This window comes from Cuculus canorus, chromosome 8 (genome assembly GCF_017976375.1).
Source record: "Cuculus canorus isolate bCucCan1 chromosome 8, bCucCan1.pri, whole genome shotgun sequence".
Classification (NCBI taxonomy): domain Eukaryota; kingdom Metazoa; phylum Chordata; class Aves; order Cuculiformes; family Cuculidae; genus Cuculus; species Cuculus canorus.
Window position 1 is genome coordinate 22,338,606 of NC_071408.1, and position 229,273 is coordinate 22,567,878.

A 229,273-nucleotide genomic window follows, 5' to 3' on the forward strand; every position below is an offset into this window, starting at 1 on the left:
CGTTTAGGCTGATGTTGCCTCCAGGGAGCACTTTGCTTAGGAGGACAGAGCACAGATGAGTGCTGGTGCACCTGCAGCTGGTTTTCCCAAGACCCACCCCCACTCATCAAGCTCCCTGTCTCACAATCCTATACAGATGCCAGCATGCATAGGCCGCCCTCCCTCCTGTCCCTTTCTGCCATCGTGTACCATCGAGCTCCTTGGGAGCTGCTCGACAGGCAGAGGTGTCAGAGGTAGCTTTCCCTGCCTGTCTCTTGCCTGCCAGGTGCTCGTGCAGCTGCTCCTGTGGCTGCTCCCAGCAGGAGTGTCCTGGCCCCACCGCAACGGCATTTGGTGCTGAGCTGAGGGAAAAAACAAACCTTAACCTGGGCACACTACATGTGGCGTGGGCATGACCTAACCGATCCTGTGTGCAACTCAGTAGTCATCTCCAGCTCCCTTCTCCCTCATTTAGACTGAAGGAACTTCTTGCATTTTACTTTTCCTTGGGAGAAAACTCCTTCAGAGCTGAAATCTTGGACTATACTCTTCTACAATCAATACAAATGTGCTTATCCATAGCCTTGGGCTTGAGAGGTGCACAGATGGCAGCAGTATCTGTCTATCGACTAATATATTAGCTGACTAAAGTACTTTCAAAGCAGCAGTTTGACCTCTAAATAATGCTGCACTCGGATGTGTCCTGTGAACCAGTCGTCTTCATTCCTGTTGCTCAGAGATGCAGACGCTGGAACATGCAAAAGTAGAGAGATGAGCATTTCACCCTGCTGGTTCAGCCACCAGCGTTTGTCCTTGTCTCTCTGGCCCCATCTCAGCCTTATGTACATCATCTCTGTAACTGATAAAGAGAATTGGAAATTGGTGAAAATAACTGGGTTGCTACAGCAGAAAAGCTTTTCCCTTTACGGAGGAGCAAGAACTGCAGCCTTTGCTTGCCTGAAGAGTTTTTACTGGGGAACACTGTGGTAGCAATAAATTCCAGTCTGAGCTTTGGTCTAAAGGGAGCTAGAATGCCAAATCTCCTGTGAAAGTTGTCCATGGGGCCAAACTGCTCTGATGACCTTAGACTACTCTTGTTGAGTGACAGAAGCCAAAAACCACCAGATTTTTTTTGTTTGTTTGTTATTTGAGGTTCAGATAGTGGTTTCCTGTGGTTCTTGGGTCCTGAATTCTATTTTAAGCTACTTATTGTTTGGGAATCTGTATAGCAAACAGTGATCTGTGTTACTATTTATCACAAAAGCTACCAATGGACAGTGGAGCTGTAACAGGGGTCCTACCACATTTACTGACAGTTGCTGGGTAGGTTAAGTAGAAGTCTTTAGCTTCAAAAGACTTGGATGTCTGTGGGACTGAAGAGGACTTCTAATGAAGATAAAAGGGAGTGGCAGAACCATTTAAACAAACTGGATAATAACATAAAGGTGAATTGAGCAGGGCACGGGTGTCAGGTGGTCGCACTGGATGTAAGAATGGCATTAAAGCCTTTCAGTTCTTATACTGAAAAATGTAATTGACCTGTCTGTTCTGTATGTTAGAAGCTGGGGTCCTGCTACTGCTACTATAACAATTTTCTGGAATGAACATGGGTAGCTTTTTCTAACCATAAAGAATCTTTCTTTTGAAGCTCTTCCTTGCTTGTGGAGGAAGGGCATTTGTTGATGCTTACGGAACCAGATTTCACCATACGCACTACATAAGAAGTATCACTGAAATCAACTGAAGTGTATATGTCATAAGTGACCATTCAGTACAAGTGAGGATGGCAAAAGTCTGGTCTTTAGATAAACCACAGGAGGAGAAAAATCTATCTCCATCTTTATTTTTATAAATTCTGAAGAAAATAGAAGACAGATTGGTTCAAACACGTTGCAGAAATTGAGGTGAGTGGGATTTCTTCTAAATAGCCTGATAGCTGGGTTGAACCCTTCAATATTGATCTGGCAAGAAATACAGAAATAAACTAATTAGCAGTATTTTCTGTAAGAGATTAATATCCTGCTGTGTCAGCCCAAAGTACTGTGAACCAAACAGAAAAGAGACAGATGAAAGGATGGAAAATGAAGGCCTTTAAAGGAAAAGACAAAAGGAAAAGAAACACCGTTTCTGTCTCTGAACAGATTCCAAAAGGATGATTGACATAAAGGATCCTGGTATTGTCTCCTACCTTCTGTTGGTGCTGTTTTATGTCTTGAACTGAGGAAATCTTAATTTTCTAGACTGATGTAAAAGGTAAAGCATCTTGAATTCCCTGGTCTGGTGCCCCACTGAAGCGTTAATTCATATGCCATTTCAGAATGGGTCTGGCTAACAAGTGCTTCTGTTTGAACCCTGAAGAGCTTTCAAGGATACTCCACGGCTGTTGCCTGGCAAACAGCAAGGAGCTGTCTGTTCAAATCCACAGCTGGTGAAGAGCTGGATCAACTGAAAATCATACCTGCTCTAGTTATATGGATGAAGTGATCAGCAGGATGGTGTAGAAGGATGAAATACTAAAACATAGTCAGTGTAGCGTATGTAATTACGATTTGTAACAGTGAAAGACTGATAAAGGGACGTGTTCACTCTTCAGGTTAACAGCTATAGCCAGAAAAATGTATCTAATTCACTTCTGATTTAAATTTCCTAAAAATGACTGCTGTGATTATTGTACATTGGGATCACTTTTAAACAAAAGTACATAGTTAATTACATTTTTAATTACATTTAAAAGAGCAGTTTTTTTAAGAGTATGCAAATAAAACAAGAGAATGCACGTGCCACACTAGGAAGAGAAACAAAGGAGAAAAAAAGAGGAAGAAAAAAGAGAGGAATTTAGTCATGGTGCTGAAGACAAACATGGAGGAAATTGTATGATATCCAGGGTATGTGCAGCCCTCATCCAGCTCGTGGTGGTAATGATCAATTGCAGCCGTGGTAGATGAGCATGGGTGCTGACCAGTGCTAATGTGGGACAAACACCTGAAGCCACAAGAAATCCCGGCAAACCTCAGCCTTTATGTTTCTTAAAGTGGGACAGCATTTTTAAAATATCTTTCTTCCAAGAACTTTGAAGTATTTTAAATTAATCAAGGGCAATTTTAAATCTATTCCGTTTTCTGTGATGCTATTTAACACTGCGGTGCTTATTACGACAGAGGACCAAAAGAGATTTTAAATCTAAGTAGCCTGGTGAGAAGGATGGATACTTTATTATTCCATTAGGTAATTTGTGTGATAGTCATATTGCTTTATCATTCCACTCCTTTATCACATCTATTAATAATCATAATTCTCATGTTTATTTTCTATTAAGTTGTTCCTGGAACTTACATCCCTGGAGCAATAAATCGTGCTGGAATATGTTGAGATTGTGTACTTGTTTATGCATTTTTGCTAAAGCCAAATTGGATAACAATGGCTGAAAGTGATGCTCAGGGTTTAATTCCACCGCATACTTTATCAAAACATAAAATAATAGATAGTAATTAAATGGTACGAGCAACTGATTAATGCTTTGTGAAGCCGCATATGTAGTCTGCCCTATTGCTGCTGTTTTCCAACAAAGAGCTGTGACAGTCACTCTATGCTTCATTGACTTGTGTGAAAAAAATAAAACTTGTTATACAGCAAGGCCACTTGCATGGTCATTTCACTGCTGACATCTTGATGCAAGCCCTTCAGGGATCCAACAGAGATCAGTTTATCAGTACAGTAATAACCTCATTAAGTGCCAGGGAAATGATAAAGCATTAATGCCATAATGTGTTTGGATTTTCTTCATTATTATTTTAGGAAAACACTATTAATAATAATTTGTTCCTGTTTATAGGAATTCTTACGAGCAATTTGAGATACTAAATGGCAGGTGGGTTGGTCATGCTCTGTTTAGTCAGTGAGCTTTTGGATGAAAAGACAGGGACTCTTAACTTCCCCTCTCCTATTACTGCCGACCTTCTGTGCGGCGTGGGGCTGGTGACCTGAGCCAGTGCAGCGGCACGGACACTGCCTTCCCTCCCAAGTCTCTTCATAAACATATTGGGCATTCCCATTTGTACAAAACACTATTAAGAACTTCAGCTTTAGTCCTTCAAATATAACTGTTAAAGACATCCATAGCTGAACAGTATTGTCTTGTGATTGATGCATAGCTAAATTGCGCCGTAGGAAAGGTGAGTCATCCAAGCTTTCATAAAAAAGGTCCTCCTCCATCTCCACAATTGTTTTCATTCCCTCTAAAGCACTGTGACAGGTGAGCTGAGTCTGATGCCAGGTATCTTAGCTGCGAGTGTGAGGGGCAGCTGTGTGTTTGCATCCCCTCAGGAGCTGTTGTAGCTGGTATTGCTACCTATGGCTTAGTTAACATCTGATGCCAGCTGACATCGAGGGACGTGGTGATCAGTACCAGTTTCCCTTCAGGAAAACAGTACCTTATTTTATGCGCAGTGGCTCTTTTTGCAATGTTCCTGGGTGATGGTAATTGCTCCTTGAAAGGCACTGGAATACACTGCTAATTCTGTGGAAGATACTTGTCAGAAATTCACAGTGTCATGCCATTTTACTAATGAAACTATAATGCACACCAAAGGCACTTCCAACTCTCCTCTGCTCTATAACATTAGGGAATGTCAGAACCAATGGCCACTGACATACTAAACTTTACCTGATCTCCTGATATCCAGCCAGGCTTTGTGTTTTAAAGCACACAAATGCATATGATGCTCAGCAGTTTATAACGACGGATGCCCAGGTACCCAGGAGTTAGTCACATCATCAAAGATGCTTTTTAGACTAGAATGCAAATTCTACTTAATCTGCTTTTGGGTTGGGGACAGAAGTTGGTTTGTTTGTTTCTTGTTTCTTTTCCTTTTTTTTTTCTTTAAATAAAGTGGCTTGGTGTGTAAGGAGGACAGACACAGGCTGTTCTCACTGTTTATTAGTGAGAGGGAAAGAGACAATGAGCACCAACTTAAATGCAGGAAATTCCATATGAACACAAGAGCCTTTTGTATTCTGGGTTGGTTGAACACTGGAACAGGTTACCCAGAGAGGCTATGGTATCTCCATCCTTTGAGATACTCACAATCTGACTGGACATAGCGCAGGGCAATCTGCTGTAGTGACCCTGCTCTGAGCAATGGGTTGGAATGGATGATCTCGGGAGGTTCCTCCCCACCTCAGCCACCCCACGTTTCCTCAGAGAATTTAAATTTGGTGCTAATTATGTAACGCTGTGGAAATAAGGAAATATTAAATATAGCCATGAGAATACAGGACAGAAGACAGACTCTCCAAAAGGTATAACAGAAAGAATTTACACACTTGTTATCACAGCTGATGAATATTAGCTCCTGGAGAGAATGTAGAGCTTTCTATCACCTCTGAGAGGAAGGCCAGGATCTAAGCTAATACTCACGTCAGTGCTTAATTAACCAAGGAAGAAATATCAATAGAGGTGCATCTGAATGTCACAGATAATATGGAAATACAATTTCTAATTTAATGCAGTAAAGTCTCTAGACATGCCCACCCCATATAAATGAGATCTAGGCCATTATTAAACAGAAAGGATGATAAAGCAGGGAAAGAAAGGCTAATCTAAAACAGCTTGCTGCAACTTTATCAGAGATATACTGATAGGGAACATATGCTTTCAGTGCTTTCAGTTTCATAAATAATTGTTTTCAAGGGGTTAATTTGTCATTCAGACTTTTGGTTACAAGTCAGCGCTCCGCTATGCTTCAAACAAATAAAGAAACTTCCCATCATCTTTTAACCTGAAGCCACTGAATTGGTAATATCGTGTGGCTTGCAGAGTAGGAGCATTTTTATCTGAGCAGCGGCAAGGCTTGCTGAATCCCAGAGAGAGAGGGTGCCTACACCCTGCCTGGTATCTGCAGTATCTGAAGCTAAACAACCCCTCGCCTTTTCACTGCAGATCCTGTGCTGCTCCATTCCTGCTGGCATACAGATGCAGTCACAGGCATATACTCTGTGTTACTGGAACATCGGGAAGTAACGTCCCTGGAAACAGAGAAAGGTGATTTCTTTGCAACAGTACTGGGAAACTGTGGGGCAGATGATAGCTGACATTATCATCAGCAAGAGCAGTTGAATCATTCAAACTGAACTAAATATTGATGTGTGCAACACAGAGCTTTGTTGCGCTGAACTGAAACAACTCAAAAAAAGTGTGTACTGCTGATTCTTAGCAGGTCTGTAGCAGCAGGTTATTTCCAAGTGAGGTGTGCTTCATTGGCATGGATTTACACTGAATTTCTGGGATGTCAACATTGCAGTCTGAAAGAAAATGGTTTTAAAGTAATATCCAGGATGTTATGCTTTTATTTTCTCCTGCTGCCTAAGTAATCTGTCCTGCTTGAGTTGTGTCCTTATTTTCCTGCACTTTATCTCTAAGATTTGCATAGCAGCCACAATGCTTTCTGCACAGTGTTGCAAATGGGTTGTGTAGTCCATAGCAACATCCTCAGTTTCAGTTCTTGCTATAAGCCTCCTGCATTAACCCAACTTCAAGTTCCACTGTGGCTCTTGCGGACCTTTATGACAACAAAACATTAAATCTGCTTTGATTTGATAAATGTCTCTGTAAGTGTGTGTTCTGTTCATGAATGGTACTGTGTAGTCCCGGAAACTGTACATCCTTTCCTTATAAAGCAAAGATGATGGATATTCTGCTCAACCTCTTGCACAGTGTTCCAGAGTCTTCAAAAAGTAACATTAATACCAACTGGGGACTAAAGAGTTACTATAGTTTGGATGCTTTTCTAGTATCAGTGCGAACATCCAATCCTGCCATACAAGGCCTTATTATTTAACACTACATAAACTAACAGTTCTCCTTAAAAGTAAATCCACTGGTGGTAGTAATTATGATGGTCTAGGGAACCTGTAGACCTGGAATTCCCTGAAGTATTATTTCTCAGAAGCCTGTGTCAGAAAAGGATTGCACGGGATATAGCCTTTTCACAGCATCTGATGGTGACCACTACTGGAAGGAGTATAGTGTGCCATGTATTGAGGTGCTGAAGGGCAGGGTTTAGGGATTGTTAGGAATGGTTGGACTCGATGATCCAGTGGGTCCTTTCCAACGTAGTGATTCTATGATTCTATGATTCCATGTGGATTCTTGCCTGGCCCTGTGTTGAATGATGCCCTCAAATCTGCTGCCTGCTGAGGATAATTTCTTCTTTCAAGTGATCTAAATTAATTTGAGCCAGCAATTTAATTTTTAAATGCTCCTTGTTCCATGACTGTAACACATAGGACCCTCATTGTGTTAATGATGACTATATTCACTTAGGTCAAAACAGTAAAAAGAGTAGCAAAACGGAATACCCATGGAGAGTGGAGGAAGCACAGAAAAAAATCAATGTTTGTCAGCAAGAAAGCAACAATGCTATAGAAAAAAAAGTTATTTTTTTGAACCAACTAATAAGAAATATAACAACACAGAGAAGCTTTTTCTCTTTTTTCTTTTTTTTTTTTTTTAAAGAGAAATACATAGATGGTTGAATCCATTCAGTTAGGAGAATAAATAACTCTCACTGAATACCTCTGTCTTTCATAGCATGTAATTGATTTTTAACTAATTCTACACCCAGAGAGACTAATCCTTGTGTGAAAAAAAATCGTTGGATCTAAATCCGTTCTTATTTGAACAAGCAGATCAACATCTGTGCAACAATATATTGTCTCAGCCGAGCATATAGTGTTAACACCAGCTGACAGGTACATTATTCTCCACAGAGTTTTGAGTAAGAAGCCTGATTTTCTGCGCCACTTCCACTACAATTTTGCTGTGAGCTCGTTCAGAACAAAATCACGAGCACATTGCACACACCCTAGGAGGAGCACAAGCAGCACTTTAAGGATGCCCAGGACACGGACTTTGCTTATTGCACTGCAGTACTTCACATTCCCTTGTCTGAAGATGTGGCAAAGGTTTCTCTTGGCCATGACGGGCTCCGTGCTGTTCAGTCACTACTCCTGTTTGCCCTCACTCTCCAGGCAGAGCGCAGCAAGCAGGATTTCTGGCTCTCACGTCATTCTCTGAACACCCACTCCTCTGATCTTAAGCAACAACGCCAACCTGCCTAATGAGGTGCCCTGCTGTGTGTTCCCTTTTTGTGCTTCATGCCAGCTCCTGGCCAGGGATATCGCATCACTGCACAGTAATGTTTCCATTAACGTAAGTGAGACTTCCTGGTGTTCCAGACCCTTTTATCTCGAGCTCATGTGCACAGCAGCCTGTATCTGCGCTGCGCAGAAGGATGCATCCAGAATTCATTTTCTTTCTCTTGTTGTATGAAAGGTATTCTGAAAGAGTAACTAGTGAAGTGATGAGAATCCTCCAAGATCTGAAGTCTAAGCCTTGGTGGCATGATAGTTTAAACAACTCATTTGCCACATAGGGAAGTGGTATTGATGGGTTTGGCTTTCTTCGCCCAACCCCTTTTCTGTTCTGAAATTTGATATCTCCCGACAAGTGCTATTTGGAGCAAGATCAAAGCTTGTTGTGTTTCACAACAGAAGCCCTCCAATATATGCATAAAGCGGAAATTATCTGGCATTTCTGAGCTGTTCTTTTGGCTGCCCATGCTCTACTTTACAATGGAGGTGTTTGAGAAGATGGTGGTGGGTGTATGACACAAGCTTAGTTTGAACCTCTACTCTCCAGAAGCCCAGGGTACTTTTCAAGATACATTACTGACTCATACAGACAGACAATTGCAAATACTTACAAAAGCAGATCCAAGTTCTCTATGCACCCAGACAGACCTTTTCTGTAGCAGTTAATCAGCCCCTCAGACAGTCTCCCACAATGAGGATTTATCTTTGTTTTTGTCACTTCAGTCTCATCTCCTCCTCATTAAAATGAGCTTTCAGTCAACATAACCAAGACACATCTGCCATTTATATGGTCCAAACTTCTCTGTGGCTGGATACTAAGATGGACCGTATGATGAGAAAACTTATGCTAAAGACTGACTTAGTTTACCAACACACAAAACAATCAATCCTAAAACTCATCATAAAAAAACAATTTAGTCTCTCGAACGTTCCTGTTAATCAAGTGCTCTGTTTCTGCTTTCAGCCCAGGAGCAGAGAGGACGGTAGGATCCAGAGACAGCTGTAAGCTGTAGAGTCATTGAGTGACCAGCGTATTTCTGTCATCATTTAAAATCTGGCAGAAGCATTACTTCTACGCATTTGAATTTTCCTGTGGATAGTCATCCGCATGTTGGCTGCCCAACGTCAATAGGGTTTGGTACCAGAGTTGCTGGCCAGAGCATCACTGTTGAAATCTTCTGTGACTCTGAGTGCAGTGAGCGTGATGTGCTCTAGCTGAGCAGGGTTTAATTGCAACCACGAGAATGCTTTAAGTGAGGCTGGGCACTCATCCTCCCTCTTTTTCTTACAGCTCAACAACTGCAAAAGCATGTTGTCCGACTAAGAGTCTGAGGAGATAACAGCTGGGTATGTGCTGCTAAAAAAGGGCACAGACTTTACATACACGTGTTTAGAAAACCTATGACAAACAAGTGTTAAAGTGACAAAGAAGTTGGCAAATTTGAGCTCTCCTGTGTTTCCTGTGCAGCCATAATTCAGCTATTTTACACAACTGAATTTTGTTAATCTGTAATTATGGAATTCCACGTTACTTTTTTTTTTTGCTTGGGACCTTTTCTTCATTTAAAACTAGCATAATGAAGTGTACTCTACAGGTAAATCAATAGGCTGTACTGAACGAGCACCAAGTTACAGAAAGTGAAGAGCACATAGCCAGTGGTGCTGGGTTCTGCAGAAGGAAAAACGATGGTTTTGTGTTGGCTTTCTCTTGCAGCAAGTGAATAGCAGAGAAATGAATTTTATCTCCACATGTGCCAGAGAACTCTTGATTCTGAACATCCTACTTGTGTCAAACAAAATATTTCAAGGCTGTTTTCTACTTGTGAATTTGCCTTTTTTTTTTTTTTTTTTTTTTTGGTGGGACACAGCTAAGATTCCAGGGTTGTGAACTTGGTAACTGTTGAACAATCACGGTTCCACTGAAGCCACTTGAATATACAGAGTACTGTATAATACCTGAAAACACAGGTTTTAAACATCTTGTGTCAGGTACCCAAGTTTAGCTGGTATTTCTTCCTCAGTTCATGCTCCATAAAAATGGCAAACACTATCATCTTAACAAACCAGAAAGTTTATACAAATGAAGGCATTGATGTCTGAAGTATTCATACTATTCTGATAGGCACCACAGAACAGCCTATGAAGAAATGAGTAATTCTGTTTTCAAAGCAGAATCTGAATAGCGTGCAGTAAATACTGCCTGGTGAGAGTGAATAATGAAGGGAAAATAAACTATTGAAAGCTACACATTAGTTGAACATTGTTCATTCTGTGCACTGAATGAGGTAAGGGTCTTAGGAAAAAGACCGTATGTGACAGTGTCATTTACAGCGCTGCCGTGGTGCCTGTGCACGAAGCACATGAATTACTGTTTCACAAGAAACCACACCATTTTATGTGCTTGATTAGCAGCCTTTATAATGTAAGCAGAGCATAGTTTTTGTGTGCAATAAATAAGTTACATGGGTTTTAACTCATTTGAATCCCCTACCTTAAGATCTGAAGGCTATGAAGCCTTTTCAGTTAAACGGTACTATGGTTATTCTGTTCTCTCATGTCGGGGAAGAGTGTGTTTTCGCTGCTTTAGTTCTCTGAAATACATGAACTATTTTGTCTGAAATGAAGAAAGAAAATAACAAGTCAGCCTGATGCAGGCATGTCACATAATGAATTTTATTCATACTGTAAGTGAAAACAGAATTCGATCATGGAAAGTACTGGGCAGGGGCTATGACATCCATTGGTGACTTCAGCGTTTCCTGTTGTACCACAGTTATTTAGGAACATGGCAGTGGTTCACGCACCTCACAACAGTAGTGACCAGAGATGCCAGACTAGTCTTTTCCTTGGGGGAGTCACCAGTCTTGCTTATATTTATGTCCTATCCTGCTGCTACTCACAGGAAGAGAAATAGATATATTTATCCACATTCAGGGATAGAGGGGCAGTTTGGTGAGTTTCCAGGTGGGGAGGGTGAGTTGCCTGGTTTCATAAGTGGTTTCTGTATACAAACGCTGGTTAATTCTGATGGGATTTCAAAGAGACTCTACATGGAAGACAGCAATGGCATATACAGAGATCTAAGCTAGATGGAAATTAATCATGTGAGGTGTTCATGTTGCTCACGAGGTTGTAGTGAGGATGGATTTATACCAAGTTCACTGCTGCCTAGATAAACTTTAGTGTTGATGATGCAGGAAGGTGTCAGAAGATGCTGATCAGTCTGACTTCCCTTACGGCAGAAGACAGAGAATTTAGGATTAGCTGAAAGCCATGAGCAGTCTCAGGGTCATTAAGTAGTAAGCTCCTCTGCCCGTAGCAATAATTAAGGAAGAACTACCATTCAACTTTAATTTTACATTTCAGCCTTTTTTAGGGGTACAGTTTTGGTTCACTGACAGATTTCCATTCTGCTGTGCAGGACTCAGATACTGGCTCATTTAAAGAAAAATTCTCTTAAGTACTGGTATCTTTTACACCCGAATCCTTGTGTACTTGGTTAAGAAGAAAAAAACACCAAACCACCATGTTGCACTATGCTCATTGTTTACTCTTGCATTTAATCACAGGATTGCTGTCTTGCCCTTCCAGTTTCCTTTGAAGATGGATGAATTCCCAGAGATGTCTAAAGCAAATGAGGGGCTTTCACTTAACGTGAGAACAATGACAATTTAAAAATTTTATAATGTGCCAACCATGCTGGTTTAATTTTTGATAAGGGAAGATACATTTCCGCATTTTTAATAAAGAGACTGACAAAAGAGTCATTTAAGCTACCTAGAGACAAACTTTTACAACAGGACTATAACGGATTAAAATGTTAATGGTAGAGATACCAGGACAGTCTGTCTTAAAAGACTGTCGGGAAATACTCATTAGTGATGCTGCGCAACAGTCAAAAGATTACTTTTGATTTGCAGGCACATTATGGAATGCCTTCAGATTCTTAAAATTGATTTGAAAATCATGTTGATATTGTGAAAAACTGACATAATAAAATCCTTGAAAATACCACCCCATACTGCAGGAAAACCAGAGAGAACTTTACTGGATTGCTGTTTCTTAAGGGAAGACTTTGATTTTATATTACCAGAATTTTTTACATGTTTCAGAAAGATAAGGAACTTCAGGTTGCTAAACTCATAAGAATACAATGCACAAGAAAAGATTGCTGCCATTGGTACAAATTTCACTTTCAATTTCATGATACATGTTATGATCAATAGATCATAACACAAGCATATAAGGCACAGAAATGTTTAATTCTTGGTTTTTTTTATTTGTACAGTCTAGCCTTGCAGACTATCCTCGCTTAAGAAGTGGAATGTTTGTCCATGAAACATTTATATTGTGAGCACCACTACAATAAATATGACTGCACGCCTTGCTTAAGGTCGGATTTGCGCCCTTTGGCTGCTTTAGGGGGGCGGTTGAGACGTGAACCAAGACCTGTCATCATCCATGCATCAGATATGCTGGGTGGGTCGAATGGTAAGAAGGGCTCTGTTGATGGGGAACAGGGTGTTTGATCGAGTCTCTGCGCATGCAGAGCGCTACTACCTGGCACACCCCCTGCCTGCAAGGCAGTGTTATGGCCCATAAAACCAACTATGTCTTCTCTGCAGTGGATCACAGAGCGATCTGACCATCTGCATCCTGCATATGTGATCACAGATGGGGAGAGGGAGGTCACAGTGCAGAGCTGTGCACGGATTTATGTGAGCCCTCCTGTGGGGAGTGTGCAACAGGAGATAACTACACGGCTCTCAGGTCTCTGGGTAAGCTGTATAAGGGCACTGGTTGCCTTTCGTGGGCCAGTTCAGCTCTGTCTCATTTTTCTCCCTTCTCTAGAATGGGTCTTGCATAAATTTTCCTGGCCTGGCAAATTTTTGAGAGGACAATAATGCTGTTAGACCCTAGATGAACATGAATAATAGCCTGTTTGCACAGCTGATAACTGAGCTGTAAAAACGAATCTGCTCCCAGATGAAACCTGACACACAAAATCTAAGCTTGGGGAGCAATTCTTTGTATGTATTCTGAAAAAAAAACTAAATGACTTGGACTGCTTAAGTTTTATTCATCCTTAAAATAAAAAAACCTACAGGAGGGTCAGTAGACAAAGCTTCTGTGTTTCAACATAGCATTTGGAATTAGCTTTAAACATAAAATACAGCAAATGTTTAATCAGTAATAAAGTTGAATCTGCTCATTTTGGAGAAGAACAATGGCTGAGGGTCGAAGCTTTGGGTTCTGCAGTTGCCAGATGGGATCATTTCCAAAAGGGAATTTGGATGGTAATCAGTGTCCGCTGGGATCCATGCCCACTGCTCCAAGTCCGCGTGCCACAAAGGAGAGATTAGGGGCAGAATGAGAATGTGCAGAGCTGGCACGAATCAAAGGGACTCCCTGTAAAACCTATTACATCTGCACTCTAAAAAATGCACAGAGAAACTGACAGGCAGGAAAATGCAGTTTTGATTGTGCTTTGATGGCTGTGAAGCCAAAATTGTGTGGGTGGGTGGCTAAGTGTAACTTCGTGTCCATGCCAGCTTGATTTGACTGAGACAGTCAGAGTCAAGCCAGTTTTCATTGTCCTTCCAGGACTTTCTGAGCATCAAGATAAATAAAGGAATTAAATAGGGAAATGAATTTATAGACTTTGCTTGTCAAATGATTAACAAAAGGCCCAAAACTTGGTTCTTTGTTCTATTTATTTTGTTTTGGCAAGGCCAAGATAAGATTGTGAACCTCTACAAAGGGAGGTGGCCTTTACTTCCCTCTGTGTCTTTGTGATGGCTGGGTGATTCGCTGAATTAAAGTTTCACTTTCAGACTGAAAGCAGGTGTTACTCTGCACTGAATTACGAGCTACAAACACTATCCCATGTTTTTGGGACCCACAGAGTTGGCTAGTATTAAATCAAACCAGACTCCAAATGTTTGGATGGGAATAGCTGCATTTCTCTGGTGTCTGCTTTGTAATGATAAGAGAAAAAATCCACTTCCCAAAACAAGTTTCAGGTGAACTACAAGGACTTGTCGTGATCTTTGGAAGGGCATGTTAGTCCTTGAGGCCTGTTCCCTCTAGCTGGTGAGTGTTCCTATGGTTTGGGTCCAAGCCCTCTAACCTCACTAAAGAACACGAGGTGCTTTAACCTGATTTGGCCATAGGATGTCTTCTATCATTTTCCAGGGGAAAGGGAACAGGTGTGCAGGGCTCTGAGGTTGGCTGCAGCCCTTCAGTGCTCTTCTCCCATGCTTTGTGTTGGCATGGTGATGTGCTTCTGTTCTTCTAGGGATCATGGGTCTCCTTTGCAAGTACCAAGACCAGCCTTCGGTGACCAGTGGACAACAAAAATCTGCAAATCCTGGCAGATGTTGAAAGAGAAAAATTATTTAAAAAAATATTCACTGAGATTAGCTTGGATGTGTTTAAGCTTGCTGAAGAGTGAAAGAAAGGGAGACAGGGTCTTTCCGAGACAACAGCAGGAGTGTCGTGAGAAAAATTGAAGTGCTTTAATCAAGTACTGAGGGAAGTGCTTGTGGAAGTTCAGACTGTATGAGTCTGACAAGATCCATGTAGATATACAAATGCATAAATACCGTGCTTTATTAGAGCCATAGGAGAACCCAGGGCTGAAGCAAAAGAGGTGCCGGAAGTCAAAGACCAGCTGATTTAGTAACAATTGTTATAGGTTTGTTTAGACTACAAGTATCTACCTGATTGTATTTTTTCAGACTTGATCCACCTTGGTCAAAACTTAACATCTGTGAAACTAAAAGACACTTTTGCACTTGAAGGAAGACTTGGAGATGGGAGAGTATTTTGAAGATTGCACTAGTATGGGTAAGAGGAGAACTGTTTTGTGCTTCCAGAAACTGTGTCTCCAGGACATGTTATTCTGAAGTGCATCTATCACTTGATGCTTTATGTGTTATGACAGAATGCCACAGGGATTTATCCATCAACTGCTGTTGTTACAACATGGTATAACAGGGAGGAACTCTGAAAGGACATGTTTTCTGAAACTTCGTTTAAAAGAACTGTAGCTCTGGGAGTGCGTGTAAATGTTTATCACTCAAACAAGCATGGATTCTACACACAGTGTCAACTCTGTCCTAACATTTGTGAGAAAAGGTTTCTCAACTTCAAAGAAACAAGTTTTTCACAATTCAGTTACATTGGTAACTCTTCTCAAACATATGGACAAACGTAAATGATGCTGCATTTGTGTGACTCTCATGTATCTCTAATGAAGCTGTGCATACAGACACCCAAAAGAATTCTATCACTGACTAAGAAAAACACCAGTGAAGATATATTTGAACATCAGCCGTATATTTGCAAGATGATAATTGGATTCTTTCCTTCTCCGGGAAAGAAGATCTCCCAGTGCTTTCATTTACTTCCCCTCCCCCCATTCCCAATTTGAGGGGATTTTAAAAACTAGTTTGATTTTTATCCACTTAGAAAAACAAATAATCCCACTCTGACTAAGCTCAAATGCTTTGGTTATGCACAAGACATTCATTCTCTTGTTATTTAGGAACTGACAGTGGCAAGATGGCAATATCTAATGGGATAGCTTTGAAAAAAAATATTAAAGACAAGCTATTAAATAAAAAAGAAAGCAAGAAAAAAATTTCAGAATCCAACCTTGAGAAATTTGCTTAGAATGACCTCTCACTTTAGAAAGGACAACAAATATTGCATTCATATTCTTTCATAAAGGAAGACAGCCTTGTCAAGCAGCTATACGAATTTACGAACTAGAGGAATTACTCTGCCCGCTGCTTAGCATGAAGACATAGATTAAGCACTAGCTTGAAAGCAGAATGGGTTTTAAAGTGTTTTGCTGTCATACGAAATCCATAAAAAAATAATGAGAAATATTCCATGCAGGCATCATCCTGAATTCCCATTTGGGTATTATTTTCTCATTGATGTTGCAATTAATGCTAAAATAATTTGTCTCTTAGCCTTCAAGATGCTTAGAGCTTTCTAGAGGGCTGCTAAGAGCTGAGTGAATTTTGCACCTCACAGAACCAGACCTTGTCTCTGCTTCTGCCATCCACGCACAATACACCACTTCTTTGCAATATTGGGGACCAAACAAAGAGGGTGTGGGAGAAAAACGGAGCAAGCATCCAGCTCACAGAATTTTTGAAAAGGAAAACAAATAATCCAGGCTTGGTGCTGCTACAAGGCTTCACTGCTTGTGCCTAAGCCCTTCGGGAGCCACAGAGCAAACAGCAGCCTGTGGTACTAATCTGCTGCTTTACAGCATGGGTACATGGTCACTGTAGAGCTACACGAGACACTGTCAATTTCAGTTTTGCTCCAATTCATGATTCCTTTGTTAGTAGTAATAGGATAAATAGTTTGAAGAGAAACATCTTGAAAGAGTTCCACTGTACTTGTTACTAACTGTGGTCTCAACTCTGCATTTCTGTTAGCTTTCACAGTGATTAGTCACTGTACGGCAGCAAAGAGCAGATCAGTCTATAGCAGTGCTCCTCTAGCATGCAAAAGATCTTGCCAGACACCTAATCCTCACTTTTTTTCCTTCTTGGTCCCTTCATTTTTATGCTCATTAAAATTAATAGGAAAGATCCCTGTCGTGACTGTAGGTTCGGTTGCACTCAAAGATCGATTGTCTAGGGATGCTGCTATGGCAGGTTGTTCAGCCTTGGGATAGGACTGAGTCCGAGTTAACTCCTCTCAGCTGAATAAAAATTTTACCAATGTACTGCAAAGCCTATCTTATCCCTTGACACAATCCTACTCCCCTGAGAGAGCCACTATAGAGGCAGGAGCAAGAGCATGAAATGGAAGAAGATGGATTTGAAGCCATGTTGGAAAAGTATTGTGAGTAACTCTCCAGGAAGCCACATTCCCAGGGAGTGGGAAAAGCTCTTCCTAGCTACTTTTACATGGCTGGAGTACTGCTGAACAGCACTGCATAATATTTCATTTGATTTGCTAAGGAAAACAAGGAAGTGGTAGTCAAAGTGGAGTAAGCTGGGTTTGCAGTTATATATCTATCTATAAAGTTTAAGATGTGGTTGTAAGTCAGAATAGCTCTGAACAGAAGAATCCATGAGTCATACACACAGCTGGGATACAGACTGATACCTACACATGCATATATGCTGTTAGTGAATGTGTGATGCAGTCTATTTTACATTTAAATGCAGCCTCGGTCAGTAAATATTACAGTCTCGGATGCGGACAATAAACTCCACTGATGTCTTGTTTGGCCAGCAGTGTGGCAGTGTTGTATCATAGTGCTTCTTATGCTTGAATAAAGGAGAACTGAGAGACAGTTTTAGGAGAAAGCTGAATTATGGCTATGGAAGTGAGAAATTCTGGCTTGTAGGAGAGGCAATTCTTGGATGATAAACTGATGGAGTTTGATTTAAATCTGATTGTGTGATGTTCTCCTTTCTTTACTAGGCCATCAGCTGGCTAAAAATAAAGGTGTCATTAGAAGACACAAGAAGGGTGTGCTAAGGGGGTTAAACTGACAGATTAGGTATGAAACAAGCCAAAGGAAAGTCCCAGTGGTTGTGAAAGGTCCCTAGAACATGCAAGAAGAAGATTGATCCAAGAGACAAAGTAGTACAGGGCGTGGATTTAAATAAGAAATTTAAACAAGAGTGAAAATATTTAGGGAAGTTGGTAGGGGGAAATTTTAATTGGGAGCTTTTGGAAATCAGTTGAGGGAAAACTATGAAAAGAGGAAGTGGAAGAAACTTTTCTGGGCTGATTTTGAAGAAATTAATCAAAAGTGAAAGACTGAAGTACCTGAACAGATAAGAAGAGTAAGCAGGACATTTTAAAAGAGAGCATTAAACAAAATGCAAACACAAGTGGTCATCCAAAAAGTAGGAAAGAAACTTATGAAAAGTGTTAGTTTTGAACACAGTAGGTAAAAACCAGGAGCTATGTAAGAGTCCTAGGGACAAGTCCTGGTCAGAAGGGAACCTGTATTTGTAGTCCACTGGGTTTATAGCTTGATTTGTGTCTCACATAGTAGAAGCAGCAGATAATGAATTTTAGTTTTAAATGTAATGTACAATTCTATGTATAGCTCAAAACTCACAGTAGTTTTGGCAGGAGAATTTTATTTAAATATGTAAATAATATTGCTGTGACTTATACCACTTGGTTCTTTAAGGGATGTGGCTACTAGTACATTGGTTAAACTAACTTAAATTAAAAGGTTTAATTTAAATATCTGTTTGCAAAACATATTACATAGTGTATCTAAAATCCATGAGGGGATTCAAGGAATTAGATTGCCTAGTTGAAAGACAAGGCTGAAAAAGTCAGCCTAATGGACAGGAGATATTATAAAAGGTTATTATACAAACAGAGGAAGACAGTTTTTTAAATGTTCATTTGAAAGAATAATAAAAAAAAAAGATTGTAGGATATTAAGTTGTTTAGGAGAAAATGAGGTGAGGCTGGTGGGGGGAAGAGAGGATATTAGTACAAATAGCTTAAGAAACTTGGGCACCACAGCTTCAGTTTAATCAGATAGACTGGAGAGTTCTCACTGGAAGTGTGTGTACACTGATCTTGTTTTCTCCTCCCTGACAGTCTGTCTTTTTTTCTTTTACATTTAGCAAAGATTTTTATTGACAAGAAAAAATGAAGCACCTTCCATTCTTGCATAATCGAGAGCACTGTCTTTGGCTGGCAGTTGGTCTCTAGCAGTGGTCATGGGGCAGGGGAGGTCCACAGCTTGTTCACATTCTTGACTGAGAGTGGCAGTAAATAAGCCTCGCTAAGTCTGATACTGCTCTAATTTGGCACGAGGTTATCAGTGTGACACTAGATGGAATCTGTTGCCCATTTCTAAGTCAGTGAGGACACTTTATCTTGCACAGCTAGCCTGTGGCCTCTTCAGCTGTGATGTGGTGAACACTGAAATTCTCCCGGGTATCACACACCATGGGGAAGTGCTTGTAGCATATTGCTCAGGATAGACTTTTCGTCTGAACCTTGGAAGTGTTCTGCAAAAAAAAGGAAAGCGTACATACAGTGGACAAAAGCTAGAAATACCAAATGAACTTGCATTAAAGTAAGTTTAGTGCATTGCTTTTTCCACGCTTCTGAATGAATTTTTCAATTCAAATAAAATCTGTGATTGGGACGATGGGTATATGTACACTGGTGTGAGCAAATAACAGATGAACCTAGTGTACCAATATAAGCCTGTGGAAAATCCATTTTGCAGAATACCAGAGTAACATTATGGCACCGGAGAAACTTCTCTTATGTAGAAGCTGTAGCTATCATGAGATACCCATGGATCTAAGCGACCAATTGTTGCAAAATGTATGGAAAAAAGATCTGGGTTCTGTGTTAGGGAAAAAAAAAGTAATCTAGCTATAAAAATCAGTTTGCAAAATAGATCAAAGGAATTATATGGATGATGAAAGACACAGAGCTGGCTGACAGGAAGCTGTATCTAGATGGAACTCTATAGAAATAGCTTTTCACTGTTTTGATGTACCTCCTTGCTCTGCTAGTGGCAGCTGATTTGTTTGTGTTGTTTAATGTGCAGTGGTACGTGACCAGAAGTAGAAGCAAATTGGCAAATTACACATACAGAAGGTCATTGAAGTGTCCCTTCCTTCATAGGACTTTGATACAGTCTGAGAGTCTCCTGCCCTCACCGTTTGTGCCCCGCGGCTGAGGCTGCCCCGTGGCTCACTGGTCTGTCTGAGCTTTTAGGTTGACTTGGAATGTTTTAGTTAGTAGATGGAGGTAGAACATACTAGTCACTCAGACGGAGAGGAAAAATAGTTGACACACCAGCCTGAGCCTAATTCCTAATAAAAACTATACATACCAGATTTCAAGTAGTCTGCTAGAGCAGGAGCCCTGTACTAGCTTGAGAAGTGTTGAATAAAGCTGGACACCCTTATGCTACAAATCAACCAAAAATAAGGATCACGTAGTTCAACTCTGTGCTGGTCTTCTAAAAACCATTAGGATGTCACTATGATCCTAAGTGTACTTAAGTGACTTTTAAGCTGAAATACTTCTGTGCATGGCAGGAACACACATTCTGTGCTACATACCTGGAGCCAGAAGGGACCAGGCAGGGGCAGAGCAATGTGAAGCAGAGATACTTCACACAATATGTAGAGTTGGGGAACTGCTTGCTTCAAGATGTGACCCCCTGCTAAAGCTCTTACTTACATTCTGTTTGAAAAGGAAATGATATTCAGGAAAACTTATTCAGGACGAGTTGAATACAAAGACACTATCACAGTCTCAGGAAGTCCTCAAGCCACTAATGGCTGGAAGATAGGAAACCATTCTGGGTAAGTATCTGTATGCTGGTTTTGGTTTTACATTTTACTTTCAATCATCTGTGATAAGCTCCACTGTGGGTCAGCATGAGCTAGAAAGATTTTTGGTGTCACTTACCTGACAGGAGACACACTGGTTTATGCGCATCAAATCTATAAGCAAACTCCATTGCCAACTAGGAAATGCAGTATGTTAGAATATATTTTGCATGTGGTGGTTACGAAATGTTGCACATTAGCTTGTTGCACATTGGAGACTTGCCGTTTGGCCAAACATGTCTGTGCTGTTGATTTACAGATTTCCATACAGTCTGGATAAAAGAAGCAAGAGTTCCTGTTCCAGTTTCTGACTCAAGAGGTGAGCTCCTGGAAGAGACGCACCTTGGGAGGTAAATTAACAGTCTTAATTAACTATTGGAACATAATGGATAAAACTAGATTTAATTTCTCTTACATGCCAAATTGTTTCCCTTGCCCAATTTACTTTCTCTTTAACACCTCTAGTTTTCTTCTTTCCTCTGTAAATCCTTGGAGACACATATGCCCACAAGATGGTACTAGGCTACAAGTAGCCCCTACAATGGCTGGTCAGTGAGGGCTGTTGGAATTGCTATTGGCCAGGTGTCATCAGAGCAATTTACTCAAAAAAACTTATTAATGTTGTTTTCTGTGAGAGGCATTCAGGCCAAAATACCTGCTCGGATTTTTAATAAAACAGAATTCGGTAGAATTCGGAGCAAATCATTGCTGTGACTGATGGTCTGTACGCTCACACCTGTTTCATACCCGATAGCTTCATTATTGTCTTTGGAGACACTACAATTTCAAACTAATTTAGGAAAGCGAAGAATGAGGCCAGGAATTACAGTAGCTTTACGAATCTGTGTTTTGGCACATTTTAAAAAGAGAAAATTGACCTAATGTATTATAAATACCTCATTTGCTTTAGGCAATTATTGTCATCTATCACATTGATCCAGCCAACACAAACACGCACTACATTTTGCATGCTAAAAAATTGTTCAAAAAGGCTTGAATAAATTGTTAATACCCCATAAGCTGCAAGTGAAATAGCTCAATGATTAGCTCTTCTCTTCACATGGTTCACAAGCATTAGTGACACCACTGCCTAATGACTTGCAGAATCATTAAAGGCACAGATGCACATTTAGATGGTGGAGCAGTTCTGAAGGCAATAGCATTTCAGATTTAAAATGGAAAAGTTTTATCACGTTGGTTTATGTAAAATTAGTGATTATCTTTTTTTAAATAACACTCCGCAATCATGTTAATCCTATGGTGATGACGGATTCAAGTTACTCCTGAAAAGTATTTTTTCATAATAGGGTTTTTCATAAAAGGGAAATACTTAAGCCTGAGTATATGAACAACACTGCAGTGTTAATTAAGACAGTGAACTGCTTTCCCAGCAGCTCTGTGCACATGGGTGACAAACACGGCCCCCATGGCTTGTGAAAAAATGTGTCCTTTGTAGTCACTGAGCAAACCGTGTGCTTAAGCAGCGGCATGGGCAAAGGGAGCCTGCACCTCTGGCACACTGCATACTTGTTTCACTAATTTGAACACAATTAAGTTGAGATGACCACATTGGTATGGCCATAATGGAATCCCCCAGCGGGAGAACTGAAAGGATGAGGAGAGCACATCACTTGGAACTCAAGGCCATTTAGAAGAATCACAGAATTATCAAGGTTGGAAAATACCTTTAAGATCAAGTCCAACAGCCAACTGAACACATCCGTGGGCTTAACTGACTGATAGAATCACCAGGTTGGAAAAGAACTCTTGGATCATCGAGTTCAACCATTCCTCTCTGCCACTAAACCCTGAGCACCTCGTCTGTCGTCCTTTAAATACCTCCAGGGATGGGGAATCCACCACCTCCCTGGGCAGCCTCTAACAGTGCCCGATGACCCTTTCTGTGAAAAATTGCTTCTTGATGTCCAGTCTGAACCTCCCCTGGCGCAGCTTGAGGCCATTCCCGCTTGTCCTGTCCCCTGTCACTTGGGAGAAGAGCTCAGCTCCCTCCTCTCCACAACCTCCTCTCAGGTAGTTGTAGAGAGCAATAAGGTCTCCCCTCAGCCTCCTCTTCTCCAGGCTAAACAGCCCCAGCTCTCTCAGCCTGCTCTTCCCAAGGCTAAACAACCTCCGGTCCCTCAGCCACTCCTCGTAATGATGGTCATAGAACGCGTGGAGCTGAAAGGGACCCACACGGATCATCCAATCCAACTCCTGTCCCCGATAGGACAACGCCAACATTCACATCGCGCCTTCGAGGGCTTTGTCTAAACGTATCTGGAACAGTGTGAGGCTGTGACCGCTTCCCGCGAAGCTGCCCCGGCGCTCCACACCCTCTGGGTGAAGAACCTCCTCCTCGCCTCCACCCCAGCCCCGATGAAGGGCACACGGGGAGGAACACCCCGCCCGCTCCATCCCCGCAGGCCGCCGGTTCGCGTCCCGCCGCGGGAGGCGCCCCGCAGGTGTCCGCGGCTCCTCCCGGCGGCGCGGGGCCCGCCCAGCGGGGCGCGTCACGGCGGCGGCGGCGGCGGTGGGGGCGGCGCCGGGCAGCGCGGGGCAGGGAGCGCACACCGCCGCGCGCCGAGCGAGCCAGCACCATGTGTCGCCCCGCGCTCGCCCGGCTGCTGCTCCTGCAGCTCCTGCTGGTGAAGGTGCACCTCGGCGAAGGTGGGAACGCGAGCGGCGAGGGCGCGCCTCGGCCCGCCGGGCAGCGGGAGAGCGTCCTGCCCGCACGGCCGACCGAGCGCCGCGGGGACCCGGCGGGGGCTGCGACCTGTGCCGGGAACCGGGCGCGCTCGGGGGTGGGGACCCGCACCGGGGACAGGGCGCGCCCGGGGATGGGGACCCGCGGGAACGGGGTGCGCTCGGGGGCGGTGGGGACCCGCGGGGACCGGGCGCGCTCGGGGATGGGGACCCGTGCCAGAGACCGGGGGCGCTCGGGGATGGGGACCCGCGGGGACAGGGGGAGACTCGGGACCGGGCGCGCTCGGGGATGGGGAGACTCAGGGACCGGGGGCGCTCGGGGGTGGGGACCCGCACCGGGAACCCGGCGAGCTCGGGGATGGGGACCTGCACCGGGGACCGGGCGCGCTCGGTGATGGGGAGACTCGGGGACCGGGCGCGCTGCTGCTCAGCGGCGAACGCAGCCCGGCCTCTGGTGACAGGAGCTGCCCCTTTAATCCCTTTCCGAGGAGATTTGTGCCTCGTGGGAGCAGCGCTGCTGCGGGTCTGCCAAGCAGATTTGCTCCGTTCCCCCCGCCCTCCGCTGCAGCCGGGTCGGTTCCCCGGTGCCCGTCCCCGCGCTGCTGTGCGTTTTCCCCTGGTCAGGGACGCGCAGGAGGTGCCACCATCGGTGTGGTATTTTTTCTTTGTCTTTTGCATCTCGGCTTTAACCATCCTCTGTTCCCAGGCCCTTTTCCCCCCCCGTGCCTTTAAAACAAGGCGGGGGAGCACGAGGCCGGTCCCTCGCATCCCCGCACAAAGCAGCTCGGGGCTCGCCGCGGTCTCCCCCGGCCCCGCTGACCCGGGCGCGGCCCCGTGTCTCGCAGGCGCCGGCAAGGAGTGCGAGGAGGACCAGTTCCAGTGCCGGAACGAGCGCTGCATCCCCGCCATCTGGAGATGCGACGAGGACGACGACTGTTCGGATAACAGCGACGAGGCGGATTGCCGTGAGTACCCGGGGAGCGGGGCCGGCGAGGGAGCGCTTCCCAGCTGCGCTGCGCCTCTTTTTTATGAATGAATGAATGAAGTGGCGCCGCGGCCGGCTCGGGCGGCGATTGGCTGCCCGCAGCAGCAGATCCGTGACGCGGAGTGGCGGCTCCGCGCGGCCGGGGGCACCGGCGGGGGTGCGGCGGCGCTCACCTGCCCGAGCCCTCGCTGGCAGCGGCGTTTGTGCTGCGGCAGCCGCAGGGAGAGGTGCGGTCTGTGTCCTCGGTTGGGAGAGGTGTGGGACCCCGAGGGAGCCCGTGCTCGGGGCTAGTGGCGGATACTCGCGTCAAATACTCATGTGAAGCGCTGCTTGCTTTGAAGCATCGCCACAAAGCGTGAGGTTGGTGTGAGTTTTGTGTTTAAATATGTGTTTGCAGTCATTGTTACTCATTCATCTCCCTTCTTTTGGGCAGCCTGATCTAGTGGGGTGTCCCTGCCCACGGCCGGGGGTTGGAACTAGATTATCTTTAACGTCTCTTCCAACCCTAACTATTCTACGATGCTATGATTCTCCTCGCTATGCTTGGCAGCATCAGCCACGACTCCCTGGTAGTGTAAGGGGAGAGAGAGCAAGGAGCTCTGTAGTTTTCAGTCCTGGGAAGATGGCAGTCTCGCCTTCCACCGTGATGTGTCCCTGGTACACGTGAGTTGCACCCAATAAACTTTGGGTAGTTTGTAGGGTTGTGCTGTTATTACCTCTCTCACTTCACTTACAGCATCTGACAGCCTAGGAGAATTTGTCTTTAACCGTGGAGTGTCTGACAGCCTAGGAGAATTCATCTCAGCCATGGGGTGTAAGAAGCATCTGTAAAAGAAGTTACGGAGCCTAAGTCTTAAAGAGAAGTATCTTTAATTTGGAATCTTAAGTTCCAAATATTGCAGCAGGTACTATGTGTCTCTTAAATTATCTCTGTAGGATAATAAACATTGAATGTGCATCGGGTTACAATTCACTGTATGAACTCTTGAAAGTTCATAGACCAGGGGAATAGATCAGGAAAAGAAGAGTACTGGGTATGTGGTTTGCAATGTGTGACTGTCCTGTTAGCAGCTTCACAGATAAATCTGTGTCAGGTGGCACTTGGAGTGAAGTCTAAGTAGGTTAGTTCAAGGAGAGCAGGGATTCCTAAACTCTTCGTCATTGGAAGTGTCTTGATGTTGTAACATAAAACATTTATTTCTGGTGTTTTTGTATTCAGAGGACTTGATAGGCTTTATATATGCCTAGGTTTATGATACAGGGAGTTAACAACCTTACTTAATTCAGATACAGAAATGGTTTATGTGGAAATTATGTTGGTGCTAGGTAGAGGTTTCAAACCCCAAAAGACTGGGGGAAGGCATGGCTAACTGAGAACTGGCTTGGACTTGTGTGTGGTTATAACTGGACAAGTTTTCTCTGAAGTGTATGAGTTTCCAGAGAGAGACACTAATCCATTGAATTGCTGGCAATGTCTGAGCAGGCTGATAATGGTATTCTTGAAGGATTCTGTTTAAAAGTCTGTGTGCTGTTGTACAAAGGCTTGGTGAGCTGCGGGTGGGCTCTGCTTTGGGAACCTATGGGCTCTGCTTTGGGAACTGCTGTTTCAGAGGTTGGGACTGTGGCTGGAGTAGTGTCTTGAGAAACAGATTCTGCACCCCACACTCCACGTTGAAGAGTAGGTTTGTGGCCTGAGCTCCCTGTGTAGCACGAGTGAGTGGGTGTCTATCTGGGCTGCGTTTTATCTTTCCACATTCCTTGTGATCCATCCTCTAAGCACTGTGTTGGAAAGGAGAGTGTAAAACAACATCCTGTTGAATATCAACTCTGTATGAGTTGTGCTGTGTTGGAAAGGTTAGATGGATAATTGCCTCTGATTCGGTTTTATTTCAGAAGGGTCTTACGGTTGTTGGGCTTGGGGTTGGTAGGAATGTGATGGCTAGATTGTGGTAGAATGGTGACTTTTGAGATGTTAGGAAAGAATTTTTGGATGTGGACACATCAGGAAGAATTCTTTGCTTTAGTCTAAACTCGGCATTTATTACTGATGGGGGAAGTGTACTACAGAAATTACTCATGGACTGTTGATTTAGTTATATTAACTTTGCAGTTGTTTCTCCAAGCAATTTGAAATACATTTAAACTGCACTTTTCACACACATTTTTCTCACTCGCATTGTGGTTTTTTTTTTTTAATACATACTGTTTTTCAGCATATGTAGTGTTTGGAGTTATGCTCACTGGGTGAAAGTATCTGTTCTATGTTTTTGCTCCTCGTTATCACCTCTGTTATTGCTGTTGTAATAAACAGATACTTATTTACAACTATTTTGTGAATACATGCACTGGAAAAAATTGTTATGGAAAACTTCGGATGCTAGAAGAGTGATGGAGAACATGCAGGTAGCTGCTGGTAATGAGTACTAGTACAAACCCTTGTAATTACTTGCTGATGCTTTTTCCAGAGTTGATAACATATCTGTAATAGCTGATTGCTACTTGTATGTGTCCTCACTGTTGAAGAGACAGTGTGGTTTTCATCTGTATTAAGAACTGGTTTATGAAACCAGTTGTCCTCATGGTAGACAGTCTATATACACTGGAAGATTCTGTAATGAAGAGTATCTTAAACAGTTCTGGAAGGAGATAATATTTATTTTGTTTTGCAAAACAAAACTTGACAACCTGGCAGTACTCTTTGTGCTTCCTACTGGAAGCCTTCTTTCGTAAAGAAGTTTTTTTTCTTCTTGTTCCCCCTGCTCAGAGCTTTGCTAGTATAACGTTGGCTTTTCTGTTCTGTGAAACTCCCCAAACCCAACATCAGCCTTTACGCAAAGATAGCTTCTAGTAATTTTAGACTCTTAAGGAGAACGTTTCGGTAACTATCCTGTATTGTCTTCTTGCAATTTGCTTTCTGTTTAGCAATTCTTTTCTCCTGTCGTTGGTAGTTCAAGTTATCTGCCTTAGGGTTGACGTTTAAGTTTATATGGCAAACACACGAACAGAGATGTGAGAAAGTAATGATCTCGGCGCTTACACAAATCAGGTTACTCAGAACTGGTTTGTAAGGTATGTTAAGTTTATCAAAGGTTGCTCAATAATCATCTTGTATATCGTAGGGCCACATTCTTTCTTGTGGCAATTGACTTTAGACGTTTTATTTGTGGAAAATGAACGAAATGAAAGGAATCTGGTTTGGTTTCCTTCTTTAAGAAAAGAAGAAATAAAAGCGCTGTTTTACACATTTTCTTAACATTAACTGGTGTCGCTGATGAAGGTAGAATTTTAGAGCTCTAGCCACGTTTCACTTTTAATAGCAGGCAGTAGAGACTGGGTGCATGTTAGAGAAGTGGGATTTGTTGCTCACACTGTTTGGATTATCCTGCAGTATTTGGTTTTATAAGATGCCCATTGCAATACAGACTAGACTGTGTATATCACCTCAGTTCAATTTAAATTATCTTTACAATTATAGCATACTCCCATGAAGCATCTTTAAAGTTGACACTTCATGCCTCTTTGGTCTTCCTCATTTGAGCAAATATCAGTTCTGCATGTGGTGCATATCTCAATGTTATCAAGTCTTTTTAGTAATGTCGATGATTTCAAACAGTCAAAGGGCCACTATAAAAAAATAGAGGACGGTATGAAGACAAAGTGCTAAGGATTTAGGGAAGAGTAAGAAAACAGAGATTGCAGAAAGTGGCTCACCTGCTGGGAATAGGTAAAAAAACCCCAACCCAAATAGATATAGGTAGCAAGTAAATATGAATATAGTGACTGCCTTACAAGAAATAAAGGGAAACAAATCCTGATAGTGAAGAAGTATAGAAAAGGAGGCTTCCAGAAAGAAAGGAGATGGTGCTCATTTGTCTGTAGGCACAAGGCTTGGAAGCATTAACAAGAGAGAAGTAGGAGATCCTAATTTGTGTGCATGGTAGAGATACGTAAATCTGTGTACAGATTGCTTAATTATGAAGACGTCTTTTTTCCTGTCATGTTTTCAGAATGTTATAGCATTTTTATGGGAAAGAAAAGAAAAAGGGAGTAGAGGAGTTCCTTAAAATGTTCCTGTGCATCCACTGAAAGGAAACTAAACTCTCAAGAGAAAAATAGTGAAAGTTATGATGTTTGGACTGCTGGGAAAATCAAGTCTTAAATTCAGGAATTAGAAATCTTGGGTAGCTGCTACAGAGTTTAAGTCTGTGTAAGACTATTGACTCCACTACAAGCAAAATCATTTGCTTGAGCTCAATCCAGCCTGCGTAGCTCTGACGACAAAATCCCAGTCCAATTTACAGCTTGCACTGTCATGATCTGCACTATGTGATCCACACAATGAGGACAGGGCTCCAGGGCATAGTTTTTTAGATGCATTTCACTTCTTCTGTGTACAGGCAAGTGATGCTTTTTCCTCTCAGAAAACTCTGGAAAGTCAAAACTGAACTTTATAACCTATTTTGGAGAATGTTTGCAGATACACAGTCATTGAGACTTTTCCCTAATGGTATGGCAGCAACATTGTAAAGCACCAAGGCTATTTTTACAGTGGGGAAAATGACAGTTTTCTGAGGCGCGGTGTTTTGGCAAAGGAACACTCCTTGGTGAGATGCTCAGAATGTGGGATGCTGGATTTTGTTCTGTCTCCCTCAGGACAGGTGGATGCTGCGGGGTGCGAGCTGTGTGCCTGGGGTGCCGGCTGCTGTGTAACACAGCACCCAGAAGGGAAAATCTTAGAGAGCTGTGTTGATGGGGGAGTGGCTTTTGAAGACTTTTTGCCCAGTTTTGCAAGTTTCTTCTTGCTTGGCATTGCAGCCAGCAGAAAACAAGGAAGAACTTGTAGATTTCAGCCAGACACTATGTACTTTACACAGAGTAAAAGCTCTTAGTTTGGTGTTTATGTTTGATAGGATTTTTTTTTTCTGGTACAAATAGTGCTCACATTATCTTAACCCTGATCGGAGAGTGGGTAAAAGGGAATGGAAGACCACTGCCTAAATATTCCACTGTTGATTAATCCTTAGATGTGGCAGAGAATATAGCTGCAAAAAGTAAGCAGTAGCTTAAGCAGTTTCCTAAAATGAAACACAAGCTACAAGGCTGCTTCAGCTTTGTAATATCTGCCTGCAGGGGGACACAGCCAAATGCAGAATTACTGTTTCTCTTTTAAAGCTCCGATTTCCATATTTGTATTGGGATCCTTTCTGTGGTGGTGCTTTCTGGAGAATAGTCTTCATAGAGATATTTTATATAACACAGGATTGAGGCTGTCTCAGGTATGAGATGCAGTCTGAAGGGAGTAACTGTTTCAAAGACTGTTTCTGTGTGTCTGGAATTCAGGGTAAATACTGGAATGGGCAATATTCCTCTGGCATCAGCCCTTGCCCTCCCTTGGGACTGCACTGTGTGACTGTATAGCTGAGACAAGCTTCCCGTGCTGTCGGGAGGAAGACTCCTGCTCTCCTGCTGGCTTTGTGCGTAGAGGATCTGCAAAGAGCTGGACTCCTGCTGCCTCTGCGAAAGCCCAGGAGACAGCCAGCTAGTCTGGCTTTTCTGTTTAAATGTCACTGGAGCTGGAATTTGAGAATAAAAATATATCAAAAGCTTATTTGAGAATGAAAATCTGGATCCTGTGAAGAGTCAAATGTGGCCTGAGTGGCTTTGAAACACAAGAGTGCAATAGTGTGCCATGCTGGCAGGTTATGGGATGTGACAAAGTGAGACAGCAAGCTGTCATAATTGCCGTATATATGCTATAGCTTTTTTGTCCTCCATGATCAATTGCTACAGTTGTTCTTCATGTTCAGTGTTGAGACAGTATTCTTGGTGCTGAGTGAGAGCTGTGTGTTCCTCCAGAGATACCTGTGTGTCTTCAGCATGTGCACATCCCCACATAAAGGGTTTTAGGTTTCTTTGACACATGCATGGTCATATGCTCTTGGTTATGTCAGTGATGGTTTTACTGAGTTACGTGGCCAGCTTGCATGCTTATCTCAAAACTGGAAGCTCTGGGAAGAGTGGTGCAGACAAGCAGGGCTTTTTTGCTGCCTGCATGCTCATGCCTGCCTGTCCTGGTCTGTATTGCATTGATGTGAAAGCTAGGCTCAAAACTAGTTTACTGTTCTCTTGTGTTCCACAATGGATGTTGTTATTCACAGAATCACAAGGTTGGAAAGGACCCACTGGATCATCGAGTCCAACCATTCCTAACACTCCCTAAACCATGTCCCTCAGCACTTCATCCACCCGTTCCTTAAACACCTCCAGGGAAGGCGACTCGACCACCTCCCTGGGCAGCCTGTTCCAGTGCCCAATGACTCTTACTGTGAAGAATTTTTTTCTGATACCCAACCTGAACCTCCCCTGACGGAGCTTCAGGCCATTCCCCCTTATCTTCCTTTTTTTTCATTATATTCTTGTTGTCTTTTCTGAGAAAACTAACTTGCATGTATTTTTGCTTTGAGTTATCTTCCCTGTGCTGCAGCCTTTATGTAGAAAACCAAGCATTAAGTACACGTGGAAAACATGCCTTTCTCCGTTTCCCCATTTCCTGGCACACTTGCATGAGGAGTTTTTATCCCCAGATACAAACTACTTTCTAGGAGGTGGTGCTTTTTTATCACCCCTGCTTATGGTTTGGGAAACAAAGAAAGTGAGAACTGGAATAGGACCTCTGAAAAGACAGAAGAGTGAACTCAGGTGCATGGGGTAGCCACCAGGGGCATTCTGGCACGTGGATTGCTCTAGATACAGTTACAGGAACGAGCTGTGATCTGAAAAGCTCTCCTGAGGTCAAGGAGAATATGGAGATTGAAAATAATAGTTAAGTTCCAGAAGAAAATTATGTAAGTGAAGTCAGAATCAACAATGACTTGGTTTGTTTATCGAAGAGCTCAGAGATCGCTTTTCAGTGGATATAAAAATATTGTACACTTTGAGCCAAGGTAGGCAAGCCTCACCCAGAGCATTTCATGTCTATAAAAATAAAATGGATACCTGTTTTCTTTTGTCTGTGGTGTAACAGACACAGGATTAGCACAAGTTTGAGATGTGATTTCTTGTTGATTGATGTTGGTTGGTTGATGTTAGAGTGGAGGATACTTAGGATAATTTAATATTAATTTAATTTAATATTTATCAGAACATGTTTAGAGGTGAATTTAAATGAATAAATTAAAATTATGAGACTGGAAGCGTAATGTGCTGGTGAACACATTAATCTTGACACAATCTGGAGGTTGCTAGTGCTAGAAACAATGAGTTTTCATGTCTCCATTGTCCATCTAAAGGACCATCAAACTTACTTTAAGGCCTGAAAATGTCTGGCAATTATTGATTTTCTTAGCCGTTTCTAATAGATCTGACACCCAGCTTGTGTTTCTGCTACCTTTTTAATGGTACCAGATTTTTTTAATTCACCAGCAAATTTACCATGTCTTTGGTGTGCCTGAAGGACTGTGATGTTGTATTAGAGATGTGTTTGCAGTGGACATGATTTGGCATGAAATTCTTATACTGTTGTTTCTCTGATGACCTTTTCCTCTCTAAAACTTTCCCATTTACCTGCAGCTTTTCCCTGGCAATTCCAAAGATATTCCCAAAGCATGTTACTGCTCAGCTCTGCTGTTCTGTGTCATTCATTACGTGCCTTATAAAATGCCATAAGATGTCAATTTTTCTTTCTTTGCTTTGCCTAGGAAAACAAACCGGTAAGCGAAGTTTGAGTGATGGGAATGAAGATTTGTGTTGCTGCTCGCTTTCTTATGCGGTGGTTTGTCCATGGTAGGAGAGCAGACTGCCTTCTCCAGCGTGCTCTGCTCCCAGTGCAGACAGCTGGTTCTAGCCACAGGGAAGCCTGTGCTGTTTTACCGTGCATGTGCGGGAAGTGTTGAAAATGCCGAGTGTAGTTTTAATAACTCTCTATTTCCTGTTAAAATTATTAATATTTAGGTAGCCACAAGGGAAGGGGGTAAAGAGCCCTGGGATAAAATTAATGCAGGTTTTCTGCTTTGTGAACAATTCTGGCTGAAATACAAGAAGTAGCAAACTGATTAGACTTCAAAAGTTAGAATAATGCTGTAAGCCAGTCGAAAAATAAAACTAACCACATCTGAACTGAAATATTTTGAAAAGCCAGATTTTAACCTAAGAGAAGCCAGAAGATTTTTAAAGTTGGGGTTGTGAACTCTGTCTCTGATGGTATGTGAGGGTGAAATATACTCTGTGTCTTGCCCTAACTGTGATGTCCTGATAGGCTGTGCTGCTATTCCTGGCGAGGACGGTGACTTTTTACTCAGAGCTCAGGCTGATCTGGCCTGCTACTCCAGAAGAGGTGAATAAATGGTGTTACAGCTTTTCTGCAGGTGGGAGCTGGTCCTGAGGGACTTGTGGTTGTACAAGTAGCAGCAGAGCAAAACCAGAAATGAGGTCTCCTACCTACCAGTCCACTGCTCAATACATTCAACCATATTGTTTACTGTAGTAAGTGGTAGTGTTTCAATTTTTATTCCAGGTTTCCTGGCCTTTTTCAGTCTAAGCTAAGGCGTGATGGTCAGTTTAACTGTACAGTGAATGCCAAGAGCGAGTGTTCAAAACTAGAAGAGAACAGGCTTTATAGTTGGCTTAGAATACAGCTGGTAGCCTTTGGTCTGCAGCCACGCAAAGTGAGCTTTATTGCCAATGGTTTTTTTTTTTTTTTTTAGATGATCTCTTACTGATGCTTCAATATTATTTTTGCATTATTAATATTTATTAAATGCATGAGAGCATGTGTGGCGCTGTACCAGGACCAGAGCAGTTGGGGACTCAGTTTCCATGGCAGCAGGAGCACAGTCCTGTACTTGCAGAACCAGAAGGGCTCTTTTTGGCAACTGCTCTCTGTGCTGTGATTACTTTTTCTTTTTAAAGATAGATATATAATATAAAATCTGTGTCATTACTGCTGCAGAATCTTGTCCATCCTGGGTGAGAATTTTGCCTACTGTAAGTTTCTTTATCTTTTCTGGAGTTCTAGCTTGGTGTCTGTAGCTTCTGTGGGTGTGATATCATTTACTTACAGAACACTGAAAGGGGAAAAATTAGTGTGTTTTAGATCCATTTAAATATTTGCACATTTCATCTTGATTTCTGTTAAATTTGAAATGTTGTTTTAGACTTCTTTCTCTTTCCAAGTAGCAGTTTTATCAATTTAAAGAAATGATTGTTGAAGAAGCTAGTGTGTACAACTAACAGTAAGCTCTAGCTGTACTTTTTTCTTCTTTTAGATAACTGCTCTAATTCCAAGTTTTAACTGTTTTGTATTTTAACTGTCTTTGTTTCATACTTTTTTCATGCTTACGTTCTAGAGACATAATATGTAGTATGGTGTACGTTGAGGTGACATTTTACTTCATTTCAAAGGGTGAATTAGAATTTTCTTTTGATCACAAGGCTTTGTTCAGCTGTACATCACCCAATAGGGTTTTCTGTCCATCTTTGCTTTCCATGTATAATGTTAACGACGTTAATTTCTTTAGTAGCTTTTCAGTCTTTCTCTGTTTTTGTTGATCTAGATAAGTAAGGTTGTAGGTATATTTCCAGATGTGTTGCACGAGTTGCCTACGATACCAGAGGCTTGGCTTGCTGATTTAGCAGTGGTTGTATATCAGTAAAGCTTGCTGGATGTTGGACCTATTCCATCCAGATGCAATGCTGCTGGTCTGGGGAGCAGTTAAGTTAAGAGCAGAAGATCAGCAATAGCAGGAGCAGTGGATACACTTGCATTGAGAATAAGAATAGGTGACAGGTGATGGCTATTTCAGATGTAAACTTACAACTGTTCCTGTAGTTTTCTAATCCTGAATCACTATTGCATCTGTGCAGCTACTTGTAAACAGAAATGCCCCAGTTTCTTTGATAACAAATGTCAGTGCTGACTGATGTAGGCCAAGAAATACACCTCCTGTCTCTGAGTGTTTCTATTCTTGCTAGTGTAGTTGTGTTACGCTGATTACACTGATTACACATTTGTCATCCAGTGGCTGGTTAACAATTAAACTTTCTATCCTCACCATACAAGTGGACTAAATATTATCTTGTGGATGTGAAAACTGATGCTTGGAGAAGTTATCCTTTGCCCAAGGCTATAGAGTGATTCAGCAACTCATTGTGAACATCGGTGACTCAAGAAGAGTGTTCCAAATTTCTTATTTTCTGGTCCATTATCACATTGGTTTACACAGATAATCATGTTCCTTGGATTAAACGACTGCTCAAGGGCTTAGCCTTTGCCTTTGTCATAGATAGTTTGTAAAATATTCAGAAAAATTCCAGCATTGAGATAACTCACTGTTTCAAAATTCTAGTGTTGAGTCAAGTGCAAGAAATACATCAAATGGATCACTTCCTGTATTTTAGTTTCAAAGACACAAAATACAGGCATTTGAGCAGGGAAATGTGTTTCTTTTGCTTTTTAAGATGGACTTTGTTCTTTTTGTACATTCTAACATATCCTAAAGAATATAATAGAGTGCAGCGTGTACACGGGCAGTCATCAGTGTAGCCACCTCTTCAGCTGGCCAAACGTCCTGGTTTTGAGACTGCATGTGTCTCTCCAGACCTCCTTTACCTCCATGCCCACACCTTGCTGTTATCTGAGCGCCGGATATTGAAGTGATTTATCACCAGTGCACCCTTGCCTTTGATAAATTATTTGTAACGTATCCTTGACAGGCAAGAGCTAAGATGACTATGGAAGTAAATTTGCTGTTATATATTTTATTGCTGCCTCTTTTCCTTCTTCCTTTCTTGTGGAAAACAATAAAGATACAATTTAGATTGCACAACTCCTAGGGCTTGTGCAACAATGCTTATTTCTGCTAGCTTGGTAAGTAGGGCTGCATCTTCATCTTGGTGGCAATGACAGGTAGTGTTTAAATTAGCTGGGTACTACTGGGCGATCCCTCTGGGCTTATTACACTATTTAGAAAAGGTAACCTATATGCGAACAATTCTTTGGTGGGTGATAAATAGGGTTTCAAAGGAAGCTCAGGAACAATCTCTGCCAGGATCACATTGGTGTATTGAAGCTGCATGCTTTACTTCCAGGAATTGCTCCTTGCTGGATGATTTCTATTCCCATTTACACAAGACCTCTTTAAAACAGAAATTTGTCCTATTTTTTGTAAAATAATGTGTTATGTATGTTTGCCCAAGGTGCCAGTGCATGTTGATCCCTGAAGTTAAATAGGAATTAAGGAGCTGCGTTGACAGGTGTTGAGAAGAATCGCATCCGTCCAGTTCTTGACTGGAGGGACTCTGATCATGGCATGGCACTTCAAAAAGCATGAGTGTGAAGCAGGGGCAAAATCCTGGGGCCTGAGGCATCCTCTTCTAGAGGGAAATGATAAATAACATAGTTAATTTTGCTTTATGGTTGTGGATGAGGAAATGCCTGAGCAATGTGGAGCCTTTCCCAGGCTTGCACGCAGCGTCTAATCGCCTTGCTAGAATCCTTTTCCTTCCCGTCCTTCTGCATGAGGTTAGCTGTTAATTCTTACGGCTCTGTTTCACAGAGAGCCTGTCCTCAACAGCAATGCACAAAGCTTTTGTTACCATCTTCTCTTGCTCAGGCATTGAAGGAGACTGCAAAGCTTGACTGAGAGCAGCAGGCATTTCTTCACATTTGATTACGCACACAATCATGTGAATGCTGCCAGCCTCATTTTGTACAAATTCTTGTAGAAAGGATTAATAGCTCCTGCACAAATGCTGTACTTAGCTGGCTAGAAACTGCTCAGTTCACCCTGCCCGGATCTGTTTTGTTCATTAACAGTATTTTTAAAGTTTGTGACTGACATCCAGGTTAAGGCTATGAGGGTGACAGCGCTGGTGAGACCAGGGCTGACATGGAGCTTCACACCTGGCTACTGTTGACTCCAGTTTGGTTTGGACACTGAATTTTTGAGCAGGCTGTGAAGAGTATTGGCAGATGATAACCCAGAAGATATGAGTTCGCAGAACAAAAGCCATCACCTGTCACTGAGCAGTTCTGATGCTCCAGCTCTTGAGGTCAGGACTCGGATATTCAGCACCATGGGAAATGTTGCATTCCTGCAGCAAGAGTCAGGTTGTACTGGGGTTTACCAGGGTCCTCTGCTTACAGGGATGTTGTCCTGGCAGCTTCATCTCTGCCTGCTCAGCACACTGCAGGAGTGTTTCAAGAAAACCTGAAACCGAAATATGCTTTTATGAGACTGTTTTCTTTCCTTTCTTCCCCAGGCAAGGTGCATAGCTGTCAGTGGGTTGTCCATTATTGAAGGGTTGAGCAGTGATCTTTGTTACTAACGGGTTCCTTTTCTGTACCATGATGTGCAGGCTTCATTACCATATCGCAGGGTTAATTTTAGTCTGCAAAAAGGATGCTTCTCTGGCAGTGAAAACCACAGAGGGGGAGGGAGGCAGACAGGAACAGGACCTAATGTGCCCCCTTCCCACGAGATTTTTTTTTTTTTTCTTTCTTGAGGGGAGTGGGAATTTTCATGTGGCATCAGAAACACGTTCAGTGATTGGTTTAGGGCAGAATCTTGCTGTATCATTTTTGAATAGGGTTTTCTCCCTGCTACTTGTTTTTACTGAAGTCTTGTGGATTAGGTTTCTGGAGGGAAAGAATAAGCCTGTTAAGACCTAGAATAACAAGCCAAAATTCCCTAAGGCTTTTCTTTAAAAATGATGGCCATTTACTGTGACTCTGGTACACCTGAAAGCTGGTGTTACCTCTCTGTGAGCTAGTTGGGAGTGAATTTCCAGTAGATGAAGCCTTTTTGTGCATCAGGTTGACCTTTACATAGATAAAGGGCGTGCATAAATGTCATTTTTCTACACTAATCAGTTGGAATCATCTGTTACTGTGTTGGGTTTTTTTTCCTCTGATTTTAAAATTGAAGAGATCTTTACAGCAGTTTGACATAGAGAAATGATGCAGATTTCACTGTCTTACATCGGATAAATTCTCTTCAGTAGGTAGGAAGGAAAATATTCATACCTGTTAGTGGTCTGTGTGTGTGAGATGGAGAATTATATTTCTCATTGGCTATGAATTGGAAGGTCGAGGATCTTATTTCATTCTGAAGGGTTAGAAATCGAAATATTAAATTATGAATATCTTGGGATTTGGGGAATGCTTTGCATTCCACTCTAATTAATTGCAGCTTTTGGTGGGATTTTGTTATTACTTTAATCTATGGACAGCACTATTCCTTGATGTTTAAATTTGAAGGAAAACATCTTGTCTGTGTGATGGCGCAGACTGATCTTGGTGCTGCAGAAGTCTCTGAGGAAGCGCTGATCTGTTATTTCAGATTGCTGACTAACAACTTGGCCCTGTAGCTTCATAGCATATGAAGCTGACCTTCTCCGTGTTGGCATAGCTCTTGAGATTGACGTCTTTTCACTGCAAAAACTGCTATCATCCCAGAACGGCTGAAAGGAGATGGGTTTGCGTGGTCTGTGAGTTTCTGTTGAGAGAAGAGCCTCGGTTGGACATGCAGGCAGAGTTTCACCTCAGGTATGTTTTAGCTTCTGAGGTGAGCCTTGTGAGGGGAGCGGTGTTGTCTGGGAAATATGATGGTTAAAACATCACATTTTTAAGTGACATTTCTAGGGATCTTGTGGCCTTCACAGTTATAAACAGTCAAGCCTGACGGTGATGAACCTTTCCAAACTCAAAAATCAATGATTTCAGTCCTGGTTTGTTCACAAAAATGTTTTCTGCAGCAATTTTCACTAGGGTATTACCCTATTTTCTTTTAGCCTCCAAAAGTTCATGGAACGTCATTGTGGACCTGCGTCCATTCCTGGTTTGTGATGGATGCTTTGTAGGGGTACAGATTGAAATGGTTTCTGCACTACTGCAGACAGGATTAGTGGTGCGCAGGAAGAAAAGCAGCTTGCTGGGGAGATACCATGTTTGGTGACTAATCCTAGATGACGATCAAGGTGTCAGTTCCCACCTAGCTGTGTGTGTAGTAGACTCGACAAGGGGAGCGACAGTTTATGGTCTTGGACCATTGTTTTGTTCCAAGTGAGGATTAATTCCTCTGTAATTCTACGTTGGAAAATAAAGTACTGTTTCATTCTGATGTTGTGCATCACCCAGCTACATTGTTGTGTGAGGATTTGCCACGGGCAAGCCATGAAAATAGAAACCATCCATATCGTATTGACTTTTCCTTCAGTCATTATCCAGTGCTTCTTTTGCCAGTGTTTCCAGTGCCCTGCTGAAGGGAAGATCAATCACAGGCATATTTTAGTTTGTGATATCCATAGTTGAAGAATGATCTTGTTTTCAATTTGGAGATTATAAAACTGCCCCCTCAGCTGCCGGTAGGCAGCTTAGTCAGCGTTTACAGCTCTGCTCTTTTGTGGAAGGGGCCAAGCTCACTCCCACAGATGGTGTGTTATTCCTACAGCTAAAGCAGGTTCTCCATGTGCTAAACGTTAGGTCTCTCTGCTTTTTGGAGCAGAAAGACCCAGATTTCTTAGTGTGGTGTAGGTGTAGTGTATAGGTCTGAACTGTAATACAGGAAAGCTAAAAAAGCAGGAAATGATAGGGGTTGGCATCACATTTAAATTATACCAAGAGCCCACTTATGGCAGTAAAATTCACGCTTGCTTTGACTTGCCAGTGCCTCACCCAACCCTAGACAATGCACATGGTAGCTTGGACTTCTCCAGGCTTGGCCCACAGTTAGCAGCCTTGTCTGTGACAGCAGGGAGGGACCCGAGGGAAATGAGCAGCGTTCCTCAGTCCTGCAAAGGGGTGTGCAGGCTATGCTTCTGCCGTCCCCTGGGTTGAGTGTCCATGGTCAGAGCACCTTGTCCTTCCTGGCAGTCTTGTATCCTGGCCTGAATATAGCTTGGCAAGCCCCAGTATTATTGCTTTAATCCACTTGCTTATGAAAAAAACCTTTTAAGTTCATGTTCTGTTTTAGATACTGTGCAATATGTTCAACTGACAAAACAAACAAAAAACCTCAACCCCTGAACCATTTGGAGAGGTTCTTTTTCCTGCTAAGCTTCAGGCTATTGGATTGCACAGCAGAACTCTTGGTGAGTTCAAAGTGAGTTTATTGTTGCTGTGTGAGTATTTAGTGAGTCACTGTAAACCTCTTTAATTCTCTTACGTCACTGCTGTAACTTACAGTGTGCTTTTCCAGAACTGTTTCCTCATCTAGTATTAATAGCATTTTCCTGTAATAGATGCTAAACCACTTCCAGAGTATTAGATTTCAAGTTTGAGAGCAGAAAATGGCCAGGCAGAATTGCAAAATATGAGTAAGCACTCTGTTTCTATCCCTGATGTACAGTTGTTTATAAACATAATGTTTATATACAGTATGAATCTGATGGACATGTGTTTTGATGAGCTTTTGCCAGGCTGGACTTTTGTTCAAACAGCTTTGTCTGAATAAGCAAGTCAAATAAATTGACTTTATTTCCCGGGATGCTTTCTCTCCTCCAGGTGAAGAGAAGGTAACCATGGTTCGGTCCTGCCAAATCATAGAAAGGTTTGGGTTGGAAGGGACCTTAAAGATCATGGAGCTCCAACACCCCTGCCGTGGGCAGGGACACAGAGTAGAGTAGTATTACAAAGTTTTTCTGGCAAGGTGGCTATAGAGTAAAATTGTGCTGCTCTTGCAAGGATCCTTATATCGGGATTTTTGCTCTCAAGGGCTTCATGCAGCTGGTGTTCAGCGGCTGTGTTCTGGGTGAACAGGCAAGAGAGCCTGCTGATGGGCGATTTGCTTGCTTTTGACTGTCATGCCTGCAGTCCTTTTCTGGGAAGGTGCCTCCCTGTGCAGACTGTATTGTGAGCTGACCTGATTGGGCGCTGGAACTGCAAGACAAGGAAGCGTACAGAGAAATAAAATGCCAGCAGGGTTAACAATGAGACCCATGGCACTGAAACTTGCAAAGCAGCTGATGTACAACAGAAAAGCGGGAGATCTTTGCACTGATTTATTGTTGCCGTTTACTGTGGAACTAGCTTTCTGTACGGAAAACTATTGCTGTCAATGCGGAGGACCAGAAGGGTACAACTGCATGGCAGTAAAGTGTTTTTCTGCTGCAGGAAGTAGCAACAGGAGAATAAAAATGCCTACCTTACCCATTTGGCTATTAGTGGGGCAGATAGGACCCAAAAGTAATATTTAGGTTATTCAGTAAATGCCCTGGTTTTTAAAATGAAAACTAGGTGTCTCATTACAGCCATCAAGAGATGCTGGATACTCAGCTCTTCTAATATGTGGGCTATTTGTTCAGGCAGGGACAGGGACTTGCTATAAAATGCCTTTTTATTTTATATTAGTGCCTTTCTAAGTTTGCATTGATGAGTCCCTTCACCTCTGATTTTCCCAATTTACCTACTTGTGAGATGGGGAAATAGTTGGTCTTTAATTTTGTAAATTAGTGCGGTTGATAGGTGGTCAAAAGAGTGGAGTAGGAACTTGGTAGTGCTGTTTAGTTAAATGTATGTGCTTGCAAACAAAATCAGCAAATTGGCATTTGGTCAAGAGAAGCAGCTTTCAAGTTTAGGGGGACGGGCTTCTGAATCCAGTAAGAGTATTGAATGCAACCCAGATGGTATCCTGGAGGGAAGTTTTGTGGCATCAATTAGCTTGTAGGTGACCATGCTTACAGCCAACTGCGAGTTATTTGGCAGCTTGCCACTCGACTGTTAGTGAAAATTCAAGAGCAAAGAGATGAAACAGCGTTCCTGAGAGACAAAGAGAAAGATGGCTTCGCTTGAGGAAAGAGATTTGTGGATACTGTTTCTTATTTAAGCTGCCTGCTTTTGTACAGCCATGTTTCTCAGCCTTATTTATATAAATTTCTTTGCCACCTTTGTATAAATAAACCCATTTAAAACTTCTCTTGAATTTCACTTGTAATTTGTTCTCGGGAAGGAACCTGCAAAAAAAAGGGCCACCAATAGCTGGACTAGTGCCCTTGTAGCTATTAGAAGGCAAGCTTAATTTAACATTTCCCCATGGAAATGATGTTCTTATCTAGATTTTAGGACTTGGGTGTTTCTACTGTAAGTTAGGACTAAATGAAGTTGTTACACTTTGGCCTCAAAAGGAGCTGCCAATTGGGTGGAAAACTGGCTATACTGTAGTACATTGTAGTACCACAGTTTCAAATCATCCCACTGAGAACTGAGTCTAAAGAGCAGTAAGAGTAAGTATAAGAGTAAATACCATTTATGGGACAGCTGTGTGTATCTGAGATTAGAATGAACTGGGACCAGTTTTTGTTGGCTTACAGAATGTGCGTCAGCTTAAAGAAATATTTCTGTCTACTTTTTTGTTTTGTTTTGTTTTTTTTGTATGTCTACTTTAAAGGGACTTAACAATCATCTCCATGTCTCAGGTGCTAGCATTTCAGATGGCTTTTGCATCTGTGCATGAGGGATAATTAGGTTTGTAGAGCAGATGTTCTGGAAGCCTGCACTGCAGTATGCGTGACTGTTTCTGGCTACAAAGATTTACTCCTGGGTGCACTTGTTTTCTTTTTATGTAGGAGAACAGCAGATTCCCAGTCTTTCATATCCAGTAAGTACTTCAAGATCTTATACCAGATTTAATCAGTAAAAGCTTCACTAAGAGCTTTAAAAGCAAAAGTTTTGCTCCCAAGAATTTTTCAGCTGCTTAGTACTGAGTTTTTACTTTCCACTGAAATGTGTTGTGGCTTTTTCAAAATGAGCAGAAGTGTTTGCAAAGAAGTAATGATGGTGAGATTTTTCACTCAGTTCTCCTGAGGCATAACAATTTGAAGGAAAAAAAAAAAAAAAAAGCCCCCAGGGAAAGCAGCATTATGCCATTATCCCAGAATGCATTCGATTGTGTACTACCCTGTGCTGCACTGGCTGTTGGAGGAAGAAATGGGATTGTATAAGTAGCCTGATAGAAGCAAGGATATGAATTGTAAATATGGGTATACGCTAAGAGTGACGTAAGACTGGCTTTATAAACTACAAAATGTTCTCCATGGCACTTGTTGGTCTGGAGATGTGGTTTTGCTCAGTTCTGTCACGTCGCCCAAGGCTGCATCCTTCTCCCAGTGTAGCTGTTAAGAAAAAGGCAATGTTCTGCTTTTGCAAAGCATTAAATGCCCAGAGCTATTAAATGGAGGTGTCTTTTTTTTTTTTTTAATCAAAGAGTTACATCTGACTTTTTACTCAACAGATAATACTGTATGCAGATGTGCTTTCCCTCATCTTTTGGTCAGGTATGCCTGATTTTCATAGGCGAGGGCTTAGGCAGCCAATCTTCTGCCTTTCAAAGGCCACAACTCCGGCCATTCCAGAGGGGGCAGGTCTCTTTCAAAAATGATTTTGCTAGGTCATTCCTTCCGGCATTAGCCCAGTGCAGCACACAACTTCAAAAGGTGTGGTATGAGAAACAGCAGAAGATTCAAGGGGGGACCTCGAGTCACAGCACTAAAAAAACCCAAAGCTTCGCAGGAGTACATGTATGGGGGGAAAAAAATACCACACATCCAAAGTGATACCCCTTAAGCTCTCCTCTATGCTTTCAACTGAGAATCAGAAATAGACACTGGTTTCTTGTTTCCATTTTACCGCTACTGAGTTGGGGGTCAGTTACACTGCAATGCACGGCAAACTCGTCTCCAGTTTGAAGTTAATAGGAATTGCAGGATTTCCTTGATCTGGTTCTTGCATTTCATACTGACTACTGGAGAAGGAAACATGGGCATGCACTCTTAGGCATTTTACAAGTAAAGCTAAAGTGTAATGTTATTTTTAGATATGATATTTTAAAATGCGTGCTGAAAAAGCTTTCACTCTCTGCTTTGCATAAGAATGAACCTTTGCAATCAGATCCTTATGTAAATAAAACTTGCACCTCTCAAACAATATTTTGTTCTTTTCTTGGTGTGCATAGAATAAAATTACAGAAGAGCTGGTTAATTTTCACAATTAATGCTGATCTTGCAACAGTAGTCACAATTGAAGAGTCACCTGAAATCTCAGCCTCTGAAAAATCCTGATCCGAGAATTTTTTCTTCCTCCAGAGGTGGCATTGCATGGCACTTCTGTTCTGAGGATTTTAATTTTCATATCACTTTTGGCAGAATCACATTTGAGAGCTACACATTTCTCCTCTTCAAATACGGCAATAATTAGGAACACATCCTGACAATTGAGTCATCTGAGTGACTTTCCTCTCATCCTCAATATAGGATGAATCCTCCTTGTGCCTGATGCACAGGAAGGTTCAATTCCTTCCTCTCAATTATTTCCAGTAGTCTATGCAGGGATCTATCAGCTGCGAGAGAGAGGGGAAGCAGCAAATGTGTCAGAGGGTTGCTATGCATGTACAATTTCTATTGCCGGCAAAGTTCAAAGTCTGTTTCAATTTTCCCTTGGTTCTTTCCAAAGAATCCCTCCAAAATGTTCTAATATCTTGTCAGGGCTGTGCTTCAAGGGTGCTGGATGAACTGTCAAAAACCAAAGTGCTATGGTGCTTCCCGTATGCAGCAGCAGCTGCTGCAAGGTGGAGGGGGAGCAGCATGCTGTTCCCTTCTGCTAGCAACAGCAGGAAGATCTTGTAAGGGGCACTGTAATATTTTAGTACCTGCTGGGACAGTTTATTTTCTTTTTATCTCAGAGGCAGAAAAGTCTCACCAAGCTGTAAGGCACTTAAAGTTTGGAAACTCAACTGCTGATCGTGAGCATTCAGAGCTGAACTTTAATTCTGATGCAGTCAAAGGTGTCTGAGGCTAACACAGGGATTTTGAAGGCATTGGGACATTTCCAGATACAAGATTATTAATCTTCAGAGCAGGCAAGACCTTGATTTAACCTCTGGACCCTCCACGGTGTCTGTTGTGGTGTCAATGTGTTATTGGTCAGTATAAGAAGTCTGATTTAATCCTCCGTCAGAATTTGAACTTCTGTGACTTTCACATTTTGAAGTCAGCACTGCTACTCCTGTGGGATCATCTGGTGTGGGTTTATGCAGGAGCTGTAAGGACATTAGTTTTTCCATTATCATGTGGCAAACGCTCACACTCTTCTCTCTCCCGAAGGCTTTTGGCATGATACTGCATTCCGATCAAGTTATTGCTCTTGGGTTCATGACTTTCCTATACTCATGGGACATTTTAAATTTAGTTTTTCTATTTCATCATGGTGGGTACTGCTTGGTGGTTTTATTAAATGTCTGATCTGAGTTGTTGGGGTTTTTTAAATGCTTTTCATATTTTGTAGAAAGACCAGGAGGAGGACTCACTTCTTACCCTGTGGTCTGGTGGTGACTCAGCAAGGTAATGGCCTTACACACCTGCTGGGGATTCAGGTCCGGTGGCCCAGCGTGATTTGTGCTGGTAGTCACAGCTGTAGACAGATCAGAAGAGATAACATGTGGCCTCAAGGACAGCTGCATTCCATTCCCTGCTTAATTCTTATGTTTAGGATTATCTGGCCTTTGTGCCATCTTTGCCTTTATGCCTGCGAAGAGTGGTGACAAAATCTGCTCTGCAGGCTTGTTTTGGCAACACCAAAACCAGAGTTAAAAATATGGTTTGTTTTCTTTGCCTGTAAACCCCTCCTGCAGAAAGGGTGCAAGCATGATGGCAGAACTTCTGAAATAAACAGCCGTGGGGTGAGTTCAGACTCTGACCACTTCTCTCCCAGGTAGGAATAATATTTTTTGGTCACTCGTTATGTTGACTTATGTGGCAGGGTTTTAAGTCTGAAATATTTCTCAGTCTGTTACTGAAGCGGAGCTATCATAGAATCCTAGAATAGTTTGGGTTGGAAGGGACCTTAAAGATCATCCATTTCCAACCTCCCTGCGATGGGCAGGGACATATCCCACTAGATCAGGCTGCTCAAAGCTCTATCCAGCCTGGCCTTGAACGCTTCCAGGGATGGGGCAGCCACAACTTCCAGCTATCCCCTTTGGGTGTTTTCTTAAGTCTTCAGTAGTATCCCCATCTTGCCAGTCCAAGTCGTATCATTCACAGCAAGGTGGCGTTTAGTATTTCTAATGGCTTTCTCTTACATTTGACTTCTGTATTTTGTAATAAATTCTGTAAACCTTTGGTCTGGTGCCTCATTCGATTGCCTCCTGTTCAGTATTTTTCGGAGAGGAGTACCTGAAAAGCACAACCAGTCCATGGCACTAATGATACCAAGTACAGCTAATGAGTGTTGGTTTTTCTTTATGAGCATTCTCACAAGCAAATCCAAACCCAGCCTAGAAATGTTCAAGTTACTGTTTTTTATTGCTTTTTTATTTTTATTGAGCTCTAAAATTTAATCTTTCAAAGCTTGGCCATAGACAATTGTCAGCATTGTTTAAGGTTTCTGAGCATTCTGTCTCTAGCTGGAAGCATGAAGTCTTTGTCACACATTAACACTGAGTGAATCTTTGTCTGAGTTCCTGCTCTCACTGTAGGTTTGAAATTCAGTCCTGAATCTTCCATTCTCAGTTCCCAAGTCTGTCCCTATTTTCACTTGGTTGATTTGGTTTGGTGATATATTCTGTTAGCTCATAGTTGTCAAGATCGGTGATACTGGAGTTTTTTTTTTTAATCAGGAGGGATTTATTGAAGAAAATTGCAGTTAAGAGATACAGAACAAGACCTTCCATAAGCATTCAATAAAATCTGAGCCACTTACTTCTTACCTATGTTTTCACCCTCCTTACTTCCAGCAGTCAGCTTGATTTCTATGACCTGCTCTCAGGAGAAGAGGAAAAGCCAGGTACTCTTCTTTGTGAAGCTATAGATACATTGATTGGGTTGTCAGAGCATTGCTGACTGGATGTGTGCACACTCTGAGATTTGCTTTCCTTCAGTGAGGATGCTAATTCAGAGCTCTCTCACACAGGCTGTCGTTTTCTGAATCTTAATAAAGTTCCTATAATCATCTTTGAGACCTATACTTTGTTTTCAGAGTTGATTGAAATTAATCAGCTGGTTTGATTAGGGGATATCAACAAGAGATGTAACAGACAGAAGAACAGCATGATCTTTGTGTCTTCAGGATACCAGTCTACAAACAGACTAGAATACTACTCTGGACTTCCAGCTTTGTAGCTGACAGTACCAGGAGTAAGTTACACTTTAAAGTTCTAATTTATTTTCTTTCCTTTGATTCTATTGATCAGGATTTCCTCATGGCAGTTGGATTTCTTCAAGCTGGTTTTCCTTCTTTTGACTGCGCAAAGAAGTCTCATCATCCATTGGGCAGCCTGGTCTAGTGGGATGTGTACCTGCTCACGGCAAGAGGGGTTGGAACCCGATGATCTTAAAGGTCCCTTCCAACCCAAACTATTCTATGATTGTATGATCTGGTCTCTCCAGTGCTCAGTCTGGTGTGTGCTTGCTTGAGGCCTCACTGGTCCACCTTGACTGTGGAGACTGGCTTCTGCAGCCCTGGAGTCCTTCAGCAGTGCAGCCTTTGATAGGTCCACAGTGTTGGCTGGGGTGTGAGCTGTAGGTAGGGAGGATCTTCATGTTTTGTATTGCTTTGGTCCCGATTGTTTAATTTGCTGAATGTTTCCTTCTTTCATGTTGGGCTGATGGATCTCTTAATTTTAAATGACAAGGCTCGAGCCTTTGGGCATTAGCTCTTGCATTTTAATCTGTTGTAGCTGTTTCATTTGGACTGGAAAACTTGGGTGGTTTCTTACAGCAGGAATTAAGGCTGCAAATCGTAATTCCAAAGATGAGACTGACAGGAGAGTGTATTCTTGGAGTTTTTTGTTATTGACTGGCAGATATAGTCTGGTGTTCATGCAATATTGAAGGCTGATAATAGGACTAAGCAAGAAATGTTTATTTATGTGCTTTTTTTTATTAGCTGAAGTAGATGAGGTAGTCATCAATTACTGAAGAAAATAATAGAAGGCTGTGATCACAGCAATAAAAAAAATGCACTTTGGTGTAGAAATAATGGTGTGGAGACATGCAAGGGAACCTTTCTGCTAGTGGAGCTTCTTACCAAGGAAGTACTTTAAGACAAATACTGGCAATTCACATTTTTGGTAAAGGACATTTAGGTTAGATGTCTAAAGGGTTGCAACAATGAAGCTGTGGTATAAACTGTTTAGGGGAACTATTTATGTCTGTCACTGGAAATTTTTAAGAACGAACAAACTTCTATCAAGAGTGGCCCAGGGAGATTGGATCCTATCTTGGGAAAAAGAGTACAAGGTGGAGGACGTTTCAAGATCCCTCTTGTCCTACTTCATGTATTTTCCTTCACTGGGAAGGAAGGTGTGGCTGCCTAATTTTCCTGCTTCTTCCTCTTTTGGCCCAAATTTAGAGGCGAATTATTTTGTTCTTGGTTAAGCAATTATTTATATAAAAAAGCAGTCAGAAAACTGTCAACCCGGTGTGGGAATAAGATGCTTTCCTGAAATAATGAGAGTTGTTATTCTTTGGATGTTGCAGTTATTCTGTGGCAGCTGCCTAGTAGACTTGCTTGCTTACGGTAAGTGCAACCTTTCTTCAGATGCAGCAATTGTTCTGTCTGTTTTAATGAGTTTTGCAATTTGTAAGATCTGCACATGGGAAAACACACGAAATCTTAGATATCCATAAAATACACACTGCTTTCAACTGACTTTTATTGCTGCTCTATTTCAGTTAAAAAACCCTGAATTAAATGGTACAATAAATATGTGATATTTTTCTCTTCAAGCTTCAGAGATCCCAGCTGTGAGAATATAATCATGGAATCACAGAATGGTTTGTCTTGGAAGGAACCTTTAAAGGTCATCTAGTCCGACCTCTGTGTTGTGGAGGAGGAACATATCTCACTAGATCAGGCTGCTCAAAGCCCTATTTGAGTTGATCTTAAGGCCTTCCAGAGATGAGGCATCCAAAACTTCTCTGGGTGAGCTGTTCCAGTGTTCTACCACCATCATATTCAAAATTTTTTCCTTATATCTAATCTGTATATACCCTCTTCTAGTTTAAAACCAATGCCCCTTGTCTTATCATTACAGGCCCTGATAAAAAGTCTCTCTCTCTTTTTGATAAGCCCCCTTTATTTATTGAAAGGCCACAATAAGATCTTTCGGGAGCTTTCTCTTCTCCAGTATTCTACAGGATGGGTCTGTCTCCTGCGATAAAAGTAAGAGATTCAGGGATATGGGGTGTTTTAATGCTTGGATTCTGTGATACGAATGTATTTGGGATACCTGCTCAGCAAGGCAAAGGGGAGAAAAATGCAAGGATGGTAAAATAGTCTCAGAAAATAAGTGTGCATGAGACTGGTTTCGCTGCTGGAGGACAAAAAGCTGTAAGAATGTAAAAGTCCAGTCTGCTCATTGCACAGAAAATACAATTGTATTTGAATCCGAGACAGAGCCCCTGGCATTTAAAGACTGTTGGCCATAATGGAGTTTTGAAAAAAGGCCAGATTGGTAGTGGTGTTTGGTAGCTTGGGTCTGGGGCCGTGCCTGCCTGCTGCTGGGCTCTGGCTAAGGGGGCTGCTAACTTCATGCTGGGATTTTCTGGTGTCTGTCAATGCTAAAATGTGTTCATTAAAGGAGATGGCGCTGGTGTCAGACGTCCACATGCAGGGTTGTCACCGTGTGATTATTCTGCAAAGACTAGTTCTTTTTACTGACTTTTTTTCTGAAGATTGGCATGTATTTCCTAAAGAAAATCTGGACACGTAGCCCTAAAAATAGCCAAATACAACTGGCTTCTGAGGAGTTTTCAGCCAGTCTGTGGCCTTGGAGGAAACAAATCTGTTCATGAGCTTCTGGTGAACCAATCTAGTATGTGACTCTGTCCTGTCTTTTACATGTTATCTTAGCCTGAATCTTCGACTAGTTCACAAAATCACCCAAAGTGCAACCTCTCCCATAAATACGGGTGAGATTTAGGAGGTCAGCGTGGCAGTGTACCCTTGTGCTGGATATGGCTACTTCAGGTAGGATTTACAGTATGCAACCTGTAGTAGCCTGTGGATTGGTCAGAGCTATCAGGCAGATGAAGCTCTGGTGGACTAGTCTGTGCTCACAAAATTGTGATGTGTCCATGTAATCAATGAGAAAAATAAACAGGACTCAGCGTTGTGTAGACAAGAGTGTAGGATTGATGGTTGTATAACTCACTGTCTTGTTACAGGTCTGCACACCAGGGAAAGGTAACAATATGTACAGTGAGACATAGATGTGTACAGGCATTGCAAATGATTTATCTACTAGTTCTGGAAGAAGTGGGACTCCAACTGGGAACGGCTGTGATGTGATGGCAGAGCCTTCAGTGGATTGAGGCAAAGTGTCTGTGCTTCGCTGCTTTTCAGAAATTGGTCTGTCTTTGGCTTCAGCTGTATTTTTATGTGACATTGGACAAATCGCTTAACCTCTCTGGGCATCGTTGCTTAAAATGGAAACATCAATATTCTTGCCAACTGTTGTGAGCTATCACTGGATTAATGGATAAAAATTGCTGTATAAAGTGTAAGCATCATTTACGATGTATTTTATCTTGTTTACTTGCAAAGCAGCTGGGCAGTCAGAACTGCCAAAAGTTTGAGAGGGGAACTACTGTGTTTGCCTGAGTCAGGATAGCCCCAAAACTAAGGTTACCTATAAATTCTTGAGGTTGAGTTAGAAACATATCTTAAGTAGGGTTTATTTAGTGTTAGGCTTGATGTAGTGCAGAATTTCCCTTTCTCTAATGGAATCTCTGAGCTCCGCTCTTTCAAAGATTTCTTAGAATGATGACAGCATAGATACTGACAGCCATAGCCGTCACGAGCAAACCTGGATAGGCAGAGGAAGAGAAAATACAGTCATACCTCCAAATAACCCATCTTATGCTTTGTTTAATTCCTTGGATCTTTGTCTTTGTCCTCCTATTTTTAAGCAAACTCTTCCTGTGCATTTTCACTATCATTATAGTAAGTATAATATCTAACTGCTTTTTAGCTGCTTTTACTGAGAAAAAGACCCTTAATATAAAATGCTTGCTGTGCTGTCCAGGCACCTCCTCCCATATCAGATGGTCAGTATTTCAGAGTGACTTTAAAATCTTGCAGGATTGTTCTGGGGCACAGTTACACTGTGAAAATGCATGACCTGTGATTCTCAGCCAAAACATCCCATGGAAATCAGAGGCCAGTGGCGGAGATAGTGAGCACTAATCAGGGCAACACATCTGAGAAAACTGGCTTGTATGGTACCGCTTGGCAGGTCTGCATGGCACCAGGGAACCACAGTGTTGGGCACTCTACAAATGCATAACAAAAACCTGGCTCTCAGATTTTTAATTCTTTGCTAGAGGCTGATAGTTGAGAAGTGAGAATCACAAAGATAGTGTCTTGTAGGAGGAGGGTACAATAAAGCCAGAACAAATGTCTTTGGCTATTAGTCCAGCTCTTTGTCTGTGTGACCCTCTGCTGTTTCTTCTTCAAGCCTCTTGGACATACTGATGGAGCTATGTTTTCTCGCTGCTGGAAGAACTTAGTGTGGCAAATGTGGTGTTACTCAAGCTGTGATTGGCAACGACTGTCTGAGATTGTCCCTCAAAAACATATTGAGGTTTGCCTAGGGCTCGAAGAACGACAAGGAAGGGTCAGGGCAGGAAAGAATCAGTAGCCAGTGGTGTTGTCTTAAGCCAAGCACTGTCATCACAAAACCCTTGCACTAAGCTAGGAGGAAGATGCTGGGGTGTTCATTTTGATTCCTTAAGCCACAGCGGCTGTCTGCTTTTGTTAGCAGGCTTCCCTATTATCCCATAATCCCTTCAGACACTTGAATTTGTCTGCTTTTCTGCCTAAATGGTGGGGGGTGTAGGGAGGCCTCTTGTTTCAAGAGGCAGTTGAGGTCTTTGAATGCAACTTTTTACCCTAATGTGACAAAAAGGAGGCACAAAGCCAGAAATAGCATGCTGTGCTGTTTATTGCTTGATTTATTTGTGGCCATGTCTGTCACACAGATGCCAACATGTTTTATCTTCATTTACAATAGCCCAAAATGTTTCACCTGGACTGATATACAATCCTAGACCAGACACGGAGGTTCCATACGGAGATTTTTCTTAGCATGTAGCTTGTTGCTGTGATTTTTTTTTATTTTATTTTTTTTTTAAACCCATCCTTCCCTCTCTCGCCTTAAGTTCACTTGTGAAGCTGTGCATGTTTTCAGTGCGCAGTTTGGATAATTAAAAATAGCTGCTTGTGGCGCTTGGCTTCTCTGCAGTCTTTTATCAATAGCGCCTCTGAGAATACCTTGTGTTTGGATGAATGGTTGTAAATAGTGATGAGAACTCCATGGAAGACAAATCAAACGGACCTCTTTTGCAGCAATCTTTTTTACTTTCCAATGCCTAGAAGTAATTTTTAAACGGAAAACAAAACAGACCAGTATTTGAAATGTAACATATCCTGTAAATCTTGTTTTCTAATTATTTTTATTATTTTTTCTTATTGGTGGAAAAGTTGTGTTCTCAGAAATTAGTCTTCAGGGGCTTGTTCAGGGGTGGTGCATGGCATGCAGGATCTGTGGCAGCAAGTCTGCTGCGGGGTCCCATCCTCAGTATTCTGTCCTTTGAAGAACCTGGTATGGTGGGCTTAAAGAGATGGTGCCAGAAGCCAGTTAGAGAACCATCAGTGAAAGTTACTACCTAATCTCCTTCAGTGATTATCTTAGGCTCTGAAACTGAAGGCTTTACATCCCATTAAAACTAGAATTCCTATTAAAAAAAAAAAAAACATAAACCAAACCAACAGCCTATGAATGCACTGTTGGTCAAAATAATTGTCTATCTTGTTTTCTTCCTTTATGCAGAAACCTCCTCCTTCCTCTCACCCCAAATCATGGGGAAATGTGGTCATGTTTTCTACTGGAAATCCATATGATGTTTAAAATTTTTCACAGATTTATTCGTGGCTCTTCAGGTTCCCAGTCTTCCATCATCCATCCATTGTAAGAGCCTGTAGAGTTCCTGACTTTTTTTTTTTTCTCTGCCATTTAGTTTGTTAAAATACTTCCCCGTGCTTTCTCTTCTTCCACTTCTCTCCTCATTAAACAGTTCAGTCTTGCTGGAGGAAATGGGAAGATACGTGAATTGCTGTTGTCTGCAGTGTACTTAGTACTGTACACTGTCTACAGTGTACACTTAGCAGTGTACTTAAGTGTGAGCTTAAATTTTCAAAGCCTTTATTCTAGTACATTTCATGAGTAATGCATTCTCTTAAAGGAACATGATTTCGCCTCTTTACACAGATTTTTTGGAACATATTGATTCTTTTATGCTATTTTTCTGAAAAAATCTCATTTAGGTCTCAGTTTCTTATGCCTTAAAGAAAACCCCAAAGCCAGGTGAGGCTCTTCTGAGCATGCAGAATATTGCACAAATGTTTGGTGTTTGTTTGTTTTTTAAGCAGGAATGGCCTCCTAATAGAAGTGGAATAAACCTATACCCCAGTAGCGTTGCATTGTAATCATGACTTGCAAATCTGCACATGTAACCTTGTCCGGTGCAAAGTTTACTGACTTTCTAGGAAGTTCCTGTCTTGAAGAGCTTGAAATGAAAGGCAGTGAGTTTTCTTTAAGCATATGAATAGTAAAAAAGGTAAACAATCCAAAGTAAAGAACAATACTAGGTGTGTGTGTTCCTTTGTATGACAGGTAATTAAGTTTTGTGTTACTGCAATACCATTTTTTCAGCATTGACAGACTTGGTGACGTTTGAGTCAGTGATATTTTGAGTCCTGGTAGGTAACATGACAGGTTTGATACTATCTTAAGTCATTGTGATAATGTTTTAATTTCATCTCCAGTGAATTTCTGGTGCTGACTTTGTTTACCTATGCTTTGCAGGAGAAAAGTAGTGTTTGCGGACTGAAGAGTGTTCATAGAGTACCTGTGGAAGCATTGCGAGGAGAGCACGAAAGGAAAGAAAATAATGCAGTCATAATGTCATTTTTGCTCCATTTTTCTTCTATGTCTTCAGTTTTGCAGTCATACTGTGGAGAAGTGAAATGAGAATTTGGTTATGGATAAATAGCTGCAGAAATAAATTCTCAGGGAGGGCAAAATCTTTGTGTGTGTGTGTGTGTGTGTGTGTACAAATACAGGTGAGGATGTGGACTGGGCTGTCTCCAAGTTTGTTTGCTTCCTAGAGAAAAGCTCATTGAAGTGCCTACGTACTCATGGATGGGAGGTCTTCCTTTTAGAAGCATCAGTTTTCCCTTACTGCTTCCATTCAAGAACGGACAGAGTTTCAGGATGCCTCTATGTTGACTCCTATTCTTGTGTTAATTAGGAGATAGCCATCAGTCTTTCTGGTGTGTATGTGGTTTTCAGTGTCTGTCTTTCTGGCTTCACTTTCTTATCTTGAATTTAAATGGGAATTCAATATATAATCAAGACCTAAAACCTGCTAACTGCTGACATAGGAGCAATGCTTAGGTCTCCTTCTGGTCTGACCGGCAGTATATAAGAAGCTGAATGAATATTAATGCATTCCTGTCAACTAGCAACTTGGTTTACTTGTCGCTTTCATCTTCTGCAATGAAGTATGAGCTTTCTGGCTGGATCATTAATAAAACAGCTAGTGGGTGATTTATTTCACCCCAAGTACTAGTTGGCTGTTGTGTCTCCAGTGTCAGCGGTGAATGGCTTTTCTGCTGTTGTCATGGTCTCCCCCTTAGTAATCACAAGGATTCAGGAGAATGCAAAGGACTAGTATCATGGGGAACTTGCTTACCACACGTCTTGCTCCTATTGTTCTCATTGTGCAGTTTTCAACTGAACGCAAATCCTCTTTTCCTGGGAGACACCAAGAACTCCAAAGCCTCTTGGTAAGAATGCAGGGATCTTGTCACATCTCGTATGGTACAGAGCAGATTAAAGTGCTGTAGCCAGTGCAAAAGAATATATATGGGGTTTTTTTCAGACTGCTGAAGATAGATAGTGTCTGTCCTTCTTCCTGGTCTGGAGGCTGTCTTACCAACCATCTCTGCGTGTGTGACATCTTCATGGCTCCAAGCCTTGGCTTTTCTGGGCTGACATTGGAAGAGTGCTGATTACTTTTCAGGCTGAGGAAAATGCATTATTTGGAGTAACAAAGTTGCTCTGTAGTCTCACCTAAGCATAAACCAATAATTTCAATGCAGTGAGCAGAATAATGTGATCATCTACGCTGAATGTAAAATCTATTAAGGAGAGGGATTTTATTCTAAAAAGTGTTCAGAAATGGATTTAAGCTAATTGTTCTGGATTTAGACTGCTGTTCAATTCAGTTAGCAGACCTTAGTTAGCTGAAGACGTTGGTTAAAAGCTAAATAGTTCAGCAGTGAACTGCAGTGTGTCAAAAAATGTTGTGGCATGTTCAGACATATAATTTCTGAAACAGATCTGAAGGTATTAAGGTAGGTATGGCTTAGGCTGGGAGATTTTATTAGAACAACGAGTGAGCTTTCTTCCCCTACTAATGTGGGTATATAATAATATTTTCCACTTGTTCGCAGCCATTAAAATATCTGGAACATGTCCTGGTTCCATAACGTTCATTCCCTCGCCTGTGGTTTTAGTAGAAGCATCACATGCAGATGCTGGTTAGTGCTGAAGTAGCCATGACAGTTGTGCAGTCTTGCTCGTGCTGCACTCTTGCGAACAGGTGATTACAGGTCTAAGGAGGCAAGTGTATACTCTCAAACCCTCCTGTGCCATATGCATTTCCATGTATACACTTAAATTTTTTTTATTTTCTTCTTGTTCTTTCTACTTTCCTGATTTTTAATTTTTTTTAGGCACTTTTTTTTTTGGCATTTGCTGTCAAAAAAATTGCCCCTTCATTAAGATGCCAAGTTTAAAAGACACTGAAAAGCTGAAATAACCATTTCAGCTGGTAAAAGCAATTACAGATATTTCCAGACAGCAAAATGACAACCTCAGTGAAGCTTGGACAATTGCTACATAGATGTTAATCAAGAGGGACACAGACAGAGTGCTGAACTATTAAAAATGCAATAGCATTTCTGAAGCCTTGATATGCCCTAATGAACCATGCTTAGGGAACAGATTTTGGCTGTCCTAAGATCTCTTATCTGGTGCAGCAGAGTAAGAACTGAGCAGTCTCCTTTCATTGCCCTTCATCATCTGGAACATTTTTTCAGCTTTGAATATCTGAGGCTGTTTCATTGCTTGTGTTGCCATTCCCCCTCCCGCCCTTCTGCTTTGTTTGCTTGACAAGAAGAAAAGGCAGAAAGTGAAGCACGCAGCCACATTTCCATAAGCTTAGACAAACTATTTCTTTTTTTCTTTCTTCCCCAGACAGGGTGCTTATAATTAGTTGTCCCTGCTGTGGTTGAAGCGTAGTTTTTAGAAGAAAGCTTTGGTAGTTTCTTACCAGCAAGAGTGAAAAATAAAACGAATGCAGTTCATCATTAATTTGGGGAATACTTGTTAGCCTCATAATCCAGGCAAATAATTTTCTTCAGCCATGTTTGGAGCTACTGGAGCAGAGACCTACTGGTACTTTTCCCTGTCGTGCTGAGATCAGACAGTGCTGGCAGCATTTGGTGTATTGAAGCTGAACGCAGAATTAAAAGCTTCTTAAAAAAGCAGGCTATTAAAGTGGCACTGAGAAAGCTCATTGCACTGCCTAATGGTTGGATGGGATAATCTGAACTTCTGCTTTTAATTAAAAGTGGACCCACGTTGCAGAATGTGGGCCTGGGTTGAGAAGGTGTTTTGTGTGTGTATTTTAAGTCCTCCTGAAACTGGCAGTATCGAGCTCTTGGGTTTTGGCCAATGGAACAGTTCCAGTGTTGAGACAGAGAAGAAAGAAGTGGAGAAATAAAACTTAAAGGAAATTTTGCTTCCTACAAGGGAAGTCTAGAGTGTAAATGGTATTGCAGACTCTTCCTGGTGAAAATTTTAAAGCAGTTGCTTGGTGGTAAGATGTGAAATATGATTATTAACCTTTTAGTCTAAGTGATCAAGAGAAGTATTTTTGTCACTGTTCTTAACACTTGCTGTGTCATTATCCTGTCTTGTAAGGAGCTAAGATGTGATCAGCCTTCTCTAACCCTGCAAAGATTGTTCACTCATCCTTTTTAGTAGAGAAGGAAAGAAGGATACACTGAAAAATATATACATAGACTGTGGCTATGAAAGATGTGTTGTATTGGAGCAGCTAAAAAGAAGAGTCCTAAGTAATGCACAAAATTTCCATTTGATTTCATTTAGACAGTTGGGTGTATAGAGCTTGTTGGTGTGTGATGTTGAGTGTACAAAGCTGAGCTCCAAATACAACTCAGATGAAGCGTGAATCCAGGACTCGTTTGTGCATTGCAGCAATGGCTAGCGTATTGTAATGTAATCTGTTTGTGTACTGCTATTTTTGCCATGCAATAGATTCTTTAGAACAGTTGATTCCTGTTTAATAGATGTAATATGAACACTAATGCTTTAAATATGTCTTATTTCTTCCTTTTAGTAACCAGAGAAGTTTGGTTATTTTCTGCTGTGAATAAGAAACAGCATTTTTAAGCTCTGTTTAATTATTCTGGAAAACCAGTTATTTCTGGAAACTCATACCACTCTTGAGTGGAGAGGTGTTTCAGAATTGCTTGATCATTCTGGGGGGAGGAACAAGGGTACTAGAAAGGATTTGACTTTCTTAAGCAGCAGAGATTCAAAATGTGGAAAAGTAACCAGTGCCATGGTCAGTATTAGATTTTCATTGAAGGAACTTCAGTTCTCTTTTAATGTCAGTCTGCTATGCAACAGATTTAACACTTAGCTGAGTTTTAATTGACCCTTTCATTATTATAATGATGGGAATAATGCTCTGGTAAATGTTTTTTCCAGTTGCTGATTTTGGTAATCAAAAAATAGCCTCAGATTGCAAACGACAGAGAAACTCTGTCTAATGGAAATAGGCTGCCCCTTCATTTTGAAGATAACAGAGTTTTCGTTTAACCTTGGATGGCACTCCCTAGCTAGTTTCCTGTCTTTTCTTCATTATCTTGGCTCTTTGCCTTGAAGAGGAGCCACTTTTTAATACAGCCACTAAATTCCACCAACTCTGAATCTTTCAATCCAATTGCTATGGTAGATTAGTTCTTGACTCTCCAGCTATAGCCCTTGTGAATCAAGTGTTTGTTTTCCATTGCAAGTTTTTTTGCTAGAATCAGAAGATTTTATATTTTTTTCTTATGGCTTAGTTCGGATTGTTAGTACAGCTCTCAAATGTTAATCACTGTTTTACATAAAGCATCAGTTAGGCACTGACTGCTGTGCTTTGTAAGATAAAGCTTGTTGTAAAGTTGTGCTGGGGGACAAAGCAAAGGTTCACATCCCAGAGCTGTGAACATGCCTGGAAAAGGGGTAATCCTAGCTGGTGTGTAGTGCTGTCCAAAAGAACAATCTCGCCACTTCCCCCACAGGGATAGTAGTGTTTGTGTAGTACCAGATTTCACAGTGTATTCATCAGTTTGAACACAAAGCATAGAATGATAAAAATAACAGTTGTTAACCTTAGTTATAATCTAGAGAATGTGCCGTAAATTCTGAGGAAAATAATCTTGTATGGAAAGGATAACAATCCTTTATTCTGGAAATACAGATTTCAAAACAATTTGGCTCAGGCTGACATAGCTCGTGGATGAGCAAAACATACTTACTAGAAATTATTGTGGAATTTAGTTTTGAATTCTCACCTGTCAGTGTGTTGTGCTGAGTGCCTCCTGCACAGGATGCTCTAGAAGCCGGATTCGACTTAGAGCACTTGTGTTCAGACTCTGGGAAGGGAGGGTTTAGCCTTTATGTTACACTGATCCTCCGGTGGCTCCAGAGCCTGGCTGGCTTCTGCCATGCCTCCAAGAGAGGGCTGCTCTGCTCTGTGCCGTCAAGGAAAGTCAGTCTGCTGGGCAGAAGTCACAGTAGTGCTAATGTCATCCTTGCACATCTGTGCTGTGCTTGGTCTTTCCTTCCCCAACTGATCCCCTACTCCTGAGGGGACTCTGCAGCTGTTGCCATAGTGTACATCAGCCTGAAAGTGATCGAGCTGTGGTTGGACATGACCAGTTTAGAGATGTAATGCTTGTTTTCTGTGACTCATTCTAGTTTAATTTGTAAAATTTGGCAGAGAAAACTCACTATGAAGAACTGTTTTCCTACCTAGATTTTTTACTGCAGAACGTGATTTGTGTTTAAGTGGACAGATTTTTGCCTTCAGAGTACCTTGTTATATGCAGCCTTCCAAATGGGAACTTGCTTTCTAAGCCACTTTCTGCTGCAACGTATACTGAAAAGTCTAAGAAGTAGTTGGGGCTGAATGCGCCGTGAATATGTTAAAGCAAATCCTGTATTTGTGCTCCATTCCCTGGTGTACGAATTGAGCATCTGTTTTGACTGGCAAGTGTCCCTTACACTTGTAACATAACATGGGAATTTGGGGACAAAAGAGATGTGTGCAGACAATATCGCTTGTACATTCAGAAATGTGCAAATGTCTTTACTGTGGAACAGAAAGAAATGAACAAAATACGCTGAAAGAGAATAAATTCCATGTATGATGGTATTTTTATCATAAGCAATATATTGGATTTATAGCCTGCTGACAATATATTGAACATTTTGAAAACTTCTTTTGATATTTAAGTTTAACAAGGATTACATACTAAATGAAAGGTGAGTAATTTGACTGAAGGCAGAACAGAGCCAGGGTGTTTGCCTGGTGATACCACACACAGTTAATGTAATTTAGCCAAGGATGTTGAGACACTTTATAGATATCCCTTTTAAACTTTACCTCTCCACCCCTGTGAAGTTGTGCAATTCATTCTTTACAGGCAGATGATTCCCATTGGGGTGTGCAGGTATCTATCGCTGTCCTGCACATCGGCTGCTACAGTGGAAGCTATCAGAGAGGACTTGAGTTCAAAGTAAGAGGCTGTTATGTGCACTGAGAGCAGCTGGTCGCTGCTCAGTGTCTCCAGGGTCTCACACAATGGCAGCACTTGCCAATGCTGCAGAACTCCTAGAGACTTCACGTTCTTCAAAGCAGAGTTTTGAAATTCTCCATGGATTATGCAGTGAATTATACCATTAAAAATGTAATGGCAATAAACACTCTTAATCCTTCAAACCAGTAATACGTATTTGAATCACTGCGCATCAAATACATACTAAAAATGTTTAGAAACATCTTTGGAAAAATTGTATGAAGTTGATGCTTATGTTGCAAATGTAATGCGTGAGTTTCAGGAAAATGTTTTAAAGAAAAGAATTAACTTTAAAACTACAAAAGTTTAAAAAGTGAATGTATTTAACGAAATAAATCTTAAACCTTGAATGTAACAAAATGCCAATTTGAGGGAACTCAACAAAATTTTTCCAAGACCTTATGTGTAGTTTAATTTTCATTCTTCACGCACTTCTATTGGACGTAGTATAGCCATAGTTTTATACACCTATAGCGCTCACTGATTTTAAGCAGAATACTTCTGCTTTGTTGGATGAGGTAAAGCGCACAGTCTGTTAGTGCACCTTCTTATAAGAAACCTGCCCAAGCAGGCCTCTCAGTTTCCTTTGAGGCAGATCACAACTTTGTATCATCTTTTATTATATGCCTGCATCAAAGCTGCAGAGAAGTGTGACTTTTGTCTCTTGGGTTTGTTTTTTTTGGGATTTTTTGTTTTGTTTTGTTTTCTTTTTTTAATGCAACAAGGCACAATTCATTTCTGTAGGGAGGCAAGCTTTATGTATACACTTGGTTAATCTAGCACACAGGAAAACCAAGCCCTTCCAAATTTTACCATGAAACATGTCATCTATTAACCATCTTGCCTTGCAAGGAAAAAGTGTTCCAAGTATCTTGCCCTTCTTTAAGATTTTTTTTTTTTCATTTATAGTGTGGAGTAAATTCCCATTTAAGCTTAATATAACTATACTTTCTGTGTTTCACTGAAATTAAAAGGTTGTTTCACATACTTCAAGTACTGATGTCAAACTGTTCTCCCTATATAAGGGTGAAGACTATCCATTCAAATATATACACACACATGCAGAAACAGATATACTAATTACCTTATTAGTCTGTTTTCAGACTGATTTTGAACATGTGCTTTTTGTTGTTATGCTTTCATTTAGTTGTTTTCTTCTGGATATTCATCTTTACTATGATTTCCATTATTTTGATATTCCTAAGAGTGGTTATGAAGAACGTGGCAGCAGCACACTGATCATTGGATTCTTGCTAAAAAGAACTGTGAGGAGAAAGACAAACGAATGTTTGCTCATTAAGTGTGTTTTGCAGATTTTTCCAGACTTTTAAGACTAGTTTAGCTCCATCAGTTTCTCCTGAAACTGAGAATTTTGATGTACTCGTTGTTTGCATTATGCTACTTACTTAATCTTGTGCTTGGTGCTTAAAATACTAGGAGGGAGCTGGTACGTGAAGTCTCAACGTTACTAATGTGGAATTTTGAACAGTTGTTTGTGCTGAGCCACGAAGGAAAGTGCCTTTTAAAACAATGGGAAGCAAAGGCAAATACACGTTGGAGAGAAATTGGCTCTTTAGGTAGGATTTTATTGTATACTTTGTGGAAAAGAGAAGATTGGAGGGTCTGTAAAATCTCTGAACAAGTGTCTTGCCTGGTTCTGTGTCATGCTCAGATTTCTTTACCTTAGGGCATAAGCTGTCAATGCATCATACAGAGAGAACGTATTCTCATTTGAAAACATCTAGGAAAGAATAACTTCTGTGGATGCATCACTATTCAGTTGCCTTTATAATTTATGCCTCTTTCTTGCTTCATTTCAGGCAGCCTTCAGCTCTGTGATGGTGGGGAGTTGAATCCCATTTTTCTCCTCCTGTCTCATTTGAGGCTCTGCTTTCAGCATGCGGTGACAGGGTGACCCAGATTCCCAAGGGTGTTTTGTGAACGCAGTGCTGATGCCCTGCTTTTGAAGTCCTTGGCTGGGAAGCCTTATCCCAGCTCAATAACGCTATTTTCTTTCCTGCTCACCAGTTTCTGACAGGTGCATCTACCAGTGGTGGTATAATACAGTTAGCTTTAAGTAGCAGCATGTGTGCCTGGGTATTTGTAGGAATACAAAGGAAAATAACAGTTGGATGGAGGGGCAGACAGGTGTGTTTAATAAGATGGATCAGTGGGAGAAGGTGGAGAGAGGAAAAAAAAGCCCCCAGGCATAGGAGGCTCATGATGGGACCTGAGAACTCATGAAGTCAGGTAAGCTGGAAAAGCCAAGTGGAAGTAAGGAGAGGGGGGTGGCTTCTCCCTGGTTGTGAGCAAAAGGAGGGAGCGGGAACAGATGGCTCTCAATTGTATAGCCCCCCCAACATTCTGTGCCTTTCTGGGATCAAACTGTGGTTGGCTTCTTACTTGAAGGTGAAACTGAGGGTTTTGCTGAGGGTCAAATCCTTACTATAAATCCACAATTTTGGTAATTGCTGAGAAGGACCTTGATGATGTGAATCTTTGTTGTGAGTGAGTGAGGCAGGAACAGTCACGAGCCTTTTCTGATGGATCATCATATTGAAAAGACATCAGTCTGTTCATCTTAGATGGTCTTAGTTAATTGTGCTTTTTTTTCCTTTCTTTTTTTTACCAATAAAAGCAAGGTAGCTTGAGGAGTTGTTTTCAGCAGCTCTCTTGGGTGAGTTACTGTATCTAAGGTTCTTCTACCAGGAGTCCTTACAGCTGCCTGTAGGCTCAGTATGCTTTTTTTGTTGTTTAGTTGGGTTTTCTTTGTTTTGTGTGTAATAATACTTGAATTTTACAATGCAGACATATAATGAAGTTGCTCGTTAATGCAGCAGAATGAGTTTTTACCTTACCAGAGGAATGCTATGTGAATCGGGCACTGCAGGCATCCCCAATGAATATTGAGCTCCCAAAACAGTTATTAGTTTTTCTTTTCTGTGAAGTAAATTATTGGTGCTTTTAGGAAAGCCTACCCTGAATCATGTGAGGGTGAAGGTGCCTCCCAGTCTGTACCTGGCAGGCGACCAGCAGAGCTGGAAAAATAACTTGTGTGAAATCTCCAGTGACTTGAGATCCTGGGAGGAGCGTCCTTTCTTGGGCCTCAATGCCCAGTGTATCCTATGGTCTGTCTTTTCTGTGTGCTGCTTGTTTCTGTTAATCAAAAGGACAACTTCTAGCAACTAGATTGTTTTCTGCCTGTCCATTAGGCAGAAAACCTTTTGCTTAAGTTCCAGGAATGTACTGTGTGATGCATTGCTCTCTGTGGACACTGCAAAACGCTCTCCTGTTCTAGAAAAGCTTTTAATGTGGGAAACTGCTAAAAGCTTTACATTTTTCTAGTAAGAATCTGGACTCCTACTAGATTTTATACTGCTTCTCGGATATTTTTGCATATTCAGAAGAATGACTTTTCAGTTTCAGGCTCCCTTTGCCCAATCTCAGACATATATGTACCCATTTACTGTGAATTTAGAGGCTGTGGAGGTCTTGGAAGCAGCATCCTCTGCTTTAGATTCTCATTGTCTTTTATAAATGAGTGCTTCCAAACATGTCAGTAGCTACTGAATTTGGCTTCAAATGAATTATTAAAAGGTGCTTGATTTGGTTGTTGTTTTAATTTTATTTAATTTTATTTTCTTCCTCTTTTCTATCATACTTTCTCTGGCCAGGTCTTCATACCTACAGTGTATGTCCTGTGCTCCTCTGAAATACGTTTAATTCAGTTGGGTCATTTTTGATGTGCATTGCAGAGACTGTAGTGAAGCCAAGAGTTTTTGTTTGTTGAGGAAAAACAAGCCATGAAGTTTCAAACCCTGCTGGTACTTGCCTGAAGGCCATGAAAGCCTTACTGCTGTGCAAGCAGCCATGTGTTCGCAGTTGCAGAGAAACGTGGGTGTGCAAGTTACGGGATTGTCTTAAAGCCTGAGTGTTCATATCTTCAGCCCATGTTGGAATAAGTTGGTGTAACTCACTGAAATGTTGCTTTAGGATGGGCGGATTTTGTAGCCTGTGTTGCACGCTTATATTTATAGTATGTTTGCAGGATTGCCGGTCTCTCCTTCAGGGAGGGTAAACACACAGCTGTCATGATAACCGAAGCCATGAGAAATATTGAGGCAATTTTATGTCCTTGTTCACCGGTTCCTGCTTCTTGAGATAGCAGCGGCTTTTGGGGCGTCCCTGGGGTGCAGCCTGAGGTTTCACTGTTTTGGCTAAAGCAAATGTTGCTGAAAATGGGATAATAATGGTTTTGAAAGAGCGGCGTAAGAGAACATAAAGTGCGGCCCAGTGGAAAGTTAGGAGGCAGCCTTGGTTTCTGTTAGTGGAGTCCGTCACATTGGATTGGTGACAGATGGAGAGGATGGAAGCTGGCTGTGTCACGAGACTGGTTTTGGCAACAAGAAAGAAATCAGAGCAAACAGACACAGCAAGGCAGGAGCTGGGGAAAGGGCAGAGGGTGTTTCACGTTAGAAAGGAGAGCATTGGTAGAGCACTATGATGTCTGCAGCTTTAGTTATGCATTTGATGTTCCACCTTCTTATGAAGTTCCTTGAAAATAAGAAAAATTGCATTTGTAGTACTGTGTGTTTGATACAACTCTTGACTAAAACTGGAAAAAACACTTGGAAATATCAATTTAGCTATTAAAGGCCAAAGGGAAGTTACTTGCTGTTACATTTCTGTGACTGAGTTGTTGTTTGCTGTCAGATCGCAGCCCAGCCTTAGAATTTAGTGGAAGTTTATTCCAGGAAAATCCAGACAGGTGAAGGCAGTGGCAGTGGTAGCGTGAAGCACCCAATGATTTTGCATTGCTGGGTGTAGCATGTCTTGAGCTGTGGCTACAGAGAACTGTCTGGTACAGAACTGTAAGAGCAGAGAAGGAGAAACTGTTGTGGCAGCTGGACAAAAAAAAAAGGCTCCAGAACATTGCAAGCCTGCTGTGGGGAAACCCAGCAGTAGTTCCTCTGTTCAGAATGCCTAGTGTTTTGCAACTCAATTTAAAGGATTTCCATGATTTGTGGGAAGGGTGCTAATACCTTTCTGTCTTCCTCTGTTTGTGGCAGGCATTTGAACTCTTGACAGGAAGAAAGCCTGCAGACTAGGAAAGTTCAACTATAAAATTCTTATCAGGTTGTATTGAGATAAGAATTGTATTTTCCTTTTGTTGGGTTGTTTTAGAAGACTAGAAGGATGTTTCTAAAGTGCTGGTCTATGTTACTGCCAAAGGAACAAAAACATACACAAGAATGCCTGCGTGCTTGTGAATACTGCTTGCAATTATATGTTCTCCTGTTCTGGGACTATGTTATTCAGTTCTATGATGCATCTTGATCTGCCCCATAAAATTCCTGTTTTCAGTGGTGAATGTGTTGGACGCATAAGAGGGCAGAACTAAGACTGTGCAACTCTTGTGTGCTTGACTCTGCAACATAACTATTTTTTTAAAAATACATTGTCTAGATAATGCAGTGCGTGCTATTTATGGCAACAGAAATATTTCAAGATTATGCCTGGAGCAATGAAAGCAGGAAGAGTTATAAGAATTTGCACACTGTAATATGCAAAAGTAGAAGATAGTCATATCTATTACACTTGGGGCAAGTCTCATTGCTGGCACAGAGAGCTGAGAACGGTAGGGATAAGAGAGGGGTAGACCCTGATATCCCTCGAAATTGGAACTTGAAAGCAGTCATGTACAAAGGGAAAAGGTTACTGCATCCTTGCCAGGAATGACAAAATGGGCAAATTCTTCACTGCCACTAATAGATCTGGGAGAATGGATTATGAGAAGTCCATGGTTAGAGGTGTGTAACCAGGTACAGATGCTTTATCTTCTAGTTCAGTTCAGTTTTATGTAAATAAATAAATAACCTCGAGCAACTGTTTCTATCAATGATGAGAATCTATTGTGTCACTTCATTGATCTAGGAGAAAGCTGTGATGGTTCACTTTTGGAGAACAGCTCATCTTTAGCGTTCTCTGGTTGGTTTGAAGTTCTGTTCTCTGTGTTGGTGTGAAAACTGCATGAAGAAAGCAGAAGGCTGTGAAGATGTGCATAGGTATCTTTTTCTCCGTCCTCCTGTGCAGGCTTGAGGCAGGGTAAAAGTTACAGCTGGGTAGAAGAAAATGCTGTTGGTTTCCATACTACTGAGTCTTTGGTGTATAGTGTTGAGCACTATAAAAATAAACTTGAACAAATATGCACTCTTCTAACTGTCAAAAATTGCAAAAACACACTCTGGGTTTGATGAGCAGTTGTCTAGGAATTGTAAATATATTCCTAAGAAACTGTGTTTGACAGACAGGGGAGGACATGCAAGCTGCAGGATTTCAGCATTTTTGAAATCTCATTTTCATTTCTGGACTCGCAGTCTTCTTTTGTGTGCACATGCACAAATACTCATGAAGGCAGCGTCCCCATTGCAAACTAGTTTCCGACTTCGATGTAGAAGTCTAAAATTGTACTATTCACATTTCAAACAACATCAAATTTGCAGTAGCATAGGTTATCCTAAGCAGCAAGATGCCCAGAGGGATCTCTGTTCGCTGCCGCCTTTAGAAGAGGCAAGTTTTTTAGGTAACTCCAAGTTTGCCCAGCTAAGGGGCAGGCTCTGTTTTAAAAAAAATCTATTTCAGTAATTTTGGAATAAGTGTTTTGGGAGAGCTGTTTTGGTCAACTTTCAAGTGCAGGTTACTTCTGAGTATCTTACTTTCCTTGTCTGTTAATTGCCTTAGGCTGCTGCTAACAATGGCCCATTGCACGTGGACGGGCAGTTGGGGACGGACAGTGCACGGAGCTGGTAGGTACCACAGGCAGCCCGCCTGGCTGCAGAGCCCGCGGCATTGCTGCCGTGCAGCCCTGCACAAGGACAGGCAAGGGACCCCACTGGGAAGCTCCATAGGGCACAGGCGGTGCTTTGGTATCCAATTCAGAGGATTAATACCACTTTCTGTTCCTTGGACACTGCAGCCAGTTGGCCTAGTGTTCATATTCAGTTTGCCCACTTCTTGAGTGCACTTACTTGTGTAAATCTGCTCAAGCGTTTAAGTCTGAAAGAGCAAACAAACAGGGAAATGAACAGACAGCTCTGCTGGCTCTGGAGGGGTCGCTTGCTTCTCTTTCCTTGTTTCTGTGAATGTGGCCCCTTGCAGTACACACAATGCCGTCTGTCAACTCTCCTTTCCCAGATGAGGGCTTTGCTGTGAACTGTAAAGCACCGTCTGTGCACGCAGCATCTTTACTCCTTTAGAAGAGCTTGCTGGAAACTGGACACATACTCAGTCCTCTTCCTCAGCGCTCAGTTCCTCCGCTGCTGCCTATTTGTGCCCCAGTGCCAGTGCCAGGAGGGGTGACTGAGCCCTCAGGGTCTGCCAGGAGGAGATGCCCCAGTGCTTGTGGCTGCCTGAAATACACAGAGAAGTATATACATGGGAAGAGATCGTGTGCTCTGTACAAAACAGGAGGAAGGGCTATGCAGAGGGAGGATGAAGGCCCTGGGCTGTGCATGTTCAGGCACTGTGGCGTGTCCGATAACTGATCGGCCTCTACTTTATTAAGTAGTGTGGTGAGGACTGATCTGCTTCGCATGCTGGACATACCACAGAGCTACTAATCAAGTTGGGCACATATCATCAAATAAGTTTTCTCTTGCTAAAATGCCAGTGCGGGTCTATTGTAGGTTATGGCTTGGGTTTATACCCACGTAGATTTATCACAGAAGAAATCTGACCATGTTTGAGATTCTTGAGGTTATTTTTCCCTTCTTTATTACTTCAGTTAAGAAGTAATGTTTTGCAAATGCTTTGTTTGTGATCACCCAGTGAATCTCGATTGTTTTGGATGCTTTGTTCTTCTGGGTTGTCACAGGGGTTCTTAGAAGCACCCTTCTCTTGCAAAGATCCTGTGCTAGATTTTAGCATTCTGGCACAGTGCTTTCTGCATTTTACTCTGCGTGCTTTGTTGTCTCTATCCTCTTAACTGTCATACCTTTTGCTCTTGCACTGAATGCGTAGCTCCTGATTTGAGTAAGTTAGACAAAGGAAACTTTCTGACCAAATTCAAGTCAGAGTTTCAGGCTGGATTTCTCATGGGTAATTTTGCCTATTTTAAATTTTTGTTGAACCACCTCAGACTTGACATTTATTCCAGTATTTGACTTTTCTGTGGCAACGTCTGTACTGTTTTTAAAGGCTGCCATGGTCCATTCTTGAGTACTTGGTATTCCAAAGGTTAAAGGACTGACTTAATGCAGAATTGGTCCTGACAGTATATGCTCAGTTGAAGGAAAACTGTAATGACTATAGTTCTGTAATGGAAATTCTATGTTCCTGTTGTCAAACAAAGGAATGTCATGAGGTAAAAAGGAAAAATATCTAAGATCTGCCACGTATTTTAATAGTAATTTGTAAATAAGCCTAATTTACTCATCTTAGCGCTGTATTATGCATATGAGGCATTTGGTGACAGTTTCCCAGGAAGAAGGTGGTTCTTGTTCTTTGGTGTCAGCCAGATGTGTAAGAGCATCCTAGGCAGTGGTGTAGGAGAGGGAATTAAGCAAATTCTGGACAGTTCTGTATCTAGGGTCCATTCCTTCTGTCTGTGCTGGTCCTTTAAGTATCTGGTTTGGTGTGCCATCCATTTCAACATGTTCTTCCCTTGACTGGCTGGTTCATTTAAATCTGGTGCTTTGTTGGGGAAGCCTATTCTCCAGGCTTTTTGCAGCAAATTGTTTCAAAAGCTGGTGGATTTAGCTTTTTTAAATTGAGCTGTGATTTTTGTTTTTATCAGTGGAAAGTTTGTATAAAAGCGGCTCTTGAACTTCTCAGCTTGTGTCTGTATTTTCTGTTGCAGACTCTTCCACTGCAGCTGAATTTTGTATGACTCTTGATCCTACCTGTGCAGAGTCCTGGGAGAGACAGATTGGTGGTTCGTTCCAATCTGACCCTTAATGTCATCTTGGTTGTCATTGTTGTGAAGTCTGGTGACTAATTGCAGTAGCAATATCTGCCATTCCAGATCAGGGAATTCCCTTGTGCTAATACACTTCTTAACTCACAAGTCATGGTCTCTTTTTCTCTGTTTCAGAGCAGAATTTTACGTCCCCGTTAAATGAGTTGGCAAATCCAGACTTGCAAAAAAACTGAAGCTGGTTTTTTTTTTGGCTAAATTCAATGACTTATCTTGGGTCTTGACTTGCAGCATACTGATCTCAGAGTAGGCATTGGGTTCAGTGTGCTGCAGAAGTGGCCTGGATTGCCTCTCCTGCTTGACTTTGAAGTATCTGAAATTGTATCATTGCTTAACTGGCCCTGAACTGTGTCTTTGGAACACCTGCTGAGACACTTGGTACCCCTTTGACATTTGAGCAGATCTCTTGATCACGTGTATGGATCTTGGATCTCACTTGTGTTGAAAAGTCCATGCCCTTCTGACTTTGGGCATTTTGGACACAAGTAAAGAGATGGCAATATTAAGACAGCTCAGTTCCTTTGCATTTCATCCTGCCTCAACTTGGGCTTTTTTTCCATCGGAGTAGGACTGGTTCATTACTGTAGAGCAAGTCTCTGAGCCTCTGCCCACCTCATGTATTTTTTTCTGGGCTGCTCTGAAACAGTAATCAAATTGATGATGCTCCAGTAGCATGTCAGCACTCCTGGACCCTTTTTCATTTTAGTCTGCGTGGGAGGGAAGCGCGATGCAGAGCCGATTCCTGGGAGCCCTTAGGAAAAAAGTATTGTGCCTTGTAAAAACAAGTGATTTTACTTATTGCAATTGAGGAGTCAATTAACTGGCTAATTAAAGCAATTTCTCATTACATAATTGAATTCTAGTTCATCACCATTTCTACTCTGCAAGACTGCCCCAGAGAGCAGAGCCACGTCTGAGTGCTCTGCGTTGCAAACAGAGGAGCCAATTGTGTGCTCAGCGTTTAGATGCAGCACTCATGAGTCTGGGAAAGGGAGAGGTGGTTGAGTGGGACTTCCCTTGATTGCTTGTGGAAATAAACAATGGGATGTCATCCAGATGGTTAAGAAAAAGGCAGTTTTCTCAGACATGTTTCTGGTGCCAAAGATAAATGAAAGGAGGTGATGAATACTGGAAACCCAGCTGTAGTACAGAAAACATGAGGTTTAGGATGCCCAGGGTTGTGGGACTCAAGGTTACAGTCTAGAATATGGTGAATATTTCAAGCTCAGAGCATTATGCTGGGTTTGGACATGCCAGTGCTCATCAAATATACTCTTGAAACTGGGTGAGAGTGGAGAGTGCTGTTAAATTCTGGCAGCTTTCTCCTGTACAGAAAGATAGGCTGAAGATGGAGTTATTTTTTAATGAAGGATGAATTAGAAAAGTGTTGATGTCCTGAAATGTTGTATGGTAACGGAAGCTATATGGAAAAAAGAAGGAATGAGAAGAAATGGAAGTACTTCAAAATCTGCAATATGAGATTTTAGTGGGCGTAGTTAAAACCAAGCACGGTATTAAGCCATGCCACCTGAAGAAGAGAAGGGAGGCCAGGGTAATGACATTTGTTGCTGGAAAGCCGTGATTTGACAATGAGGGATTGTGACAGGGATATTTTTGAAGTTAGGCTATACATACTTCAAAGCACAGAAGAAATTGCATTTGGCAGCTGATGTGGACTTTGAAGACTGAATGAGACAAAATTAAGAGCTGCATTTACCATGTTCAGCTTCCCTCACTAGTGTGATAACCAGTGACTGTGAATGTCCTGATCATGTTGTACCTTAGAAATACAACTCTGGTAGAGTAGAAACAATCTACTTGCTGAAGGAGAAAACTCAATAAAATTACTGAATGTTGTGGCATTATTTAGAATATATCTAATCATATATATATATATATATATAAAAATAAAATATATTGTTAGTGAAGACAAAGTGCTTGAAAGAAAATTATCATGTGATTATTTTTTCTTTTGGTTCACTGTTTTTTCAAACGTTTTTTCCAGACTACAGAGCTGGGCTCCTTCCTGTGTGTGGGACACCGATCTGGTACCTTGTTCCATGAGCCCTGGTTCCTCATTTAGAAAGTGAATACATTGCCTCTACATCACAGGAACGTCATGGAGTACAGTCAGTAGTGTCTGCAAATCCCTCATACCATGTTGATAATGACCTCTAATAGAAATAACTAGGCTTCTAAAACTTGATTGGAAGTTTTGTGCTTAGAAAGAAAAGATATACCTTGAGAACTGCAAAATTTACTGGATAGGGAAGAATGAGGGCAAAATTAAAAAAAAAATAAAAAATTGAGGCTTATTGCTAATATTCAGCATCTCCCCAAGTATGATGAAGAGAGAAAGAAGGGGCTAATGATGACTTCACACACTGAAGTATTTGTTTCCTGTACTTGGATTTTCATTGAAAGTACAAAGTGGAAGAAAGGGAAGCAGTGGAGGCAGATTGCGATATGAAATCTGGGTGAAGGAAGAGGAGGGTCAGGAGGGATAGGAAATGCCCGTATTAAGGTATGTTGTGAAAAGGGAAGGAGTCCGAGTATAGTGCTGTGAAAGACTACCTCATAAGTGGGAAAGGACATTGACTTAATAATGATGGAGTTATATTTGATAAGTATATTGCCAACAAGAAAAAGAACGGAAGCTGGAAATCAGGTGTTTGTGAACAGCATACTTGAAAAGTATTTAGCCAGAAGCTGGAGTGTAAAAAGCCCTAGGATGTGTTATAGGGAGCTGCCAGACTGGTGGAAATGGATCTCCTGTAGAAACAAATCTTTTGTGGGATCAGTTTAGATGAGTTTTGCTGGGGGTTGAGTGTGAGTTTGTTTTTTTTTTTTTTTGGTAGATTGGGCTTTTGGTTTTGTGTGCCTGGAGTAGGAGGAGAAGGAAAATAGGCAACTTTGGTTTTTTCCTTAATTACATAATATTTCACTTCCAACTGCTGCTGCTTGATATAATGACACCAGTGGGGCATAGTTCCCACCCTTGACCAGTGGCAGCAGCCTCCATATGTTCCTGATATCACGGTTGAAATGGGCATTCCTGATTTTGTGCGGTCTGACAGGTGCTGGTTATTACAGTGGCAGTCTTTTCCTCTCTCAATCAAGTTATTAGTGTCATTCTCATAAAGCACTCAACATCTTTCAGCCCTCAGGGAAGAGGAGCCCCGTTTGGAACAGAAACCTGTGCATCCTGACAGCACACATTGAAGCACTGTGGAATTAAAACACACTCATGTTCATTGTCCCTTAGGAAGCACTCTAATTCCCAGGCTGGCACTGCTGCCATAACTCAATTACGGACTCATAAATAAACAATTGACATAGGCCAGGGAACATCAAAGCAATCAGTACAGTCATAATAAGTTCCAGCTTGATAAATAAACCATGCTGATATAGTCCAAAGGATTCTTAATAGTTTTTTCTTTCTGTCTCAGATTAAAGCTGCTACTTTGAACTGCAGCCTAACCCCTTTCCTTCCCACACATCGCCTGCTGATCTTAGTACAAGCCTCATTACCCATGGGACTGGTTTCTTTGCAAGGTGTACTCCTTCTCCTAAATTAGTTGGATCCTAATACACAGTTGCACGTGAAGTGGTTCCTAGAGAATGATTCTTGGCCAGCATCTATTTTTTTTTTTTTTAAATTGACTTGACAAATGTAACCCGACTTCTTAGGTAATGAGGATCACTTTTATGTTGGTCATAAGTTATATCCATGTTGTGTGCTTTGTCAGTTGCTTGTGTTGCAGATTTGTACCCATGTAGTGGGGCTTCATTCCCAGTAAGACCAGGACACACTGAGGTGGTGGCTGAGATGGTGTTACCTGTGCAGCTTGAGAGGGCTGCTGGGGCCTTTCTGCCAGACCATTTATTACACTTAGGAGCAGGTGATTGATGCATCTCACCTTCATCGAGCCCAAAACTCTTTAAGATATGCCATCCTCCATTAACAGACTGAAAACATCATGGGACCAGCTGAGTGTTCTGTGAGTCAGTGGCAAAACTTGCGATAAACTTGGTCTGGGTTCAGCACCTTACTTCTGTGCTGCCCTTTTTCTTTGTGTGTTGTCTGTGTTGGTAGCGAGCTGACTGCAGGAAGGTGTGGAGGAGAGCAGGTGCCCACTCTGCCACCCTTGCCTGTGCTCTGTCGCCTCTGCAGGAAATGTACATCATGTAAAAATGTCCAGTTTAAACTGTGGTGAGTCATAGGTCTGATTTCATAGCTGCAGCTTAATTTGTGAAATGCCAGGCCAGTCTGACTATATCACTAACACCTTTTCCCATTCATCCTCAGCAATGAAACAGCACTGGCTTCAAGGAAAAGGTGCCTTTTGCTTCTGTGTCACAGTGCTGAATCCAGCTCTGCTCTGGGGTGGCGAGGGCATGAAAGGGAGAGGAGAAAGCAGCAGGCGCGAGCAGGCTCCTGCCATGAGCGTTTGAATGCTGATGTATCAGGAGCTGGGAAATGGTGGTGTGATGCGGTTTTCTTGTGACCTGGATCCTGAGAGTTTAAGGAGGTCTGAAACTTTTTTTTTTTAAAATCGAGTTGATGTAAATAACAGGGCTGTCGTGTGTGTATGTGAGAGGGTGGCAGGTTTTTGCATGAGAAGATCTGTGTTCTGAGAAATTCCACGTGATACCCAGGTGTTGATGCACAAAACCACGCTTTACCCTGCTGCTTTCTGTCCAGAGGAAGAAGTTGCCAGAGTTTTCTGAGAAGAAACCAAACCAGCTCATAACTCCAAATAAACAGGGAAGGAGAAGTCACTGATGTGGTTAGCTTCCTAACAGCTGCATTTACAATGAATCCTGTCAGCAAGGGCAAGTAAAACCTATAGTTTTAGTTTAACAGAAAGAGCCCAATCTATAAGGAGCTGATCTTTCCAGATGTACCAAGAGCTCCCTGACCTGCCACAAGAGACTCATGTCAAAATAGTGCAGTGTCTGGGTCTGAGTCTTTGGCCCAGCATTTCTTCATAAATATTTTAGTGGTTTTGCACATTTTGTTGCCAAAATTTCAATCTAAAACCATCTTCCAGGGAAGGGGATCTTTATGCATGCTCATGTTTGATTCAAGCTCTCATTCTTACTGTGTTTGGTGCAAGAAGGCAAGCTTTAAAATCAATTCTCTACTTCATTAGCATCCTCAAAGGATGTCTCTGGTCACATCAGAGGCAATCTGCTCTCTGTCTTTTGTATGATTATTTGTTTAAAACTTCATTGTCTATGAAGTCATCTGTCACCTTCTGCAGAGACCTGTCAGGGCACTGTCTGTATCTGCCGCTGCTTGGGAATAACAAAGAATTTTCTCTGTTGCAGGCTGCCTGGCTGCCTCTCCCTTGGCTGAGGAAGAAGCGTTTTGCTCCATCTTTGTAGCCCATTTGGTCGTTGGCCTCTTTGCTCACGCTGCTGTTAAGGTTGCCAGTTAATGTTAGTCTGAAGGTAGCTGCTTCTCTGGTAGATACTGGAGTGGTGCCGTCAGCCAGTCTCACAGAGGTCACCAGCAGCTGCCAAGCAATAATGTTTATTGCATTTTTACTTAATATCCTTCACCTCATGATTGATCACCGTGGCTTGTGTAAAACTAATTAAATTGACAAAATTTAAACTATTGTGAAACCCAGTAAGTGAAATGTAGGCATAAGAGCAGAGAGTTTCTAGCGAGCGGCTTTGGTGCTGACATTGAGAATACAGAGTAAAGAGAGACAGTGAAATTAGGTGCAAATAAGGGTGTATTCTGTTTGGATTTCAAACAGGAACCTTGTGGATTTTCCTTGTCATGTAAGGAGGTGTTGTTCAGTAGTTTGGTTTTAATTCATGTATTTTACTTTGTCCTTAATGATGCTGTATTTTCAGTCTGCCCGTGGACACTCACCTCTGGATAGGAACAACTCTCAGGATGATACTTGACTGCCTAGTGAACAGTAAGATACACTGTTCTATTTCTGCTGATCCTCATGGGGTTTGTATTTATTTAACCAGTGAGCTGGACAATTTGGACCTAGTGCTGGTTAGTTGCTTCCCCATCATAAGGAATGTTAACTTACATGTCCTACAATACTGCTAATAAAGCATTTGATAAAGTGAAAGCGGGATTAGCCTGGCTGATATGGGAGCTCTGCTGTGGTGCTGATGGCCCCTCTGAGCACACCGCAGCTCACTCTAGCGAATCTCTAGAGCGACCGCCTGGCTGTAAGTGGAGGGATGGCCCTGACGGAGCCCATGGAGCCTGCCGTGCTTTAACTGCAGTGCTCTGTTGGACTCGATCCACAGGCCTTGGGTTGGGTTGTTTACAATTGATTAAATCATGCCTGTCCCCATGGAAGTTAATGGGATCAATCCTGGCGTGACAGCAGAGTGAAACCTTGCATGCTTGAATCTTGCATGCTTAATACAGTCCATTTTTTCCTGTTTCAGGTCCTTTACTTTCTCACGTGCTTTGCATTATGAATGTGTTCTTTTAAATGTGTCGTGGCTCAAAACAGTAAAATGCCATCTGTCAGCATGGGTGAAATCTGTAATAATCCCTGTGCTGTTCAGGTAACATGTGAGCTGACGTTTGTTTATTTGGAAACAGGGCACTCAGCCATCTACTAATGTTATGGATTTGTTTGGTTTTTTTTTTTTTCTCTCTCTGGATTATCACTTACATAATGTATGGGCTAATAGTTGCTGTGTGGTTTACATTTAAGTTTCTTTCTATAATAGAAGCCATGTGCAGGCAGGGAGCTCAAGGTGACATAATGTAGGATTAAATAATTGTAATATTATGTTATGGTGCAAAAAGGGGGGTGGCTGCAGTATGCAAATTATATTATCCAGTTAAGTCGCATCCAGACAGAGGAGGCAGGTGTGGTGTTGGGTACAGATGGCTGGGTCCTTCTTGACTTATGTTCTCTGTAACTAAAATTCTTCCTGCTTACTGTTGGATGGATTTGGGAGGGTGGAGCTTTCCTAGTGATGCTGCTGTAAATTCAGACTGAATTTATCCCAGTGTCACTGAGCTCTTAGCCTGGCTCGTTTGTGATTGTGCATAGCTTAGTTTGGTATCTCCTACCAATAAATACTTCACAGATCAAAAATGATTTGACTCCATTTGCTCGCTAATCAGCACCAACTTTTTAGATCAATAGTTTGTAGCTTTACTTGAGCATCCGAGATGATGATGTTTGTTTCATTTGCTTGTTTGTTCCACTTTGGAACTGTTCGTACCTAAACTCACTGTGACTCAGTGTGGGGTCTTGCTGCCTTTGCTCAGAAATGCATGTTTGCTGAACTCTGCTGGAAAAGGTGTTAGTGGAGAGTGGAAAGGTGAAGAGAGGTGCTGGAAAAATTCAGTCAACACTTCAGCACAGTGCTCATAACCCAGCTATTAGCATGTCTTAGGAATGTGAAAATGAGCGTAGAATATAGACAACACAATTTTGTAATATCCAGGATGAACCAAATCAAAAACATAAGTTGTGGTCAGGTGAGCTACAACCTAAAATCACTCCTCTTACAGATACCCAAGAGTTCCTCCTAAACACAACAAAGTTTTTTTTTTTCCTCAAGGAATCCTCCTTTATTATTTATTTAGCAAGAAGAAAAACCCTTAAAGGACAGTGCTATGCCTTTGTTTTCATGACAGCTACAAGTTTCTGCTATGAGAATTGGGTAAACTCAAGCTCAAGCCTCAATACAAATCCACAAGGAAAAAAATGTATGAGCAGACACAGGTGTGCCTTGTCTCTGGAAGTGTCTGAGGGCTCTCTCCGTGCTCCAGGACAGTCGCCTATCATTGTGTGCCACAAAATAATATGTTTGCTATCCAACTAAAGCGGTTGGAGTGGCAGAGCCTTTGGGCTCATTATGCTTTGCGGACAATGCAATGTGACAGTGAAATGGCTGATGAAATCTAATGCTGTCTTTTCAGTTAAAAGACAGTGTGATGATTACAACCATTCATTTCCTGAAGGCAGTGGAGTGGCAGGGATTAACAGGAGTGAGGTAACTCTACTACAGCTAATGCCAAAGGTTGTACTGCAGCATGGAGCCGACTTATCTCCAAAGCAGTCACAGCAGGTCTGGCCTGAGACCACAGGGTTTGTGGTGGCCTGTGCATTGCTGTGATCAGTTGAGATCTGAGATGAATTCAAAGGAAAAATAATTGATGCATGCAGAAAGCGATTGGGATAATGCCACAAGATGCGTTGTAAATGTGTGTGGTCGTTGTAATATTTCATTCAGGCTGGGTACTACCTTGTGAGCTTCTATGTGTGCAAGACTGGTGAAAGTTCTCCTGAGCCTTTGATGCTTGTGGTTCTGCAACACAGACAATGCTGCTCTTTGTATGGTTTGTGGCTAAGGTTTCATATGTGGAAGTATGTTTTGACTTCTCTTGGGAACTAGGATGCTTAATTATAAACATCAGTGGCCATTAGAGGTTTAAAGACCAGCTGAAGGCCTGCAGGAGGGTCTTGTGCTTGGTGCTGAGGTTGTGTGGCGAATGGTGGGGGCTGTGCTTAATGAGGTGCACCTGGAGGCAAGGTTGAATTATTTTCCCCATTTGGTTGCAGACAAGTCACCTGTGGTGTTGGAGGCTGTTGTTGGAGGGGGTAGGTAAGTTATATCAGTTGAAATCATGTTCTTTCCTCAGTGTGTATTTTCTTTTGCATTGATTGATCTGCTTTAGGCCGTATCACCAAACTGCAAATGGCACCGTCTGGAGAAATGATCAGAAGTGGACACTGTGCTGTGACTAGAAACGGGTATCTGAAGCTTAGGTCAGCTGAAGTCCTGAGTTATGGCTTCTCAGACTTAATGTTCATCACCCTCTGCTGAGATTCCACTGGGTGTTCCTCAGGATCCTGTCTTGTCTCACAAATTCTTTGCAAGATAGTTACAGACAGCATCAGTCTTTGGTGATTTTAAGTATACTTACGCAGCCCAGTGGAGATGTGTGTTAGCTCCCCATCCAGCCCTACCAGGGTGTCCTCTGACGATCCAGTGCTGACATCTCCAAACAGCGAAGTATTTGCTGCTGCAGACACTTAGTGCTGCCATGCTGTCAGTCAGTGGATTGCTGACTGCTGAAATAAATCCTGTCCCTCTGTGTGTAGCAACATTAGGAGGTTATAATTATATGGTTAAATTCACAGAAATATAGGACTGTCATATGGGATCAGTCTTTTGGCCCTTTGTAGCTGACGTCTTGCCTCCAGCAGTAGCCTGTGCTGGATATGTTACTGCATAATGTGTTTCTTTTTGCCCTCAGAGTGATGTGCCCAGGCTGTTACAGAACAGTTTCCTCTTTTGCTTTGTTGAAGCCAGTTTGTGGCCAGAAGAGTAATTCCTCCTCTGTGAACCCCTTCACTCTGCTGTGGCTCAGGTTAACCCAGTGACTTTTTATTTTGGGTTGGTTTTTTGGTTTTGTTTTTTTTTTTTTTTTAGGCAAAGTATGTAAGATGAATGAGCTCTTTTATTTTTTCCTATGGCTTTAACAGGAGACTTGGTCTCTGCAGAGTTTCCTGAAGTTTGTGGTTTCTCCAGATCTTTCAGTGCTTTCTTATGTCTAGTGGAAATTGATTCAATAGGTGACCAAGTGGCAAGCTTCCAGAGTATTTATGTTCCTGTTACTCTTTCCTTTTTACCTTGTCTGGTGAATATTTCTCTTGCAGATCAATCTTGCAATTTTTGTTCATAATTTTAGGTTGGGTTAGGCTATTAGTTTTTTTTCTTACTATTTTCACTTTCTGTTTAATTAGACATTGACTGCTGGCAGCTAATTACACAGTTCTGATCTAGAGATGCATAAAATGGTGTATTAGAATTGTGGTTTGGTTCACATGCTGTGGGATATGCTGTGTGGTCTTTCAGTTTGCGCAGACGAGGATGAAGACAGCAAAGCATTCTTCCTGATGGCAATATTCATGCAGGACGTGTTACACCATGTGCATGGTTTGCAATGGGGGAAGTTGCGGTTCCTTTAGCAGTGCGACTGTCCTGCCTGCCTGTTGTACAGGAAGACGGATGTGAAGCCACTATTGCTATGTGATGTTGAAACATCCCAGCCCGCTGAATTTTGATTTTCTCCAAGTCTGTTCCCAGCTGTATGGAAGCCTTTGCTCATTCAGCTATGATGGTGTTAGCAATAACGGTAAACTCGCTCACTGAGAGTCAAGAGTTCTCAATTTTACTCACAGAGGTCACTGAGCATGTGAATACCAGTCAGCATAACAAATTTTAATCTGCGGCCATCTGGGAGCCTCAGACCAGAGCTCTGCAGAGTCAGAATGACTCATCAGCTGAGCGGGAGCGACCTTTGCTACAGATGCAGCTCTTGTCAGTGATGGAGTGTCACTTCTGCAATAGTTTCTGATATCTCACCAGCGACACCCGCAAAAGCTACAGTTTTATGAGTTTAAGTGGCAGAGGGATTTTTCCAGGATGCAAATATTATTACAAAACCCTCATGGCCCTGGCACTTTGTGTCTCAAGTTATAGACCAGTAATACGTTTTAGCTTGAAGTGTTGGTACACCAGAGACTGAAATGCAGTTTATAAAAAGTCACTGAAAGTCTGAAAAATGAGAGATGCTGTTGCTCCTTTGGATGCTCAGACACAAAGTTCATTGCAGTGAGGTTGCAAGAAGGGAAACTATGTTCCTGCAAGATATAAATTCGAGTCACTCAGTGAATGCATATCAGAGTATGTTGTAATCTGGGCTAAACAAGTGTGGGTGTTATCTTATTTTTTCATTGTCAGTGGCGATAAATGATTTAGAGATCCCACCGGACTGAGAAATAAGCCTAACAGGAATTTTCCTGATTAGTCATTACTCTTTTGACACTAAATAAATTGGAAGGGGGAGGGTGGAAAGACATGGCTCTAGTGGTTTTCAGATTTGATTGGTTTAGATGTGGTTGTGGAGTTTTGTTTCTCTTGTCTTGGGAGGTGTTGTTTAGGACTTGAGGTGATGGATATTCTCTGTGTGTGAGATACACTGGAGGCTGATTGATTTATGGGCAAAGTAAACGTTGTTACACATTTTCACAGGTGGAAAAAAAATTACCTTCAAAACTTTCTGTCCTCCCAGGATCCCACCAGACTGTGCTAACCCCACACCTGGATCCACAGCACCCTCCCTTGGGCACTTACTTAACTGGATTATCACGATGACTATGTTCTTAATTTTGTGGGGTTTTCTTTCTTTGCTTTTTAGAGAAACCACTAGAGAAAATGTAATGCCAAACCATACCCTTCACTGCTTGAATTCATGTGAGATCCCTGATAACAGTATTTGGACTGTAGGTTGTATAGATGAAGTAATCATCCAGTACTGCAGAGAACATTGTTTTAATGGGTTAAGGTAAGAGGACAGATAGTATCTAGGAGTCAGTTTACAGTCTGAGAGAAAGGAGTACAGGTGTTTGCTGTATTGATACGTCTGTCTCCCCAGGGACAGTGAATTTTCCTAGGTGTTGCACGCTATACAAAGAGGTGCCATCTGTGGAGTTATCCTAGATATTTACAGAAGCTCATGAAATACACAGCTGCCTGTAAAAGTTTGAGGTTTTATATGAAGTCTGCATACACTTTTCTGCATGACCTCGCAGGAGGGGAATGGTGAGAATGTGTAATGAAGGTAGCTAAATACTCCATTCTTATTCACAACATTTTGCAGCTGTCATTCGCAAAAGATATAAGAACTGTTTACCTTTCAATTTATTCTTTCTTTTCTCATAGATTGTTTAACAAAGACACATATTCTCCTTCCCTTTTGTAGGGTTTGGCTTGGAGAATGCATATCATTGCCGCAGGAACTCTATTGGAGTAAAATGGACCTAGAAGTAGTACTGGTTGTGATGAATGCTTTTCAAAACTTCTTTTTAAAGCCCTGCTTTCAGTTGTCCTAGTTCAGCTATCTAGACCCAAATATGCTCTGTATCTGCTTCAAACAGGTTTTGTTGACAAAGCAAAAAATGAACTACTTTCAGAGAGACTGAAGGAAAATAGTCTCACTTGTGTGTGTTGGGTCCTCACTGAAGAACTTGAGTCATTAAGGGCTTGAAATCTGTTGTGGCTTTGCCTTTGTGTTGAGGATTTGCTTTTAATAGACTTGTTAAAATTCAGCTGGGTATGAACCTTTGTGCAAATCTCTGTAGGTGCATGTTTCGTTTCTATTCTGGAGTTGTAACTTTTCTTTGATTTTTTTTTTTTTTTTTTTTTTTTACTTTTTAAAACCTGAGAATAATCTTCAAGAATTTCTATTAAAAGAGCACTGAAGACCTAGTCAAGCACTTAAAAATCAGATATTGTCAGAATTGACAGTAGAAGGTGTATATTGCAACCTCTAATGCTATTTTAATCTAACTCTTTGTCTGCACATTAAATATCTTATATGTGATCTGAACCTGTAGAAAGAGTTGCACAGTTTCTGGCTCCTTAAAAGGAATTGTACTTTGTTAGAATAGAGAAAATGTGACAGATGATCTAAGGCGGGAGTGGAGAAAGACAGTTAGACAGTAGAAATTTTTGGTTACATTAACTTAAACTACACTGTAAAAGGAAACACATCTCGTGCTTGTGGTAGCACATCGTGGGAACGAGAAAAGCAGCTCGCACTTCTGGCCTGATGATGAGATAAGCTTGGAGTCCAAAACCTTGTCACTGGGTCCAAGTTGTAAAGAAACTTTAGGAAATCAGAAAACATTTTTCCTTTTTTAGTAATGGATGATGTTATCTAAAACCTCACATAGAGAACACATTGAACATCACCTTCATATAATTTTGACTGGTAATTGTTCATGAAGGATATGGCTAAACAAGGCTATTGTGTTACTTGGCTTTCTTGTCCGTTTTGTTTTGAAGTATAATATCTGTTTTCTTTTAGAGAAGCACAGAGACAGCTATTCATAAGATTTTCTGCAGCACCTGCTCGAGGGTATCATTTACTACCAGCAGAAGTGATTTTTTGCTGTCCCTCCTGTTCTAAGTATAGGGACTGTCACAAATCTTGAAGCAAAATAAGATAGAGGAGCACAGCAAACGCTGTTGCCTATCGATTCACAGGTAGCACAAACCTTATTCTGTTATTAACACTTTTTTCTTGCAGTGTGATTACTCTGATTCCACTGTAACTTTTTATATCACTGTAGTTGAGAACAAAATTAGGCCCCCTGTGTTTACAGATTAAATAATGATTCCAGAATACACCTTTTTAGCTCTGCTGGTATCCTCACAGCTATCCATATTCCAATTGTTCAGGTATTCCCATTGCTTTAGCATGCGTTTCTGTGCATTCCTTTCCATTGCTGTACTATGGGAATGGACTACACCAAAATCCAGTTCATAGTTACATCTGCCCCCAGAGCTGCCGAACTCATCTATCCCATGATGAGGATTTGTCACCTGATATTAAAAGAGTGGCTCTAGCTGTGCGTGATGCATGCTTAAATGTCAAATCTGGCTGCCAGCAACAATTGGCTTTTTTACCTCTGATGTCAGTAGCAAGTTTATTTGTATATCTTATCTACTGTTATTATTATTAATTTGTTCTACGCTGTATTTAATTTCACATGGGATACTAGAAGTAATAAATCTTGCTCAGAGAAGCCTTTCCATGACAGGAGAGCTGAAACAGTTGGACTAGAAAGGCTTTTTTATAGCACTGTAATTGTCTAGAAATTCTGCTGTATTCTGAAGTAGCAAGGGAGAAATTTCCTTCAGCAAATGATGCCTGGTCACAGAACTTGATTTAAGGTGGATTGTTTGTACTCTGCAGCGTACTTGGTCAGATGATTTGTGTTAAAAGTGAAATTGTTTAATTAAACTATTAGGGTATATAAATTCAACAAAGTGTGAAGCTCTTCTTTACAAAAATACAGTATATGTAACTTTGCTGTGACAATGTAACTTCTGCAATTTGTTTTGCTTATTTCTACTCAAGATAAGCAAGTTGTGAACTTTGCTTGCCTTATATGGAGAGTGTACGTGATTATTGCTACTCAAGATAAAGAGAGCCTCTCGGCAAAATACAAGGAAAGCTTCTTAGTGGAATACAAGGTGCACATGGAAGATATGCAAGAAAAACAAGAAAAATGGACTATATAAAGGACTGCATATACGTTGAAGAGTGTGGCAGCAGTGGAGTGGAGATTTATCCCGTCACTCTGTCACCCAGCGCTGCTTTTGCTCACTTTCCACTTGCTTAATTATAAATAAAAAGGACTGATTGAAATTATTCGGCGTCCAGTCCAATGTTTATTACAATTTGGATTTGAGTTTGGGAAAGCAGCTTAAGTGCTGACTTGAATTGAGTCACTGGTCACATGGCTGTGGGGCTGGTGTGCATTTGAGCCGCTGGAAGTGTGTGATATGGGAAGGACTTGGATAAACTCGAGGAGAGGAGAATACAGTTTATGCAAGTGGAAGTGAGCAACTCTGTGCAGGAACAGCTAAGCAAATGTTGCCAGAAACAAATGGAGTGAATACAGATTGCATAACGCAAGTTTAGCATTGTCAAAGATAATGGCTGTGGTAGGTGAGGAGGACAGAAGGGTTTGAGATTTTTGCATGTCCCCATCAAGCCAGATTGTCGAGGGCTAAAGAGCTGGGGTGGAGCAAAAAGAGAGAGGGAGATGTGGGGTGAAATGGGATCAGTGTGATTTGCAGGAAGGCAGAGGCGTAGGTTGTGGAGATTGAGGGGCTTTGTGAAAGAGCAGGAAGGAAAAAACTTGAAAAGGAATGGTAATCTTTTGAACATTGAATTTAATCTGAAACCAGCCTTCCAGACTGCGAGGCACGCTTTTTATGATCCTTTGGCTTTAGACTGAGTATAATCAATCCTCTCTTCCTCGGAGAAACAACCAAGTTTTGTGTTGTGTTATGGAAAGCTGTCCCTATGCCCACTGCAGAGTCTCAGCAGTCTTTGGGCTGTAACGCCTGATCAGTTACCTCATTAGCCGTGTACTTAGGAAGGTCTCCTGTCCTGGTATGTCTCCCTTACACTGTCCTGCACATTCGTCTGCTGTTTCTTGCTTTTGCTGCTTTGTATTCTTTTGTAGGGTTGGAAATGAAGGGAGTGTGATTTTCCTGGCTCTTGATTATCCTGCTTTATTGCCTTTTTTGTTATATGGAGAATAAAGCTGGTTACTTGTGCTTTGCTTTCCTCATCTCTCGGAGCAGAGGACAGCTGGACTTGCCTTTCCACAGTAGCTGGGCTTTAAAGTGTACACCTGTCACACTACTTTAGGTAACTTGATGACGGTGAACAGGTGCTATAACGAAGGATGCGAGCATCTCTTCTCAAAGCAGTGGCTGGTGTGGCTGAATTGCAGTGCCTGCTACAGCCTTAGGTGCCATCTAGACTTTGTGAAATTATGTCATGGGAGTGTTTATAAAGTAGAAGTTGTCAGCTTGCTGTGAAGTTTCACTGAAAGTAGAAATAATGGGGTAAAAATGTATTATTAATACTGAGATTCCTGGATACAAATGGAAACCATTTGACAGATTTCAAGTGTGTTATGAGTTACAGGCAGAGGAAAAAGAGCAGAAAGCTGCCAAGGAGGGAAACGGGAGGAGACATATGAATCAAGGAGGCATCACAGGTTGTGGTGGTTACAGTGAGACAGAATTAATAAAAATGCGCTCTTTGCTTCAGGCAACAATGTGGAATATTTGTGTTAATGCACTACAGGCTCTTGTACCACAGACATTGACCCCTTCCTCCTCTCAGCTGCCCCCTTCCTGCCAGGGAAGTGACAGCAAAATGTACCCAACTGAAAGGGATGCAGCAGATATGCAGGTGAGTGAGGTGAAAGGGCAGCACAGCAACATACACCCTGGGAGAGGAGGACCTGAGTCTGCTAAAGATGGGCCTCCATGTGAAGAGCAAACCTAGGCTGTCATAAAGCGTGGGTTGCATCCCCAGCACCCTCCATGTAGAATCTATCCTTTGATGATGCCCATGAAATAAAGAAATGAGTAGCTATTACTAATGCTGTATGCAAAAGGGAGGGCAGTGTTTTTAGCCATGGAGGTGAATACAGTCATTGTCCCATAGAACCAGCAGCAAGTACACTCCACCCACGCTGGTAAAGTCCTGCCTCGTAGATACATCTTTCTCTTTCATTGTCATGGCAACTCTTTACCCTTTTACTGTCTTTAAGATCCCAGTGAAAGTTCATTGCTGTGTTCCTGGTACGCTGATTACTCTCATGAGCTCCCCTTTTCCCAGTTTATGTTCTCTGCTCACAGCTTTTGCTTTAATGTGGATCAAAGTTGCGTTACTTTTTTTCCTTGCTGTAAATTTTGACCTGATAATATCCAGTAAGAAGGGAAGAGCAGCCTCTTGGATGGATGAGTTTAGTTTTCATTGTAACATTTGAGATGGCACTAGGGAATGCTAAATACCCTTAGAAACCAAGGGCTGGATTTCTCTTTTGCTGGACTTTTACTGTTGTCTTCACTGGAGCTTGTTCTTCATTTACTCTGCAGGAAGTGGGAATGGTCCCCAGCACAGGAAAGCAAGTTGAGCGAAAACTACAGCAAGAGAAGGAAACCCTGAGAGAAAAATGCTAATTATCTATTTTGACCTTGTTGCATTAGAGATGGCACCACCCACATTAGCCACTATCCATGTTCATTCCCTAGGGCCAGGGTTGCTTCTGGACAAGGAGAGAAGTCTGGGACTTTTATTGTGGTTGCCTGGTTAAGTTACAGAATGAAATATATACCATGTAATGCTTTTGAACAAATTCAGTGGCTCATAGCTGCTTTTGCCTGCTGTTTGTCTTCTGTAGCTGTAACTAACTTCTGTACCAGACAACATTACAAGGCCAAAAGAAAATCCTGGGCAGAGTATGGGAGTGAGCTGCCCAAAGAGGGCAGGGATGGAGCACAGTGTTCCGTTTGTAGAGGAGGAGGGAACTTCATCAGTAAATTCACAAAGAAATTTGTTCTACTCATTTGCTTTAAATGTTGGCAGGTGGCTCAGTTGTCTATGTGCACGCCTGGGAGCCAGAATTTGTGTTGCAATGTTGTCCTGCTCAGTGATCCTTTTAAAACGTTCTTGAGCCCCAGCTCTTACTCTTTTGTACCTCGTACGAGGCAAGATTTCTCCAAATGAGAGCTGGTAAGAGATCAAGTCTGCTTGTGCTCTAAGGATAGGAAGGGAGTGGGCAGAGACGAGTGGGAAAGAGACTCTGAGAAAAGGCGAGAACAAGTTATTTTCTGTAAACCTTCTTAGATTAAATCAGTGCTGCACTGGAGAGAAGTAGCAGAAGTTAGTTCCTAGACGTGAATGTGACTGGTGTCCTCTGACTCAATATATAGTACAGCCTCCCTTTGTAGGAGAAGTGGGCTACCCGTCATCAATCTGGTTAGAATTAGCTCCAGTTTGTCACGAGGTGTGTTCAGTTGCCTAACCTAATTTTCCTGTAAAATCAAGGCTTTTATATGCTCCTTTTTGGCATATGGATGTCTGGCTTCTTTTATTTGTGGACTGATTGTAGTGGCATTTGAATGATGGGTGGACATCTCAAAGCTGCAAGGAAGTAGATCTCCTGCCTCTACCTTTTAAGAATTTTGGAGTTTCTGAGGGAGTTGGAGCAAAGGTCTTGCATAGATGTATGAAACATCACAGGAGTCATGTTCTGGTCTCAAAAAAACACTTCATTCATCTCTCAAACATCTTCTACACCAAATTGATTGAAAACTGAGTTTCAAGAGGTGCAGGAAATTATTTTGCCATCCACAACTGAAACCAAAGTTCTTGTTCCCGAGCACTGATCCATGTCCCAGTGGTAAGCAGTCGGCTTTACCCAAGTCAGACCAGCTCATTTTGCGGTAAGGAATGACAAAATTCGCCATAGTGGTCTGTCCTTCAGTTCTCTGCCACAAATCAGAAAGTGAGGAAGCGAAACAGTGATGCACAGGGATGCTGGGCTTCCTCCTTTGGAATTGCCTATTTGAGCTTCCCAGACTTGGGAAAAGAAGTACATGTACAATATAAATTTTAATGTAAAATAAAACTGTAGCTGTATGGACTAGACCTGCCTCTCTGCGAGAAGCCTGTTTCATTTTCATGTATTAAGCATGCATTGTCCATCTCTGCATCCTAACCATGTTGTGGTCTGGTCTTTTGTAGTGATACTGATGCTGTCTTTCCTGTGTGTAGAACGAGTTGCCTCACGGTGTGCACCCTCATCTAATTTGTCATCAGTTCCTCTCATTTTCTAAGGCTGTGCTTTATATTGTGTTGTTTTCAAACCTGGACAAAGCACACGTATGGTGTAAGCTAATGCCTCATTTTTATTTAAGTTCCGTGCTGCCAACTTGACCCATTTTTTCTATTCTACCGACTGTTCAAATCTCACAGATTAATTAGTCAAGGAAAGCACAGCTGATCCTGGAGCGAAATCCATACTCACACATTCTGCCTCTCAGTGATCCAACCCTCTTGTTTTTTCCCCATTGTGGCATGTAGGCTGTCAGTGTTACACTGCACTGTAATAGACCTGACTAGCCATTATCATTAGCAGCGGGCACCAGCTTAAAAACCCAGTCATCAAAGAACAAAAATGCTGGCAGCTAAATCAAGAAATCCAGCCAGGAGGAAAACAACCCAGAGCATCAGCCAGACGGCTGCTACTCCCTGTGCAGAAGAGGGAGACCACGCAAGGCAAGTCAGCTAAATGTTGTCTGACATTTAAAAACAACTGTTCTGTTGTATTTGAGAATGTTGTTAAGAAACCCCAGCCCAATGCAAATTGCTGTCAGCACGCCTCAGAATGACCATAGACAGGCACAGGGGGTTTCACCCTTTACTCTGTGTGTGTGTATGTGTATAGGCAGCCAGTTATTTCATGTGTTGTACGGAGGCCGTGTCAATACAATTTATTAGAGCCCTAGGATGTCTTTATGCTTGCTTGCCTAAATCTTGGCAGCTCCTGTTACACCTGAGAGCCACTGTACCTACAATTTGTGTTCACATCCCACTGAATTTATGTTTTTTCCCCCTTTTTCTACCTTCCCCTATTTTTTTCCTTCAAAAATGTTATTAACTAGAGCATTAAATGCTGGCCTCCAGCAGAGCCTATCCATATGTTTACAACAAATGTTTCTTCTGTAGAGGGAGGATGTATGTGTTTGAGAGAGCATGCGGATATAATGGGGTGGCTCCCAGATCCAGTCTCCCTGGGAGGCGAAACTCTGGCGCTTGAAAATGCTTATCAGTTCAAGTAATTCAGATGGAAACAGATTGTAACATCTCCCAATGCACCTTTCACCCGTGGTGAGGACTGCTAGCACTACTACCAGATTTTTCTCCCTTGTGATGCGTGAAGATTGGCCTATCTCCTGGGGGAGTACAGCCCGTTTTCCAGCGTGGTAGAATCTACTTTATCAGGCAGGTTGGACTTCAAAGGCAGACTTGCCCCTTTCTGCTCTTCTTTCCATCCAAATTCTGTGCATGAAAACATGCTTGTTATTAGGCCATGACTTGCCTCCCCTCTGTGAGCAGTTGGGAGGACGCAGAGCATCTGCCTTCAGCATTCCGGAGCATCTTTGCTGCTGGCCGGTGCAGTGTGGAGGGCTGTGAGGTTACGTGGCTGCTGCTAGCCCTGAGCTGCAGTGTTCCCAGAAAATATCCTTTTCATCTAGGAGGCGGGGTTAGAAATGCCGTTGAAAGTGACTCTTGTAATGCAATTCCCATGGTTATCAGTTGGAACTGGGCATCACTAAGTTGATTCCTTAGTGTCAGTGCTTTGTAGATTAACTCTGCCTTTGCTATTACCCAGACAGTTAATTGTAGCTGTTTTGAACAGAAAATAACAAATAATATTAATCAGTCATACACCCCTTTTGGCTTGTAAATAATTAATAAGCTGACCCTTATTTTATAGTGATATTCACAATGTGTACTTTGAAGGGCTTATTTTTTATTTAGTGTATGCTCATCAACTCCTTCTCCTTCATAATTTGTTCCATTGTGACTGTCACCCAACAGTGTAAATTTTGTTTCTGCTTCCTGCTCAGCAATTGAAATGTAAATGGGGAGAAGCGAATAGAGTAACAAATAATATGCTTTGGTACACATTTTCATGAGGAATAATTGTTTGAACTAAAAGCTTTCAGGATTCATTAACTACTGGGTATTTGTGGAAATGCAGTCGGGGCATTTATGAATAATGGAACATGAGTCACCACTGCAATCTGAACTCTGCCCTTTTAGGTTATGCAAATATCGGTGACCCTAATTGTCTGTATTGTAACATCTCCTGAATCAGGTCCTCACTATTGCAGGGAGAGTAGTTGATGTGGTTTTCTTCCTTTGTTCGTTCATAACTAGTTGTAAAGCCACAGAAAACAGTTTTAAAAATTGAATGTTAATTGGTAAAATTAAAACCACTTTAAATTGGGAGAACCACACTTGCTCTGACTTTGCAGACTGGAAAGCTTTTTTTTTGTCTCACTTTGAGGTGGGGGAAATAGACTGTGCAGCCTGTGCTATAGACTGTATTTAGAACACATGAGTTGAAATTACTTGTTTGGAAAAGTTGTAAATGATGGCAAGTTCAGACCACAGTACATAACTTCACGTCTGATGAGACATCAAGATTTTATCAACGTGTCCTTGGGAAAGCTACAAGAGCTAATCCATTAGCCATAAGTTATGTGGGCCATTTGAGAAGAGTTCAAGTAAAAATAGCTCTATACTGTAAGATATTCTTGTTCACAACTTTTTGTATATGTTACAGAGAAACTGTCTTAATGTTCCAAACTCATTGGAAGATGAGGCAAAATGTAGCCTAAAGCTAGCAAAGCTTCAAACATGCTGTTGGCTGTATGTCTGTGTATCTGGGCACTATTGATATTTACAGGTAGCTTTATTTCATCTTTCCGCAGAAATTCTTCGAAGTTACCTGGTTAGTAGTTGACAAAGGCTGTGTTGAGTCTTTGTTCTGGAGCCGCGTGGCCTGGTTCTGCCAAAAATATATCCTGAATTCTGCTAGGATGGGTGACTGAGGATATTTTGCAGCATAATTGCTGCATACACAAATATTCTGGAGGGATTCAAGTGGTTTGAGAGAGGGGCAGTGGACCAGCTAAGGAGGTGGTAGAGAGATGATACCTTCTACTTATGTCCAGCCTGAAGACTTGCTGTCGTCAGATGTTAACAATTAAATATTTGTTTTAACAGCATCTTCCATTTATTTTCCCACAATTGTCTTGGACCCCTCTCTTTCATTGTGCCACTGGCTTTGGTGCTCCCTTTGCATTGACCTACAAGTATCTTCAGACGTTTCATTTCACTCGGCATGCAGTGCTTTTCAAGACTGATTTGCTCGGTTGGTTTTATGGTTTATGGTCTGCTGTGGGAGCTTTCTGTCTTCTGCCCAGCCTCACATCACTTCAGCTCAGCCACTTCTGCCTTTCTGAACATTGTAGAGTGTATCAGTTCTGCTCCGTTTGATAATGTTTGGTAGGAGGTACTGCGGTTATGACTGTTGCATGTGATGCTCATGGAGATGCATTTTCACCTGTTTATTTTCCAGCTCATGTTCCTTGGGCGTGTTGATGTGATAGACGGTGACTTTTGCTTGATGAGGCTGGCTGGTCGCTGCTTTCTGTTATCAGGGCCTGGGCTGAACAGGTGGCTGGTGTATTTTCAATGATCGTTTCTAGACTACTTTGATAGTCACCTTGTTACATCTCAGTATTTAACGGGTTATGAAGCACGCAAAATTTTGTAATAACTTCAGGACTCATTTCCATAATATCAATTTGCAGTATCCAGATAACCATTCATTTTAATTTTGTTGCTTTAATAACTGCTCTAGAAGGTTAGTACTGGTAGTCTGGTGGCACTAGTGGTGCATTAGCATCTGTTTCTCATTGAAACACATATCCTTCTGTCTGTGGGGGCCTGTTCTTGCCCTGAGACAGGGCGTGAGCAGCCTGACGAGGAAGCACGTGTGGAAATATAAATCTTTCTTGAACACTTGTTCTTATGTTTTGAAATGGATTTGGACACAGGTGAAAGCAGTGCAGTCGTCTGTGTGATTGCCTGGGATTTGCCCTTAGCTTCATGAACAGATACTTCTCCTTCTTCCATTCATTGAAAAATCAGAATTTCATTTAACAGCTTATTCCTGCAGAACCAACAGTGGACTCTGCAACGCTGTTCTGAGACACATTAGCTCCTAGAAAGGAGCTCCTACTTCCAGGCTGAGCTTAACTTCAGCGTGAAGTCACTGGAACGCAGTAGCATTGCCTGCTAGGCTAAATGAACCTTCCAATACTGTATTTTTTTTGCAAGGTAGTTGCTTCTAGTCAGTAATCAATCACTTTTCACAGCTGCTTTGGTAAGCTACAAAAACTGTATTTCTGTAAGGCTCATGGTCTGCTGAGGAAAGCAACTGGTTAATTTGACAGGATCTTATTTTTATAAACTTACATTGATTGTCTTTAATTTTAAAGATGAATGTAATTTATTTCTTCACAGAATCACAGAATGACCTGAATTGGAAGGGACCCACAAGGGTCATCAAGTCCAACTCCTATCCCTGCGTAGGACAGCCCCAAAAGTTAAACCATGCGTCTGAGTGCATTGTACAAATGCTTCTTGACCATTTTTAGGCTTGGCACCATGACTGCTTCCCTGAGGAGCCCATTCCGGTGCTCTACCTTCACCTCTTCAGGTTAGCTAGCACCAGTATTAGGTTGACAGGTCAATAAGCACTCATTCATTGTGTTTAAATTCTGACGTAATATTAGCTTTCTTCAAGTCTCCTGGAATGACATGAGTATTCTAAGATTTAATGAAAATAGTATTTTTTTTTATTGCCTCCCCTAAGCCAGCTCTCTTAAACTCTTGAGTGCAGGGTACTTGGCTCAGAAAGTCTAAATTTAATAACTGCTGTTTAACAGCCTTGTGTTACTTGTTAAAATTGAAGCATTTTGTCATCTTCTGATGTGGAATGGAAGCTATTTTTGACTACTTTCTACATTATTACTGTCACTTTTATCGTATTTTAAAATTTCTTTAGTCTTTAATTTTCCTGCCTGGATAACTGCTTCTTATATCTTCATGTTCAAGTGTTGCTTTCAGCTTTGCATTTTGGTTTTCCATTCTTTTGGGGTTTTGTTTTTTTTTTTCCAGAAAAACTCAGTCTGCATTTTTGGCTATGGAATGAGCATCAGATAAAACGTTCTGCCCTTAAAGTGTGAGGCAAAGATTTCAGTACATCTTTGGTTTCTAAGATGTTTGAGCAAAGTGTCCTTTGTATTCTGAAGCAAGTTAAGATGTGTTTACTGAGGAAGTGAGCACAAAGCTAAGGGCCGCTTTATTATCCAAACCATGCTGAGGATGGCCTGTATGTCCCAGGGATGCTAATAACTATTTCATTATTATTAATTTTCCAGTGAAGTGATTTAGTAACAGACCTTTACCACAAAGATAATTTAGCTGCTAAATTGTATCTAAATTACATGTGCACTTCCACTCTGTACACAGCCTGTTAGCCCTTCTGTTGAAAACAGATAAAGTTGGAACGCATTCCGTAAGGGAAAGCACATTAGAGAATAGAAATTGGTGTATTTCTGCTTGTGATTGGCGGGGGGGAAAAAAAAACCACCAACCTTATAAGTATTTTATATGTTTTTCTGTTTTCATTGTCTGACTTTTTGCAGCTTTCCCCCCTCGTGTCACCTGAAGTAGCAGGACTGTTGCTGGTTATCTTTTCTTTACGGGAACGTTTCTTTGTGAAATCCGTGGGTATGGATTAAGAGCTTTCAGTGCATTACTGACAGAGCAGTGCTGCTGAATACTTAGCAACAAGCTTTTTCTCTCAAATATTTTTAATGAAACAGAACTTTCTTGTTGCCATCTAATGGGTTTAAATACTATTAAAAAGAAATCCCCTCCATTTCAGTTAATCACATTTTGTTTGCTACTCGTGATAACATAAGCTTGCCAGTTCTGACATGTTCAGTGGGAGATGAGACCCGAATGTTTAATTTTAAAAAGAAAGGCAGAAGAAATGGATTTTGTGTCAGAAAACTTTCTTTGTGGTTCATCAAACCAAGAAGGAGAAAAAGGGTGCAGTAATAAATTTTCTTCCTTTTACAGCTCATTTTAAAGCAGAATACACACAGTAATGTGATTATGTTTTCACAAAAACGTAGTTTTGAGTCAAAAGTTATTACATAAGTTTCTTTCTGATTTTTTTTTTTTTTAGTATTCATAGCAAGAGTATTGTTTACCAAACACTAGATTTTTTAACTACTTCCCTAACGAGCTGCTTTGTAACTCTCCAAAGATTTACCATACTGCTGACTTCAGAAAATATAAAGCACAAAGAAATTTATTTGCAGCCCAGGCAGTACGAGAAGAACAAATCCCAAGTGACTATGGGAACTGCTGACACCGAATTGCCTGGAAACAACGCGTTGTTTGGTTTGATTTGGGACTCGGCTGTTGTGTGACACTGAGAGGCTCTTGGTGTGAGGGCAGGATGAGGGTCCCTCAGCAGGGGCACGGCCGCTTAGCTGGACAAGGTGCCCAGGAGGCAACTGCAGCAAAGGTTGACTTGTCTCTGCCTTGAGAGATTAATTCCTCAAGTCTTGCAAATCATAATTTTTTTAAAAATTGCACATAGTCGGTACTAGTTTTATAGCAAAGGCTTGTCTGACGCTTCTGATTTATATGACAAGCTTTCCCATGTTTTGACATTTGCCAGACTGTGACCTTCTGGTCTGACCTTTTCTCTGTGTGCAGCTGATGTGTGTTTTCAAGAGTTTTATTATTTATTTCCTACTTATACATATTTGGTTAAAATGAGTTAGAGGCTGTTGGGAGAGCACTCTAAAATGTCACAAGGGAATTACAGGCTTTCCATTCAGTGGAGAGACTGGATAATGTTTGCTGAAGATCGAATAACCAGGTATGGAATTAAAATGGTAAAGAGAAATGTTAGTAACTCCTGCTCTGTAAATGAGGCTCAGCTGGCAGGGAAAGAGAATAGGCTTATATATTCCCAGGCTATATTATACTGTAAATACACAAGGGAGCTCAATTAAGGTTGTTCAGGAAATCTTGCTTGACAGTTTGCTTTGAATGTGTGATTTTTATAAACTTAATGCTCTTTTAGAACAGTAGTTTTTAAACTGCTGTGTGTTTTCTAAAGCAGCATATAGTATGCTGGCTTCAGGGGGGAACCTGCAAGCAGGAATTGAGATATGTTCCTCTCACGTGAGAGCTGCTCTCACAAGATGCTGATCTTGCTAATGGAGAAGCCCGAGTTGTGCTGGAGGCCAGTATTTCTAAAGCCAGCGCTGACATGCGTAGGTCTCTGACTGTTGAGAGGACCTGTTGTGTGCTCTGATCGTACGTGGTTCCTGCTGAGCAGAGAAACCTCAGCGCTGGATTTCTTCAGTCAGAGCGTTGTTCTTAGAAGCTTGTGTTTTGTGGGCAGTAAGTAGGGCAGAGGAGTGGAAAGTGGATGTGAGAGGGACTTGCTGTGTAGACCTTTGGCGGTTAGCATAGTCAGCTGCTGCTGCTTCTACCGCTGCTCCATCATGGGGGAGGAAGTTTAAAAATAGGGAAGAGTGTGGATAAAATAGGGAAGCCTGGATCGTCCCTACTTGCATGAAGGGAGCAGTTCAAGGCACTTTTAATGTCGCAGCTTTGGCAAGACGTAGCTGGACAGAGCCCAGAGAGATCTGTATGCACAGCAGTTGGCTCCAGCTCCCTGTAGGAGTGTCTCTGGACAGCAAGCGAGGACTTGGCTGGTTTGTTTTCCAGGGCTGTGCAGTGACAGGTATGTAGGACTGTCTGGGATAGCTGCAACTGTGTGGGTTGTTTAAAGGCTACCCTTTCTTCCCTTTATAGGTTTTCTTAGCTTGTTAGGTGGAAAGGTAGCGAGGAGTGATGCTCTTCAAGTTGTTAATTTGGAGTTCTGTTACCATAGAATAATATAGAATACCCAAAAAGTGTTGCATCACCAAGCATTGTGCTGTTGTGTCTTTTGGACACAGAATTAGTGAATTGTCCAGATTTCTGGCTTTGGTCCACAGTCTCTGGGGTCACACTGGTCTTGGCCATGAAGGGGGAGTACCTGCACATGGAGATACTCACATAGTTATACACGTGTGTTTTGAAAAAGGAGGTAGTTGCTTACCTTAATGTCAGTAGAGTTTTTCTTCTCTGGTATTTGCGCAGAGAAAAGTAATTTGCTCTTGATCCAGTTGTGTGCAATGTAGTCTGCTGAATGGTTGATTTCTTTCTTATTATTTTGATTTGGTTTTTAAACTGGCATTTTGAAACTGGGTGCCAGTTGGCATTCTGCATAGGGGAATAGAATCATCAGCTTTGTCAATATTTTACCCTGATGTATCTTGTTTGATGTAAGTTGAAATTAATAGCCTTTTTCTTTCTTCCACAGAACCAATTACAATTCCGTCATCTGTTTAGGATTAATACTGCTAAATGTATTCCTTTTTCCAGATAAATATTTGACTTATTAGAGAAGTATTCTACTTACCCTAGGCTTATACATAGGCAGAAGCTGCATCAATTTCAATTAAATGCCTGTAGCCAATTGTTTCAGAGTTTTGTGTTTATGTACTTAATTTGAGTTAATGTGGCTTATCTTGATGGAGTTTAAATAATTTCCTCATTGAACATAATTAAAATACTGCAGAATCAAGATGATGAATGTCCAGTTGAGTGGGTTTGCCCCCTGAGTTTTATACTGAGATACTGGTGCTAGATTAATTTAAACTATTAAAATGTGTTAAGACAGCAAAAAAAAGTGAACCTTTGAAACTGATGATGATGAGGATGGAAGGAGGAGGGAGCAGGTATCTACTCATGCAAAGAAAGATGTTCCTACTCAGATTTTGAATAGCAGGTACTACTCTGAAGATTTTGAGTATTTTGAGTGAATTGACTTTACCGATGGTGGGAAGGACAGGTTGACTACTTTTTTTCCCCCCCAACCTTTGTGTTTGGTCATGTTTCAGGGTACAGTTTTGGGAGACATGGGGTGATAAAGTAAAGCCAAGCAGTGGCCATTGAAACCAGGTACATATTTCAAATGTCACTTGAGTCTGAGGATGCTTGGCTTTTCTTAATGTTACGAGGTATATATGCAAGTACCCAGGATTTAACAGTGCCAAAGGTATCACAGCTTGTCGGAACTGCTGCTAATTCTTGTCCTCTTGTATCATTGCCTGCTATTCTGTCAGACCCCAGGACTTCTTGTGGCCCCAAGACATGTAGAGCGCTAAGGGGGAGTTTGTCCTGATTATGCAGTAGTGATTCATGGAAGCAGGTTAAAAAAAACACTGAAGGCTTTTGCAAGAACTCGCATATGCCAGACTGTGGGGTACTGGGATTCACTCAGTTTTCATTTTGACTGAGTTTAACCCCTTTATTTGTTTCCTCTTTGGTTTGAGTTCACTAAGTACAAGATTTGGCCCTCAGCCCTGAGCACTCTCCTTTTCAAGTGTGGTTTTCACAGGGCTGTGATGTGAACTCCCCAGGAGTTGATCTCACTCAGCAATATGGAAGATTGGGGTTTTTTTAATCCCCTCATGCTATGGAATGTCAGCCCTGGAGAATTTTCCTTTTATTTTTATTGTGGTCAAACAAGATGCAGGTAAAGTTTGCATGATAATACCCATATATAATTTAGTTATCTGCTCCTAAAGTGATAAAAAGTGATCTAAATATTGCTGTGGGGCGGGGGAATTGTTTTCTAATCTGTGTACACATCCTTCTGTTTGGCTCAGGAAAGCACTCAGCATGAACTCTCTCCTACTCAAGTACTTCAAGAGCTGGTGTTACAGTGAACCATTCATGTGGCAAATTAAAAAGTCTGGTGGACAGATGATACGGTTCCGAGAACTCAATAAAACTTATTACCTACAAGACTGATCTTTCTATTCCAGTGACATGTGTGCTGATAGTTTTGCAACAGCAGGAATAATTAAGAAAAAATACAATTTTAGTATTTTGAGGATTTATTTTCATGTAGCAAAAGAACCAATTTCTGCCTCAATATAAGGAGGATTAAGTGGAAATCTCCCCTCCATTGCCTTCCTCAAAAGACATGAGTGTCCTAATCAAAGTCATTCTGTAAAGTGAAGATGGTGATGGAGGCATGAATGTGTTAAAGTAAAACCTGAAGAGGGCTTGAAGTAAATAGGAGTGATTTGACTTGCATCATCAGGGATGTGAATTTATCATTTTAATCTGGCATAGAGCCTTGTTTCGTTTAGATGTAATGGCAGCTGAGAAACAGACAGTTGGTCTTCCCTGTGAGCTAGGTGATCTTACGAAAATTCTCCATAAGGGTGTTTAAAAACAAAGCAGATTACCGTGCATTTTTTTTTGGCTATAAACTGGCTGGTGGTTGCTAGTGATCCTCCAGGGTAGGAAACAATAAGGAGAACTTTCGAAGAAGAGTTGTTTCGTACGCTGCTGCTCGTTATGCTTATCTCAATGTAGTAAATGACCTTCTCTTCTGCCAGCCCATCTTCCATCTGACCCAGAGGTACCAGTGATAGTTCAAGAGGTGATGATCTTTCTCTTCTATTTTGAGGGTATGTATTGAAGTTCCATCTGGAATAGGAGCACCAACTTAAGAACTAAGAACAAACTAGAGTGCCTGCTCGGGTAGCCAATGTCTGAGCGGTGAGAAGCGTGTGTAAGGCTGGTAACTGAAACCACCATATCTCTGGTTTTTTTCCTCAGCTGAATATCAGGTAACTCCTTGAACTTGAGGGCTGTCTGCAGACCAGCTGGTGGGCTTGCGAGGGTTAAAGGTGTTGTCCTGTTTGTGGAACAGTAGCAAATAATTTTAGCTCCATCTTTTTTTTTTTTTTTTACATTTGTGACTGGGGCATAAAGGTAGATCATCAGTGCTCTGGACAAGAAATCTCATTGGATAGTCTTGTGATTGTGTGTGGGAATTTTGGATCCTAGGGAAAAAAAAAAAAAGCTATTTTTTGTCATATTAATATAGGTTTAGGCCCGTGCTGGAGTATATGTTTCTGCACAAGTCAGGTCAAAATAATTGCCATTATTTTGTATAGGCCTTAAAAATCAATAGGAAAATTCAAATGCTAAGCAGAATTCTTTCTATTTCCATTTCCACTTCTGGCAGTATTGTGTATACCAAGAAAGATTCTCATTACACACTACTTCTGTTTCAGCGTTTTGATGCCAGGAGCACAACAATGTGTGTCCTTGATGGGTTTTTTTTTCCTCCCTCTGAGGCATGTAACTTCAAGAAGCATTTTGAGCTAATGACCATGCAGAAATAGTAACTTTGCAGTTCCGATGGCTCTCAATTGTGCACTTGAAATCAGTAGGTGAACTGTAAGAAGTATTTTGGGATATTCCTTTTGTTCTTTTCCCTTAGCTTTCTTCTCTTATTGGCTTATGCTGTCTTTGGAGGGATGCATTTCCTTCACTTGACTAGTGGGGAGGGCCTTCATTGCTGGCTGTGATTCTTTTTATCATCAATTCTGCTCTTCAGCAGAATTTGCAGATCAAGTAATTGCTGTGCATGTGGCACCAACTTCCTTTGTTACTGCCCTGACAGCTTGATTTTTGGTTGACTCGACTTTGAAGTTCTGAGTTTTCATTTCTAAGAAATTGTTGTGGAGTTTTTGGCATTATTTCTTTTATGTTTACGAAGCTTTCCATTCATATTCGCTTCTTGTCACTGCCTTTGTGCTGGCTGGTTATGAGAGAGATTTGAGGTGTTATAAATAATAAAACAGAATGAGACAGAGCTATTCCTTCTTCAGTTCAGCAAAGCTCTTGGGAAGCAGAATTCCTATTAATTCTCATCCTTCTGCCAGTGACAGGAGAGGGAGGATGGATGTGCATGGTTAAGGGGGTGGCATTGTTGTGTTTTCATAGGTTTTGTCTCAGCGTGTGTTTGTGTTGGGCAGAGATTGGCGTGAGTTTTCCAGCTCTTACACAGCATCATTGTGGAAGCAGTTCATGTCTGTTAATGCATTACCATCTGTTCACAACTAGTCTTGGCATGGGGTAGGAAAAGGGAGACCTCACATTGCATATGAATACACATCTCTAGCGACTGTCCTACCAAAACAAGGATGCTAAAGTGAAAGCTTAAACTTTACCTGGAGTTTCATGCCCCACTGTATGGGACTTCATTCAGTCCTGGCTTCATCTGTTGCTTTTGGAAGTCCTTTAAGCTTGTGGTAGGTGCAAACATAGTAAGGCTGATGGGGGTATTTCTTTTAGCTAGTCCAACGGGTATTTTTTTGCCATTTTTGAATAGTACTAGAGATGAGTAGTTAGACGGGTCCACAAGTTGAGTGAGAGACATAAGGACTAGCTTGACTATAGTAACATAACTGATGTCATTTGGGTTTTTATTATTAGTGCGATCTGAGCCATGTTTTATTTGCTTTCATATTACTGCAGAACAAAGACCATTTCCAAACCCCATGTGGGGAAGCACAAGGAGATGCTACTGTGTGGTCAGTGTACTGACTGCCAGAAGGAAGATGTTACTAACTTACCTATATTTAGTTTTTCTTAGGTAATGTAGCAAGTGGCATCTTCAAGGAAGTATTTGAAAGCAATACCGTGGTTCTTCATGATTATAGGAGCTCCTCTGAAACAAGTCAATGTGGGAAGGAAAGCAAAAAAAGACTGCTTTGTAAATAAGCTGGAGAAAAAGTGAAAGTTCATCCCTTTGCAACACGAGAGGAGTGCGAGCTCATCCTCAGAGGGATGCACAGAAAGGGTTGATGTGCCAAAGTGCTGGTCAGTTTTTCCTTGTTGCTTGTACCAGTCCTTGGCTGGAGCTAGACAGATGAACAAGAAGTATGCATCTCTTCAAGGACGCCGAGAAGGTTCCTGCAGAGACTGGGACTGATGAGACTCCAGATAAGGCCTGTAACTGTAAGCAGAGGGGAGCCTAGGGTCTGTGAGGTGCTTGTTGGATGGGGAAAAATGGAAAGGGATCAGTTGAAAAATGAGGCTTGGACTACAGGAGGGTAGTTACTGACTGTGAAATGAAATTGTGGGGAGTTAGGAGTAAAAATCAGAGGGTTTTTTAGACATACAGACTCTGTGGGTGGAAACCCAAACATCTACAAGGAGCAACCGAAAAGCACCCTATGATTTTTCTTCATCATAGGGAACTCTGTGATTCCTCCATCCCCACACACACGTTTCCTTTGCTCCATTTCCCACCCTATTCACTAGTTGTTCAGCATTCAGTCTAGCTCTCAGGCAACGTGGGGACTGTAATTCGTCTGGATAGTTACCTCCAAGAATAAACTGCACAGAGCTCTACAGCAGGGGGCAAACCTAGTAAGTGAAAGAACAGTAGCAGGGATTTGAGATTGGGGTTGTTGATCATTTAGGATGAGTGCTTGAAGGGCCACATCTTAGGAGGTGAGTGCAGTCGGCAGATGGGGGAAGATTATAGGAGCTGGCAACTTCAAGAGAATATATCCTGGGTGAGATGTGGCACTGTAGGTTCATGCCATCCAATAGTGGACTTCGAGTACAAGGTGCTACTATCTGTGTGCTGGCTTTTTAGCTGGGATAGAGTTAATTTTCTTCATAGAAGCTGGTATGGGACTATGTGTTGGATTGGTGCTGAAAACAGTGCTGGTAATCATAGAATGGGTAGCGTTGGAAGGGACCTTAAAAGATCATGTAGTTCCAACCCCCACTGCCATGGTTGCTTGCACTTGGCCTTGTTGAACCTCATGAGGTTCACACAGGCCCACTTCTTCAGCCTGTCCAGGTCCAATATAATACAGGGATGTTTGCTGAGCAGGGCTTATGCAAAGTCAAGGCCTTTCTGCTTCTCTACCAGAAAGTACTGGGGGTGCAAGAGAAGCTGGAAAGGAGCACAGCTGGGGCAGCTGACTCCAGCTGACCAAATTGATATTCCACACCATGTGACATCACGCTCAGCATATGAAGCTGGAGGAAGAAGGGAATGTTTGGAGTGATGGTGTTTGTCTTCCCAGTAACTGTTATGCATGATGGAGCCCTGCTTTCCCAGAGATGGCTGAACCCTTGCCTGCCAATGGGAATGAAAGACCGAATTCCTTGATTTGTTTTGCTTTGCCTAATAAACTGCCTTTATCTCAACCCACAAATTTTCCTCTCTTTTACCTTTCCAATTATCTCCCCCATCCTACCGAGGGAGAGTGACCGAGGGGGCAGCTGCAGTGTGCTTGGTTGCTGGCTGGGGTTAAACCACGACGCTGTGGAAGTGAATTATGAACTAAGATAGAAGACCAAATATTAGAAACCTTTGTTTTCGTTGTGTTTAATAACTTGCATTTGGCTTCAAATGCCAATCATTTAAGCCTCAAACAGCGTTCTTTCAGATTGAGGAATTAAGGATTCGTGGGGGAAGTAGAAAGTCCTTTGTATTCTTATGGAGAGTCCAGCCTGGGCATTCAGGGCTGAGTGATTGCTCTCCAGCACAAAGCCTTGGACATTCCAAGATGCATTTGGTGCCTGGTTCCCTGTAGTTTCTCAGTTGTCTGGCTTTTAGTTTGTTTAAATAAAACTTGACTTGCAGCATGAGAAAATTGTTTCTTGGATGCATTTTTAATGAGGAGTTCTATAGGTGGTGAGACCCAGAGGTAGTTCTGTGTCTTCTGCCCAGTGCTGCTGGTCTTTCTCAGAGACAAATATTTGACAGTGCTTAGTGATTTTAAAAATCATTGACACACAGATTATATATTTTATTTTACAGTTATAGGTTGGGTTTGTTTTCAGTCACTGCCACTTTGGCTTTGTGCTGCACATTCCTTCTCAGAGATGATTCAATAGCAAATGTTTTCAGGTCAGATCAGACTAATTAAATGCCAAGACACAAATTGTACGTGAGTGTCTAAGGAGGTCAGCTCTGAGGCTTGCCTCTAGCCTTCTCCTGAGAAAGTAATTATATCGTATCTCGCTCTTCAGGCTAAAGAGTGGTGCTCTGTTATCAAGCCTAGTCAAGTTAATCACACTGCTCTGAGCAGACACGTAAACAAGACCTGTACTGGGTATGAAAATTTGGCTCTTCTCATGAAGACCACTTAAATGTAACAGCACTCACTACATGCAGATGTCTATATTAGCTTTTGATGCAAGTCTGCTATTGCCTCTTAATTTTCTTGGTCTTAATGTAATCTACTGGATTATCATAAGGTATTGATATGCTGAGATGGTAAAAAAATATGCCTTTATATTTTTCTTACAATGTGAGTGGTAAAAAAAAGCTATAAACCAATCACTTCTGTTTTAAATTGTTTCTGTAAAATGACAAAAATTGTACACTAGAAATAATCAAAGTTACAGCACTGTAAACCTACAGTGACAAGAGCTGGACACATTTTAACCCTTTGATGAATACACCTTGTAGTTTAGTTTGGGCACAAGTGATTGAAAAGCTGAAAGAAAGATTTGATTTTGCTATGTTTCTTTCTGTCAAGTGTAACTTGATTTAGTTGTTAACATGGAGGGGAATTCACTTGGAACTGCAGGCAAAATTTTTTTTGACCAAAAAAACTAATTTGGGATCAAACTGGAGGACTAGCAGCTGGAGAATGGCCTGGAGTCGGGAGCTCCCCTGTCACCCTGAAAGCTTTCAGCGACCGAGCCTGTCCCAGAGCTGGGAAAGCCATGCTGGCTCTTCTAGAGGCAGGTAAGACCTCTTAAGGCAGCACATGCCAGGGATGGCCGAGGTAGACAACCTTTAAAGCTCCCTTTTAACCAAAACCAGTCTATAATTTTAGAATTCAGAGTAACCAGGAGAAGAGCTTCCTTTGGTTTCACAACATTTTAACTTATGAAGACTTGCTGGTAGTCAGGTGGGCTGAAAACCACCAAACTTTGTAACTAGCCTTTTAAAGTACATTTTTACAGGCAAATCTGTAATTCCTTGCTGTAGCTTATGACAAGCTTGTTTCTTTCCTCCCTTCTAAGTAACACATGAGCAAGAGGGAGGCACAACATGGTGATAGTTTCTGGTGATTTTAGTTCTCTGAGAGCGATCTGGAAATCTCTGGGACGCTGCAGTATAAATTAACACTGCCCTTCACATCTCCTCAAAGTATGAGACCCCTATGCTTGATTGCAAACATGCAGGGAGGATTTATGCTGACATATACTGCTCTCAGAAAATATCTTAAGTTTCAAAGCAGTATCACTCTTCCATGCAGATTTTGTTCACCTGTTTTGGGTCTGCATTTGGCCCAAGTTGGAATTTTGTACAAAATTTGCCTGATGCTTTATGTACCGAGTTCGTTAAATGTATGTGGTTCTATAGCTGTGGTTCTGTGGCTGGGCAGAGGTGGGCGTTTATAACTTAACCCTTTTTTCAATGATAAATGTGACACAGACTGGTTTTCAGGAGTGAGTTGGTTGTTCTTAAACACAAATATAGTTTTTTCAGCCAGCTGGAAATACCAGGAAAGCCAAAATGCATAAATCTCTGTCTCGTGGGCTCCAGAGCAGAAGCTCTGTGCTTTTGGCTTTCCATTGGGTAAAGAAAGAGTCAAATTCTCACCTGGTGTATGTTGACACAGGCTCTGAGGTCAGTGAACCTTCACAGTGATCTCTGGTTCATACAGTGCGTGTCTGTAATAATGGTAGGTAAACACAGATGGTCGTCATTATTTCCAGGGGCCATGGTACCTAAGCTCATTAAAAAATGGAATGATGAAGCAGGTTCTTGAAATCCAGATCCTGTAGATTGGTGACAGTAATGACTGCCTCCAGACTGCCTGTGACAGTGGAGAGCTGTATGGTGTTGGAAAAATCTCCTGGATGGATGTGCCTATGACTTCATGCTTGCATCAGCAAAATTTGGGCTGTTACTTGTTTCTGTAGCAAAAAGACATTGAGGTCTTTGTTGTGAAGATCTTGGATTCTAGGAAAGCAAAGCAAGTGAATTTTTTTTTCTTATTAATTTATGCAAATACAAAACAATGTGATGGGAGCTGACCTCAGGCAGATCGAGTGCGCTTTTTATTTACATGAAAATACAGAGACTGGTCGCTGAGGCCATTTGTCATGACTGATATCATGTTTATTTCAGAAGTTTATATGACTTACTGTCCCAAGTGCCTCAAGCAAATCTCTTGTTGTTGAGTTTGGCTTCAGTGTCAGTAGTTTGCTGTTCATGGCGAAAAAATAGTGCCCAAGGGCCTTAAACTTGTTGGCAGATTGGAGCAGGCAAGAGATCAGGAGATGCCAGTGAACAGTCTGATAGCTGAGCATTAAAGGCAGGACAGGAAACTTTTGCACGGTGCAAAAAATGTCAGGAAAGGATGACTTGGTCAGCGGAACTTCTGTGGAGGCATTGGTGCCTGCACTCAGCATAGATCAGAGATGAGGGCAGAGAGAAGGAAGCTGTGCATCACTTGGAATGAAATACAACGTGATCCAGTACATTCACTCTAGAGAAAACCTTCCCAAGGAACCAGGTGGGTGGTTTGTATGGCCCACAGTTTCAGGTGCTCTCCAAATGAAATCCTTTGGAAGTGGCTGCTTCCAGATTTGGAGAAGCAGCTTTGTGTGCCTGCCCTGCCTGTAGACCAGCCGTGGCTCTGCTGCAGCTTGCAGGGTGGTTTGTTTACCCTGCAGAGATGACTCTGTAGGAGACATTAACAGAAGGAGACTTGAAGAAACGGTTGTGCATGGGATTTTGAGGAGATTTCAAGTTTGCATTAGTCAGGAATGGCCACTTGCGTTGCAGAGGTGACTTTGTGAAGGCAAGGGAGAAACATGGGTCAGTTCATAGTGGCTGCCCCAGAGTAGATGCAGTTCTGCTTGTTGGTTGTCTCAAATGTAGGTGCAGGGACGTGAGGTAATGTTTTGCAAATTCTCCACAACACATCACTTGGCAGGTTCACATACTTCTTCTGAGTAGTTCTGCTCTCACTAAGCCCAGACTGACAGTTCCAGGTATTGTTTTAATGCTGTGCAGACAGTATCTGTGTTTCAAAGTATTTTTTAGATTTTAACAACACTTCTTTCTGCAGGAGCTGTATTTCTCAGTGTTCTTGCAGCATCCAAAGCATCAGACCCCTTGGGAAACAGCAACCCTAATGTACAGTGGTCAATTCTGATTAAACTTCTAAATACTTCCTCTTCTGTCAGGATGTTGAAAATTCCATGCTTTTGTTTAACTCCCTTTTTGATTGCCATGCTCTGATTATTCCCCAACCCCCCACTCCAGTTGCTTAGTGCATGCCATAGCCAGAACACTTGTTTCTCTCTGTAGAAAACAGACTATTTCTGGGAAAGAAACGCAGAACTTGTAACCAAAGTGCTTGCCTCTTCTTAATTATACTTAGGTTTTATTTTAACTGTTGTTGTCTCTGCTGATAATTGTGAAGTGGTCTTAACACTGGCTGCTTAAATAGTGGGCCTTTTTCAGTGTTGTTGAAGAGGGATGCTTAACACAAACAGAAAAGTAATTCTTTGTAATCTAGTGTTAGCTTTGGAATCAGTTTGCGCTTGGGGAACTGGCAGACTGACTTACAGCTTTCTATTGCTTCTTTTTGGCGTTTTGGCAAAGAACGCGTCTCTGGCAGACTGGGCACCCCGTCCTTCCTGTACAGGAGGCTGATCTTCCTGAGAAACAGACATTCTTCTATTCTTCTCTACAGCTGCTCTCAGCCTGACTTGCTCTTAAAGTTGTGGAGACGCTTTCAAAAAGACCCAGTCACGTTATTCCGAGACAGTGGCATGGGAGGTAAAGTCATTCTGGGCAGCTGGGAGAGGTAGCCACCGCCGTGTCCCTCCGCTTGGGACTGCTGCTGCTTTTCTGCACCTGGGATTCACATGAAGGTCTGGGAGATCTACAGGTTTCCTTGTTGCTCTGTGAGGATGCAAGTACTAGAGTCTGACCATGTTTGTCCCTCCTTTTGGAGACTTTGAGGATTCAAGGACACAAGCAAGTCACTGGTATTGCACATCTATATGTCAGTGCTGTGGGATGATTCCTAGCGTGTAGATCTACTCGGCCACTCGTGTGAGATAAAACATTGGCCTAAGTTCACAAAGATATTTTTATGTTTTTTTAGAGGCCTTTTATAGACCCCTGGGCAGCCTTTACTGAAGTCATGTTTCTTAAGCCACCATTATTTCAAACAAAAGGATGAATCTTTTTAGGGTGATGGCAGCCCCCATGCATGGGAAACTCCTGCTGTGTTGCAGTGTAGGATCTTCCTCTGTGCCTTTATGTTTTGTTTGAGAGGTCTTGGACTATAAGCTGGCACTGAAGAGAGGGGACAACAGTGAATGCAGATTGCTGTGACAAAGCCTGCCCATCCAAAGCGACAAGGTTGGCAGAAAAGGCATTGAAATAGAAAGTTTCTAGAGTTACTGGGGGTCTCTAGAAGTGGTGTTCATGGAGACTGGGTATAAATGTTGAAGCTCCCTTAGGATCACAGTGAAACAAGGTAAAGTTACCCTGGCTAAACAGGCTGTTGCTTATCTGACCCACAGGGATGGCATCTTGATGCTAATTTGGCCCATCCAGCTAGGCAGAGAAATCTTCTGGCATAAGATACAGGGAAAAGAGCCTGTGTCACAGCCTTTGAGACCATGGTGTCTGAGTAGTTACCAATATTTTTGTCCTTTCAAGCTTCTGGAAGATATGGCTGTTAATCTATAGTCTCTCCCATGTGCTCGTGTCTGGTTTCTAAACGTGTATGTGTCTGAAGTGAAAAGGAACTGAGGAAGTCCAGGATGAAAAATGATCCTGAGCTTTGAAACTGGGAAGCTCAGTCCCATGGAGGATGTCTGATATTCAGCAGCGAGCTCTGTTGTAACTAGCACGAAGAGGAATGGCACTGGGCTTGTCATGGGTCCTGTAGTACTTCTTCAATTAGTCTCCAAAACTCTTGAAGCTATGATTGCTAAATGAAAGTTTTCTGTGCCCTTTATGCATGTCACTTAATCTCCATCTGTTTCATTTCAGAAGTATGGAAATCCATTCCAAATACACAAATGGTATGAGGGTCTACAGAATCTTTTCAGGGAAAGGGATATATTTGAGTATAGAAGCTTAACTGCTCTTTTAAGTCCCCAAATAGCTGCTACAAAATTTGTCATTGACACTCTTTGAATTGGAAGGGAACAATCTGTATTTTCTGAGATTCAGCAAATCCATATCATCGGCAGTATTCCTTCTGTTCATCAGGGAAATGATACAACATTATTCTAAACAGGACAAGGACAGCAAGCAAAGCATAATTGGGAACCCAATGAAAGCAGAATCATTAAAATCCTTCCGCATCTCAAGGTATCCTTTATCATTTTATATTTGCACGGTGCTAATTCCTTTATGCTGAAAGACAGCAAGGAGTAAAAACCCTCTAGTCTGGGACTGAGAGTCTCCAGGCAGCACCACTCTGCTTAGTAGATGTTTCTGTCCTCATTCCTTTCCACCTAGCTGTTTTGTGTATGACCCTTTGGCATTTGCATATGGCAAGAGTCAGAGAAAAGATGGTGAAGGATTTAGCCTGAAGGGAAATAGACTCTGACAAGAAAGTGAGACTTTCAACCTGGGATATGTGTACACAGTCTGATGAGGGGGAAACTGGCTGGCTCTAGTTATTATTCACTGTGGATGTGCGTGGCACAGAAGTGGTGGTCCTTGCCTTGTGGCAGTGACAATGAAGACAGTCCCTGAAAGACTGGGAGATCTCTGGCATAGGAAAGAGTTTGCATAGAAGCAAACTGTTCTGTGTGAAAATGAAGCCCTTGAGACATAATTCCCCCTGCAGTTTCAAGCTGTCATTTCCTAGAAAGTAGGACTTTTTTCTTTTTAACCCCTTTCCTACTTCTTTCATGGGATAAGAAGGTATCCCAGGTGTTAGGCTTGTTTAGATAAAGACTCGGTGCCTCCATACTTCCGGTTTATAATTGTTTTCCTTCATGTAATTCAGAAAGTATTCCTGCTAGCATTACTTTGATGAGATCCTCTCGGGCTTGCTGAAGTCTTGGGAACCATTTTCGGGGCTCCTGAGGCAGTAGTACAGTTCTCCATCTTTTGATCTTTGGCACTTAATTCCTAAATTCTATGATTTAGACTTCAACATTTTCGCAAGAGAGACTCCATGATATTGCTAGGATTCACTTAGGTTCAAAGTGACACTAGATGTTAGAAGAAAGGAAAGGAAAGGAAAAGGATTAAAACTAAGAAGAGTTGGCATGTTTGCATTACTTGATCTCTTGCCTTGGTGCTGCCCAGATGAACAGAAATGTCTTCAGTGGCTCTATCTCAGCAGAGAACAAAATCAGAAAATCTTTTTCTTGGTGGGTCTTTCTGATGGACGCACGCATGTGTGTGCTCATGCATGTGGGATCTGGGAACCTAATAGATTTGTTGGTGATTAGTAATTGTTAATTCTTACAGTGGCAGCCCCCAAGGGATCTGCCATGAACAGTTAGGACCTTGTAGGCATTGTGAATATGTCTGATGAAGGTAATCTTTGTCCCAGAGCTGTGACTGTGCAGGAGTGGGACAGGGAACAGGGACTGAACAATTTGTGCAGATGGATAGTGGGGTGTGCACAGAAAATGAGGGGCTTGCATTAAAACTGAATTCTCTCCTTATCACTGTGTTTCTGTATTGGTATTAGAGGAGTAGGCAGACATCGCTACCTTTGAGCCTTTCCAAGTAGAGAAGGTAGCCAGGGAGATGAATACAGAGGCCATTAACCTTGCTTTGAATCTCCACCTAGGTTGTTCCTTCTTATAACCTGTAATGACTCTTGCTTCTAAGATCGACTTTTCCTCTTCGCTTCCAGATTCAGCAATGCAGCTATTTTTGAAGCCTTTACGCACTGCTGTATTGTGCTAATGCAAGGTTTCTCCTCCTCTGTAATATTCCTATTACATGGTACAACTGTCCATCAAAGTGATGGTGAAAGGAAGCAAAATTGTGTTGTTTCCATGTTTGGTGCAGAAACCGAGTTTAACTTAAATATAGCCAATATGTTTTTTTCTTAAACTGTCAATTACAAGTCAACTTAATACTTTATACAAATATATTTTAATGATTATACAAATAATCATTAAAGCAAAACCACAGGATACACCTTTTTTTGTAAGCAAAGAATGGAAAGTATTCCAACTGTTTAATGAATTAACCTGCTCAAGGAATAATTTCCGGGACCTCATAGCATATTAGGAAAAGCTTTGAAGTGAATAACAAGGAGTGCGCTACAGATTTGAGAAAATGTATTTTCCTTCCATCAGGGTTGCATGCCGGATGGGATTTATTGACATGGGTATGAATACAGGACTGCTAAAAGGTATCATAGCTCAGCTTAAATTTGCAGAACTGCACCTGCCACAGTGGATTTGATCCATTGCATCTCCAGAAATATGCTTTTCATTTTGTTTCTCACCCAAACCTTTCTTGTGAGTGGCATTCAGGGCTCTGTAGGAACCTTGTGATTGTACTAGAAATATGTCTAGTTCTCAAAAGCATTTTTGGGGCGGGGGTGGAAGGGACCCTGGCATCTAGACTGAAGTTTGTTTATATTTGCTTGCTCTTCTCTTCTGAAGAGGAAGGGATTTTGCTTGGGATTTTTCTTTCTCAGCCAACCCAAACAATACTTTCTGGATTAGGGAGTCTCCACAACAGAAGAAGAAGAGAATTCCTTCTTCCCTGAGAGAAGAGCTGTGACTTACGTTCTCCTTGTTTCTGGATGGTTTTAGGAATGAAAGTGCTGGATCTTAAAATAACAGTAACTGCCTAGGGACATTCCATAGCTCCACTGATCAGAGTGAGTTAAACTCTTGTTCTGATTCTTGGCACCTTGGTGCAGCCTGAGATGCAGTGCTGCTTTGCTTGTGCAGGAAAGGTCAAACTGGAGGAGATGTGTGGAAGGGGAAAGAATTTGAGCCTTTGTTTCTACTGTCCCATTTCTCACATATTTCATTTGAACAAGAAAAATAGGTTCCTGTTTGTTTTAAAGGTCTTCCTACAAAGCTGTCAGTCCATGAACAAACACAGGCACTTTAGCTAACGTGTCAGTGAATCTCTCTCTAACTTCAGACAGAGCATGAGACCCAAGAACTGGCAGGGAGGGGTGACCGGGCTGGTTATGCATTAAATAGGCAGGTACCTACTTGTGCCTTAGCCAGCCAGGAACTGGTGCATTACAGGAAGCTCTCAGGGTGATGCAGTTGCAGTTAGAGTCTGAAATGGCTGTTGTGATAGAGGAAAAATGCTTTTTGGGAAAAAGGAGAAAGACTGTTAGGGGTAAGAAGGCTACTGAAGGAGAATTAACACCCTATGAAATGTGAGAGCAGTTCAGGTTACTGAGTATGAAGTGGGCTTCTCTTGTAATCTTGCCCTGGTGTGAGTTCAGTCATTGCTGAGCTGTGGGCCCGTTTATAAATACACCTGGTCACGGTACATACAATACACATGCTTATTATTTATAAGCTGGCAGAGTTCACATACTGCTTCTGTGTGAATGGTGTTTCTTGATGATGGTGGAAGCTTTTGTGATGGCTATTTTAAAGCTTGTGCAGTTATAAACAAACACAAATCCTGCAGTGCTGTGTGTTTTAAAATCCCTGTTCTCAAACTGATACGACATTAAAGGACCAAATCCTTAGCAACAGTGAATGTAAACAGCTGTGTTGGTTTGTTTAAAGCTATGCTGGTTTACTTCAACTAGGGTTGTAGTCTAAAACACTTAGGTATTTTTAGCACAGTGCATTTGTCCAAAAATATGATAAGTCCCTTTGCAGTGCCAAGAAAATTGTCCCACAAGCAGTGGAGCGCACTCAGTACATCATGCCAGTTTGGTCAAGGCTGAATAGCAAACAAGCCCTAGAACTGGGTAAACGCCTCTGTAATTTGTCTTCTGACATTGTACTGCTTGCAGCTCTGCCAATGAAACAGAAGAATGTAGAGAGCCCTGAGCAACTCGTCACAACATAATGAATCCAGCTTCCAAAACCATTGTGGCTGGGATGCTGCTCTCACACATGCCAGCAGCTACAACAAATTAAACCGAACAAAAGCAACCCCATTCTTTGAAAGGAAGGGGGGAGGGAGGGGTGAACCACATGATGTCATATTTTGTGGAAGTAGCGTGAAGTTGGCGGTTTGTGCAGCAGGATTGGGTCAGTGTGTGGAAACAACAGGCAAGCCTAGATCTGTGCAGCTTTCTTGCTTCAGGCCCCAGTGTCCTATGCTTGTGACCACCAAGAAGTCAAGGAAACGTAAAATGTTCCTTTAGGTCATGTTCTGCAGCATGCACTTCATTATGGCAATACCTACTGACAGAGCTTTGACATAGAACTTGCTTAAGGAGCAAGAACTGTTCACCCAGAGAGAAAGTGTCTGTTGGCACCAGTAGGTGTGGTTCTGACTTCATATGGAAGGGCTGCTACATTATTATCTTAAGTATGATTTGAGCGGGAGCTAAGCAAAAGGCAAACCTTTCTTGAAGCTTAGGAACCTCAAAGTTTTGATGCAATACAATTGCCTGCTCTGGCTTGTGTCATGGGCACGTAGGATCACTCCAGGGATCTCCTAAATCTCCAGGGTGCTTTGGAGAGACAATGCCACTTTCTGATCCGCCCAATGTTTAATGTTCAGGATCTTTTCCTGTTGTGCTGTGTTTCCTCTTTTTAAACTTTTTTTTTGCAGACATGTTATTAAATACAGTACTTTTTATTCATATAAAGTAGATTTTTCTCCAGATAAATACATTCTTCAAACAGAACTAAATGACAAATTTCCTGAGCAAAAATAAACTACATCTCTCTTTCTCTGTTGAAGCTGTGCTAGTGACAAAACATAGCCCTTTTCATCTTCAAAGCACGGTGTAAACTTTAAATAATGGATTTTTTAATCAGGGCTGTGAAGTATGTATTAATGTTCCAGATGAAAGATGGGAAACTAAGAAGAGAGGTTAAGTGATTCAGCTGAAGTTGTTGGCATCAGAGCTAGCTTAGAGTGGAGGCTGCTTGGACCTAGAAAATGAGATTCTTGCCTGTTCACACTCCTGCAAGTCTGACATCTAGATGTAATAAAACTTAGTGAAGTAAGTGGAGATTCACTAGGAATAGTTTACTTAGTTTTAATCATGTGATGAGGTGCTGCACCATGGAGCAGTGTTAGGTCCAACCATCAGCCCAACAGCAGTGAGCCTACTAAACAATGTCCCAAAGTGCCACGTCTGCATGCTTTTGGAACACATTCAGGGATGGAGACTCCACCACTTCCCTGGGCAGCCCTGATCATAGATTCATAAAAGCATAGAATGGGTTGGGTTGGAAGGGACCTTGAAGATGATCCAGTTCCAAGCTTTCTGGCATAGGCAGGAACACCTTCCACTGGACCACGTTGCTGAAAGCCTCATCCAACCTGGCCTTGGACACCTCCAGGGATAGGGCATTGACAATTTCTCTGGACACTTGTTCCTGTGCCTCACCACCCTCACAGTAAAACTCAGTGATCTAAAATATCTTTTCCAACCTAAGCAATTCTGTGATTCTTTGAAATAATCTTAATTATTCAAGAGTAGGTGATAAAACAAAGCTTTCTACGTATTAGAAAGAAGGTAAAACAGTGAAGTGTCCTGTGTGCTTCACGCTACAGCGTGAGACAATCTGCCCACTCACCCTGACAGACCCAGAATTTTGTTGTGGTTTATTTCTTATAGATTCTTGTGGCTGTATTTTAAACTCAGCTGCTCATTGCCACGTACAATGTCATAAAGCTGTCAGTGTGACTGCAGAAGTCTGTGCTATACATGCTGTGTGATGAGGGGGTAGGAGAGAGAGGCGAGTGACTCCAAATTTGAGCTCATATGCATCAGTAAAGCTGGATCGCAGGAGGGGGAAGCAGTGTGGGAATGTCTGATCTTTTCTGTGAAATGTGTTTATTTGCTTGGTTTCATTGGGAAATGATTTTTATTGCTTTCATGTGAGGTGCTGTGCTGCCCTTCTTTAAAGCAAAGATATGCATGTAGTCTTGGTGCCAAATTAATGATCAATTTACTGATTTACAAGTACAGATCAGTGAACATGATATGTTGTAAGTGTACAAGAACTCATAATTGATATTAGTACTTGGTATAGCATGAAAGTCTAAACATCTCTCATTTCTGGCATCAACCGTCACTAGTAATATGTCCACCACAGTGTTACTCAGAACATTCTGCGAGGTAGAGGGAGCAGACCAGTAAATGTTTTCATTGAATGTTCTTAGGAGTGGAATTAAGCCTGTTTGGGTATGTATTGATATTGACTGTTTATAGGAAGTGTTTCCAGGACAACAACATCTCAAGGGGTGTTAAGGAATAAAGTGTATTTGGAGTTTTCAGCCTTTGGAGAAACCTCAGCATCAGCCTGTACTCTTAGGAATGGATGTGTGTGATACTGTGGGGTGGTGAGTTCATGATTTCGTGGTGGCTGTTGGGGTTGTGATGTTGTGATGATCAGGTCTATTTATTCCAAGTAACATAAGCAGCATTGTAACTGAGCAGTTTTATTTATCATATGATTCATTCTTGCAAATGGTAGAAGGCAAATGAAATATAACATTAGGATAACCTGGGATATCTGAAGTGAAAATACTATGCAGGTGCCAAATAAATATGAAAGCATATGAACCAAATGAAAAAAAAAAAAAATGTTGTCTTACATAAGTTAGTGTTGTTTATGCACAGGTCACTGAAGGAGCACGTTATGGAAATAGGCAATAATTTTCAGATGAACTGAAAGCAGGGAATTAGTTGGAAGGGTGATCCTACCAGAAATAATTCAAGCACAATCCAGTCAAGAGGTCAGTTTACTGAGTGGTAGCTACTGTTCCCATGGAATTGGGATAGAGGAAAGGAGACCAGATGCTTCCCAGCTCCTCTTTGTTGTCAGAAATATTTTTCTTACTAAAGAGCAGCATTCCCATCCATTTCAAATGGATGAAACTAGTTTCAGATGTTACTTGTTTTCATAAAATGCTGCAAACAGCTGCAGCAGGGCTTGGTGGTCCTTGCCCTCCGTGCTGTACCGATGTGCATCCATTGACAGGAGCGAGGGAGGAGGAAGCATTAACGCTGGATCTCCCAGAGTTCCCCAGATTTCAAGTAAAGTCTGGTTTCTTCAGAGCTCGAACACCTGCTGCTGTTAGCAATATGATGAGACTTCTGGCAGCTCTTTTTAAAAGTAGGTTTTAAAAATGTAATGTCTCACTAGGGTTCATTTCTATTGTTAAAAATCGGTCTGTTTGCTGCCTTCGGTGATGCGCGTGGCCTGCTGGCATGATTCAAGCAAAGTTTCTAATGGGGGGGGTCACAAAGACGGACTATTCCTGTGTGCTCAGTCCTGGTTTGTTTTGTGTGCAGCTGCTTGAGTAAGTTTTGAAAACTCAGTGGAACACAGGTTTCCATTCATCAGAGAATGACTTTGCAGCAGTGGCTAGGAGGGTCTTCCAAGATGTGGGAGCCACGAGGTAGCAGGAAGATTCTCTATCATATGTGCATCCTTTGGTCATAAGGTTGTACTACTTGTCCCCTCAATCTTTTAATCAGTAAGCAGTAACTGGTACTTACCAGCAGTGATGACGTATAAGTAAATCCTGTCTCCTGGAAAACAAAGAGATATAATGATATAATTAATATTTTGGATTTTGAGGTTGCTTGGGAAGGTATATTTCTGCTACACAGGTGGTTGTAGCAGTTGAAGAGTTGCATTATTTCCAAATAAATTAGGATGGATAGTTAAAGTCCTTACAACTATGTATGTGTGTGTATGCAAGCACACGCATGCTAGAAATTGATTTTCAGCACACGTTAAAACTTCTTAGGAAGCATTATGATTTTTGCTAAAGGGTTGTTCCTGTTTTAGGGTGTTTAGAGTATTGTCACATAAGGTGCTGACCATCCTTTATACCAAAGTTTGCAACACTTTGTATGTGTTGGCAGCTGTATAAGGCTGTTTGCCTAAGACATTGCCTGAAAAGTTGACATCTGGATTGGTTGGTTGGTTTCTTTTTAATTTGTTTTTTTTAAACTCAACGTCTGATTTGCTGCCCTGGCTTGTGCCATGTTTTTAATTCATCTTTCAAATTAATCAGGAACGAACTAGTTACTAATCTTCCAGGGGAGTCTTTAAAAAAACAAAACAAAAAAAAAAAGCTTTAGGAAATGCTATTAAATATTGTTTCTGGTTTTGTTATCCTTTTCTCTGGGCAAAAATCAATATTCCTTTGTTTTGGCAAAAGACTGTAAAGCAGTGGCAGGTGTTGTCTCTCCAGTACATACAGCTGGAGAAGGAGAGAGGACTGGCTATTTGGGATTGACCTTTTCTCGGAGTTTCAGGTGAATGAGGTATTATTTTATCTCTGTAGGCTGTTTGGTGCTTTAGCCTCATAAATAGATTAGAGACAGCTGAATTTCTTGTGCAACTGGATTGATTCCTTGCTTGCCCCTTACAATTCATGTGGGAAGGTTTCTAGAGCAACTTACTACTTTTGGACAAAGGGCTGTATGGGTGCAGATGAGAGTCTAATGTTGTGTAATGCACACGAAGTTAAATAAAAATAGTTATTTTAGAGCTAAATTAAAAATAGTAAGACATTACCTTATTTAGCATCTTTCTGTGCTTGACTTTGAGTTGTTGCCCTTGACATGGAATATATACTAATTCCCTAGGGAGCATGCCCTTGCTGCCTTGCCCTGGGAAGCAGGGGAGGGCCTGGAGCAGGAGGGTGAGTCCTAAGAGATTTTAATAATGTATGAACAGCATTAAAGTAAATGCAGGTGAAGATTTGACCTTTTGAATCTGTAAAATTACAGATGCATGCCTTCTGGAAGAGGGGTTGTGATTTATAGATGCCCTGAGGGAAGGTGGAGAGCATAGTCTCTGTTCAAATGTGATGTTACGACACTCTTGATTTACTGTTTTGTCATAACATAGATCGCAAAGAGCTACAGTGCAGGGCTGGCATCTCACCCTGCTTCTGCCCAGCACCATAGAGGATGCGGTTGGGACGTGAGAGCTGCTGAGTGGGGCTGTGCCTGTCAGCAGAGGGGCCAACTTGGAGACATCTGGGATGTACCTGCTCCAGAGGAGGTTTGTTCCTGCAGAAAGTAGATTGTATAACCGACAGGTCATGTATGAATCCTGGCATGGAGAAGTGCTGGGGGGAACGTGGAAATAGGCTTGACTTCCTTTCTTTTCCACCTCTTACAGCTTATTTTAGAGCTGGCAAAACAATTGCACCAGAAGAGCAGAGGTTGTGGACTGGTGTATGTGCTCACATGCTTGTTCCATCTTATGTTGGAGTTTGTTCCTGGGGACACCTGGGTCCAGAGAAGGAAGGAAACCATGGGCAGTGCAGCCACAGGATGGACATTTGGCAAAATTTGATGCACCTCAGGTGTCACTGCATCAGGACTCTGTGTCCTTGCAAGCTTAGAGGGAGCTTTTCATTTTTTCCTTTCTTTTTTTCACTGTAATTGTTATAAAATATTTTATAGTTTTATAAGAAGATCACAAAAATATAGACTAATATTAAAAGGACCAAGCTACAAATGTAACTCTTTACCCTGGCAGCGTCTTTCCTACATGAATAAAGATTCTGCAGTGTGGCAAGTTGTACAGTAAAATTGCACTGAGAAATAGCAGTGAAAACAGCTAATAAAAACTGGCATAACATCCAGTTTTAAGAATGAATTCAAATAAAGCAGAAAATAATACATACTTTTCAAGGTGACGATTGGGAAGGGGATAGAAATATCACTGCAGGCTGTGTATTTTCCACAATTTTATGCTTACATATATCAAATTCAAGTAGTCTCTTATTGCTGACTATGGAAAAATATTTCAAATTGTAATTTTGTTGTATATGCTTGTTCAGAATGCTTTTATTAGCTTTTAGATAATACTGAATGTCTAAGGACAGACCTGAAGCTGAAATAATTGCAGATTTTCTATTCCTCTGCTATTTAAAAACTCTTCCTCTGCTATTTAAAAACTTGCCCACTATTCTGGTCTCAAGGCAGAAAAGCTAGTCCAGAGAAAAGTGGACTATGACTGCAGTGGCAATAGCCGGTGTCTCTGTCTTTCCACTTTTATTATTTAACTGCAGCTAAAACACAGAAGATCAAATTTTATTTTCCATTTGAGTTTACATAAACTCAGATTAACCCATTAGGAGAGCTCTTGCAGGCTGCTTGGAAGCACAGCTTGACTTGGGGAAACTGGAGACTTGGATTTTGATCAGTGAGGATTTCTTGAGAGGGATATAATTTTGAATAGCATTCTCCAAGCAGCCAGTAGCCATCATCAGTTCTGTTTTGAATATTAGTGACTGGTCCCTATTTGGCCTTGGATGACTTGTGGAGACATGTCAGATGAGGGTTTGATCTAAACTGAGCTTGTGTCTGAATGGAGTTAGCAAAGGACTTGTTTCCATAGAAAACTGGAATGAGCCTGAAGATCTGAGTGTCTGTTTCTCCAAAATAACTTTTTCACCCTTGTACATAGTGCATCTGGCTTTAGGGAAGAGTTGAATTTAGTCTTCAGGAGACTGCCAGCAAACCAGGAAATGTTTGCTGTTCAGGACAGGTAACCATTAGTCCATAATTGGAGTTTGGGCACCTCTGTGTGGTGTAGCCTTAAACCTGTGGCTTGCCCTTGCTTGCTGTGCAGCAGCCTCGTGGGGACTGAGAGAGGTCCCTGTCCTGCATATGCAGGACTTAGAGGTTGTGATTCTTACAGCCTGAAAGTCCTACAGAGTTTCCATCCATTACATACATTTACCAGGTTTGCCCCTTGGTAAACAGCTATTCCACTATTAGCAAACCTTGACTTAGTTGCTTCCATGGAAAAAGAAAGGAAAAACCGAATATCAGTGTAAGGCAGCTCCATTGCATAACAAAGGTTACCTGGAGACACAGATGCTCTGAAAGTCTCCTCTGTTCTTTTATATTCCCAGGGACAATCAGCTTATTTTCATTTTAACAGCTTAGTATCTGTTCTGACCCATTTAAAACTGCCAATTGAATTGTATGACAGGACCTAGCTGACCCAGGAACAAAGTGAAACGTTCATATCTTCCTAATGAACTGCTGCAGACTAGGAGCCGAGAAGAAAAAAGGAAAAGAATGGAACCAGCTCAGAGAGGCAAAACTTTTTTTCACAAGGCAGGGAATTACAAGCTTTCTTACTAAAGTATTGTGATTTTGCTGCGCTATCTGTTGGCAGCTTCATATCCTTGAATCGTTTATCCATTTACAACAAAGGAAGCGTGCAGGTTGGTGTGTGTTCATGCATGGGTCCTGTCCCTTCTCTAATAATTATTCTGCTAATCTACTCCTCCCTTCCACCTCTCCCAGTACAGAAATGAAGGCAGAGGAGGGAGGGCAGGTCAGTCTGTGTGTTACTTGCTTCTGCTGGACCTGTGCGTGTCTCTGTCCATCAGAAGGGAAATGCCCACTGGCCAGTGGCTGTGGTTTCAGGGAACAAGTCTGTTAACATAAAGCCATTTGGAGAAACTTCTGCCATCTAAATTTTCCAGCTGCATTTGATTTGTCTTTGTTGTCAGCTGGGGCTTGATTATCTTTTTTTGTTATTTTTTTTGAGGGAAGGTGTATGTGGTTGGTTTTAGACATCTACCCTCATTAATAAATCGTTTCATGATAAACTAGCATGTGCATGTCCAAGGATACTTGCTAGGTGATTACCTGACCTGGAATTGAGCTGTCATTGATTTGGCAATGGATTTAACTACATACTCATAATTTTGCTTTTTTTTTTTGCCAATAACAGACAAAGAAATTTGTGAGAAGTGATGAGCGTCAGTGTGCAGTGATTTTCCTCTCCCACGTAGATGAGACCCTCTCTGTTCCTTTACCAGTTCTCTTTCCTTTCCCAGAGGCAATTAATGAAGAAATGTGCACATAGACTGCAAACAGGGAAGTTACTCACTGATTAATGGTACTGGGATTGAACTTCCCAATGCCAAATACTGTAGAACAGAGTTAGTGGATGAAAGTTATTTCTAACAGTAATTTGTGGTTCTCAACTTCTTTAGGCTTTCAGAGGGACTTCAATTTCTTTATTCAAATCTTTTGCTTTAGGGAAAACAAGTGCTTGGTACTGGAGAATGAGAATGAACTGCATCACACATTTTCCTGAACAGCTGTTCCTAGTAGCTGTTACCTAGTAGGGTATCGTGAAGATCGTTTTATGCCCTTTTTTTTTTTCTTTTCTGAATGAAGATTTTAATTGATTCTTGTAAGTCCTGCTTTTGTTTGTCAGTTTGCAGGAAACCCATGGTGCTTTTGTATGTCAGTTCCAGTTGGTACTCAAGTTAGTAATATCCTTGTTACTGGCTTAGAAGCAAGGCCAGATGAATTTACTGCATGATCTCACAGCCCTGTTCAGCTCCCAGTGCATTAGAAGTGTCTTTGGTTTGTGCACATAGGAAACAGTATTTTCTTCCTATGTTGTGAAGCAGGCTCTTTAGGAAAAATCTTTCGCTCTCCCCTCTCATAATCAGAGGGGCCGTGGCCCTCTGGGAATGGCTGGTGAGCAGGGAAGCTATGGCTGAACTCTTTTATCTTCCCACTGGGCTTTGATTATTGTAGTTTTTAAGGGCTGACAGACAAGTGAGGGTCTCCGATTCCATGTACTGACTTGCACAAGGAATGTGTGAGAGAGATGCCTCAGGCCTCCACTGTGCCTTCACTCTGAGAATGAAGGACTTGCCAGCATAGGAGGAGGAGGCGATTCCTCTGGTTAGACTTCTGCATCTCTGTATCGCGCACTCCTGAGTGTTTAATTACTGTGTTGCTGTGACTTCAGTGCCAGCTGCCAGCACACGCTTGTCCTCTATGATAAGTACTCTGAAAGCAGTACTTGGTTTATTATTGCATTTAAGGCAATGCTGAAATCATTACTTTTTATTTTGGTTTTAGTGCTTTGGTCACTTTATGAAGGACCCTAGCTGACTATTGAAGGGCAGCGTGTTTTCTCCTCAGGGCTTCAGACATCAGATTTTATGATCTGAGGCTGTTGAACAAGCAATGGGAAAGCACACAGAACATTAAACTGTAAATGTCTAACTCTAAAGGAGGTAAGAACAACTCTATAGGAAACCACGGTTGTGAATTCAGTAATGAACTGCCGGTCTTCAGCAGTTGTTTCTGCAGATATGATTGTTGGAGAGATGACATAGATACGGCTTTTAAGTCCTGCTGTGGTTTATTGAAGTTGGAGTTACAGTGGATGTGCCTCAGGCTTAAGGAGTCTGGTGGGAATTACTGTTTGTCAAACAGCCTTTTTTCTTCTCGGAGTCAGGCACCGCTCACAGTGGTCACTCTAGCAGTGAAGTATTTCTGAACACAGGTTGCTTCTTGGAGCTGTGTATAGCGTCTTCTACTATATTCTAGGTGGCCGTAAGGTTTCAGGAAGTCTCACTTCACTTGGGTGGCCAGGAACCACAGCAGGGCACTCGACGGCACACAGCTGAGAGCTTGAGTAGTTATGGACTTGCCATTTAGAGTCAGTTCTGCTGTAAAGTATAGTGTCTCATGAAATCAGGGCTAAGTGAGAAGATCAGTGAAAGTGAGAGATGTGGCCAGACTTTATTGCCTGAACTAAAACTTGATTTGAAATAGGAGGAGAGGGAGAAGGAGCAGACAAATTGGTTTTGAGATTGAAAGACTAGGGAAATTCTAAAGTTTATAAACTTTGCAGCTGGCAGACTGATTGAAAGATTAAAAGATGGTGAGAGCTATTGGCAGGGTTTGAATATCCCACTGATCTAGATATCCAGCCCCTGAAAGCCCTGCTTAGCAATTGCATCTGGCTCTGGTATGGCTTGTCCACCCAACAAGAAGCTTCTGATAGTGCTGAATAGTTGGAAGTGGTCTTTTAGGAAATTTGTGTTTTGTAACTCCAGGTTTTTATTGGTTTTGATTATAGTGAATGGATGATTGCTCAGCAAATCTTACCTGAAAACTTCATTCACCTTTCTTAGCTCTGGTGACCACAGGAGTTGAGTCACAGACTGGAATAACCATGGGTTTGCAGAGGAAGCCCTGTGTGGCACAGCTGATTCTGCACATTGTCAGTAGAATTGATGACCGCCGTTCTCTGTTGAGCTTCTCTAACTCAGTTGCACTTAATGTCCAAGTATTATTGGCTCCTATTGGCCAGCATGTGGCTCATGTAGCCCAGCAGAACAGTTAAATTTCACTTTTATCTTCTCTTGACTTGTCGCTAAAAGCCCAGATTTCCATCAGATCCACCTTTAGTGTCATGGTTGCAACTGTGATGGCACAACTGCTCTTCCTGGCTTGTCGCACAAGCAGCAAAGGCTTCAGAGTTTACAGAACTTGGGGAAATACAGTCTGTTGCCTTATCTATGAAGTTGAGCATCCAGTAAGTTGGATTTTAATTGAAAACTGATTTTTCAGCCTCTGAGATCTCTCTTTCACCCAAAACATCAGATTTTCTAACTACTGTGTGCCGGCACCCCTTGGAGTCCTCTGTGATTAGCATACTCTGGCACATCTAGGCCAGCCGGCAGCGTATGTGGTAGGCTCTACAAAATAGTTTTCTGAAAGCTTATATACTAGAAAGAGTGAGGGGTTTTTAACACACAGACATGAAGAGTGTTATCTTGATTTTTGAAATAAACTCTTCTGGGATTTAATCAATTGCTCCCGGCTGGGCAAAGAAAAGCCTAATAACAGGAGGTTATATCCCATGTCATCTTCTGTGGAGTGATCAACATCTCAAGTGATTATAGCTGCACAGAGAGTCTCACCAGGCAAAGTGTTATGCTCTTAACAGAGGCTCCTGCCTGGTCATACAGACCATCCGACAATAATTTAACCTGGCAGGAGAATGTGAATTTTTTACTTAAGAGCTGCACTTTATTAAATAATCTGATAGGAAGGACTTCACTTTAGGAAAAAGGAAAGGTGGGACAGAGCAAGCAGATTCATATTGCCTTGCTTTTAGTTTTCTGCAGTTAAACTGCTTGCACTTAATGTTTTAATCAGTAAATCCTCTTGTAGCCAAGCACCTGATGAAGTGTCACTATAAAAAATAACATCATGTAAAAACTTCAGCAACACCCAAGCAGTTCTGTGAACCATAGACAACAGGACTTCTGAGCTGACTTTCTTGGGGGCGGTGTGGGGATGTGGGATCTGCAAAGCTGCCAGAGGGTCTGGACTTCCTGTCAGGAATATTTCAGGAGTCTTGCTGGAGTAATGTGGAGCCTAATAGTAAATTTTATTACATATGTCTAACATAACAAATAACTTAAATGACTGTTGATGCTCTCTCTGGTAGCTGAGTGATTTATTTCATTTGTCTTTCTTTCTCATTCTTATTGCCCCACTGGTTTCTCTTGAGGGATCCAGTTCAGCATGCTTCCAGGGCTGGAAGCATGATGGGCTTTGTTTGTTTGGGTTTTTGTTTAGTTTAGTTTGGTTTTTTGTTTTGTTGCAGTCTATGTGAAGATGCAATAGCAGAGCAGTAAAGGAGTTTCGCCAGAACTCTCCCGGCTCTTGGTGGTCATGAGAAGCTTCAGCTGAAGTTAGCTCCTGATAGTAACCTAAACTTGAGGGCACCACCAGCCTCCTCCTGAAAATCTGTCTCTGACTGCTTTGGTTATAAATTGTTTGGGACTTTTTTTGAAAAGTATTCTGACAGGATAAAATAATTCTACTGTATATTACTCAGCTTTAATGGAGAGTGCACTTTTCACTGTTTCCCACCTCTTCCTCATTCTCAGATTTCGATCTGTGAGCTTGTCACAGTTCTTAGTTCTGTTGCCTGAGTCCTTATCGTTTATACTTGCTGAAGCTATTTACTACTTAATTTTTGAGGCGGGTAATGTAACTACTGGGCTTGGTTTATCACCATTTTTGCAAAACGGTTTGTGCATTAGAGCATTTCTTTGAAAATGAGATTTAAGGTTGCCTCACATGTCAGTGCCAAAGGCAAAAGAAGGTAAATTTCTTTTCTTTTTCTTCTCCCTCTTTTTGTAGTTGTCGGAAATAAAACAATTGAAACGTACAGCTCTGGGGTTGTTTATAACCAGGCAGCTCTCAGCACCCAAAGCTGCCTGGCTTTCTTATACAAAAAGTGTTGCCCAACTTAGGGACTTATTTATAGTTGATATCCAGGACAAGAAGAAGTCAAAGAAAAAGTGATGTTTCCTAGGGAATGAGAAGCCCTCGTCTGGCACCCGTGAATTACAAGGCTGAACTTTTTTATGTGTGTGTGTCCTCCTCCTTTTGCTCAGTTTTGTTACTGGAGGCAGCAACATTTTTCCTAACTATAGTGCCATTGACTCCTGTGATAGTTTAATAGTTTCTGCTGTTTACACAGTTGTCATTTAAATTGTTGTGATTTAAATTTGCATGCAAAGTTGGTAAGTGCTGGAGTTTACCGTGGTATCCCAAAGGTAATTTGTATTCTGGTCATTGGAGTTGTCTCGGTAACACTTAGGTGACTGGAAACCATTTGCAGAGGGGAAGTTTAATTCTGCTATTGCTCACCGGTCTCAATTCTGGTGGTGACAGGCTGGACACTGTTTAGTAGTTATGAAACCTTTTAACTTGGTTTTGTAGCTGTAGTCATCTTATAGACTCTTACTGTGCTGATATTTAGAGAAGGGTTTGGAGGAACGTATAAAAATGACTGTTGCTTAATTTCTGACATGCTGAGTTTGGGGATGCTGTTTCTCTTGCTGAGGCAGAATTCTCTCCTCCAAGCTTCACTTTTTGGTTCTGATGGTGCTTCTTAGTTTCTATGGGTACTTGTTAGCTGAGGGCTACAGCTCATTCGCTGTCCTGCAGTGGTAGCCACATGGTATGGCCAGTAAACGTGATATAACAGACTTAAAAGATAACTTTAATTTGAATGGATTTTTTTTTTAAGTTGTACGCATAGATTAATCATTTTGGTGTATGTTAATGCTGGTGACCTAGAAAATTAATGAGGTATTGCAAGTTTAGGACTCCGTACTCGAACAACTCAGCTTTTACAAACTGCTCTTTTGAACAGTCTAAAAAGTTATTGATTACTTTCTTATTAAAAAGTATCTCACATTTCTTTCTGGCTGCCCTGGACAGACAGTATCGGTATTTTATCACCTACAAGGACCCAGTACAGAACGGGCAATGCTGGAAAAGAAAGAAAACATAATAAAATGATCATCTCAGAGACATTTTCATCATCATTGATCTCCCATAAATCCATTCATAGATGTTCTTATGAAAATCATAGTGACAAAAGACTTAATCAGCCACCAAATATTGATACAAACTCATGTGTTTCTGGGCTTGAAATGAAAAATGCCTCTTCTGCAGTACATTTAAAGCTGGACTTTAGACAATGCCAAAGCACTATTGCAGTGCATCTTTGTGAAAGAGGCTTTTAGAGCTAATCTGAATTGGAGTAGTTACACCGACTTCAGAGGAGATAAGCCATTTCACACACCAGCTGAGGGCATAGTGTGAGCAGGTTGGGTATTTGGAATTACAGACTGAAATCTGCAGAGCTGCTTCTGCATCGTGCAAGAAATGTTTTCTCCACCTTTTGCTGTTTCTTATTGTAAACACAGGAGAATAAGGCCAAAATCCACTTTCGTGTTGCTGGGAGAAAGCTGTTAGGCTTTGATAGTGGTGTATTTTCGCAGAGTTTTCTCGTTTTTATGTCTAGTGTCAGATAGTTTCTGTAGGTTTTACACAGGTAAGTCACTAGCCTCATGGAAAAAAATGACGAACACACAGAAGGGGAAAAAAAGTAATAATCATTGGGAAGATTATGTGTGTGGATGTCTTGGGCCTATGGTACTTGATCTTCCAGCAGTGTTCACTTGAGACTCCTTAAGCAGTAAAAAGTTCATGATTTCATAGAACTTTATTTTCCCTTTATTCTCATAAAAGCCTTTGGAAATCAGTTCAAAGACACAGTAGACTTTGTTATACTTGTCAGTCATACCTTCTAGTGTGTGTTTTAAAATCTTTTTTCTTTCAAAGTCAAGGGAATTGCCAATGAATGAGACTACTTAATAATGGAGTAAAAAAAGAAAAACTCCTCCTGAAAGTGGGGATCTGTCTGCAACTGATGCTGCTGTGTGAGTGAGGTGGGGATTGCTTATTAAGTTATACTACACATCCTCTGGTTTTGCTTTTGGCTGTGGATCACCTGGCTACTAATGTTTTGCCCCAAAATCTAATGGATAGACTGTTGCATAGGACCAAAGGCAGGACGCTCCATCCACCGAAGCTGGTTGCATTTGGCTAGAAGAGGCTTGGTTTTCTTAATCAGGGAAACTATTCATCAGCATCTTGCACAAAGAGGGAGGGTTTTTTGTATTCAGAGGCAGAAGGCAAACTGATTTCTCTTTGTCTTGGCCTTCCTGCGCTATTGCCTTGTAACTCCATTTCCAACGAGAGACTTGGTTCCTTTGTTGCCTCCTGCTCATTTCCATGGCAGCCGATTGTGCTGTGGCAGGTCCAGGCTGAACAGTGCCACGTGGACAAGGCGCAGGGAAGGAAATGGCTGAGTGTGGGAGCAGAGGAGAGCAGGAGCAAGAATGGAACCTGTCGCTAGGACTGACTGTACATAATTGCATAAATTCCATCAAGTGCATCCCATAGTTTCAAGCCCCTGGAAGCTGTAAATAACACATTTTAATTAATGGGTTGCCAGAGGCTTATAAGGAAATCAGATTGGACCGAGGGCTGCAGAATTCAGTAGATATGGCTGGAACGTATGTGCAGTTTGACTAACTGCTGGTTGTTCGTTTTATTTTAATTAAATTACAGAGCTGAAAGCTCCTGCCATCCTCACCTGGATGCCATTGAAATCCATGAGGTACAGAGCTGGGGAATTGGGCAAAACTGGTTGACAATAATAGCAGAGGAGATTCTGAAGGCTATGCAGGGCTGTTACTTCAAAGTCATTTGAATCACAATGTTTCCTGTATTATATTTCTTTGTGCATTTCTTGTGGTTTGAATTTTACATTTTCTGCACATTCAGTGCAGTTGGTGGTGAACAAGAAGCCTTTTGTTCCTGTCCTGTATTAGCTGAGCTTTAAGGCTGGCAGGTGAGAATCACTGGAGGAGCAATTCTTTGTCATGAATCTATGAAGTGCTTTAGAGTGACATGTCCTGTAGCTGTTCTGTACGAGTGATTCCTATAGCATTTGGTAACTCATTTGGCTGCAGAAATGAGCAAAATGAGTAGTGTTAAGGGCCACAGAAGGTGTGTTTTTAGTGCTTTTCTGTGTCAACATCTGCCAGCACAACCAAGGTTAGAGACTGCCTATCTCTGCCTTCGTTTCCCTCCATGTGCAGTGAGGTTAGTGGTGCTTCCCTGTGGCATGAGAATGCAGTAGAGAGGAGGTGTCTGAAAGATGGGAGCTGTGATAGTAGAAGTGGGAGATCACAGGTAACTCAGACGGGTAGGTAAAAAAGTAACGTTGATTCCTGGTGTGGTCCAGCTCATAGACAATCTGCCTGGGGCTCCCCCGTGACCTTGATTCTCAGCAACTTGAGAGTGAGGGGAAACGTGCCCACTGAAAATGTTGACATGGTTCCACCATCTGCTTCTACTGTATTAACTTTCCTGACTAATTGCATGTGTGATGGTGTGCCACATGGTAGCTTTGTTCTTCACATCAAAAGACAAAACCTTTTTGTGTTTCCTGTGGACTTTTGAATCACACTTGTCATTGAAGGCCCTGTCAGTGTGACACAGTAGTTGTTGATGTCTTCTTGCCTTGATGATTAGAGAGCTCAGAAATAAGTAAGCTTGGTCATACTTGTTAATAGGTTAAAGGGTATTGTTGCATGCATCATAATTTCCATGTTGTGCCTATTCATATCCAGTCCCCAGGGTACTGGAATTTAATATTGCGATGCACAAAAGCATTTGACAACACATGATGATGGGTGAAGAGGTTTGTGCTTGAATGGAGGAACTGTGTGACCGATGCCTAACTCTTAACCTGACCACTTCCCTCAGTGTAATGCAAGAGCCCATCCGCTCCTGCTTCCTAGCAGAATATTAATAGACGTTTGTTTGGCAGTGTTCCGCTGTAACAGACTTGGATCGGAGGATGAACCTGCTGTTCAGTCTGAAATGATGCTGGCTTTGGAGACATTTTCGAAAACGCTTTTGTGTGCAATCCCTTAAAATTCCCAGAGCTCTGATTCAATGATCCTAAAAAGCAAGATTCCTGGTAAATTAGTCACTGAATGCAATTGATGTCTTCTTTACAGAGCAGCTAACAAAGCTGTATAAAAGATATCTTCACAGGTACATATGTAGGGACATCTCTGGCCCTGATCTGCCTAAAGATCATTAAGAGAGACAGGGACAAGTTGGAGAAGTGGGCCTGTGTGAACCTCATGAGGTTCAAGAAGGCCAAGTGCAAGGTCCTACACTTGGGTTGGGGCAATCTGTGGTTTCAATACAGGATGGGGGATGATGTGATTGAGAGCAGCCCTGCAGAGAAGGACCTGGGGGGTGCTCATTGATGAGAAGCTCAGCATCAGCCGGCAATGTGCACTCGCAGCCCAGAAAGCCAACCGCGTGCTGGGCTGCATCAAAAGAAGCATGGTTGAGGGAAGTGATTCTGCCCCTCTACTCCACTTTTGTGAGGCCCAACATGGAGTATTGCGTCCAGTTCTGGAATCCTCAATGTAAGAAGGATATGGAGCTGTTGGAACAGGTTCAGAGTAGGCTACAAAGATGATCAGAGGGCTGGAACACCTCCTGTACGAGGACAGGCTGAGAGAGTTTTGGTTGTTCAGCCTGGAGAAGAGAAGGCTCTGAGGAGATCTTATAGCGACCTTCCAGTACCTGAAGGGGCTACAGGGAAGTTGGGGAGGGACTGTTTACAAAGGCTTGTAGTGATAATATGATGGGGAATGGCTTTAAATTGGAGGGGGGAAGATTTAGACTAGACATTAGGAAGAAGTTCTTCACAGTGAGGGTGGTGAGGCAATGGCACAGGTTGCCCAGGGAAGTTGTGGGTGCCCCATGCCTGGAGGTGTTCAAGACCAGGTTGGATGGGGCCTTGGGCAGCCTGATCTAGGGAGAGGTGTCCCTGCCCTTGGCAAGGGAGTTGAAGGTTGAATGATCTTTAAGGTCCTTTCCAACTCAAACCATTCTATGACTGTAAGAACCGGAGTGTAAAGGGTTTTTTTTTATCCTCTTGGGTGTTCCTGGTGTGTTGCTACTAAGTTAATTCAATGCAAGTTCCTATACCACACATATTAGTATGACTAAGAACACCTTTCAGTAATGTTTATTATGGCACAGGGATTTTCCGTATATATTTTTCTTATGTGGCATACCAGTTATTAATTTCCATTTTTCATTTCTTTTTTTGGTGTCTGAAGCAGTTAAAGTATTCAGAGCAATGAGTGCATGGTCAGAAAGAGGAACTTTTTTTTTTAAATAATAATAGGAATAGATTTTTATTCCAAAAGTGCCATAATTTTGGAAAAAACTAAACAAATTGAAAAGAGGCTAAGGCTGAAAACACTGGATTAAATTTTTAGAAAAATCCCCGCTCCTTTCATTGCTATTGATTCTTCTGTTCTTTGAGGACTGTGCAATGGATATTTTAATTGTAGTATATTCGCCCCCTAGAAAAGTAAACTCTGGCGTAAGGGGGATTTTTTTAGCAATGTAGAGCATTTCTTGCATTGTTTGTCTACAATTTATTAAATTAGAAACGGGAGAAAAAGACCGAACTTTGATCCAGTATTAAGCAACTGGACCACGTATAGAAGTGACATTAAATGTTGTTGTTGTTTCTAATAAAAAATAAATGAGTGCAGCAGAATCAAACAGAGTAACAGCTTCATTTCCCCTGCTGTTGGCTGCCAAACCAAATGCTCAGGTGTGTTACTACGCATGTAATTCCCTAATTGGGAGCACAGACCCGTGTCACCTTTCCCTGTTGGCCACCCACGTGGAATTTGTGTACAGAACTGGCGATACCCTCTTGGTTATTGCAAATCTGTTAGCACTCTCCCTGTTTCCTACCAACAGAAGTCATCCTTTGGCCACTGAGAGGACTGAGTCTTCAATATGTGATTTAGGTCATTGATCCTGGCTCTTGAAGAGGTTTTTTTTACCTTTTTTGTCTTGTCTTTGGATTGTTAGGAATTATGAGTTTTCCATTGAGTTCTGGGTTTCCAGTGTGTCATTAGACTGCCGTAATTTATGTTACAAGTCAGAGATGCTTGGGCTGTTAGCAACAAACATGTTTTTGGGAATGTATAATGCTTGTTCATCGGAAAGTCATCTATGTGTGTTTTACCGCACTTAGACATGCAAAGCTTGCAGGTGTCAATACTGGGTTACTGTTTTTCTGCGCAGTTGTAGTAACAGTGTGCAGGCTGGACCCATTCTGGGTTCTACATAACAGGGCTTAAATGTTATATATTTCTCTTCTGGCTGTTTTAAGGCTGAGTTGCAGGGGAAGTGACTTTGCCTGCAATTTTAGGGGCTCACAGTGCGTAATCACACTGCTCTGCTGGGTCAGGGTCAAAGGTGGCTGCTGAAATTGCTCCTACTTCCCAGCAGATGTGGTTTATGCTCTCTCAGCCTGTGTCAGCCAAGTGACCTGGGCTATGAAACACACACATGGATGCGCAAGGGCAGAATCTAGCAGTGAAGTGGCAAATGCGCAGCCAGAGGCTGAGGATTGCCAGAAATGCCTAATGTTGATTTAAACCCTGAAGATAGTGTATATCATACAGCTGCAATGAGAGCATGACCAAGGGGGTCATCGTAACTGGGTCTGTGCAGTTTTGGACTCCTGGATTTAGCTCCCACATGCAACTTGATATTTAGGAAACCTGGCATGAAATTCTGCTGAAGATGCCATATTTTGCTTTAGTTTGCTTTAACCTCGTAGTAAGAGGTCCAATACACACACAGAGGGGAAAAAAAAAAAAGTCTACCTTTAGCTGTTTTTACTTAATAAATTAAGAAAATCAACCATGAGCACCACCAAAACAGTCCCTGTCTGAGTTGCTGCACAGCTGCATACAATTCTGTCAATGTTCAAAGCAATTCCACAGGTCATTTTCTGAAAGGCTATTGACGATCTCCACCATTTTTGCTTTCACGTCTTCTACCAAGGAAAAAGATGGGTTCCTTTGAGCATGGATTTGGTTTTGGGAATAGGTAGTTATTAACTAAACACTGCTTCACAGACAAAGCATTGTGGGCTGGTGCACACCGACATTTTCCAACTGACGGTAAGAAAACCTCTCTATTTGGACACACATCCATGTGTACTGAGTGAAGTGATTGAGTTTATCTCACTGTGACAGGTTAAAGCATGTTCTGTAACTATTTATTTCTCTCTCTCCTCACACTCCTCCTTCCGGAACTGTAGGGTTAGTCTTGGGGTTTTTTTGTCAGACCTATATGTATACTAAATTCAGACAATGAGAACTTAATGTTGTGTCCAAGCTGCGAAACACAATTTCTGCAACACGGTGTCTCCCTTGTAAGCTCATGTTGTAATGTTTCAATGCAATGGTATAACCCAGGTAAGAAATAGTAGCCCTTTAGGCTTTGACAGTGTTCTTTGCATCTCCTCCACTGGCCTTGGAGATTTTGTCTCCACCACCTAAGAAAAAGGACTAATCCTTGAAAACGTCAAATAGAGCAGAAATCTTAATTAAATAGGAATGTCATCCTTTTCCTAATGTTGTCTTCTCAGTATTGCTTAGTGAAAGGATCTGCATTTGCATGTCCTTATTCTTCTTCTTCCTCTCCTTTTCTAAACAACTAAAAACAAATTCAGCCTTAAATTATAGCTGTTCTGCTTCCCAGATACCTGTCTGACAAGCATGTTTGTAGGTGGAAATCAAAATTGTTCTGGAAACTAAAATTAGCAGCTTCTGCTTTTCTGCCATAATGTATTTGTTAGCAGAAATAGACTTCATTGTGTTCTGTCCTCAGGAAGCCTGGCTTTTTTTCATCAGGGGATTGATTTTTTTGACCTCTCTATGGAGAGGGATAGCCATCAATATTTTGGGACCATTGAGAGTTTTCAAGCTCCAGGACCTGCAGCACAGGACTGAAGAGTGTAACGCTTGTGATCACTCCCTGTCTCCCAGGTCTGGGGAGTTTTCACTGTTTTCATGTTTCAGTCTGGGAACATTTTCATGTCTCTGTCCTGTCAAACAGCAGTATTTATGGGTGCTTCCTAGAGACATGTAACTCTGACTTAGGCTGGGTGTTATAAAACCTATATTGAAAACACGCATCATAGTGTGTCATAAAAACATCTGCGTCCAATTTTGCGCAGAAACCACCGAGGCCAGTGATTATTCATGGGCTTTGGTTTCATCAGGGTAGAAGATGGCCCCTAGTGTTTAATTCCCAGAAATACAAAGACTGAATAATGTCAACTGCCTCTTGGGGAATTTGCAGCCGTCCTTCATTGTGAAATAATATACATGTAGGTGCCACCCAAGAGCTTGTGTCTTGCAACAATGTCTTGCTGCCTGTTAAAAGAAAGCAAAACAAACTCCAAAGCAGACAGACAAAGCTGGCAATTCTGTCAGCAAAAGTCAGCGTGGATGAGCTTCAAAGAAATATTTAGAAACAAACTGGTAACTCTGAGCATACCAAATCCTTTGAAGGGGTCGTGACTGCAGCAATATGGAGTTCTGGAAATACGTTCAACTTCCATGGCAGAGTGATGGCTGCTCTTTTCCGACAAGAGGAAATTCTGTCTTGGGCTTAAGATACCTCGCAGGCAGATGGGGATGAAAGATGTGGATGAGATCCACAGATTTGTTGCGTGACTTTTGACATGTCATTTAATGTATTTGCATCCATGTACCTGTAACTCAGGACGTGCGTGAGTTGCTCATTTCAAGTCTTCAGTCTCTTAAGTAAGAGGAGCAAGCTTTTTTTATAGTCTTTTGTAGAGTATTTTGTATTCACATGATCTGCGCTGTAATAAAAATTACATTTTTCTGAAGCCTGACCTTGTCTGTACACTTGCCAGCCTTGTCTCTGTTGCTGCTGTATCAGAATGAGCGTCAGTGAGATTTTGTTGGTAGGCTTGTTTTGACACTGAATGGCAGGTACTTTGTGCACCCACCAACTTGTCACATTGCAGTGAGGTTGATTGGTAGCATCCAGAGGTGACTGCAGGCTGGACAGGGTCATCAGCCTATTCCTAAGCAAAGCTGAGAGTCTATTTAGAATGCTGGTAGGAAAATCTATCCCTTCCTCCCCCTTCCTCTGCAGAAAGACAGGATTTTCCAATTTACAAGTAGAATGGGAGAGAGGTTGGTTGGGGTTTTGTGGGTTTATTTGTTGCTTTTGTTTGTTATTTTAAACTCCAGAGACTTGAACACTGAGTTGATGTGGGTTCCTGGAGAAATGCAATGAGAGAATTGTTAAAAATCTGGTTTTGTGCCACTTAAAAGATCACTGATGCTTTTTGAAGTAGATCTTAAAAAAGGAGAGAGGGAGAGAGAAAACACTAAAGGAAAAATGAAGGAAGCGGATGTTGGATGGAATCTTGCCTGAAGGAGTGTGGAGCACGTTCCTCCAAACGGAGGAAGCACTTGAGCTCTCTGCCTGGGCTGTTCCGTGCTGTGTAGCCCCCCAAGACAAAGCCCCGCAGCCCTGCAAAGCCTTCCAACTCCAAAGGTGAACTTGTCTTGAATACCAAAGTAGTATGTTTCACAGACCTCGAAGGAGCATGACAGTCCAAGTGGTCATTTTGTCCTTGAATTCTTTTCTGTGATTCCTGCTTTCCCTACTGGTGAAGCATGGTTTGTAGGGACAATTGCTGCATTTATTAGAGCAGTTGGTATGTATGGCCAAAAAACAGAGCAGCTTTTGAGTACACAACCCAAAAAAATTTGTCAGCTTTGCCTTGGTTACATAGGTAAATTTAGCAATGAAGGCATGTATTTGTTAGCTGAAGTCACTTTAATTTCATACATGAGAAGAAAATGCTTTTCAGCATTCTGTGTTTTCCACTCCTTTCCATAGCTTGCAATTAGGTGCTGCTATTTTCCATTTTCTTCACAGTAAAATCAGCATTAAACATGAAAATGTATTTAAATAATTGTAAATAGGAAGATATTACTGTTTTAAAATGCACAAAGATGGGTACCTTTGACACTAATGAAAAAACACAGGTGACTTCTCTTTCTCCTTTAATTGATTTGATTTAATTGATCAGAGGGGCTACTTTAGCCTCAGCAGGAAGATATTTTGGTTACTGTAGTAGCAGCTTCAAGCAGTCCTAAACCCTCTGCCAAAGCTTCTGTCAATCGGGCATTGTTTTCTGGGGCAGGTTCAGGGGGTCTTGGGTAGGAGTTTCTTTAAAACGTGTTTCATGTGGAGTATCAAAGGAGCTGTGGTCTGTGTCTAAGCACCAGCTGTTTGAGTTGATCCGACTAATCTTGTTTTATAAATGTAATTGCCTGCTGAGATGACAGCATCAAAAAAAGTGTCCAGATTCAGCTAGCGGTTAAACGTTCGCTTTCATTACTTCAAGGTGTCCTTAGTTGTCTGAAAACTAAAAGAACTCATCAGTCCACATCCGCTAGGATTTCCTGGCGTTTCGACTCTCCGAGTTTATCTGTTGACATTTTGTAGCTGCAAAACAACCCGTTCCTGGGATTTCCCATGCCGTGGATTTGGCAGCGAGTGGGCACCTGCAGCGAGCCCCATCGCCGCGGCAGAGGTGTTGCTGGAGGAGCTGGGCTCCGAGCGTGCACCTGGAGCGGGGGTGGCTGGGCATGGGCAGGAACAGAGCTCTGTTTGCCCAGCTGCTGTGACCAAGAAACCTCTGCGGAGTGAGCTGTCCTACCATCCCTGTAAGTGTCACTTCCTCCTTAACAGTAGCACGAGCTGAGAGTACTTGGGCTGCAGAATTGTCAGGTATAGCTAAGGATTTTTAGATCTCCTTAAGAGGACTGAGATGTCCTTTGCATATATAACCTGGCCAAAGGATTTGGGATCAGTAACATAGACTTCTTTTGAAGAGTAGGGACGCTGACCAGGTGTGTGATTAGGTCTCAGACTCCTGCTCCAAGAGTTTTTCTGTCTTTGGGAGTATGTATCAAATTTGCAGTGAACATAGCTTCAAATAGAAAAATAAAAATAAAAAAAAAATTTGCTCTCCTGTCTTGCTGAGAATTTTTGTTTGGGAGTGGCATTTGCCATGTCATGGTGGCTGTGTTTGCAATCAGGAGTTGTCTGAGGTTATAAGCTGAAAACATTTGTTTGCTGTCAAGTTTTGTATAGCCCAGAATCTCTCTCAAGCCCTTCTCTTGGTAAGCAGAAAAACTCACTGGGCCGAGCTAATGGTTCAACTGGGGTGAATTTTGCTTACCGTAAGACTGGATTAATTGAGGCTCTTAAGAAGCACAGAGTGAGCCATAGTAATGATGTGTGTTGTTCTGGGAAAAGCTAGCTTGTGGCCGACATTGCACTTCAGGCTGCGTTGGCAGCTCTTGGGGCTGAGTAATGGCGATGATCTGTTTAAGCTCCTGGACTTGTGTGATGCTGCTTTTCTTCTTCATGTATGGAGTCTTGTCAGCGGCTCTAAGCCAGTGATCAAAGTTGCCATTGAAGTTTCTCAGCATGAAATGAAACCTTGTTTTATGAGCTTCAATTTCTCTTTCTGGCCTACCGTTACCTTCCCACGTGCATGTCCTACAGGGTTGTGCTATTTTACTGCTGCAGAAGGATCACAGCAGAACTTCTATTGTATGGCCACTTACTCCCGCTTGGGTGAAACAGGTTTCCGCAGGAAGCCTGACCGCTGGCTGCAAGCCAAAGCAGATACGCAGTTTGATGGAGCTCTGCTCTTGATTCAGAAATTGATAGGAGCAGGATCTGTGTAAAACAAATGGGGATAGCGAAACAAATGAAATGAAAGTTTGCAGTGGTTTTAGTGTCTGGGGGTTTTGCTCATTTTTTTTTTTTTTAATTCTTAATTGCCTTCTTCCCTCTGCAATAAACCAACCTTTGCTGTGGGATGCAGAAGGGGTGCAGTCCCAGCTGGCTGGCAGCACACACCGCAAGCTGGCTCAGCAGCCGCTGTCTGCCTTCATCTCCCTTTCTTAGGTGTAGATTTGATTTTTCTCTCTTCATCTACCAATTTTGTGAAACATAGAGGAGAAGGCTTATTTTTCACATCTTTCCAACCTTTCAGAATTGGGGGAAGCTGGTCAACAGTTCCGAGCAGGGGAGAATGGGGAGAGCACAATCTGTGGGGTCTCTGTGGATTAATGCTCAAGGATGCTCTTAGCAGCCTCATTTTCTCAGAGCTTTTTAGGATAGTGGAAGGATGTTGAGTTTTATTATGAAGAGGATGAAAGAATAAATCCTGGATATTTCAATTAGATACAGGTGCCGGTTTGGCATTAGGGTCAGGGATTTGACCTTTCAGAAGGAGGTGATTTTGGAAGTTAGAAATGGCATTTAAATCATCCAGTCCCTGCTTCTAGCCAGTGCAAGACTTGTTCCTTTCAGTATATATTTATTTCCTCTAGTCTGTTTATACATATCCCTAGTGACTGCTTTTTTTTTAATGAATTCCCTCTATAAGTGTTCTAAACCAGCCTCCCTGTTTTTTCTGCTTTTAATGTGCTACAGGGATGAACCCTGGATCCTTACTTGCAGTTCAGGTTGAGAAGTGTGAGTAATGGAAAGGAAAGGGATGTTATGCAAAATAATAGACAAGGTTGGCCTGATGCAGTTTAGGGTATTTTTCTGTCATGGATGGATAAAGTTGAAACCTTCGTTTCTCCCCTTGCCTTTCTTCCTGGGAGAAGAGAAGCAGGAATGACTTCCTTTGCCCAAGCCTTCCTTTGGATAGCTGTCCAAGCCAGGGCTGGTCCCTCATGGGGGCTGAGCCTCGTGGCCACTGTGGCACCAGCATCCACCTTGGGGTTTCTGACATGTCTGTCCAGCTGCAGATGTGAGAGAGGAAAAGCAGGTACCAAAGGCAAATCAAGCAAGAGTCAAAAGATAGGCAGTCTCTTTGGTGTCACTCTCTGCATCCGAGCAGGGAAAAGATGAAAGGCTCTGTGTATGCTTCAGTAGCCTTCTCTTTTCTTGTTCCAGGTATCGGTTTACCCTCTGAGGAGCAGAGCACAGGGATGCTGTGACTACTTACTCTTGTTTGTTTATGTTTATTTTGAAGAGATGTGTGAGTGGAGCTGCCTGGTCTGCTTACAGCAAAGGAAACGGATCTCAGGGGAACAATTAATTTTGCTTGGCTATTTCTGAGTCAGGTGAAACAGTAAAATGAACCTGTGTCCTCCCCATTGTCTAAAAGGGATGTATTTATTTATTTTATTTTATTTTATTTTATTTTGTTTTAATGCACCACTGAAAATTGATGTTTGAGCCTCAATAAATTTTTAATAAGAGAACTGATATGTGTATGTATATAACAATGTGTATAACATGAGAGATTAATAGGAAAGGTTATCCGACTTGGAAAAGGAAAAAAGACATAGAGCTGATATTTTAATTAACGGCTCCCTGCCTGTGTTGTGATCCCAGAGACATGACGATTGAGTGCCAGAAGGCAGATCTGGTTGGAAAGTGATTCCAGTCTTGTATTAGAGGTGAGAAATGATACAGTGCTTCAGTATTCTTGCAGTTTGAATTATCTGGGTTGCTGTTTGCAACACAAAGCAGAGTTTATTGGAATTAAGACAGTCTCTCAATGTGTTAGAGAGTAGTAGTAGTAAAAAATAATAAAAAATAAAGTAGACTGCATAAAATACAAATAATAAAAAGCAGGAGCGGTAGGGGGAAAAAAGAAATAGTAGAAGTAAATATAGTAATCATAGAAAGGCTTGAGCTGCCCCTCCCTTGATCCTGCTCCTTTATGAGGTTAGACAGCTTAGATTCAAACAAAGGACCAAATGCATTTGTATCCTGCTGGTTTGTCTGAGAGGGGACTATTGGACCTTTGAGTGGGCATGCGGACGAGGTTGGCTATTGCTGATGAGTGGCTGTGCAGAGCTTCACTTCGCAAAGAGGAGCTGCACTCGGGAAGCACATAACACCCTTCCAAATGATGCCCAGGGACTGTCAGTAATGCTTCACTCCCCCTTTTGTGAATCCTGGCAATCCACTAATTGTGCTGCCGAAGAGCAGCATCAGGAGAACAAAGCAATCAATGCCACCATCTGCCGCGAGCAGGTTGGCTGTGCTGAAGGGAATGCTGGTTACGCTCCTCTCTGTGGCTGACCACCTCATTTGTGCTTGCGCCCGCATGTCCCAGAAATAACCGTGATCGGAGCGTTAGACTGATGGAAAAGGGGGAGGGCTATTTTGAGGTAGAAAAGTAGTTGTGTTACCGTTCGGCTTTCTAGAGAATGAGTCAAAGGAGGGTGTTCCTATGGAAGGAAAGGCACTGAGAGAGCCTAGTGTAAAACTAAATACGTTATAAAATTAAAGTTTCTTATGTATGTTATAAAATTAAAGTTTCTTATGTCTCTGTTGTTATACTAGTCTCTGCTTTCTAGGTAAAGACATGATTTTTTCATTGTTTCACCTTCTCCTAACAGCAGACACCAACATTCAACTGAGCTTCACAGCAAAAGAGGGAGAGTGCTTCAACTTTGCTTATGTGCATGCATATCCCATCTGTACCGGCTCAATGTTTCTGACCATTAAATACATCAAATTAATTAAATTGAACTTACGTTAAATAAATCAGAACTGACACTCAACAGCCAGTTTCAGAAGATTTGATTTTTCTAATTGGAAATGTTCAGGAGAAAGTCACATCTCTGATAACACCTGAAATGTCTTTCAAAGATCAGACTGGATTCTTAGTATGACTGGTCACTTGTTAAAGTCTTGTTCTATACGGGGTTGGGTTTTCTCCTATATTACTTCATAATATCTGGTTCTGAATGACTGAAGAGAATTTCTTTTTTTCTGAATCTGACTCATTTAGTAACAGAAGGGGAGTAAATGTGTGTTCTCTTTGCAGAGTGCATCCTGAGAAATAGAACAGCTGCTTAGTGATGCTTTGCAGTGTTTTCCTGCTGGATGCCTATTCTGGCAAACTGCATGATTTGTGTATTAGAAAATGAGCACTTGATTTCTGCCATGTAGACCTCTCCAGCAAATCACACAGTAATACCTCTTGTTTCCTGTGTGGGCACGCGACCGATATTTAACACGATTCCCTCCCTGAGAGCAGCTCGTGCAAGAAAAAGAGAAAGGAAAAAATAATCAAACCCTGGGGGCTTATTTATTGTGTTTAGTGCTTTGAAAATGTTTGCTGGAAGAAATACTGATGTAGCAATGATTTGTGCACGTGACTTGCATCAGGGAAACAGCTCTGGAGCTCAAACCTCACCATGAGGGCAGCTGAGTAGTGGAATGGGTTTCCCAGGGAGATTGCGCTGTCTCCATCTTGGGAATCTTAAAGACCAGACCAGGTAAAACTCAGAGTAACCTAGTCTGACCTCAGAGATGGCTCTGTCTGGAGCAGGAGGTTGAACTTAATGACCTCCTGAGGTGCTTTACTACCTGAATTTTCCTGTGATCCTATTAAGTTGTGAGCAGCTTTGCAGAGGGGAAAAAACAAATCTTCTCCCTGCCCCCGCTTCTTATGTAAATTGATGCCTAACAAAGGTAGATGCCAGGTAGCCATAGTCTTGTACTTCAAGGGTGGTAACAGTGAGCCTGAGCTCTTGACTCTCATGGCATGACTGTTCAGTCCAGTTCCTGGCAGAAAAGCCACTAAGGCCCCATTGCAAAAGCGGTGGGTGAGTGACTGCTGATCATATTGACACTGAGTACAAGGACGGAAGGGGACAGATAGCTATAGATTACTTTTTCTACTGCAGCGGGAAGATGCTGATTTGTATTACCAGGCACTGGTTGTGCTGCGCCACTGGCACAGAGGAATAAGCTAATTAATTGCTTGAGGTTGTGTCTCGCATCTTTTTCAAGCTCTGGATTGATGCAAGCAAAGCAAATTGTGCAGAGTGGTTGGCGTTTAATGATTTTTAGTGTTTGGAGGAGTGCTTTATGATAATCTACTATGATGACAGAGGTACTAAAAGGCTGTGAATGGACTGCATAGCTAAACATTTTTACTTACATTATATTACTCCAAAAGTGAGACTTGATTGTCTTACCTTTTTGTAAATCATGCAGCATGCTTTCAGTTCCATGTTGGCAGCAGCTTTTTCTGGCACAAGTCTCATAGTTTTTTTGAAAAGGAAATTCCCTGTTTTTTTAATGTCTGAAAAAAAGGGTTAAAAGAGTGAATCTATGTTAAATAGTAGAGGGATGAGAGTTCTAGAGAGAAGAAATACCTATCTTTGATACCTGTTTGTCTCTGCTATGAAGAAGCAATGTTGAATGTGCAGTGAATTCTCTCAGTACGGGGCAGTATCGGTATCATCCGTAGTGGGATTGGATGGAGTGGAGATCTGTGTTACTGATATTCATGCTCAGTACTTTTCTTTTTTCTTGCAGCAAAGAAAACTTGCGCCGAGTCAGATTTCACTTGTGACAATGGCCACTGCATCCTAGCCAGGTGGAAATGTGATGGTGAAGAAGAATGTCCGGATGGGTCAGATGAATCAGAAGCAGCATGCAGTGAGTAGTTCAGTAAAGGGGTGTTTCTCAGACATGTTATCTTCTCAAAGCATAGAGAAATTGAAGGCGTTCCAAACACTTGCAAGATTTTCTGTCAACTTGTGATTCTGTTAGAACAGAAATTAAAGAAACAAAAGATTCAGGTCATTCAAATCAGATTTCCCAAGCTTTCAAATGTACCAGTTTTACTGACTAGGATGCCAGCAGCACTGTCTAACATGTATTTCTCTCTCTAATGGAATGGAAGGCATCTCTAGCTCTGTTACAGCTTATCTGGTAGTAGGGCTCATGATCAGCAGCAGCGCACAAAGATCTGCGCTCATCTGGGATCAGGCCTTTTGGAAACTCAGATTTGCAGCATCTTGCATGGTAGCATATTGGGATTTATCATCACTGCAGACAACACTTCTGTCATTACAGAGGAACTTGGCACTGTTAGAGTATTGCTCCAATTTTTTAAATTTTTTTGCTTTCAAGAACAAATGAAGAAAAAGGCAGGTGGAAGATAAGCCATATAAAATAACTAAAGCTGAGAGCATGTATGACAGATGTTAACTGCACGTAACACCTTTTAAAAACCCATTGAATCAGTCAATAAAAGGACACATTTGATTTTCATGTAGTACGTTTTATCTTGTTCTTTTGACTCTGAGGAGGTCCATTTGCACTCCATTGTTCTAGAACTCTGGAGAGTTGTCTGATGTTGAGTTGAAGGGAATCCCGGGGATATTTTAATGAAAACACTAACTAATATGTAGATTCCTATTTGTGTGCTTACTTACGTCTGCAGATTTGTTCTTGGACAGAGCAAGAAACTAGTACAAGCTATTCTATTGAATTTCCAGTCACGTACTTCACAAATATATTCCCGTGAGTCAGGAGCAGTGTTGGAGGAAGTATTTTATCGGATTTCACCAGAATGAGGCACATAGAGGACTTGAAAATTAACTATACTTTTATTTTTAAGCCTAGTACCAGTCCTACTTTCTCCCTAATTAAGAAAGATTAACGCGCTTCTCTTGCATAAAATGAATGGAATAATTTTTGCAGCCATATACAGGCTACAGGAAAAATTACTTCAGTGGCTGCATTAGCATATTTATGTATTGTATATGTTGGTCTTTCACCCTGCATGCTCCTTAGTCAAAAACTATCATATTAATGCTGCTTCCACTACCTGATTGCCTGGAGGGCAGATGAATAACTAAGCAGCTCCATTCTCTGCAGTCTCTGTCTGTAAATCCTTTACAGACAGAGACCATAGTCTGGACCGCACACTGCTAAGATCCCTGACAATTTCTCTTAATCATTTTTCGTTCCTTTTCTAGCCATTTTACCTTCCATTTCCCCCCACTTATGTTCATCCTCTGGGGAAATCATTCTTATATATCTTAAGAGACTTGACCTGATCCTCTGATTGTTACCGTATGGGGCAGCCATCCTGAGAGGAAAGTAATTTCTTCAGTTTTGTGTGATTTTTCTGCTTGAAACATGCTAAGAGACTGAAGTCTGCATTTCTGTGGTGGTTCTTCTGTTTGGAAAAATAGATGGCTCTTGAAGGTCTCCCTGGAGATAATGGGAGTGGTGGGCCAGTGTCACCTCAGCACAGGGAGAAGTTTGTTCCCGTTCTGCAGTATATGTCTAACAAGTGGATAGGGAATTTCTTGTGAAACTAGCAGTACCAGAATTGACCAGTTCTTAATTTGTTTTTTAAATATAAGGGCTTTGAAACCAGCTCAAAGACCACGGCATGTAACTCTGCCATATTGTATTTGTTTATAGCAGTCTCAAGCAGATTTACCATGCTTTGCCTTGGCATCAGATATTTAGGTTTTGCTATGTTTTTTTAGACAAAATTGAATGATTTGTGTGATGGGTACATGAACTTGTGCCTCGGCATTCACAGATACAAGCCTGTGTCTGACTTAATGGCTGGGTCACAAGAGAAGCCGATGTTTCTGTCTGTACTAGTTAAAAGCTTGCCTTCAAATCTTAAAAATGTCTAGAAAAAAAATCTAGAACCTGGAACTTTACTTGTTTTAAAGGATTATCCGGGTCTGAAGTTCACACTTAATCAGATGAAGATCAAGTGATTTTAATTCTATGACTGTTGATAGCTATAGGCTTTAATTTGCACAGTAAGGACATTCTTTCCAGATGTTTTGTATACTTGTATACTTTGTATACAAAACAGATGTCATCTCAAAGGCCGATCCAATCTGATCTGTGAGGAAGTGGAATCAACCTGGTGTTGCATAAGCACCATGCTGGTTGTGGGTTTAATTCACGTATGTTTGCAGGTCTTCCTGCCACCACTGGTCAAGACAGCAGTGACCTGGTGGACTATTAACAAAATGCTGTAGTGTTAGCCTTTGCTTTTAATTTGTGCCCTTAACATAAAAGGCCCACCTCTTTGTCTGTGTAAATGTTGTTTAAGGGCAAAGAGGTGTAGGACTGTAATGACAGAAAACACAGCCAGAGCAAAATGGAATTCCAGTGTGGTTCGTCCCTCCAGTCTCATTTTCTTCCTCTGTTATGAATGCAAAACTGAACTTTCTCCCAGTGGCTGAGGAGTGACTGCAAACCCCTGTGTCTCTGTCACTTTTCTTGTTCAGAATGCAGCAGGGCACTTTGGAGGAGTCTGCGCTGTGGAGTTTCCCTAGGGAAGGGACGACTAGGCAGTTCGGGAAATGGATATTTCTCACCTCTGGCAAGATCAAACTGCTTTCAGACAGGCCACGTAGTTGCCAGCACCTCTGCCAGGAACTAGGGTTATTCCTTGATTAATGCAACATTGGGGCATTGTCAATAGTGCATTCGAGCTAGCCAGGCTGAGAGCATTGATAATGCTGACTGTTGCATTTTAGGTGTACTCCCAGCTTAGAATGTGATGAAAATAAGGCAATTCCTCTCAGCATATCTACTGACCCACTTTTTATTTTCTGAATGCTTTTGTGGTGTGCATTTAAAGGCATTTTGTGCTCTCTGATCAGTAGTTAGGGATGTTGTGTCTCCATTTCTAATGCTTGGTTAAGGTCACAGCTTGTGATGTTCCATAGATAAAACTGCTGCAAAACCAAAGCAGTACTTTACTTTTTCTGTTTCGCAGCTGAAGTTGCTTGACTTTGTACCTAACAATATCCTCTCTAGGGATGCCGCCCATCTCTGGGTCTTCAGGACTACATGACCTGTCTTATGTCAGATAAGTAAGATGGATCACACCTGACCTAACTTCTGTTGGACCTGTGATACCTAAGGCCCTTTCTGCTGTCCGAGCAAATATTTTTTTTTAAACTTTATTCAAGCCACTGAATGTAGCCAGGAGTAGCAGGTGTTAGGATTTCTTTCTGTCCCATTGAATTCTCAGCTGATGAGATCTATATGGCTTCTCTCTGTTGTCGGTTTTTTCGCGAGTTGAAGGTCAGTTTCTCTTCTAGCATGGGCTGATTTTGGAGAGTGTAGTTATCCAGGCATTTGTGAAATGAGTCGTTATGAAAAACAAACTGTTTATTTCTCCATTTTTCTTTGAGGTAGATCCTTAACCTTAAACACGCTTTGACATCCATAGGTTTGTTCAAGTGAATTATTCACATAACATGTGAGTGTTGCCACCAAACATCAATGTTCTGTCATCTGTCAGTTCTTTGGTGCTGTTATCTGGCTGCTAAATGTATTTTGTCTCATTTAATTTATATTAAGATTTCAAAGATGTGTGTCCCCTTTCCTGTGAGCTGGTCTATTCAAGGGCAGATTGTGGGCTGGATCCATTCTCTCTGAAGTCATCATTAGAAATATTGTCAGGTTGGGTGTTTTGTTTTATTTTCTGTGTCTATGCAGAAGCAGAATGAGCCCCTAAGTGAAGAGAAGCAAAACCATGTGAACTCAGAAATTAGTACCATCTACAAGGGGAAGGCAACAAAGTCACAGTTTAAAAAGTTATGTTGGCTGAGGCTGGGACAGGGAGGAATGGGAGGGGGAGGAGGAATTTAATATTAAAGAGACTGTCATTTTCAGAAACATGCTTCATAAACGAAAAGAAGTGGGATGGTGAGTGAGAGAGAACAAAGAAACACCATTTAGCTTGCTGCAGCAGTGCTCCCAGTGGGGAAGGGGAAGAGTTTGTACTTGGGCATGCCGACTTCCAGCCTAGTCTTTCTTGACAAGGTGTTTTTAGCTTCAGCGGTTGCCTGAACTAGTCCTCTATTCGGGAAAGGATGGCTGCTTGTACATAAAGCAAGTGAACCACTTTGCCCTTGCAGGATACATGCCAAGAAAATAGCCGTGGGAGAAGCAGGCTTGTCCTCCTGTTTGACATCAGCCATTGCTGCTTCTCCCTGCCTGCTGTGAGGGAGAGCCTGGAGTGGTGCAAAACTGCTGTCTTTGGAAGGTGCTCTGAAATGATAATGGATTTCATCTTCATCACCCCAGCTTGTTAGTATGCAAGCAGCTCACCGCAAATCATTAAAAAGGATAGCAGAGTATCTGGAAGTAGTGGGAGTAGGGTTAGTGCCTCTGTCAGCCTGAAACCTGCGACTCCAACGTACCTCACCAGCAGCCGTTTGAGATACAGAAGATATTTTTGACCTCAGAGTAGGCTCAAACTCTGAGAATCTTATGCTTATTTCCTGCAAGGCTATACAGCAGTGTGTCGGCCCAGTGCAAGAAGATCTTCCGTAGCCTACATGTGTTCTACCATTGTAGACCCCACCATCACCAGACCTCCGGAGTTATTTTTCATTGCTCTTGCTAAAAGCAACTCAGTGTGACTTGGTGATCACCCCAGAGCTGTGGTGCAGCCACTGCTGATATACGCAGGCTTGGCTTATACATATGAAAAGATTTCTCACTGTTTTCCTGTCCAGTTTCTTGAAGCTGAAGGAGGGGGAAGGGAAGTGATTTTTCTTCCTGAGTTAATGGAGACCTCCAGCAAAATGAATGCTACCCACTAGTGCTGTTGCAGCACAGGTACTGAATCATTCTGCTTTTTTACAAGAAAGAAATTCTGAATTTCCCTCTGAAGTATTTTGATTATTTAACTACTGACTTAAACAAAAAAAAAAAATCTCTATAGAAAAATAAAACCAAATGCTAACAAATGGTAACAACACTGATGGGAACACAAATTAAAGGGGTAGAGCAAGTGAAAATCTAAGCTGGCAAACTCTTGCCTTAGGACACTGTATATATAATGAGATCGAGGAATGCAGGCAGCATAATCTCACTACTTCTTTATCAGATACGTGACATTTTTCTAGTTATGAGCAGAAAATATTATACAGAAAGGTGTAGTAGGGTATTATGAGGAAGAAAAAGAGGAAGAGAGACCTGAATTCATATTGCATTTAATAGGGGAATGATTTAATAGGGCAGCTTTAATAAGCAGCAGTCCTGGAAATAGATTTTTAAATGGAAATGGAATATAAAATCAAACCTTGAATGTTGGTTTGAAATACAGTAGCAGTTCATGCAGTCCTTTTTATTTTGAAGTACATGTCAGGAGTCGTTGAGAGAGATGTATCCAAACTTGACAGTTATATTTTAATGGGTGTTTTCCATGGTCTTAAGTACTTTGTGTGCTGCTGCTGTGTATGCTGATCTCTCACAGTGGTGATCATTTCTGTCCTCATTTTCAAAGTCGCTGAAATGCAAAATTCTGTAACTGTTGGTGCTGATGGTGTTGCTCACTCTACAATGTACAGCCTTCTCCTAGCTCCCAGTTCACCCCAGAGGATATTATGCCTCCATTATTATTCTTTGATGGAGATCTCCTGCGTGACTGAGTGAGTCTGGGGACATTGCTGCACTTTTTTGGAAAGTAACTTAATAAATTGTTCTTTACTCTTGCAGCATTTATTGTGGAGAAGGGCTGCCCGTCTTATTCAGTGCATTGCGTACACCAGGCCATTGAACTTCAAATAGCAAAAAGAAAAAAATAGGCCAAATCAGCCAGGCTGTGCACAGACAGACAGGTTCTAGGACCTGGGCGGTAACAGACAGAACTTTATTTGGTTTTGTTTTGCCCCTAACATTAAGAACAGATCTGTTTGTATATATGTAATAAAATGCTGGGGGACTATAAATGCGGTGGAATATGTAAATTAAAGACCATTCTACGGGATCCTCCCTGTGACAAGGCACAAAAGAGGCAGTTTCATTTTCCAGATGTCCAAACTGGTTTGTAGGGCTAATGATGAAAGCTTTGATTTGTCAATGTGATCAAATTTATTGAGACAGAATAAAATGAACACAGCCCATGATCGTCTCTCCATGAGTCATGGAATAATTTAGGATAGAAAGGACCTTGGGGGGTCATCTAGTCCAGTCCTGTGCTCAAAGTGCACTGCTGTCCTCATATTTGACTACTCTTGAATTAATGAAAAAATCGCTATACCTTGCCAGACTTTCCTTTGTTGCAGCACGTCTGTCACCTCCAATCCTGTCACTGTGCACCTCTGAGAACAGTCTGGCTGCATCTTCTCTAGTCCCTCCCATCTTGTAATTTAAGACAGCAGTTAAATCTTCCTTTAGCCTTCTCTTCTGATGGCTGAACAAATGCTGTTCCCCCAAACTCTCCTTGGGTGCATTCTCTCATTTTAGATGATTTTGTTAGGTAATTGGAAATGACACAATTCTACATCCAAGATACAGTTCTTGCATAGTTCACTCACCTCTGACAAAGCTTTACCACATAGAAACTGTAACTTAAAAATTCATACATTTTTATGTCTTTTATATGCTACTTCGCTCCCAAGTCCACTTAGCAGAGGGTTCCAAACTCTCAAACTCCTTTCTATGGAAGTGTTCTAACAGTACACTGAAGATGGATTAGACTTGTTGACACCTGTTAGCAGACTAGTAGTTCCCTACGGATCACGGCTTATAGGCCAGTGCAGGCTTTTAAAAGTCCTTTTTATCCTAAGTGTATATAACTTCTCAAATTCTCACAAATATACCTTTACTCTTGCTTTAACCGTCCATATCTCGGGCAGTGTATACTTGCTTCCCAAGTGCCCCTGGTTCCCTTACCACTGTAACTGCTTTGATTGCCTCCAAGTGTGTCCTTATTGAGCAACCGCAAGTTGACCTCGGTATCCTAAAGGACACAAAACCATAGGGACTAGCATGAGAGGTCTTTGGCAGGGTAAGGAGCCAAATCCGGTGTTTCTTGCATCCTGTTCCTTTTTTTGAGGCATGAAATTATTCTTTTTGCATCAAAGGAAATTCAGCGAACTCAAATCCAAACTGTCTGTCCCTACTAGTGGATAACTTTGTCTGTGGCTCATAGACAGTGAATTACATCTCCTTTTTGATGATTACATGGCTTTGGTGGTCTCAGCATTTTACTTACTTAAAGATGTAAGTTAATTTTGTGTATGTAATGATTGTACTCTGATTCTACCAGTGCTAAAGATTTTTAAGTAATAACTATTCAAAACAAAATGTGCTTTTTCCTTTAAGGGAAGGTGTTCAGAGCTTATATCTCAGAAGTGACCTTTTCAGAGGGCTGTGTCCTACAAGAAAACCAACAGAAAATACCTGTGGGGTCTTTTCTGATGTTTTTATTGTTCTGTTCTGAAGCAGTGTTACCTTGTGAGAAAGTCACTTTTTCATGTAGCATCACAAGCTTTGACATTTGTAGTGTTCCTGTACCTCAGACTGACTGAGTTTTTTGCTAGGTGACTGCTACAAAGATTTAAATGCTGGCATTTAAGTATTTTTCCTATTGGTCTAATACATTCATGCAGTTCATAAACAGGAGTGGTCGTAAAAGGCTTTGCCTTTTTATGGCTATAATTAATCTTGCCGTTATTTCAATAGGAAAGAATAGCAGGAAAATTAAAGTTGAGCATATGAAGCTCTTGTATGTGTAATTATTTAACGGGCTATAAATATTGAACTAGTAAAAACTGAAGAGGTTTTCAGAAATACTCAAGCAGCTTTTCATTGCCTAGTGCTTTTGTTTTTTTTCATTCTCTTCCTGCTTGCTTTCTGAAATTCAGATTACCTGATTTTTGGTTTCCCTGTTTATTGGAGGAGATCACGATTGGTTTACTTACTGTGGCTAATGAGGAAAGGAAATAATTTCTGGGAATCAAAGGCAAAACGATTTGAAAATTGAAGTGTTTTGCAAACTGGATCAAGCAGTACTGCCCTGCAAAAGCACAGAAAACAAACCTTTTCTCCTTTGTTAAATGGGTGAATTATGGTGTGAGGAAAATAAGTGAATATCAAATTACATTATTTTAATATTTTTAAAATTTAAATAGCTTTTGTATTCTAGTGTCGTAATGAATTGTACACTGAAGCTGTGATTCCTAGTTCCACCACTTTTTCCTTGATAAGCATTTTTCCTCTCTCTGTTTCTACAACTGTAGGATGGTGTTTTCATTCAGGACAAACTCCCGCTGAAATAATTTGCAGCTTTAATAAGGGTCTAGTGATACTCCATCCTGCTTCCTTGAGGATTAGGATCATGATTAACAGTGGTTTAATATGCAGTCTCTGCATGCTTTGGTAGATAATTTATGTAATTTAAACCTTGCACTGGAGATTTTTAATTCTCTGAATTGTTTTCTGTCAGATTGTGCTCTGGGGTGAGGCATGGTCACTGACTGCGCTCTCTGCACGTGTGAGGATAGCATGAGTCTTCACCCTGTGCATTTTTGGGATGCAGGGAGCTTCCATAGCTGCTTAATCAGGGCTTTGCTTTAGCAATAGCCTCTAGCCTCCTTTTTAGGAGTGCAGTATTCAGTGGCTGTGTTTGAAGTGATAGATTTCAAGATAACCCCTTCTGTCTTGTATTTTAACATGTTAAAATGCATTAAGAATCCCTTACATTGAAATACAGAGGACTTAGCTTAGTAGCTTTGTTAGACCTCACGCGCTTATGTATTCTTATATGAATGGACTCATGCCACTAAATGCACCATTTTTTCTGGCTTACGCTGCTAGGGTAGTCTCCGTGAATTTTGAATTCTCCGAGTGTACTGTTGTACAAGACAAGGTATTTTATGAAGCCCGAGATCTCCTTTTTGGTGTACAGGTTGCCGATACTAGTTGTTTTAGCACAAGTATAGCTATGCTTCTCCTTTTTTTTTTTTTTTTGTTCAGGGAAAAGCATGTCTAGCATTTTTGACAGCAATTTCATTTCTAGTCACTGAGTGTGTATTTATATGGGTAAAATCAGACATGTATATTTAGAAATGCACATACGCACATACAACAAAAATAATGGTATGTTGTTTAAGTATTTCAGCAGGTATATTGGCCCAGTATGGAATGTGAACGAGAAATAGCAATTAACTTGCTGAAATCTGCTAGAATTTATCTGTTTCTGCTTCAATTCCTGCCTCTAGACATGTTGCATGTGTCAAACTTGTAGCTGTTATGTGAACCAGCAGGGATATTTGTAATGAAGTAAAGGTGTAGGTGGCAGGGAGAAGCCTTTTCATCTCAACCACGTGTCTACACAGCACTGTCCTTATGCAACAGCTTGAACACGTTCAATTAAAATTGCCATCTAAGCTGCCTATTCTATCCTCTGAAAAAGAAAACAGATGGGGGATTCTCTGTATGTATATAAAAGATGAGATGTTCAGTCCAAAGATAAGAAGCACAATTATTTAACCGTAGCAGAGCCTTTTCAGACTTATTTTCTATTACACGTATAAGAGTAAGGGCATATTAGAAATTAAGTCTTTGTTCATCTACTGAATCCCTTTTTTTTCTCTGATTTATAAATGTTGTGTTGGTGTCTTTGAGGAGCAGTTCATTTTTTGATATCCTTAACAGCTCAGAAGAGTTGTCACCTTAGAACGAAGAAGCAACGTCTTCACTTGGTGTAAGCTGAGATCTTGATGAAGCAATTGCCTCTTTGTGTCCATGCAGAAGTTACCAGCAGAGGCAAGTGGCTTACTTCAGATGCTGTGTCTGCTGGAGGTGGTGTAACATGGAGTGTGACACTGCACTCCATTTTTCCTCCAGAGTGTGAATTTTTAAGAAGTTCTGGATGCTGTTGGTATACTTGATCCTTTGCTGGAGCATGGAGGATATACTCTAATGGCAGATATAAGGTGAAATACCAAAGTTGCAATGTACTCAAGCAAGCTTCTAATTTGGATTAAAAAAAGGTACAGACTTCAGGTAGCAGGGGAGAGCGCTATACAATTAATTCTGGCAGTTTCCTGGAGTTCTGTATAATTTTTCTTTCTATAATTTTTATCAATTATCTTGGCAGGTTTCATTATGTTTGCTCATGTAGGGACCTTTTGTAGCTATATTTTCCCTATTGATAAGAAGCATTTTGCAACTATAATCTCTTTTACAAATGGCTATGGTCTCAATTCTGCTCAACTCCTTTATCCTTTGTATAATTTTGTCCCCCTAGTGTTCTGTGGGGCTTTTTCATCCCTGTTTTGATTAGAAATCGGAGTAATCCCTGTGAATGAGAGAAAGAAAACGAGCCTGAGAAAGAGAAGATGAAAAAGCAGCTGCTGTTACAGAGGCTCAGGGAGCCCCACGGGTGTGTGCTGGACTCTTAGCCACAGTTCAGAGACTTCTGAAGAGGCTGTGTTTTCATCGCTGTTTGTAACCAGCAGGCTTTCGATGGAGCCCAGTGTGCGGTCTGTGAGCATTCCTTCTTCCCAGCGCCTGGAGTATAAAATGGTTTCTTGATTAGCCGCAGAAAGAAAGGGGAGGAACTGGCATGCACACATGTACTTATACATGAAGCCCTCAGGCTCCTTTATACTTGAGCATCTGCAGAAGTGATGCTACCTCCTCTACACCCAACCCCATCTTCCCTGAAATGTTGGTACACGTGGCCGTCCTGGGCTGGCATCCATTGCAGAGCGCCTGCTTCTCTGGCAAAAGGCGGTGACTGGTCGATTAGTAGCTTGACATGGTAGAGAACTGCAATTAGGGACTCCTCCTTATGACTCTGACAGCTCCGACTGTGTGTTTATTGATATTCCAGCTTTTCAGAGCAGGGACCAAAAAACTGCTCTGCTTATTAGGTACCTGTAAAGTGCAACTACTGATGTTTCATTTTTAAAATATTCAGTTGCTGGCATGCTTGGAACCAGCATGCTACTCAAGTAGGGTTCCTTCAGCTGAAAACAACTGGGAGGAAATAAGATTAGAAAATTTTACCAATAGCTTTTTATCTTCTAGATTTATCAGAGTACACCAAGCTTTTATATAGGAAAAAAAACCTCACACTGTAATAATAGATTTAATTAAATTAATCTGTGAGGAAGAATTAAAATGAGCTTTGGAAGAGGTATGTCAAATCTCTCAGCCAGTCTGAAGCAATGTTTTGATTTTTACAGAGGAAAAACATGTCGAAGTTCCTAGCAGGGCTTTCAAGTATTTTAGTCAATGGTTTCTTCCCAGCTTGGACAATATGTTCATTCGCAAGAAACAGCAGTGCTGTGGAAGATCACAACAGAACAATCTATGGTTTTTCTTATAATTAAAGTTCCATTCTGTTTCTATAATTACCTAACTGCTTATCTGATATGAAACTCGGAGAAACAGTTCCTGAGCCATTATATTCAAGCCAGACAGCAAACTAAACCTGCTTTTAAGGGATTAAAAAAACACTGCCAACCTTAAAACCACATTTTTTAAATCCTTTTCACACTGAACTACTTCAGTACGAGTCCCTTCTATGTTCTACTTCTAACCAATAAGCACCAAGCACTTTACAAACCCTGATATAACTTGGTGGTTATTTCAGCACCGAAAGGTACGTGAGGTGCTTCAGAAATGTAGATCAAACACGGGTCCTGTAGTAGCATTCACCGTTTCCTTTATAATTAAGTAATTGCATTTGCAACAGAGCATTACTGAAATCAGTGGGGATCTGCCCAGGCCTTACAGCTGTGCTGAAGTTACTCATCTGGGGGCCTGCAGAGTGGTTTTTATATCAGAATGGAGTCAAGTAAAGCAAGAAGACTAATGAAATGGAGTATTAGTGGGAAGAGTGGAACAATGATTATAGTAATGAGGTCAAAGGGGTCCTTCTTCAGAGGCCAAGCATGGCTTGACTCTTAACCTTATCTATTTATCTAATATATATCCAAGTATATATATATATAATTCTATTAACAAGGTTATTATAGATTTGGCAAAAGTCACTTGTGAGGGTGGATTTGAGACTGAGCATGAGCCAGAAGTACGAGCGGATGCTCTGCAAAGAGCAGGGTGAGCAGCAGTTGAGGTAGGAGGGCAAAAGGAGGAGTGGGAGAAAGAGGAGTCTGGTGCCAGTGGTGGAGAACAGCGGCTTCTGCCTTCCACACTGGGGCAGTGGTAGCAAGTTAACATAGCGGTACATGTTTCCCAGGGTACTTAGAATCATAGAATCGTTAGGGTTGGAAGGGACCTTAAAGATCATCTAGTTCCAACGCCCCTGCCGTGGGCCAGGGCATCCCACTAAATCAGGCTGCCCAAGGCCCCATCCAACCTGGCCTTAAACACCCCTAGGGATGGGGCAGCCACAACCTGTTCCAGTGTCTCACCACTCTCATAGTGAAGAAATTCTTCCTAACGTCCAGTCTAAATCTGCCCCTCTCCAGTTTATACCTGTTCCGCCTCGACCTACCGCCACAAGCCTTTATGAATAGCCCCTCTCCAGCTTTCCTGCAGGCCCCCTTCAGGCACTGGCAGGTCGCTACAAGATGTCTTGGGAGCCTTCTCTTCTCCAGGCTGAACAAGCCCAACTCTCTTGGCCTGTCCGCATAGCAAAGGTGCTCCAGCCATCTGATCATCTTTGTAACCCTCCTCTGAACCTGTTCCAACAGCTCCATATCCTTCTTACATTGAGGATTCCAGAACTGGACACAGTATTCCAGATGAGGTCTCACAAGAGAGGAATAGAGGGGCAGAATCACCTCCCTCGCCCTGCTGGCCACACTGCTTTTGATGCAGCCCAGGACACGTTTGGCCTTGTGGGCTGCGAGCGCACATTGCCGGCTCATGTCGAGCTTCTCATCGACCTGCACCCCCAAGTACTTCTCTACAGGACTGCTCTCAATCACATTGTCCCCCCATCCTGTACTGAAAATGGGGATTGCCCCGACCCAGGTGCAGGACCTTACACTTGACCTGGTTGAATCTCATGAGGTTCTCAGAGGCCCACTTCTCCAGACTTATGTGGCATTGCTCAGGAAAGTTGCTGAGATGTAGGTCTGGCAAACAAGAAATCTGGGTTTGTTTTGGCTTTGCTGCTGCCTCATGATGGGAGCATAGGTGAGTGAAATGTTTGAAAGTGTCACCATCTGCAGAAACAGAGTGGTGCCATGTTGTCAAAACTGCTTACAATGCTGCTGTTGTATCTTCTAGGTGATTGGAGTATGTCTGTTGATTATATTCCTCTTTGATAGGCACCAGTTAATAACAGGGCTATGAATTATGGTTGGATTTTACCATGGGGTTAAAAGAACTTAACTGTGATTCTCTTCATGGCCTAATTTCTTGCCAGTTTTTTACTAAGTACATGGGGACATTTTAAGTTGAATGTTGCTCTTTTACAATCCTTAATTTTTTTGCACACCTCTTTAGTAAGATACTTTCTTAAGTTGCCATTTTCTAAAAAGTGTAGACAAGGAGTAAATCCCAGATATTCAGAAGTTCACAAGGAAATATTTATAGGCACTGGGCTGAGACTTTTGAAAAAGATAGGCCATTTTTAAATGAATGAGGTTTGAATGCTTCAGTATAGCCATTTTCTTCTAACCTGAATGCCCTAAATTAATGGCTTCTAGGAAGCAATTTCTTCTGCAGACTTTAGTTCTGTAGTGCTAGTGGGGAGGGGGGCATCTGGCCATGTCTATTCTTTAATATCGTGTGTACATGCATCAGTAGTTTAGTGAGGGCAGTGCACAGGCTCTGAGAAAAACTGAGCTTAAGCAACTTCTTCAAGCCATCCATGCAGAAGTTTAAAAAAAAAATGTAAAAAAAAGTGAGAATTTTGAATCTGTGTAACCTTCAGGCACAAATCATCCCTTCCATATGTGCTCTCAGATTTTGCATCTTGCTGTTCTAATACATGCTATAGCTGGACTTTGTCCTGAAATTTTAAGGTCACTATTGCAACTTCCAGCTGCTGTTGGACTGGCAGTGTGGATTTTCAGACTGTCTAGAACTCAGCCCACCATTGCAGAAGAGCAGTATGACATTGTTTCAGAACCAGTCACACTCCACTGTTTAGTGCATTTTGAACTGTTTCCTGTTACTTTTCATAAGTGGGTAATGTTGTTCGTGAATGTTTAGGAGAAATGTTTGAGCAGTATTGTATGTCAGGTTTATGGAGACAAAACAGAATTTTTATTGTTGCTCTTTTTTCTTCATTTCATTGCCAGGCTGTGCTGGTGTAAACTAACTGTGTTTTGTTTGAAATGCAGAATCATTCTTTTAAATCATACTTGCAATGAAAAACATAAAAAGTATCACATCTAAACTGTTGGTGACCTCAGGTCACTGGTGGCCTGGATTCTGAACACAATTTGAATCCTAATATGCAAGATTTTCTGCTTGTCTAACAGTGCCCATCACATTGTTCTTATGCAGACCAGCTTCTAAACACGTGTCTAAGTTCTACATTACAGTTTCTTTCCACAGACTACTGAGCAAGGAGTTTCCATGTGTGTGACTGTTTTCTTTATGAGATGGGAGTCCATGATCTTTTCATCCAATGGTATAAAATATTTATTATTGTTTTTATAAATCCACTTCAGGAGACAGTCTGTGGTGTGACCGCATTTAGAAACACAAATCAAAGTCCTTTTCTTTTTGCATATTTTAGGAAGCTATGAAAAGTTACTCATGATGATTTCTAAATACCAGGGAGAGGACTGCTATTAAAACATTTCAAAGGGAAATAGCTTGAAGCTGTAGAACGATGTTTAGGAAAGGCCAATTTAAACTAAATGAAAAAACCCTGTTACACATAATAAATAGAGGAGAGATCTCTACAACTGTGCAAAAGAATTTTTTAAAAAAAGATGTTTGGGGTTCAGATTCCTGAGAAAAGTGTGTTCAATGATTATGCAAAATCAGGAACTTCACAGTTGTGGGATCAGTTCTTACCTTTTCGTAGCCTAACAAACAGTTCTGCGTATTCTTCTCCTTCACTTGGATTTTTTCTTGGATATTTTCATTCATCTCCTGTGGTCCTGGCTTGGAAGAAGTGTTTTTTTTCTGAAAAGCGTAAAGCAGCTGCCACTGGAAGCTGTTGTGTAACATATGTCCCAGAAGGAGTGAATACATCCATATCTGCTCATCAAATATTATGAGAACTAGAGCTGATGTTTCTGGCTTTCAAGACACATTTTCTCTCCTACTGAGCCAAAGGGAAAAATTTTGTTAGGTCAGACCTACATGTGTGCTGAGGTACTTCTTCTGTACTGTAATTATTTAACCACATTCCCAAACCTCAGGGGTCTTTAGAGATCAAAACTGACTGGATGGAGAAAATGAAGAGGTTTGAGAGGAGGAGGAGAGGAACAGTAACATCCGGTCATTGAGTGTGATGATTGAATGCACAGTCTGACAACCATGGATGACGCGTGCCAATGCACACAAATACATGGGTGCACAAATCTGTCTTTTAAAAAAATTTTGCTGTGCTTGGAGCTCCTGCACTTCATCTAATGTGTAGGTTTTGTCAGCTAAAACCGTCTTATGAACTGGACCTGGACAGCAGAAACGCTGGACAGAGCAGGTCAAGTTGTTCTGCTGTTTGAAAGTCAATGAGAGTGTGTTACATCCTCATCTTGAATATGCCCACAAAATTTGCATTTGATTTTTTGTATACTCTGATTTATTGAAACTGGCCATTATTAGACAGTAGTGCTTGAATCTGGATGCTGTGGCAACTTGTAGGCTGGTTTTAGTCTTTTGTGTGGCCTCGTGGCGTTACCTTCATTGAAAAGGCTAATGTAATCATAAAATAAGTATTAACATTGTTATGAGCACACTTCTCCAGGAATAGTTAATCAGGTTGTTGAGTTATTTCAAAGACTAAGAAACGGGCATTTGATTTTGCTGATTTCACATGGCTGCTCTTGTTTGCTTGTTTTATAGTGGTATTTTTTTAACCCAACAGAATGAAGTAGGTATTCAGTTTAGGTTTGGGTATTCAGACAGTTTTGATACTTCCAGTTGCTTTTTAGGCGGAACATAAGATTATTTCCTTTAGGTTTAACGTTATACTGGTTCAGCTCAGCCTTTGTTATTAACTCGCCTGGGATCATCAGAAGCGTGTGTTGTTCCAGGACTGGACTGTAACTGTGACACAGATCAGACTCTCAGCCAGGCTATCCTTACCCTCTTCTAAAAGCAGATTAGCAGACTGGCATCTGTTTTCTTCAGGGTGGATGGCACAGACACTCATACTGCAGAGGAACTGAAACACAGCAGTAGAGCTGACCTTTCTGCAAGGCAGAGGATGATCAATGGAAGATGTGTTGCTTGCCAGTCATCGTAGGTCCCAGATGTGAGCAGAAAGGGATGATGGCTTCTTGCTACTCTTGTCATTACTGTGAAGCAGGGACTAGGCAGGTGCTCCAAGTCTTACAGTGAAGCTCTCACGATCTGCTAGACCCTTTCCCCTTGAGCTCTGTGTGTCTTCTCTCGTGCAATTGGCAGGTGGAAAAAAACCTACATGAAGACAACTCTGTCTTGTTGTCAGAGGATGTTTTGGAAAGGTTAGGCACTGCAAGTGCAGCAAGTTATTTAGGGTTCTTTCATCAGACTCCCTCAAGTCTTAGGTGGTGGCATAGGCAATTATAGCTGACCTGCATAGCAAATGAGGTATACTTTCAACTCAAAAGTCATAAAAATTACTTTATCTAGACCAAATGTCTCCAAGATCTACTCTAACCTCTTTCAGTTGCACTAGGGTGGAAAGGAACATCTTACCACTGAAAACATTAAAATGCCATGTACCATCCCTTAAGAACCCATGCATTACACTATATTTCTGTGAGCTTTTTCCCCCCTTTCCTACACCTGTCGGATTCTTGCAAATAAAGATAATGCAATCACTGTATTTGCAAATAGCTTAAGGAGCACCAGGACTAGTGAAGGGGGGAGAGGGGTGGTGTTGCTGCCTTCCCCCTTCCCCTCTCCATTTATGTCCAGGGCTCAGTTGACTTTTTGGCACGCAAGAAGGTAAGAATTCCAATTAAAAGTTATCCCCAGCTTCCTCCTTTATGGAGTCTTTGTCCTCCAGTATATAAAGGCTCATAGAAAGGCTCATAATGGAAACTAATACTTCAAGATTTTAGAAACAAACCAACAAACAGAAGGAAACAAAAAACCCCAAAATTAAAAACCTGTGTCAACATGTAAGGGAAAACAGGAGTTGTCTCACTTCTAACTTTCTTGATTGAATCAGGGCCTTATTAATGAGATACGATGTGTGTTAATAAGCTACTGTGTGTCTTTTGTGATGTGATTTTACTTAAGCATAAAGGTTATAAAAATTTAGTTTACAAAATAATTAGAGGCTATATCAAATTGAAGAATTGGTGACTGAGAGGTGGTAAAAGGCATGGGTAGCTGCTATAAAGTTGGCAGGTTATTATACAAGGGGCTGTGAACACTCTTGCAAGGCTCACATGATTATAGAGTTGGAAACTATGCCTTAGAAGGGTGTTTGATTTATTGGAGAGGGTTGAGAGTTGCCTTTATCAATTTACACCTGTCTCCTTAGAGAAGAGATTTCATCACACAGTTGTTTTTTTAGCTTAACAAGAAACAGTGTAATTTCATGTAGTGAACAGAAGCCAAAATTGGATAAGAGAACTAGAGATAAGGACTAGAGCTGCTGATAAGGTACAACTCCTAATAGTAGTGGTGAATAAACAAGTGGACTTGCTGTCCAAGAATCTTTACCAATTGAAGTCGTTAAATCAAAATAGATACATGTCTTAAAGATATGCTGTCATTTAAATGGGGTGTTGATGTAGAAATTACAGCTTTTTTCTATGCAGACATTTGGCTGATTTTAATGGTCCTGCAGCTTTTACACTGGGGAAGTTCTCTCAGCCAATGCAAACAAATGTCAGTGAAGCTGCACAGTTTATAGGTGAAGACATTTTGGCCCAGCTGCTGCAAGCCATAGAAAACTCCGACACTGGGAGGTACTCTGTCTGGGAGGTAGTTGGGCATCCAGATCACTGGGAAGGAATTTTCATGGCAAAAACAGCCTTATTCAGTGAAGGGAAAATAGTTTGTCCACAGATAGGGGAGAGCCACTCTCCCTCCTCCTCAATGGAGGGATTGGATTCATGGATTGTCGTTTGTAGATCTCCAAAGACAATCACAGGTATCAGGAAACTTTTTTTCTGTTCCGTGATCCTTGGAGATCTGTCTTCCCTCAACAAATGGAAACCAGGAAAGACCTCTGAGAGAGGACCTGTCACATGGGTGGAAAATGTAATTGATGGGGTTTTGCAGAGTGTACTAGCTCACTGCCTGATAGACAGATTGATGGCAGAGTTTTCATTGAGTTAATTACTCTTCACTGAGGAGAAGTTATCTAATGGATCTCTATATGTACTATCTTATTTTTACTATCTATATCCAATATATCTATATATACTTCTTTTCATCTCTGATCTGCACAGAATATCCCCAGAGACAAAGAGATGCTGTTTTAGATAGAGGAAGGTGTTTTCTGCCACTGGCAGGTTTTGCTGCTGTGACCTGCTTGAAGTAGGCTTGCTGTCTTTCAGGATTTGGCCCGCTGAGAAGCTGACAGTCACAGTTAAGGCAGACTCCGTTATCTGAGCAGACTCTGGCTCCTTTACTTCTGATCAAAAATACTTGGTGAAAGGTGCAGCTTGGATTCTTTAAAGCATCTCATTATAGGTTATATTTAGAAATCGGAAGAATATATTATTAATTACAAGGATGCTTTAAAGCAGAGAAGCTGTTTAATCCATGGCCTTGATGAAAAGAAAAGTTACTGTATTAAAGGAAGATTATGCAATTAACAGTATATTCATTAGGAGTTCATCAGATATCAAACTGTGCTTATCTTCAGAATAGTGCTAGAATATCTGACAATTTCCCTGTTATTACTTAAGTGATAAGAGTGAAAGACAAGAACTGCCACAGGAAGATTTATATAATAGTTTACATATCTGCTACCTGCCAGTTCATATATATATATATATATATATAATTTTATGTCTCAGTTTACAGGCTTCATACTCTCCTGTTGCCTTGCTGGAAGTGGGGTTTGTTGGGAAGAACTGGAGATGGAATTTGACCCCACATATTTCTTTATTGCTAAAACAGGCAATGTGAGGATCATAACAGATTTTTTCATATCTTTTGTTCCCACAACACGCATTTTAACAAAGTAGCCGGCCACTGGGTCCATCCCAGTATCATTCTAGATATTTGCTTTGATCTTTTTAGTACTCTCAGCTCCAGTCTGTGCACTGGCCCCATAAACCAGAGCTACCTTTGCAGACAAAATATATTTTTTTTTCTCTCTTCAAGTTCAGACTGACATCTGGTAACTGATTTTTGTTAATTGTGTGATATAGTCTGCTGAACTGGTTTTTAGACTGTACTTAAAAACGTAGTTATAAATTAAGCATTAATTTGCTTCAAAAGAAGTGGAGAAGGGGAGAGCTTAAATGTGCCAGAAAGTGTATGAAATAAGCTTCCTTCCGGAATTAGTTTCTGGATTTAATGTAATAGGAATGGAACACTCTGGTATGTGTATTATGGGGAATTTAGAAATTCATATATGGGAAGAGAAATAGATAAAGCAGTCCTGGCGCTGTGTGTGGCTGCTTGTGTAGGAATTTGACAAGTGACCAAGGTGATTGTGGCCCATGGGCTTGTACTAAGCACCAGTACTGCTAGTGAAAAGAAGTAAATTCTTTTTAAAAACTGATTTTTAACAGTTCAGGGTCACAGTGCCGCAGATTTGAAGAGAATCTAGAAAACCCTGTTATTTGTAGCTGTGCACCAAAACCAGTCAAATACCACTTGATTCAATAGGAAATAAATGCATCTCTTGTCTAAAAGTATCTGTGCAGAAATTGTTCCAAGATGCTTTCAAACTGCTGAGTTACGAATCACACAGGAAGGTATGATTGATTTATTGTGTGCTGCAATCTGGAGTGTTTTATCACTGAATCTTTAGTGAAGAAGGTTGATGTTAATAAAGCGGCAACGTATGTAGACCAAAAGCCTAGGAATGAAAGAAGCATTACTGTATTACTACAGATCAGAGAATATAGCAATTACCAGTGTTTCTGTAGAGAACAGCTCTTTTCACAGTCTCTGGTAAGTCAGACCATGAAAGTTGAGCTTCATAAGTCAAGGCTAGAGAGCGGGGTCTGATGTGCCCATGGGATGCTCAGGTAGCGGGGATTAGGCTGAGCTACGCAGCACACAGCTGACACGGCCAGGCTGATTCCTGAATGGATGACAAACGACTTGTAGTCAGTCACGCTTTGGAGGAAGGCCAGGGTAGCTGTTCCGTGGTGGTACACCTTTGCTTGCCAAGGCCATTGCAAGCCCCAAGACCTGCATTCAGCAACTAAATGCATTGGTTTGCCGGCTGTGTGGCTGCGTGAGAAAGTTGGAAAGTTGTTTAAGAATCTATTTGCCCACAAGACTTCAGAATCACTGATCTAGGGCAGTGAACAAGTTTTCCTTTCAAAAGTTGCATTTCTCAGGGTTAATTAGCTGACTTCCATTCATGCCTAGCTTGTGCCACCTTAACCTTCTGACTCTCGTTTCTTCCTTGACATTCTTCTTTCTTCCCATAGCATGTCTGTGTTTGAACTTCGCTGATTCCCAGCTATGCTGCTACCAGTCTGTGCTGGGTCAGCTGTTACCTTTGAGCGTTCTATTCTCCTAAGGCTTGTCTTAAACAGAATTGCCTTGAAAGCATCATGCATCACTAATCATGGGGGAACACAGGGGATCGTGATAGATTTTAAAGGCTATCTGTAGCCAGACTTAGGTTTGCACAGTAGGCATCTCTGGATATAAGCAGAGGTAGGGGATCTGTGTTGAGAAACAGAGCTCTGCTTTTAACCATGCCAAAGACTGGTGTTCAGTTTGATTTCTGGGCTATAGGAAAGACAAATTACTGTCCCCTCCGCCTCTTTCTTTTTTTTCCTGACTCTTTTATTCTGACCTCACCCATTGCTGCTAATGCAAAAAGGAGGGGAGACTGACCTGCATTACAAGTGGCAACGTGTGCACAGACTGACAGGGTAATTATTGATGTAGACGGTGGTAGGATGGGCAGTTTGGCAGGACAATGTTGTACATCACTCACTTTCAAAATAGCTCTAAAAACAATGGAATTTAAAGAAGATGTTATGTTCAGGGTAGATAGAAGGGGAGTATTTTAACTGACGTTAAACAAAGCCATTTCTTTGTTGGATTTTTTTAATCTTCGCTTTTGAGCATGAAAAACTGCCTCTCACAAAGGAAATATTTAATAGCTTTGCTATTAGAAGACTACTTCTAGAGAAAATTGAGTCCTGGGTTTTGTGAACAGGCCTGTGTATTTGCTAACTAACAAAGTCAACTGTCAGTTTATTAAATTATTAAACCGAGATCAGCGGTGCACATTGGTGTACCCCAGGCAGCAAAACAAGGTGTTTCTTCAGCTGTTCTTGTTTCTTACTCTGATAAGTATTTCCCTGGATATATTACTAAGGTGTTCTCTCCTTTCCTCTCTCCCAAGCCAAGGGCATGACCAGCTGATCCCTGAGACCAGAAATGCTCATCAGTGAAAACAAAGTGCAAAATTATTTGAAGAACTCTAATATGGAAACTTAGGTTTTCAGTAGGCACAGTAGTGTCTTAGTGTCACTACTCCTCTTGAAGACAAATTCTGCCCTGGAATAGAGGTGGGGCAGAGGGAAGGGCAAGAAGGTTTGGTGGTTTGACAGGGTGGGACCATGTTAGGGTTTGAACAGAATGGGGTGAAACGTCTAACCCCTTTGACTTGTGCTTGCTTAGGTGATGAGCTTCAGTGGCATTTGTAGCACCAGGCAGTTTGAAGTCTCTGACATTGCACTTTTATACCCATAAATACCAACAGAGGCTCCTTTTGTACTGATTTAAATGAGTACCTTGAACTCTTCCCATAAGCGGATATAAGTTAAGGTTTTATCTTACTTGAGTTTAAAAGGGCTAGTCTGTCTCATGACTGCTGTGATAAAAGTAAAAAACTGTTTTCTGTATAGCTGTTCTCCTCTTAAAAGTCGCTGTAGTAGTAATATCTTTCTGCAAGTTAATATAAGGAAGTAAATGACATACAACTGCAAGAATATATTTTGACTGGTTTCCGCAGTCAATGTTGGCCTCTGGGATCCTAACTGGGATGAAGCAGTCACTGGACCCATTTTGGCAAATTCTCAACATGATCTGGGACTTGATTCCTCATTCAGTTGAAGTCAGCAGTGAATTTCTTGGGTCAGGAGTTTTTCCATGTATGCTTGAACTTTTCTCCATTTTAAGTCCAGGGTAAATAATGCATTTGTCTCATCCATAAATAAGACATGCAAAGGACCAAAATGTGTAGAAGCAGAGGGAAAAGGTGGCAGATGGCTTCAGTCTTCAATTTGCTGAAATCTCCTTTTTGTTCTCCTAAACAATGGGAACTGTGCTTAGTAGTCCTCTCCCCTCATAGGGGAGACCTTATTTTTCTCTACAACTACCTGAAAGGAGGTTGTGGAGAGGAGGGAGCTGGCCTCTTCTCCCAAGTGACAGGGGACAGGACAAGGGGGAATGGCCTCAAGCTCTGCCAGGGAAGGTTCAGTCTGGACATCAGGAAAAAATTTTTCACAGAAGGGGTCATTGGGCACTGGAATAGACTGCCCAGGGAGGTAGTTGAGTCACCTTCCCTGGAGGTGTTTAAGGGACGGGTGGACAAGGTGCTGAGGGGCATGGTTTAGGGAGTGTTAGGAATGGTTGGACTCGATGACCCAGTGCGTCCCTTCCAACCCAGTGATTCTATGATAGTGAATAGGTTAGGCCCTAGTTTGTCTTTACAGGGCTGTATTAATTTCATCTCTGGATTAATCTGAATAAATGTTTCTGGTGACCACATGGCTGTTGGTTCAGAAAAGATGTAAAACTCTAGCATTTAAAAGTGGAAAGTGGTTTGTGGTATTTTAAGTGTTACATATGCTATAACAATGTTTTACTTGGAGTTGGGCTACAGCAATTTGGTTCTGTGGTACACCTCTTAGGCCTTGCCATGTCTTATCCTTCATGCTCAGCTCCGCATCAAGATCAACACCTTCTAGCACTATCGTGCCACAAATAGGTAGTGGTCATAGTTGTTTTGCATGTTACTGTTGTCTAGAATCTATTTAAAATGATGCTAAGGATTGGAAACCCTGAGTTACATTTTGTCTCATTCAAGTTGATTAAGGGATTCATACATCTCTGAACAAATCAGTGCTTAGAGACATTTAGCTGATATCTAAGAGACATCCAAGTGCTACTGATCATAAGAAGTTGGGCTGAATCATCTAGGTGGAGTATAAAGGCCAAGACAGTCCAAGGACTGACCTTGTTGAAGTCTTGCTAAACCTCTGCATGAAGGTGTTAAGTGTCCTCCGAGAAAGGGAACTTTCGGGTAACAAGTTGCTGCAGGAAATGAGCCTTTACAGTATGTTCTTGAATTCTCATGCGTGTAGTGGCAGGTAAAGAAACGTGTTTTGCTTCGGAGCAGAAAATCTTTTTTGTATCATGTACATCTTTCAATCACTTGACCTGTCCTGATCTCTCAGAAACTGATCTCTATGCTCAGTGAGACTTGCTAGTGGAGGAATGTCACTGTGTATTGTACAAACACCACTAAAACACTGTTGGTTTAGAAGTGCTGGATAGTTAAAACAGGGAAAAAAAGCATTAATGAGGCTCAACAATCTGTATTTTGACTGTTGTTAAACATTTGATCATAATTTGTAAATTCAGAAACTTCAGAGAGTATGACCATGAGAATAGGTTAAGAACAATTATTTCACAAGTTTCTTATAGTTTGACACCAAGGAGGATTGTTTGACCTCCTGTTTACCATGGACCATTAAAATTGACTTGGATCTACCCCAAATAAGCCAAGTGACTTGAGTTAAAGCACTTGAGTTCTCAGCAGCAGGGCCTGTTGGGCGTATCAGATTGAGAGCAGAAGTGTCATCAAAATGATATCTTGAAAAGCTATGGAATTAATTAGGTAAGACATACTCAGATGATTGCAGCAAGTGAGCATTTGTGATGTTTACAGAATGACAAAATCAGCTGAAGTCCTGCCAGTCTGACTAACAGAAGGAAATGCTTTTCTTATCCAAGTTTAATGGTAGTTTTCATTTTAAAAATGGATGACTAAGCATAGCAATTGGGAATCTAAGAAAAATTATGTGCTGAAAGCCCAAGAGTACTAGTCCTTTCTGTGCAGCAGGCTATCTTAGCTTTGCCAATATTCACTGTTCTGAGAAAGGTTTAAAAACAAAACATAAGTGTGTCAAAATAACTCTGAATTTGGGTAAAGAATCCCTTCCCGACTCATGCAGGTGACTCAAGTCGTGGGACATGAAGCTTAGTTGTTACTATAAAATCCGATGCCATTTGTCTTTTCAGCCTACTATAGAGATATCTTACCTCTTTTACACTGTGCTGAAATACTGTTTATATTATGGATTAAAACTACTGGCATTGCTCCTGAGAATCATTTTCCTCATTGAGGTTGTTTGTAGTGTCTGTTTGTATCTATAAAAGCTACCTTGTTCTTATTCTAAAATTGAGTATGTATTTCAATAATTAGGATTAATCCTGGGGTTTTGAATTTGTGATTATTTCACTCCAATCTCAAAGGCGATAATCTGCACAAAATCAAGGTACATGCTGTCTGGTTTAGATGTGCCGAACTGTTTGTACATTAGGCTTATTTTATCCCTCCAGTTTCTAGGAAGAGAAGGTTGGAGAATCATGAGACTCCTGACTCATGCTGTTGTAAAGAAGCCTTTCTTATGAGTACACAAGAACCAGTGCAGTGGAGTGAAATCTATTTTTTTTTTTCTGTACCCCTGGGAACTTCTGAACAGAAGTCACCATCAAAGAAACCACATCACAGAATCTAACTTCTGATTAAGTATATCAACTGTTAATGCTGTTTAGTATATGATTTCTTGATCTTTATAATATAGTTTCCTAGCAGCCTTTCCTAATTTGTTTTTTTAGTCACTTACAGTAATTTATGCTCAGAGTTTAAAGGCAACAGCCATAAATGAATTATCTTTTTGTGCAGAAAGTATATGTTTTCACTATTTCTCTGCCTTTGTGTGCTCCTATGAAGGTTATTGCCCATAAATGTGTTCTTATATTCCCAAAAATGTAGAGGCAGGTAGCAGTGGTACAAGTTCCCATGTCCTGGGAATCATGATTGCCAGTATGCCCCAATTCTGACCCTGAACAGGCCATGCAGTGCTAGGGGATGGATGGATGGATGGATCGGCCTCCTCTGTCAACGAAGAATTGTAGTGGTGATTTGGTCTCATTCCAAATCCCCGAATTCCCTGAAGCCACTGATGATGATGTCTGTTTTGATCTGGGCTAGTTTCAACTGAAAATGTGAAGTTGTCTGGTTTCTCAGTGATCCCAAGCTTATGCTTAATACATATGTGGTGAGCAAACCAAATACTGCTACTGGATGCAGTTGCACCAGGTGCTTTAGAAGTTGCAAGTTCACTTAAGTTTGCCATCCCAGCAGGCTGATGCTCTTATCATCTTGCTTTACATGACAGAAGGGTAAGTTCATTGCAGAATCCTAACCTTCTTTGATTAGCATTCCCCGTAACGTATTTTGTTCTGTCTCGGGGTACTGCTAACGCATAGATCCAAATGCAGGCAGCCGGAAAAGCTGTGGGTCAAAGGGAGTTCCTGTGTAGTCGCAGTGTGTGCTCTGCACACCGAGCCCAAAGAAATTCCTGAGATGCATCCACCATGGATGTTATTGTCCCCACACAAACAGTTATCACTGTAAGTGAGGCTCTTGTTTGGTTTGGACTCAGCTTTGCACAAGGAGGAGGTAAAGGAGGTTAACTAAATATAACAAACATGATTATATAATAATCTCTAGCAGAAAATCTAATGTGTCTTGCAGGGTTAAGTGAAGTAAACTAAGGCAACAGCAACCTGTTCTGAGCTACACAGTGAACTAGTGGGAGAATAGGGTAGAATCTAGTGTTCCTAGCACTCGCCTTGAGGTTTGAGAAGAGGCGGGGGGAGGAGAATATGTAGACACCCCTTCAGCCGCTGATAGTAATTGAAGTCACAAAATGGATTTTGAAGTGTGTTTCTTATGCACCCTAAGTGCTTCGGTGGGAAAGTATGCAATGTGAGTCAGTAGCAAGTGTAGACTGGGATATACGTTCATACAGACACACACACACACACACATATATAAGAAAACTTATATATGCAGACTTGTGACTGAGATCTTTTTCTGAATCATAAATCCCCAGGATATGGGAACTCCTGAGTTCTGAATTTCCCTAAGCCATCTCTACCTGTCAGCTCCCTTCCTTTCTTCTGAACAGTTGCTCATTTAACAATTGCACTTCTTTTGGCTGGAAACATAGAGATATGAGTCCTGTACATGGGCAGGTATGAACATTTATTTTGTTCTTGTTCCATGTCCAAGATAGGACTGCCAGATATGACAAAAGAAAATTTAATATTTGAGGAGGGGAGTTCCTTGTTAAAAAAACATTCCTTTAAAAATAGCTGACAACTAAATCATTGATAGAGGAAAGAGGGTGGTAAGAATTTTACCTTCCATAATAAAGGTAGTAGTGGAAGTTTTGCGGAAACAATATCAGAAATTAATTAAACCATTTTAGTATGGTATTTTCTCTGTTGCAGAATGAAATTTTGGGTTGGGATTTTTCTTCTGAGGAACCTGAGAAAAAACATGAGGGCAGTCTGGAGAGAATGGGGAGTTATTTCAGCATTCTTTTCAGTCTACCGATTAAAAGTCTTGTGGGTTTCCCACCAGCAGAAGCAGCTTAATTACATTTTGTGTATGCTCTTAGAGTACCTGTTTGGTGAGAACCTGACAAATGGTCATCTGAAAGTAAATCAATTCTGTTTTCTTGGGCTTTCTTGAATATACATGATGTCCAAGCCTGAAAAGCACAGCAGTGGCACAAGAGGAAGCAAACAGTGGGGTGCCAGTTAGGCTCTATGGTTCTCTGAAAGACTTTGTAGCCTCCTGTATAGAAAAAGAAGAATGTGCTATTGGCAGTAGTGAGTAAATGGAACCTTCTTGTCTTCTTTGCTCTTGTCTCCTTATAAATAAACCATTGTTGTCCATCCTTGGCATTTGCAATTCATTGTGATAAATTGGTCTTGATGTCTCTGACATTTCAACCAAGTTGTTTAATGGTGCCTTTCTCTGAAAAGGCAGATCTTACTATGACTAGCACTGGTCCAGAATATATCCAGGGTAAGAGCACTCACTGTCACGTACAGCACTAACCCTTTCCTGTCTGATTGGATGAAGAGGAAAGTAGGAAGAATAAACATTTTGGTCATGTCAGCTCAGAAGGCCTGGATTTGTGTGAGCAATGTGCAGAAACAGAAATGGTAAGTCTGGATTGCAGTTGCTAAAAGCCTGTTTCATAGTGTGGACAACAACATTGAATCCAATTACACTGCTGTAGCGTCTCAGGGAGAGGAAAACTTGCTGAAATAGTGCCAGAAGTATTTTCATCAAAATTTTGAGTTGGGTTTTATGTAAGATCCCCTATCTGTTATCTGCCAGTGCTTGCAAGTTGGTGGCTTCCATGCAGTGATTGCTTGGGTGCAGAAACCACTGGAATGCAAAGATTTGATGAACTGTGACAAACAGCAGCTTCTGTTGCTGCATCACTGCAAGTGCAAACTTTGATTTACATTTTTTAAATGTCTGTAATTACTCTGTCAGCAAGATGATTAACACAGAGATTGCTTTCCATAAATAGGAGTCTTCTGTCCATACCTTTCCCAACCTTTCAGCTTCCCAAAGCCATTAAGCACGTGCCCGCAGCAGCCAAGCAAAAATAATGTCCACACTTAAACTGTGATCAATAAATAACCTTTTTGCTGGTTAGTGATCCCCCTGTGTTATAATACAATTTTATGATTATATTTCACCTTCTTCAAAATCAGGTGTGCGAAAGTGTTCTCACCTGTCTTGACCCACTAATCCTCAATGGAGATTTTCTATGAGAATGAAAATCTGGTCCTACTTGACATCAAAACAGATCTTCCTTTCCATAACGATAGCCTGAGCGAGGAGAACTAGAAACTTTCTGGGGGGATGTGGATTAATACCCTGCTTATGAAATGTCTTTTTGGCATTTTTTGGCCTCCCAGTTTTCCCACTGTGTCAGCCCAATACAAAACTCCTTGAATGCACTGCACAAATGTGGTCAGGAGACAAACTTTCAAAGTGCAGAAGCACGGAAATCCGTTTGTAGTAGTAAATCCAGCAAGGAAAGTTGTATCTAACAACTTTATCTCCTGTATTCTAAGTATGTGTTTACTTTTGGTAAAAGCTTGGTTTAGAGCATGGGGCAACCTAGAAGTAAACCTCATCATGGAGCCCAACCATGGTATGATGGGGAGAAGAGGTTTTCAGCAGGCTGCAAGTGCCCCATCGCCTGCAGCCATGCACAGGGTAGGGACAGCTGTGACCTCCTTGCCCAGCAGCAAACTCCCACCTGCCTGACACTTTGAAGCGGCTGCTTGGCAGCCTGGGTTTGGCAGTGAAGGTGTTTGGAAGAGGGAAGGTGGGTTTTGGTGGCTGTAGAGCTGCACGGCTCAGAGCTGAGAGGCTTTGGGGGCCTAGATGGAGGAATGCAGAGCCTAGATGGCTGCTGAGGACCCCAATCACATCATCCCTCTATACCGTATTTGTGGCAAAACCCCCTCTTTTCACCGACAGGGCTTGGCAGGTCCCTTGGAAAACAAGGCAGCTGAGTTGCTGGGGTCCCTTCCCCACAGCCAGATGCTGTGTCCTTGTCACCTCCCCAAGCCTATTGTCACCTGTGGCCATCCCTGTCCCTTTCCTAGAAGTTGCTGTCTTCTCTTCTGAATACCACCTCTCTCCTCAGAGGAACTGATGGCAGTGAGGTGACACTGCTATTGTGATCCCTGCCTGGCAGAGGTTCTACTGCCAGAGCATAGTCAGTAATCCCTGTGTGGCTCTGTACAGAGGCTGAAAAAACCTCCAAAAATTTGTAGTGACTTGGCTACACTTTTTCATTTTTCAGTTCAGCATTCTCCAGGCTCACACCTATGGGTGTAGGGGCTGGGTAAGGCTGGCAGAAGCTGTATTTTTTTTGGGTGCAAGCCCTCTGTGCTGAGGTTCTTTGAAGCTTTGGCAATGGATCATTTTAGCTCCATTTTTTTCTTGTTTGAGGGAGCTCCTGGTTGCCAATTTCAGTATCTCCGAATTACTTGAACATATTTAACGATGGTGCACCCTGGCATACAGCTCTGGGTATGGAGTATGCGCTGAGACATGCCATCTTCCCTAAGGGTGAGGGCGAGCACCTTGTTTTACACCATTTTGCACAGTTGGCAAGTGATGCAGTTTTCAGAGGAAGGACACGAACGTTCAGCGCCATGGAGCATCCCTGCAGTCATGCATAATGAACCCACAGCTTAGAGGGATTTGCGGGACATGGGTCCTATTCTGTGCTGGGGCACCAGTGTTGGCAGGCAGATCATGCAATTCTGTAGATAGTACAACATTCATAAATGTTATTTAGGTATGCAGTGAGCAAATTTCAACAAAGTGCTGTTTTGCCTCAGGGTTTTAAACCTTCATTACATCTGTTACGAACTGTCTGTCTGTGGCAGGACCTAATTTTTCTTGACGTATTGATTGCCCACAGCTTCTAGAAAGTGTGTAACACTTCAAGGTGCTAAGATGGAGAAGTCCTGGGATTAAATGGCACTGCTTTTTAAGTGGCTGATTGATGCTTTGGGGCTGTCAAATGCCCCTCTACAGCCTTCTTGTGCAGGTGGAGAGGGAGAAGTGCAATTTTCATCCTCTTTTGCTCAGTACTTGTGAAGCTGATTGGCTTTGCATAAATACCTTTACCAGAGCAGAGTAACATGAAAGATAGTTTTAATTCAGAATTTAAATTCCTCCATTTTCAGTAGACCTGTAGCTATATATAACCTCATCATCACTAATACCAATGGAAGAACTATTTGGAAACATATTTTTTTAAAGAGAGAAATTGGTCTGTTTAATAAGCAAATCCTTCTGAACTGAATGATGATTCCAGAATACTAAATGATTGTTGAAACTGTGGAATGTTATGCATTCAAGCAGTCTTGTCACAATAAATGTAGATCTGTTGCTCTTTACACTAGTATTTTTTAAAAAAAGGGAATTTTGGCAGTGCAAAGTAGTTAGAAGAGAACGAGCCTAGCAGCTTACTTGGTTCCAGATAAATTTGGCAGAGTATTCTTGCACGTACTGAGGGGTTTGCTTTGTGGGTCTTCCTGTGTCTCTGTGTCTTAGATCACAGTCACCTTTAATTTAGGTATTTATATCTATATTTATTTAACGTGTGGGTTCATGCTTGTGCTTGTCATTTTTCCCTACATTTGTTGACTATCATCTGCCTAGATGATTAAATTAATAAATTGCCTTGCAATACCGAACATATACAGGTAAACCCTGATAGTGAAGTTAGACAATTTGGTGTTCCTGACTTAATTTGAGTAGTATTTTCAAAGTAGTTCGTCCAGTACCACTGCTGCTGTGGGCAGGATGCTAGTGTTTTAATAGCAAAAACACCATGTACTGGGGGGTTGAGGCAATCACACACATGCAGTCTTGTTGCTGTACATAACATTACTTGCACTGAGTATTCTAGTCCTTCAACCATCCCCTGATTCTTCATTTAAATCCCTGTAGATCTATTGAAGCAACCCTGTCAGTTCATTTTGGTCGAGTTCAGTTTGAAAATAAGAGTGAGAGTTGGTATTTATTTTATTCGCATGCTCCTGTACAGTTATGTTCCAGGAAGGGTTGGCCGGTGTAGGCACAGGCTGGAGGGACAGGAAGGTCTTTATTTCTGGGGATGGCTGTGTCAAGGAGACCTGATTTCCCCTCCCATGTAATAGTATTGTGATCTCTTTTGGGGAGCAATTGTGGGATATGTAGGCAACCATGCCTCAGAATTGATGTTGACTTCGGATATCATTATGTCTCAGGATTGAGCCGTACAAAATATAAGTAATTTTAAAGGTACAAACAATATTAGCAATATCTAGAATTACATTTAACTTGATTCTTTTTTTTTCTTTTTTATTTTTCCAGCCAAACAAGTATGTCCAGCTGAAAAAATTAGCTGTGGAGACTTAAGCAACAAATGTATCCCGTCGTCATGGAGATGTGATGGGCAGAAGGATTGTGAAAGTGGTATTGATGAGGCTGGTTGCCCTCCTGGTGAGTTAGAGTAATACTTTAATATGTATGCAACATCTCCCTTTAGGACTATAAAAGTCCTAGAATGACTATTACAAATTGCATATAAAGGGATGACTTTTTCTGCCAACAAATTAATCCACTCTACATTGCAACGCGAAGTAGTGAATTTTAGAAACATAGAGGAACTGAGGATTCTCCAATTGGAGCTGGTTGGAGAACATAAAGTGAATTCTGTGGAGAATTAAGTGTTCATTTACTACTGTGGCAGAGTATAGTTAGTCAGTTTGGAACATGATTATAAGGGTTAATACCCAGATGATGTGGTAAGGACTTAAATAACAATGTTCAAAGCTTCCTCAGTGGTAGCTCGGCAGCTTATCACCATGTCCTTCCTCCTGCAGAGTGTAGCCCTATAGACGAAGGCTAGCTTCTGCTGGGATGTAATAGATAGGTCTGGACGCTTCTTTATTAATAGCTTGTTGGTTTCACTGGACAGAGAGAGAATGATATATGTTTACAGTAACTGTTTTAAATTCAGTCCCTAAATGGTCGTTGCTTTTTATTAGGCCTTTCTCTGCTGAATGAAAGAGCTCTTTAACAGTGTTTTCCCTCTGTGAAAATTCCTACACTGTGTAATCAAGCCATTTCTCAAACTGTCTCTTTATGCTTCTTCTTGTCAAATATTTTCTTTTGAATGAATGCTTGACTCATTTTTGTGGCTCCTTTCAGTATCCCAGCTGGTTTTCCAGCTTTCTTTTTATACAGACCACCAGAACTTAGGGAATATCGTCTTAAAAGTTTATGCAGAACTAAAATGACCTTTCTAATACTGATCTTCTCTAATTGTGTGTGTCATTATTAAATTATTTGCGTGCAAACAATCCCAGGCTATGAAGAAGCTATCTCATGCTCTGTGTAGTTATTCACCCATCCATCGATATTTCTGGTGTTGAACGTGGTATCAGCAATGTTATTTGCAATGTTATTTTTACTTCCAGATTACTGGTAAAAGAGTTGATTGATTGATTACCTGCAAGCACACATTGATATTTCTTCATTGGAAAACCAAATTTTGAGCTCTTTATATCTACCTAGTTCATAATCTGTGTTCTGTCTTTCCACTGAAGTTGTTTAATGAAATACATTTTAAGTGGAGGTTTTGTGTCTTTGAGTAAAACACTGGATAAATTTATTTCTTTGCAATCAGCTTAATGAAACCAAATTTTACGAGAGTTTTACTCTCTGAGCAGCCTGTTCCAGTGTTTAGCCACTCCTTGTAAGAATACTTTTTCTTTGTCCTTTTTTACTTTTTCCTGTGTTACTGCTTGTGCCCATTGCCTCTTTTCCTTTTGCTGTGTCGTTCTGAGAGGAGTTGGCCTCCAGCTTCACTGTATCTCCCCTTTAGGTATTTGGGAATTGCAATTAGATCTCCCTCTAGCTTTCTGTGGATTAACCAAACACATTTCCCTTAGCCCCTCATTGTCTATCATATGCTCCAGCACCATAGACATATTGCTGGACTTCCGCTGGACCCTCTCCAGGCTGTGAATGCCTTTCCGGTACTGTCAGGACGGCACAAAACTGGACATACCGTTTCAGATATGACGTAACAAGCACCAGCTAGAGGAGAATAACCACTTCCTTCAACCTGCTGGTCTCACTCTTGCTAATGAAACCCGTTTTGCAGTTTGTTATGTATGAATCTCAATACGAAGGTCTGATGCAACTCACTAATTCAATTAACTACAGATTAGACACAAAGTTTTTCAAAGCAGCTTCATTCCACATGATTCGGAGGTCCACAGGAACAGGTTACTGTGCTTGTGCTGAGCTTGTGCAGCACCGTTCCAGTTGGGTTGGCTCACAAAGAAAAGGCATAGGTTGCTTTATGTTGCCTCCTGTTTCATGTGGAATTATGTGCTTGTGCATGGACAATTTGAAGTAATAAATTATTATAGTGTGGTAGGTTGGTGATGTGCTTAGACCCCTGGTTCTGTGTCCTTTAAGGTAATCGGCAGTTTTCAAGAGTCTTATTTGTTTTCTGTATGAATCTCTTGGTGTTCTGTTAACAGCATATGCATTTTTTTTTTCTTTGAACAGGAGGCTTGAGTTAGAGACAATTTCAGAAGGTAATTGTAGATGCTATTGAAAAAAATTATTCTTTTCCCACTGTAAGTTAGTGAAATTAAAACAATTTTTACACTTGTGGCTGCCTCCACTAATTTAATGCTGCTGCTGCTCATACCAGTAGGAGTTATCTCATGGAGTCTTTTATTTATAAGAAAAATCAACTTGAAATTGCTTTGAACTTCTTTTTTTCAAGGCTCTAGGTAACCCCCAAAATGAATGTAAATATGTTCTGAATGCCACATAATTTCAGCATAATGATGCTATTAATGGATTTAGAAATAGCTGAGCGTTTCTCTTCTGGGTGTTTCAGCTTCTCTAGTCTTGCTTATCTTCCATGTTTTTAGTGCACATGTGGGTTCTTAAAATGGAAATTTAATCCAAGGACAGATTGCTGTCTTCTGGTGGTTATTGGGTAACTCACATGAAATGAATTGGTGGCTTTTGTCTAGTTCTTTATGACTGATTGTCATCCCCACATAGGCTGGGCATGCACATCGGCAGTCTCTGCTGAGGGGTCGCTGCTCCATCTCAGTGTGGGATGGCCAGTTCTCTGGCCAGAGGACCAGGCAGAAGGCACTGCCAGGCAAAATTGGAGTTTTCTGGGTGTGTGAACACATCAGAAGCCTTCAGTCCTAAGACCTGTCAACTCAGCTCTTTTCAGAGGCATTAAACTGATTCTGAGAAAGAAACTGGAGGCATTGGTGAACGGCTGTAGTGGGAGCATTTCCAGTGAGGTTGCTTGTCAAATTAAGGCGTTCTCCTCATGAATGAGAATAAATGTGTTAGCTGTTTAAACTTGGAGAGCTTGTTGGAGGATTGATAGCTATCCTTTCTTTTATCCAAATCTGATAAACCTTACTAAGCCTGTCCACTGATGCTCTGTTAACATTCTCATTTCTTCGTTTCAAATCCTCCTTTATCCATTTTCTAGCATCTCAGCCGCATGCAGTATCCTCACTAAAAAAAAAAAGAAAGTCCCTACGTTCAGACAGTTTCCTTTTCTTTTTTTCTTAACCTCTGCACACAGGTTTTTGTTCTCATTTTAAAAGAAGCTTCAGCACCGTCACTTGCAGCCCCTTTGAGCAGAGTATCCTGTCATAGCCAAGCCTACACCTCTAGCAGAGCTGACCAACTTATCTATAAATAGCACATCTTTGTGGATAAATGTTTGGAGGAGAGTTTGTTTGTGCTCAGGATAATTTCTGTGGTGAGAGCCTGCATGTGCAGTAAACTAAGTGGAAGATGACTTGAAGATATTGTGAGTGATGATATCCAGAAGGAAAACCTTAAGTTCTTTCTAAATCCATGTTAATAAAGCTATTACTTCAAGCTAATGTGAAACTTAAAACTTGTTTCAACTAAGGATGTTCCTGTTTTTTTAATAAGAATAACTGGCTCTTAGTGGTATAATTCTTCAAAAGAACTTAATGTGGAGTTCATGAATATTACTTGAGCCTGCATTTCTGCATTGGTAATTTGTACCACTAACAATATGGTGCTGATATCCAGATACAGGAGCAGGGCTTGGTTGTGCTGAAGCTGTGCAAGGATCTGTCCCGGTGTCGAAATATCCACAGCCCAGTTAAGGGAGGATCTACTAGAGGAGAGGAAAACAATGATTATGGTAGTAGAATCATCCACAACTGTAAGGGCACTGTGAGTGTGTTGCCATTCTTTCTCCTATGCCTGCTTCTGGCTTCCAACAACTTCCTTTTCAGATATTCTTCTGGATTTGATAATTCTTGATTGCTTTTTCTTCTCAGAATTATGTAGTTGCTTTTTGAATCCATGTGAAATTTATCCAGCATAATCAGTGTAAGTACTGTTACAGCCAGCAAGAGGGAGGAGAGGAGGCTGCTGTTCAGAAATTGGTGGCAAAAGTATAGAATATGAATAGGAGAATCTTCTGTTTGGATTGGATTCTCCATTGTGCTTTGTATCAGCCACGTCCTTGGTGCGTGATCTTGCACAGATGGAAATCAAACTAGTGCTCCACATCCCTCTCCTTTGCTTCTGGTCACTGTTGAAGACTTGCTGTTTCAATTGGTGCCCTGTGTAGTCTGAAAAAGGTTTGTCGCAGTAGTGACAAGAAGGAGAGAATTCTCAGTCTTGGATGCTGTCCTTGTGTAACCTTGTAACCCCCTTTAGATAAAGGGCTCAGCTGCAGTTAGCAAGCTCTGGACTTAACTGAGCGCAGCTATGCTGAAAAAAAAACCCATAATCTCAAACAACAGATAAGTCATATGTTTCCTTTGAGTTCCTCATCTCTCCGTGTACAATCTAGCCCCGTACAGTGCTAGCCTGAGGAGTAAGCAAAGCCAACTGTGCTCATCTGAAATAAGGGTCCTGTTTGCCACAGCTGTAGTGTGGAACAACAATTTGATAGGTGAAATCCACTCAATAAAAACTGGAACCAGTATTAGAAAAGCTCTTATTCTCATAAGCAGTCCAGGCACGGACCCCATCATACTGCTCGGGGCCTGTTATTAGCGGGTGGTAAGGCACTTTTGGTGGTGGTGTTCACCCATGAACAAGGAGGAAAAATGGTGCTATTTTCATTCTGTGAGGGAACTTCCGAAGGAGGCAATGGAAGCTGTGAATTGTTTAACCTGTAGCAGATAAAGCACTAGTAGGGATTAGGGATCCAGATTTGTGTCTGCACAGACTGTAATTGCGCCAGGGATTAATTACAGATGTTAATCCTTGCACGTAGGTAGCTAAGTGCCTGTCTGCCTAAATAATTTACTTCCAGCAGGTAGGCTTTAAGTCCACCGCTAACTTCCAATGCACAAACATTTTTTAAAATGCAAATATCTGCCTTTTTAAAAACAAGAGAGTGTATAAAAAGAAACCTTATTTTTCAGTTCTTTGGAGCAGAAGTAATTTGTGTCTTTACAGCACTAAGTGTGTTGTAGTCATAGGTCAGGTTTAGTTCTCTAAAATAGACATGAACAGTTAATAATGTAACAGCAGTCCTGAATTTGCTGGTTTGGAGGTGCTGGCATCTGCTTTCTTATTTCCCTGGTTGAGGTTTTCTGCTCCCAGTGTACCTGACCTTTGCCACAATTGATTGTAGAAGCTTAGGAATGAGTTTACTAAGACTAAAAAGAGGAATTAAATATGAGAGACTATAATTAAAGTATCACAACTCAGGGTCAGTCTGGACTTCACTAACTACTGCAGAACTTGTTGCATCTTTGCTAAGAGACATATGAAGTAGTTTTGTCACCCACTCAAGAATGCAAAGAGGATTTTGGCATGCATTTAGAACAGAAGAGCTACCACTCTGTAACAGCTGAAATGAGCATTACACACCTTACATGCACACATCGCTTATTCCTGCTGACAGAATCCTGGGGCGGCCAACAGAGAGCAAGGCTCTGGCCCCCTCTCTTCTGATTGTGTTACTGGCTCTTAACTGGACCATTTCTTGCACCCAGTATGAAAGTTGTCTTGCAGATGCAGAGCTGGAAGTGTACAATTTTACCCTTTCCCAATAGTCTGATACAGTGAAGTGATGTATTTATTTGTATAGCAATAGCATAATAAGCTGGTTTTCCATACCATGGTTTATTCTGACTAACTATAGTAGAGAAACAGCGATCCATGGGAAATGGTGCAGGTAGCAGATGTACTAATACTGATCTCATAAAGTTGTCCAAGCATGAGAGCCAGTAATGCCTGCAGGAATCTCATGGCAGTGGCAGCCTCATTATTGAGAGCATCTTCTTTTGGTCCCTAGTCTTCTGGCTTTTTCATTACTGACCGTATATCTTCAAATTAGTTCTAGATTTTCAGCCCTGTGATACGATATCCCAGATTAAAAGTGAACAAACTGGGTTAAGTTTTTGTTTGTTTGTTTGTTTGTTTTAAATAATAAGGGAAACAACAGTAAGCACAGTCTTGCTTATCTGTAAGCCACTTGTCCTTGCCATGGTGGCTCACAGCCTTCACATTTTTGTGGCCGATACATCACTTAGAAGATCCTCAGGGCAGAAACTTTTAACTTACTCTTTTCTGGCAAAGTTTCAGGCACATATATGATTTTCCATAAAAAGCAGCAGTGCTTGCAAGCGAGGGGTCCTTTCCTTGGAAGGTTCAAGCACAGAAAGCTTTCAGGTTCACCTCTTTCCAATGCCTTGCTCAATAGCCCTCAAGCCACCTGAGATCCACTGGCAGAAGGAAGAATTTAAAAGCAGGCTAAAGCTGGTCTGATCCCTCCAGCAGATCCACCTGGTGATGAGCCAGCTAAAGTGGGGAAATTACAAGCTGATTTAAAGCCACCTTCCTCCACACTGCTCCTGCACTCGCGTGCACATAAAATGACCTTTCTGTTGAAAGTTAAATTGTTCTGTTATCTTTTATCATTGTCCTGTACCAAGGAGCATTATGTTGTCTCAGCATCATTTTCTTCTTGATGCAGTGGAGTCACACCGAGTCACACTGCCCATGCTACCAGTGGGGATTCGACTATACTATATTCTGTTCATTCCAAATCTCCACAGATACTATATGGTTCTACTTGGTGATAACGTGGCACTAATTTTAATTTCCTTTGCAGCCTAATTAATATATGCTTTCACTAGAGTTATGCATTCTGTTTGTTACCTTCATTAACAGTCTAGGTGTGCAGTGACGTACTGCTCCTCAGTCAGCTCAGAGGGAAATGAAACCCAAAGGATCAGATTTTGCTATATATTCTCCCTGAGAAACACACCGATTTTAATGGGGTTAAAGCCTATAGTATTCTGTTCATGCTTGTAGAGGAAATATTTATCTAGTATCACTATTCATTATTATTTCAGAAAAAACACACAGGCAGCCTAAAATTCCTATCATTTTATAGAAGGTGGCTGTAACTTGAGTACACTTGCCATGGTGGAGGAATTTACAGTTATTTCTAAGAATGGAAAGAAAATGGCGATAGATTTAACAAATGAAGGTTCTTCATAAATAAGATAAGGTAGCACAGCAATGATATCCTCTGGGCTTTACATGATGTTTAATTACTGGACAGCTGGAGGGATTAATGCTTGTGTATTATGCCCTGGCTCTCAGAAATTAAACATGTACAGCTGCCACTTTATCGCTGCTTAAAGTATTAGAGCTCCTTCAAAAGCAGTAGTAATTGCAGAAAAATCCCCATTGTTATTTAGGAAAAATCTCAGCCTATAATCATATTTGTCCTGAGTTCCTTCAGAACAAAACAGCAAGAAAAATAAGATTGGTAGTTACCTTTAATTGGACTCTAACAGGAAAAATTAAGGTGGTTGAATTTTTAATATACTGGATGCTTGTAATTAAACGTAAAATACTGCTTGAACTTAGGTTAGAGGTGAAATAGTCATTGCTTTAAGTGAAGAATTAAACCTTAAAGCTATGGCCTAAGCTGTGCCAGGACTTTACCTGCAGAAGTTATCGCAAAATGGCTTTGTTTTCCCTGCTGTTGTCTTCTCAGCTTCTGTTTTAACAAGAGCAGACACATGTCACATTTTGTAAATGGAGTTTCCCAGCACTGAGTGGTGCTTTGCTCACATCAGCACGCTTTGGTGGTGACCTCTGCACATTTGCTCTGTGCTGATCCTTCAGTTACAGATGAATTTTCTATATCAGTATGTTGCATAAATAATTTATTCTTTAAAGCGTAGTACATGAAAACACAATATGAAAACAAGACAATTTAGAATTTGGCACCTTTAGAGTGTTTTCCTGAAGGTCCACTAGGAAAAGAGAGCAGATGCAAAGAACACACTGCAAGCACGTGTGCACACACACAAGTCCTGCACACCCCAAATGATAATATTCTGAAGAGTTGTGGAAGAGTGGTTTGAAAGAACTGGTTTTGTACAAAGATTTGTGGGTAATTAAAATGAACACCTGATATTACTGACTGCTTGTTACCTGTGCACGCACACAAAAGCTTTGTCCTGCTGCTCTTTCTGTACCTTAGCTGGAGAAGTTGTCTCTGATTCTTCTTTCCCACCTCGCGTGTCATACTGTCAGAGGAGCAAAAATTGACCTGTAGTTATATCTATCTTCTGAGCAGTCTATCTTTCAGCAGTTAGAGCTCTTGGAGTTGAAATGGCCAAGAAATTGCATCTCTTATTGCCAAATATGATTGTATTTCATGTCTCTGAAGTACATTCTTCATAAGAATGGAGATATAATTCTGAGCCTATTCATCTAAAAAGCAAGAATCTGTTTAGTTTTATTGAGGGAAACCTCCTTTAGCTGTCAGTGCCAACAATCCTGTTACGATGGCAGATACGTGGGTAGGAGTTCCATCCTTCAGTAGGCACAGATACATATGTGTTATGCTAATTAATGATTGCTTAACATTTATGCTTCCTGAGCATATGATCTGAATACTGCATCAAAATCAGTTAGCTTGAATTCAGCACAGTCCTACGCAGGAAAAGGCTATGGAACGTTTAATGCAAAACCAAAAAAATCTAGTTTAGGAGTCACATTAATGGATAAGACAACATCTGAAAGTTATCTTGGTGGCAGAAAAACACTCTTTTCCTACAGAGGAAGATATAATGGTTGGATTTGCTTTGCTTATTTTTGCAAAGACATTTGGGTTTTTTATAAAATATAACTGGGATGGTTTAGCTGACAATAAAATACCCTTTAATGCACTTATTTTTTTCCAAAAGGAAAATTGTACAATTGATTCTTCATCTTGTCGTACAATTGAATCTTCGTTCAGTCCAAATCAAACAAAGCACCGCCTTCTATTTCAAAGCCGTAGAAACTGAAGGGCAAATCTTAATGCTATAGAAATCTCGCTGCTATTAAAGTGAGTGCAGCTAGCACACAAACCTTATACTTTAAATTGCAGTGAGTGTTACTCAGTGCTTAAATTTTCCATTTGAGTACAAAATCTAAGACTTTTTTCCTTAAAAAAGTTGCCATTCTTTTGTGGTATCATGGATACATTATGTGGGTACATTGTTTACATCAAGTGATAGCTGTGCTCCTCCTATCATGTATGTGAAAATAATTAGGGGCTGGTTGTTGCCTGAAAAGTCTATTGGTCTCTTCCCCCTCCCAAAACCATCACAGTGGTCTTGTCTCTATAGACTTGGTCAGTACAGCATGTGTTTGTACACATAATCTTAAATCTGGCTGCACTGAATCCTGCCAGTTGTCTCATGGTCTCCTCGGTGCTTCTTTCTTTAAGGTATTCATCCCTTCAGATCAGTTGCCTTGCAAACTGTGAATTCAAAAGCATCTTTTTAGCTGTTATTTCACCTGCATTCAAACTCATTTTGGATCTCTGCTCCTGGAGCAATGTGAGAGACAGTTGGGTAAACCGGGAGTGTGAGGTATAACAGCTCTCTGCGTTTTCTTCTTTTATCTGTGCTCCAGAAAAGTTAATAGTGCCATGTTCTAAATGCAGTTAATATTTAAGTCTACTTAAATTGTGAAGCAAACTGCAATAAGAAGAAATATCTCTTCTTACTGAGAATTCCCATCAAGCAAAGCAAATTAGTGGAAGTGGAGATTTTATGGGGCAGTGACCTCATTGCTTACAACGTGAGCACTGCTTCGTCCTTCGTTACTCGGATGAGTTAAAACTCATGCACCATCCGTTGCTGTAGCTACCAGGTTGGGCTGAATCCAGGCTTTTCTGTCTGCCTTAACTGTCTGGCCCCTCAGTTTAGAAATGTAACCCGGGAGTGGCTAATGTGGCTTTCCTTTCTCTGTTTTCCACAGACAAGTCAGTGTAGCGATTCTGTCAACAGGGAATTCTACCTGGGAATTCAGACTTCCTTTCTCCACGGGTGCTTTTGAGGTGTGCGCAGTTTTCCTGACTTGAGGGTAGCTGCACAAGCATTAGCAGTGCACATAGCTTTGTAGTGTCAGTTGCTGCTCCCTTGTTACTTATCTGCATTCAACAAAGATTAAGTGTTGTAAATAGCGATAAACCTCCAGGATTCCTTATTAGTTATAGCAGTGTAAAAGGCTTGATTGATTCTGGTGGAACAATTCTGTTTTCTAACTGATTAAACTGGTGCCATCGCTGTGCTTGGGAACGTGTGGGTCAGGGGGAAGTGGGAGGTCAGCAGCGTAGCTGTGGACCAACAGACGTAGGATTTAATTCCTTAACTTTTCCAGTCAGAAAAAAAGGAGAGTTTGCAAATTTTCTAGGAATGAAACAAATTGTGCTTCATTTGCCAATATGACTAAAGTGTAGCTTTTAAGATTCTGATGGAGTCTCTCTCTTCTGAGCTGGACACCAGAAACCAGAAAGCAATGTTAAAAACAGGCAGGTATAATAAGGCAGTTCCTGTCTCTCTGAGATGACCAGAGGTGAAGTCTTACCAATGGGTGGAAGGTGAGACCTGTGGAGTAGACTTTTCCTGGCAAAGCATCTGTGATTTAAACCCTGCAACAGCAAAATTAACTCCTGGTCATGAAGAAAGATCTGTGCCGGCAGTCCTCGTTAACCACAGGGAATTCTGCTTAATCCAAAGAGGTGTGCGTGTGCAGTAAATGTGGGGTTTGTGTCCCCTGTCGCAGGACCGAGGCCCTGTTCAGTAATGCTCTGTTCTGGGTGCTGGAAGAATGCTCATCCATTCCTTAGAATTATGGATTTTGTGTGATAATATTAGAGCAGCAGTTAGTTTCATGGATATTACCAGCTGTTTCTCAGGGATTTGCCAAATTGGTGTAATTTATAAAACTGCCATTTTAGTAAGCAAGTCATGTCTGAGGGAACAGGAGCGAGTGGGTCCCATGCAGGTTCCAATTTTCAAAGTCAGAAAAGAAACACACAGGACACATGCCCGCGTGTTTTTTCCCCATTAAAATTTTGGCTAGCACCAAACATGGCTATTGTGATTCAGCTGATTATATTCCAACCAGAAAATAGTAGTGATAGCTCTTTACCCCCCTAAGATCCCTGTGGATTGTCTTGGATTTTAGCAAAAAGCTGCACAATATCAACCTTAGGCATTCTGACCACCCTTTTTATTCTCCCAAATTACCTTGGGTTTGCCCTAAATCCTCTACACTGGACTCATTTGTTCTTTTTTTGAGGTCACTTTCAGTCATTTAACAATAACCTATTATAAACTTCGTAACACTTTCCTAATGTGAAGTAAAATTGAGAGGACTGCAAATATGAGCTAACAACCTTATTGCACATAAGATTAAAGACAGGGAAGAAATACAGGGTGTGCATAGCTTTTGTGTGTAAGCTGCTTCTCTTCATAAATTGTGGGGTTGTAATTAATTCTATTTTCAGAAAATTAAACCACTTTGAATGAATATACTATTCTCAGGAAATATATTCTAAATCAGTAAATCATTTTTCAACCAACCATTATTTATCAGCAGGGGCTTTGGCATCTGGTTGCTCCATTATAATTAACTAATACTACGCAAATACTGCTGCAGAGAATGGAAAAATAACTCATTTGTGTTTGAGGTGAGCAGTGTGGCAAAGGCAGCAAGCGCATGCAAATATTAATTTGCAAGAGTGCGTGACATGGCTCCTTAGCTACATTAGTGATTTGAACAATATAAGGAATTACTATTCGTTCTACAGTTCTTCATCTATGTGGGCTTTTCGGTATCAATCACCATAGCAACAACCACTGTTAGTAGTGAGACTGCAATTCAGCTGCATTATTCCCTCCATGGGAGGCCTGTCATTTTTTCAGAGCAACGCGCTTCAAGGTCATCTTCATTTACCTCCATCTCTTTTGCTGTCCTTCCTGGAAGGCAGCTTTCTGTGGGAAGATTGTCCTTCTAGGCATGAATCCATGCTTTAAAGGCTGGCATTTGAACGAAAATCTGTATGAAATATTCAGATATTTGCTAAGTACACCAACTGTCTGCAGACAAAACAAATAATTTATATACAATTAAGCCTGAAAATACATGATAAGTAAGACAAATGTGATGATAGCATTGGTAACTGGCCTGGGAGTTACTACTTAATTTAACCCATTTGGACTCTGACCTCCTTATCCGTGGTCAATCTCAGAAATGAATTTCTGCTGGGTTTGCATTTCACAGAGAATACGTGGGCAGATAGGGCTCAGGCACTCCCCTTACGCAGCCAAGGGAAGTTCAGATCCTCAACTCACAGCTTAGGAGAATTTTAAGTCCACCAGCCTCTTCTGCCGGTGTTGCAGTGGTGATAAATGAACAGCAGCGCTCTCTCTCTCTCATGTAAATGTAAACATGTGCAAATCATCCTTTGCTTTCTTCAGACGATCCACTATCAGATTTAAGCAAACCAGAAATTTTGAGCCACACTTTACGTTGCTTTGGGGAGGGTATCAGAAAAATGCAGTGTAGTAATGTATCTTATTTTCTTGTCTTCAGCATCAGTAATTGCTGCTATCTACTTTACCAAAGATTTTACCACTCAGTTATGTTCCTTTGAGCCTTTCATGTAATTTCAAGTAAAACTGACTTTTTTGGAGGAGAGTGATAAATTAAATATCTGACCCTTACTGAAAAGCTAGAAAAATACTTAATTAAACATTAGCAGAGGCAGTAGTTGTAGTCCATTGTACATAATTCCCAGCTCCTCTTAATGATGGATATCCAAAATGTTTCATATTTTGAGTTTTATCCAGATTTAAGGATTCATGCTTGGTGTCCATTCTAGAAACATTATGTACAAATATATACTTTTGAAATGAGTTCTCAGAGCACCCTGTATCTTTACAGCGTTCTGCTTTTCTCTGTGGGCACTTAAAAAGCATTTGCTAGAATTGTCTTTTATTTATTGGTGCAGCGCCTGAGCTAAGATTGTCCCTGCTGCACCAGGCTGCTCGCTAAAGCCTCTGCTTAAATCCTGGCTTTGAGCAAAAGAGAGACAGCCGGTAGTGAAGCACGAGCTCCACAGCGGCAATCTCTCTCTATTTTTTTCTTACTTCTCTGTCCAAAGACAGCTTCAGCTCTGCTCTCCTCCAGAGATGGGATAGTATTGCAGCTGGAGGCTGTGAAGCAAAAACTGGGGCAGTTGCACTCGATGTACTGGCATATAGTACAAAGCAGAAATGAATGCAGAATACCTCTGGTGTACGTTGTCTGTAGGCCAAAGCACGTGTACGCTATCATTTAGGTTTGGTATTTTGCTTCCTAAAATTGTGAAGAACCTGAAACGATGACAGTACCCTACAAAACTGTAAAACTTTTGTAATTGTGCTGGTTTACTGCTTTGAAGCCTGTTGGTTAAACACCACTTCTTGACAAACATTTCCAAGTTTTCTACTGGGACCGCTTCATATTTGAAGTAGGTTTTGCACTATAGAGTATGACATTTATTAATTTCTTTGGCACTTTGGAAAGCAAGCTAATATTTGTTTCCTTTGTTTTGCACGAATAAGCTTGCAATAGGACAGGCAGCAAAACTAGAGAATGCAAACAAATTGTGATCATTTAATTACTATTCACACATTTTCTATTGAAATGCTCTGGAGGCAGTGAAATGCTGCAGTGATGGGACTGCTTGGGTACCCTGACAGGTTTATTAATGGAGACGTGAAGTAAACTGTCCCTGGGACTTTACTTCCCAGTCCTCATCTCTCCAGGTGCTATATAAGATAATTTGTAGTGTGGCTTTTTATTAGGTTCTTTAAACCAGCACCAAACCATGCAGCAGGGACCTTGAAGAGCGTGAGCATGCTGACTCTTGCCTAGGTACGGAGGGATTGTAAGCAGCTTTTCTCCTCTGTTAGCTGTTTGTGCCAGAGCAAGTCCCCAGGTGGCTAGGAGCTGCAGACTTTTCTTTATCCTGGCATGCCCTGCAGATTTTAGCTGTCAGAGAGGATAATGAAGGGTGAGAGGAACTGGGGTGTTATCTGCCTTCCCTGGCCAGCAGGAGAGCCAGCTACACAGGGAGACAGAGGTCTCTGCTGGAGCCAGGTGTGACCCAGAGGGAACTGTCCCGCTTGAGCTGGCCTGGAGATGGTCATTAGGTGTGTAAATGAAGAAAAGGGCATTTTTATTCCTTGAGTTCACCAGGAGGTGCCTAGAGCAGCCCTCTGTAGTGAGGGACCATGTGCTTCCGTTTGGCACTGCCACTGGCTGCTAGTGCATGCACTGGAGTGTCCCTGTGACAGCTCTGGTGCTGTCCCGCAGCCTTCTTGTCATGGCACAGTGATAGCAGCCTATCAGTCTTACTGGTTGTCCCAGCAGCATGTAGCTGCTGTAATTGCAGCAGGAAGACGTGAGTGCAAAGAGCTTCTCTTCTGCCTCCCAGGACTTGTCCCAGTGCAGGTGATGCCCTGTCGGAGCTGGTGCCGTGTGAGTTGCAGAGATTGATCCCCACCTAAGGACTGTGCGGTGGTGAGAAGGGGCGTTCACAACAGCTGTTCTGCTGTGCCTGTTCGGTGGAGGGAGAAGTTGTGGTCTTTAGTGCTGTCATCACAGTGAACTTAAATTTTAAAAAGAAATAAAATAATCACGATCGTGCAATTTTTCTAGCTAGTAATTCACAAGCTTCACTGAGGAAGTCCGCATGGGAGGTTACAAAACCTGAACTGCTTCTGTTTTCTGGCTGCAATCATCAGTAATTCTATATCAGTACTCGGATTTGTAGGTGCAGAGGGAGGAGCCTTTGTGCAAACTTCCATTGTCTGTATCCCACACGTTTATCAGTCGCCAATTTGCTAATGCAGCAGATTTCTAAAGGGAAATGCATACGGGCAGAAGGCAGGGATTGAGGTGGGACCAGGAAAACAACAAGGCAAAAAAGATAGGCTCATTACGGTTGGAGGAAAGGAAAATTAATGCACATTTGGAGTGTGCAAATTATTACAACCTTGCCTAAAAATTAGGGATCAAAGAACTATACAAAATTTTGTGCACTCATCTGTTTCCGCGATTCATCAAAATAATGCCAGAAAAGCAATTTCTTCTTCTCAGCTTCGATCTGTTGCAGAAACTGTACATAGCCCCAGAAATATTCCTGTCTCTCACTTCCTTTTTCAAATAGAGTGGCAAGATTGTAACTGTGCCTTGAGTTCCCACTTGGCAGTTCCTTATAATGCATGATCTGCAGAGAGTATTAGTTTATACAGCTGTGTACTGATCAGTAAGGTTAATAGATTATTTTATTTCTAGTTATGGGATAAGGATAGAAAAGCATGTTCAAAGAAGAAAAAGAGCAGAATCTAGGTGGAAAACAGAGCATTTTAATGGTCTTAATTCTGCTATGCAAAAGAGAGGGTCTTTTAGATGCTTCTCCACCAAACTGTACTGCTCTTTCAGGTCCTTATGATGGGGATTAATCTCCTAATGTCAATTGTCTGATCTAAGTTCTCTCTGTTTGGAGAGGAGAAATATTAGCCTCTCCAAGTGAGTTCTAATCCTAAAGTAGGCAGCAGGAGTTGCCTGTTGAAGGCTTCCTCCTATATCCAAAATATTCTCCTGAGTACAGAAGGAGCCTGAGCAACCTCCCTGGACTAGATACTGCTTTGGTGTCTTAACACTAGGTGCTCCTTTGGTGACCACACTCTGTTGCATTTAATTATTGATGTCAAGTTGGGCACGCAGCAATGTGCAGCTGAGGTTTCACTTTAACATTTATTCCTGTGGGAGGGTGCTTGGGTTATAGCCAGTGCCTGGTGGCATTGCATCAAACCTCTTTTTCTTGTAATTAGGCAGATTACTACTCTGGTAGACACAGTAACATCTGAGAAACCTGGGAGTAAATGGGGCAGAGCACAGGGCAGGAGAGAACTACATATATTGTCACACTGATGTAAAACTACAGGCTGCTTAGGCTAACAGACAGAGCCCAGCAAGTCTGCAAGTGAACATGTTCTTAATTGCTAGATAAATACTTTCATTGCCAGGTATAAACCAGACAGTATTTCATAGTAGAATACTACTGGGTTCCTGCCATTCACTGAAAGCTGGGGTATGACATCTCCTTTACAAAGATTCTGCTGCTTTCCAGATGCACTTACTATTGCAGCGATTGGTACAATCTGAACTGTGTGGTTTGTCACAGGGGCTCTGCAGATAGGACAGTAAATAGTGCTGCTTCTGAAGGCAGAGACTCTCAAGAGCAATGTAAAAAGAAAAAAAAAAGAGTTCATGGTAATTTATTTGTATATCTTTATTGCACTTCTAAGTTATCAAAGCCATAACTTCCTTGTAGATAGCTGAAACTGCAGAAGCAGGATTTTTTTTTTTTTTAAGTAACTGCCTAGAAGTACTTACAGAGAATTTCTTCCAGGATTTTGGTTCCCCCACACCTTGATGAAATAAAGCAACCGTGAATTGCACATTGTGGGAGTACCTGAAAGTTTAATTTGAGCAGGCTTCTCTGGTTCAGCTGTCCATTAGGCTTTCAGAGGAGAGTACTCCACTCAGCATCCTATCTGACAAATGCCTCATTTGTATGTTAATGTTGAGTTGTGATTTCCAGGGAAGGCATTCAGTGTGTTGTAAAGGGCCTTACTGGCAGATTGCAGCTAAATTGATGCTCGACTCACTAAATATTTACCCTACACATCCCACTTAATATGTCCAAAACCAGGCACACTGTGAAATCCTGAAACCTGATTCTGTGCTTGTGAAAGTCAGGAAGCTGATAATGTCAGTGCCGAGCAAAGTGAAGCACTGTGTATGTCCACCAGCACATGACAGCACACTTCCAGCCTGCCCTGAAATCTCCCGGTTCTCTCCGTGCTATCACCCCATACACCAGGGACTGCTGGGCTGCTCTTGCCTCAACCAGGGCTGCCCCCCTCTTTTCCTGCCTGCAGTTTGCAGTTCATGCAGCCCTGCTACCCGCTCGTCTTCAGGGCTACCCATGGCCCCTAAGAAGATGCATCTTATGGCTCAGCTGGGAAGGTGACCGCTGCTTCTTCACCTCCTCCTTGCCATGTAGTTTACCATGGGGAAAAATGTTTTGGGCTAGGACAGCCAAGGTAATGCTTTTGTGCCCTTGCCCTCCTCTGTCTCAGACATTCCTAGTGTATTAAAGCTGACACAGTGGTGGGGGCTGGATTGGAGTCCTCACAGCTCACCTGTTTGCTTTTATTCCCAAGCCTGTTCTCCCAATGAGTTCCAGTGCAGTAACAAGTCGTGCATCTCCATCATCTTCGTGTGTGATGGTGACAATGACTGCGGGGATGGCAGTGATGAAAGAAAATGCTCCCCTTTGACCTGTCAGCCCAACGAATTCCAGTGCAACAACAGCGTGTGCATCCCAGAGCCGTGGGTCTGTGATAACCAGCCGGACTGTGAGGATCAGTCGGATGAGTCCGTAGAGAAGTGTGGCTACAATGCCAAGGCCCTCAACACCTGCGCGGCTCATGAATTCCAGTGTGGCAATGGTGAATGCATCCACCTGAACTGGAAGTGTGATGGGGATGAAGACTGCAAGGACAAGTCTGATGAGCAGGATTGCCGTGAGTGTCTGCAGAGGCAGGGCAGGGCTGGAAGCTCTGCTTTGTTGGGGAGAGGGGACAGAAGGCTGCTATGGGCTGTGTTTTAAGGCAAGTCTTTGATGTCTATGCAGCAACTGTGTGCTTGACAAGGAGCGTTTGTGTTCCAAATGGCATGGCTGGATGCCCAGCCTGGCAGGGTCAGGTATATTCCAGACTCCTTTTATTTTTGTGCCTTGAGGATTCAGAGAGAGGGTGCAAGAGCTGTTGGATGGTATTGTGCCTCAGAAGAAATCTGTTTCACTAGAAAGACAAGAAATGGAAAATGGGAAAATGTTCAAAGCCCTCAGGCTGCGTGGTGGGGTCACAGCCTGGAGGTTAGAAGCCGCAATGCTAAAGGGAATATATGATCAGCAGGAAAAAAAATAATTAATTTTTTGCCTCTGAAGTTAGGGTATACTGAACAAGGCAGTCAAGAGCAGCACCTCTGAAGAATCTCGTTTGAAGTGTACTTTGAGCTTGGCTTGATAAAGGCACAGAGCTAATAAATAATGGATTTCTTTTCATCTGGCTTTATGCATTTAACATGGTGTTGTTGGTGTGTATGGTATTTCAAATGTTTCATCCGTTTTTAGCCACTAAACTGTTCAAGCTGGTCACTTACCTGAGGAGGGAGAGAGACAAGAAAATAAGCAAAATGTCTTGCTAAAATATTCATAATCACAAGACTGAAATGAAATAAAATATTTACATAGCTGTATATATTTAGCAGCTCTGACATTGGGCCACCTCTGGGGAGGAAGGCAGCAACCAGCTGCAGAAACCTGACATTTTTACAAAGTTACCTAGGAAAATTTACTACTTTTGCCAGCACTGTCTTTTCATGCCCATGAAAACACAGAGCTGAAGCTGGTGAGCTCAGAGCAGCTGTGTGGGAGAGTCCTTCAAGAAGTGAGGAATCAGACTGTCTCCCAGGTAGATACAGGCAGTTCATCCCTGGATGTATTTAAAAGATACGTAGATGTGCTGCTCAGGGACGTGATTTAGTGGTGGACTTGGCAGCGTTAGGTTTACAGTAGGACTTGATGATCTTAAAAGCCTTTTCCAACCTAAACGATTTTGTGATTCGGTAATTTCAGTGGCTTCTTTAGCAAGAGGAGGAGGATGTAGTAAGTCCTGAACACTGTGGTTTTCACTGCAGGAGAGCAGGGGGGTGAGCCACAGGTAACCATGGAGTTGCTGTGCCATTGTAAGAACCAAGAACTCTTTTCAAAGAGAGATGAGAGCAGAATAGGAGAAATGAAGTATGTTTTGTTAGGAAGAGAGCAGCTTTGACTGCTGGGTACAACGATATCAGTGCTGTCAACACCCTTCTGAGTAGGAATGGATTAGTTTCATCTCCAAGAAGGTGATACAGGAGATGACAGAGCTCTTGGGCAGCAGATACCCAGGCAGTATTTCCAGAGTCTGATGCGTTGCAGGGACAGTGGAGCCAGAAAACAAAGTTGGTTCCTAGCATCCATTTCAGTATGAAGTGACTGTAAGAAAGTCAGGCAGGAGCATGTCTAGTGGAGATGTTAGCTGCTAGCTGAGGCAGCCTGTGTTGGTTGGTGCCTGTTTTCATTCTGAGACCTCCTGCGGATGGCATTGTACTTGAATCCCCTCCAAATCAGAGGGCAGTGGCTAGACAAACACAGCTGAACAACTGCTGTCAGGTGCAGGGGACTCCCACCAGAATTGGTCACCATCCCACAGGTTGTATTCCCTGCAGTAACAGCAGCCTGGCAGGGTGGCTGAGTTTAGACAACTCTGGAGAGGGAAAGGTGAGCTCCATTCTATTTCCAAGTGGTGAAAGAGGGGAGCAGCTTACAGATGGCACTTTCTGAATAAATGTCTCTAAAATATCAATCCTTCTTGTTGAATTTGAAAGGAATTTTTTCAAGTCTCTTACCGGCCTTGTTTACTTTGATACTGCTGTGTGAGAGGGGTGGGACTGCCTATGTGCCTTGCTGAGACAGAGGGAGCCCTCTGTACCCCAGCTTCTTTCCTTGATCTGACAGACAGCAGCGGTGTCCAGCTGAGCTCAGACTGCTGAGACGTGAGGCCCGAAGGAGCACGGCTCTGACAGCATCCCTGAGCTGCAGAGCAACTTCTCCAAGTAGCACCTCCAGATACACCAAGGGCAGCCTCCCCCGGGGCAGGGGACACAGCTGGAAACCGCTGCAGCGCAGCGCAGTGCTGACAACCAGTGGAGGGAGGAGGAAATGTGGCAGAAGTGACTGGAGACATAATAATTATATCTCTTACTGGCAGAGATTTAGCACCCGAGGGTTTTTTCCAGTAAGTCTCGGTCCTGCACAATGTGCAGCTTATCTGCCCAGGAGGAAGGAGCATGTGAGCTGCGTCTGCTGCTTTCAGTCCTGTGAGCCAGGTTATAGAGGGATTTCAAGCCCCACGTTTTAGCTACTGCAGTGCTGCTCCATGTGGAGTGCCTGGTTCTGCCCCTTACACCCATGTAAAGTAGGAGTCACCCCGGTGTCACAGAGGTGTAGAAGCCTGCTGCTTTTTGCACTGAGAGGAGGGGAATCTTTAAGGTAGTAGCCAGGAGAGGACTTTCAGCACTGAGTGCTCCTGTAGCCGATGGGTCGACTGAGTGAGTCAAAACGAATGTTCCATCCCTGTCCTAGTGCAGCTGTTGCTTTGGTGCACATGTCCGCTGTAAGAAAGTGACATTTGAGACCTTGGAAGCTCTGCGTCACTGTTCATCTGTTGGACTGAAGAGTTTAGGGATTGACCTTTATTATTTTTCCCCTATCCTGACATTCTCTTTTTGTGGTCAGTATCACGTGGCACGCAGGGAGTTAACAGGTGTTTGACACTGCTCCATCCGCTTAGCAACAGGGATGGCACAAGGTCTGCTTCCATAAAAGCACTGTGTCTTCTCTTGCAAATGGGAATTGGGTGGGGTTTGCGTTGTATAAAATAGAGGGATGGGAGCTAATGCTTTAAAAAAAATGTCACGAGGCCATCACCAGTCATTTGTTATAATCATTTTGGGGTGAAAACTGAGTAGAGCAGAAATGAAGGGTGACAATTGGTGAACAGGTTTTGGCAGCAAGACAGCAAATAAATAGGAGGGAATGACTCATTTCAGGAAAGCTTTGTGAGAACATTGAGTGGTTGGGTTTTTTTTTTCTCCTAGGATATATATTCACATATGTATATATATTTATAAAATCAACGTTAGGTTAGATTTATTAGTCTCCAAATCTAGAATGATTATATTTTCAAATGTCCTTTGCAACTCAAATTAGGGCATCCAGGGGGGAGAATAAATAATGCTTGCAACTGATGGCTAGAAAAGAGACCCCTTGAGACCTGACCTCACTTCTGTGCCTCTATCTTCCCACCTATAAAATGGGATTGATGCATTTTGCAGATGCTAGTTTTTTCTTGAGATTTAAGTTCACTTTAGGGGGGACCAAGGACACAAGACAGAAGAAACACAGGCTCACACTTGGAATCTGGAATATATCTGCTGAATTTGAGCAGTGCAGCTTTGTGCCTAGTATTTGCAAATGGGGAATGCGTCTGTTTGAGTGCGCCTGTTAATTTAGCAGGGCTTTGCTAAATTGTTTTGTATTTGATTTGTGGGGCAGAGGAGTTGGCTATAAAACTGCTGAGATTTCACTGATTTAAACCCTCCAAAACAGCACAGCAATTTTCTGAACATATTGTGCAAATAAACAGCACAGCTCTTCCCTCTCCTTAGAATATTTGTCTGCTTTGGGAATGGCCCTGATGGCGACCTGCTGTCAACACTGTCAATGGTGCTGAGATGGGTTTTTGTCCCAGCCTCAGGACAGCAAAGTTCCTGGCCTCTCCCCTGAAAACTGGTGCTCTCTAGGCCAGGTAGCATAGCAGTCTCTCTCCTCTTACTGAAAAACGCACCAGAAGAGAAATGCTGTATAAGCATTTGAATAAATTTGCAATCAGTAAGAGTTTTTACTCTATCTTCTCTAATTGCATGTCTATTAGGAGGCTCAGGGGCTGTTCCTTAAGGTCAGAATTTCCACTGCTCTGCCGGAGTGAGAAGTGAGCCAGGAAACCAAGCCTGGTCTCCAAACTTCTGTCTTTTCTTCCTGAAGCAAAAGCTTTGTGCAGTGATGTTGCACCGTCCCACGTATGTGTTTTGCAGTCCTTTTAGCAACTGAGCTTGGAGCTGTGGTGTCACTTTTTCTGTCAGTGTTCTGGTGCTTTTACAACATTGTCTTTGCAGGTCCTGCAAACTTCTACTTTATTTTGACTTTGTTTAGGATTAGAAACCTTTCTATCCTTAGCATATAGCTGTAACTGCTTTCTAGAAGGGCTTTGAAGGTTACAATTGAGGACAATTAGTAGGTTACAGCTGCCTTCCATATGTTTTGCTGGTATCGCGCAGGTTTACTTGATGAACCTGAGACCTGTTCCTCCTGCAGGAAAGATACCACCTCTATTGGCTTTAATTGCATGTAGCGCCTTGGTGAGAGGTTAATACTTATAGTTAGAAATGGAGGACAGTCCTTTCTTGTCTCTGCATCTAGAAGTTGCTACAGAAAAGGTGAAGTAAACTGTTCTCCACGTTGGGGTGAAGACAATAAATAATTGTGACAAAGGGAATTTGCAGCTAGACAGTAGGGAAAACTTTGCAATGTCCAAGGTTTAGCTTGGAAGAGATCAGGATTGCCTAAGGGGAAGGTGGTCTTTCCATCATGAGGGCTTCTCCAGGTGGGAGGTTGTAAATGGCAGGAACAGTTCAAGCAGAAGTGCCTCTGCCTCCTTGCAGGAGCTCTCTGTGCCTTCCAGATCTGTGGTCTGTGATGCTCTCAGACCACAGTTTTGTTTTTTCCTCTCCTTCGCTTTTCTCCTCTTAGAGCAGCAGTTCCTGAATGCTTAGTTTGGAGCTGCTGTCCCAGATGTCCCACTGAGGTTTCCCATTTCTGTGCTTGGGTTTATTAGCTGAAATGTGGCGACACAGCTGGTCCCATAACTATACTTATTGCAATTTTTTTTTCTCACTTTGCAGCTTTTTACTAATATAGTGCATATGGCTTTCCTCTCAGTGCTATTTCCAAACTCTCCTTGTGTAACACTGTTTATTTCTAAGTTTATTTCTAAAGGCAGAATTTCTCCCTTCTTCCATCAGCCCTGCAGTTGTGGCTTTTCCTGTCTTTTTCCTGCTGACTGAAGATGCACTAGAGCTAAGTCCAGTGAAGCAGTTGTGTATCTGGATCCTGCATCATATGGGATGCAGTCACCAATGATGCTGAGCCATTGCGCAACTTTTACTTTATGGTATTGCTGCTAGCTCACTTCATGTCTGTGGCTCTTCCTGGGTTATATGAAAGTGGTAATTTTTGTATTAGAACCAGTTAGTCAGATTGTCAGGGATGGTCTGCCATGTAGCTCTCACCTCCCGTGTGGTAACATCAGTGCTGACCTCCTCCAGCTATTGAGAGGCAGCGATTTTCTGTAATCAGCGAAGTGGAAAGGTTAGAATCAAGTGCTCTCCAGGGTGTGCTGCCTTAATAGGATTTTAAGAAAACATCTGTAAGACCAGCCCCTCGGAAGTAAGCTGCATAACATATCCCAGGAATGAGGAGGCTTTTTTGCCAGGGAACTACAGGCCGCAGCCCTTTGCTGGCTAGCAAATCCCCGTACCCCATGTCAGTGCAAGTCTGGTTCCAGCTAGGGAGGTCTCTCACTTAGCATAACCCTGGGGAGGGAATCAGGACTGCTTTTAGTATGGTCAGTGCAGCTGTTCTGAGTTTTTTTCCCAACTTTGTAATTCATCAGATCTGGTTTCAGTTTGTAATAATCTGACCTGGGCAAATGAGCTTCAGGCTTGAAACCTGGCCTGACACTGGGGAGATGTTTTTGGCCTGTAACCCCAAGAAACTCCAAGATGCAGTGCAGTGGAGCTCTTCTGCCTTCCGGTGGTCTATTAACTCATGGGCATTTAGTAATCCAAATGAAGATGTCTGCGTTTTAGCTTTGTCCCTAGTGTGACCATCTTGGCTTTGGCAGAGAGTCAGTACACATCTTTTGCCCCTGCCCTTAGCCTGAAGCTATATTTTAAATCTATCTTAAACATAATTTTTTTCTGAAGGAAGAGCTGAGGAGCAGGTGTCTTTGCCCACCCAGTGTCACTGTGCACTCCTAGATGGAAAAGCAGCCTGGCCTCTCATGTAGACTGGAGACCCCAGTGCTGACAGTTTTTTCTGCCCACCTGCTTTTCTTGTGTCTCACCCAAGAAGTTTCACTGCCTGCACTGACTCTGTTTTGACTAGATCTGCTCAAATGGGCTTTGGGACTCTTTTCCTAAGGATGTAGAGGGTGAGCTGGGACAGCAGAGGGGCACAGGAGGTCAGTGGCTGAGGCAGCTGATGCCCCTATTGCCAGTGCTCTGTGCAGGAGTGTGCTAAACTCCTGCAGTGGCAGAGGTACGTGACTAAAAGGTACCACACAAAAGATTCACGTCCGGTGCAGCTAATGCTTTAATGTATTGTCTTAAAGCTCTGGTGACTTGCCGGCCAGATGAATTCCAGTGTGGCGATGGGACCTGTATCCATGGATCAAAGCAATGTAACAAGGTGCATGACTGTCCTGACAACAGCGACGAGGCAGGCTGCGTCCAAGGTAGGTACAGAGAGCTCTGCACTCCTCATGCTCTGCGGTGTAAGCCTGCAGGACTTGTGTGGCCACTGGAAAGGGAAGAGGTCTATGCTGCTCCTCCAGGCCATGGCAGGCTGCTTCTCTAGAGAGTTTTAAGCCATTCTAGCAGTGGGGTTTCTTGAGAGAGATGATTGTCCTGACCCAGGCAAACTGCACGTCTTCAAAAGTTCCTTGCATGATTCTCAGTCTTAATGTTCATTTGCTTAATCCCATCCCATTTCTGCTAATGACACCTGCTTGGAGCATTATGTCAGGCTTTTTGTTGTCGTGAGCCTCGTCTAACTTAGTTGCTTTCCTCTCTTGCCCGACATGACAGAGTCAGCATGTGAAAGTCCCAGCAAGTTTCAGTGTAAGAGTGGAGAGTGCATTGACGGAGGCAAAGTGTGCGATTCACATAGAGACTGCAGGGACTGGTCTGACGAGCCTCTGAAAGAATGTGGTACAGTACTTGCCTTCTACGTGTTGCTCCTGTTGTAACTGCTTCCCCTCTCCTCCATCTGGTGCTCACAGCTTTGAATGTAACCACATGTAGCTGCTAATGCTATTTCTCACTCTGCCTCTCTTTCTTTGCCTTTATTCTCTCATCACCCTTCATACAAATATAATTAGTAGCCTAGTCTGATCATCTGCAAGTTTGAACTGTGCCCTTCTCAGCTCAGCTTTTATTCTTGGAGAGATGTATGAACTGAGTATGGGACTAAGAACCAGGAATTCCCCCTTTTCCCAGATACTAGTGTCCTCCACAGCACAGACCGGTTTATTTAGCCTCATTGCCTAAATTATCTTGGAATTGTAAGATGATGATAACATCATAAAGACGTAGCTTTGGGAACATGCTTTGAAGATGAAAACAGATAGAGTGGCGGCAACCACTGAGAGATGACTTTAGGCATTTCTGGATTTTACGTTTTGTTGCTGTTTCCCTTAGAAATGGCAGCAGGTTGGTCTCTGCAGTGTCCTGTCAGCTCTGGGCTAGTGAGAATGAGCAAACCACAACAGCTGGGTCTGCACTGGGGCTGTCAGAGCCAGCAGAACAGAAAGTCCAGGCCAGAGAGCTGTGCCACTCTCACCTTTCCCACCAGGCAGCGTGGGCACCAGCCCCAATCTAGAACATTACTCGCACATGTTTTTCTCCGCACTGCAGAAATGTCTCGGACAGACATCCCTTTCCATGACATCATGGAGCACCAGTAGCATGGAGCTCAGTGTCTGCCTCTTAAACAACTCACATTCAGGAAGAACTGTCAAGTCTCTCCTCTGTATCAGACAAGTGTGTGTGCACATCTAGCAAGGATGCATTTACCATGTCCTTTCAGTATGCCCTTGCTTCCTTCCACACTAATCCACATCTCCCTGTCTTTCTGAGTGGGTGTTGTAACTTGTCTGTCTGTGGAGGTGTCCCAACAAAGCTGGCAGTCCAGTTAGTCTCAGGAGACTGGGCAGTGGCACAGCACAGCTGGGCCCAGTGCTCAACCTTACTGTGGTGCCGTGGCTGACTTGGTGCAGTCTCAGGCTGGCAGTGAAGTGTTGTTGGAGTTAGGAAGGTGAACAAGAGGATAGCCCTCAAAGGAAACGCGTTTCTTTAAGAGTGCAAAATGGTGTGGATCACTGTGAATGAAATGCCCACCCACAAGTAATGCCCACAGAAAGCAGGAGGTGCAGGGCATGCTCCTCATCTTGGTGTGTCTGTCTAGCTGTGTGTTAGACACGGCAGCACCATTCGAGATGCCCCAAAAAGCATGGCAGAAGGTAGAACATCACGGGTCTTATTTTAGGCAGGCAGTGAACTTACTGCTGAAGTTTGGGCAGCAGCTGTCCAGCAGAAAGAGAACAGGCTGACTTCTCTGCCTGGTTCCTCCTCTGCTCCCATTGAGAAGTGCAGCAAGTGAACCAGCACCTGATTTACAGTCTTTAAATGTGTTCCACAAAGTACTTCTGAAACAAGGGGAATCACGTGAATGAGAGTTTGCTTGTTAATTGAAATAGACTTTGCAGTATTTTGCAGAGAGCAGTTGTGCATGTTTATGCCCCAGTTTGCTAGAGGCCTCTGCAAGCATAGGAATAGGTGATACCCGTTAATAAATGTCATTGAACAGTGATGACACAGAATGGGACTCTGTGGACACCTTCTTGGAGCCTAGTGAATTCATAATGTATTGATATCTGTATATGTGTGTCTTTGATAGGAAGGTGAAAGCATCCCATAGCTGAGATGGGGTTCCTTCTGACATTTTCCTTATCTTACTAACTTAATTGGCTCATGGTTGTTTCTGTTTTCTTCCAAGAGCACTGGTTTAATGGCTCTGCTTTGCTGTCCACCTGCAGCGTGCAAGGAAGCAAGAAGTAAAAGAGAAATGAAAAATTTGCCTGTAAATTGCCTTACAGATTGATGCGAATCAGTTTTGTTTGTCCTAGTGAGCCCGCTATCCCTGAAATCCCACAGCTCCTGTTCAGTAGTCTTATTTAGAGAGAGGACTTTCTCTTCACCTTGTGTAGGTTAATTACAATAACAAGAAATGTTATTTCTGACAGGAAACCAGCTTTGCTCAACCTCTCATTCAGTTCTAGTTACTAGGATCCATTTAGTCTTGTTTCCATTTCAGCGCTTGAAGTGGGAGTAGAGAGGTGGCCTTGGATTAGATGAGGACCCAGGAGAGGATGGGGGCTGTTGCCTCATAAATTGCACACTTGGGCTGATGCAGGCTGCCAGCAGAGACTGTGGTGTGGGAGGTGTTTGTGGGAGGATTGTATTTCAGTGCTAATGGAGTATCGCTGACACACTGGGGTTTTCTGGAATTTTCACATAGATCATTCCTTGGAGCTAGATGGGAAAATAGTACAGTACTTCAAAATAGCTGCCCCCTGGGAGATGAGACTCCCCAGCATGAATTATTAAACCTCAGAGAGGCTGTTCAGAAAAGTCAACATGAACCCGCACACAGGGAAGAAGGAATCTCCCGGAGAGAGCCCTTAGGTCCCTTGGAAGTTCCTCACATCTGGCAGAACATGCTCAAAGCAGCAGCTCTCTGAGGGGATGAGATGCAGAGGTTCAGATACACTGTATCCCCAGGGCTGCCCATTCATTTAGCCACTAACTTTCAGTCCAAATGAAACTACAGTGTTGGTTTGGAATAAAAAAGAGCAGGAAAATGATACGATGGTGGCTTCCTATCTGTGAAGCTGCTAATATGTTCTAGTGGGGGCAGCTCCTGGCCTCCAAAAGTGATAGATAGGGGAAAATTTCTGAGGACATTGACCTCTCAATTCATTAGATTTCTCAATTAGATTTCATTCAATCTAATAACTAAACCCCCTTCTTTATCATAGATAATTTGTATATCCCTTGCAGGTATTAATGAATGCTCCATAAACAACGGTGGTTGCTCACACATATGCAAAGACTTGAAGATTGGTTATGAATGTGAATGCCCGCCCGGATACAAGCTTCTGGATAAAAAAACGTGTGGAGGTAATTTACATGCAAACAGCAGTCCCTTGTGTTTCACCATACAGAGACGTGATTATACTCACTTCAGCATTGCTCCATCACAGATGGTTTGATTTCAAGTTATTGATGGGTTTCAAACACTCTTTTCAGACATAGATGAATGTGAGAATCCAGACGCTTGTAGCCAGATCTGCATTAATTACAAGGGGGACTACAAATGCGAGTGCCACGAGGGATATGAGATGGACACCCTGTCCAAGAACTGCAAAGCTGTAGGTAAGACAGCTCCACAGACACTTAAACTCTGCTTGCTCAACATCAGAACTCCAGTAAGAAAACACACTTGCAGGGCTAAGACAAGGGGAAGAGAAACAAAAGAAAACTAGCAAACCAAGCAAGTAAAGACATTTCATTTTGAGCAGCACAGAACTGCTGCAGTGATAGCAGATGCTTCTCCTAGGCAAGAAATACTGATCATGCAGATCAGAATATTTTAACAGTGTACAGAGCAAGATTACAGTCACTAGTTGGTTGTTGAAGCTGAAACTAGAAAAGAAAATCTCTTGGCAGGTGTTATTAAAAACAGTGCAGCAAAAACCTTTAGTGGTAGTTGTATTAAAAGGGAGAAAACATCCCATTTAAAGCATGGGAAGTTAGCCACCTCTCCACCCTCTCAGCCTCTTACACAAATACCAATATAAAACACCAACAGTTTGCTCACTGTTACTGCCAAAATGAATGTTACTCAGAGGGACAGAAAGTTGAATTTTGCAAGACTGAGCATTAGCCATGCTGAGGGTTTCTTTAATGGAAACAGTGGATCTCTTGGGAAAGGATGAGTTACCTGCAAGACAAAATTGTTTCGCTACTGTTATCCTGCACATCCATGTGGCCTCTTTCTTCCCAGGTTCTATCCAGTACACACAGAGTCCTGCTCTCCTCATAAAGCCTGCTACTCTCACACCTCCAGTGTGAGAAGGAAACAGGAAAGTGCACAGAGTGAACTGAAGCTTTTGGCTGTTTTGACATTAAGTTATTTTAGTGACACTTAAGAACACGAATCACATACTTTGCTACTTGCAGAAGGCAAGGATGTGCATCTCCTGGTCTGAGCCTAGGGACAGGTGTCTTACTCCTGCAGTAGGACACTGGCCTCCATGGGGTTCCTCTGTGAAAAACTGTGGAAGCTAAGGTGCTGGCTGTGGTCTTCTAGGCAAGATAGTATTGGGTTTGTATGTGTCCTGTCTTTTGGAAAATTCTGGCCTGGGATCACAACTGCAGTCGCAATATTACCAGCACCCAGACAGCAGGCTCTGGCCCCGCAAAAAAGGGATGTGAACTGCCTGAGACCAGGTGCTCAGGTGGACTGTGCAAGTTTTGCACGTACATGACAGTCTAAAATTCCTCCCTGGCAACCAGTCCTGGCTTGGCTGGATTCAGTGTGGCTCGATCACACCACAAGTTTGGCTGCCTCCCTTCCCTCCAGCCAGCCCAGAGGGGCTGTCTCTTCCTTGCCCTGGCCATGAGTCACTAAAATCTGTGCCATGTACTTTGTATCTAAGATGTGTAATGGAAGGTGAGGATGTTCTTCAGAGTTGTACTTGTGGCTTAGCAGAATGGGCAGTATATCTTGTGACCGCAGAGGTGCTGTGGTCCTCCCTGTCCGTGTATGAGAGCTCTGCCTCTGGAAGCTGTTTACACTTGCTTCTGGTGTGGTGTAAAGCTTCCTTACAAAGCAGAACTATCGTTGACTGTTAGTTCTGTTGTGGTTTGAGAAATGAAAGCTGAATCCAACCCTTGGCCCAGCTGCTAACATGACAAACACACTTATTTCTTGTGGTAGGCAAGAGTCCATACCTCATCTTCACCAATCGCCATGAGGTCCGTAAGATAGACCTGTTGAAAAGGGACTACTCTCGCATCATTCCTATGCTGAAGAATGTCGTGGCACTGGACGTGGAGGTGGCAACAAACAGAATCTATTGGTGTGATTTGTTCTACCGAAAAATCTACAGGTAAGGGGCAAGGGAGGGTGTGTGTTTCGCTCCCTTTCCAGAGCTACGGTTCAGTCTAAACCCCTTGAGGACAATTAGCAGAGAACAGTGCAGGCCAAACCTGAGGGCTTTTCTTCCCTTACTGGATTGTGTGTTATCACCCAGGCATCCTTAGCTTTTTCAGGAATTGAGAAAGAAATCAGGTGCTTGTGCAGTGAACTTGTTTGATAATACTGGAAGGCTTTTCGTCAGTAATAGATCCTACTGCATTTGTGCATTACACGTAGGCTCTTATTTGCGGAATTAGAATACTGCTAGGCAAAGCAAAGCTGCGTGAGGCTGCTGCTGTGTGGTGTGTGCTTGCTGTATGTGAAACTACAAAGGACTTGGCATCTGAAAGCACAAAGGAGGCAAATGAGGGGAACAAGGAGGTGGCAGCACAGGTACCAGCTGCCTGCTGTAGTCTCTCGTAGACTGGATTTACAGTCACAGTGCTTGACCGCAGTACACATTCTGTAATTCTCACTCTCTCTCCTCTTTCAGCTGTTTTTATGGCATCCATCACAGTATTATGTATTGGGGCTTGTGAGTGTGCCTACTCAGAAATGCATTTAATTTATGCACTGAAAATCCCCCGTGTATATTCTGATTTGCATAGCAATGGACCCTATTGCATCTTCTGCAGTGATTTGTTCTGGATTTTAGCTAATGATCAGGTGAAGGTTGTTTGGTTTCAACGTGTGGGAGCCAAGCCAGAGTTTCTGCAGGCCGTGTAGCTCCCATGCCATTGGCAGGAAAATTTGCCCAGGCTGTACTAAGCATTAAGCACTCAAGTAGTGAGTAGGCGGGTATGCTGGGCAGCCCTGTGGGGCTCTGAAAATGGGGAGATAGTTCAGCAGAAAGGTGGTTGCTTTCACTGTGTCCAATTCTGTGGGCACAGGCAGTGGTGGGTAAGGACTTCATCTTCATACGCAGAGAATTATTCAAGACACACTGCTCCTTCTGCAGCTCTCTGGCAGTGAGCACCTTGGGACACTGGGGGCTCCTGAGCAGTGTTCATACCCTAAACATGGCTCTACCAAGCCTTTTTCTTTTCCCAAACAGCAGGATTTTTCTCCTTTTTACTCCTACTTGTATCAGCTGTGTTGTAAGTCCTGTCTTTTCTGCAGAGCAAGCTGTGCAATCATAACTTCCCCACAACTAATATTCCTGTTTGGAATTGCTACTACCACTAATACCAAACAATTCTAAACAAAGGGCCACCGTGCCATTCCAGCAGAGGAGAGAACTCTGCCTGCAGGAGTCCTCTGGGCAAAAGCAGTCTGTATTTGAGAGGCTGTTGCAAGGTAAAAATTCTGGTACAGGAGATAATTATTGGACAGAGACCCCACCTTTCTTCATGCTCACCTCACTTGCCTTTCCAGTCCCTCTCCTATTGAGATGATGTCCTTGTTGGTGTGTCAGAACATATTTTACTGTATTTGGTTACTAGGAGAATTGAAAGGTCACCTCTGTATTTCAGCCCTCCCATTCTGAAAGCCACAGGAGCCTCTCTTGTCTTTCCCACCAGTGCAGCGGAGTCGCACTGAGGGCACAGCGTGGCAGCTCACCACGGTGGTGGACGGGAAGTGTGACCGTGGCTGTTTCACTGACCAGGAATTAGTTGACCTGGAGCTGTGTAGTCAGAATGTGTGGTGCTCATCAGACTGAAGTAGCAGAGGCTCCGGAACATGGTCAGATGCCCTGCAGAATCCCAGTGATATTGTTTGTTTGGTGTTGGATCACAGAGAAAACAAAGCCATTCCTTGTAGTGAAGATGAAGTACCTTGCTGTTAATCCAGGCTGACACTGCATAGCCATTCCAGCCTGAGTCGCAAACTATAAAACAGGGTTAAAAATTCCTGGGCTTGGACATTTGTTTCCACATCAGCTCCCATATGACTTACCTTCTCATTCCATGCCCAAAAGCAGGATAACCAGTGAAGAGAAGATTTAAATCATCTTGGAGTTTCAAATATTCAGAGAGAAAAAAAAACACCTTTCTGTGGTTAGTAACTTAATTTTAACATGTACTGAATTATTATTAAGAGCCAGAGTAAGCTTTTAGAAACACTGGTGCAGACTCAAAATAATTCCATTTCAGTTCACTCAGTGCAACCAATATTGGTGCAGGAGCAACAGAGCAGAATCAGCCTATGTGGTTGTAGTAGCAACACTGAGTGAGGTATGAAACATCCATGTGGAGTTTCCTGCCTTTTTGTTAACATTTTGAAAGATTCTGAGGCTGCCAGTGGTATTTACTGAACATTTACTTTGTATCTAACAAGAGATCACTTGTCAAATTAATACGGCTCCGTGAATTCCTTTGGTGAATCATGATTAATTACACAGGTCCTAATTCTGCAGTACATTTAAGCTCGTTTATTTGCATCCTAAATTCATCTCTGTTCAGCTGAGCACTTGAGAATGTATTTCTAATGTCCATAAATCCCATGAATTGATCCTATTGAAGTTAATGTGCCTGAAATCAAATGCTTTGCTGAATTGTGCAGTTACAGCAGTAAGCGCGTAGAAAAATAAAATGAAAATTCCCTGTTCTGCAAATGCCTGCCATCCAGATAGAGGGCAATAAGAACAAGTTGTAGGAGAAAGTGGAAGGATGCAGCATGCAGCTGTAGAGGTTTCTATGTCGCTTGTGCTGCTACACACACACTTCCTTTCTGTGGGGTAGCAGTGGTGCTACGTGGCATTCAGCTGTCCGAGGTGCAGCCCCATGCATGTGTGCACAGCCCTCGCTGTGTTGTGTCGGTCCAGTGACAAGTCCTGTCTTTACAGCGCCTACATAGACAAAGCGAGTGACACCGCTGAGCAGGTGATTTTGATAGACAGCCAGCTGAACTCTCCTGAAGGACTGGCAATAGACTGGGTTCATAAGAATATCTACTGGACGGATTCTGGAAACAAGACCATCTCAGTGGCTACTGCAGATGGTAGCAGGAGGAGGACACTTTTCAACAGTGACCTCAGTGAGCCAAGAGCCATTGCTGTTGATCCCACACGGAGGTAGGTGTAAAGACCACAAACACTCCCTTGGTCAACAGAGATGTTCCAATCTTCGTTCTGCCCCTCTTACAAACTTGTGGGTCATTCTCATCTCATCACGACTTCAGATACCTTTTGAGATAGATCAATCCATTGAACGGAAATGAGACTGCTGAGATGGTTCAGCAAGGCCACTGCTGTTAAAGAAAGTTCTGAAAATTTAATGGTCAGGTCATGTGTTTGGTGGGCCTGAGCTGGCCTGGGCACGTAGGTTGTGCTGGGAAATGAAGCAGTCTGTCTGACATGCGTATGGGCTGCTTGGATAAGCGAAATCCACATACCTAGCAGACACACCAGGAGACAGTGTGCGTGGGGTTACTATGGAGAGATTTTGCATTCTGGTGTGAGTTTTGTGGCAGAGCACCCTGTGGGACAGTACATGGCTCCAGCAGGTGCCTATCAAGATTAGCTGAAGTAGCTGAATGGCTTTGTTGTAATACAGAGAGAAGAGTGTACCTCCTACACAGTTAGTAGTGCAGAGTCTGATTTGATGTCTTCTTGCATCTGTCTCTTTCAGGTTCATGTACTGGTCTGACTGGGGAGACAAAGCTAAGATTGAGAAAGCTGGCCTGAATGGCGCGGGGCGGCAAGTGCTGGTGACTGACAACATTGAGTGGCCAAATGGCATCACACTTGGTAAGTGCCTGTGCTAGAGCTACAGCATCCACCATAGCTGACAGAAAGTTATTTTTATTGTTAAATAGGAAAACAATATTGTAAATGTGCACAGAAATCCTGGACATACTCTGTCACTGGGTGCTCACCAACATAAGCGATTTTATTTCAGTAGCAAGCATACAGAGGAAGTATTGCTGCAGTCAAAACCTCGTATGCAGGAGCTTTGAGTTGCTTTTACATGTGCCTTAAGGCAAAGGGAAACTTGGGGGGAGGATGCTGAGCTGCAACAACCCTTTGGAAGTCCAGGAAGCATCAGAAGGTCTTTGGTGCTGGTGTCTCTGGACCTGGACCTGTAGTGAGAAGCAATGTCAAGATACTTCATTGGAATGATGAATGCACGGTAGATCAAGGCAGGAGATACAGCCTGCAGACTCCATTCCCTGTCAGCATGCCTGCCAGCCACTCTGGGTGAGGGTACCGAGATGGAACCCCTCTTGGCTCGTGTCTTGCATCCTGCTGACCCACAGAGGGCTGTGGTCATTCTTGCTGCCACATCCAGTTGCAGGAGTGGCAAGGAGGTTTCCTGCCCTCTTGGTGCAGCAGGGGACAGCCTCCACTGGAGTTACAGCCATTCTGTGTTTAACGCCATGCAGATCTTGCATTGGTGTTTAACTCTGCTTAGTTCTATGTTTGAAAATTCTGGCTGTGACAAGGATCTTGGAGAAAATGCTGCTACCATTGCTTAGTGTTGAAGTGCTACCGCTGTGAACAAATAATGTTATCCTTCAGTAATTAAGAAATTAATTAATGACTTGTTTAACTACAGAACTTGTTTTGTGTTGGCACTCATCCACTTGCATTCTGTTTAGTGAATCTCATCCAAAATGAGTGAATTTGCTCCAGGAAGAGAAATTCAGTGCTTAGCATTCTAAGTAACATTGGATCCTTCTCTCCCATTCCTGCCTGCACCCCCCCCAAAACATGGCAGGTTGTGGTTGGAGCATCCTCGCCACTAGTGTCCCCCCTGCCTGCAGCACAAGGGGGGTTTCTGCACCTGGGATTCTTCTTCACTGAAAATGTGTAAATGGCACAGCTTCTTCAGAGAGGCGTTTCATCTGAATCACTGTGGTTCTCCAGCAAGAGACCAAGGACTCTCACAGTCCTGAATAGCCTTTAGATGGGTGAAGCTTCTCAATCCGGCGCTGAGGGAGCGACTCTGGGAAGCCCAGACTGCTGCTGGCCTGCTCTTCCTGGTAACAAAAGAACCGCATTGTACAAAGCTGTCAGTCAGGCGTTCCCCACACACGCACAACAGAATGTTCCTTCTTTTTAATCTTATTTATAGGGCCTTATCCCAGCATATCTGGGCACAGATTCAAAATCAGAACTAGTGTTAAAAAAAAAAAAAGGCCCAATAATAAAGAGATTAGTCATGCTGCCAGCAGGAAAAACATGCTGGGCAAGAGAAAATGTTGCAGGAGCCATGTGTAATTTTGCTTCATTGTGTTTCACTTCTCAGATTTGCTGAATCAGCGTCTCTACTGGGTAGACTCCAAATTGCATTCACTGTCCTGCATTGATTTCAATGGAAGCAACAGAAAAGTTCTGATCTCCTCTGTTGACGATCTGAGCCATCCTTTTGGCTTAGCAGTGTTTGAGGTAAGTCGAAAACGGATGCAGAACAGACTGGAGACTACAAGAGGTCTCAAAGCTCTTCGTGATTAAAAACGCTGCCTTTTGCATTGCACAGAAAGCTCAGTGAGGGTGTTTGCTGCTATAGAAACCAATTAACTTGGTCCAGGTTCAGCAGGGAGAACTGTTTTCTAAAGTGCTTAATCAGGAGCAATGCGTTACCTCATGCTTTTCCCTGATGTAGTACCAGTGCATCCGTGAGGAGCAGGCGGTGCCCAGAATTAACATCTTCCACAGAATAGGAAAGTGGGTAATGGGTTTTCCTTGATTTGAATCGAGCCAACTGTCCATACGAAGGCCGAAACAATTAGCAAAGGAAGGGAGAAGCCACTTACTGTGATCAGCAGGTGGAATAACCATTCCCTGAGTAACACTGCAACATGTCCCTTGTCTTTTGAAAGTCAGACTTTGAGGGGAGCTGCATGGGCTCTGAGCAGCCTCTCTGCCCACAGTGAAGCACTCTGCTGCTCTCAGCAGCTTTGTTTCATGTTGTCTTTGCATTCCTGTATTGCGTTTTCTGGTGCCAACAGGATCCTCAGGGGACAACCCCTTAACTTTTGCTGTGTTGGCTGATTGTTTCCATTGTCCATCCCAGCATCTGCAGAAGCAACGTCAGAAATGTTTTTACCAGTCATGGGAGTCTCAAGGCTTCAGCTGGGAGCATCGGTGCCAGCAAGGCACTTGCAGGGCTGCCCCTGCGGTCCTTGTGCACCAGTGCATTGCTGAGGGTGAGGACATGGTATTAAAAAGGTGCTTGTTCCTCTGGTTCCAAAAGGGTCACGTAATTCTCTTTCAGGCTGAACTGCTCCAGTTATGACAAGTAAAACCTGCCAGACATCAGAGAAACTTCCATCTCCAAAAAAAAAAATAGCCGTGATACTACAGTGATGTAAGCCTAGTTTCACAAAGGCATTAGACTTCCAGCTCCTACTTGTGTATATTCCATTGGAAACCCTATTAGTCTTATAGATTCAGTACTTGGTGTCACACTGTAGCCTTACTAAAAGCAGTGCCGTAGTTAATTAACTAGTACAGTACAGATCCTCAAATGTCCTCCAGGAAGAACTCGGTCCTGCTGAGATCTGCAGAAATTGCCACATAAACAGGCATCCACATTTCTGCCATTGGTTTATACACAGCTGCTCCATGGCAAGGCCCAGGGCTAATGGCTTCCTTGCAGCTTGAAACTCTGCATTCCCCATCCTAGCTCAGGAGTACTCCGGGGTACGGAAGACATCATTCAAATCCCTGCTTTGCTTGGGTGAAAGCAGAGAGGCAGCCTAGCTCTTCCTCCCCTGGTAGAGGATGGCCAAGTATGCCTGGGGCAGGGAAGTCTCTTGCAGCTGAACTCCTTTCTGTGATTATTTAAATTATTTTGGGAACAAAAGCTTCAACTTTGGCACCTCCTTCTAGGTAAGCTATAGCAGAGAAAGATGTCTGGTTGGCTCCCTGTCAAGGCGTGTGTCACAGCTTCCTTTCTTTTCTCTTCATTTCACTTAATGAAGTTGGCTTTTGACTGGGCAAACCCCTTTTCCTTAAAATCCTTATTTCTCCCATGCAATGGGTGTGGTTTCTAGGCATCTAACTTTGGGCACAGGTTTCCCCAAGACATTGCTGCTTGTGAGTTTTGTCCCCATCAGCGATGCTTAGAGGGATCTCTCAGGTTATTTAACCTCTGTACCACTTCCTCATTTGAATGGCTGGTTGGAATAAGAGAGAGCCTTTTTGCTTTTGATAACTTGCCCTTGTTCTCCATAGATGTGGCTCTTATCTTTGGAAAGGAGAAAAAAATCAGCAGAGAGAACAAAAGTTTCTGGTATGGCCCTTTGGTTCTGCTCATGATCCAACATGTCTTTAAAAAGAATATGGATCAAAACCAGAATGGGTGTGGCTCTTCTGTACTTCACCAGATTTCCACTCCCTTGTCTCACTCATAGCTGCTCAGAATTACTAAGCACTTCATAGACATGTAGGATTGCTGTGCTTTTAAACATTAGCAATGACAGTGTCTAAAAAAAGGTGCAGATAGAAGTGCCTTGAACCAAAAGTGCCCAAAGGTAGGAACACAGGGCACTGAGTTTGTGACTACTGGAGTTTAAACCAGTTTGAGTTGATTTGAGCAGGGCCAGGTCAGAAATCCTGTGCATTTCCTGCAGGACAGAGTGTTCTGGACTGACCTGGAGAATGAAGCGATCTTCAGTGCAAACCGGCTGAATGGCTTGGACATCTCCATTTTGGCAGAAAATCTCAATAATCCTCATGACATCGTAGTATTTCATGAATTAAAGCAGCCCAAAGGTAAGACATCCTATGGGTATCATGGTCCTAAATCAGGTTTATTTGATCTAGTAAATGAAATGCTTCCCAATGGTTCTTGATGAGAGAGAAAGCACAGGTAATAATGTGAAATCAATGCCTTATGTTGGAATTGCCTGCATAATTAATTCAGCAGCAGCACTTATTGAAAAGTCTGCAATTTGTTAATAGCTGTTTAATTAGCATCTTTGATAACGGTGAGTTACTCTCGTCACTGTAATGCTTGCCATTCATTATATGTTTAGGCAGTTTTTATAGTAGTCTGTAAGGTTTCACTCTACTCTAGACTGTAAAGATGATTAAGCAGCCTGATTAATTGAGGTAGGGAGTGGAGGAGAGTCTTCTTAGAGGACATGATACTTCTTTGTCAAGAACAAGAAATAATTAATTAGAAAAATAACTTGCCTTTTCCTCCATCCTTCAACAGCTCCAGATTCCTGTGAGCTCAGCCCTCAGCCAAATGGAGGCTGCGAGTATTTGTGTCTTCCTGCACCTCAGATCACTCCCCATTCTCCCAAGTATACGTGTGCCTGTCCTGACAATATGTGGCTGGGTCCTGACATGAAAAACTGCTTCAAAGGTAAATACAGTGAAGTAGCTGTTCTGCTCTTCCCACAAATCACACTTAGAGGGCATGTATTTCCTGATGGTGAAACATAAACATTAGCTTTTGTATTCCACATACTTGTGCCTTCTGAACACAGTGTTGTGGTGGTCTTTTTTTTTTCCTTATATTTTAAAGCATAACCAGAAAAAGATACAGCAGGAAGAGGAAGAAAGGGATAAGGCCTGGCAGTTGAAGTGTGTGTTTAAATGACACACTTCACATAGTCATTTAAAATTTCTTGTTATTGCCCTATGGATTCTGGATCTGGAGAGGCCACAGTCGTTGATAATATCCCGAAGAGATGGGTGGTTTCAGAGTAGTTTTCCCTAACATGCAAATAGTTTCCAGTACAAATTCAGTATCTTCTGAGGAACTGAAAAAAACCCATGTTTTTCTTAAGTTCTTAACTACTTTCCATCCAGAGCGCTTTATTACTGCTAATAAATAAATCTGGACTTCAGGAAATCATTTCTGTAGGCATGTAGACTTTCCATAGTCTGACTACTTGGTAAATACAACTGGAATTTGGTTTCTGCTTCTAAAAAAACGTAACAATCCTCCCCAGATTCATGTCACTATTTATGATTTGCTTTATGTACTTACATTTACCAAATTACATGTTTGCTTTTCAGATCTTCCAACTACTTCAACTGCTGTACTGGTTTCTACAACCACAGCATCCCATAATACCGGGACCACAGCAACTGTAACTGGCAGTGCCAGTAACACCACTGAAGTCGTCCCCAAAGCTGTTTCAGAAGCTACAGTTACCACCTCAAGTTTTAATTTGCCTTCCACCACATCCATCCTAATAGATTCTGAGATGACCACTGGAAACAGCAATTTATCACAGCACTGTAAGAAAATGCAATTCCTCTTCTTTTTCTATATATACACCATATCACAAAAATTCATGCACTGGTGGGAGACCTGACCAAAGAGCTGAGGTACAAACAGGTCAGATGCAGGCAGATCCTGTTGCGTAGCGGGAGAAACAGAGCACTGTTTCTGCAGACGCCTCTGCTGTGATGACTGATGTGATTCCAGCTGCTCGGGGTATTAAGGAACTTGTGACAGGATTCCATCTCACACATGTAAAGCTAACTGTAGATATGAGGCCCCGGGAGTTCATACTAGTCCTTGCACTGTGCCCAGTACTAGTTAATTCCGGCGTCAGTGCTGTTTGTAGTGCTGCACGCCGTAATATGGATGACTTTACAGGTACTTCACCTATTTTCATTGTTTAATTATTAATGTGATGCAGCACAAGTTGTAGGTTAAAAATGCCTCCTGTCCAGCTTTAGCCCTTCTGGATGTTTGGGATTAATACAGCCCAAGACAAGCTGCATCTGTTTTGTGTGGCTGGTGCTCTGCGTGTTTATGTGTCCTGATCCATGGCATACGATTGAAGTTTTGCGTTACATACCAGAACAGTAACAGGCCTTCCTAAGGTTCACCCTACACAATGAGGGAGCAATGGAAAACCGTCCTACCACCTCAGCGCTAACTGGTAATCCCTCTCGATTGTGCTGCCAAGGCAAAGCAGGAAAGTTGAAGTGCTTTTCCAAAAAAACCCAAACCAATTCTAGTCCAGGGAGAAGACTTTACTCTTCAGAACTGTCATTCCAGACCTCAAACACAGATCTAGATTGCTTTAATAACACTAAAATACACTTTCTCCCCGCTAAGCATTCCCCTGAACAGAACAGGCAGTTTCCATTGCATCTGGAAAGCAAAACTAAACTATCCCTGTTTGACTAGGATGCCTCTATGTAGGAACAGTGATGCAGCGCACTCTGTACTGCATTTGGGAAAGCAGAATCCAGCTTCTAGAATTCATTTTTGTAAGATCTTTATATGCAAATTTCTTTCAACTGCAATAATTAACCTCTTAATAAAACATAGAAGCAAGGTGCGTTTGAAATAGGCCAGCTTGTTATTAAGTAAATAACTACGTAATAGAACAGCCTGCCAGAAGGAAGTATTTAAAAGAATAAATTGCCTATTAAGTTCCATGAATTGGTATATCAAGAGACAAACTACTGCTAGTTCCTCCTCTCTCAGTGCCCAATATTTTAGTAAAAAAAAATTTTCTGTGTTAATGCTCTATTACAAGATCTCAGAGCAAACCTTGTTAAGTATATAACTAGAAAGGTAATTTTTATGTATATATATTTTAACAAAAAAAAAGTCCCAATAATGGTTTTTTCTCTTTTAAGTACAGTATTGAGTTTTGGGTCATTCTTACGCGCTGAGGCAGACTGCAGTGAGTGATACACGTGAAACCTAACTTCTTAGCTGTAAACAAAAATTAAAGAGAAAAGCTGTGCAGGTGGCTTTGCACTACATTCTTCTTCTGACAGCTCACTAAATCATTAATGGTGTCAGTACTAGAAAGTGTTCTACTGTGGATTTTCAAAAGTACTATTCACCATCCCCTGATCCACACATGGAATTTCCATTAAATGCCACTTTTTTAAAACTGGCCTCCTTTTTTGTGCTTGAAAATTCAAGGCACGAATACAGTCACTTCCTCATTTCTGGTTAGAGCTTCTCTATCTGTTACCCTGTACTGAGCGCTTCCCTTAACTGACCGTGCTCTCCTGGTGTGTCGTTTGCTGTCCTGCGAGGGCAGTAGCACTTCGTGGTCAGGCTGTTGTCAGTCCTAAGAAGCAGCTCAGCTTAGCCCAGGTTTGTGTGTTTATGCTTCTTATCTTCTCTGTAATGATTTTATTACAAAACTCTTCACAAACTCTTTGATTACAAAAGCTTTCTGAAAGGCAGAACAACATGGTTGCTAACATAAAACATTCTTTAGACATGGCTTTACAATGAGGAAATGATCAGAATGACTTCTGTAATTACAGATGCAAATAACGATGAAGGCTTTGATTCAACTGTGACAGCAGCTGTTATTGGAATTGTCATCCCTGTCGGTAAGCTACTTGGATTTAACCTTTGAAGGGGATCAAACAAAAATGCGAGTGTAAATAGTCTCTGACTTCGAGGGGTAGGGGTGGGAAAAAGGACAGGAACTGTTGAAATGGAGAAAAATAGCCTGGCTTCAAGAAGATTGTACAAGGATGGATATGGAAACATCCCAGCAGACTCATGCCTTCCCCTCAAAACTGGCTAACAGCCCTTTCCCCTCTCCTCAGTGGTCCTTGGCTTGCTGTGCATGGGAGGATACCTCATCTGGAGAAACTGGAAACGGAAGAATACTAAAAGCATGAATTTTGATAATCCAGTGTATAGGAAGACAACAGAAGAGGAAGATGAAGACGAAATCCACATTGGACGGACTGCCCAAATTGGTCATGTGTACCCAGCAGTAAGTATCTGAGGAAACTGCTGACAGAGAAGATTAGTTTTGTTGAGGGTTCAGATACAGAATTATCTCCAGCCGATTACACTGTTGGTTATTCACCATAGTATGACGAAAAACAGAACTTCCTTAATAATCATTGATTAGGCAGCTAAGCCTAGACTTCTTGGCAGCTCATGCAGTTCTTTTAGAATATAGTGGTCTACATAAGAAGGTAACTGTCCAAATGAAGAATAACTGTCCTAATCAGTCCACTCAGTCAGCTGGCAAGTGTAAAGCTAGCTATCTCGTGAGCTCAATATGTGACAGCTGATTACTTATCCTCTACGGAATTCCAAGCACCCTACAGGTGCTTAGAGTGCTACCAAGCATCTAAACTATCTTAAGGATAACTTGAGTTTCTCTACAAACTAGGGAGAATATTTTCTGTATTATGTAAGAGGGTAAAGAAGGAGTCAGATACCTGACAGGGAGGAGAGGTTCTGTAAGAAGTTAATGAAATCTGCCTTGGAAAGATTAAGCTTTACAGAAACTAAACACTCCTCTTGATAGCAAGTCCTGTGTGTGCAGAAGAAAAGAGAACCTGTTCTGAAAGCCAGTTCATCTGTCACAGAGCCTCCTTCCAAGCAGCAGCCCTGGTGAGATGAAGCACTAGTTGTTGGAACTGCTTTGTACTTTCAGAAGAGGGTATAAAGTTCTCTAAGTAGTGAGTGAAGATAATATAGCTTCTATAGGCAGGCACTTGGGTAATGCCCTGGATTAGCCAAAGATAAAGGAAATACAAGTTTGCAACAGTATCATAATTTGGTTCTAATGCCTCAAATTCACAAGTCACAAACCTTCTCCTCAGGCTGTTTTTTTCCTTCCTTCCTTCACAGCGTGTAGCATTAAGCTTAGAAGATGACGGGTTGCCATGAGGACGAAGTTGCTGCTCCAAACAACACACTGAACAAATTTGCTCTGGATCACAGAACCTGATTCTTCTTTTTAATCGTTATTTATGTTGCAGAAGGGTAACCACAAAGTTATAATGAACTGCAAACATCCAAAGGATGTGAGAGTTTTGTATGTATAATCTTTTATACACATTTTAACTTGCTGCACTACCCATTTGTGATAGTGAATAAGCGACAGCTGAGCTACTAACTCAATGTACATAACCAGCCAGGCTGAAGATTCAGTAGCTATTGCTTTATTTTAAGACTATATTTATAGATATTTTGTAAATATGTTGAATATGCTTTGTGGCTATCCATCAACATAAGTAAAACAACTTCTGTACAGGCAGTTTAGAAATATTTATTAACAAAAGCTGGATTATAAGATCTGTTCTGTAAATATAGTAGAGGGGTGAGAGTATTTATTTTTTGTATGTTTGGCTTGCTGTGCATAGATTATCTGTGTATATATCTATCTAGACTAGATAGATATATAGGCATATAAATATATACATATATATAAAAATATATACATATATTTTAAAAGTACTAGCCTACGTTTACGAAAATGAGGGATAATTAAGTTTTTAAAGGATGTTTGAGAAGTTTGCTTTGAAATCTGAAGACACTAAGTGAGGAAGAGCTGTACTGTGAGAGAGCTGACAAATGAAGCACTCCCATAACAAACAGAGCACTGGTTTTCCAAACCAACTCATAAGTTTGCCCGGAAAGATTAATCTAACTTTTAATGGAAGAGCTGTTACTTACTGCATTTCAGGAGAAACTCCCAACAGCACCCAGGTTTTTTGTGTTGTATTGTGGCTTTTTGCAGCTTGATACAAATTTGATGTCGGTTTTTTGTTTGTCTCTAAATGTAAATCTAAATGTTCTTCCGCACTAGGAATCTTCCACCTCTCAAATCATCTTAGAATTGGTAGAAACAAAGATTTAGGCAAGTACTTGTATACACCCAAAGAGAACACTCTCACCTGGCTCATCAGGAAAAAAAGCACCAACACAATAAAAAAGTTAATTCCTTCTCTCCTTACCCTTTTTACCTTACTCTTACTGATTAAGAGTCCAAATTTAGGAGCTGCTGTGGGACAGTGTCTCAATTCAGCTTGTGTGGAGTGCTTTGAGTCATCATCCCATTTCTTGTCAGTGGAACGACCTACACCACAGTAGATCCCCCATACCACAGAGCACTAGGCAAAGACATGAAAAATTCCCAGCCTTATCAATGTCTTCAGCTGGGTCATCCTACACCTTACAGAAAAAAAAAACACTGTTTTTTCTCATCTTTTTCTAGAAGATTCTCTGGAAGCAGGTACACTTACCTACCACTGCATAACAGACTAGCAGCTTCCCAAACTGTACCAAAACCTAGAGAAATCTCCCTAGCGTTCTTCTGTCAATCCAAGCTGAATAGATTTGGGGAGGGTTCCTTTTGGGTTTCTTTCTTTTAGAATAAATTCACAGCATAAGTGGACTGGAAGTTGGTCATTTACTAGGAAAAGGAAAAAAGTGTCTGAAGACCTAGTATGCATTACCAGCATAATACATACTCTCAAAATACTTATAGCCTACACAGACAATGCATAAAGAACCAAGCGTCCTTCTATACAAATTTTAGATTTTAAGGCGATGAAAAAGTGATTGAGATATCCAGTTACTCTTTTAAGGTATGAAGCTCTGTTTCTACAAATCCATGCACTGTGTGCACAAATAAAAACACTGAGAAAAGGCTGTATGTGATAACACTGTAACTAACAGACAAATGTAAATATATTTGAAAGTTCTACAGTTTTGATACTTTTTTAAGAACACATGCACACAAACAAACCTGTATAAACCATGTATAAAAGGTGGCAGTTTTTTTCAAACCATTGTAAATGGACTCAATGTGCAGTGTTGATTTCAACCTTTGCAGATTTATAAGTACTGAGAAGTCAAACACCAAATTTGTTTTTTAAGAAATTAATTATTTTAAATAATGATTCAGATTGTTAGGATGATATTTAACATTGTAATAATTTCTGATCTCTGTCTTGTCATATTGAAGTTCTGTTAGAGTGAGTTCTTGCTTGGTGCCTTTTGTGTTTCAGTTTCTACCTTACGGACAAAAGGACCAGGGAGGGGCGGGGAGGGATCTGCTCTGTGTAACACTTGCTGTACTTACATCAATACGGATTACTGAAAACCAAATGAACGTATTTGTAAAACAGTGCACTGTTTCTATAGAAAGATTAAATTTTTTTATCTGGGACTACTGAACTGATTACTTTAGAGTGCTTAAAATGCTGTCCTAGACCTGGGACTGTATCATATTTTGGTCTGAGTTTTCCTTAATTGTCCAAACCTGAAGTGGGACTTGGGAACACTGTTGTATAATTCAGCTGCGTAGCCACAGCTTCAAAGTAGCAACACTGGAAACAGTTAATTTCTACATGTAAATGAACACACACTCGGTTCTGTTTTGTCTTACTCCACCACTTCGATTTTGATCATCTTGAAATCATATGGAAAACAGCACCAGGTTCATTATTTCCATGGGCTGAACAATTGTATCTGTGATGTAACTAAAAATAAGTGACTAAAACTTGCAGTGGTACAAGTACACCAGTTCTTACCCATGTGGGAAAATTTGTCAACAGTGAACAGGGCATACCAAAACCAGTGTGGTTTTTAACCTCTACTATTACACATTAGACTGAAAAAGGGCTGGTTGCAAACCACTCAGTTTCTTCGTACAGCTTTTGGTAAAGCATATCTACTGAAGCTCAAAGACTTTTGCCATCCTGAACAAAGACAGAAACCACTGTTCTTGGCATCACAACATGCACTTTTCACTTTTGATTTTTTAAGAAAGCCATACAAACAATCCCTTCTACGGAAATAAAGCCAAAACGAGACCCACTGTACTGGAATACAATGATACCTTCAGTTGAAGACACATTAAGTCTGAACTAAAAGTGCAGTCAGCTTGCTCTCTCTTCCCCTTCTCTTACAAAAATGAAATCCTAGATAAGGAACGATATTGCAAACAAGGAGGGACAACTGGAGGCATTTTCTGAAGTGGGCGAGCAGTTTGGGTCCTATATGAACATACACAGGAAATTTCCCAGTACAAAGAGAAGTTTGAGCAGGCAGTCAAATGCTTGAAAGACTTTTCTCCTTTCAGGTATTGCTTTATGTCCTCCTTAGGTCTGTCTTTGTGGGAAACCTACTCTGCAACTTAACTTAAAACTCAAGTTATCAGCCAGGGGAGTAAAGTAGCTGTAAATACCAATATCCATTCGTATGTGCCTCTTGAAAACCAAGACAAGCAACCTGTGTACTGAGTGAATGTTCTTTTTTCTACCCCAGGTAATTTGCAGGACATACTCAAAGAAGCATTAGAAATCAGACCTCTGAACCTTTCACTGTCACATGTTCTTATAAAGCAGTATGGAAGCAGTATATTTACTGAAAGTAACTTGCAGTCATTTTTCTTCCTTAAAGGAATGTTGCCAGGCAGCTAACACTTTTCAGACACAAATAGTTATTACCAAAGTAATATGGACTTATGAGCCAGTAAATATTGATTGTTTAGTTTTATATTTAACTGAAAATAGGTTTTTCCTATTTTAAAATATTTCTCCAGTTCAGTTAAACATTTTTAGCAGAGTAATATGGTAGCAAATAGAAAAAGCTGAAAACAAACAAACAACAAAAATCTATCCAGGTCTAAACAGAGGAAAAGAAGTGAAAGAGCCTCATAAGAGAGTCCCAAACAACACCATATTTCCGACTACTCTATTCAGGATTTTATCTGCCGAGTCTGCTAATAAAGGAATTAATTAAATTTCAACTGCAGTAATTTATTTTCATGCATATATTCCCCACTGGGACTTAGTTGAAAGCATATACATTCATTTAATTCAAGCCGCTACACGTAAAGATAATGGAAAACCTTATGACCAAACATTCAAGAAAAATTCCTTGAATCTATGTATTTTGCTAATAATGCACAGATTCAAATAACATTTAAGCAAGGAAAACTCCTTGCAATAATGCTTAGGAGATAAACAATGCTTGGACATGTTTAGGTCTAAGTTTCGATGACAAGAATTTCCTTACAAAAGCTAAACTGATTTCCAGACTTCATGTAATAATACAAAACTGACACAAAATTATTGGAAATTCACATTCAGTTATTATTAGCAATATGCAAAATGTGTGCTACATTTAAAATCCTGTCCTCATCAACTAAAGGCTCAGCAGCAATAACAGCCAAAGAAGTTAATAATAAAAACTTTTTCAAATACATGGGAGGCTGGAAGCCTGCAGATGATCAGGTGATGTTAAAAGAAACATGCAGAGTTGCTCAGGCACTAAAACAACAGTGTTTAACAAACAGATGGATTTTTTAAAAGAAAATCAATGTTAATTTTAAAATAGATATTTAGGAGGTGTTGTTGTTCACACAGGCCTTTTTATTACCAATATTAGAATCTTAATAGAGCAAAGGGTAAGAGCAAAACTTTAGGGGCAATGGACTTGAGAAAAAAAAGAACATTTATTTACTAAAAAGAATAAAAAAAAGACAGACGCTCACAGTCTGTGCCATCTCAACATTACAAAACATGGCTGAGTGTACACAGCAGAGATTTTAAAGAACTGTGTAAGACTATTTTCATTTCCAAAACTGACAAATAAACATGAGCTTCCAAGATCAGTATCATTGTGCTGTAAACACAAGCATTGTAAGAACAAGAAATTTTGAATAGTTCTGCTAGCTGGAAAAGTTCAGTCTGAGAATAAGTCCATTCCCTCAACCATAAAAGATGCCATTAACAGACTGACATTTATGAGCACAGGTCTTTTTGTAGTAAAGGCCAAATTTCAAATCCTTTTGTCCTTTCAGGGTGAAGTAAAGTGAGCTCCATCCCACTGTGGTGAGGTATAAACTCTCCAAACTACACCTCCCTTTGTTTCTTTCTGTTTGGGTTTTGTTGGTGATTTAAAAAACTACTCAATAAGAGCTATCAATATGGACTCGATGCATGAATACCTACTTTGTCGCTTGCAGACAAAAAAGACAAAACCAGGGCTTTGGCACACAATCCCAACTAAGTTAAGGTTGTTTCTTTGCCTTAGCTTTCACTCTTTGCCCAGGACATAACTACAAATGAACAGTGATGTCTTAGGGATTACAACTTCTGCAGAAAACCACCAAATACAGAACTCTTTGGTTTTCTCGTCAGTCGTGTTACCAGTTTACAGGAGCTCATATAACTTCAATACATAAGGCACTAGAACAATTAAATTGGAGAAAGTATGATACTCAAAGTATGATCATTCAGACCCTAATTAATACAAATACACACAGATAGGGATGCACCCCAAGCCTGATCTACACACAGCCTAAGACAAGACATGGGTCCATCTGTAGACCTAGATAAATTAATTGAGAAGCTGTGACAGAAGCATCTAGTGATGCTGCTGCATCCATTTGTAGTACATGACTCCAGACTCTCGGCTACACTATTCCAGGAATTAGGTACGGTTATAGTTTCCCAAAGCTACAAGGTATGTGGAACTAATTTTTCAGGAAAAAAACAGCTCAATGGGAGCTATACCTCCCCTCTGTGAGCTTACCCAAGTGTTTCCCTGGTTTGCAGGAAATTGAAACAAGGCTGAAATATAGCTTGAATTTAGTCAAAATGCACCCCTGTTCACTGCAGCAGGTGTTTTCCCATGCCCACACTGCTTCAGAGCCTGTAGACAAGCCTGGTCAAAGCAAGGAACAATAGGTTAAGCCACTAAACTTGCCCCCATTCCTCACCGAGGGAAAAGTTTAAGAAGAAATGAACACATGTAAATCTACGTCTCACAAACATTTATATTTTATAATAAAAATGTTTATTAATTCTTAAGTGAAACAATGCATTGTGTGAAGAACTATACCAGGACAGGCCATGTACTTGCACCACAGATGTGCTAGTAGGCTCTGACAAGGATACACGCCACTGGAGTTATGGCCCTGTCTTCATTCTAACCTTTGTTTTCCCAATTACCCACACATCGCTCATTACATAAATGCAGTCTGTATGTGCACCAATAAGCATTTAATATTTGTTAGGAGTGGCCAAAACTTACCACAAGCAACCTGATAAGAACACATTCTCTTGAACTCTTCACAACAGTCTCAAACAAACAAATCCAGCCTGGATGGACTTCCACATTAAATTCTCAGTAAGTTACCATTCAAAACAACAGCAAAAAATTCCTGGTTTCCCATTGTGCCTTCAAAGCAGAAAGCAAATGGTTTCACTTGGGATCCACTGCACAGGTGGGAAGACTAGACTATCGTCATGTAACTGAAGAGCAAAAAAGTATCAGTTGGCAAGAAATAAAAGAAAGGTGACAAAACTAAGAGTGCAGTGGCTGGCATATGAAAAGCAAAAGATACATATCTCAAATAACCACGCACAAAACAATATAAGCTGTATTTTCATCAAGAGTTTTACTAAGTCTTGTGCACAGGAACTGTGCTTACAAAATCACTATTATTCATTCAGTCCAGTTTCCCCGCATAGTGAGCATGAAGATTGGTTCTGGAATGATTTTGCTTTAAATTGTGACTGCACAACAACCTACTACAGGCAGTACAAGCAAGAAAGTGCAAATCTCTAGCACCTTACTTGGTAATAAACTGTCACATCAGACCTGGCATCACCTTTGTTGAGAGTTTTCACCTTACAGAGCAGATGCGCATTTAGCAAATCCACCACCTGGAACTGAACAGGGATGGACCAGGGGAGCAAATTGGAGCTTTCTGAAGGGAGCACAGACAGCCAAGCATCAAACACAGCTCACATCTCAGCCAAAACACAAATATATAAATTTGTATATTTATTTGATGCACAGTCATCTCCCTCTCTCCTGAGGAACTATGTACTGTTTGTACTACCTATACAGCAGCCTACAAAAGGCTCAATTTAACCGTAGATATGGGAGCAGGGCCTCCTAAATAGCAGGTACAGAAGCCTTTTCATTTCAGTTCAATAATTTAAGGCAAAATCCTAATGAAAACAACATAATTTGTAGTGTCAATTGCTATTAGTGTATGAAGGCTGCAAAATACCCTGAGCTTTGATCTATTATCTCCCCTCCAGAGTACACCCTACCTTCGTAACAAGAATAAAGGACAAAGAGAAGCAACCTACAGCTGCTCTTGAAGATCAGGAGTCTACAGGCATATATTACTGTGATCATCATTTTCTCCTTTGAGAAAAATCAACACATGGTGTTATAAGAACATTTATGTCATCAAATACAATAAATATCAAATAAGATGTCAAATTATATTCATAGAGTACTACCTACTGTCTTTACTTGAGAAGATTAGCAACGCAGCTTCCCTTGATCTGTTGAAGGAGATTCTAAGGATCTCTTGCTCTTTTAGGCTGCAGAGAAGCCCTGACCCTAAAAAGTTATCCTTTCTGAGTCAAGCAGAAATTCTGCTTGACTGTTGAAATTCTGCTTGATCAGTTGAGACTGATCTTAATTTAATGTCAGTTTAGCCTACTTACCCCACCTCTGCAGCATCAGGTCTCAACCATCTCCTCTACCAAAATTTTTAAAAAGAAAGGAAATAAAAACTGTGTAAATTACAACCAAAGTAAAAAGAAAGTACTTCCAGAGAGGATGAGAGGAACTGACCAAGTGAAGAGAATGAAATGTGAGTGATTTGAGACCTATGCCAATTAGAAAGATTCAATCCAGCTGGACTGGAATTCTGTGAGGGGAATGACCCCATCTGACATTTATTCAATTCAATAGCCCTCTAGCAAGGTGTTTTAACCTCCAGGTGTTGCTGATAGAAGAAATGCTAGCAACTCTAAGAAAAAAATACACAAGATAACTCTTTATATCTGAATTCATGTCAGCTTTTGGCACCTGATCATTAGTACTAGTACTTAGTATAAAGCAAAAATATTTGGCAGTTTGAAAATTGTGCTCACATATAATTATTGTGCTGGCATTCACTGTATTCAGTGAGACTGTGCAAAGAACTGCATGGTAATTTCTGATAAAAAGACAGGCAGCTTCTCAAGCCACTACTTTACATGCTACTATGACAACACGGGAAGAACAAAGATGATTGCTTTCTCTTCTACCACTACCCTAAAATTAAGCCTTTCCCCACTGACGCTCATTTGGCTAATACCTCTGATTTGATGAACGTATTGAAGTAAGTCTCTTTTAGCTCCTCTTTAATCACCTCAAAGACTGCTGGAGTAAAACTGAAGTCAGACAAATGATCAGTGATGAGCTGTCTGTAAAGAAAACGCTACTTCTTTTGTAGAAGAGTCACATTATAAATTCACACCAGGCCTCCATATTTTTAAACATTTCCATGTTATTTTCTTTCCTATTCCATGCAAAAAACATTGCTTTAATCAAAGACCAATTCGTATTTAGCCTTCTTTACTCCACACTCATTGTTTTTATAATTCATGTCATAAAATCTCCACACTAAACCATAAGTCTTCATCTCACTAGCTTTACAGTTCTTGAGCTACTCAGCAAAAACTGCACATAGTTCTTTATTGTATGCAATACCATTATCCCTCTTAGTCTTTAAAACCATGTAAAACTATGAATTAATGAGTTGCAAAGTAAACCTCATTGTTTCAGGCTTCTGAGTAATGCAGAAAATAACGTGGACATGACAAATAATGATTTGTGGATCTCTATTAAAGATGACTGTTAGTACTTAGCTGTATCTTATGACTGAATCTGTTCACTGTAATGACGAACTGTACTCTCCAGCCACTGGTTTGTACTCTGGTTTATCAATATCAGCTCCATGTCCTGGTTTTGAGACATTCAGAGACAGAACGCTTACAAAAGTGTCCAGAAGCACCACTCCACATTAATGAAAAAGGACCTTATAGTGGAATCAATATAGAAAAGAAACAAACATCCCATTCAACAGTTCTAAAACCAAGAAGTTCTTCAGGCTAAGCCCTTGAAACACCTAGCCAGGTATTACTTTTTTCGCTTAGAGTATACACAAGGATGTCTTGTACTTTTTCTGGCATGAGACTTAGAAATTTTGTATGCTGGAGGAAAAGAGAAAAAAAGGTATCACAGCATGATTACTTGTAGCATTCTTGAGAGTGTACAAGGAGAACACCTACCTTGAATAAAGAATTAATTTTCAAGGACTATACTAACTCTCGGTAAAATCTGTTTGCTATATATTAATGATATTAAAAAAAAACATATTAGAGATAGCTGCAGAGAAGACTTTTGGAGGACTCATAACTTTATCTGAAATGGAAGTGGCCATGATGAAGTTAAAATAGGTATAAATGCATTTTATCATTTTAAGGAATCTTTCATGATGGTTAAAAATTGTGAAATGCCCCAGAGTATTAAAATAAAACATTTCTATTAAAAATTCAAAACCTATGCTGTTAAGGCCTGGTGAAATAGAGGCTTTTAAAGATATTTCAGATAAATGATTCTTCCTTTCATGAAGCTCTTTAGTGATCTTATAATAGAACTACCATCCAATTTTTTACAACAGACAGCCTGGATCCAAAGTTAGCAGACATGCTGTACGAGGGGGATATAACATATTCATAGAGTTACAAGCAGAATACTATGTAATACACACACACTTTACTGCTGTTCAGCACCAGTTTCTTCCACACACTAGAGATCTCTGTTTGTTGAATGTGCTGCTCCATGACCCACTTCAGCAGAGGCTTTGATAGCTTTCTGTTGCGGCAAATTATTCTGATCACCATACGGGTTATAAGCTACTTGAGCCAGCCATGCTAACAACTGGTACGCATTTCCCCTCTCCTGCAAAGATTTGCCACCTCCAACCTTCTCAAAAGAGAACTACTAAGATACAGAGAGCATTAAATGAAAGAAAATAAGTCTTTATTTTAACCTGCACTGGACATTTCAATTTGTATTGCTTTCTCACAGGGGAAGGGAAGGGAAGGGAAGGGAAGGGAAGGGAAGGGAAGGGAAGGGAAGGGAAGGGAAGGGAAGGGAAGGGAAGGGAAGGGAAGGGAAGGGAAGGGAAGGGAAGGGAAGGGAAGGGAAGGGAAGGGAAGGGAAGGGAAGGGAAGGGAAGGGAAGGGAAGGGAAGGGAAGGGAAGGGAAGGGAAGGGAAGGGAAGGGAAGGGAAGGGAAGGGAAGGGAAGGGAAGGGAAGGGAAGGGAAGGGAAGGGAAGGGAAGGGAAAACACTGTCAGCTTCAATTCCAGTATGCAATTACTTTTCCACTAGACTGTTCTGGTTTTTTTCCACCAACTTGCATACTTTGAATTATATTTAAAACTAAAGAGAACTTGGACTTGCAGTCATTTTGCGCTAAAAACAAAAACAGCCACCCCTCTGGTGTAAAAAGATTTGATGTTTATTCAATTTGCAAATTGCTCAAGACTGGCTCAGTGTCTTCATCTATTTCCATTAACTTTATAGATGCTAGTATTACATCTCTGTCTAAAGCAATAAAAGCCTCTAAAACAATTACAAAAAGTCATCTTACAGTATACAGATGCTACATTAAAAAGCTTCTCAATAACAATTAAAGTGTCCTAGAGACTGTCATTATACTAATACTGGTAATGTCTAGTTTTACTTTGTATTGTGTCTCTGGGATTCCAGATAGAATTTTCTGAGTATACAAAGAAAATAAGGTTGCAGGAGAAGGAAGGGTCATAAGGCTTTGAGTGGGGGTTCTGACTTTAGGGGATTTGGTTTTAACCACTACCAGTCTTGCAAGACCCAAACTGGTTCCTTCCTCCCAGATGCCTTCATAGAATCATTTAGGCTGGAAAGAACTTTTAAGATCAAGCCCAGCTGTTAACCTAACTAAGACAGCCAAGTCCACCACTAAAACGTGTCCCTCACATGCACCTCCTCACATTTTTAAATACCTCCAGGGATGGTGATACCACCATTTCCCTGGGCAGCCTGTTCCAATGCCTGACAACCCTTTCAGTGAAGAATTTTTTCCTAACATCCAGTCTAAACCTTGATGCAACTTCAGGCCATTTTCTCTTGTCCTGTGACTTGTCACTTGGGAGAAGAGCCCAACACCCACCTCCTTTCTGGTAGTTGCAGAGAGCAATAAGGCGTCCCCCTCAGCCTCCTTTTCTCCAGACTAAACAACCCCAGTTCCCTCAGCCGCTCCTCATAACATTTGTTCTCCATCCCCTTCACGAGCTTTGTTGACCTCTTCTGGACGTGCTCCAGCAGCTCAATGTCCTTCTTGTACTGAGGGGCCCAAAATGAACACAAGATTCAAGGTGCAGCCTCAACAGCACGCAGTACAGAGGAGCAATCACTTCCCTACTCCTGCTGGCTACAACACCCTCAGGTCCTTTTCTACCAGGCAGCTTTCCAGTCACTCTTTCCAAGGCTATAGTGTTGCATGGGGTTGTGAGGTGAACTTCTGAGATGCTCCCGTATTTTCTTAGTTAGGTCTCTACTAGAAATTTGGGTGGAGGGGGGTATTAAAAAAACATAAAATAATAAATTGAGTTGTTAGAAAGCCTTTCAGTTCCTGGAGCAGATTCATGTTCAGAAGCAAGAGGTCAATGAACCAATGCAAATACTCAGTTATTGCCTTCTATTGACACTTCATTTTGACACAGATAATTCAATTCACTCCTCAAAGGACAGGTACTAGAGTGGGAATCTCTTTGAGCTCTTACATACTGAACAAAACATGAATAAAATCCATGTGAATCTACATGGCTTATCAGGCTGGCACAGCCAAGACTTTCAAGTTCCTATAACACAAATAAAACAAAGACATAATTGTATGCAGGCACCTCTGATATATTAGACTGCATAACAAAGCACCCAACTGGAGCTGGGATGACTTGGGACAGGTGAAGTTGTGGGGGGCGGAAAAGAAAAGAGAAGAAATGCAAGAAAAAAATGAACTTCAGTAGAAGTAATGCAGTTTTAATGGACCATGGAATATCAGGTACCCACTAGGAAGATGACCTTTTCTCCAGTACTGAAATAACAAAGCCATAGAACACAAATAGTGATAAACCAACTTCAACTTTACAAAATCAATTTAAGTGAGAATAAAAGAACAAAAGACATGACCTTTTCTTTACTATTAAATAAACCAAATCCATTCTACTTGAGTCTTCTTTTTGAACATAAGTTATTGCCTGACCTTTCTTATTCCACTGCAGGATGCAAAGTGATTGGGCAGGCATTTGAGCTCTCTTGTTCTTCCTAAATAAGAGATTTGTGTCACCATAGAGAAGAAAACGTGCATACCTTTCTCAGTCTCAGCACAGGAGCTTCTGTAGAGAAGAGATCTGCAGCATCTCCCTCAAAGTTGGGTCAAAGACCACACAGGCTAGTAAGCCACAAAGGCAGATGCTGAAACAGGGGTAGGTATTTGGGCTAGGGACCCAGAAGCCAAAAGCAATTAAGGCTGGGATACAACTGGTCATCCAAACCAGCCCTCTATCTCCTCAGGATCTCATTAAAAGTGAGATACGTTTATGTGATATTATATCTAGTATGTTAACATTGAGATATTAATCCCAATACTGATACCATTTAGTATGCTATTCTCAAAGAAACAGAAGCACAGAATATATTTCCTGAAATTATCCATTTCTGAAGTACCATGAGATGAGGTCTTGCTCATTTATTTGATTCTCTACACCAACTCTTTTATGAACAGCATTAAATCAAAATACAATATAAATTAATGATAATTGCATAATTAATGTAATGGTAGACTAAACATCATTCTACCTGTATTTCTTCTCTTGGGGGGGGTGGTGCCCAAGTAATGTTCAACAGATGGATGTTACTGATTGGAATAATTGCAAAATAGGTTTATTCATTGAATATAGAAATGTGTTATTATTTCCAAACCTTTTAATCTCAAGAGCCATCTGTGGGGAAGATCTCTTATTTGATGTAGGAAAAAGCATATGCATATGCACTTGCATATGTGGAAATACATAAAAATATATACATTAGTTCATTAAGCTGCCATCCACCCCTCTGTTAAACTCTTGTCAATAAGGTACCGCTTGCACTATGACCATGGTTTAAAGGGATGGACTTAAAATAAGCCTGATTGAATGGAAATCAAGAATAATTTTCCAAGTTAAATAACTTTAATATGAGATCTACTCGCACAGAAATAACTCCCTCGCTTCTGGAAGGGGATTAGTTTATTACAGTCAGTATCATCATTTTCATCTTGGTTTGGGTTTCCATTCTCCTATTTTCTTTTTTATCACTGAAAAAGATTGCCAGTGACATGAAACAGAACCAGTCTTATGGGTTCTAGGGGAAGGAGAGCAGTTATGCACAACATAGACTCTTTGAAAAGGTGACCAAGAACTCTTTGAGAACAGGGCAAGTGGGCAGGAGAACAGCAGGACTGAGAATTGTATTACATAGCTACAAAATAATAGTGTTCAAACCTCAGAATCTGAAATTATAGGCCCTCATGCAGAACAGAGAGGACAGTCTTTTGCCAAAAAAAACATGTAGAGAAGGTGGAGGGAATAAATACTGGTATACTGACAGATGAAGAATAAAGAGTACTAGTGAACAAAGATGCACAAGAGGGCCTATGACACTGCTAATTTCAAAGCCCGCCTATCTACAGTCTCTAGGAGGTACGAGTCCCCCGAACAAAAGTCATGGGGTACCATTAAAGGGTATGCTTACCGATAAAGCAGTCTTTTTCTGGATAAAGAAGAAAAAGGTTGCCATGGCAACCTCGAATGAATTCAGCACATCACCTGCATGTAAAGTCTGTCTGCAAAGGCTCTCTTGAAAGTTGAGGGTTTACCTGCTTCTTGCTAGGGATCCCTGGAAATTATAAAAAGGCTTGACAAATAAGGATTGCAGAGGAAATGGATGGTACTTTTGTATTCACCAGATCAAAGACTGGTGAATAACATACAACTATCTATGTAAAGAGAAAGCTATGTATTTTTCTTGATATATGTTTTCAAATGGCCGTAAGAGATTGGAAAATATGATGCATGCAGGGAACAAGTAAGGCCTGGAAGATTTCCATGAGAAAACAGGACATGCCAGATGTCTCCACCTTTTTCTGCTAATGAAGCTTTACATTTGGATTTCCTAACTTACTAGACTAGTTTACTTCTTTAAAAAAATAAGGGAAAAGCAAAGAACCAAATACTGGAATCAAACATATTGGGAGAACATGAGTTGCTCAGAGGAGACGTCAAGCATGAGAAAAAATGAAATGCAAAACCAATTAAAAAGTATGCAGAAACATGAGTAAAAATATTAGAAAAAAATTCAATTCAGCTTCTTGCCAAAGCATAACAGAGCATGAGGTTCACTCAGAGCAGCATAAGCAAGTCCCTAAAGGTAAAATTTAATAGTTACTGTTATACATGCACTGCCTTGGGTCTCTCATCTCCATAAAGTGTGTGACATTCTGGTGTGTCAGAAGGCTCTGTCAGGTGATCAAAACTTGCATTTGGAAAACCATTTCAAATAAAAGGAAAAAGAAACAAAACTAGCACAATGTTTACTGAAGAGAAAGCAAAGCCACACGGAAACAACAGCTGCTTCAAAGCCTCAGTATGAAGTATCATCTCGAGCAGCTTGACACAACTAAGATGTCCTTTCAAGTGACATGGACCAGAACCTGGACATATCAATTAAAGCTGTAAAATGTTCGACATTGCTTTGATTATTTTCACAGACATACAGCCCTTTTGTAGATACAACCCACCCGTGTAGGAAGGTCATGGGCTAAAGGTTAAATAAACAGCTTTGCTCCTTGCCACTTGGGGAACCTTCAAACAGTTTGGCAGATTTGTTTAAACAAAATCAGCTTCCGCAGAAACACATTAATAGAACATAGCAGTTGCCTAATTCCTATACTAAGAGCTTGAAATATGCACTGATGTAAGATACTTTTTCTTATGTAACGCCAAGTTTTTGGGGAACTACTCAGAGGACAATTCACAGAGGCCAACTTCAGTCACGATGTGCCAGATTCTTTCTGCATCTTTGAAGAAACCACTGAGAAAAGCTCCCCCGTGTTAGCCCTCCTAAACATCTCTGTAAAACTTCGAAGTGAGAATTAATGCACATCCATTTTTAAATAAAAGCAAATAATATTTAGTGTAAATTGAAGCCACACTTCTACCATGAAAAAAAACCAACCTAATTTAAATAAGTAATTTTTTTAATTATCTGTGGAAATAGTCTACAATGAGTTGGATTCATCTCTACCCAACCCTGTTACTATTTACAGCTAACAGTTGCAGTAGCCCCCACTTCTAGCACTGCCAAACCAGACAGGTTAGAACTGAACAGATTCACATAATGACTGATCTTTCAAATGAGAAAGTAAACTACAGGATAGACACACATTTGCGACAAAAACAATCTATAGAAAAAAGCAGAGAATCAAAATCAATCAAAATCAAAAAGCTTCATTAAAATGCACAAAAAGATTCACATGAAAGAGCGCTGATCTTGTCAGAGGACAAAGGAGTGAACTCAGCAACTCTTGACAGTCCCTTCCAGTTTTATTTTATATTAATTTAATATAATATTATTAACCTTTCTCATTTTCAGATACTCATTTACACATCTAAGCCCATGAGAGATTTAGGATTTTTTATTCAAACATGAATAAAATACACCACATTTTTGTTTACTTAGTCATCTTCAGTGACTGTTTTCCCACAAGAAAGGATGTGTGTTTGCGAAGAATGTCTTTCAGTCAATAGCTGGCAACAGCAGCAGAGCACAGCAGGGAACAACCTACCTCAGAGAGTAATAAGGTCACTTTACTTGGCACCGAAACAGCAGATGTTACTTCTTACAGAGCTATATTTTAGCCCAACAGATAAAACTTACCGATGCCACAATTTCAAGATACAAAACAAGATGTCTTTTCTAAATAGCATATTATGATGCATAGCTTGGTATGAACACAGGAACTCACAGCCACTTTGTCTCCAATCGCCACAACAGACTGCTGAGTTGGCTATATTTTGATACTAATTATCTTTCACACAATGCAGAGGCACAGAAATTAACATTCTTCAAAACAAGAATATAATTACCTTCCCAGCAACTAAAGAAATAACATAGATACAACAAAGACCTATGTGTAAAGTCAAAATCATGTCATGGAACATATTAAATGCTGTCAAATACCTTTTCAAGGAATATTTCATTAATTTTTTAACTTCCAAAGATTATACGTTCTTAATTTAGTCAGTGAAAATACTTTCTTTAATAAAGGAGTCAACAAGGATTAAAGCCTCTGTAGATACAAGGAAAAACAATTGCATAAAATTCTGCATGTTTACATCATGGTTTCACAGCTTACAGACATGAAAAGTATCAGAAAAAAATCTGCCCTATTTGGAATCTGTGAAAAAAATTCTGTCACCCAGTTCTTCAAAGTGTTGAACATTGCCTGCAAGGAGAAGAAAACAGCAGAAATACAACTAGTTCAATGGCATGAGCAGGTTTTCAGGAAAATACAGACAATTCATAAATCTTGCAACCTCAATCTAAGTTAAACCTGCCAAAGTAGGTTGATTTATTGGAGCTTTCTGCCAGCTCTCACCGGCATGAGAAAAAAAAAAACA

At 41.6% G+C, this 229,273-nt stretch overlaps 1 protein-coding gene across 4 annotated transcripts; it reads left to right on the plus strand.

Moving 5' to 3' along the window:
* Positions 1–23,037: 23,037 nt before the first annotated feature.
* LRP8 (LDL receptor related protein 8) lies at positions 23,038–214,832 on the plus strand. 4 transcript variants are annotated; one of them, XM_054073257.1, is made up of 19 exons: positions 23,038–23,168; positions 24,050–24,169; positions 138,732–138,854; positions 170,242–170,370; positions 187,515–187,877; positions 194,409–194,531; positions 194,884–195,006; positions 197,917–198,036; positions 198,166–198,291; positions 199,859–200,030; positions 202,845–203,072; positions 203,629–203,747; positions 205,249–205,388; positions 207,578–207,719; positions 208,165–208,317; positions 208,977–209,201; positions 211,212–211,280; positions 211,503–211,675; positions 212,548–214,830. In XM_054073257.1, exons 1-19 carry the CDS (start codon positions 23,099–23,101, stop codon positions 212,584–212,586), a joined length of 2,757 nt encoding a protein of 918 aa, XP_053929232.1. In that variant the 5' UTR covers positions 23,038–23,098; the 3' UTR covers positions 212,587–214,830. The 4 variants fall into 4 exon arrangements, with proteins under 4 accessions (XP_053929232.1, XP_053929233.1, XP_053929234.1 ...); XM_054073258.1 differs by lacking the exon at positions 194,884–195,006 and having other exon boundaries at positions 212,548–214,831; XM_054073259.1 differs by lacking the exon at positions 187,515–187,877 and having other exon boundaries at positions 212,548–214,831.
* The last annotated feature ends 14,441 nt before the right edge of the window (positions 214,833–229,273 follow it).

Bases quoted from the DNA above. Each gene is read 5' to 3' on its own strand.
- LRP8 (XM_054073257.1), top strand. From the start codon at position 23,099: ATGTGTCGCCCCGCGCTCGCCCGGCTGCTGCTCCTGCAGCTCCTGCTG. The intron at 187,878-194,408 runs GTGAGTGTCTGC...ATTGTCTTAAAG, and splicing joins GTCTGATGAGCAGGATTGCC to CTCTGGTGACTTGCCGGCCA. The intron at 203,748-205,248 runs GTAAGTGCCTGT...TTCACTTCTCAG, and splicing joins GCCAAATGGCATCACACTTG to ATTTGCTGAATCAGCGTCTC.